The following is a 288,358-nucleotide window of genomic DNA, read 5'->3' as shown; positions in this document are numbered from 1 at the left end:
ATCAATTCAGTTCAGTGGGCAGCAGTGAAGGGGTTCCATGCATAATCAGAGTGCCTTGCATGGCCGGGGTACAGCAGTGGCATGGGGGACTGTGCATGGCTGGAGTGCCTGGTGTGGTGGTAGTGCAGGGAGTCCTGTACTGGCCTGGATATCTGGTGCAGCAGCAGTTCACAGAGGCCCATGTGCAGCCAGGGTGCCTGGTGTGGTTGAGGAGTAGAAGTGGGGAGCAGAATGAACCTCTCTGTGGGAAGTCAGGCAATGGTCCTGGGTAATGATGTGATGTCTTTGGTGGTGGCAGCAGTGGCAGGGATTAGAGAAAACCACTATACAAGAAGGCAGGCAACAGTACTGGGACCAGGCAATGGCACGAGCAACTGCATTAGTGGTGGCAGTGGTGACAGTAGGCCTGCTCTGGTCTTCTTTTGTGGGAGGAACATGCCCTAGGCACCTCTAGTCCAACATCTTCCCACAATCCCCAATTCATTACCCATTCTTGTAATATTTGTTTATTAACTTATTTAATAAATGTTTCTTGGAACCAGCAAATGTATTAGGTACTGACAATACAAAATTAATATGGCAAAGTCTGAAATATGTTTGAACCAAAGTTAATATCAGAGGTAAGTACTGACTTCTGTTCAAGATGGCAGAATAGATGGTCCCCAGCGTCACTCTCTCCCACAAATCAACCAGTTTACAACTATAAAAATGTAACATCAGCCAAGCTGGGCACTCTGGAGCTCAGGGGAAGAGGATGAGAGACCTACAGAGTTCATGAAGGTGGGAGAAACCCCTATGAGAGAAAGAAAGAATTGCTCTGAGTGTTTCGGGTGGCAGACACTTTAAGGCTGGAACTGCAGAGTGCATGGAGCAGGAGCCCGCAGGAGCCACAGCTGTGCCCTTCAGATGGAGTTACTTGGAGGCAGCAGGGGAGAAGAGGTCCTGGGTGGCCCCCCAGGACAGCAAGACCACTAATAGGGTTCCCATGGACCCATGAAGGAGTGAGGAGCCAGAACAGCTGAAAAAGGGGAGCCATTCATAGGCCGATGAGTCATCACAAGGGACCAGTGCAGGGCCCATCCCATGGGAAGTGTTTGGAGTATGGGTGGTGGGGGAGACAGGCTCACCAGGAGAACACTGGAACACAGCAAGGACGGCCGATCAGCCCCCCATCAGCACAGGACCACTTACAGGAGACTGGTTGGGAATGCTGAATTGCATGGAGTGCAGTTTGATGAAAAAACTCAGGTCCAGATCAGAGTTTCTACACAACCCAGTTGCACCAGGTCCCTGGAGAGCTGGAAGTAGCTATAAGGTCAACCATTAAACCCTGAGCTTCACAAAAAGCCTTCCCTAGGGAAACAGCAGTAAAGCAGCAATTTAGCTCAACCACACAGCTCAAGTACTGGTTCCCACAAGAAGTTCCCCCATTTTAGAAGTAAGCAAAGGACAAAAAATTAGTTCTGATCTAGGCACATAGCTTGCACCTTGGGGCCCGCCAGGGGACATGAGGCTGGAGCTGGGGACTGGACCCCACTCCCATATCCAGGCATACTACCAGTACCTCAGGGCCCACCTGGGGGCCCAGGGCATGCAGCTGGGGACCAGCCCCTCTGCTCACAACCAGACACACCATGCCAGTGCCTCAGGGACCACCTGGGGTCCTGAGGCATGGAGAAGGGGACCAGATCCCCCTCCCACAACCAGGCATACCATGCCAGTGCCTCAGGGTCTACCCTGGGATCTGAGGTATGGCGCCAGGGACCAGACCCACCTCCCACAAACAGACACCTCACCAGCACCTTAGGGCCCATCCGGGGACCTAAGGCATGGAGAAGGGGACCAGACCCCACTCCCACAACCAGGCACATTGTGATGGTGCCTCAGGGCCCACCTAGATAACCAAGGCATGGAGAAAGGGACCCCTGCCCCCATCCAGGCACATTGCCAGCATCTTAGGGCCCCACCCAGGGTCCTGGGGCATGGAGCCAGGGAACTGACCCTCCTCTGACAACCAGGCACACCACCAGCACCTCAGGGCCCTGCTGGGGACTGGACTACCCCCTTCCACAACCAGGCACATTGTGTCAGCACCTTGGGGCTCACACAGGGACCTGAGGCATGGATCCAGGGACCAGACCCCCATCCCATAACCAGGCACACCACGCCATTGCCTCGGGGCCCACTCAGGCATCCGAGGCATGGAGCTGGGGACTGGACACTCCCCATAACCAGGCACACCACCAGCACAAAGGAGCATGCCAAAAACATCACCTCCATGTGGATGGCCCACCATGGCCACCACAATAACCATGGCTGCCACAAAAGTGGCTAGATGCCACAACCACCACGCAGATGGTCTGCCAGCCACTGGAGTGCATTGACACAAGGAGAGTCACCAACAGAGATAAAGAGGAGGATATCTCTCTCCACAAAGCCCATTTCAGAGTGACAGAAGAAGCATCTGCTCTATGATAATATTGAGGGACCTGACCACACCTCTCAGCATTGGACAGATCATCTAGGCAACAAATCAACAGAGTAACCATTATTTTTTCAGAAGGAGAGAAGAAATCTAGGGTAATTAAAGGGGCAAGGGGAGAGGGAGAGGGGGATGGGGAAAGATTGGACAAGGGGCAAGAATAATTACTGTTTGTAACAATATGTATGCTAGTAATATTTTTTTGATCAACATATCTCAATGTTGGACCCCCAAACTGTGTATAATCAATTTTGATTCAATAAAAATTAAGAAAAAAAAAGAGGTAAGTACTGAAATTATTAATTCAACAATCAACTTATAAAATTATGGTCTGGTTTTCTTTTTCTGGGTGGGGTTTGATTTTTTTTTTTTTTTTTGTAAGAGGAAATTCTGCATGAATAATTACAGGATAACAGTTCTCAGAACAGAAGTGCCTGTTCTAAGCCCAGCCTGGTGCTGGTCTCCCCTTGTCTGAAGGAACTGTGGATTAGAAAGAAGTTAGTGTATGACCAAGAAAGAGGCAAATGAGAGCTGATATATCTCAGCCACCAGGTCCCACGCTGGTGTCCACACCCTTCCTTCTCAACAGCACATGCAGGGATGCGGCTTTTTTCTCACAGCCTGAAATGCAAGAATGGTGCATGCTCTAGACAGATCAGAATGATTCTGGCCTACGGAAAATCACTACACTGAATAGGCCTCATATTCTCACTAGTGCCTGTGAAAAGATGAGCAGTCACTTGTACTTAAAGAAGTACCCATGTACCTACTTCCTATCGTGGGAGAACATGCAGACAAGCCACACCCAGTACAGCGAACCTGTGTGCAGAGCCAGTGTGAGGCCCACATGAAAGCCAGCCAAGCCAAAGGTGAAGGGTGGCGTGGCCCTGACAGCACACACGGCCTAGCCACTATTTTGATTCAAGGCCTGTCACTTTCTCTCTCTGTTCTCCCTTTGTCTCTTCATTTCTTGTTCCAGATTGTTCTCAGTGAGCGAGTTGTCACTAGCCAGGTTCCAGGGTGAACAGGGCTCTGAGATTCATGTCACCTTTTATCATTATTGGCATCTGCAGTTCCCTGAGACAGAGCAGGGGGCTTTAAAATAGATGAGCAAACTACACACATAGAGGGCAGGATCCTGGACACAGTTTACATAAACTATGACTGTTTACTGTTACCAGTAAAAGCTGCTAATCAAAACAGGAATTCCAAAATTCAGAATATTAGCTTCACAGATTTCCTGAATGCTTTATATAAACAGCAACAGAGGTAAAATGCATGCCCACCACCATTGCACATTCATTATTCCTAGTTTACCTCTCTTGAAAAATGGCCTAGGAGAGAATGGGACCAAAGGTGTCACTCTGCCTGTCAAATGTTATCTACCTAACAGTCCTAGTCAGCATGGCATACTGAACATTCAGATATGTCTCTCTTCATTTCACAGGAAAGGAAAGCTCCTGAGGGTGCTCTATGACAGTACTTACACCATTTATTCTTGGTCCTGTGGTAGCACTCAGCCTCTCTAAAAGCAAAGGAGCATCTGTGGTGGCCTGCTTCACCCAACCACCAGGAAAATACACAGTGAAAATAACATATTGCATTCATTCACTTATTCAAAACCATGAGCTACTTAGAATGGAGGAGCTGGGACAGACACAGAGGTCAGTGTTGGTGAGGACATGTTTAGAGACAATAGACAGCCCTCTGCCCTGACTCAACACCACCCTTGGCATCAGCTCTGGTAGAGAAATGGCTGCCTTTACAGAGGAAAGAATGACCAAGGAAACCACTCAAAGATACCAGCAGAGAGAAAACAAACAGGCAGCGGAAGATACTCACTAGATGAAAATTACAGCTTCCACAAAACAAGCACTAAGGGATAGAGAGGACCTCAAAGAAAGGTAATAAGATAACAAAAGGAGTTTAAAAGTGAGTTGACAGCACTTGGGGACGAGATTCTTGTTCCTTGATGCCCTCCAACCCAGCTCTTTTGTCTTCCTGCTGGTTCTGTCATTAACGAGTTCAATGGAATAATGAAATGTGCTCACTACCTGTTTGTATGAGAATTATGTTTTCAACACAATAGATTCCTCCACAACAACTTTGTTTTAAGTGAAAGTGAAACAATGTCTACAAAAACCTCCAAGTGAGAAAAGAATGACACACGAAATTTATTTTTAATTTTTAAATTTTTTATTAGCATATTCACTGTTACAAATCATATTCTCTACTCCTTACTCAATCTCTCCCTTTCCCCCCTCCTTCCCCTCTCCCCCTCCCCCCTCTAATAGCCATAGATTTGTTCTCTCCATCTGATAGATTAGCTGCTCCTCTGTTGGTCTGTTGCCCAGATGATCTGTCCAGTGCTGAGACAGGTGGGGTCAAGTCCTCCCTATTATCGTACATGAGATGCTGCTTCTACTACTCTGGAGTGTGCTTTGTGGAGAGAGAGGACCTCTTTTGTTTTTGGTCTCCACTGGTGCCTCTTCTTGTATCAGTGCAGTTGAGAGTTTGGCGTGCTTGGTGGCTGTGACTGCTGCCATAGAGACTAGCCGCTTTTGTGGCAGCCGAGGCAATTGCAGTGGATACGGTGGGCTACCCATGTGACAATGGTGTTTATGGTGTGCTCTTTACCTGGTTGCTGCTGGGTCCAGCTTTCCCCCGCTCCCACCTTAGGGCCCCAGTGGTGGCCCTGAGACACAAGAATTTTATACAGAGCCAAAATGTCATGCATCGGTAAAGACATTTCAAATTTGCCACAAACCAAGGAATATAGAACTCGTGAGCCCATCTTGGGAAAACTACTGGAGGGTAAACTCTAATCAACAAAGTTATATATAATGGAATTTCTATACAGTACCAGCTAAAGAGACAAAAACGATTTTGTCACTACATTATACTCTTCAGAAGTTTAATCCACTCGGCCTTTTCCCCATATTCATAATTTCACACCAGAGGCTGACAGAGTGATGACATTTTCTCCATAAATGTCCTCCTCCTGGCCTGTCAGGTGCTGATGTGCCAATGTGTGCTATGGAACTCCAAGAGGGGCATGTGGAATGTAGTGTTTCTCAAACTCCTTTGACCATGGAACCCTTGTCCTATTCTCTCATGATACTGGGTTCTGCAGAATGAGCGTTAGCATTAGCATTTGAGAATAGTATGCTCGGGTCATAAACCAATGCCTATGGTATGAATGATACTCCAAAACACTGACATTGTATGACAGTGGAGTAATTACAATCTCTCTATTCATCCTCTATTCATCCAACATGTACTGAAGACCCTCTATTTAGCCATCATGCTTGGAAACAGTGACACGAAACAAAAAAACCACAGGTGAGACTTTGAAGAGCTTATGGGAAAGTCATAAATCATTAATTATACAACGCATTTGCTGTAGTAGTGGCATGAACAGGCCACTGAAAGAGTCTGGGGGGAAGTGACAAAAATGTACAATGCTTTACAAATCTGCCCCTATTTCACAACTCTACTCACATTTGATAGGAGAGGGCTTATGACTGGAATATGACAGGTGTGACGTAGGGCATACCTGGGTGTGGGCAACCAGAGCGCTATCTTTGTGACTTTGCAGGACCAGAAGTCACAATATAGCCAGACTAGAGCAAAACCACAGCCTCCTCACCCAGAGGCACGTCTCCCCCAGACTCTCTCCCAGTGTTGCCTGCCATTCTGAAGTTCTTGCCCTCTGAAGGTAGCAGCTTTCTGGCTCTGTGGGTCCCTGGGCTCCTCACACTCTGGCTCCCAAGGAAGAACCCCCTCCCGGCCACAGGTGCAGCTCCTGTCCCAGCCTCAAAGCAACAGGCTCCTGTGCTCTCATCAGCACAGTGATGAGCTGAGGACTCTTCTTCCCCGGAAAACCCCTGAAGAGCCCCAACAGCAGGGTGTCTCCTGACTATTTGTTCTTATTGTACTCGCACTATTTTATTTGACTCGCTTTTACACTTCATCATCCCATTTACCCACCCTCAACTTGATATAGTTTCCCCAGAGGCGTACATCCAGGAAACATATCAACAACCTTGCTCAGTACCAGGCCTTCCTTACAAATCTCTTGTTCATGGTCCTTAGCTCTGTCACGAGCCTTGGCAGTCTCTTTACCTCCCAGACGATTCTCCCCCACAGAGCTTGACCTGAGAAGTTAGCGGGTGGCCATTGTGCTCAAAGGTCATGGCAAGTGGGGTATCCCTTAGCTCTGGAGGCAGTAGTCAGTGCCAGGGGTCCAGTCATTGTCTTCCCTGAGAAGTCATTAGAACTCTCATAAAAATAAGCTGCTCCCACAAGTATACCAGCCCAGACTTCCTGGGCAGGCCCCAATGTGCCCCAGTTCTCAATGGCAATCAGCTCAGGCAGTCACTAAGGGACCTGAACACTGGTTTGTTTTGTAAGGCCAGTAACGTTCAGACTCTTGGAATGCTGCGCCTCTTTGATCTGGCCCTTTGTTACCAACTGCTTTAATGTTCTGCCTCATTTTCAGCTTCATACAGGCAGAATTCCAAATAAGCACTTTAACACCAGTAGAGTACTGTGCTTTTACCAGAGAGATGTATTTTCTCGGAGAATAAAATACTGCCAACATACGCTTTCCAGTTTGGCCTGTAAAATGCCTTTTTACATTTGCTTTGTAAGAGGAATGGTTCTGATTGCTAATGTCTCAGTGGTGATCCTGAAAACGCACTGACAGAATTTTAAAGGTGCTCTATGGGGTATAATTAACCAAATCCACTCGCTCCGTATTCACCACCGCTGAGAATTTCACCACCGTCACCAGTGAAGAAGATATGCTCTTCTGTACAAAGGCACATTTAGTCCTTTCCTTGGGGTTATCTCCAAGCCTGGCTGTGTGAAGTTTCCCCAGTTCACTCCCATCCATTCTTCAAAAGACAAGTCCAAGGTGGTGCTTGGCTTGTAGGGGCGGAACAGTGTTTTGCTATTAAATGCAGGTCTGCTGTAGATATATCCTCGAGCACGTTAAGGTAATTCCCTTCTATTTCTGGTTTGCTAAAACTTTTCTCCTAAAATCAAGAATGGATATCAAATTTGATTAGTCTTTTTCTGTTTCTATTGAGCTGTCTAGAGGAAGGGCTCTTGAAAATAATATTCTTTAAGCTTTTCAGTGTTGATATCAATTTGCACCCTTTGTGTGCCAAGCTCAGCTTTGCTACATAAAAAATCCTTGCCTTACAAAATCTTTCCTTGGAAATCCTAAATGCATTATTCTATTTTCTTTTGTCATAAAGCATTACTGTCAAAAAGTCTAATAATAATCTAATTTTCTTTTCCTCGTATTATTTTTGCATGGATGCCCAAAATATTCTTTTATTTTTCTTCAAACCTCAGTAATTTTACTAGAAAATTCCCTGGTATCAGTCATATTCACTTGGTATTTTAAGATAGGTACTGTGATATTTCAATGTATAATTTCAAATCTTTTAACTTCAGGAATATTTTCTTTGAATTATTATTCAAAATATTTGAATTCTTGTATTTGTTCTAAACCCTTGCTTTGCTTTGCTTTTTTAAAACATCTATTATCTATGTGTTAGTCTTCTTTGCCAATCACTGATACTTGCTATGCTCTCAAATCCTGTTTTCTTTCTTCATTTTGATTTGAAATGTTGCTCCTCTTAAGCTTTCTGTTTCTCATAAGGCATCAGTTATTGAAGTTATTTACTTGTTTCCTCCTAGTTTAGTCTTCATTTCTAAAATGTTTTGTTTCTAATCCTTTCTTAATTTATGATTTCATTTTGAATTTTTCTAATTCTGATTTTTTGCTCCTTTTTGTCTTTTGTAATTCTCCTAATGTCTTTTAGCTCACTTGGAAACAAAATTATAGTTTTGACCCGTTTTTTGACTATTTCTTTCTGGTGTACCTTCACTGTCTGTAGAGATGCTATTCAGTTCCTGAGCCTTTTGTTTTTCTCATGGTAACTTGTATGGGGTTTGATCATGATACTTTTCTATTGCTGGTTTTCATGTATATTTAACTTCCCTGACGTTTCCAGTGACTTGTTCAGACAGCTCTTGTGACTTCACTGAGCTTGCTTTCTGAGGTTTTCTAGCTCTGTTCCCCTCACTCCCTTTTATACGGACCTTCTCTCTCTTCATCCTTATTATCCCTGCTCAGCTCAACTCAGATTCTAAGCTTCCTCCTCAGTGTGGGCTTCTGCTCCAGAAAGGAGCTTTGGCCAGGTTGCTTTCAGAGTTGAAAAGAACTAGACTGCTGCAACCCCTTTGGGCCCTACCTTGTCCTCCTTTGCAGTTTTCCATTTTGAAGTTGGCAATACCCATCTGGTTTCAGCTGCTTTCCTCAAATTAGGCCACCACACTTGGCAGTAAATATCCAGTTAATATCTGTTGGCTCTTTGGGCTGTTTTCAAGTCTATCAGTTTGTAAATAAAACCGGTCCTTCATCACAGAGTTTGAAAAGCACTGCTGAAGAAATCAAAAGAGGGAGAGAGAGAGCGTTAGGTAGCTTCATGGAAGAGGTGGCTCTTAGGCTGGGCCATGGAGTGCAGTCAGGGTGGGAATGAATGTCGAAGTTCCCCAAGGCTCTTCTTTGACCTCCACCTTACTTTCTTTAAGGAGCTCATCCATTCTCCTGCTTGAAGCATCATCTTTGATGCAATCGTCCTCCTATATCTGAGTTCTCATCCCAGAAATCTTTTTTATCAAGCTCGTAGAGTCACTTGGAGGTCCCATAGGTATAATAAATTCAGTCTGGCCCAAGCCAAGCACATGATGTTCCCCCTACACTTTGTCACTTCATTTCACAGGTTTTGTTGTGTTTTCATTTTCATTTAGTTCCAAGTATCTCCTAACTTCTCTTGTGATTTTTTTCATTGACCCATGGGTTGTTTAGAAGTACACTGTTTAATTTCCAAATATTTTGGAATTTTTGAAATACCTTTATATAGCTCCATTCTTTTGAATTATATGGAGACATTTTATGACCCAAACTATAGTCTCTCTTGGCGAATGATCCATGTATTCTGCTGTAGTTTGGTGCCATGTGCTATAAATATCGATTAGGTGGCTGGTTGATCGTGTTATTCACATCTTTTATATCCTTACTGATTTTCTGTCTACTTGTTCTATCAGTTACTAAGAAACAAATGTTGAAAGCTCCACCTCTAATTGTGGGTTTGTCTATCTTTCCAGTTTTGTCAGATCAGTTTTTGCTTCCTGTATTTTGAAGCTCTAAATTTAAAATACCTTTAGCATATAATAAACTCACAAGTATATATGAGACTACCTCTCAACCCTAGCTTGTTTCATTCATCTGTTTATGTGCCCCTGAACCAGAATCACATCATTTTAATCACTGTGACTTTAGACAATACTTTGATTGTTGCTAAGGCAAACCCTCTCTCTTCCCAATTAACTCTTCTTTTTCAAAAATGTCTTGGCTCTTTTCATGCATTTACTGTCCCTTTAGAATGTAAGCATCAACTGGTCACATTTTAATTGTAAGTGTCTTATAAAATATATATTTTATATATCCCTGTTGCTCAGAGATATTTCTCCTGTTGAAGATACAGAACAGGGATTGGCAAACTTTTTCTTTAAAGGGCAAGATGGTAAATATTTTGGGCTTTATGAGCAATATGATCTATGCTGATGCTATTAAGCCAGCCATTGCCATCGCAGCATAAAAGCAGCCATAGACAATATGTAAACAAATGGAGCATTAACCTTTATTATAAAAACAGGCAACAGGTTATATCTGGTCAGCAGGCCATAGTTTGCTGACTATAGATAAAGACAGCATTTTTACACAGTTATTTTGTATCCTGGCTTCATAATGAATTTTCTAATACTGTTTTTCAGTCGGGTCTATTAATTCTATGTGGACAAATATGCAAACAAAAGATCATTTTGCTCTAGACTTCCAATATTTATACCAATTATTCCTCTTTTGTAGTCTTATTGCATGAGCTAGATAACTCTGGAGCAACGCTCAGCTATAGTACTAACAGGAGGTATTGCTGTTTTGCTAATAGGAAGGTTCTATTTTTTCACCTTCAAATTTGATGCTGCTGTTGGTTTCAGAAAAATATTTTTTATCGTGTTCAAGTTTCAGATATGATAGTTGTATTAGATATCCTTTAAGATCCCTTCTAATTCAAATTGTTTCATTATGAGCTCTTTACTACTGCTTTTTGACTGTGGTGACAAATGAGTCCTCCAGTGAGTTATCCATCACCCCCACTGAATTCCACTGACCATTTTTACTTAATGGATACTTTCCAAATACTCTGGTTCAATTACTCGAACCTCAAGACAACATAGAAGAAAATTAATTCTTCCCAGGGACCAGAAAAAATTAAGTAGGAAATGAATTTTTTTTTTTTAGAGTTTTTCAAGGTGTTTTCCTTTGAGATTTTTCAATAAAAATAAATCACTGAAATGACCTTTGAATAGTAAATGTAAACTTAATTGAAAATTCAGTAATGTTCCAGGGAGATTGGGGGTAAAAGTTCCAAAATAAATTATTAAGACTAATATGAGAATAAAATTTGCAATGTTTATTTCTGAAAGCTTTGATCCAACACATGAGCATAAAAAAACATACTTTAAAAATATGTATTTAAAGTTGAAAGTTAATAAATGTGTATATGCTTATATTTAAATATTTTTAAACTTCCTTTAAATTAGCATTCACATACTCACAAATATGTGAATGAGAATTTCATATTCATATCATAAGCAAAAATTGATTCATTATTGGTACAAAAGTTAGTATTTCATTCAGCCAAAAGTTTTCAATTTGTAATTCACCTTACAAGAATGAAATGAAAACAAACGCAATTACTATTTCATATTTACTTATATAATTTCCCTGAAAAACTAAAAACTAATCCAGCTGTAAAAATATGAGGCACACATTAAAAAGGGACATGTTTAACATCAAGAATTATGGAATTTTTCTTTGCAAGAACATTTCAAGTCCAGACAATAAAAATACTTCTGGAAATACACAGTAAATATTTTCATTGAAGTAATAGCATAGAATCATTCTCAAGAAGACTGTTATACATTGTATCTGTTATCTTACAACAACAGAGAGAAAATTTGGGATATATTAAAGGCCAGTCATCAAAGTGAAATTAACATTTGGCATAGACTTATTTATATGAACAATGTAAATAGCTAGAATCATCTATTTGATTTAATACCAAACACATTTCTAGTATATAATTATTTTTAAAATGAGAATCACCCATTGTAATTCAACCAATTCAACTATTCATTCAGCCAAAGAACAAAATAAGCCTCTTAAAAATTCAGGATTTATAGATTAATATTAGAAATTTTCTCAATATAACATATGGAATATTCTGATCTCCACTGAATTACACTGTACAAAGACATACCACAATTACTCAGTAGCTTATAATTAGGTATAACTGGTCACCAAGACTCCTTGACCAAAAAATATCACTATAATTATATGAGGCTAAGTCTTATAATGAGGTGAATGTAATAATAATTGCCACAATCTTTTAAAAAACAGAGTATGGAAGTTTTCATTTTCACAACTATGAATTTGGTTTTCCTAAATGTGATTCTGAAATCCAACTTCTAAATTTTCAGCAGAGGTGGGGCAGTAATGGAAGATATGACTTAATAGAACTCTGGGGGAAAAAAGAAACTCTCAAAGATCTCAGTTTGAAAAATATGTCCGGCATAAGAGATACCATGAATGACTCAGAGTTACATAATAATCTTATATCAAAATTTATTGGTTAACTGAAGGGCAAAGAGTAAGAGGCAAGTAAATGTAACATTTGCTTTAACAAAGCAGACTGAGTAATATGTTAAGTGTTAGGGCGGGATAGGAAAGAACTCAGGCCGGGCAAAAATTTCCTCTTGGACTTTCTATATAAACATCTATTTTAGTTTTGGACTGTACACCAGTGTGCTCATGTGACAGAAAGAAGGAACTCTGCCCACCCATGGAACACTTCCCAGACCAAGAGGTCCTTGTCTACTGCTCTAGGAAGGCAACTCCTCCTCAGAGGTCCCTAGGGCCCCATGGGAGCATAGAAGTATAGAAGAATGTAAATCAATTTGTGTCAAAAGTTAATCCATCCTAATTGGATTTTTTTAAAATTGGGTTATTCAAATAACCAGCTAGAAGTACAGACTCTAAATAAAGAACACGGATGAACATCTGTCTAGAAAATGCTTATAAGACGACATGATGTGATCCTGTAGTTTATTGGCCTTGTATTCTCCCAGAATATGAGCTTATAAAGTCCTGGAAACCTTCAGCTCCTTTTAGCTGCCTTTCCAAGTAAAATCTTAATGAATAAAGTTTAAGTCCTTTATTTGGCTCTATAACCCCTCCAACCAAATAGCCAAGTTGAAGTTGTTTTATGTAACTTTTGTTTCACTGGAAAATGTGGCAGGCTATTTTGACATTGTCTAGTAAGATCAATGAGTAAACACTGTTCACTCCAAACCAAATGATGCTGCCTTCAGGGAGGTTTTAGAAAGAAAATCAACTGATACACCAAGAAAGCAGACTGTATGCACAGCAAAGACATTCAGCACAGTTCGAACTTGTTCTTTATGAGGAGGCTTGAAGCCACTTGGTAATTTCAAGCGAGAGACAACAGAAGTCTTTCTTAATCCATAGTCAGAAGTTTCTGGAGAACTTCAAGCACAATTTCATAACAAAAGTGATACTGCTCCTATATACATATATATGAAAAACAACAGAATGTTAAGTAATCAAATACCAATATCCACTTTCAGAGAATACATTTGTAATTTTCAACCACACAGGGAAGTTCCTAAAAAGAGCAAACTCTTAAATACAAACATTTAAACAGAATTTCTTTATGTAAATATATATTTTTAAATATGATGAAGATAAATGATCATAAATATAGTTGTCAGTCTAGAACTAGTTAACCGAAGGCTTAACTGAACTGAGGGGAAACTGCCAATCTCAATTTCCTTATATCTTTCCTGGCTAGATCAAATTCTAAAAAGTCCCTCACATTAATCCTGATATTTCAAATATATGCATATATATACATATATATGTATATATAAAGATTGTGATCTGAAAATCAAAATAATCACTTGCCCCCCTTTTGATCAGAGGCTGAGACAGACCCTCTGAGATTAAGGAAAAACAAAAACAACCCCAGAGCTGGGGGCTCAAGATTTGGTCAGTGAGACAACTTCCTGAAATCCCACCATCGCCCTTCCCGCACCCTACTAATGGTGCCAGTAAGGGGAGCCGCTTAAGCTAAAAACACTGTAATTAAAAAACCAGACCAACAGCCATTATCTGAACAAAACAGACATGTTACTCTTGATTTGGTCGATCTCTGAATCTGGCTCCTCCTTCTCAGGTCCAGATGCAAATTTCTTGCTTCCAGAACTGACCAATGAACTATGCCCCACAACAAGCCAATCCAAGTTGAACAAGCCTGCATCCTTCGTTTGAATAAAAGGACGTAAATGAGAACTTGGGTGGAAAGTTAGGCAGAAACCTTTGCCATATAAGATAATTCCTTTCCTTTTTGGGGGGTGAGGGGAGCATACTTTAGGCTTTCTCCAGAGGCTACATTTCCCTGGTCTGCAAACTAATTGCCAGTGAAACTCTCTTTTGTATTGTTTGAGCGTCCTGGTATTCACTGGACATCAATATCTAGTCTCAAGTCTCTCAGGCAACCCTAGTTCAAATAAATGCTTCATGACATTGGCCCCAAAACAGGTCAACCTAAAGATTTAGAGGCAACTGTTTGTTTTCATTATTCATACTCTTTTGATGCCCTTTCCCAAGGATTGATAATTAATCTGTGACATAAACATCTTTCTAGGAAATGGCAATAACCTTGATAGTCTAGTGGCAAATAAATATTTCAAATTGTTATCAGAAAGTTTATTAAAAATAACTTTAGATATGTTACTTAAATAACATGGCACTAAGGACAAGACATCTGGAGATGGTGGGGCATCAAGAGACTTTGGTTTCAGCTGTGGCTCCTCCTCTTGCTATTTGAGTGACTCTATGGATCTGGAAGTACTTCATCAGCAATATCAGAGCAAAACTAATGTCTACCTCAAACAGTAAGAATTCGGTGAGACCATGTAGATAAAAGAGTCTTATAAACTATAAAGAGCCATACAATGTTAATCTTTATATCACTATTATTATTAAAATTGATGTGGCAAAAGCTTACCTTCGTTTGAATCATGCCATGACGTTGTTCTCTCATTTGGGTCACTATATTCATGATGTTGAACTGTAACAAGATAATAGTAATTTTGCATATCCATGTAGGACGAAAAACAAAACCCCATAAGGTCTCCAAATAAGTACTCTATACCTCTTTCCAACAAAAATGATGTCAAGATTTAACCAGAAAGGTCTCATTTTCCCTCACCAAAAATTGTACTATCTTTAACCCAGTCCAATGGATAAGGAAGACTTGCTCTAACAGGTTTTCAAGAGGAAGCAGGAAGCAACCATTTATAATAAGAAATGCTCTCCAAAAAAATAATAAATTTGCCTTGTAATTTCTGTTACCCAAAGAGAAAAGTTAAAACCGCACTGTAATTCTGGAAAAGCATAGAAGACATTCTCTGGCCACAAGCTGTTTCTGATAAAGAGATTTGTCAACTGAAATGGAGACCCCAAGCAACAGTCAGGCCAACACCAGATTTTGCACCTGCACATGCAGATTGGCATGACTAGGTGTGGTCGCTGAATTGGTGCAGGTCCTCACAGGTCTGTTGCTAGTTCACAATGTGATGAGTCCAGAAACTGAAAGCAAATGCTTAGAAATTCTTATGGCAATCGAACACTGTGCAGCATCAAGGAGTGTGATCAGCCAAACTGGATACGGATCAGCTTGGGTGCTGCTGAACTTGCCTGGAGAGTCACACATGGTACAAGCTGAGTACCAGTCACGTGCAGCAAGACATATTTTAAGGTTTGTCAATGGTAACCCAAAAGCACATAAAAATAGAAAAGAGGTAAGTATTCTTTTATTTTTATATTTTGTCATTTTTATAATAATTTAAAATTTTAATTAAGTCTTTTAAAAAAACTTTATTTTGTAATATAGATACACAGGAAGTTGCACAGATAGATCTTGTGTATTCTTCATCCCGCTTACCCCGCTGATACCATCCTGCATATCTATAGTATAATATCAAAACCGGGAAACTCACACTGGGACAATCCACCAGTTTTACATGCAGTTGTGTGTGAATGAGTCTGTGTGTGTCTGCATGTGTGTCTGTGTGTGTGTAGATCTATGCAACTTTATCACGTGAAGATTCTTGCTACCACAACCACAGTCAAGATGCAGAGCTGCTCCACCACAAGACTTCTTGTGCTGTCCCTTTAGAGCCACACCCTCCTACCCACCCCAGTCCCTAACCCTCTGCAACCAGCAGTCTGTTCTCCATTTCTATAGTTTTGTTATTTCAAGAAGCTTACATAAATGGAATCATATAATACCTAACCTTTTGAACTGACTTTTTTTCACTCTATGTAATTGTCTTGAGATCTATCCAAGTTGTTGCATATATCAATAGTCCATTCCTTTTTATTGCTAAATAGTATCCACAGTATGTATTTGTTTGACTATCATTCTGATGAAGGACATACAGGTTGTTTCCAGTTTGGGGCTATTCTGAATACAATCTGCTATGAACATTAGTGTACAGGTTTTTGTGTGAACCTAAGTTTTCATTTCTGTGGGATAAATGCCCAAGAGTGCTACTGCTGGGTTATATGGTAAGTTTAGTTTTATTTTTTGGTTTTTTTGAAGAAACTAAAGAACTATTTTCCTGAGTGGCTGTATCATTCTACATTCCCAATGTCTGAGTATATGGGTAATCACAATTGTGAGTGTGAGAAATACACCCATACAAATATGCCCAATGATTTTTGACAAAGGTACAAGATCAATACAGTGGAGGAAGAATAACCTTTTCAGCAAATGGTGCTGGAACACTTGGATATCTGTAGGCACAAAAAAAAAAAAAAGAAAAAAGAAAAGAAAGAAAAGAAAAAAAGTGAACCTTGACCTAAACCTCATGTCTTATGCAAAAATTAACTCAAAATGGACCGTGGACTTAAATGTAAAATATAAAACTACAGAAATTTTAGCAAATAACAAGAAAAATTCTTCAGGACCTGTGTTAAGGGATGAGTTATTAGACTTGATATCAAAAGGAAAAATTGATAAAATTAAACCTCATCAATATTAAAAACTGTTGCTTCTTTGAAAGTTTTTTAAAAATGTATAATTTAAGATTAGGCAAATTATGGAAATAAATTTGTATTATTAATTTTTAACCTTAATTTACTGGTGGCAAAACAAGCTTCACTTATTATTTTGTCAAGAAAAGACACAGTTTTTTCAATGTGGCTAACCAAATGATGATGATGGAAATGACCACAAAGAAATGAAGACCAAAAAAGTTTATATGTTACCTGGAATTATGATTCCTCATATATTGAGTTTTATAGTCATTATTGATTGCTGTGAAGTGTTAAAACCACACCTGTGTTTTCTGCAAAGATGCATGGCTAACAAAACAAAGGAACCATTAAGACTTACTTGTTATTTTACTTAAAAAAAGAATTCAGGACAAAAGAATTCTTTTAAAGACAGAGTAAAAAAAGCCAACAGAAGCTGATTGTTCAATATTTCACACATGACATTAATAATCTGCAGACTTCTTATAAAATAGTACTTTAAATTCAGACTAAAAAGCCATATACAAGTAGGAAGAATTCTTCTTTTTCTCAGCTTACTTACTGACAAACACAACTAGTTCTAAATGGTATAAAAATACAAAGCACTACATTGTCAAGAAATGTGATTTGAAGCTTAAGTTTTATATAGGCAGTAAAGCTGCAATGACAAGACTACAGTCTGAGGCAGTTTCACAGATTAAGGAATTTATGCCAGAAGATAAGTCAACACAATGCTTCATCAAGAAAGTCTTGCTACAAACAAACAAACAAAACACAAAACCTAAGCCCCCTCTGTCCTGAAGCAGGCAAGAGAGCATGCCCGGGGTCCTAGGCAAGAGCTGAGGGAGAGCATGCTAAAAACACCACTTCCGTGCTGGTGGCCCACCACAACCACTGCCACAGCCACAGCTGCCACAAAAGCAGCTCAACACCACAGCAGTAGCCACAGCCACTGTGCAGATGGCCCATCAGACACTCAATTGCATTGGCACAATGCAGGGTCACCAGCAAAGACCAGAAAAAGAAGAGGGTATCTCTCTCCTCAAAGCCCACTCCAAAGTAATAGAAAAAGCAACTGCTCTACCAGATGATCAGACATCAGTGTAGAGGTACCACAAATACAAAAACCCAAGATAATGTCATACCACCTAAAGAATACAGGAATTCTCAAATACCAGACCCTATAGAGCAGGAAGTCCTTGAAATGATTGAAAAGGAATTCTGAGCAACAATCTTAAGGAAACTCACTGAGATATAAGAAGATTCAGACAACATAATGAAGTGAGAAAAAATATCCAGGATATAAAGGTAGAAATTTACGAAGAGATTAATACCTTAAAAAAGAATGTAGCAGAACTCATGGAACTGAATGATTCACTCAGTGAAATAAAAAACACAACCAAGAGCTTCAGCAGCAGGCCAGAACAAGCAGAAGAAAGAATTTCTGATTTTGAAGATAGTCTATCTGAAATAATGCAGGCAGACAAAAAAAAAGAAAAAAGAATTTTTTAAAAATGAAGAAAGTCCAAGAGAACTAGCAGACAACCTTAAGCACACAAACATTTTAATAATGTGTGTTTCAGAAGGGAAGGAGAAAGGAAAAGGCATGGAAAATCTATTCAACAAAATAATAACAGAAAACTTCCCAGGTATGTGGAGAGACACAGACGTTCAAATCCAGGAGGTGCAAAGATCCCCAAACAGATTCAACCCAAAAAGATCCTCTCTAAGACACATTACAGTCAAACTAGCAAAGCTCAAAGACAAAGAGAAAATCTTTAAAAAAGCAAGAGAAAAGGTCAAGTCACCTATGAGGGAGCCTCTATCAGATTAACAGCACAATTCTCAAAAGAAATTCTACAGGCCAGAAGAAAATGGGATGATATATTCAAAATACCAAAAAAAAAAAAAAACTGCCAGCCAAGAATACTGAACCCAGCAAGGCTATCCTTCAGAAGTGAAGGAAAAATAGTGCATTTTCTAGACAAACAAAAACTGCAGGAGTTCACCATCACTTAACCAGCTCTACAAGAAGTCCCCAAGAAAGTCCTTCATCCAGAACCTGAAAAATGATAATCACTTCCACAAATACACAAGAAAGAACAAAACCCACTGGTAGAACACAATGATAAAGAGAAAGAAGCTAAATTTTACACCATCATAATGACAATGTAATAATGCCTCTGCTTCATTTCTGATTTTAGTAATTCCAGTCTTCTCTCTTTCTTTTCTTCATCAGTCTATATAAAGGTTTGCAATTTTTTTTGAACTTTTAAAATAACCCCCATGGATTTGTTGATTTTCTCTATTGTTTTTTAATTCCCTATTTCATATATTTCTGTTGTGATCTTTGTTATTTCCTATTTACATCTGCCTTTCATTTAGTTTGCTCTTCTTTTTGTATTTTCTTAAGGTAGAAGTTTCTTATTTTGACTATAGGTGTTTACAACTATAAATTTTTCTCAAAGCACTGCATGAGCCCTGCATCACATAAATTTTGATATGTTGAGCTTTAATTTTTATCTCAAAGTACTCTCTAATTTCCCTGTGATTTTACTTTTTACCTATCATTTATTTAGGAGAGTGCTGTACATTGGATGACCCCCCCAACCTCACTATGGACCATGCCATAGTGAATGGATTTAAAATGGCGGTCATGAGCATGATTTGGAGGGATTTAAAAGGAAAGTGAATGAGGAGGTTACTCTGTCTGCTACACCATTTTCTGCCATGTGAGACCCCTGGGTCACTATCACCACCACCAAGATCCTCACCAGATGTGTTCCCTGCACTTTGGACTTCCCAGCCTCCAAAACTGTAAGCAATAAATTTCATTTTCTTACACTTACCCATTCCAGGTATTTTGTTATAAGCAACGGAAATGAAACAGAAATGGACTAATATAGACGGTGTTGTTTAATTTCCACACATTTGTTAATCTTCTAAATTTCATTCTATTATTCTGGTCAGAGAATATATTTTCTAGATCTTAGTCTTTTTAAATGTATTGAGACTTGTTTTGTGGCAGAACAAAAACAAAAAACAACAACAAAAAACCTGCCACATGAACTAAACAGTGTGCTTAGTAACAAAGTATACAATTTTAATTATGTGAAGAGTAATGTGTTAAATTTAGGGTTATTCATTTCATTGTGTGTTAATTGGTGGTTGATGATTAACAATTGTTATTGCATACTGAAGATGGTTAAAAGGGGAAAAGTTCTGTTGAGAATATTTGAACTCCAGAGCAAACTCCAGGTGTTTCTGCAAGATAAGACCTAGTTTGCTCCCAATGTTTTAAGGATTTTCAAACAGGTTGGTTAAAACTTAAAATGACTATAAAAATAGCAATAAAAAGAAATAAATGGATACACCATCTCAGATTTTCATATCTTTACAGTTATAATTGATAAACTGATCTTAAAATGTCACAGGTCATAGCTTGTCCACCTGCACATCACTGGTATGTAGCTTGTACCAAGTGATACTCCCATGTGAGTTCCACAACATGCAAATTGGTCTCCACCCTGCTCAGAAGACCAACCTACTGGTCATGCTCTTGCTTGGCACAGCAATATATCAAACTACTTTGAAATTTTCTGAATGCTTACTCTCAATTTCTATATACTTATCCTGCCGCAGATAACAAACATTCTTTGGGGAATAAAATTCTGAGAAGAGTGGAGGGGACATCAGTAAGAATATCTGAGTTAGTGACAGATAGTTCAGGGCTCAATGGAAAGTCAGTGAAGAAAACAATAAATGTATTTCCTATTTTTGAACTGCTATTTCCCATCAAATTTAAGCATCCTTAATTGTAACATACACTATTATTTTATGTACCCCTAAGAAAAAAACAAAACAAAACAAAACACTGCCAAATAAACTGACAGATGACTGATTATAAGACACATATTAAGGTTAAAGAAACTATGATATGGGGAAATAAACAGTGCTCCTTAGAGTCAATAAAATATAAAATTTACAGTTTTTACAGTTTCTACAAAGAACATAAAATAAGGATAAATATAAACAGATTATTCAAGAAATTATAATGGATAATATATAAACTGAAGAAACATGCTAATACATGCTAAAAGGATAAAACAACATTAGTTATGGAAATAAAACATCAGACTCATGCTACTTAAATTTTTGGCATTTTTGAAGACATTCGTTAATGTTTTGGCCACCCAGTTTATAGCTTGCTTTGGAAACCATTCCTTGCTCATTCTCAACCATATGGCCTGCAGTAGTCCTGACTGGCCTAAATGAAACCAGCACAGTCCACAGTGATTAGGGAAGAGGCAAAAACTCAATCAGAAAAGTGAAATGCTAAGAGAGATTCATTTGAGCTTCTGAAAAAGAGAAATTTCCTCTGTCCTCCAAGGAATGACTAGAAGAGACTGATTTTTCTACCACATATGGATATGGTCCAAGGATGCAAGTGCTGGAGGCACAGCAGCCACTTTGCTGCCACAGGGGAGGCCTGCTACTGTTGTGATAAGAGTGTGAAGCCTGAGACGGCAGGGAGTTGATATTTGTTCTGACAATAAATAACTCTGCAGAATATGCCTACCAGGGCCTATGTCTTGTGGCCTCTGTGTTCTCATGACCAAGGTATGATTTTCATATTCCTTGTGGTCATTGTAAGAGCCACTTTTTCCGCAGTACCTGCTCCATAAACAGGTGTCTTCCACTCCTCACTTTTGCAGCACAGGAAAATAGTTCGGGAAGTAAGTCTTTTTGACCACATATCTAAAGAAACATTCCCTCATCAGTCTAGTCAATAATAAAGGAAATAGTATAATCACCATATGTCTGATTCCTGTGTTTATCTATTAGCTGGTTCCAAATTTAAGAGGAAAATGAAGGATTATTAATGATTGACTAAAATCCAACAATATTATCCTTATTTTACATATGAGAAAACTGGGTTTGAGAGAGGCTGAGCAATTTACACAAGGTTATCAAAATCTAAAGTATGTTGCAAAACTGGCAGTCAAACTCAGGGACCACTCATTAACTCTGAAGGCTATATTTCTTCCAATGTACTCATGCGCATGTTATTTCTGTTCATTAAAAACAGGCACACTTCACTGACAATCTCTAACAAGATTCTAAAAGGTGTGTGTTGGGGGTAGAGGGAAGGAAAAGGAAAAAGGACTCACATTTACTGTGTATTTACTATGTTCCAAACACAGTCCTAAGCCATTTACTTACAGTACATTCTTTAATCCTCACAACCTGCAGCAAGTTAAGTGAGAACCAGGTATCTAAATCTCTTTTTTTTTTAAGTTGCTCTTAAAGATCAAACATTAGTCTTCCAATACTATCAGGCTGTTAAAAGTAGTGTGTTTACAAACAGCATCTGTTTATCTGCTTGATTCACATACTTACTGAGTAGTTCTTTTCTATGGCACAGAACACAACATCCACACATATGAGCACCCCAGTCCGGCCTACACCAGCACTGCAGTGAACAACCATGGGGCCTGTGATGTGACTCTTCCTCACATAACGAACGTATTTTATGAAATAATCTGCTGAAGCAGGAGTGCCATGGTCTGGCCACTTGGTGAACTGCAAGTGTTTTACAAAGTGACTAGTTCCCGTCTGTTAGAGACAGAAAGAGATTGGTCAATTTCTTATATTAAAGATCTCATTTCAACTTCTAATGTGCTAATAATAATAATAATAATGGCTATATGGTACTATATTGGTATTATATAGAGCTTTAAAAGAGTACTCAAACCTCACTTTGACTTTTACAAGAATTCTGAGATGCAGGAATAGAGATTTTCTGCATTTTACAAAGGAGAACAGAATAACAATAATAAAAATAAGCATACTAACAGGTAACACAAATTGAGCATTTACTGTGTGCCAGGAACTGTGCCATTTAATCCTCACATCAACCCTATGAGGTAGGCACTATTTTATCCTCATTTTACAGATGAAAAAGTAAGGAGGAGGGGGGTTGAGAGATGTATGCTAGGTCAGAAGGCTCACATGTTTAGAGCTGGGACTGTAATGCAGGCCTCCTGAATCCTATTCTACCACCTTTCTTCTGCACCATAAGGCTACAGAAAACCCAAGATTTCAAAATACTTAGAGTAAAAGATGGGCTGACATGGAGTAAGACCAAAAGGCAACTATGTTAGCTTAAATATTATATACTAAATTTAACTAAACCAGGGAGGCACAACCTCCTCCTCTCCAGCAATGAGGACAGGGCAGATAATGCCCATGAGAGTAGACTGTGACCCCACTACTGAGCTGGGCCGCCTTGGAGTGAAGCCATGAAACTTTCCTCGGGGTTGACAGATAAAGCACTTGGAGTTTACCCAGAGCCCATCCAAGGGGATCATTGCCCTCTCTCCAGGGTGGGTCCTCATCTTTCCCAGCTTAGAATGAGCTTCTCACTCTTCCCCTGCCTCTCCCTAAGGCACCTGTTTTTCCTAAGTTCCCCTACTAAAGATGCTAGGGTTTAGGGCCCTATTCTAATTCAAAATATCTATTGAAATTTGTTATGGTTAATTTTGTGTATCAACTTGGTTGGGTCACAGCACCCAGATATTTGGTCAAACATTATTCGATATGTGTCTGTGAAGGTATTTTTTAGATGAGATTAACATTTAAATCTGTGGACTCTGAGTAAAGCAGATCACTCTCCATACTGTGAGTGGACCTCATCTAATTAGTTGAAGGCCTTAACAGAACAAAGACTGACCTCCCTGACCAGAAGGAAATATGCCAGTGCATTGCTTTTGGACTCCCTGGGTCTCCAGCCTACTGCCCCAACCTGCAGATTTGCCAACCCTCCACAATCATGTGGGTCAATTCCTTAAACTTTCTCTCTCTCTCTCTCTCCCCCCCCCTCTCTCCATAAATATATGCACATCCTATTGGCTGTGTTCTCTGTAGAATCTAACTAATTCAGAATCCTCCACTGATCTATGTAATCCAATTTTCTACCTGGAATCATAAATCTAGAAAACCCCCAACTCACTTTGGTTATTGATGATTTCTATACTACATAGTTCTTGACAATGGCAGAAATGACCTCAGATCAGTAAATGGTAGTGGGAAGGAGGAGTTTATTAAAACCTCTTTTACCTTAATACCAAATGGAAAATTCAAGCTTGAATCACTGATACATGAAACTGAATAAGGAAAACAATACTGAAAATCTTATGAAGGTACTAAGTTGAGGACTGCTGTTACCATATTACATATTTCAGGGTTAAATCTCTCCCGCTACCACCGACCACTAAGAATCCGCCCAAAGACGGACGTCACCCCTGATGCAAATTCTCCACACATGAACCCCACGGTTCTGAGGCTTGTGGGCTCTAGCCCAAAGGCCATTACACTAGGCCCCACCCCCTTGCCAAGCTGCACAGGTTGAGCTCAGCATTTGAATCCTTGCAGACAGATCACTGCTCTGTGCCTCACTCCTGGCCTGTGTTCCGCAAGCGCACACATCATTCAGAACTAACTTGTTTAGTGTCCTCCTTCCCCTCTAGGCTGTAAGTGGCATGTAAAAGCATTCAGGACGCTCTTTGCTGCTCATTTCTTTTCCCAATTTATTATTCCTTCTCCTGGTATAAAAAATCCTTCTTCCTTTTGAGTTTCATGCCTCTTACCTTCATCTTCTCATTGCTATCACCCAGTGGCTAAACCTCCTGGTCAGTCCTACTGAAATCCTAGCACTTCTCCCTACCATAGATTCTGACATCACCCAAGCCAAATTCAGTGTCTCAACAGCCCAACAGATACTCTAACATCACAACATTTTTATTTCTCTCTTGCAGGGGAGACCACTTCCTCTCTTCTAGTTCCCACAACCATGATTCACTCCTTGGACTTACCATAATCTATAATGTCTAGTATCAAACATTTTCCAGTTCTAAAACTTCAACTTCTGACCAGATGCTCTTTCAACAACAACATGACCAAATGAAGCTCCACAGTCGTTTGCATCTTCCTTTTACTCCTCGTTGACTGGTCCCCGGATCCCATTCATATCCTTAAGCAATGGACACACCATGACTAATCATCTGAATCTCTCTCTCTCTTAAACTGTCAACGTCTTTGATCCTCTGAATCTCTCATGGACTAGACCACATCCCACCCTTGGTCAGTTCTATATCCTGTGTTCAGGGATCCCATAGTTATACTGCTGGAAAAAATCCAATCACATAGTTGCATATTTTGTTGCTACTGCAAATGTACGGGTCTAACCTCAGCATCACTCAGCAACCCTTTTCCTGGTCACTGTCTGTGCTCCATTTAACTTCTTTGGTGATGATTCCAAACCTCACAACTCTCTTCAAGCCTCCTGTTCAACTCCTAGCCCCTTTACTCCTATTGAACACATGTATCACCTCCCTGCTAATCCAATCTAGTAGAGCAATGTAACTCATCACTTTTCTATTTTCCAAATCTATTACAGCAAGAAACCCATGAATTATTCTAGATCAATGTTTCCCAACAGAACCTTCTACAATGATGCAAATGTTCTATATCTGTGCTGTCTGGTATGGTGGCCACTAGTAACATGTGACTAATAAGCACTAGAAATGTGGCTACTGCAGATGAATAACTGAAATTTTTATTTTATGCAAATTTAAATAAACTAAATAGCCACATGTGGCTACTGTATTAAATACTATAATTTTCAACCCCTCCTTCTGCCACTTCTAAGTCACAAGTCATAAGTCCCTTTTATGTCTGACGATTTTACCTGTAAAACACCTGTGTCTGTGCTTTCCATTCCAATGCCAACTGCCCTAGTTGATCATGCCATTATTTTACTAAAATTCTTCAATATTCCCAATTATCTTCATAATAAAGTTCATGCTCCTTAGCTGAAATCTAAGACATTTCAGGTTCTAGCTAGTCTCTGCTTACTTTCTGTAGCTTCCTCTCATCTCTCATTACTCCCCGGCATTGAACTTTTATATTCCAGAAACATTTAACTACTTACATTTCTCTATACATACCCCCATGCTATTTTATATTTTGATCATCTACTTCCTACTTCCATCTTTCCAATGTGGACAATTCTCAATTCAGATGTCACCTCCTCCAGTAAACATTCCCCACAACCCAAATTAAAACTAAGTACTTTCCTTATCAGCCCCCCAAGGACCCTGTACAGATCTCAAACATCACCACTGAACACAGTAAATATCTGTGAGTGTACCAGTCTTTCCACTACCCAATAAGTAAGCGAGAGTGTCTGGCACGCTGATTAGCATAACTTAAGGACTCAATACATGTCTGCCACACTGGCAGAAGGAGCCAAAATACATCCCAGGATCACAAAATTCTAATACTTACTCTCCCCACCCCACCTGTCCTTTTTATTTTTTTCTTCTCTCCAGTCAGAGTTTGGTTAAACAGAAGTAGAAATGGTGGTAGCTTAGTTTCTAGTACCAGAGAGAAGTTAGAAGTTACTTTTAAAAGTATCCTCAGTCTATATTCCATCCTACTCCTAACTTCTAGCTAGTCCTAATGCATCTCCTTGTGTAGTGAAACATATATCTAATACTGATTGTTTAAAACTTACGGACTTCTTCACAACTTGTAACACTCGAATGATGAAATATTTAAGTATCTGGTAGTTCTCCAGGAAGATACGGAAGTGTTTCAATTCCAAAGGCTTCTTCAGAGAAATGGGCCAGTAATGGTGGCATTTGATAGCTCCACTTTCTACCTCTCTAGTTATCATGGCAATAACATTAGAATTATTTTCCAAAACCATTTGCCAAAAGTCTTCTGTGGTGCCTGGCAGTGGTCCTTGGGTAGCAATATAAAAATATTCTTCTCCATAATTGACTATTCTAATATAACTAGCATTGATGTAGTCCTTGCTTTCTCCAAGAGGAACACGTGTTGAATCATCTATTACAGAAACAGAAACATTTGGTAGATAAAAGAAAAGTGGGAGATGCAATACAGCCAGGCTTCATGAAAGCATTTCACAGGTAAATCCATATATCTCTTTGACCAATAAAGAAAATGGCATAGGAGTTTCTCTTCAAAAGGCTCATTTGAGTCTATGTGTTTAACTTCTTCCATCCCCAAGACCTATTGGCATGACCTAAGAAATATACAATTAGGGGAGGGTTTTTTTTTTTTTTAAATCAGTTTTTAATAAACAGAGAAGGATGCCATCAGCATCCAGGCACTTTGAGAAATTTCTGTTAGATATGGTGTAGATAGCATTAGGCCAAAGAAGACATCTACTAGTTTACAACTGAACACAGCAAAAGAGGGCCCTTCTGCAGAAGTAAATGAATGGCATTCTCCCACAAATCTGGGAAACCTGCAAGCCCAGAGCAGTAAGGACCAGGGTGAAAAAAAATTGAACTGTGATAGTTTATTGGAGACAATTCTGAGATTAATGGAATTCCAGTGTACCCTACACAAGACAGCCAGCTTTATATCCATCCTCTGCCTTCAGCTGGTAAAGTGGCATGCTAATCAAAGCAGAGGTATTGTAGCAAAACTAAGGGGATGTGCTCCAAGTAAAATGGGACTCATTTAACACGGACTGTCATAACAAATATAAGAGGGAAAACCTAGTTACTTGGCCCACTAATAAACTTCACCACCCCCGGAGCTCTTTCTTCATTGGACATAGACATCTGGAGCTCTAGTTCCACCACTGCTCCCATGCTGAGAGCAGAAACACACACAGCAAAGGAGGCCATTCCTTGCCATGCAGCTCTCATCAATAACCTCTCCTTACTATGCAGAACCACATGGACCACTTAGCTAGCAAATATGCTACAGCAACAATACTGAACAGGGACTTGGACATGCTTTCTGACAGAACCCTTCTCAAATTCCAACACAGCACACAGAAATCTTCCCTTGTAAATATGAATGAATAGGAAAAATAATCACTAAGTATATCAGGATACCCAGTATTTCAAAATGGGAGACCATTCTGAGAAATTACAGCAAGTGTTTTCCTCGTATAAAAGAGGAAAACACCTTTAAAACTCCTAACTGTATTTAAAATGAAATTCAAGAGAACATGATTTTACTACTTAAAAGGATAATATATATGTTTACTGACAAGTATGTTACATTATTAAATTATAAAGATGACGACAATAGCTTCATATTGAGATCTTTCATCATATATATGAGATATATTTCATATAATAATAATAAACCTGGCAAGTATTCATCAAAATGTTAGCAGCAGTTATTTTATAAATAGTAAGTATATGTTACTTTATAGTAGAAAAGCATTTTTTAATTTTGAAAAGGGAGATTAAAGGTGTGAAAATTAAATAACCTAAAATAATAAAAGTTTGCTTTCAGTTAAAATCCACAATTATTCAATTCAAATCTTCCTAATGTAGGAAGGGAACAGAAAAACAAATTAGTGATTTAGAAAACTGGTTTAAGGAATTTTCTCAGAACTCAGAAAAAAAAAATGATAAAAAAAGACAATAATGATTAAAATGCTAAAGTACATAGAGTATATAGTGGGAATATGTAAAAGGAATTGCAGAAGAAAACTACAGAACACACAGCAGGAAATAACTCAAATGATCATACGAAAGCCCCGACACAGAAAAGATGGCAATAGAAGGCAGGGTAAACGCATGTGCACAGCAGGTCCGAGAAGCATGGTACTCTGTATGCATCGCCTCATCAACTTCCAAACAATTCTTTGAGGAAGGTGCTTTCAGATTCATATTCATATTTTCATATTCATGCTTTTCAGATAAGGAAACTGTACTAAGTAATTTGTTCCATACTATGAAGTAATTTTTCTAGGCCTCAAAGCCCAAAGAAATCTAAACTCCACAATCCAAAAATAATTCCTGCTGCCTCTCAAGGAAGACTCAAGTTTGCAGATAGAGAGGCCTCACTAAGTGTCAGGAAACATTAATGAAGAGAGCCACTAAGACTTCTAGATCAGCAAAGCATAAGGTCATAGGGACAGGAAGCAAATATTGTGCCAGTCGATCACAAGGGGTAATGGTGAGTGGTGCCACTCACGTTTCCATGCCTTCATTCCTGAATCCTGGCTACAGCTGAAACAGCATCATATATTGGATGCCCCATTCCTACAAGGTGCCATCACCTACCTGGTACTGCAACTGAGTCTTCAAAAGGCCATTCAATCACTCCATCAAGTCAGCTACTTCAGGATGATGGGGAATATGATAAGATCAGTTAATTTCATGAGCGTGAGCCCATTGTCACAAACTATTTGCCACAAGGTGAGTTCCTTGATCAGAAGCAATGTTACATGGAATACCATGATGATGGATAAGGCATTCTGCAGGTCCATGGATGGTAAATTTGGCAGGAGCATTGCATGCAGGGAAAGCAAATCCGTATCCAGAGTACAGGCTGAACACAGAGATATTGTGGGTTCAGTTCCAGACTATTGCAATAAAGCAAATATTGCAATAAAGCAAGTTACACAAATTTTTTGGTTTCCCAGTGCATATAAAAGTTATGTTTATACTATACTGTAGTCTACAAAGTGTGCAATAGCATTATGTCCAAAAATATATATATATACTTAAACATATGTACATAGTTAAAAAACAATTTATTGCCCCAAAATGCTAACGATCACCTAAGCCTTCAATGAGTCCTGGTAGAGTCTTGCCTCAATGTTGACGGCTGCTGACTGCTCAGGGGGTGGTTGCTGGAGGCTGGGGTGGCTGGGGCAGTTTCTCAAGAGAAGACAACAGTGAAGTTTGCCGCATCAGTTGACTCTTCCTTTCACGAAAGCTTTCTCTGTGGCATTTCATGATGTCTGACAGCGTTTCAAAATTGGAGTTACTCCTCTCAAACTCTGCTGCTGCTTTATTGACTAAGTTTATGTAATATTCTAAATCCTTAGTTGTTTGACAATGTTCACAGTGTCTTCACCAGAAATAGATTTTATCTCAAGGACACTTCCTTTGCTCATTCATAAAAAGCAACTCTTCATCCATTAAAGTTTTATCCTGAGATTACAGCAATGCAGTTACATCTTCAGGCTCCACTTCCAATTCTACCTCTCTTGCTATTTCCATCATATCTGCAGTTACTTCCTCCACTGAAGTCTTGAACCCTCCAAAGTCACCTATGAGGGCTGAAATCAACTTCTTCCAACCTCCTGTTAATGTTGATATTTTGATCTCCTCCCATGAATCACGAATGTTCTTAATGGCATCTAGAATGGTGAATCCTTTCCAGAAGGTTTTCAATTTACTTTGCCCAGGGCCATCAGAGGAATCGCTATCTATGGCACTATAGCCTTATGTAGTATATTTCTTAAATAATAAGACTTGAAGGTCAAAATGACTCCTTAATCCATGGGCTACAGAACAGATGTTTTGTAAACAGGAATGAAAACATGTACATTTCCATCAGAGGTTTTGGGTGACTAGGTGCATTGTCAATGAGCAGTAATATTTTGACAGGAATCTTTTTTTTTTTTCTGAGCAATGTCTAAATATCAGCCTAAAAATATTCAGTAAACTATGCTATAAACAGATGTGCTGTTATCCAGGCTTTGTTGTTCCATTTAAAGAGCACAGGCAGAGAAGACTTAGAACAATTTTAAAAGACCCTAGGATTTTTGAATTGGTAAATAAGAACTGGTTTCAATTTCAAGTCACCAGCTGCATTAGCCCATAACAAGAAAATCAGCCTGTCCTGTGAAGCTTTGAAGCCAGGCATTGACTTCTCTCTAGCTATGCAAACCCTAGATGGCATCTTCTTCCAATAGAAGGCTGTTTTGTCTACACTGAAAGTCTGTTGCTTAGTGGAGACACCTTCATCCTCAGCTGGACTCAACTGGATTTTCTGGATGACTCACTGCAGCTTCTCCATCAGCACTTGCTGCTTCACCTGCACTTTTATGTTACATTTTGAAGACGGCTTCTTCCTTAAACCTCATGAACCAACCTCTGCTGGCTTGCAACTTTGCACCTTCCTCACTTCTCAGCCTTCACAGAACTGAAGAAAGCAATGGTCTTGCTATGGATTAGGCTTTGGCTTAAGAGAATGTTGTGGCTGGTTTGATCTCTCCAAACCACTGAAACTTTTTCCATATCAGCAATAAGTGTGAAACTTTCTCATCATCTGTGTGTTCAGTGGAGTAGCACTTTTAATTTCCTTCAAGAACTTTTCCTTTGCATTCACAACTTGGCTAACTGTTTGGAGCAAGAAGCCTTACTTTCAGCCTATCTCAGCTTTCAGCATGCTTTCCTCACTAAGTTCAATCACTTCTAGTTTATGATTTAAAGTGAGAGATGTGAGACTCTTCCTTTCACTTGAACACTTAGAGGCTATTGTAGGATTCTTTATTAGCCTTATTTCAATATTGTTGTGTCTGAGGGAATAGGGTGGCCCGAGGTGAGAGAGAGGGAGAGATGGGGGAACTGCCAGTCAGTGGTCCACACACAACATTGATTGATTAGGATCAATTAAGTTTGCCATCTTATATGGATGCGGTTTATGGTGCCCCCAAATAATCACAATAGTATCATCAAAGATCACTGATCACAAACCACCATAACAGATATAATAATAATAATAAAGTTTGAAATATTGCAAGAATTACCAAAATGTGACACAGTGACACAAAGTGAGCATGTGCTGTTGGAAAAATAGATTTGCTCAATGCAGGGTGGCCACAAAACTTCAGTTTGTAAAATTGAAGCACAATAAAGCAAAGTGCAGTAAAACAAGGCATGCCTGCGGTCATTGTCATTGGGCAATGACAGCGTGGCTGGGGAAATGACCTGACTGATATCCAAAGAACGAGTCATCCTATCAACTTCATTATTAAAGTCCACCTCTGCTGAGGCCACTCTTTGGTAAGCATTCACATGGGACACAAATATCTTCTTGTTTCTTTTGCCTAATTGTGAGGTCTATCCACACACCTCTTCCCCAGACCTTCTTGTCACCAAGTTTTCAATCATGTTCCTTCCAAGTCCCTGACCATCCAGATAAGCCATTGGTTGCAGCCCATGGATCAGTGCAGATCTGCACCTCTGACCATTTCTCCAAGCAGAACAACCAAGCACACTGCTTACAGTTCTGCCATTTTCTTTCATCACTGTCTTTCAGAGATGTCTCAAACAGGGGACTAGTGCTCTAACTGTCCATTTCCGGGTGGTACCTGCATATCATGCAGAACCATCTGTAAACCATGCCTGAGTCTTCTCCTCTGTCAACTGTTCATAGTGAACTCCTGATGAGGCCACAGGTGCAGGCTGGGAGAAAGAAGGCAGTGTAGTGGGAGTGGGGACCATGAGAATCTGGGCAGCTTCTTTATGTAACTTATTTGTGCCTTCAGGAGCTGCTTAAGCCCAATCTTGTACCTACCACTTTCACTTGATGATTAAGTGCTACTGTGTATGACAAATTTTATGGCTTGGGGGCCCATAGTTAAGCATTCTCTACTTAAAGTCCCAGAAGAGGGATAAAAGTTGTTTCTCAAAAGGAGAGTAGTTATCTGCAGAGGGTGGAAGGGCTTTGCTCCAAAATCCTATAGACCTGCACTGCAACTCACTTACAGAGGCCCACCAAAGGCTACAAATAGCACCCCATGTGCCACAGGCAGTTCAAGCACCAATGGCTCTGCTAGACCATATGGCACAAAGGGCACAGTAGCTTAAACAGCAGCCTGAACCTGTTGCAGAGCCTTCTCTTGTTCTGGGCTCCACTCAAATCTAGTAGTTTTTGAGTCACTCAGTAAATGGGCTGGAGTAGCACAGTGAAATGAGGAATTTGTTGCCTCCAAAATCCAAAGAGACCTACCAGGCATTATGCCTCTTTTTTTATTGTAGGAAGCGCCAGATACAACAATTTATCCTTCATCTTAGAAGGGATGTCTCAACATGCCCCACACAACTGGACCCCTAGAAATTTCACTGAGGTAGAAGGCCACTGAATTTCTGGATATTATTCCCCACGCCCTGATATGCAAATGTCTTATGAGTAAGTCTAGAGTATTTGCTACTTCTTGCTTATTAGGTCCAATCAGCACTATGTTGTCAGTTTAATAGACCCATGTGATATCCTGTAAAAGGGAAAGGTAGCTAAGATCTCTGTGAACTGAATTATGACATCAGGCTGGAGAGTTGATATAACCCTGAGGTAGGACAGTGAAGGTGTATTGGTGACATTGTTAGCTCAAAGAAAACTGCTTCTGGTGGTCTTTATTAACAGGTAGGGAGGGAACAAGCATTTGCCAGATCAATAACTACATACCAGATACGAGAGGATGTGTTAATTTTCTAAAGCAATGAAACCACATCTGTCTGGTACAGTGGTTGCAATTGGAGTCACCACTTTAGTAAGCTTATAATAATCCACTGGCATTCTACAGGATCCATCTCGCCAAATAGGTGAGTTGACTTGGGATGTGACAGGAATCATCACCACTGCATACTTCAAGTCCTTGAATGGCACTAATGTCTGCAGTTCCTTCGGGAATGCGGTATTGCATTTAATTACTATTTTCCTAGGTATAAGCAGTTCTTGTGGCTTCCAGTTGGCCTTTCCCACCATGATAGCCCTCACTTCCACAGGTCAGGGAACCAATGTGGGGTTTCTATGAGTTGCTGAATATGTCTATTCCAATTATGCATTCCAGAACTGAGAAATAACCACAAGATGGGTTCAGGGACCTACTGGACCCACTGTGAGATAGATGTGAACTAAAACTTCATCGAACCCCTGACCTCCATAAGCTCCTGCTTTGCCTAGTGAACCACCATGACATTTTGGATCTCCTGGAATTAGTGTCAGTTCAGGGCCAGTGTCTGGTATGTCTCCAAAAGATCTGATTATTTCCTTTTTTCCAATGCACAGTCACCCTCGTAAAAGGCTATAGGTCCCTTTGGGGAAGGCTTGGAGAAAGATTAAAAGTATAAATTTTTGGCAGTATACCAAGATCCTTCCTCACAGGCCTGGCCTCCCATTCATTGAAGGGGTTCTAGGTTTGTAAACTGGCTTAAGTTTGGGAAATGATTGAGGGGTTGAGGTGCCGTGATTCTCTGTTTCAGTGATTCAGGTTAGATGTTTTGTTCATTTGACCTAGAACTATTCTGCTTATTCAGATTAAGTAAGAATTTAGTAGACTTCCCATCTAGTTCATTTCTAGAAACACCATGATCAACTAGCCAATACCATAGGTTTCTATTCTGATTGCTGCTTTGACTCTTCTGTCCATTATGCTATGACACCTACCTTGCCTTTAGTTGTCCTCTTTGGAATCCAATTACACCCATTATATCTAGGTTTCCCAATTCAGCAGTAGCAATTTCCACTATAATTTTTGACCTACCAAGAATGATCATAGAGCTCTTCAAGGATGCTGGGACTCCCTCACAATTTCTCATAGTCATGGGAAAGCTATGTCCTCTGGGGTGGGTGACCAGGTCTTAAATGGCAAATTTACTCAAACATTCCAATCTCCCCAAGCCTTTGGATCCCTTCTTCTACAGTACATTAAGGGAGTGCTGGCATTTTATCTTCATTTTGAGTAGGCCACTTTTTGGTCCATGTTTCTGCCAACCAACCAGAAAAACTGTTAGAGCCCTTTTGAACCCCCTAAGCTACAATAACCCAGAATCTCTTCTTAGTTGGTCCATATCAATAAACTTAGCCTGTTCTAACTTTATGTTCCTCCCACCATTTTCCCAAATCTCTAACATCCATTCCCACAGATATTCCCCAGATTTCTGTCTGTATACATTGGAAAAAAAACATGTAGTTCTTTTGGACTATAGCTCCTCACAGTCACCTTTGTATCTTATCTTTCAGGTCCTGCTGGGACTTGAGTTAGTTATAAGTCTAGAAGAAATGAGGGGCAGTGACTGTGAGTCCTGAGGAGAATCAGCACTGTCCTGTCAGGCAACAACCTCAGGCAGCCTGTAAAAGTTTCCTCAGGCAAAGTAGGGTTAATCTCCTCAGACAGTGGCGGAAAGGTTGCTCCTACTGGCAAAGACTCACAAGAACCAAGGGGTTCAATGTGCCCAGCTTCATCAGACTCTTCTCATATGTCCACATTCCAGTTTCCAGGATCCCATTCCTTCTCAGTAAATGCCCTCACTTTAACAGCAGATACCCTGCAAGGTTGGGGATTTAATTTGCATTGTAATTCATCCATTTGCAAGATGAGACTCTGGGTTTAGTTTTCAGCAATTTCAGCTTTGTGGTTACAGGATATAAGGGTTTCTTTCAGGGCAGAAAGACAAAATTTCAGGTAACTTATGTAGCACTTGAGCTGGGAAATTGAATCCCTAAGACCATCCTTTTCTTTCCTCAGTTTGTCCAATGCAATTTGGAGCAGCGAGCCAATCTAGCCAATCTCAATATACTCGTTAGTTTGACAAAAATGTTCTAAGGTATCAAATACTGCCATCCGGAACCTTGCTTCTTGTAAGTATTTGAATAGGAGTACCAATGGTGATATTTTGTGTATCTCTATTGCCCTATCATACCGTAGGTTATCAGTGCTCTATATACTGCTGGAAAGTCATTATTAATGCCTTTAAATCTTACTGTACTAGAGAACCAATTCATAACCCTCATCTTTAAGATTTTGTTCTTCTAGAACCACTCTCAGTACCAAGATCTGTATTACTCAGCATTCCCGAAAGAAAAAGAATCAATAGGCTACATATATATATATATACACAACGAGAGGGATTTATTTTAAAAAATCAGCATATGTGATTGTGGAGGCTGGCAAGTTCAAAATCTGCAGGGAAGGCCTGCAGGCTAGAAACCCAGGGGAAAGTTGATGTTGTAGTCTTGAGTTCAAAGGCAGTCTGGTGGCAGAATTCCTTCTTCCTTGGGGGACTTCAGTTTCTTTTTCTTAATGGCTTCAACTGATTGGAGAGGCCTACCCACATTATAAAGGCTGATCTGCTTTACTCAAAGTCTACTAATCTAAATGTTAATCACATCTAAAAAAAAAAAACAAAAACAAAAAAGAAACACCTACACAGCAACATCTAGACTAGTATTTGACCAAACATCTGGGTATTATTGCCTCACCAAGCAGACACATAAAATCAACCATCATGCAAGCTAAAAATTTTACAAGACGATTTGAAGGAGGAAGGTCTTTCTTAAAACTTAAATTAGTTCACTATACAACCAAATAAAAGAAAGAAAATAAGAGTAAAAACCAGAGAGACAGAGGAAGAAAGTACATGCAAAACTACAAAGAGGCAGAAGTGAAGAAATAATCAGTGAAAAGATGAAAGCCATATAAGAAAGAACCAAGAGACCAAACCTACAAATTATAGAAGCTCCAGAAAAAAAGACAAAAGTAGATTGAGGTCAAGAGCAATAACTGAAGAAACTTTCTTACAGCTAAAGGAAGACCACTTAAAAGGTTTTATGAGCTCTAGGTAAGACCAATGAAAAGGAAACACACCTGGTGACATTCCTGAATTTCAGGAAAACATCAAAAATTTCAAAATGAAAGAATATATATCTTATGCAGAAAAAGAGTCAGATGGCCATTACATTTCTCATGTAAAACACTGGAAGCTAGAAGACAGTGAAGTAACACTCAGAGAAAACTGAAAAAAGTCTGAAATCACAGACTCCTAAAGTCAACAAAGATATTCATTTATCAGGATAAAAAGAAAAGGAACAATAGCTGCAGATAGGCACATTTTGAGACCACATCAACCAGTTATACCTATCTTTAACCAAACAACTAATGAATCACAACAGAGACCTCAAATTAAGTGAAGACAGAAAATGAAATAATAGAAACAAGTTTTGCAAAATATAGTCTCATGTCTATATAAAGAGTGACTGGGAATCCATTGTTTAAGTGCTAAAAATTGTTTCTTGAAATAGAAAATAATCTACTGCACAGGAAGACCTACCAATAGTCTAGAAAAAGAATTAATACAGTAGTGATTAAACCTGGGTTTGAATACCAGATTGGTCTCCTGTTTGCAGTGTGACTGTGGGAAAATTACTTAATCTCTTTTAGCCTTTTTGTAAAACAAGGATAATGTATTAGTCCATTTCTGTTGCATATAACAAAATACCTGGAACTGGGCGATTTATACGAAAATGAAATTTATTGCTTATGGTTTCAGAGGCTGGGAAGTCCAAAGTCTAGGGAACACTTCTTGGTGGGAACAGTGATGCAGGCTTCTTACGTGGCAGAAAATGGTGGAGGAGAGAGAAGAGAGAAATAGCTGCTCATGCACTCTCCTTTTAAAGCCCTTAAAAGCACGCCCATGACCACCATTTATGATCCATTCACTACAGCATGGTCCTACAATTTTATCACCTCTTCAAGGCCCCACCTTTAAATTACTATAATAGATTTTCCTATCCTCAACAGTTACAGTGGGCATTAAGTTTTGGAAGGACATTCATCCCAAGGCAGAAATTAACAGTACCAACATCATATGGTTGTTGTGAGGATTAAATATCAGTACCTATAATGGACTTAGATCAGTAATACACAACAATAATAAATGTATTACTATTACCACCACTAGTACTATTATTATTACTATTACTAATATTATTATTGGTGGTGGTAGTAATACAAACAAACATACAGCGACCTCACTAAAGTATAGAGGCTTGTTGAATCTCTGCCTTAAAGAACTGGTATTTTTTTAGCTATCTACATTAAATGGTAAACTGTACAAAATTTTTAAAAGTATAATATACCTTTCAGCAGTCATTTGTAGTTCTTGTTGTAGAGATCTTTCATCTCCTTGGTTAAATGGAAAGATATTTCATGCTCTTGGATGGGAAGCATTAACATTGTGAAAATATCCATACTATGCAAAGTGATCTACAGGTTCAATGCAATCCTCATCAAAATACCAATGACATTCTTCACAGAAATAGAAAAAAACAATCCAAACATTCCTATGGAACAACAAAGACCCTGAATGGCCAAAACAATCCTAAGCAAATAAATAAATAAATAAATAAATAAAGCTGAAGGCATAACACTCCATGACTTCAAAATATACTACAAAGCTACAATAACCAAAACAGCATGGTACTGACATAAAAACAGACACACGGACCAATGGAATAGAATAGAGAACCCAGAAATCAACCCACATACTTACAGCCAACTGATCTTTGACAAAGACAACAAGAACATACATCAGGGAAGGGACTGCCTCTTCAATAAATGGTGCTTAGAAAATTGGACATTCATATGTAGAAAATGAAACTAGATACATACCTCTCACCATATACCAATATCAACTCAAAACAGATTAAAGATTTAATATAAGACCTGAAACTATAAACTCCTAAAAGAAAACAGAGGGGAAACACTTCAAGATGTAGGACTAGGCAAAGATTTTATTAATAAGACCCCAGAAGCACAGGCAACAAAAGAAAAAATAAACAAATGGGATTATATAAAACCAAAAAACTTCTATACAGCAAAAGAAACAATTAATAGAGAGGAAAGAGGACCTACAGAATGGGAGAAAATATTTGCAAACTATTCATCTGACAAAGGATTAACATCTAGAATATATAAAGAACTCAAACAACTCAACAGTAAGAAAACAAGTAACCCAATTAAAAAATGGGAAAAGGAGCAGAATAGACATTTATCAAAGAAAGATTTACAAATGACTAACAGACACATGAAAAAATGTTCAACATCAGTCACCATCAGGGAAATGCAAATCAAAACCACACTGAGATATCATCTCACCCCAATAGACTGGCTATTATCAAAAAGAGAATAACAAATGCTGACAAGGATGTGAAGAAAGGAGTACCTTCCTGCACTGTTTGTGGGACTGTAAATTAGTGCAGCCATTATGGAAAACAGTATGAAGCTTCCTCAAACAACTACAGATAGAACTGCCATATTATCTGACAGTCGCATTGCTGGGTATATACCCAAAGGAATGGATATCATGTCAAAGAGATAACTATACTCCCATGTTTATCACAGCTCTATTTACAATAGCTAAGAGTTGGAACCAACCTAAATGTCCATTCATGGATGCCTTGGGTTGAATGTCCCCCCAAAACTCAATTCCCACCTGAACTGTTCAGGGTGGGAAATCCTATTATGGTAATTGAAGGATGGGGCCTTGAAAGGGAGATTAGATTGTAGGACCATACCATAGTGAATGAATTAAAAATGGTGGTCATGGGCATGGTTCTGAGGGCTTTAAAAAGAGAGTGAAGGAGGAGGTTAGTCTCTGCTCTCTCTGCTTCCACCATCTTGTAATGTGAGATCCTTGGGTCACGGCCACCACTACCAGATGTGTTCCTTGGACTTCAGACTTCTGAGCCTTCAAAACCGTAAGGAATAAATTGAGTCTTCTTTATAAAATACCCAGTTTCGGGTATTTTGTTGTAAGCAACAGAAATGGACTAATGCAATGGACATCTGGATAAGGAAAATGTGGTAATATATACTCAATGGAATACTACTCTGCCACAAAAAAGAATGAAATTCTGCTATTTACAGCAACATGGATAAACTTAGAAAAAATTATGTTAAGTGAAATAAGCCAATCACAGAAAGAGAAAAACCACATGTCCTCACCCATAAGTGGGAGAGGAAGGAAGGAAAGGAAGGTAAGGAAAGAAAGGAAAGAAAGGAAGGAAGGAAGGATGGAAGGAGAAAGATTCACAATAATACAGTGAATTTTCCAAAAAAAAGAGAACAGAACTGTGGTTACTAGAGGTGGGAAAGGGGGAGGAGGAGGGGGTTGGCAAGAAATTAGTTTAGGGAGACTAAGATTGATTACATTTTATAAACATGCATATACTAATTATCCTGATTTGATCACCACATTTTGTACACATATATTGATATTCAAATCTGTACCCTACAAATATATATAATCAATTTTTTAAAAGTATAATATACCTTTTGCACTCACTCACAAACCACCTTTTTAACATTTTATTGGGGTATAATTGTCATAAATGTACACCCATGAAACCATCACAACAAAGATAACTGAACATTTCCATCACTGCAAAAGTATTCTCATGCCTTTTTGTAATCTGTCCCTCTTGTTCCAATCCTGCCACAAGGCAAACACCGACATACTTTATGACATACTAATCTATATAGATTAGCATGAGTTTTCTAGAATTTTATATATATGGAAGTATACAGTGTGTTAGTTTGCTAGGGCTGCTATACCAAAATACTACAATCTGGGCGGCTGACACAACAGAAACTTATTTTTACAGTTCTGGAGACTCGAAGTCTAGGATAAAGGTGGTGGCAGGGTTGGTTTGTCCTGAGACGTCTCTCCTTGGCTCACAGATAGTGTTGCCTTCTTACTGTGTCCTCATATCTTTCCTCTGTGCCTTCCCATCTCTGATATCTCTTTTGTATCCTAATTTCCTTTTCTTATAAAGATACCCGCTGGACTGGATTAGGGCACACCCTGAGGGCCTCATTTTATCTTAATTACCACTTTAAAGTCCCTATCTCCAAACAAGGTCACATTCTGAGGTACTGGTGTATAGGCTTGAACATATAAATTTTGGGAGAACACAATTTAGTCTATAATATATAGTATACACCTTCTGACTGGCTTCTTTCACTGAGCATAACTATTTTGAGATTCATTTGTGTTGTTGAATATTTCATTAGTTTGTTGTTTGTTATTGCTGAGTTATATTCCATTGTGTGGACACACCATAATTTGTTTATCACTCTCCAACTGATGGACATTTGAGTTGTTTCCAATTTTTGGCTACTGCAAATAAAGTGAATACAAACATTCATATACGAATCTTATATGGACATTGCTTTAATTTCTCTTAGGTAAATACATAGAAGTAGAACTGCTGAGTCAGATGGTAGGTATATGTTCAACTTTATAAGAAACTTGAACTCTACTGCATTGCAATGGGTATGAAATGGCATCTCATTATGATTTTAGTTTGCATTTTCCCAATGATTAATGATGTTGAGCATCTTTTTTTGTATTTATTTCCCATCCATATATCTTCCTTGGTGAAGTGGCTGCTCAAATCTTTTGCTCATTTATTGTTGGGTTATTCATCCTCTTATCAAGTTATAGGAATTCCCTATACTTTCTAAATACAAGCCCTTTGTCAGATAAATGTTTTGCATACATTTTTCTTCTAACCTGTTATATGCCTTTTTGTTTATTAATTTAATGTAGTCCAACTTATTTTTTTTCTTTTATAATTTGAGTTTTTTGTGTTCTATTTAGGAAAACTTTGTTAACCCTAAGAACACTAAAATTTTCTCTTAGGCTTTCTTCCATATGTTTTATGCTTTTAACACTTGTATTTATGTATATGACCTACTCTGAGTTAATTTTTACCTAAAATGTGAGACAGAGGTAAAAGTTCATTTTTTGGTATATGAATATCCAATTGCAAAGACCATTTGTCAAAAGATTGTTTTTTCCTTATTGTCTTGCATCCTTAAATTCATATATTATCATCTTCCATGCCCTCCTTACATGATTGTGGAGAGGACTCAATAAGATATGTGTAAATATCCTCTGAAAAGTGGAAAACTAATAGAAATCTAAGTCATCACCATTATCAGTTTTGAGTAGATCCTGATCCAGAGACAAGTAACATAAAAAGTATGAGGCCAAGACTCAAAAAACCTGACATATATTATAGCTGTACTCCCTTAGTAGCCTTAAAGTGCTTTGTAAGTTGTTAAGTGCTAAAAAAAATGCAAGATAATGTCTTTATACCTGAAAATCCCTAGACAACATAATAAAGGCCATCCTTGCTTTGCACGCTAGTTACGGGCCATAAATATGACTGTGCATGCAGAAACTGTGCAAAAAGATCTTAATAATCAACAGGAAAAATTATGATTGTTTCACGGCCCTTATAATTTTTTGTCAAAACATTGAAAACTCTCTCATTGTTGGTTATAAATATATAAAAAAGGTGAAAAAATAGCAAAACTAATATTTATTTAGAACACTAATTTACAACATTAGAAACACTGAGAATTTTTTTTAGAGATTCATTCGTTCATTTATTCATTCCTATGTTCAATAAATGTTAATTGAACACATACCATGTGATTATTAAATATCTAATCTATCATGCATTCTCTTTTAAAAATATTATTTATTATAAGCATATTATTATTACAAATCATGATATTTCTTTATGCCCGTTATCCAACCTATCCCTCCCCAAACCACGCCCCCCTCATCCCCATCTCTAGTATTATGAAAGTTCAAATAATTGTTTAGGTCTTTTTCTTTCTTTCTCTCTTTCCTCTCTCCCCCACCCCCTTCCTTTCTTTCTTCCTTTCTTCCTTTCTCTTCTTTCCTTTCTATTCCTTCCTTTCTCTTCCTTCCTTTGCTTTCTTCCCACCTAGTTATAAGTGAGAACATGCAGTATTTCTCTTTCCATGTCTGGCTTACTTCACTTAACATAATTTTCTCCAGATTCATCCATGTTGCTGCAAATGCCAGAATTTTATGGAAAACAATATGGAGGTTCCTCAAACAATCACAAATAGAACTACCATACGATCCAGCAATTCCACTATGGGGCATATATCCAAAGGAATGGAAATCATCATGTCGAAGGGATACCTGCACTCCCATGTTCACTGCAGCTTTATTGACAAGAGCTAAGATATGCAGCCAACCTAAGTGTCCATCGACAGATGACTGGATAAGGAAAATGTGGTATATATACACTATGGAATACTACACAGCCATAAAAAAGAAATATTGAGAATTAAAGCATGTAATTTGTAAAAAATTTACCAGGAGTACTTTGAACAGTGTTTGCCTCTTCATTTTTGTTGTATAACTTACAATACAGAACAAGCATTATTTTCTATGCCTTGGCTAACTAACTATCATACTCCCTTCTAACTTCAGATTAGTTTCCACCACTTCATCCTTTGCACTTACACTGTCATGAAATAGCTCCAAGGTTTCTTTAATGTGAAATTTTTTGCCAATATCACTTCCCCTAGGCTGTCTTCATCCATTTTGTCATGCTACTTTCCTCATCATGTTGATAATTTTCCCTTCAGCAAGCCCCTCTAGCTGCAGATCTAGAGTCTCTTGAGTGGTAACAGGGTTGGCATGTCCCTAGTTACCTATTTCTTCTATAACTCCATTTACATTCAATTTGAATTTTATTCCCAGCATTATCATTTTTTGCTTCCTTATCCACTTTGTAAAATGTCGTATATGTTTATCATCAAAAGACAAGGAGGCAACACAACTACAGGCTTTTCTATCTGTGCATGAACTGAATAACAGTGACCTATCACCAACATATTTTGAAAGAAGTGATGTGATTAGTCACTGATCATGACACACATCTATTATTTACATAGTGATTTGTGGACTGAAGAGCCAGCAGTGATGGTTATTACTTTATGCAATTACTCACAGTTAATATATCATGATAATTGAAACATGAATTGTATTGTTATGGGACTGATGTTACTTAACTAAACACAGTAAATGATATTGTGCATATAGGACCATGGAAAGTGAAGACTGTCTGTATTTTCAGTGTCCCAAGATATATGATTCATCCATTTAATGTTCTTAGCATTTGAAGAGGAGGACAAATAAATTATTTCTCTACTTTCTTGATGTAACTCTTTAGGACCTCTCTATAAATTTGAGAAATGTGTGAAGAAATCAAATAACTTTCTATGATTGCCAAAGTAGTCTGATTTTCATATTAGATTAAACTATATTATAAGCTAGACAGGGGAGCACCACTGACACAACAAGAAGGCTCAAGGCAGGGAAAAGCCTTGGGTAGCCCAAACCCCCACCCACACAGAAGGTAGGAGGACCACCACCACTGGGACAGGGAGGGCTGAGGCAGGGTAAAAACCAGAGCAGCCCTAACCCTTCACCTGTGCAGAAGGCAGGAGAAGTGCTGCCACCATGACGAGGAAGACCAAGGCAGAGAAAAGCCCCAGGCAGCCCTAACCTCAGCCTACAGTGAAAACAGGAGCATCACCACTGGGACAGGGAGGCCCAAGACAGGAAAAGCCCCAGGCACCCCTAATCCCCACCCAGAAGGAAAGCAGAAGGAGCACCACCACTGGAACAGGGAGGCCCTGCACTGCTTCCATGGAGGTGGTCCACAACAGCTGCCACCACAGCTTCTACCACTGCAAGGAAGCACAGTAGCAGCCACAACCACCATACAGGTGGCCCACTGCATATTCAACTGCATTGACACAAGGAGAGTCACAAGAAGAGCCTGGCAAAAGAAGAGGAAGTCTTTCTACTCAAAAGTCCATTCCAGAGTAATAGAAGAAGCACCTGATCTACCTGATGACCAGAAATCAATATAGAGATACTAGAAATATGAAAAAACAGGAAAATACGACACCATCAAAGGAATACAGTAATTTTCAAGTACCAGACCTTACAGAACAGGAAACCCTTGAAATAACTGAAAAGGAATTCCAAATAATAATCTTAAGGAAATTTAATGAGATAAGAGAAGATTCAGTTAGACAACATAATGAAATGAGGAAAAATATCCAGGATATGAAGGAGGAAATTTACAAAGAGATTAATACCTTAAAAAAGAACTCCTGGAAATAAAGATTCATTCAATGAAATAAAAAACACAACCGAGAGCTTATGCAGCAGATTAGAGAAAGCAGAAGAAAGAATTTCTGATCACAAAGATGGTCTTTAAGAAAAAACCCAGGTAGACAAAAAAAAAAGAAAGAAAGAAAGAAAGAAAGAGAAAAAACAATTTTAAAAGATACAGAAAGTCTAAGGGAGCTACCACACAATAAGAAGTGCACAAACATCTGAATCATGAGTGTTCTAGAGGGGGAGAAAGATAAAAGCATTTAAAATCTATTAAATGAAATAACTACAGGTAACTTCCCACGTGTAGGGAAAGACACAGATCTTCAGATCCAGGAAGCTCAAATATCCCCAAACAGATTCAATCCAAAAGGATCCTCTCCAAGACACATTATAGGCAAACTGGCAAAGCTCAGAGACAAAGAGAGAATCCTTAAAGCAGCAAGAGAAAAGTATCAAGTCACTTATAAGAAAGTGCCATCGACTAACAGCAGGTTTCTCAACTGAAACTCTATAGGTGAGAAGAAAATGGGATGACATATTCAAAATAATAAAAGAAAAAAACTGCCAGCCAAGAATACTATACCCAGCAAGGCTATCCTTCAGAAATGAGGGAGAAATAATATATTTCCCAGACAAGCAAAAGCTGCAGGACCTCACCTCATGACAAGCCGTGCAAGAAATTCTCAAGGGAGTCCTGCATCTGGAATCTGCAAAACAATAATCACTACCACAAATACACAAGAAAGAACAAAACCAACTGGTAAAACTCAAATGCAAAGGAGGAAGAAAAAAGAAACTAAATCTTACCACCCTGAAAAAACAAACACTGAAGACAAATAATAAATGTGGAAGAAAGAGACAAAAGATATTTAAATCATTTAAACGAAAAGTAATAAAATGCCAGGAGTAAGATAATACCAATCAAAAAGAACCCAAAATTAAACTCCCCACTCAAAAGACACAGACTGACTCACTGGATTAAAAAGTTAGACCCAACTATATGCTGTCTTAAAGAGACTCACCCCACCTGTAAGGACACACACAGACTAACAGTGATGGGATGGAAAGAGATATACCATGCAAAAGGAAACTCAAAATGAGCAGGAGTAGCTATTCCTGTATCGGATAAAATAGACTTTAAACCAGAATCCATAAAAAAGACAAAGGCCACTATATAATGACAAAGGGATCTATCCAATGAGAGGACATAACAATCATATACATGTATGCACCAAACACTGGAGCACCCAGATATATAAAGCAAACACTATTAGACATAAAGAAAAAGATAGGTCTCAATATGATAATAGTGGCAGACTTGAACCCCTCTCTCAGTACTGGACAGATCATCAACAGAAGAGAAACACAGGATTTAAACTATGCTTTATATCAACTGGACCTAGCAGATATCTACAGAATATTTTATCCAACAATTACAGAATATACTTCTTCTCTTTAGTGCATGGAGCATTCTCCAGGACAGAAAACATGTCAGGGCATAAATCAAGTCTCAACAAATTTTAAAAAATCAAAATCATCTCAAGAATCTTTTCAGACCACAATGGACTAAAACTAGGAATTAATAACAAGCAAAACTCAGGACACTATACAAACACATGGAAATTAAACAACAGCTTACTGAAAGATATATGGATCCAAGAAGAAATTAAACAGGAAATCAAAAAAAATTATTGAAACCTACAAAACTAAAGACACACCATATCAAAACCTGTGGGATATTGCAAAAGCACTAGTCAGAGGGAAGTTTATTGCAATAAACACTTACATCAAAAAAATGGAAAGATTTAAATAAACAACCTAACATTACACCTCAGAGAACTGGAAAAACAAGAACAATCCAATCCTAAAGTTAGTAGATGGAAAGAAGAATTATGATCAGAACAGAAGTAAATGACATAGATTTACAAAAAACAATACAAAACATCAATGAAACAAAAAAAATTTTTTTGAGAAGACAAACAAAATAGACAAACCATTAGCCAGGTTAACAACAACAACAAAAAAGAGCAAGGAGGAAAAGAAGGAAGAAGAGAAGGGAGGGGGGAGGGGGAGAAGGAGGAGAAGGAAAAGAAGAAGAGAGAAGGCCCAAATAACAAAAATAAGAAATGAAAAGGAGACATTACAACTGATACCACAGAAACATGAAGAATCATTATACATTACTACAAACAACTCTATACACCAACAAATTTGAAAACCTGGAAGGAAAGGATAAATTTCTGGACATATACAAAATAACAACACTGGGAAAGGAGGAAATAGAAAACCTGAGCAGACCAAGAACAAGCAACAAGATTGACACAGTAATCAGCATTCTCCAACAAAAGAAAGTCTAGGACTGGATTGTTTTACTGCTGAATTCTATCAAACTTTTAAAAAGGAATTAATACAATTATCTTCAAATTATTCCAAAAAATAGAAACTGAGGCCATTCTCTCAAACTCATTCTATGAGGCCAGCATCACCCTGATACCAAAACCAGACAAAAATACAATGAAAAAACTAGAGGCCAATATCTCCAATGAACATAGATGCAAAAATTCTCAACAAAATACTAGCAAGCAGAATACAGCAACACATCAAACAAATTATACACCATGATCAAGTGGGATTCATCCCAGGGAGAAAAGGATGGTTCAACATACACAAGTCAATAAATGTGATATACCACATCAACAAAATCAAATACAAAAAACAAATGATTACCTCAATTGATGCAAAAAAACCATTTGACAAAATTCAACATCCCTTCATGATAAAGACCTTCAGCAAATTAGGTATAGAAGGAAAATATCTCAAAACAATAAAAGCCATATAAAACAAACCCACCACCAATATCATTCTGAATGGGGAAAAGTTAAAGGCTTTTCCCTTAAGAACAGGAAAAAGACAAGAATGCCCACAATCACCACTCCTATTTAACATAGTATTGCCAGAGCAACCAGGCAAGAGAAGGAAATAAAGGGCATCCAGATTGGAAAAGACAAATTATCTCTGTTTGCAGATGACATGATCCTATATATAGAAAAACCTGAAGACTACCAAAAAACTCTTAGAGTTGATTAACAATTTCAGTTGAGTTGCAGGATACAAAATCAACACCCAAAAATCAGTTTCGTTTTTATTCTTCAATAATGAACTAACAGAAAAAGAAATTAAGAAAGTAAGCCCATTTACAATAATCACCAAAAAAAAAAAAAAAAAAAACCCTAGGAATTAATTTAACCAAGAAGATGGAAGATCTCTACAGAGAGAACTACAAATCACTATGAAATAAATTAAAGAAGACACAGAAAGGTGGAGAGACATTCCATGCTCTTGGATTGAAGAATCAACATAGTGAAAGTGTCCATACTACCCAAAGTGATCTACAGGTTCAATGAAATCTCCATCAAAATACCAGTGACATTCTTCACAGAAATGGGGAAAAAAAAAAATCCTAACATCATATAGAACATCAGAAGACCCCAAATAGCAAAGGGAATCCTGAACAAAAATATAAAGCCAGAGGCATAACACTACCTGACTTCAATTTATACCACAAAGCTACAGTAACCAAAACAGTATGGTACTAGCATAAAAACACATGGACAAATGGAACCAAATAGTGAACCCAGAAATCAACCCACATACTTACAGCCAACTGATCTTTGACAAAAGCAACGAGAACATACATTGAGGAAAAGACTACCTCTTCAATAAATAGTGCTGGGAAAATTGGACACCCATATGCAGAAGATTTAAACTAGACCTGCACCTCTCACCATTTACCAAAATCATCTCAAAATCGATTAAAGATAAGTTTAATACCTGAAACTATAAAACTACCAAAGGAAAACAGGGGGAACTCTGCAGGAAGTAGGACTGGGCAAAGACTTTATGAATCAGACATCAAAAACACAAGCAACAAAAGAAAAATTAAATAAATGGGATTATATCAAACTAAAAAGCTTCTGACAGCAAAGAAAACAATCAACAGAGTGAAAAGACAACTTACAGAATGGGAGAAAATATTTGCAAACTATACATCTGACAAAGCATTAATATCCAGAATACCCAAGGAATTCAAACAACTACACAATAAAAAAACAACCCAATAAAAAGTGGGCAAAGGAGCCGAACAGAAATTTTTCAAAGGAATACATACAAATGGCCCACAGGTACTTGATAAATGTTCAACATCACTAATCATCAGAGAAATGCAAGTTCAAACCATGCTGAGGTATCACCTCACACCTGTTATACTGGCTATAATCAAAAAGACTAAGAATAACAAATGCTACTGAGGATGTAGAAAAAGGAGAACTCTTCTACACTGTTAGTGGGACTGTAAACTAGTACGGCTATGATGGAAAACAATATGGAGGTTTCTCAAACAACTACAGATAGATCTACCATACGATCCAGCAATCCCACTTCTGGGTATATACACAAAGGAATGGAAATCATCATGTTGAAGGGATACATGCACTCCCATGTTCATTGCAGCTCTATTTATAATAGCCAAGAAATGAAACGAACCTAAATGTCCATCAACAGACAACTGAATAAGGAAAATGTGGTATGTGTACACAATGGAATACTACTCAGCCATAAAAAAAGTAATGAAATTCTGCCATTCACACTGACATGGATGAGCTTGGAGAAAATTATGTTAAGTGAAACAAGCTAGGCACTGATGGAGAAATACCACATGTCCTCACTAGTAAATGGGAGCTAGGAGAGAAAGAAGGAAGGAAAGAAAGACCACATTGGAGGTGCAGAGGGAGAAAACAGACCTAAGGTTGGAGAGGGGAAGGGAAGGGAGGTTGGGGAGAGGTTGGGTGGAGCACACAGGGAATAATTGCAACTTGTGGTAATGGGCATGCTGATAATGTTGATCTGATCATTACAACTTGGGCACAGGTGGTGATGGTCAGCTTTGTGCCCCATGATATGCATAACCAATAAAAAGAAATTTTAACAAACCCTCCCCCCCAAATTAAATTAAATTTTAAAAATAACCTAGACAAATCAGTAGTCCTTAAAATAGAATTTGGTTGAATTGCAGTTTATTTTCTTTTAAGAAAAGCAAAATGTTGTACATGATTTCCCTGAATTTTAATCACTTAATTTTACTTTTTCTTATCTTTGCATCTCTTTAGTTGTCACTTTTTATACCCAGAATAAAAAGTTCAAGCCAGATCAAATGTTGTGTGTACCCTATTTTCTTAAAATGAGCTTCATACAATCTAGAGAGGCTCATTTTAAAGGCCTTTTTGCTTCTGGTCTCCTTGAGGGCTAATTGCACATGTAGGGATAGAAATTCCATAATTGGGACATTTGACCTCTTGGAGTAGCGGCAAATTATTAGTATTACCTTTTAAAATGTGTAAAAGTGGTTCATCACCACAATTTCAGAATTATTCATCAGTGCACTTCTCACACTCTCCCCACAGAAGACAGCAGAATACTAGCTTTGAAAAACAGCAGGAATTACCTCAGCAAAGGGAGGATGAATGGTTCTTGCAAGAACCACACATTCAAAGGCATGGATGCAAGAAAAAGTTTATGATGAATTCCAAAAACCAATAGAAGTTCTGTGGGACAGCTAAGACAGAGAGGCAAGAAGAGGTGAAATTCATTCATATGCCATGCTAAAGAACTTTACCATGACAGTAGCAGAGAGCCAACAAAGAGTTTTAAAAAGAGAGCAACATGTTATGATTTGCTTTTTAGGAAAACCATTTCAGTAGCTGCTGTGAATGGATGGGAAAGCGAGGCAGTGAAGAAGTCAGAAATCAGCTGAGAGATGAAACAGGCTCAATCTAAATTAGCAGCAGTGGGAATCGAAGAGATGAAGGAGGATTCCAGAGGTATAAAAGAGGTAGAATCAAAAGGATTTATAACCACTCTTTGGATATTGCAGGTGACTCAAACTTTTCTGGCTTGACAACTGGGTGATTACATTAAATACAATATAAAATACAGGAGGAGGGTCAAGTTGGAGGAAAAACAATGGTAAATTTAGTTGGGAAAATTTTTTACTTTAAACAAAATATAAGTCATGGAATGAGATTTCCTGCCTAAGGTTAAGACTGCATTGTTGTGTTTTGTTTATGCTCTTTGGATGGCTTGAGATAGATAATCCTATGAATAACTGGGTGGGAGGAGACAGGGGATGGCACTACCCTCCACCCAACACAGGGAAGCAAGGTATAGGGCCCTTTAGAGACAATCAAAGGGAAGCCTCCTCTTGGAGGGTAGATTGATAGCCTTATTGTCTAGGACAAAGGATATACAGAGCTTCATTGTATCTCTGTGTCTAAACAAAATGGCCAGGGAAGGTGGTCAGGGCTTGGGGTATCAAAAGTGGCAAATGTCTCAGACTACTGGACTTTATGTTTTGGATGGTTTATGGTCTGAGAAGCAGCAATGCATTGGACAAGGCTGAAGGACTGCTGTAAATAACCTTGTAAAGTACCAGGAATAGAGGAATTGTCCTTCACCATATTCTAGCATATATCCTAGAATATTCCCAGGCCACCCATTGCTAGCTATTAGAGCTCTTCCTCATGGTCACAGGTCAAAATGTCTCATACAGAAAGCCATACAACCCTCCTTTCCCTATTCCCCAGTGTAAAACCAAAACCATTTTTAGCTTACATGGAAGAATATCTCGGTATCTGTTTTTCTCTCTGTTGCTTGGTTCATTCCCAAAGTTGAACTCACCGGGAAGATTCTTAAGTTCTAAATCCTTTAAAAGGTAAAAAATATAAGTCAGAAGATGGCAGAATAGACGGTCCCCAGAGTCACTCTCTCCCACAAATCAACCAATTTACAACTATTAAAAAGCAACAACAGCCAAGCAGTTGCCACTAGAGGTCAGAGGAAGAGGAGGAGAGACCTACGGAGTGCATGAAGGTGGGAGAAGTGACGATGAGAGAAAGAAAGAACCGCTCCGACCATTTTGAATCTTGGCCGCTTCCAAGCTGGAGCTGGTGAGTGCATGGAGCAGGAGCTGGCAAAAACCACAGATGTGCCCTACGGATGGAGTTGCTTGGAGGTGGCAGGGGAGAATAGGGCCTTGGTGGCCTCCAGGTCAACAAGACCACTAACAGGGTTCCTATGGACCCACACAGGAGCAAGGAGCCACAACAACTGAAAAAAAGGTGCCAGTGTGTCATCGCAAGTGGCCCGTCCCATGGGAAGTGGTTGGAGCACAGGCAGTGGGGGAGACGGGCCCACTATGGGAACACTGGGGCACAGCAAGGACAGCTGACCTGACCCCCAGTCAGCATAGGACCACTCAAAGGAGACTGGTCAGGAATATAGAATTGCATGGGGTGCAGACTCATGAAAAGACCAGGCCTAGACCAGAGTTTCTATGCAACCCAGGTGCACCAGATTTCACTAGACCTGGATGTACCTATAAAGTCAACCATTAAAACCTGAGCTGCACAAAAAGCCTTCCCTAGGGAATCAGTAGCAAAGCAGCAATTTAGCTCAACCACAGAGCTCAAGTACTGACCCCCATAGGAATTTCCACCATTTTAGAAGTAAGCAAAGGACAATAAATTAGTTCCAGCACAGATTTTAAGTGGTGGGAACTGCAAATAATCCAACACAGAACTGAAAGTGAAAACAAAGTATCCATAACCAGAAACAAAGTTTGATATTAACTAGTGAAGGTCTCATTTCACCAAAGAATATCTGTAACACTTAGAAGGAACAGAAATCCCTTGGGCTACCAAGCCAAAAACGGGGGAGGGCCGGGGGCCTCAGCCATAGCTTCCAACACCCACAAACAGTCCTGAGGGTGTGGGCTGAGGGCCTTGGCCATACCCCCTGACACGTGCAACCACTTCAGCGACAGCCACCGAGCCACTGCAGGAAGCACTCCGGGCTCTTCCAAGCTGGGGCAGTAGGGGCCTTGGGCTTCAGTCATACCCCCCTGACACGCACAACCAGCCCAGCAACAACCACTAAGCCATCACAGGAAGCACCCTGGGCTCTCCCAAGCCAGGAAGGTGGGGGACTGAGGGCCTCAGCCACGTCCCCCCAACACCAGCAACCAGACCAGTGACAACCACCAAGCTGCCATAGGAAGCACCCCATGCTCTCCACAGCCAGGGCAGTGGAGGGCCGAGGGCGTCAGCCATGCCCCCCGACACATGCAACCAGCCTAGTGATGACCACTGAGCTGCTGCATGAAGCGCCCCAGGCTCTCTGGAGCTGGGGTGGTGGGGAACTGAGGGCCTTGGCCATGCCCCCCCAACACACAGAACCAGCCCAGCAACGACCACTGAGCTGCAGCAAGAATGGCCCCAGGTTCTTGAGCTGGGGGGTGGGGAGTGAGGGATTTTGCCACACCTCCCAGACATTTACACCCAGCCCAGCAATGACCAAGCCACCACTGGAAGCCTCCTAGTTTCCCCTGTGGAATAAGGGGGGGTGCCACAGGCCTCAATTCTGTCCCTCTTCCTTCCTCCTTCTTCCATCCCATTTCCTTCCCCTTAAAAGAAGAGTAAGGAAGGGAGACTAGTTTTAATAGATGGTAAAATATAATATAAAGCTACAATAATTAAAAGAGCTTGATACCAGTACATGAATAAGCAAATTAATGGAAAAAATCCAAGAATAAATTAAAATATATACGGGCCTTCAGTATACCATAAAAGTGGCATTTTTCATCACTGAAGAAAATTTTCAGGAGAGTCTTGGGACAACAGACAGTTATATAATGCTGAATCCTTATCAAGCATCTTATGCCAAATTAAATTCTAGCTGAATCAGAGTCAAATGCTAAAAAAAATAAAAAATAAAAATAAATCATAAAAGTACTAGGGAAAAAGACATGAAATATATTATGATGCTAGAGTGAAAGAGACATTCCTAAAGAACAAAGAAAACCCAGAAGTTCTAAAAGAAAAGATTGTCATATTTGATCACTAAAAATTAGCTATTTCTTCATGGTAAATAGGTATGTGTATGTGTGTGTGTGTGTGTGTGTGTGTGTGTGTGTGTGTGTGTGTGTGTACACATGCACATGTGTAACACAACAGCAGAAATATTTACTATATATAAAACACACAAAATGGATAATTCCTTCATTATATAAAGTTATTAATCAATAAGAAAAGGAATAAATAGAAAATTAGGCAAAGAACTGGAACTAGCAGTTCACTGAAAGTAAATATGAAAGGCTTAAAACATATGGAAAGACATTCCTTTGTTCTTAAATAAAAAAATGCCAATTAGATCATCAACAAGAAATCATTTGTCATTTAAGAGATGAGCAAAGATCCAAAAATTTGGTAGCACAAAATAGGAATTGTCTTTGTAGGAATATGTCCTAAAAAATACTCACACATATGCACAGGCATATAAAGAGGGATGACTACTGTTCATAATAGCAAAGACTAGAACAATCTAAATGTCCAACATGGGGAACTATCTAAAGAAATTAAGATATTTATCTATGTAATTAACTACCATGCAACACTTAAAAAGAATAAAATACAGCTACATATGCTGAAAATATATTTGGAAATTATATATTATGTGAAAATAATTTGTAAAGTGTAGAATAGTGAGTAAAGTACATGCCAACAATTTCCCTGGACATTTACATGACAAACTTAATAGTAAAGAGAGGCCCTAGGAGGTCTAGGTAGAGAGAGGGAGAGAGATTTTCTATCCATCCTGTACCCTTTTATGCTATTTGACTTTTTTACCATGTACACCTATTACTTTAAAATATACATATAATATTCAAAAATAAAATCAATGTACTCAATCCAAAAAAAAGAAAAGCAAGGAAAAGAAAAGAAACACTCTGGTAATGATATAGAACAAGAAATCACATATAGACTTTTGTTAAGACCAAAATATTTACCACAAACTCCTGGATGATATCGTATGCTGCTAATTTTTTCTGAAGCATTTTCAAACAATCCTTGATTGCTGATTTCTCATGAGAACTGAATATTAGTGGTCGAATCTGAGCCAACTGAGTTAACTCTCCCTCCAAAACAATTATGTGCATATCTAAGAAAAAGAAAAATTCACATCTGTAAGTTACTTAGATGTATATGAAAAGATATTTTATTTTTATGGATTTTGTTTTCTCTTAAGTAAAGGCACAGTCATTTAAGAGCCAATGGAAGTTTACTTTTCCACAGGTGAAGAGTCTATTACTTTGAAAGAAACTACCTTTGTTTTGGAAAAATCATGGCCAGTTACCTTGAAATTACACAACATCTAATACTCCTGGAGAAAACTGTTCAGTGCTATAAATATAACAGATTCAGCAGATCAATAAGTGTTCTGTTTTATAATGTGAATTGGGTATATGGATTGCCAGTTATGCCTAGGCAAGAATGTACAAGGACTCAGATTTTAAAAATGAAGGAACTTTTGCCCTCCCTGGGAACAACTGTTTGTAAGTCCCTGGAGTAAGGAGAGGCCAACACATGTCTCACTCTGAAACAGATCTCTCTCTCTCTCTCACACACACACACACACACACACACACACACACACGCACACGCACACGCGCACGCGCACGCGCACGCGCACGCACACGCACATCCCAAGAATAGAAAGGATCTATGTGATGTAATTAATAAGACTGAATAATAGATATGCACACTTATGACCAATAAGAGAAGATAATGCATTGTATTTAATAGTACACATGAAATCTTTTTTAAAAAATGATTATCTTTTAGGTCATGTTGACAGTCTCAGTTCCAAATATCTGAGATTCTACACATCATGTCCACTGGTCAAAATGCAATAAATCTGGAAGTCAATAGTGAAAAGACATTTTAAGTTTCAGAATTTTGAGGTAAAATGTTCAAGTGAAACCAGTTTTCAAAATATCTTTCCAAAGCCAAATAACATGAACAACAATCAAGTTAATACCAGCAAAAAATATATAAAAGGCAATTGCCAAAAAAAGAGATGGAAATGTCTAAGAATCTGCACAGCCTTGGGCAGCTCACTGTGTCTTGAAACTCCACTATATCCAGAAGCTCTTTGTAGGGGTGGGAATAAGGGGTTGTTGGTTGTGATAAACAGTCACAGAGATCCTAAAATTCCTCACAAACATCTCTAACCTTAGTATGAGGGAAGGTCTATGCATCTCAGAAGAAGATAAAACTCCCAGAAGAGTAGAAGCCATTTTGATTCACCATTGATCCCAAAGAAAAAGATGTTTAGAACTTCCTATCGTGTTCTGGTTTTGCTGGGAAAAAAGCTGGGATAACAGAGAGAGGAAATTAAAGAAAAGGTAGAATGACTCTAACTCCCATTGGCATTGACTCCCCAACAGTGATTCTACTCTGACAGTTAGTTAAAGCTTTTTGTTATCAGTCAGAAAAACCCTTGACAGTGAATAATGCAGAAGTGGCAGATGATCTGGGTCAATGGGAAGCATGGAGAAATTTATTCAGGACTTACAGGAAAGAAAAGAAAGCCTTTCTGCCTCCCCCATCCCCATATTCAGGCATAAACAAAGAAGCACAAGGCCCTAATTATCACAGGCAGCCTCTCTTCTGACCATAAAAGGAAGGAGTAGGGAAGAGCAAATGTGAAAAACATAAAGAACCTTTGTTCTTGATGACATCACTGAGCAGCTGATCATATTGAACCTGGTCATATTGAATCTTCCTACCTCTGGACTTCCATTATGGGGGACAATGTATTTCTTTATTATTAATATCATTTTGAATTTTATTTCTTTTTAAAATTTTTTTTAAGTTTATTTATTAATATCATTTTTTTACATTCTGTGATGTTGTGGAACAATTGGGGGGAGGGGGAGAGGGGAAGGGGAAAGGAAATAGGGTGGGAGGAGGAAGGAGGAAGGGTGGGGTGGAGGCCTGTGGCACCCCCCTCATTGCTGCAGAGGAGACCAGGGGTCTTCCAGCAGGTTTTGGTCACTGCTGGGCTGGGCGCAGATGTCAGGGGAGTGTGGCTGAAGCCCTCACCCCCCATCGCCCCAGCTCAGGAGCCTGGGGAGCTTCTTGCAGTGGCCTGGTCGTCATCACTGGGCTGGATGCAGGAGCTGGAGGGATGTGGCCAAGGACTTTGGACACCACCACCCCCACTCAAGAAAGCCCAGGGTACTTACTGCATCGGCTTGGTGGTCGTTGCTGGGCTGGTTATGGGTGTTAGGAGGGCATGGCCGAGGCCTGAGGCCCCCCACTGCCCTGACTCGGAGAACCCAGGGTACTTCCTGTGGCAGCTCGGTGGCTGTCACTGGGCTGCCTGCGGGTGTTGGGGGGCATGGGTGAAGCCCCCAGCCCTCCCTTCTCCCTGGCTTTGTAGCCCAGGGGAATTCCAGTCCTTCTAGGTTTTATGGGTGTTCTTCAGTGATGTGAGACTAGTTAATATCAAACTTTACTAGTTAATATCAAACTTTGTTTTTGATCTATAGGTATTTTGTTTTTTTTTTCAGTTCTGTGTTGGATTATTTGCTCTTCCTACCACTTAAACTCTGTACTGGAACTAATTTGTTGTCTTTTGCTTCTAAAATGGGAGAAATTCCTGTGGGGACCAGTACTTGAGCTCTGTTGTTGTGCTAAATCGCTGCTTTGCTGCTGATTCCCTGGGGAAGGCTTTTTGTGCAGCTTAGGTTTTAATGGTTGACTTTATAGATACTTCCGGGTCTAGTGAAATCTGGTGCACCTGGGTTGTATAGAAACTCTGGTCTAGGCCTGGTCTTTTCAGCAAACTGCACCCCCTGCAGTTCTATATTCCTGACCAGTCTCCACTGAGTGGTCCTGCGCTGAGTGGGAGGCAGATCAGCTGTCAATTCTGTACCCCAGTGTTCTCTCAGTGGGCCTGTCTCCCCCACTGTCTGTGCCAACCACTTCCCATGGGACAGGCCATGCACCAGTCCCTTGTGATGACTCACCGGCCTCTAAGTGGTTCCATTTTTTCAGTTACTGTGGCTTCTCGCTCCTATGTGGGCCCATGGAAATCCTATTAGTGGTCTTGCTGGCCTGGAGGTCACCAAGACCCTCTTCTCCCCTGCCGCCTACAAGCAACTTCATCCAAAGGGCACAGCTGCAGCTCTTGCCAGCTCCTGCTCAGTGCACTTACCAGCTCCAGCCTGGAAGCGGGGCTCAAAACAGTTGGAGCAGTTCTTTCTTTCTCTCATCATGGCTTCTCCCACCCTCATGCACTCCACTCTGTAGGTCTCTTCTCTTCCCCTGATCTCTAGCAGCCCCAGCTTGGCTGTCGTTGCTTTTTTTTTTTTTTCTGACTGGTAAGGGCATCACAACCCTCAGTATGGTGTGGTCTGCACCACGCTCAGCCAGTGAGTGCACTGGCCATCCCTATATAGGATCCGAACCAGCGGCCTCGGTGCTACCAGCACTGCACTCTCCCAAGTGAGCCATGGCACCGGCCTGTTGTTGCTTTTTAATAGTTGTAAATTGCTTGATTTGTGGGAGAGAGTGACACTGGCAACCATCTATTTCACCAGCCTGACCGGAAGTTCTGTTTCTTTTTCTTGTAGCATTGTCCAAGAATTCCAGTCAAAGTTATAGGTCAGGCTTCAGCTGTAGATAATGGCACTCATTCCAGCCAGTTTACAGAAAGGGATTTGAACTAGTTATTTGGTGCTGGCACCATCATTGGGCAGACTTGAAGAGTAGGTGCTTCCCTAATCATGCCTCAAGAACAACACAGAAGAATGGTCTGCCAAGAAAGGTGCTGACCACATGAGGAAACTGAAGAAGCTGAATAAGATCGTTCTAACCACTGGCTTCAGGATGACACCACTTTAGCAACAATGGAGAAATTAGAAAGTCACCACCAGAACTGTTGGCTCTAGTAATATACCACCTTAGCTATGATGAGGACCAGGAATGCCATGTCTGCTGTGGTGTGTACCAGCAAAATGAAAGCCTCCCTACACATTTACATCTTGGCTAAGTGCATGTAATTGGTCAAGCCCAGACCATCTACCAGTAAGTGCTAGAGATGTAATTTTTAGCTTTCCTGCCTGGGCCATACAGGAAGGTACACTAGGAGGAGCATGTGATCGATACTGAGTAAAGGCATCTATAATATTTGCAGCACTGTAGAGAAAAATATAACTTTAACATGCGCAATTTGCTTCTGTACTAATGCTTGCTAAAAATGGGAAAACATAACTAATGCCATTTTAAGTACATCAGCCATCCTAAGTAAAGCAGCTTCTAAAGGGTCATGCAGAGGCCAAGCATAGTCAAGGTGGGCCCAGGCACGCTAGATAAGCTAGATTCCAGGAAGGGAGTAACCACCGAAAATACACCCAGTTCCAGGAAGAACTGACCAGTCCCTTATCTAGAGGCCACCTGGTCTGACCACAGGAAGATAAATGATTAGGCAATACATTATTCCTTGTCAGTGTGCTAGCCCACTAAAAGCCACCAATAAATTTAAAGGTCACCTCAGATGACTAATAAGCAATATACAACTCATTCTGTTGCCAAAGTCTGTCTAAAAAATAGTATAAAAAGTGCCTGTGTTAAGGGCTCGGGGCCGCTCTTATCCAGGAGACTGAGAAACCCCAGCATGCTGGAATAAACTCCTCTTGCTTGATTGCAATGGTCTCTGTCTCGTGGTCTTTGTGAGGTGAGCCATCCCGATGTGTGAGATTTGTGCACGGTGCACAGGTCTTACAGCACAACGTATCACCCACATCCTTTCAGCTTTCTACTTCTTTCTCTTTACCCCTTCAGCACACTTATTGCTCCCAGGCCAAATGAAGCCCTCAAAAGGTAATTTATAACAGAAGATAACAAGATTCAAATAAAACAGAATGGGAATCAGGTATAATTCATTTGTGCTCAATCAACAAAATTGAAGAGACTGATAGAACTGCATGTGCATGAACAAGATAGAAATATAACATTAGAAGCAGAAATTAGTAATGCAATATAGCATCCAAAAAAATTGTAAAAAGCCATTCTAAAATGGAAGCCAACCTAATAAAAGAAAAGTCACTGTATATGCAACATTTGTAGAAATAAGTAATAAGAAAATGAATTAGAACTCAAAAATGAGATGATAATAGATTGAGGTGAAAAATAAGTATGCAGATCTAAGAAAATAAAATTAAAATTCAAAAGTACATGATTATAGGGCTGACCCTGTGGCTCACTCGGGAGAGTGCAGCACTGGGAATGCAGCAGCACTCCTGCTGTGGGTTCGGATCCTATATAGGGATGGCCGGTGCGCTCACTGGCTGAGTGCAGTGCGGATGACACCAAGCCAAGGGTTGTGATCCCCTTACTGGTCACAAAAAAGAAAAAAAAAGTACATGATTATAAAACTAATTTATAATTACATCAAACACTGCAAGAAACAAAGCAGACTGTTGAAAATGAACTTATTAACATAGGACAAAGGCATGTGTTCATAAATTAATGAAGATAAAAAAATGAAAAGATAATGTATATGAGGAGCTCATCAGAGGTTAGGAGAAAAACTGCAGACAGGGTGAGGAGCTCAAGAAATCTTCCCACATGATGCATGCTTGGGGAGGGGAGCAGCAGTTTCCACAGGAAAAGCACAAAGACTCACCAGGGTTCTTTTCCCCTATCTCCCTCAAGGATCAAAAGCATAAGAAGATGGGGGAAAGACATCAAAACCTGTCATCTCAAGGCTAAGTTTAGACCCACTAACATTGGGGGTAGAGAAGGGAGGAAAGCATCCTGGACTCAGACAACAAGATATTCCCTACCCCTGCAGAATGAACAGGATAACTGAGAAGGTAGCAATTGAGACCCAGCTGTACTGCACCTTCGTAATTCCTAAGGCTGAGGCTGAACAAATATATCAGATAATAACACCCCTTAGAAAGCAACAGAATCACAAATAAGAGCATTCTACTTCTGGGAAATGGACAAGATCATGGAGAGGGATCCTCTCTGAGGTGCAAGCACAATGGGAAGACCTAAAGCAGAGAGTGGAGTAGACACTGACGTAAATCCTCTGGCAAACCATTTCTCATTTTAAGCACAAGGTAACACTAGAAGAATTTGAAGCTGGTGGTGCACTAAGAGTACCACAGTAACACTAAACCCCAAACCCTCTCAATTACCAACTAAATTGACTCGGCTCCTCACACTGAAGGCCTCCCAAAGGGAGAGGCATGCCCACTCCTACTTACCTCAGTCCCTAGAACATAAGATGAAAATATTTTGCAGTATTCCCCCCATATCCATGGGAGATAATTTCCAAGACCCCCAGTGGATGTGTGAAGTCATGGATAGTACTGAATCCAACTGCCATCATTCATAACATGTTTCTGTTCATGTCTTCCACCCACCAATTTAATGTCTTTTCCATCTTAACTAAGCACTTATCATGCAGTGTCGCTGTAACTTTTGCAGTTTGAGGTAAGTTGCAACAGCAAAACTAGCACAAATTTCTTTCTTTCTTCACAATTTCACAGATAGGAGATTCATTCTTACAGTGGATCTTAGCAACCTCAACATACAATTATTTTTTTCCTTATTAAGTCAAGAATTTTCACCTTTTCACTTAAAGGAAGCACTTTACAGCTTCTCTTTGGCATATCCGAATTGCCAACATCACTACTCTTGAGCTTTGGGGCCATTATTAAGTAAAACAAGAGTTACTTTAACAGAAACACTACAGTACTGTGACAGTTGATCTGATAACCAAGATGGCTACTAAGTGACTAAAGGGCAGTCAGCATATACACCTGTGGGTATGTTGTACAAAGAGATGATTCATGTCCCAAAAGGGATGAAGTGGAACAGCAAGATATTTCATCAGCTACTAAGAATGGCATGCAATTGAAAACACAAGTTATTTACTTTTCGAATCTTCCATTTAATACTTGTGGACCACAGTTGACCACAGGTAACTGAAATCATAGAAAGTGAATACAGATGGAACTACTGCATTTTACTTCAGTCTCTGGAATACATGATATCCATTTCAACAGCAACAAAAATTATACAGCACACAAAAAAGCAAGAAAAAGAAAAAAAATTGTCAAGATAAAGCAATCAACAGAACCAGAGATATAATATAAATATTAAAACAATCAGATGACGAATTTATAATAACAAGAATATGTTAAAAGCTAGTGGGAAAAATGGACAACATGCATGAACAAATGGGGAATTTCATCAAAGAAATTTAAGCCACAGGAAAGAATCAAGCAAAAATGCTAAAAATGAAAAATATTGTAATAGAAATGAAGCATACCATCAATGGGCTAATCAGCAGACTTCCCACTGGTGAGAAAAGAATCAGTGAACTTCAAAAGAGGTAAAGAAGAATTATCCAAATTGAAACACAAAGAAAAAAAGGTGGGGGTAGGGAAGAGATCATCTAAGAGCTACAGGCCAATATCAAACAGACCAATATACCTGTAAATATCCCAAAATAGAAGAGACAGAGAATTGGGCAGAAGAAATATTTGAAAAGATAATGGTTGAGAATTTTCCAAAATGAATGAAAGAACCCAAGCCTCGGGTCTAAAAGCTCATAAAAATAATATAAGCCAGAAGACAATGGAGTGACATCTTTAATGTACTCAAAGAAAAAAAACATATGAAGGAAGATCTCAGTAAAGGTAAATATATGAGCAATTATAAAAGCTACTATTATTGTAACAATGGTATATAACTTCATTTTTTCTTTTCTACATGACTTAAGAGACTGACGCATTTTCTTAATTATTAGTCTAAAAACTAGTATTATTACAAATTTGTAAGTGCATATTTTGTTTTCTGCACAAGAAACTAATGTGTTAAAAAATATTTTTTCAGACACACAATTTATAAGGATGTAATTTTGTGACATCAACAAATAAAAGGGCTGGGGACAGAGCTGTGAAAGGAGCACAGTTTTTGTATCTAAGCGAATTAAGCTTGTATAAGTTCAAATTACAGTGTTAAAATTTGAGGATGTTAAATATAACACACATGGTAACCACAAAGAAAATAGCTTAAAAAAACATAAAAGTAAATGAAAAAGGAATCTAAATATTTTACTACAAACATCAACTAAACACAAAAGAAGACAGTAATGCAGGAAATGAGGGACAAAAAAAGCTACAAATCGTATAGAAAACAAACGTCAAAATGACAGAAGCAATTCCTCCTTATCAGTAATTATTTTAAAGGTAAATAGATTAAACTCTCCAATCAAAAGACAGATACTTGCAGAATGGGTTAAAAAAATATGATCCAATTATACACTGCCTACAAGAGACTCACTTTAGACCCAAAGACACGAACAGCTTGAAAATAAAAGAATGGAAAGAATTTTCCAAGCAAATAGTAACCCAAACAGAACAGGAGTAGCAATCTAATACCAAACAAAATAGACTTTAAATCAAAAAGGGTTACAAGAGACAAAGAAGGGCATTACACATCACTAAAAGGTACAATACAGAAAGAATATATAATAATAATAATAATAAACATTAATGTACTTACAACAGGCTATCAAAATATATAAAGCAAAAACTAACAGAATTGAAGAGAGAAATAGACAGTTCTACAATAATAATTGGAAACTTCAATGTCCTATTTTCAATAATAGATATAACAACCAAATTGAAGATAAGTAAGGAAATAGAGGGCTTGAACAACACAGTAAACCAAGTAGATCTGACAGACATATATAGAACACTCTATGCAACAACAGAGTACATATTCTTCTCAAGCACACATGGGATATTTTCGGGGTAGACCACATGTTAGGTCAATAATTAAGTGTTAATAGATATTAAAAGATTGATATCATAAAGAGTATCTTCTCTGAACACAAAGAAACAAAGTTAGAAAACAATAACAGAAGGAAAACTGGAAAATTAAAACTGGAAAATTCACAAATTTGTGGAAATCAAACAACACATGCTTAAAGAACCAATGGATCAAAGAAGAAATCACAAGGAAATTAGAAACACTTAGAGATGAATAAAAAATAAAACACAACATACCAAAACTTATGTGACACAGCAAAAGCAGTGCTAAGGGGAAATTTTACAGCTATAAACACTTACATTAAAAAATAAGAAAGATATCAAATCAACAAACTAGCTTTACAACTTAAGGAACTAGAAAGAGAAAAATAAACTAAACTCAAAGCCAAAAAAAGGAAGGAAATAATAAAAATTAGAGCAAAGATAAACAAAATATAGAATAGAAAATGATAGAGAAAATCATAAACCAAAAGATGGTTCTATATAAAGATCAATAAAATTGACAAACTTTTATCTAGATGAGTTAAAAAAAAAAAGCAAAGACAAATTACTAAAATCAGAAATGAATGTAAGGACATTAATATTGATTCTAAAGAAATAAAAAGATTATGAGAGGACTATGAGCAATTGTACACACAAAAATTGGATAACCTAGATGAAATGGACTAATACTAAAAACACAGAAATTACCAACATCAAACCACTAAGAAATAGAAAACTTGAATAAACCTATAATTAGTAAGGAGATTGAATCAGTAATCAAAAATCTCCCTAACAAATTAAAGCTCTGGACCTGATGGCTTCACTGGTAAATTCCACCAAACTTTAAAAATAAAAAAATAACATGAATCCTTAGCAAGCTCTTCCAAAAAATTGAAGAAGAAGAAACACTCCCTAACTCATTCTATGAGGCCAGCATTTCCCTGATATCAAAGCCAAAAAAAAAAACTACGAACAAGAAAAGAAAATCTACAGGCCAGTATCCCTTATGAATACAAATCCTCAACAATATACTAGCAAACCAAATATTCAGCAGCATATTAAAAACATCATACACCATGACCAAGTGAGATTTATTCCTGGGATATAAGAATGGTTCAACACAAAAAAATTGATCAAGGTAATACAACAAACACTTGATCACCTCAATTGAAAAGCATTTGACAAAATTCAATGCCCTTTCATACACCATGACCAAGTGAGATTTATTCCTGGGATATAAGAATGGTTCAACACACAAAAATTGATCAAGGTAATACAACAAACACTTGATCACCTCAATTGAAAAGCATTTGACAAAATTCAATGCCCTTTCATGATTAAAAAAAAAAATTCAAAAAACTAAGAATAGATTACCTCAACAAAATAAAAGCCACAGGTGAAAAACCTAGAGCAAATATCATACCCAATGGTGAAAGACTGAAAGCTTGTCCTCTAAGATCAGAAACAAGGCAAGGATGACACTTTTGCCACATCTACTCAGCATAATACTGGATATCCTAGTAAGAGTAATAAGGAAGAAAAGAAACAAAAGTTATACAAATTGGAAAGCAAATGTAAAATTATCTCTGTTCACAGATGATACACTCCTATATTTGGAAAATCCTAAAGATTACATACACACACAAACTGTAAGAACTAATAAATTCAGTGAAGTAGCGGAGTACAAAGTCAACACACAAAAATCAGTTGCATTTTTGTAAACTAACAATGAACAATCTGAAAACTAAGTTAAGAAAACTCCATTTACATAGCATAAAAAAGAATAAAGTATTTTGGAATTTACTTAAGTAAGGAGGTGAAAGACGTGTACAATGAAAACTACAAAACATTGCTGAAAGAAGTTAAAGACTCCATGTTCATGGATTGGAAGATTTAATATTGTAAAGATGCCAATACTACCCACATGTTCTACAGATTCAATGCAATCATTACCAAAATCCCAATGACTTCTTTTGCAGAAACAGAAAAACTTCTTCAAAAATTCATAACCAAAACAATCCTAAGAAAAGAAGGAAAAAAAGAAGACTCATGTTTCCTGAGTTCAAAACTTACCACAAAGCTACAATAATCAAAACAGCATGTAGTACAGGCATAGACAGACACATAGGCTAATAAAACAGACTAAAATGTCCAGAAATAAAGTCTCACATACACAGCCAAATGATTTTCAAAAAGGTTGCCAAGGCCTTTTAATGGGAAAAAGACAGTCTTTTCAACAAATGGTGCTGGGAAAACTGGGTATCCACATGCAAAATAATAGTTAAATCCTTACCTAACATCATTTACAAAAATTAATTCAAAATGGATCCACGACCTAAATTTAAGAGCTAAAACAATAAAACTCTTGTTTTATTGGCAAAAGCTTCACAACACTGACTCTGGCTATATTTTTTGATATGACACCAAAAACACAAGAAAGAAAAAAAAACTGGACTTCATGAAAATTTTAAAATTTTGTGCATCAAAAGACAATATCAACAGAGTAAAAAGGCAACCCACAAAATGGAAGAAAATATTTGCAAATCATATATCTGACTAGAGATTAGTATTCAGAATATATAAAGAACTCCAAAAACTCAACAACAACAAGAAAAAACAAATTACCCAATTCAAAAATGGGCAAAGGACATGAATAGACATCTCTCCAAAGAATATATACAAACAGCCAAGATTCACATGAAAAGATGCTGAACATCACTAATCATTAGGAAAACACAAATCAAAACTACCATGAGATACCACCTCATATCCACTGGGATGACTACCATTAAAAAATAAAAAACAGGAAATAACAAGTATTGGTGAAGATGTGGAGAAATTGGAACCTTTATGCACTGTTGTTGGGAACATAAAATGGTATAACCACTGTGTAAAACATTATGACAGTTCCTCAAAAAATTAAAAATAGAATTACCATATGATCTATCCAGTAATTCCACTTCTGGGTATATACTCAATAGAATTAAAAGCAGGGTCTCGAAGAGATATTTCTGCACTGATGCTCATAGCAGCATTATCCACAATATTGTTAACACAAGTAGCCATCAGCAGATGAATGGATAAGCAAGATGTAGTATATGCATACAATGGAATATTATTTGGTATTTTAAAGGAAGGGAATTCTGACACATGAATAAACCTTGACAATATTATATTAAGTGAAATAAGCCAGTCACAAAAACATAACTACTGTATGATTCCACTTATATGAGGTATCTAGCATAGTCACATTTATAAAGACAGAAAGTAGAATGGTGGTTTTCAGGGGCTAGGGAAAGGGGAATAGAGAGTTGTTGTTTAATGGGTTACAGAGTCTCAGTTCTACAAGATGAAATCCGTTCTGGAGATGGATGGTGATGATGATTGTACAATAATATGAATATATTTAATACCACTGAATTATACACTTAAAAATGGTTAAGATAGTAAATTTTACATACCATATATTTTACCACAATAAAACTTAAAAAAAAAAAAAAAAAAACAACTGGAAAAACAAAACATACCTCTAGGTAACCCACAGATCAAAGAGGAAATCACAAGAAAAATTAGAGGGCAATTTGTTAAAAAATAATTGACTTTAATTTTTAGAAGAGTTTTATATTTACAAAAAAAGAAAAAAAAATAAGCACACAGTACAGAGCATTACCATATACCCCCTGCCAAAGTTTCCCCTATTATTAACATCTTACATTGGGATGGTATATTTCTTACAATTAATGAACAAATGGTGATATATTAGTGTTGACTAAAGTCCCTAATTTATTTTGATTTTCTCAACTTTTTCTTAATATCTTTTTACTCTTCTAGGATCCTATCTAGGATTACAAAGTTCATTTAGTTGTCATGTCTCCTCAGGCTCATTTTGGCTGTGATGGTTTTTTAGACTTTACTTGTTTCTGATGTCCTTGATAGTTTTGAAGAGTGCTGGCCAGATATAATTTTTTTAAAGAAAATATAATTTTATTAATTTTTTTTTTACATTCTAGCATATTGTTGTAGAGCAGTTGGGAGGGAAGGGGAGAGGGGAAAGGGGAAGGAAATGTGATGGAAGAGGGTGGAAGGAGGAGGGGCAGGATTGAGGCCTATGGCACCCCCCTTATTTCTACAGAGGAGACTGGGGGGCTTCCAGTGGTAGCTTGGTCATTGCTGGTCTGGGTGCAGATGTAAGGTGGGTGTGGCAAAATCCCTCAGCACCCCCCACTGCCCTGGCTCAGGAGAGCCCAGGGTGCTTCCTGAGGCAGCTCAGTGGTTGTTGCTGGGCTAGCTGTTAGTGTTGGGGGGGTGTGGCCGAGGCCCAAGCCCCACCACCTCCCTGGCTTGGGAGAGCCTGGGGCGCATCCTGCAGCAGCTTAGTGGTCATCACTGGGGTGGTTGCATGTGTTGGGGGGTGTGGCCAAGTCCCTCATTCCCCACCCTTGGGACTGGTTGTGGGTGTTGGGGGGCATTCCTGAGGTCCCTTACGCTCCCCCCTTTCTGGCTGGGTAGCCCAGGGGGCTTCTGGTCCTTCTAGGTATCATAGATGTTCTTTGGTGAAATGAGACCTTTACTGGTTAATATCAAACTTTGTCTCTGGTTGCTGGTACTTTGTTTTTTCTTTCAGTTTTGTGTTGGATTATTTGCTCTTCCTACCACTTAAAGTCTGTACTGGAACTAATTTGTTGTCCTTTTCTTACTTCTAAAATGGGGGAATTTCCTGAGGGGACCAATACTTGAGCTATATGATAGCTAAACTTTTGCTTTGCTGCTGATTCCCTAGTGAAGGCTTTTTGTGCAGCTCAGGTTTTAATAGTTGACTTTATAGGTACTTCTGGGTCTAGTGAAATCTGGTTCACCTGGGTTGTGTAGAAACTCTGGTCTGGTCCTGAGTCTTTTCAGCAAACTGCACCCCCTGCAGTTCTATACTCCTGAACAGTCTCCACTGAGTGGTCCTGCACTAACGGGGGGCAGATCAGCTGTCCTTGCTGTGCCCCAGTGTTCTCCCAGTGGACCCATCTCCCCCACTGCCCGTGCTCCAACCACTTCCCATGGGATGGGCCATGCACCAATCCCTTGCGATGACTCACTGGCCTCTGAGTGGCTCCTTTTTTTTCACTTGTTGTGGCTCCTTGCTCCTATGTGGGTCCACGGGAACCCCATTAGTGGTCTTGTTGGCCTGGGGGCCACCAAGACCCTCTTCTCTCCTGCCGCCTCCAAGCAACTTCATCTAAATAGCACAGCTGCGGTTCTTGCCAGCTCCTGCTCTGTGCACTCAGCAGCTCCAGCCTGGAAGTGGCCAGGACTCAAAACAGTCAGAGCAGTTTTTCTTTCTCTCATTTTAGCTTCTCCCATCTTCACGCAGTCTGTAGGTCTCTTCTTCTCTTCCCCTGAGCTCTAGTGGCTTCAGCTTGGCTGTCGTTGCTTTTTTATAGTGGTAAATTGGTTGATTTGTGGGAGAGTGACACTGGGGACCGTCTATTCTGCCATCTTGACGGGAAGAGTCAGGTATATTCTTGTATACCCCTCTATTGGAATTTGTCTGATTTTTCTCATGATTAGGCTGGGACTATGGAAGAAGATCACAGAGACTACATTCATAACATCACATCAAGGGTACATACTACCAACATAATTTATGACAGTTGATGCTGACCTCAATCACTTGCTGCACTAGTGTTTGTCAGTTTTCTCCACTGTACATTACTCTTTTTATTCCCTTTTCCATACTGTACTCTTTGGAAGAAAGTCACTACATGCAACCTGCACTTAGGGGGTGGAGAATTATGTTCCATCTCCTTTAGAGTGAAATATCAACATAATTTATTTAGAATTCTGTATGGGAGATTTGTCTCCTCTCCCCCATTTATTAACATATTAAATCATTTATATCAGTATGGGCTTAGAGATATTTATTTTATGCTTTGTGTTGTAATCCAATGCTGCATTATCCTGTTGATCAAATTTTTCCAGCTTTTGCCACTAGGAATGAGAACACGTTTAGAACTGAATAAAAATAAAAACACATCGCAATCTGTGAGATACAACTAAAGCAGTACTTACAGGACAATTTGTTGTATTAAATGCTTATATTAAAAAAGAAGAAATATCTCATATCAATGATATAAGCTTTGACCTTAATAAATTAAGAACAATAGAACCCAAAGAAGAAGAAGGAAGGAAATAATAAAGATAAAAGCAAAACTCAATGAAATCAAAAACAATGAGAAAATAAATGAAACTAAAAGCTGGTTCTTGGAAAAGATCAATAAAATTGGTAAGTTTCTAGCCAAACTGATCAAGAAACAAAGAGAGAAGACAAATTTACCAAAGCAAGAATAAAGGAGAAGTGATAAATTAAGATGTTACAGACATTAAAAAGTTATTAAGGGAATATTATGAACAACTCTATTTACCATCAGACAATTTACACGAATGGGATAAATGCATTGAAAGACACAAACTGCCAAAGCTCATAAAAAAGAAAGATAGACTGAACAGTTCTATGTCAATTAAAGAAAATGAATATTGCTATGGGCTGAATTGTGTCCCCCACAGAAAATTTGTATGTGAAGTCCCAACCTTCAGTCATTCAGAATGTTATTGTATTTAAAGACATGGTCTATAAAGAGTTAACTAAGTTAAAATAAGGTCATTAGGGCAGTCCGTAATCCAATATCATTAGTGTCCTTATAAGAAGAGATTAGGACACAGATACAAACAGACGAAAGAACATATGAAGGCACAGAGGGAAGACGACCATCTACAAGCCAAGAAGAGAGGCCTCAGAAGAAATCAATCCTGCTGAAATCTTAATGTCAGACTTCTAGCCTCCAGAACTATGAGAAAATAAATTTCAGTTGTTCAAGCCACCCAGTATGGGATACTTTATTAGAGAAGTCCTAGGAAACTAAAACAATTATTATGTATTTAAAAACCTCACAAACAAATTCCAGGCCCAGATGGCTTCACTGGTAAATTCTACCAGACACTTAAGGAAGCAATAATACCAAATTTATACAAACTCTTCCAGAATATAGAAGAGACAGGAACACTTCTCAACTAATTTTTATGAGGGCAGCATTACCCTGATACTAAAACCAGAAAAAGATATCACAAAAAAAGAAAACTACAGATCAATATCCATCATAAACATATATGCAAAGATCCTCAGGAAAATACTAGCAAATCAAATCAAGCAACATATAAAAACAAAAATACACCATGATCAAGTTGGGCTTATGCCAGGAATGCAAAGCAGGTTCAACATTTGAAAAATCAACCAAAGTAACTCACCATATCAACAGACAAAATAAAAACTTTGTGATCATCTCAGTACATACAGAAAAAGCATTTAACAAAATTCAAAATCCATTCATGATAAGGAAACTTCTTCAACCTGATAAATGGCATTAACAAAAATCTTACAGTTAACATTACACTTTATGATGAAAAACAGCATACTTTCCCTCTAACATGGAGAATCCGGCAAGGATGTCCACTCTCTTCCAAACTCTTATTCAACATCATACCAAAAGTCCTAGCTAGTGCAATAAGTCAAGAAAAAGAAATGAAAAGCATATCTATTAAAAAGGCAGAAAAATAAAACCGTGTCTATTCACCAACAACATGACTATCTACATAAGAAAATTCTAAAAGAAATATAAGAAAAAGCTCCTAGAATTAGTGAATGAGTTTAGGAAGGTTGAAGGATACAAGGGCAATATACAAAAATCAATCATATTTTTATATACTAGCAATGAACAATAGAAAATAAAATCTTTTCTTAAAAGCCCCATGTATAATAGCACCAAAACATTCATTGGATATAATTCTAACAAAATATGCATTGATTTTGATTAATATAAGCATATATTAAATTTGTAATTTTAATTTTTTAAATGTGCGTTTTAAAAATATTTTATTAGGGAGAGGCTTGCCCACCACCCAAGCAGGACCCCAGTTGAGTGCCATTCCATGTATCACTATGCTGGGCCCAGACAAAAGCCCCAAGTGGCCTGCCCACCACCCAAGCTGGAGCCGAGGTGAGTGCCATACTGTGCACTGCCATGCCAGGTGCAGACAAAAGCCCCAGAGAGGCCTACTGACCACCTGAGCAGGAGCCTGAGTGAGTACCATCCCACACCAGGCCCAGACCCAAGACCCAGAGAGGTCTGCCCACAGCCTGAAGAGGAGTGCAGGTTGAGTGTCATCCTGTGTGCTACCAGGGGCCCAGACCCAAACCCCAGAAAGGCTCACCCATGGCCTGAGTGGGAGCCAAGGTGGCCTACCACAGCCACTGCCCCACCTACTGCCACCACAAGGACAGCTCACCGACACTGTAGCAGCTAGGACCACCCTATAGGCTGCCCACTGCCCACTCGACTGCATTGATACAAGAAGAGCCACCAGCAGAGCCTACAAATAGAGGAGGAAGCCTTTCTACTCAGAGCCCACTCCAGAGTAATAGAAGAAACAAATGACTTACTAGATGACCAAACATCAACAAAAAACACTAAAACTACAAATAAACAAGAAGATATGACACCACCAAAGGAATACAGTAATTCTCAAGTGCCAGAACCCATAGAGCTGGAAACCCTTGAAATGTCTGGAAAGGAATTCCAAGCAATGATCTTCAGAAAACTAAAAGAGAAAAGAGAAGACTTAATTAGAAAACACAATGAAATAAGAAAAACATATCCAGGATATGAAGAAGGAAATTTACAAAGCAATTAATACCTTAAAAATGAATGTTGCAGAATTCATGGAACTGAATGATCCACTCAACAAAATAAAAAACAGAACAGAAAGCTTGAGCAGCAGCAGGCTAGAAAGAGCAGAAGAAACAACTTCAGATCTAGGAGATGGTCTTTTAAAAATAACACAGGCAGACAAAAAAAGGAAAGAAGAATTTTTTTAAATGAAGAAAATCTACGAGAGCTAGCAGACAACCTCAAGTGCACAAACATCTAAATCATGGGTATTCCAGAAGTGGAGAAGAAAGGAAAAGACATGGAAAACCTATTCAAGGAAATAATAACAGAAAACTTCCCAGGTATAGGAGAGACACAGACCTTCAGATCCAGGAAGCCCAATGATCCCCAAACAGATAATCCAAAAATGTCCTCTCCAAGACACATTATACTCAAACTGGCAAAGCTCAAAGACAAAGAAGGAATTCTAAATGCAGCAAGAGAAAAGCACCAAGTTACCTATAAGGGAGCCCTCATTAGACTGAAAGCAGACTTCTCAACTAAAACGTTACAGGCCAGAAGAAAATTGGATGATATATTCAAAATATTAAAAGAAAAAATAAGCCAGCCAACAATTCTCTACCCAGCAAGGTTATTCTTCAGAAACGATGGGGAAAAGTGTATTTCTCAGACAAACAAAAATTGTGGGGGTTCACCACCACACAACCAGCCCTGCAATCCAGAATCTGAAAAATTATAATCACTATCACAGATACACAAGAAACAGGAAAACCCTCTGATACAACAAAAATACAAATGAGAAAGAGAAAGAAGCTAAGTCATGCCACCTCAAAAATCCAACTAACATTGAAGAAGAAAAATAAAAGGGGAAGAAAGGAACAAAAGATTTAACACATCTAAACAAAAAGCAATAAAATGACAGGAGTAAAGCAATACCTGTCAGTAACGACCCTAAATATAAATAGATTGAACTCCCCATTCAAAAGACACAAACTGACTGGATTAAAAAGCTAGGCCCAACCATATGCTGACTTCAAGAGACTCACCTCACCTGCAAAGACAAATACAGACTAAAAGTGAAGAGATGGCAAAAGATATACCATGCAATGGAAACCAAAAACAAGCAGGAGTAGTTATCAAATAGTAGCTATTAGACAAAACAGACTTTCAACTAAAAGCCATAAAAAGAGACAAAGGCCACTATAATGATAAAAGGATCTATTCAATTAGAAGACATAACAATCATAAATATGTCCAACACTGGAGTACTCTGATATATAAACAAACACTCGGGCCAAGCCCGTGGCGCACTCGGGAGAGTGCGGCGCTGGGAGCGCAGCGACGCTCCCACTGCGGGTTCGGATCCTATATAGGACTGGCCGGTGCACTCACTGGCTGAGTGCCAGTCACGAAAAAGACAAAAAAAAAAAAAAAAACACTCTTAGACCTAAAAAAAGAGACAGACACTAACATGATAATAGTGGGTGACCTGATCACCCCTTTCTCAGCATTGGATAGATCTTTGAGGCAACAAATCAACAAAGAACTGCAGGATTTAAACTGCACCTTAGACCAATTGGACCTGGCAATTATCTACAGAACATTTCATACAACAACCACAGAATATACATTCTTCTCATCAGCTCATGGAAAATTCTCCAGGATAGGCCACATGTTAGATAAAATTAAGTCTCAGCAAATTTTAAAAAACTGAAATCATCCCAAGTATATTTTCAGATCACAATGAATTAAAACTGGAACTCAATAACAAATGAAACTCTACGAACTACATAAGTGCATGGAAACTAAACAACAGGTTCCTGAATGACCTATGAGTCCAAGAACAAATTAAACAGGAAATTTAAAAATTTCTTGAAACTAGCAAAAATAAAGATACATTATACCAAAACCTGTGGGATACTGCGAAAGCAGTACCAAGAGGGAAATTCATTGCAATAAACACTTACATCAAAAGAATAGAAAGGCTTCAAATAAATGACCTAACACTACACCTCAAAGAACTAGAAAAACAAAAACAATCCCATCCTAAAAGTAGTACATAGCAAGAAATAATTAAGATCAGAGCAGAACTAAATGAAATAAAGACCCAAAAAACAACACAAAAGATCAATGGAACAAAAAGTTGGTTTTGTGGGATGATAAATAGACAAACCATTAGCTAGATTAACAGAAAAGAAAAAAAAAGAAGACCTAACAAAAATCAGATATGAAAAGGAAGACTTTACAACTAATACCACAGAAATATGAAGAATCATTAGACACTATCAGAAACAATGAAATGCCAATAAATTTGAAAACCTGGAGGAAAAGGATAAATTTCTGGACACATACAAACTGCCAAGACTGAAAAAAAAAGGAAATAGAAAACCTGAACAGACCAATAACAAGCAACAAGATTGAAGCAGAAACTGGCAATCTTCCAACAAAGAAAGCCCAGGACCAGATGGCTTTACAGCCAAATTCTATTAAGTCTTTAAAGAGGAATTAAAACCAATTCTCTTCAAATTATTCCAAAAAAAATGAAACAGAAGCCATTCTCCCAAACACATTCTATGAGGCCTGCAACACCCTGACACCAAAACCAAAGATACAACAAAAAAAGAAAATTACAGGCCAATGTCCTTGATGAACATAGATGCAAAAACCCTCACCAAAATATTAGCAATCAGACTACAGCAACACATAAAACAGTTATACACCATGGTCAAGTGGGATTCATCTTACAGATGCAAGGATAGTTCAACACATCACAAGTCAATAAATGTGATACACCACATAAACAAAATCAAGGACAAAAACTATATGATTATCTCAATAGATGCAGTAAAACCATCTGACAAAATTTAAGATCCCTTCATGATAAAGACTCTCAGGAAATTAGGTATAGAAGGAAATTATCTCAACACAATAACAGCCATACACGACAAACCAATTGTCAGTATCAACCTGAATGGGTAAAAGCTAAAAGCTTTTCCCTTAAGAACAGGAACAAGACAAGGATGCCCACTCTCACCAGTCCTATTCAACACAGTATTGGAAGTGCTAGCCAGAGCAATCAGGGAAGAGAAAAAAAAAAGGGCATCCAAATTGGAAATGAAGTCAAACCGTCCCTATTTGCAGACAACATAATCTTATATATAGAAAAACCTAAAGACTCTACCAAAAAAATTCTTAGAGCTGATTAACAATTTCAGTAATGTTGCAGGATACAAAATCAGCACCCAAATATCACTAGTGTTTTTGTACTTCAATAACGAATTAGTAGAAAAAGAAATCAAGAAAGCAAGCCCATTTACAATAGTCACCAAAAAAATAAAATACTTAGGAACTAATTTAACCAAGGATGTGAAAGATCTCTAAAATGAGAACTACAAAATACTACTGAAAGAAATTACAGAGGACACAAAAATGTGGAAAGACATACTATGCTCTTGGATTGGAAGAATTAACATTGTGAAAATATCCATACTACCTAAAGCCATCTAGAGATTCAATACAGTCCCCATCAGAATACCAATGACATTCTTCACAAAAATAGAAAAAGTAATCCTAACATTCATATGTAACAACAAAAGATCCTGAATAGCTAAAGCAATACTGATCAAAAAATTTAAAGCCAGAGACACAACACTACCCAACTTCAAATTATATTACAAAGCTATTGTAACCCAAACAGCATGGTACTGGCATAAAAACAGACACTTGGATCAATGTAACAGAATAGAAAACCCAGGAATCAACCCACATACTCAAAGCCAACTGATCTTTGACAAAGGCAACAAGAACATACACTGAGGAAAAGACAGCCTCATCAATAAATGGTGCTGGGAAAATTGGACATCCATATGCATATGAAACTGGACCTGTATCTCTCACCATATACCAAAATCAACACATAATAGATTAAAGGCTTAAATATAAGACCTAAAACCATAAAATTACTAAAAGAAAACATAGGGGAAACACCCCTGGAAGTAGGACTTGGCAAAGACTTTATGATGAAGACTCCAAAAGCACAGACAACAAAAGAAAAAATAAACAAATGGGATTATATTAAACTAAAAAGCTTCTGCACAGCAGAGGAAACAATCAACAAGCAGAAAGACAACCTATGGAGTGGGAGAAAATATCTGCAAACTGTACATCTGACAAGGCATTAATATCCAGAATATGTAAGGAATTCAAATGGCTATCCAATTAAAAAATGGGCAAAGAAATTGAATAGACATTTTTCAAAGGAAGACATACAAATGGCCAACAGGTACATGAAAAAATGCTCAGCATCACTAACCATCAGGGAAATGAAAATCAAAACCACACTGAGATATCATCTTACCTCAGTCAGACTGGCTATTATTAAAAAGACGAAGAATAACAAATGCTGGCGAGGATGCAGGGAAAGGGGAACTCTTTTGCACTGCTGGTGGTACTGCAAATTAGCATGGCCATTATGGAAAACAGTACAGAGGTTTCTCAAACAACTACAGATAGAAATACCATTTGATCCAGTAATCGCACAACTGTGTATATATCCAAAGGAACAGAAATCATCATGTTGAAGGGATTCCTGCACCCCCATATTCATTGCAGCTCTGTTTACAATAGCCTAAGAATAGAAACAACCTAAATGCCCATCAACAAACAACTGGATAAGGAAAATGTGGTCTATATATACAATGGAATACTACTCAGTTATAAAAAAGAATCAAATTCTGCCATTTGCAGCAACATGGATGAGCCTGGATAAAATTAAGTAAAATAAGGCAGACACAGAATGAGAAATGCTGCATGTTCTCACTCATAACTGGGTGCTAAGAAAGGAGAAAGAAAGGAAAGGAAAGGAAAGGAAGGAAGGCAGGAAGGAAGAAAGAAAAGACCACATTAGTGTGTTGAACTTTCAGAAGGAGAGTACAAACCTAAGGATACTAGAGACGGGGGTGAGGGAGGAAGGGGGGCTGGAGAGTGATAGGTCGGGTGGAGGGCCTGGGGAAGGATTACGATTTATAATGATGGATATGCTAATAATAAAAAATAAATAAATAAAAAATAAAATATTTTATTAAATATTGAATAGAAACAAAATAATAGCTAAATAAAATATCTCTAAGGGATAAGGAGAACAACACTACCCAGTTTAAAACAGAACACTATCCTTGCCTCTCATGCCCCCATGTACCCTTCCCTTGCCCTTCTCCCTCAGGAATAACCACTATTCTGATTGTGCTATCATTCCTTTTATTTTGCTTGTCTTGTTTAGTATAAATGCATACATGGTAAATCATATTTTCTTTTCAATCTTGACCTTTTCGCTGAGACTATATCTGAATTTATTCATCTTCACATTATACAAAAATTTCCCAACTATTTCATCCATTCCAGTGTTGAAGGATAGCTGAGTTGTTTACAGTTTAATTCTGTTACAGATAAGCACAATATAAACATTCTTGTATGTGCCTTCTGGTCCAAAAGGGAATTTCTCTAAACTCAATAACTAGGAAGGGAACTGCTAGGGTACAGGGTTTTTGCACACTATAAAGATACCAAATTATTTTCCAATATGGTTTCCATCCTGCTACATACTCACGAGTATTAGCTATTATCACATTTTTAAATTGCAAATAATCTAGTCAATGTAAAATTGCTATTTCACTGTGATTTAATTTTCACTTCCCTGATTCAAAATCAGGTTGAAACGTTTTTTCATATTTCCTCTTCTGTGAAGTGCCTGTTAATGCTTTTTGCCCATTTTTCTTCCTGGTTGTCTTTTACTTATGAATATGCAGTTCTTTATATTGCCAGGGCATTAATCCTTTGTCAATATAGACTTCAATGCAAACCCCAGGAGGAGCCGAACCTCAGTCCCAAAAAGGAAGGTACTGAGAAAGAAAAAAGCAGCTTCTGTCTGCTTTCCCTTGGTAACTGGCCTTACTCTAACAACTAGGCCATGGTATTCCCTGTTGAAAATAAATTTTATACAACACCAACATTACTTGTCACTTGGAGACCATAATAAAAGAAAACCATCTAGTACACTGGCAGAACAAAAAAGAACAGCCCCAGATATACTGACTGAGTTTCTATTTCTTCTGTGGCTCAAAATGTTACCCCTTTTCTTTTAAAATACCTACACACCACCTGCTTGGCCAGACACTGATCTTAAATCATGGGCTTCCTGCCATTGCTACAGTGGTAAGTGGTAGTAGTTTGAATATAGCTGTCCTTCTGTTTTTCAGTTCAGTATAATAGTATTCCCAAAGACTCAGCTCCATGGCTGCTTACCATAGCTCTGAATATTATAATAATATCTTAAAAAGAACTACCCTAAATGTTCAACAACAAAAGATTGGTTATATAGATTATGGTGCAGTCATATAATGGAGTATTACTTTGCTTTTAAAAATTGTAGTGTAAATATATACTTATTGAAAAGACATGTTTACAAAGAAACGTATTCTTATTTTTATTTTAAATATATGTTTATATTCAAAATTCCATTTCTGCCTAAAATGTAGAAAGCTAGTATGAGCATCATTTATACCCTAACAATATATACAAGTTGGGGAGGAAAAAACCCACTAAACCAAAATGTTATTGAACCCATCGGAGAACTGAGGTTGCCGAGCAACCAAGCAGTCTAAAACCTAAGGAAAGACAGACTCCTCTAAGGAGCGACAAGACATGAACACTGGTTCACTGTGGTAGCTCCCAGGAGAAAGAGGTGCCAGGTAACCTATCCAAGTGGGAAAGAAATATTTAGGCACAGAACTTAATGCCCTGCTGAAGGCTGAACATGGGCCAGTGTGACAGTACCAAACCCCAGGAAGCCATAGGCACAAAGAGAGTGATGGAGTTTGGATGTGTTGTCCCCTCCAAAACTCATGTGGAAATTTGATTCCCAATGTGGCAGCACTAGATGTTTGAGTCATGGGGGCGGATCCCTCATGAATGGATTAATGCTCTCCCTAGGGGAGGGGGATTAATGAGTGAGTTCTTGCTATACTAGTTCCCGCAAGAGCTGTTTGTTTAAAAAGACCCTGGCACCTCCTCTCTCTCTCTCTCTCTCTCTCTCTCTCTCTCTCTCTCTCTCTCTCTCTCTCTCTCTCTCTCTCTCTCTCTCGTTTCCTCTCGCCATGTGATCTGCTTGTACCCGCCGGCTGCCTGCCACTTTCTGCCATGAGTAGAAGCAGCCTGAGGCCCATGCCAGATGCAGCTGTCCCAATCATAAGCCAAATAAACCTCATTTCCTTATAAATTACCCAGTCTCAGGTATTTCTGTCATAGTAACACAAAACAAACTAATATAGACAGTTTGCACGTACTTGAAGACTCAGCTTCACAGACCTCCAGTATGTTCTCATAAGAACTGGGAGCAGAGCAGGAGATGGGAAGAATCACTCCTTCAGCGGGATAGGCTTGGAGGAAGAGAACTACTGCGATTGCGGAAAATGCATGAAACCCCACTTGGACCTATCTCCCCCACAGAACAAAAGCCTTAAACTGCAGGAGGAATAGCAGCAAACGCTGTTGTGTACAGTTGAAGACTCACTGCAGTTGGGAAAAGAGAAAAAACAAACAAACCCTCTACTCCTGTTGGAGGGGGAGGAAACAGTCCTGAGCCCCGAATTCTACGTCAATACTATTACAAACCTCCTACTACTAAGCAAGGGGCAGGAAACTCTCTCTCACGGTACGCTTGCCAAAGATATAAGGCAGAGTTTGTATTCCATGAGGAGAAGGAGCAGTATCAATGATAAGGTTGCACCACTGAGAAACAAAGATGGAGGACCTGCCTGAGGCTGAGACTGAACTAGGATAACAAAGAACGACCTGGCCCTCCCTCCAACCTAGCAAGCACCAATTTACTGCTGGAGGAGGGGCAAGAGAGGGAGAGAAAGTCCTTCTGAAGCACAGCCACACAGGTAAGACCTGAAGCTGGGGATGGTACAGGACAGTTAAGAAAACCTCTCCAGCAGCCTAGCTGCCAGCCTAAACACAAGTTGAATCTTCAGGAATTCTAAGCCAATGGGTCACTGTAGGTAATGACAGCAAAACAAAACCAAAATCCAGCTCCTCATGTCCTAAATACACTAAATCAAGAACCTATACTAATGGCCTAGTAGAGGAATAGGTGTGACTATTTCTAGGCATAAATTCTATTTATCTCAATCTCTAGTTTTCACACCTAGCACCAACTCTTGGTTGAAAATTATGAGACACAAAGCAGCAGCAGCAACTAAAACCACTGTCAAAAACAAAGCAATCAACAACAAAATTCACCTGTTAGAATTATCAGAACGGGAATTTTAAATAACTGTAATATGTTTAGGCTCTTGAGAAAAGGTGAACAAAATGCATTAACACATGGGGAATTTGAATAGAGAGATCTATAAGATAGTATCAAAAGGAAATGTTATAAATAAAAAACACTGCAACAGGGATAAAGAATGCTTTCAATGGGTTCATTACCTTAACTGAAACTCAAAGAGGAAAAACAGTAAAAAGCAACCAATGATATTGGTACAGCTTCTTTGGAACAAGTTTGTCTACTATACACTTATGACCAGAAATCCCAGTCCTAAATATTTACCTTAAAGAAATAAAAACATGTTTACATAGAACTGGTATGTGAGTGTTTGTAGAACTTTTATCCATAATTGCCAAAATCTGGAAACAACCCAATGTCCTTCAACTAGTAAATGGATAGTAGACTGGTGAAGACATACAATGAAATTCTACTCAACAACAAAAAAGGAATTAAATACTGATAAATGCAATGACAGATGAATATCAAAAGCATTATGCTAAGTGAAAAGTCAAAAGACTACATACTTATGATTCCATTTATATGATACTTTGAAAAAGACAAAAGTAAAAAGAATGAAAACAGATTACTAGTTGTCAAATGCTGGAGGGAGGGTTAGGGGCTGACTACAGAAGAACATAAGAGAAATTTGGGGATGATGGATGTACTTTATCTTGACTATGATGGTAGACCTCGACTAAACCTCACAGAATTGAATGTTAAGAGGGTAAATGTTACTGTATATAAATTATACCTCAATTTTAAAAAGTATTTTCTTGTAAACTATTTTTGTATGAGACCCATAATTTAATAATTACGTAGTATGGTATTGTCTTAATTAGATTTGATATTTTTTAAATTAAAAAAGTCATTAGAGAAGATGATTCCAACACTTGATGGGATGTTGAAATGAGTGACCTCTAAGATTCTCTCCAACTCCAAGGTTTGTGAGGTATGCATGTGATTCCCCAACTTCACACACAGAAATTATATATACATGTGTGTATGTATGTATATATGTATAAATTCCCTTCCATGTTCTCAACCCCATGCCTTCTGCCTCCTCTGAGGCATTTTTATATAATCTATCTTTTAATACATATTTTTATCTCTATATATGCAAATACATTTTTATAGCTATAATTATGACATTATATATAAGCATAAATACATATACACAAAAAAATTAGAATATTCTTCAATGTTATGATTTATTTTATTATACACACGTTTTTTCCCATTATAAACACGGTTATTTGTAATCCAAAAAATGTTATTATTTTACTTACAAAGCAAGTATTGTGCAACAAATTAAAACTAAGGAAATGAGAAAGCACGTCATATTTTTCAAGTCTATATAAATCTATAATCCCTAGTTTAGGAAAATACAAATGAATCATTTTATTAAATTGTCAAGTTTGATATATTAAAATACTTAAAGAAAGGGCAGAAATTTGCCCTTCGAATGCGGTCTGTGGAGTATTTTTCATTATTTTTAAAAGAAAAACCTAAAAACCATATTTTTCCACTTTTAATAGTTTTTCCTAGCTATTTCCTTCATTTGTATTAGAAATATCTTTGTGCATATCTCTGAAATAGAGCCCCTTCCTATTTTGCTATTACAAATTGGATGACGTCATACCGGGGAGCATAGGGGAGACTGACTGTGATGGCCCTGCAAGCTTTTCATCCTCACTGCTCGACCTGTCTCTTATGGAGGAGCCACTGGCCATCCACGTGCTGGGATCACTCTCACTAGAAAAGAAATGTATATATTTGTCCATGGATTCAAAGAATACATACATTTAAGAAAGAATCTCTAATAATCTCTATTAATTATTCAACTGACATTCACCTCCACTTCAGCCATCCACTCCCACTGTCATCACCTGAAACTGGCCTCCTGAAATAATTCCAAAATCCCAATGTCTAATCACAAACTCCCGCTTTTCCCTGGCTTGCAAACTAGTTGCCTTGGGTGCATCCACCTAGTCACTTTCTCTCCTACTTGACCTAGGTTGTGGTAGAGAAGCACTCAAGTCACCGGGGTTTCTAATATCAGCACAGAGCCATTTGGAAAACTCTGGTATGTCCCCAATCAGTTTCCTCTACCATTCCTCCTCTGCAGCTAATTCCACACCACCACCCTCATGTAGTCCTTATCTTCATCCTCTGTCTTAGTAAAAATGTAGCCCCTTCTAGAAAATGCAGGCCAGCAAGCAGCAACTCTTTCAATTTACTCTCACTTAAAAAATATACTTAGATGCATCAACATTCTTCATTCTTAGATGCATCTACTTTCTCCCTGTTCCAGAATTAATCCTTCCATGTTCTGCCTCCTACTTCCTCTGATACATTTTTCTTTGCTTTTTGTTTGTTTTATTGATCATACATATTCATGGGGCACAGAGCTGACCATCAGCACCTGTGTCCAAGTGTGATGATCAGATCAATACTATCAGCATGTTCACCACCATTAGACATTTTTCTATAACTTATCTTTTCTTAAATATGAAAGAAAGTGACCTGAGATGCCGGGTACCATTCAAGCTTTATTAAAGAAAGAAATCTGCCAGGCTGTACTCAAAATGGAGGACAGCCCAGGGCTGCCCTGAAAATGGGGGACAGCTGCTAACATAGGGCGGTGGGGACTTATATTGGTATGTTGGCACCAAGAGCTGGGTGATATAATTCCGGGTTCGGGATTGAGTTAGGTCACGGGAGTGGAGAATTCTGCGTATGCGGAAACACCAAAAATTTCATTTTCTCCAAAACCATGAGGCTTCTTGCAAAAGAGAACAGGGGAGGGGAGGGGAGGAGGTGGACGGCACCATTTTGTACTTGGGCTTGTCTAAAATGGTGCTGCTTATGTTGCAGATCTATTAAAATATATAATTAATCTCTCCATTATCTACAATTTCTTTCATATCATAAGCATACTCAATTATCTCTCCTCTTAGAAATAGGAAACCTTTAAACTCTCCATCTCTGTATAGTTACTAATTGCTAAGAGATTCTTCAAACACTAGCTGACGCCCACTTTCTGTTTCCTTTCCAACCTCTCCCTACTCAATTTATTCACTTAGGCTATCCGCTTGGCTCTTGTCTTTGCAACCCCACTTGGCAAAAGCCTCCTAATTTGTCTTCTGGATCTAATCTTTAATGTCTAGAGAAAATTCTTCCTAAAATACAAGTTTAATCATACCAGCCCATCAGTGCCAGGATAAGTCAAGGTTCCTTATTGGACACAAGTTTAGGATGATGATAATCTGGTCCCTGACTACTTCTTCAGCATCTTCTCTACTAATTTCCTACATGCACTATATGTTTTAACCTTAGCAAAATAAATGCCTTTTTCTTTTGTGTCTGTGGGTAATTTCAGGTTTCTTACTCTTCTCCCTCTCTTCTTGTCTTGGATTACTGTAAACATTTAATTGATCCTCATTTCCTGCCATTCCAAGCTGTCCTCACCCATGCTACCAGCAATTCTCCTTCTAAAAGGATAGATACATGAATAAAACAAAAAGACCCCACCTGGGGCCGACCCCGTGGTGCACTCGGGAGAGTGCGGCGCTGGGAGTGCAGCAGTGCTCCCACCGCGGGTTCGGATCCTATATAAGGATGGCCAGTGCGCTCACTGGCTGAGCGCGGTGCGGCCGGTCACAAAAAGACAAAAAAAAAAAAAAAAAAAAAAAAAGACCCCACCTGTGCTTCATTTACAGTTTAACAGACTGAATAAAACGCACACTTGGCTTCACACAGAAGGAGTTCCTTCTCACTCCAGTGCACACTATTTTGGGGGCTGCTCTTCTCATCTTCTCCAGCTTCCTGGCACCTCCAGCTCACACACACCCTACAACTCTTGACACATTTCTCAACACCTAAATCTGAACATTTTACAAGCATGAAAATTTCTGGTTTTTGTTTGTTTTCCTAACGGAAATTTACTTTTCTTTGCACTCTTTGGGTTTTTTTTTTTTTTTCATATATAGTACCAAGAACTCACTACTATACTGATAGTCCTATGGTTTCTAGCACATAATTTTCTTCCTGAAAATAAATTGAATTACTAATATTTAGTGGTGTAGTGAGCTTTATGCTGCAACCTCAAGTACACTGTCCCCTCCAAAAGCTCCAAGCACACTGACAAAGGCTTTGAAGCTGTGTAACTGTTCAGACAGAGAAACTGAATCCTTTAAGAATATCTTTTTCTTGTGATAACAACATATTTATGACATCATAAATACATCATATTTCTTTTTATTTTTTAAATAATGCTGCTGTTAACATTTCATACATCTTTTCAAATACATCATATTTCTAAGAAAGCTAGATTAGGTTTACAAAGATCTATATCTTGAAAAATTAATCAAACACCTGAGCGCCATTATTCACAGTCTCCATTCCGAGGGCTAACTGTGAATATGAATAGAATAAACAGAAAATTCACTAAATAAGCACATTAGTTATACCTTTCTGAATCCTCTTGAAAAAGATACTCATAATCATTATGTGGGAAATTCTGAAGAGAGAGTTTTACCGTCTCTGTTTTACTCTCTTTAGCTTTATTTTCAAAAACCTATAGGCATAAGAAAGGAAACAAATTATGGCCATGATTTTAGAAAAATATAGTTTAAAAGAAATATGATCTCCTACACTTCTAAGGAAGAGCAATAAAGTCTTCAATAATTGAACTAAAACCACAATCACATAGTGTTATTTCTACTCCTAGGAAATCTCTTAGGGTTCAGACCCCCATGTCAGCTAGCTGCCAAAATAAATAAATAAATAAATAGGTATATCTCCCTATTAAATATTTTCCAATCTGTCAAAACAGAGTGTAGAATACTATGTAAATATAAGTGATTCATATGGAATCAGTCACATTATTTTCCAAAAGTTAACAGAAATAAGCCCCATTTAGAAAAACAGATTATTACTGCAGCCTGGAGAAGATTCTCTTTTTTTTTTTTTTCTAAAATTGACCAGTAAGGGGATCTTAACCCTTGACTTGGTGTTGTCAGCACCACGCTCTCTGAAGTGAGCTAACAGGCCATCCCTACATAGGGATCCGAACCCGTGGCCTTGGTGTTATCAGCACCACACTCTCCCAAGTGAGCCACGGACCGGCCCTATCCTGAAGAAGATTCTTATAATAAGTGCTTATCATATTTAGTTTACCGTGAATATAAAATTCCTAGTACTATATTTATCTTTACTTCAATACTTGCACTATGTCATACAGTAATACTAAGTATGTCTCTGCCATGAGATTTTGCATTGCCCAACAGAGAGACTTTAGTCCACTTTGATGTATTTGCGACCTCTTGTACAGTATCTGACTCAATGGAGTCACATTAAAATAAAGATTCAGTAATTACTATTTTAGCCCTCAATTCTGCTTCAATTAATGAACTCATTAACTCAACAATTTTTTCTGGGGGCCTAGTATGTGCAGATACTGTTCTAAGTGCTGGGGATAAAACAGTAAAAAAGAGAGGCATGTGCTCTTTCCTTGTGCAGTGTATATTTTCTTATGCAGAAATAGATAATAAACAAAAAAGCATAAAAAATAATTACAGCTGATGATAAGTGCTAATGCAGTAACAAATGGACTATGTTGATAGATAACTGCTGTGTACCTAAAAGATGAAAAGGAAGAGGCTAGGTAAAGAGGGAAGCATTCTGAGCAAAAAGAAACAGCATGTGCTAAGTCCCTACAGTCTTGCATGGTCTGGCCTCTGCTTAATTTTCCACCCTCACCTCATGCCTCTGTGTGTCTCACACAGCAATTCCAGTCACAACCTAGGTCCTGTCTTTTCATCTTTTTTTTGAGTGTCTTTTGATAATTTTGACTTTGTAAAATTTATTAATTTTTTCCTTTCTTACTAGCGTGTGTGTGTATGAGTGTGTGGATGTGTCTGTTGCTTACTATCACGAGACTTCCTAACCCAAAATGCCTCTTGCAGGCATAAATACAACAATCCTTCTAGAACATGGACCCAAACACAATCATTTTTTAAAATAAGCATGTTAAAAGAAGTAAACAACTATTTGACACTCCTATCAAAAATACTAGTTTTGCTGAACAAGTCAAAACATATAACTTAAGTTTTTAGCCTGACATGAATAAGCATTTCCTGAAATATAAATTTAATATATTTTAGCAATAACATGACCATTATAGAATGTATTAAATTCTAATGGATTAACTGCCATTTTGAATAATGTATAAAACATAATTTAAAAAAAAATCCCTCCCTACGCTAAGAAAAACTTCAATTCTCCTATATATTTTTCTAAAATTTTTGTTTTGCTTTTCACATTTGAGAATTTAATCCACCTAGAATCAATTTCAGTATATGTTATACCTTGCCCACTCTGCTCAACCACCAACAATGATGTCCAGCATTCAGCTGGACAGTCACAAATCCAATAGGACACACCTGGCACGAGGTGAGCTTTGTAGAAGAATACAGGAGAGGAACCACAACATATCAGCAGGACAGCCTTGGGCATAGCGCCACATGGGTGAGTACAAGAGTCCCCCGGTTTAGAAGCCTCATGATGCACAGGAACCAATATCTCTTGTAACAACCCATGAACCTAACCTCTGGGGATCACAGTTAGGGACTTCCTACATTCAGGGAAGACCCCATTTGTATTTTCAACAAAACACTCATCATCCTAGTCACAGTCCTTCTAGTCCTAAAGTCACTTTTACCATTACCAATGCTGCCTGGCAACCCAGCTGACATTCCACTTTTATCTGATTTCCAGAGAAACATAAAGCTAGAAGACTAACACGAGATCATTTTCTCATAGAGAACAAGAAAAGGTTTTGTTAGTCTTTACTTGCAGGTAGTAATATACTTTCATTTTTCCTGTTGGAATAACCAGTTATACCAGCACCATTAACTGAGCAGACTATTCTATCTCTACTGACATGCAATGCACCTGTCATATAGACAGTTTCCATATATGCATGAGTTTTTTCTGGACTGTCTATGTGGTTTCACTGGTCTTATTTGCCAGTTCCTATACTATTACTACGTTTTCTTAATTCCTATAGCTTCATAATAAGTTTTGATAACTTCCAGTGCCAGTCCACCACATACATACATTTCCCTTCTTTTCCTACAACTTACTACTGTCTTGCCTTGTTTTCCCAAATAAGTTTTTGAATCAGCTGATCAAATCTCATATACATAGAAAAACTTTAGAATTTTTATTGAAATTAAGCTAAATTGATTTTGTAATTTAAATTGGGAATGACTGACATCTTTATTAAATTACAACTTATTATCCACTAATATGATATAGCTAGCAATTTAAAGAGCATTATATAATATTCTCAATAAAGAAAATTCACACCTTTTCTTAGGTTTACTCCTAGATACTTTATAGCTGACACCATTACAAGTGTAATGGTGTAGATTAAACCAATATATGAGTATTTGCTAAGCACTGCTCAATCAATAAACTATAAGTTTTTATATCTAGCATTTCTATATATATTCAATTCTAAATACTTTAAATTTCCATTATGATTTCTTCTTTGACCCATGAGGTTAAAAGTATGTATTTAAATTCCAAATGTATATTTCATCTTTTTGTGGTTGACTTCTAACTGGATTGCTTCAATAAATGGTGCTGGGAAAACTGGACATCCATGTGCAGAAGAATGAAACTAGACCTGTAGCTCTCACCATATACCAAAATCAACCCAAAAAGGATTAAAGACTCAAAAAGACCTGAAACTATAAAACTCCTAAGAGAAAACATAGGAGAAACACTTTATGAGTAGGTTTGGGTAAAGACTTTATGAATAAGACCCCCAAAGCACAGGCAACAAAAGAAAAAATGAACAAATGGGATTATATTCAACTAAAAAGCTTCTGCACAGCAAAAGAAACAATTAACAGAGCAAAAAGACAATTTACAGAGTGGGAAAAAAGATTTGCAAACTATGCATCTGGCAAAGGATTAATGTCCAGAATGTACAAGGAACTAAAACAACCTAAAAAAACAACAGTAAAAAAACAAATAATTAGACTAAAATATGGGCAAAGGAGCTAAATAGGCACTTCTCAAAGGAAGTCATACTAATGGCCAACAGACACATGAAAAAATGTTCAGCCTCACTCAGCATCAGGGAAATACAAATCAAAACCACACTGACATATCACCTCACCCCAATTAGACTGGCTATTATCAGAAAGACAGAGAATAAATAAATGCTCGCAAGGATGTGGAGAAAGGGGAATCCTCCTACACTGTTGGTGGGACTGTAAATTGGTGCAGCCGTTATGGAAAACAGTATGGAGGTTCCTCAAACAACTACAGACAGAACTGCCATGTGATCCAGCAATCCCACTGCTGGGTATAAACCCAAAGGAATGAAAATCATCATGCTGAAGGATTACCTGCACTCCTATGTTTATCGCAGCTCTATTTACAATAGCCAAGAGTTGGAACCAACATAAATGTCCATCAACAGACAATTGGATAAGGAAAATATGGTATATATACAAAATGAGATACTACTCTGCCATAAAAAGTAATGAAATACTGCCATTCACAGCAACATGAAGAACTTAGAGAAAAATATGTTAAGTGAAATAAGCCAGGCACAGAAAGAGAAATACCACATGTCCTCACTCATAAGGGAGAGCTAAAAAAATAAACAAACAAATAAAAAAAAAAAAAGATACAACAATCACAATAATACATTGAACTTTCAAAAGGACAGAACAGAACTGAGGCTACCAGAGGTAGGAAAGGGAGGAGGGTAAGGAAGGAACTGGTAAAGGGCCATGAAAAATGACTGCATTGCATAATGTTGAATATACTAAATATCCTGATTTGAGCATCACATATTGCACAAAGGTATTGATATTCAACTGTGTATCCCAAAGACATGTACAATCAACTATGTTTCCATTAAATAAATAAATAAATAGAATTGCTTTATGTCAGAGAGCACAGTCAGGACTATAAAGATTATTTGACAATTGTTGAGACATACTTTATCATTTAGCACACGGTAAATTTTTATAAATGATCCATATATGCTTGAAAAGAATATATATTCTCTAATTTTTGGATGCAAGTTCCTATATATGGTCATTATATCTAGCTCACTAATTTTTCAAAGTAATTTCTATATTCTCAACCAATTGTCTGATCTATTAGTAAAAGAGACATTTTTAAATGGCCCACTATTATAGTGAATTTATCATTGTAATTCTGTCAAACACTGCCTCATATATTCTGAAGTTATTATTAGGTGCTTATAAATGTTGAATTTTTTACCTTCCTTACGAAATAAATCTTTAAGCATTACACAGGGACCTCTTAATGCCTAATGTTTTTTGTCTATTTTGCCTGATACTACCATAAGCTATACCAGCTGCATTTCGTTATTTTTCTTGGTGTGTATTTAATTCTTTTACTATATAATACCTCAGGAAAATGTCCCCCTAAGATTTCATCTAATTAAACTACATGGCTGACCAATAAATTAAATTCAATGAGCTCTACAGAGTAGACTTAGTACTGAAAACTAGTTTATCAACACTGATCGGTAAAACAAACCCCTAAATATTAATTTCAGGATAATTAAAATGGGAATGTGGAGATTGTTCTACCGAGGAAAAGAAGTGGGGGCAGTGCTATCACACCAACACAATCCCTTCCCTCTCTTATCAGACATATTTAAAAGTTATTTGAGTATAACTCATTTATTTGAAAATGTTACATTACCTGAGTGGGAAGTCCTAACACAATTTAAACCTGACACATCTTTCAAGTCATGCTTCAAAATCAACTTGATTATATTTTTCAATGAAGCAAACACTTCTAGATAGCTGTAATTCAAACTGAAGGCTCACTAAGGACTCTAACATGTCTCTGATTGATTGAAAAAATGTGATTTGGCTAACAATACCACGAAGTAACAAGAAGAAATATAATACTTATCGAGATGCCAGGTCTTTTGGAGATTGTTCACTGAATGAAATTAATGTCAAAAAAGTTTCAATAATTTTTTTCTGAGGAGTCTAAGTTTTTCCGCACTGCATACACCAAGGATTTATGAGGACAAGGTGAAATATGAGCCTGATTTCTAGTCTTTTCTCTATCACTGAAGAGCTGTATGATAATAGACAAATTATTTCAGCTTTCTGGGTCTCAGTTTCTTCACCTCTAAAGTGAGTGTTAGGATAAAAATTTCTTTAACTATCTTCCAAATCAAATCACCTACCAGTCTATGAGTCTAGGCAATTCCTAAGGGACAGCATCATATCTGAAAGGACATAGAGTGGCTACAATGTCAAATTGCTTCATGAAATATAAGAAAAGCAAATTCTAATAAAATCAGCTAATTTTCCCACCATACTCTAAAAACCATCCAGCAGTGTTCTGAAGATATTCTTTTCTAAAGGGAAACTTTAAAACATATCAAAACATCCTAGATAGACCAAGCCGTGAAATTTAGCAAAAATAAAAATAAAAATAAAATCATAAAATGTATTCAGTTCTAGAAGGGAGGCTATATAAAGTATCTACTTGGAACATTCTGTGAAGCAGCTCACTTTTGAATCATCTCTGCTGCTTCAAGTAGAAAATCATTCTGATCAGAGAAAAGTATCAATAATGGGCTGAGAGTCCAACACTGCACTAAGAGTTATAGACTCCCAGCCAGAGATGCGATGATGACCTTGCTGTGGCTACCTAATGTATAACAGAGGAATGGACAGAATCCTCCAGGGAAAGACAACGAAGCTCCAATGTCATTTTTAAAAGCAGCACTCCTGTCAGCCTTGGGTGGAGGTGGCAGTAGAATCGGGGACATGGGGGAAGCAGTACTTGCTCTTGGTACTGATTTTTATCTCTCTTACTGTTGAAACTTAGTGAGGAAGTGAGCATGAGGACATCATCATGGAAGTCCCAAAGTTCCAGCTGACTAGATAAGAGAAAAAAATGCAAGGCAGCCACACAAGATGAAAATGAATTTTCCTTTCTGCACTCTAACCCTGGCAGTGTCTCCACAAGGAAGTATGTGTTGAGGTGAGAGGTCTTGCCACAGATTTTTTTGCAGCCCTCTACTTTTCCATAGTTTGGAGACACTGCACCATGCTGTCCCTATCAATAAAAAGGCAATTGTCTATATATTTAAGGATGCTTCATACTTCATGTGAAATTTATTTTCATCTCCATTAGTAACACAAAACAAAATAAATGCCAAAATAAGTAAAATTTCCAGAGTAGCATTCAAAGGGATTTTCTTTAGAGCTGCAAAAAGTTCTACTCATTCAAATTCTATTTTGGTCACTTCAATATCAGAATGACAAAGAATTGTGAAATCACTGTGGTGAGGGGAAGGAAAGAGATACTTGTTCCCTAGAGAGCTGAGCCAGTGATTCAGGTATCAGCCACAGTCAATTAGCAGAGATGGCTCTTTTCTTAGTCTTACCTTTGACCTAGGTGTCTCTTTCTGACTTGATGACGGCAAAGTCTCCCCCAAATTTAGATCTTCCATATCAGAGTCTTCTAATGTATAATCTTTCCCTGAACGAAGAGAAGAATTGATTAATTGAAAAGCACTACACAAAGGAAATAAGGAGCCTTACTGAGCAAAGCCAAGCCACAAGAAGGGACTTTTCTCCTACTTCTCCTGTTTTCAAATCATCTCTTCTTTATCATCTGTGTTAATCTCTTTTTTCCCCACTTTGGAAAAAACTACACAGCAAAGATAATCCTCAGGAATTCCTATAGGATTATCCTCAGGAAGTTGATTTTTGAGCAATTCTTTTATTCCTGATTGACATATTATTCAAGAAGGTAACCTTCAAGTAAATACTAAATATATACAACCTGCAGAATCTATGCATTGGGATTTACAGAACACTACTTCTTTAATAAAGAATAGTATGTTGCAAAAGCCTCACTTTAACTTCTTGTATTATTTATAACTCATAAGTTAGCAATATGTTAATCTATGTAGGTTGTTTTAGGCTTTACCAAAGAACAGAATATGAATCATCTCAAGGAAATGGTTGCTAATTACTTTGTTAATTCTACTGCACAAAATCTTTCTCTGACCTCACAACTGAGCACTCAGAGTCTTGTTTCCCGTATCATGGCAGCCATAAATGTTATGATCCAGAAATTGTCAAATGGCATATGACAAAAGTCAATAAAAAAAACAGTAAACAAGTACTTTGAAGACTAAAAAGTGCATTCCTCAATGTGTGTTAAAAAGGAAATAAAATAGAAATTATAAACTATTATAACATGAATTAATTTAATAAATACAAAATATTAAGAAACATCAAGGAAAGGACAACATCAAAACTAATGAAAAGTATCTAAAGCAGTGCAGTGTTAAGAAGGGATATGTATAGTTTTAAATGTGTTTATAAAAAAGACAAAAATGAGTTTGTATTCAATCAGACAGACCAAACAAAGAAAAACTGAGGAAACCTAAAGGAAATAGAAAAAAATGAAATAATAAAGAAAAATAATAAATAGAAAATAAGCTAAAAGAACAGAATAATCAACAAAATCAAATACTAGTTCTTTTAAAAAGACTTAAAAATACACAAACCTCTTTCACTACTAATCAATGGAGAGAAAATGGACAAATAACATTAAAAATGAAAAAAGCCACAGCTAAAATGCAACTATCATTTTTAAAAATAATAAACACTCTGAGCATCTTTAAACAAATTTGACGAAATAGAAACTTTTACAAGTGAATTATACATTATCAAAAGTTACTCATGTAGAAAGCCTAAAAAGGATAATAACAATTTAAAAAGTTAAGCCAATCATCAAAAAATCTCACCCCCAGGGGAAAAGCGCATTTGGGTCCAAACAGGTTTCCAGATGAGATTTTATCAAACTTTCGAAGAACAAAAATTCCTTTCTTTTCAAAAAGTAAAGTTACCTAATTTATAGTAAAAGGTCAGTAAAATCCTGATGTGAAAACAAAACATGCAAAATACATATATAAAAAAAGTTATAAGCCAAACTCAATAATAAACATAAATGCAAAATTCCTAAATATTACTAAATGGTCTAGTAAAAAAAACGCATCTAGAGTAATGTGGATTTATTTTAAGATTCAAAGTATGTTTAATACCAGAAAAATTTGTCAACATAAATTAGCATATTAATGTATGTTAACAAAACAAAGGGCAGAAATCATATTATCATCTGAACATACAAAGAAAATCATTTGAAAAATCTAATAGTCATTCAAACTAGAAATGGAAGGAAACTTGTCTAACTTACAGTAAAAGTTATCTATCCAAAATACTGAGCTACCATTATACTTAATGGTAAAACATTGTCTCATTATATTAAGGAAAATACAAGAATGCCAGCTATCACTACCCTTATCTAATATTGTATAAGATACAGATCCCAAGCAATAAAGAAAAGAAGAAAGAAAAAAAAAACCCAAAAGAATTGGAAACAAAACAAATTAACTGTTATTTGCAAATACTGTAACTGTACACAGAAAATTAAAGTCTAATTCTCTTAGGGATAAAAGAGTTTGACAGGATATTGATATAAAAATCAATAAATTAATGACATTCCATATATCAACAATAACCAACTAGATATCACAATAGAAGAAAATATGTCATTCACAAAAGAAATATAAAGTATAAGAAAACTAGAAATAAATTGAACCAAAAATATGTACTAAAAATTGTAAAATTTTATTGAAGGGTTATTATAGGTTAAATGTGTCCCCAAAAGTTCAGGAACTGGAAATTCAATCCCCACTGTAACAGTGTCAAGAGGGTGGGAAATCCTATTATGGTCATTGAAAAGTGAGGCCTTTAAGAGGTGATTAGATTGCAAGGACTATACCCTCATGAATGGATTAATCCACTAATGGGTGATAATGGGCATGGTTCTGATGGGTTTAAAAAGAGAACAACTGAGGAGGTTAGCTCTCTTATTCAGCCCATTCTCCATGTGATACCCTGCATCGCTATAGATGAAGTCCCTCGCCAAATGTGCCCCCTGGACTTTGGACTTCCCAGCCTCCAAAACTGTAAGAAATAAATTCTATTTCTTTATAAATTACCCTGTTTCAGTTACCCTGTTATAAGCAAAAGAAACAGACTAATACAAGGGCACAAAAGATAGAATAAGGAATTCATATTCATACAGGAGAAAACTCAATTACATAATAATGGCAAGTATCCCCAAAATTAATCCATAGATTCAATAAAAATCCAGTCAAAATTGGAGCAGAATGTATATATGTATGTGTGTGTGCAAATGTGTGTCTATATTTGTGTGCAGACAAACTAGAGAATACTATTCTAAGAAAAGAAAAGACAACTCTGGAAAAGAAAAACAGACTGGGGACATCTGCCCTACCAAATATCAATATTTATTATAAGCTAAAGTAAACAAAATTATGTGACAAATAGATCAATAAAAGAGAATACAGATTCAAAACAGACTCAAGGACATAGGGCATTTGCCATATGATAGTGGTGGTATTGTAAATCAGTGGGGAAAGAACTAAAATAAATTGGGTTGGAACAACTGGCTTTTCTATCAAAAAAAAATTTTTATTTGCATCTCAGAGCATGGCAAAATCAAAGATTAAAATATAAAGAAACAAAACACAAGAGACTTTTTATTTTATCAGAGTAGGAATAGATTTTTAAGTTACAAGGCATAATTTATAGAAGAAAATACTGATAAATATAAATATCTAATTAAAATATACCATCAACAAGTTAAAAATAAGCATTCACCAGGAAGAAGTAATAGGACAACAGAATATATCTCAAGAATTCCTAAAATTCAATAAGAAGGCAAACAAGCCAATAGAAAAAATGAGTAGAATATATTGAACTAGCTGATATTCTTAGTTGCAAATAATGGCAGTGAACTCTTGCTGATTTGAGAATAAAGGAAATTTACCACATGTCCTCGGGGCAGCTCCCTTAACAGCTAGAAAGGCTGAACAGTAAGACATGAGTGGGTCCTCTGGGTGCTGAAGGGTGCACATCTAACATCCTGGATGCCGGATGCTAAAACTTCACCTTACCCTCCATAGCCCTTGACAATGAATGTTACTACCACCATTGTTTCATACCAAGATTCAAAGGATGGGGAATTGTGCAAACCTAGGAAGAGATTTCAAATGCTAGGGAGGCAAATTAAAAGAAAAGAAAGGAAAAAAACCCACGTCTATAAAAATTATAAACAAGCAATTCACAGATGAAGAAAACTTACAGGCCACTAAATGTATTAAAAATGTCCAGCTTTACCTAATAACCAAAAAAATGAAAATTAACACAATTTACAATTGACTTTCACTTTTGCAACGAGGGATTTACTATAATAGGATTTAACTACAACCAACCAGAACATAGGACAAAATATATGAAACAATAATTTTCAGACATTGCACAACAGACTGATCCCTGAGAGAAGAAACACAGAGGAGGTGAGCCTGATGATTGTCCCAGATTACAGCACTAGGGAGTATCCAGACTGCAGTTTAAGAAGGGAACCAAAGTGAGTACAGTGATCTCACTGAGTTGAGGGGAAAGAGATCAAAGTTAGGAGAAGCTAAGGCAGGCAGAATTTGTAGGGCAGAGTACCAGAGATGGAGCTGAACAGAACAAGAGAAGTCCGAACATCTGCAAAGAAATCCTCTCATGTCCTTTCCAGAATATGGATATACTTATATGTAGAAGGATAATCTCTGAAACCCGTGAAGGATAATTCCTGAAACCCAGGAAGGCATCAGGCCAGACAATTCACAGAAATTAGTACGGGATAGGAATAGTTTTGTTCTCACGTGCCAGAATAAGAAGATCTTATAACACACTGGCTGCTGGAATAGTACACAGAAGGGACACCTCTTAGTAGTAAAAGTAATTATTCCCATAATAAAGGCTCCTTGGGACCACCTACACAACTTAACATCAAAACTCAAAAAAAAAAAAAAAAAAAATTCAGGTTGCACTTCAAGTAACATAGCTGCAAGGCAGAAAATACCCAACATTCTTTAAAGGATTATGAAAAAGAAAAATACCCAGCACCCAAAATCATATAACTTACAATGTCCAGCCAACAATCAACAGGTATGCAAAGAAGCAGGAAAATATGACCCATAACCAGATAAATCAATCAATAGAAATGTACTTAGAAATGGCAGATGATGAAATTCATAAACAAGAACCTTCAACAAGCTATTATAAATTTTATAAAGATGCTCAAGGAAATAAAAACATAATACAACGAAAAGAGAGGTGAAAATGTAAAAATGAGATCCATTGGAACTTCTAGAGATGAAATACATAATGTATGAACTAGGTGGAATTAACAGCAGATAAGACATTACAGAAGAAAAGAGCCGTGTCTGTCAACATACAGCAATAGTAATTATCCAAAATAAAGTACGGGGGTGGGAGGGGGAAGCAGGGAACAGAGACTCAGAAAATAGTAGCATAATATAAAGTGGTCTAAAATTCATGTAAATGGAATGCCAAAATCAAATCTAATATGAAGAACTGTTTCCCAATTAGGTAAAAATTGTCCTCCTGCAGATCCAAGAAGGTCAATAAAATACAAATATAATACATAAACTTATAGAAAAATCACACTAATAAATATCCTCTTCAAATTCAAAGTGATGAAGAGAAAATCTGAAAAACAGCCAGAGAAAACAGAAACAGTACTACAGAAAAACAAAGATAAGAATGAAAGCAGATTTCCTATCAGAAATCATGCAGGCTAAAAAATGGCAAGACATCTTTAAATTGGTGAAAAAAATACTGCCAGTGTAGAATTCCATAACCTACAAATATGTATTTCAAAAATTAAGACTTCTACAGACCAATAAAAGCTAAGATAATTCATTACAGCTGCACTAAAAGAAATGTTAAAGGAAGTTCTTCAGGCAGAAGAAAAAGGATAAAATATGAAAATTTGGACCTACACAAAGGAACGAAGTGTGGCAAAATAGGTAAATATATGAGTATATACACATACTTTTTCACATGTTTAGTTTTTTAAAAGATAACTCAGTTTTTAAGGAAAAATAATGACAAGGTGTTGTGGGGTATACAACACAAATAGAATAAAATTTATGACAAAAAAAGCGCAAAGGGTGGATGGGAAAAAATGGCAGTCTCCTACTGTTTTCACACTGTATGTGCGGTGGTATAATGCTATTGGAAGAAAGACTGCAGTAAGTTAAAGATGTATACTGTAAACCCCAGAGTAACCCCCAAAATGAAAAATAAAAACCCAAAGTAGAACAGCAACCAGATAATAGTGGTGATTGGAAGACCCAATATTGTTACAATGTCAAGTCTCCCTCCACTGATCTATAGATTCAGTGCAGTCTCAATCAAAATTCTACCTGGATTTTTTGTAGAAACAGACAAGCTAATTCTAAAATTTATTTGGAAATGCAAAGAGCCTAGAATAACAACAATTTTGTAAAAGAACATTGGAGGACCTACACTATCTGATTTCTAGAGTTATAGAATTTTGATAATCAAGATACTATACACTATCACAGTGCCAGCCTGTTAGTTCAGTTGGTTAGGGCACGGTGTTAATAACTCCAAGGTCAAGGGTTTGGATTCCCATATCGGCCAACCCCCCCCCCAAAAAAAAAAAAAAAAATTATGATACTATGACATTAGCATAGGATAGAAGTATAAAGCAAGTGAACAGAATAGAGTTCAGATATAGTTCTTACACATATATTGTCAATTGATTTTTGACAATTTATTCAATTCAATGGAGAAATTACCATTGAATGGTAATTCCATGGAGAAAGGATAGACTTTCCAAAAAGTAATGCTGGAATAACTGGATATACATATGAAAAAAATAAATAAAAGCTCAATCCTTACATCACACCTTTAAAAAAAACCCAAAATAAATTACAGATTAAATATAAGAGCTAAAACTATAAAATTTTAGAAATAAACAAGAGAAAAATATTTGTGACTTTGAATTAGGCAAACACATCTTAGGACACAAAAAGCATGAAAATAAAGGAAAAATTGATAAACCGAATTTCTTCAAAATTCACTGTTTTATTAATTCTAATAATTTCTCAGAAGTTTCTCTTGGATTTTAGACACAAGCAATATTTTCCAATAGTCATATATATTACTTAATTTTGATCCCAGTTCTGTCATTTACTTGGTGCATGATCTCGGTCAAGTTCCTTAATCTCTCTTAACTTAGTTTGATCATCTAAAACAGAAATTTTAACCACCTGCCATAAAGATGTTATAATGATTTAATGAGGTATTACATGTGAAGCCCTCAGCACAGTGCTTGACAAAGGGTCAGCATTTAACATTTTAGTTATTACTGTTAGAGATTTCAGAATTCATTTTCTTCATTTCTGTTTTTCAAGAAATATTTATTCCATCAAACCATGTGGTTATTTTTCATTCTATTAGAAAGAAACATCCAGAGCCTAGAAACAATACTACAGTAGTAACAAGCATACCCAGTGCCCAGATCTTGGTTTCTAAATACTATTCTCCAATAAAAGAAAACAAAGCTCCTTAGAGAAATGGCTGGATCTAGGACTGGGGCAGAAGAAAATGCAATGTAAGCCTGGAGTTTCTTGTGATACCATAAAGCAATGACATATACAAAAAAACAAAAGGATGGGGCATGTCAAAGGATCACAAGAGCCACCCTGAAAGAGCTGACTACGGCCAGAGCTAAAATTGAGCAACAATTTTAAATTAAACACTTTGAGCAACCAAATAAGTAACATACTAGTGAATTAAAACAAAAAGTATAAAATAAAGATGCATCACTCCACACTTATATAAACAAGGAATGGGAGAAAAGAGATCAATTTTCCTTCCATTAGAATTTCAAATAATATATGTACAAGGGTACTTCAAAAAGTTCGTGAAAAAATTGAATTGAAAGATAATACATACCCTTCCATGAACTTTTTGAGGATCCCTCATATACATACCCCTCTTCCAGAAGGTAGGGCTTAATTCTTGCTCCCTTCCTGACCTATGGGGTTAGGGGGTGGGGGGCTACACATAATGACTCACTTCCAAAGGCAAGAGTAAGGAAATGAAAATCTGGTAAACTTACAGTGGAGAAACCTGGCAAACACCACCTCTACCAAATGATAAAGGTTAACATTGCCACTGATGTCATGTGGTTATCATGTCCCCTCAATATGATGTGACAATAAGGGTACTCACTTCTGTGGCATTCCTCTCCAACACACATAGCTCCAGTCTAATAATCAGAAAAACAAAAGACAACTCAGATTGGGGGCCATTCTACAGGATATCTGGCCACTACTCCTCAATCCTGTCAAGGTCATAAAAAACAAGAAAAGACTGAGACACTGTCACAGACCACAAAAGACCTGAGAGACGTAACAACTTAATGTGATGTGTGATACCCTGAATTGGATCCTGGAACAAAAGAGGACATTATTGGGGTGGGGGATGGTAACATTCAAATAAAGTCTGGCATTTAATTAGTACTAATGCACCAAGGTCAGTTTCTTAGTTTTGACAAATGCACTGTGATAATATAATTTGCTAATAGGAGAAACTGAACAAGAGGTACATGGGAACTCTGTACTATCTTGGCAACTTCTTTGTCAATATAAAATTACTCTAAAATAAAAATTTATTTAAACAAGAGAAAATAAAAAGAAATTTCCTTCATATGTTTTCCTTGCCATCTTCTACATCATAATTTATGTAATTATTTTCCTTTGTTTATTTACTAGATTTTTTTCCTGCTCTTTCAAAGAACCAGCTATTTCTAATTTCTCTAGATTTTTTGTCTTCTAATTCATTTATGTGTTATGAATTCCTTCTGATTCTTCCATTCTTTTTCTAAAATCTTGAGATGAATAATAAGTTCATTTATTTTCTTTCTTATTTATCAGGAAAAACATTAAAGGATACAAATTTGCTCTGGGTACACTTTATATCACATATGTAGGATTCATGCTTAACTATTTTCAAAATTATTTGTTAGGGTAATTTATTCTAAAATTTAATTGTTGCATGGGTGAATTTTCCTTATTTCCTATAGTGGTTGGTGTTTTGTTTTCTGTTTTTCTAACCTAAAACATGTTCATTTTCCTTACTTCTTTGCACCACCCAACTGGCAAAACCTCAATACTGGGTGAATTCATCAACCACTTTCTCTGTACACTATACCCAAGCAGAAAGTCAAAGGGCAGATTGGATTCATTAAAAATTCATGATCAGGGCTGGCCCCATGGCGCACTCGGGAGAGTGCAGCGCTTGGGAGCGCAGAGGCGCTCCCGCCACGGGTTCGGATCCTATATAGGAATGGCCGGTGTGCTCACTGGCAAAAAAAAAAAAGTAAATAAAAAAAAAAAAATTCATGATCACTTTGGCAGAGACAACTAGTTGTCCAAATATTCATTCTCTCCAGAGCACGGGGCTGCCTAGAATACAAATCATATTCCCAGCCTTCCTTGCAATTAAGAATGGCTATGTGACTAATTCCTGACCAATGAAATGGAAGCAGAAGTACCCTATAGCATCTTCCAGGAAGGATCCTTAAAAGATAGTTTGTATATGCCCTTTGCTCCTTCTTGCCCTCTGTTTTTAACCATATTGTTGGAATACAGATGTGATCGCCACAGCCCCATTTGGACCATAAAGATGTGGACAATAGCCAAGGGGTGGTAAGTGAAAAGCTGGAAGCAGTCTGGGTCCCTAAAACTTCTTGGAGCAGAACTAACATTCTAGGCCCAGACTGCCCACTTCAGATTTTTACATGGTAGATATATAAACTTACAGCTTTTCTAAAGCTACTTATGTTTTGGATTTTCTGCTATTAATAACTGTACTGACATTTTAGCTTTTATGCTATTCATTACTGTACTGAATCCTAACCTATATGGACTTCGAATGGACTTCCAAAGTGGTCTAGTAGATTTGGGGGATTTTCATACTCTCCCCCAAAATTATTTCAACCCTTTCCTAGCCTCTAACATCACCATCACAATATTTCCTCCTACTTTCAGCAGATGACTGGCCTGCACTTCACAGACAACATAAAACTATCGTGTGGAATTCTTGCTGCACAACAGATCAATCCTTCTTTCCCTAGTGTCATAACAGAGAACCATTCAGGCTTTAGATCCCTATCCCTACCCTGTCCTTGCTCTTTCTTGCCTACTCAACTTCTTCCTCTTATATAGAACTCATTCAAGTTTCAAAAAATATTCCTTCATCCCCACAACCTCCTCCAGATTCCAGCCCATTTCTCTCTCTCTACATTACGTGAAAGAGTTGTCTCAACTATTTACCATCTTCATTTTATCATCTCCCACTTACTCATCATTACACTCCAATCTGGACACTGGCCCCAATGAACCAATAAAATGGTTCTCTCTAAAGCAACGAATGACCTCAGTGTCATTAAATCTGACTGTATTTCTAAATTTTTTTCTTATTTTGCTTTAACTTACAGCAATATATCACGTTGACCACTATCTTCCTATTTAAAAAGTCTTGGCTTCCATGGGACATCACTACTGGTTTTCTTCCTACCATTCCATAGATCATTCTCTCTCCCTTTGCCAGATATTCTTCTTCTACATAGACATTAAATGTTGCAATTCTAAGTACTCTTCTCTCCTAAAAATGTACAACATCTCCCTGGGTGTTCTCATCCATACCCAAGTCTTCAATTATATTTACACACATATCAATCACAAACGCCTATTTCTGGCAATTTTATGTTATCTCCTGCATAGAAAACTGCTTACTACAATGCTTTCACTTGGATGCTTCACAAAAATCTCAAGTTTATTATATCCAAATCTGAACTCATGATTTCCCAGATGTCCCCCACTCAATAACCATTGAGTGAAAGGTAATGACAGCAATATGCATTCAATTATGCAATTTGAGAACTTAGTAATCATCCTTTACATATATCTCTCATTTATCCCTGATGTGTGATTCATCACCAATCTCGTTGTTTTGACATCCCGAATATCACTTTCCCTCTTTAACATCACTATCATTGTCCAACTTTGCCAAAGTCTCTGAACAAGCCTCTCTAGGGTTTCTGGTAAAGATGGCAGAATAGATGGTCCCCAGCATCACTCTCTCCCACACATCAACCAATTTACAACTATCAAAAAGCAACGACAGCCAAGCTGGGGCCCCTAGAGCTCAGAGGAAGAGGAGGAGAGACCTACGGAGTGCATGATGGCAGAAGAAGCCAAGATGAGAGAAAGAACTACTCCGATTGTTTCAAGCTCCGGCCGCTTTACCGCTGGAGCTGGTGAGCACAGAGAGCAGGAGCCGGCAAAAACTACAGCTATGCCCTTTGGATGAAGTTACTTGGAGTCTGCGGGGGAGAAGAGGGTCTTGGTGGCCCCCAGGCCAGCGAGACCACTAATAGGGTTCCCATGGAACCACATAGGAGCGAGGAGCCACAACAACTGAAAAAAAGGAGCCACTCAGAGGCCAGTGAGTCATCACAAGGGACCAGCACATGGCCTGTGTTTGGGGCATGGGCAGTAGGGGAGACAGGCCCACCAGCAGAACACTGGGGCACAGCAAGGACAACTATCTGTCCCCCAATCGGCTCAGGACCACTCAGTGGAGACTGGTCAGGAATATAGAACTACAAGGGGTACAGTTTGCTGAAAAGACTTGGACCCGACCAGAGTAAAGTCAACCATTAAAACCTGAGCTGCACAAAAAGCCTTCCCCAGGGAATCAGCAGCAAAGCAGCAATTCAGCTCAATGACTGGTCCCCAAAGGAAGTTCCTCCATTTTAGAAGTAAGAAAAGAACAACAAATTAGCTCCAGTGCAGAGTTTAAGTGGTAGGAACAGCAAATAATCCAACACAGAAATGAAAGAAAAAACAAAATACCCTCAGACCAGAAACAAAGTTTGATATTAACTACTAAAGGTCTCATATCACCAAAGAACACCTATAAAACCTAGAAGGACCAGAAGTTCCCTGGGAGGAGAGACCTGGGGGCCTCAGCCATGCCTCCCAACACCTGCAACCAGTCCCAATGGTGGGGTCTAAGGGCCTTGGCCAGGCCCCGTGATACCCGCAACCAGCCGAACAATGACTACCAAGCTGCCTCAGGAAGCACCCTGGGCTCTCCTGAGCTGGAGTGGTGGAGTGGCCAAGGGTCTCAGCCACACACCCCCAACACCCACAAACAGCCCAGTGATGCCCACCAAGCCACTGCAGGAAGCACCTCAGGCTCTCCAAAGCTGGGGCAGTGGGAGACTGAGGGCCTCGGCCATGCCCCCCAACACCTGCAACCAGCCCAGTGATGACCACTGAGTTGCTACAAGAAGTGCCCTGGGATCCTGCGCTCGAGTGGTGGGGGGTGAGGGCTTCAGCCACACACCGCTGACATCCACACCCAGCCCAGCAATGACCAAGCCACTGCTGGAAGCCCCCTGGTCTCCTCTGCAGGAATGAGGGGTGACATAGGCCTCAACACTGCCCCTCCTCCTTCCTCCTTCTCCCACCCTATTTCCTCCCTTCTCCATCTCTCCCCTCCTCAAACTGCTCCACAACATCATAGAATGTAAAAATAAACTTAATAAGTAAACTTAATAAAAACAAAAACAAGCCTCTCTATTTCTACTCTTACCACCATTCAATACATTCTAAATACTGAGGCAAGACAAAAAATAGTGGAAACAGACAGATAAGTATTCCAGATATTAGCATTAACAGACAAAGACTTTAAAAGTTCTGTATTTAAGACATAAAAGACACACTGAAAATTTTGGAAATAAATTGAATGGAAAATTTATGTGGTTGAAAGGAACCTAAGAGAAAGACTAATACTAAAATATATAAGAATTGAAACTAAGATACTGATGGTGTGCTTAACAGCAGATTAGATACAGCTGAAGAGAAAATTAATGAACTGAAAGAAAAGTTAGAATAAACATGGAGAGAAAAAAAATGGAAAATACAGAAGACAGGGAAAGAAACAGAGAATACAGTAAGAAAGTCTAATATAGGTAAAATTGGAATCTCAGAAGGACAGGAGAGAGATGATAATACCAAAATAATATGTGAGCAAAGACTAAGATTTTTCCAAAATAAGAAAAAAGACAAATTATCTTTTTTTCCTTTCTCACCACTATACTAAAAAGGAGACAAATTATCTTTAAGAAGCAGCAATTAGACTAAAGCTGACTTCTAAATGGTAATCGTGGAAACCGGAAGACACTGTTGAAATACAAGGGGTCTTCAAAAAGTTCATTGAAAGATTCATCTTATTTTTTAATTCTATTTTTCCATGAACTTTTTGAAGTACCCTTATAAAGTAACTGCCAAATTAGAACAGAGTGTGTTTGTGTGTGTGTGTGTTTGTGTGTAAGGGTACTTCAAAACATTTTATGACATCAGAATTACCCTGCTATCAAAACCAGACAAAAATATTATATATATGAAAAGATTATCAATATCCCTCATAAACATAGCAAAAAAAAAAAAGGACTTTCAATACTTGGTGCTGATTCAATTGGACATCCATTCTAAAAACTCAATTCTAGAGGGATCATAGATCTATATTTGAAAGATTAGACAATAAATCTTTTAGACAAAAATATACAAGAATATCTGGAAAATACAGGAGCAATGTTGTATCAGTTGAAGCCTAGTAGTAGCCCTTAGTGTGGTATTGCATAAATTCTTCTTCTGGATTGAGACCCCTTTGACCAGTGCCCAGAGTCAAACGAGCTCTAGATACATGCTATAATTTCAATATGTCCCCCAAAAGTTCACATATTAGAGCTTGATCCCCACTGTAACAGTGTTAAGATGGTGGGAAATCCGAATATGGTATTTTAAAGGTGGAGACTTTCAGAGGTTATTGGATCATGAGGACTATGCTCTCATGAATGAATTCATACATTCATGGATTAATGGGTTAATGGCTTAATGGTTATCAGGAAGTAGATCGGTGGCTTTATAAGGAGAGGAAGTGAGCACAAAAAAGTGCTCTTGCTCAGCCCTTTCTGTGTGATATCCTGCATCAGCCCAGAACTCCATAGAGAGTATCCACAAAGAAGAAGGCCCTTAGCAGATGTGACTCCTGGACCTTGGACTTCCAAGCCTCCAAAACTATAAGAAATAAATTTTGTTTCTTTGTACATTACACAGTTTCAGGTATTATGTTATCAGCAACAGAAAACTGACTAATACAATACAGTATTGAATTTGAAGTGAAAAGCATGACCACTATGAAAAACGTGTGCACTGATTTAACTACTCGTTGGACATTAACACAGCATTTGGGAGCTATGCAGACTATCATTTTAGTCACACAAGGCACTGTACCAAAAGTACTTCCCAGTGACTTTTTAAAATACTTTCCAGGGACTCTATCTGGCTTATTAACAGTAGGACATAAACATGGAGGGCCTTAAAAAGTACAACATATAAAAATGGCCCTCTCAAGATACACAGGTAGAAGGCCAGAAAGAAATGCCTCTTAAGTAAAACTAGGGAGCTTAAGATGAACCAGCACAAAGAACCAAGTGGTCTGCTTTGGCAAGAATATTTACTATGAGAATTATGTTCTGGTCTTAGGAAAGGTGAGATTTCCAGGACATTCAGGAATCGACAATGAGTACCATAAACCCTGGACTAGCTGGCTCAGGCCCTATATGGTTCTGTATATAAGTTAGAATATCAGACCTAATGCAACAAGATCACTGGAATTTTCAGGTCACCATGGTTAAATTTTAAAGCAGCCTAAAATGTGGAGAAGGCTGAGTACCTTCACACAGATTTTGCCAGTGTGTCATCAAAGTGACTTTGTTAAACTAGTAAATAAATTTCCTGTGCATTCTATCATTTTCAGTTCCATAAAGGGATGATTTTTGTATTTCAGCAAACATTGCTAGGCTCAAGTACCTATTTGTCTGGTCTTGCAGTGGAACTCCAAGGGAGGCTTTGGAGCCACCAAGTGCTCCAAGCAAAGGATTCCCTAGGGTTCAGTGGTTTTGTCATCCTAATGTTAGGGCTATAAGGGAAAAGAGTGTCTACCCATCAGGATGAGGAAAGCTTCCTCTTGATCCAGGGCTGCTCCAGACTATTCTAGTTAAAGGCTAGTTTTACCTGCCTTATTCTCAGCGAAATTCAGTCAGATCCTAAAAAGCACATCATTCTTTCCTAATTGTTCCCAAACCATCTAATAGAAACTTGCCATAAATCAAGATGTCTAAACTGTTATTTCTTAAAGGGCAATAAATTGTTCTATAAATTAGTAGGACCCCTTCTGTTCTCCGCTTTCTCCCACCACCAAGAGCAGCTTGGAGGTAACATTTGTTAAATAAAAATTGTAGGAAGCCATTGTTTTGGACCAAATTCTTGTACTAGGCCCCAAAAGACCAGGTTAAAATCAAAATGGAGTCACCCCTGCTAAGTTCCACCTCATTTAGGATGTGGTCTGACCTCCTAAGAAATCAGGAGAAAGAGATAACAGCCAATTTCTCACATAGGCCAGTTTAAATTAATATATATAATAATGAAGTTCCCTCTGCTTTCATTTTTACACAAAAGAGATAGCCTGGTGTTAACTAGTCAGTTATTTTTCTATTGTTCTATCTCTTGTCCCCACCTCACAAGAAAAGTAACTTTGAACTGACCAATCTGTCTTATTTTATGTTATTTCTACTTTCTTCAACACTTTTTCTGTGTATAAAATCAACCTCTTTTCCTCAGTTAATTGGAACACTTATTCCATTTTATGGAATAACATGTTGCCAAATTCTAGAATTTCAATAATACCAGTTGAGATCTCTAACTAGACTTGTTGAAATTTTTTTCTTTGATGTGTAATGTAAATAGCTACATTACAAACTACTGGACTTGCTTAAGAAAAGAGGAAAAAGACCCAACTTTATCCTCAAGGAGCTTATATACTTCAATAGGGAAATATAAAAAAACTATAATATGAGACAAAAAAAGCAAGGACCTTTAAGAGGAATATAAATAAAGCCTATGGGAGCCCAGAAAAGAGAATACAAATTCCAGCTGCACTATAAATGCATTTAATAAGTAATTTTGTGACTGTGCCTAAGATTTTAACTCATTAAGTAACTCTCTCTTATTTTGGACTTTAAATCCATGCATATCTGTTTAACTTTTCAGTTTTCCAAATCATTCTTTTTACTCAAGAAAGAGACCAATCACTAGGTGGCAATAAAGAATAAAACTAGAAATTAGAATAACATAATGCAGTACTTTTGGAATAGAGAAAAATATATTTGGAATCTCAAAAGTTCTGCCAGTAAAATATCATGAGAATTGCAACTTTCATTGTAATTTCTTTTCAGAAATCTGCCCCGTTTGGCTGCTTACATATTAATTTTCAAATGTTCTAAATAAATGGGGGCCTCAACTATCTTTTTGTGTGCTAATTTTGTCCCTTTTAGTGAAGCTAAAACGTATGGAGCGTTTATACAAAATAGGAAAAAAGTTGAGTTGAAATTATATGAATAAAAACTCCAGTAAAATTTATCATTTCATCAGTTCTTGAGCAGAAGATCAGAACAGGTAAACCATTAACTGAAAGAACTGTTTATACACAATGAACAAAAAGGAAAGAGTAAAATTGAAATGGCAGCCATTCTACCAAACTCATTCTATGAGGCCAAAAACAAAACCAAAACAAAACAAAAAAATCCTCCAAAAATCTGAAGACTACCAAAAAACTCTTAGAGCTGGTAAATAAATTCAGAAATGTTGCAAGATACGAAAATAAATATACAAAAATCAGTAGCATTTCCATACTCTAACCACAAACAAGCAGAAAAAGAAATCCAGAAAGCAAGTCCATTTACCATAGCCACCAAAAAAATAAAATACCTAGAAATAAATTTAACCAAGGAGGTAAAAGATCTTTACAATGAGAACCACAAATCACTGCTGAAAGAAATTAAAGAGGATGCCAAAAGTTGGAAAGGCATTCCAAGTTCATGGATTGGAAGAATTAACATTGTGAAAATGTCCTACTACACAAAGCCATCTACAGATTCAATGCGGTCCCCATCAAGACACCAATGACCCTCCATATAAATAGAAGAAACAATCCTAATATTCATATGGAACAACAAAAGACCCCGGATAGCCAAATTAATTCTAAAACAAATAAAAGCCACAGGCATTACACTCCCTAACTTCAAATTAAACTATAAAGCGATTGTAACCAAAACAGCATGTTACTGGCATAAAAACAGACGCACAAAAGTGGAAAAGAATAAAGAACCCAGAAATCAATGCACATATTTACAGCCAACTGATCCTTGACAAAGGCACCAAGAACATACACTGGGGAAAGGAAAGCCTCTTCAATAAATAATGCTGGGAAAACTGGGCATCCATATGTACAAGAATGAAACTAGATCCATACCTCTCACTATATACCAAAATCAACCAAAACGGATTAAAGACTTAAATATAAGATCTGAAACTATAAATCTCACAGAAGAAAACATAGGTGAAATACTCCAGGATGTAGGGCTGGGCAAAGACTTTATGATGAAGACCCCAAAAGCACAGTCAACAAAAGCAAAAAGCAAATGTGATTATATCAAACTAAAAAGCTTCTGCACAGCAAAGGAATCAAAAGAGTGAAAAGAAAACCTATGGAATGGGAGAAAATATTTGCAAATTACGCATCTGACAAGGGATTGATATCCATAATATAAAAGAAACTCAAACAACTTAACAGTAAAAACCAACTAATTCAATTAAAAAATGGGCAAAGGAGCTGAACAGACATCTCTTAAAAGAAGATATACAAATGGCCAACAGGTATATGAAAAAATGCTCAACATCACTAATCATCAGGGAAATGCAAATCAAAACCAGTCTGAGATATTATCTCACCCCAGTTAGATCGGCTATTATGAAAAGGACAGAAAATAACAATTACTGGCAAGGATGTGGAGAAAGAGGAATGCTTCCACACTTTTGGTGGGACTGTAAATTACTGCAGTCATTAGAGAGAACAGTATGGAGGTTCCTCAAACAACCACAGAGAGAAGTGCCATACAATCCAGCAATTCCACTACTAGATATATACCCAAAGGAAGAGAAATCATCATATTGAAGGGATACTTGCACTCCCATGTTTATGGCCACTTTATTTATAATAGCCAAGAGCTGGAACCAATCTAAACGCCCACCACTGGATGACTAGATAAGGAGAATGTGGTATACATACACAATAGAATACTACTCAGCCAATAAAAGAGAATGAAATCCTGCCATTCGCAGCAACATGGATGAGATTGGAGAAAACTATGTTAAGCGAAATAAGCCAGGCACAGAAAGAGAAATATCATATGTCCTCACTCACAAGTGGAAGCTAAAAATAAATAAACAAATAAACAAGAAAGAAAGAGAGAGAGAGGAAGGGAGGAAGGATGAGAGAGAAACAACAAACATCACAATAATACACTGAGCTTTCAAAAAGAGAGATCATAACTGTGGTTACTAGAAGCAGTAAGTGGGAGAGGGAAGTTAATGAGAAATTGGTTAAAAGACACAAAGAATGATTACATGTTGCAATGATGAATAAGTTAACTATCCTGATTTGACCATCACATATTGCACACAAGTATTGATAGTCAACTTTGTACCCTACAAATATGTATGATCAATTATGCTTCAATTAAAAAAAAAAGCAACATATTGGTAAAAAAAAAAAAAAAAAAATCGAGCTACAACAAAAGGAGATAAATAATCCTGGAGAGTAATCAGAGAAACATAAGTTAAAGAAAGCTCAAGGCATCACTTCACAGCAATTAAATCAGCAGCATTTTTTCTTGCTGTGATAACACAAATACTGGTGATGTTACAGTATAACCAGTATACTGCTGGTAGCTTAACATCTTCTGGAAAAAAATATGGCGATAGACAACAAAACTAATACAAAAATTCAGACCCATTAACTCAAGTATCCCAATCCTGAGAATTTGTCCAAAAGAAATAATTAAACCAAAAAATAAAAGCTATAATTATTAACATATAGTCAATAGTATGTCTATAGTAGAAAGTTGAGAGGAAGTCGGGCAAGACGGCTGACTAGATGTGCCCAGGACATGTCCCTCTCATAGAAAAGGTACAGAATAACTAATTGACAGCTATATATTGACAGGAGCATCTGTGGGAGAGAGCAGGAGTACAGCAGGAGACTGCTGAGATCCCTGTAGAACACTAAAATCCAGCATGGCAGCATAAAAAGGAAAGAGAAGCACACAGCCTCAGCTACCAAGTCTCTGCCACTGGGATCAGTTAGGAACTACTTTCCCTTTACGGAAAAGGTAGGAAGAGGGTCCACACTAACCCACATCCTTACCGCAGAAGCCTGCAGTTCCTACTGCAGGAGGATTTCACAGCCCTCACAAGCCCAGAGCCAAGTGTGGGAAGCCACCAGTACGTACCATGCTTTCTCAAAGGACAGGCTACAATGCCCTGATTCCAGCAGCATGAAGCCTGGGCCCAGGAGCAGCTGTGATTCCAATCCTCCAAATATGGGAAGTTAACTCCAGGCCTCCTAAACTGACACACCCCCATGTCCTCAGCCAGTGATTAAACAGACAGACCTCCCTTAGCCAGGAAGCTAAGTTATATGTGCCCAAGCCTCCAACCCAGAACAACAGTTCACAGGTACCTACCCTAATGAACACATCCTTAATGAACATACTCCTGAGCAGGAGAAATAAAGTGCATTTGTGCTCTCCTAGAGAAGCACTCAGGTGGTTTCACCCTCAACAGTCCCACACAGTGGCCTCTCCTACTGCCCAAGTAGTGGCTGGCCAGGACCCCTCTCTGTAGCCCTGCCTAGTGGCCTTTCCCATTGCCTGACAAGTGGCTGGCTTTGCCTCTTCTCTGAGACCCTGACTAGCAGCCTCACCCACTGCCCAAGAAGCAGCTGGCAGGGCCTCTTCTTGGCAGGACCCTTTCTGACCTCACTCATGACCCAACAAGCAGCTGGCTGGGACCTCCCTCTGCAGACCCACCTTCAGGCTTCACCCACCACCCCAGAAGGGGCTAGCCAGGCCCCTTCTCAGCAGGCCTGCCTAGCAGTCTTGACTCCCATCCAACTTGCTGGAAAAGAAATTCATATTAAAAATCTTAAGGAAATTCACTGAAATACAAGAGAATTCAGAAACAATTCAAAAAATCAGAAAAATAATTCATGAGCTAAATGAGAAATTTAATGAAAAGATATCACTAAAAAATCAAACAGAAATCTTGGAATTAAATAATTCATTGAATGAAATAAAAAGTACATCCAAATGTCTCACAATAGGCTAGATCATGCAGAAGAAAGAATTTTAGATTTTGAAAACAGCTGTTTTGAAATAAACCAGGAAGACAAAAAAAAAAGAATGACCAAAACCCAAATGATTTAGGGGATACCATTAAGTGAACAAATATCCAGATTATGGACATTCCAGAAGGAGAAGAAAACAAAAAAAGGTATTGAAAACATATTTAATGAAATAATAGGTGAAAAATTCCCTAGACATGGGAAAGATACAAACATCCAAATCCAGGAAGTTCAAAGATCCCCAAATATATTAAACCCAAGAAGATCCTTTCCAAGATGCACTATAATCAAACTGTCAAAAGCTATAAGACAAAGAGAGAATTCTGAAAACAACAAGAGAAAAGCATCAAATCACCTATAAGGGAATCTCATTAGTCTAACAGCAAACTTCTTAGCAAAAATTCTACAGGACAGGAGAGAATAGAATGACAAATTCAAAGTATTAAAAGAAAAAACTGCCAGCCAAGAATATTATACCCAGCAAAGCTATCTTTCAGAAATAAAGGAGAAATAAAGTCTTTCTCAGACAAGCAAAAATTAAGGAGATGCATCACCACCAGCCTCACCTTACAAGAAATGCTTAAGGGAGTCCTACATTTAGAAGAGAAAGAAGACAACTATTGAAAACACCCAAAAATATAAAACTTAATGGTAGAATGGATGTGAAAATTAGAAAGAGGAAGGAATCAAACCTAATCAATACAGAAAACCCCAAACTGCAAGGATAAACAATGAGAGAAAGGAACAAAGCATATACAAAACAGCTGGAAAACAACCAACAAAATGACAAGATTAAGACCTCACATATCAATAATAACCTTGAATGTAAATGGATTAAATTCCCCATTCAAAAGACATAGACTGGCTGAATAGATTAAAAAACATGACTCATCTATATACTGCCTACAAGAAACACACCTTACCCACAAAGACACAGACTGAAAGTGAAGGGATGGAGAAAGATATTCCATGCAAATGGAAAACAAAAGCAAGCATGATTAGCTATACTTATATCAGATGAAACAGACTTTAAACCAAAATCTGTACTAAGAGACAAAGAACATCACTATATAATGATAAAGGGATCAATATAGCAAGAGGACATAACAATTGTAACTATATGTGCATCCAACACCATAGCACCCAAATATATAAAGCAAATATTATCAGATCTAAAGGGAGAGATAGATACCAACACATTAACAGTTGGAGTCTTTAACACCCCCTCTCAGCTACAGTAATCAAAACAGCATGGAACTTGCCAAAAAATGCATACATAGACCAACAGAACAGAATACAGAATTCAAAAATAAATCCACATACCTACAGCCAATTAATTTTCAACAAAAAAGCCGAGAACACACACTGGGTAAAGGACAGTTTCTTTAATAAACGGTGATAGGAAAATTGGAGATCCCTTTGCAGTAGAATGAAATTAGACCCCTATGTCTCACCGTATATAAAAATCAATTCAAAATGGATTAAAGACTTAAATGTAAGACCTGAAACTGTAAAATTTGTAGAAGAAAACACAGGAAAAATGCTTCAGGACATAGGACTGAGCAAAGATTTCATAAATAAGACTTCTAAAGCATAGGCAACAAACACAAAAGTAAGCAAATGGGATTATATAAAACTAAAAAGATTCTGCATAGCAAAGGGAACAATCAACAGACCAAAGAGACAACCTACAGAATAGGAGAAAATATTTGCAAACTATGCATCTGACATGGGATTAATATCCAGAATATACAAGGAACTCAAACAACTTAACAGTAAAAAAAAAAATCTAATTAAAATATGGGCAAAGGAGCTAAATAGACATCTCTCAAAGGAAGACATACAAATGACCAACAGGTCTATGAAAAAAGCTCAACATCACTAGTCATCAGGGAAATGCAAATCAACACAACAATGATACATCATCTTACCCCAGTTAGAATGGCTGTTACGGAAAAGACAGAAATAAAAATGTTGTCAAGGATATGGAGAAAGGGAAACTCTTATAAATTGTTGTTAGAAATGTAAATTAGTACAGCTATTATGGAAAAAAGTATGGATGTTTCGCAAAAACCAACAGACAGAGCTACATACAATCCAGCAATCCCACTACTGGGTATATATCCAAAGGAAAGAAAATCAACATGTCAAAAGGATACCTGCACTCCAATGTTTATAGTGGCTCTATTCACAATAGCCAAGATTTAGAAACAACCTAAATATCCATCAATGGGTGATTGGATAACATAAATGTGGTATATATACACAATGGAATACTATTCTGCCATAGAAAAAAATGAAATTCTTTCATTCACAGCAACAGGGATAAGCATGGAGAAGATTATGTTAAGTGAAATAAGCCAGGCATAGAAAGACAAATACCTCATATTCTCACTCATATGTGAAAGCTAAAAAAGTTGATCTCATAGAAGTAGAGAGCAGAATAGTAGTTACAAGAAACTGGTAAGGGGAGAGGGCAGTATGAGGAGAGGGTAGTCAGTGTATTCAAAATTGTAGAGAGGTAGAAAGAATAAGATCTAGTGTTCTATAAAAATATAGGGAGACGACTGTCAATAACAAATTACTGTACAACTTCAAATAGCTAGTTGAGAGGATACTGAATGCTCCCAACACAAATTGGTGACAAATGTTTGAGGTAATGGGTATGCTAAATATCCTCATGTGATCATTCTACACTTTATAAATGTACCCAAACATCCCATTGTACTCCATAAATATACAGTTATCATGAGTCAAGTTAGAAAAAATAAATTTTAAAGAAAAAGTTCAGACAGAAGTAGATTAGAAACAGAAACTCTGGTTCTTACATTAAGGGTTTTCAAGATGGCGGCGGCTGCGGCGGCTGGCGCGGAGTAGCTGAGGTGAAAAAGGCGGCCACTGGGCCTCAGGCAGCCGGGAAACCTGTGGACCTTCCTCTCGCCATCTCTTAAGGGAGGACTGCTGCTGCTGACCGGTCGTGGGGGGTGACCGCCACTTTGCCCCCGGCAGGAGAGGCTGCCTCATTTACAGGCAACAGCTTTGAAGTATGGAGCAGGAAAAGAACTGTTTCTTAGCTGCAAAAGCGAGTCTCGAAACAGGGAACACGGCGCCAGGGCTGCTGTGGATGCAGCCAGGATCCTGGAGGCCGGGGCCGCGCTGAAGGCGGCCAGCTGCCCTATTCAGGATTCGAGGTTTCAGGCCGGCATTAAAGAAGATTCCTGGGAGCGCCCGAGCCGCGCCGCGACTGAATAGCCCGAGGCGGCAGCGGCCGAGAACTGGGAAAGGCGGCAAACCAGAGACAGAGAGCGAGCACCCGACCTGGCACAGCACTGTGAGTGATCCCTGGCATAGCTCTGTTCGGGGGGTGCATGCCCACGCGGCTCCCGCCTGCACCACCAGGCCACTCACCGCCAGGTGCTGCCTCCATTTTCCCAGGTGCGGGCAGCTCCGCCCTGCTCGGCCATAACTGAGCCCTCCCACTTGCTTGGCCTGGCGCCGGGCTTTCCGGAGCCTGCGGACCGGCCTCGGCTCCAACTCCCTCCGCGGTTCTCTGGCGGGGCTGGTGGCAGGGGTGTCCCGGGCCAGAGTCGGGAGGGCAAGGTAGTACCCGTCACTCCACCATATCCTGGACTCCGGCCCCAGGTAAACTCCCTGTTACTGGGAGGCAGACACCATCTCTGCGGCCACCAGTTTGGAAAAAAGCCTAACGAATTTCTGGTTGGGAATAGTGTGGTAGGAGAGTTCCCAGGTCCGCTTGAACCAGCCGGAGACCAGGCTGCAGGTGGGCGCTAGACTCGGTTTATACTGGGGGGATACAAAGGTGAACAAGACCCGAGAAAGATCTACATAGTGCTACAAAGGCACACAGAGAGACCGGTCGTCTGTGCCCAGCAGAAACCTGGTAGACTTCCTGGGCGAGGCGGTGCCGAGCAGGGTCTTGAAGGCCCAGCTGATAGACGAGGGGTGCAGAAGACACGCCCCAGCCCAGCACAGTGCACACAGAGTGGGGAGACGTGCGGCCAGGGAGGCGGAGACTCGACAGAAACCACACACCCGGTGGGGTCACCACTGCACGATCTAACAGCCTGGGCCAGAGCACACGGAACAGGGAGAAGTCCTGCATGGGAAGTGAAAGCTCAACAGAGATCACACACCCTGTGGTACGTGATCCACCAGCCCAGCAGAGTCCAAGCTGACCAGAAAGGTGGCTCCCCGGAGAAGCCCAAGACCCGAGGCAACCACACACACACAAGGCACTAGAGGCCAACTGAGCAGTCACGGAGGGAGCCATACGAAATTGGCAACCACAGCAACATCCTAGTTAGTCATTAGTCTCAAACCGGTGAACTGTGAAACCCCCGGCCACAATGAATAAACACCAAAAAAAAGATACCAGAAATACAAAAAATCAAGAAAGTACACCACCAAAAGTTAATAAATCTCAAACTCTAGATCCTATAGAACAAGAAGCCCTTGAAATGACTGACAAGGAATTTCGAGTGATAATTCTAAGGAAACTGAATGAGATACAAGAAAACTCAGCTAGACATCATGATGAAATGAGGAAAAGAATACAGGATCTGAAAGAGGAAATGTACAAGGAAATCAATGTCCTGAAAAAAAATGTAGCAGAACTTGCTGAACTGAAGAAGTTATTCAACGAAATAAAAAACACAATGGAGAGTTTAACCAGCAGGCTTGTCGAAGTTGAAGAGAGAACCTCTGAACTTGAAGATGGGCTGTTTGAAATAACACAAGCAGACAAAAAGAAAGAAAAAAGAATCAAGGACATTGAAGAAAATCTGAGAGAGATATCAGACAACCATAAGCGATCAAATATCCGAGTCATGGGTATTCCAGAAGGGGAGGAAAATGGAGATTCCATTGAAAACATATTCAACAAAATAGTGGCGGAAAACTTCCCAGGTATAGGAAAAATCACAGATCTTCAGATCCAGGAAGCTCAACGATCTCCAAATGTATTCAACCCAAAAAGACCTTCTCCAAGACATGTCATAGTCAAATTGGCAAAACTCAGAGATAAAGAGAGAATCTTAAAAGCTGCAAGAGAGAAGCGTCAAATCACCCATAAGGGAGCCCCAATCAGGTTAACATCAGACTTTTCATCACAAACCCTAAAAGCTAGAAAGGAATGCGATGATATTTTCAAAATACTAAAAGACAAAGATTGCCAGCCAAGAATACTCTACCCTGCAAGGCTATCCTTCCGAAATGAGGGGCAAATAGTATATTTCTCAGACAAACAAAAACTGCGGGAGTTCACTACCACAAGACCACCCTTACAAGAAATCCTCAAGGGAGTATTGGGTTTGGTTCCTGAAAAATAACTACCACTGCCATAAAAACCCAAGAAAAATCTAAACCCGCTAGTATAATAAAAATGGCATTCATGAAGAGAAAACAAGCTAACAAAAACACTATCTACAACCTAAGGAACCAACAAACACAGAAAACAAACAGTAAATCAGAAAGCAAGGAACAAAAGACACCTAAGACAACCAAACAACCAATAAAATGCTAGGAATAAATCAACACCTTTCAATAACAACTCTTAATATAAAAGGCTTAAATTCCCCAATTAAAAGACACAGACTGGCTGACTGGATCAAAAAGCAGGACCCAACTATATGCTGCCTACAAGAGACCCACCTCACCCATAAAGATTCACACAGACTAAGAGTGAAAGGATGGAAAAAGATTTACCATGCAAACAGAAAAGAAAAACGAGCTGGAGTAGCTATTCTTATATCTGACAAAATAGACTTTAAACTAAAAACCATAAAAAGAGACAATGAGGGACACTACTTAATGATAAAAGGTCTGATCCATCAAGAAGACATAACAATCATAAATATGTATGCACCCAATGTTGGAGCAGCCAGATTTATAAAACAAACTCTATTAGACCTAAAGAAGGAAATAGACACTAATACCATAATAGCAGGGGACCTGAACACCCCACTGTCAATATTAGACAGATCATCTAGGCAAAGAATCAGTAGAGAAACACAAGATCTAAACAAGACTCTAGACCAATTGGAATTGGCAGATATCTACAGAACATTCCACCCAACAACCTCAGAATATTCATTCTTCTCATCAGCACATGGATCATTCTCCAGGATAGATCACATATTAGGTCACAAATCAAGTCTCAATAAATTCAAAAAAATTGGAATTATCCCATGTATCTTCTCAGACCACAATGGATTAAAACTAGAAATTAATAACAAATGAAACTCTGGAAACTATACAAACACATGGAAATTAAACAGCATTCTACTTAATGACATATAGGTCCAAGAAGAAATCAAGCAGGAAATCAAAAAATTTATTGAAACTAATGAAAACAATGATACATCATACCAAAACCTGTGGGATACTGCAAAAGCAGTATTGAGGGGAAAATTTACCGCATTAAACGCTCACTTCAGAAGAATAGAAAGATGGCAAGTGAACAACCTAACACTTCACCTTAAAGAACTAGAAAAACAAGAACAATCCAAACCTAAAGTTAGCAGACGGAAAGAAATCATTAAGATCAGAGCAGAACTGAATGAAATTGAAAACCAAAAAACAATTCAAAAGATCAACGAATCAAAAAGTTGGTTTTTTGAAAAGATAAATAAAATTGACAAACCATTAGCATGGCTAACAAAAAAAAGAAGAGAGAAGACCCAAATAACCAAAATTAGAAATGAAAAAGGCGATATTACAACTGATTCATCTGAAATACAAGGAATCATTCGAGACTACTATAAACAACTATACGCCAACAAATTTTAAAATCTAGAGGAAATGGATAAATTTCTGGACACACACAAGCTCCCAAAACTGAACCATGAAGATGTAGAAAATTTGAACAGACCAATAACAATAAAGGAGATTGAAGCTGTTATCAGTAGGCTCCCAACAAAGAAAAGCCCAGGACCAGATGGATTCACAGCAGAATTTTACCAAACATTCAAACAGGAATTGACACCGATTCTTTACAAACTATTCCAAAAGATTGAAACGGACGCAAATCTCCCAAACTCATTCTATGAAGCAAACATCATCCTGATACCAAAACCAGGTAAAGATATAACCAAAAAAGAAAACTACAGGCCAATATCCTTGATGAATATAGATGCAAAAATCCTCACTAAATTACTAGCAAACAGAATACAGCAACACATACGTAAAATTATTCATCACGATCAAGTGGGATTCATCCCAGGGATGCAAGGTTGGTTCAACATACGCAAATCAATAAATGTGATACACCATATTAATAAACTCAAACACAAGGACCATATGATCATCTCTATAGATGCTGAAAAAGCATTTGATAAAGTTCAGCACTCATTCTTGACAAAGACCCTCTATAAGTTAGGTATAGAGGGAAAGTATCTCAACATAATTAAAGCCATATATGCCAAACCCACAGCCAATATCATCCTGAATGGGCAAAAGCTGAAAGCTTTTCCTTTAAGAACAGGAACTAGACAAGGATGCCCACTCTCACCACTCTTATTCAACATAGTGTTGGAAGTACTAGCCAGAGCAATCAGAGAAGAGAAGGAAATAAAGGGCATCCAGATTGGAAAAGATGAAGTCAAACTGTCCCTGTTTGCAGATGACATGATCCTATATATCGAACAGCCTAAAACCTCTACAAAAAAACTCTTGGAATTGATAAATGATTTCAGCACAGTAGCAGGATACAAAATCAACACACAAAAATCAGTAGCATTTCTTTTCTCCAATAATCAACAGGCAGAACGAGAAATCAAGAAAGCCTGCCCATTTACAATAGCCACCAAAAAAATAAAATACTTAGGAATTGAGTTAACCAAGGAGGTGAAAAATCTCTATAATGAGAACTACAAACCACTGCTGAGAGAAATTAGAGAGGATACAAGAAGATGGAAAGATATCCCATGCTCTTGGATTGGAAGAATCAACATAGTGAAAATGTCCATACTACCCAAAGTGATATACAAATTCAATGCAATCCCCATCAAAATTCCAAAGACATTTTTCTCAGAAATGGAAAAAACTATTCAGACATTTATATGGAACAATAAAAGACCACGAATAGCCAAAGCAATGCTCAGCAAAAAAAATAAAGCTGGAGGCATAACACTACCTGACTTTAAGCTATACTACAAAGCTATAATAACCAAAACAGTATGGTACTGGCATAAAAACAGACACACTGACCAATGGAATAGAATAGAGAATCCAGAAATCAACCCACACACTTACTGCCATCTGATCTTTGACAAAGGCACCAAGCCTATTCACTGGGGAAGGGACTGCCTCTTCAGCAAGTGGTGCTGGGAAAACTGGATATCGATATGCAGGAGAATGAAACTAGATCCATACCTCTCACCGTATACTAAAATCAACTCAAAATGGATTAAGGATTTAAATATACACCCTGAGACAATAAAACTTCTTAAAGAAAACATAGGGGAAACACTTCAGGAAATAGGACTGGGCACAGACTTCATGAATACGACCCCAAAAGCACGGGCAACCAAAGGAAAAATAAACAAATGGGATTATATCAAACTAAAAAGCTTCTGCACAGCAAAAGAAACAATTAAAAGAGTTAAAAGACAACCAACAGAGTGGGAGAAAATATTTGCAAAATATACATCTGACAAAGGATTAATATCCAGAATATATAAGGAACTCAAACAACTTTACAAGAAGAAAACAAGCAACCCAATTAAAAAATGGGCAAAAGAGCTAAGTAGGCATTTCTCTAAGGAAGATATCCAAATGGCCAACAGACATATGAAAAGATGCTCAACATCACTCAGCATCCGGGAAATGCAAATAAAAACCACATTGAGATACCATCTAACCCCAGTTAGGATGGCTAAAATCCAAAAGACTATGAACGATAAATGCTGGCGAGGCTGCGGAGAAAAAGGAACTCTCATACATTGTTGGTGGGACTGCAAAATGGTGCAGCCTCTATGGAAAATGGTATGGAGGTTCCTTAAACAATTGCAAATAGATCTACCATACGACCCAGCCATCCCACTGCTGGGAATATACCCAGAGGAATGGAAATCATCAAGTCGAAGGTATACCTGTTCCCCAATGTTCATCGCAGCACTCTTTACAATAGCCAAGAGTTGGAACCAGCCCAAATGCCCATCATCAGATGAGTGGATACGGAAAATGTGGTACATCTACACAATGGAATACTACTCAGCTATAAAAACGAATGAAATACTGCCATTTGCAACAACATGGATGGACCTTGAGAGAATTATATTAAGTGAAACAAGTCAGGCACAGAAAGAGAAATACCACATGTTCTCACTTATTGGAGGGAGCTAAAAATTAATATATAAATTCACACACACACACATACACACACACACACACAAACCGGGGGGGGGGGAAGAAGATATAACAACAACAATTATTTGAAGTTGATACAACAAGCAAACAGAAAGGACATTGTTGGGGGGGAGGGGGGAGGGAGAAGGGAGGGAGGTTTTGGTGATGGGGAGCATTAATCAGCTACAATGTATATCGACAAAATAAAATTTAAAAAAAAAAAAAAAAAAAAAAAAAAAAAAAAAACGAATGAAATACTGCCATTTGCAACAACATGGATGGACCTTGAGAGAATTATATTAAGTGAAACAAGTCAGGCACAGAAAGAGAAATACCACATGTTCTCACTTATTGGTGGGAGCTAAAAATTAATATATAAATTCACACACACACACACACACACACACACACACACAAACCAGGGGGGGGGGAAGAAGATATAACAACCACAATTATTTGAAGTTGATACGACAAGCAAACAGAAAGGACATTGTTGGGGGGGAGGGGGGAGGGAGAAGGGAGGGAGGTTTTGGTGATGGGGAGCAATAATCAGCCACAATGTATATCGACAAAATAAAATTTTAAATAAATTAATTAATTAATAATAATTAAAAAAAAAAAAAAGAAACAGAAACTCTGGCCAAAAAGTATATGAGAAAATGCTCAACATCACTAATCATGATGGGGGAAAGGAATAGGGAGAAGGTTTTGCTTGATAGGCACAGAGTTTATGTTTAGGATGAAAGAATAGTTCTTGAAATAGAAGTAGTGGTTGCATAACTTTATGAATGTAATTGATTCCATGCAATTGTATGTTTAGAAATGCTTAAAATGGAAATCTTTATGTTATATATATTTTACCACAATGAAAAAATGGAAAAAAAATAGTATGTCTATAGTAGAAAGAATAAAAACTGGGAACAATATATGTGCTATGGATCACTAATACCACAAAGAGAAGGATAGCTGCCTTCTGGTCTTTCAGAGTGTAAAGAAGACCAAAAGGACCTCTGGAGTTGGAGCTGCAAAGTCAGAGATGCAGCCTGGCAATGCTTCCTGCCCTAAGCAGAGCTCAGCTTACACCTCTAGGGGAGAAACCACAAAAGACCCCAAACAGCCAAAGCAGTTTTGAGCAAGAACAAAGATAGAAGCATCACATGTCCTAATTTCAAACTATATTACAAAGCTACAATAATTAAAACAGTATGGTACTGGCATTTTAAAAATAACAGTATGGTACTGGCATAAAAACATACACATAGACAAGTGGAACAGAATAGAAAGCCCAGAAATACAAGGGTACTTCAAAAAGTTCATGTAAAAATAGAATTAAAAGATAATGCAAATCTTTCCATGAACTTTTTGAAATACTCTTGTAAGTCCACATATTCAATCTCAACTTATCTTTGACAAGAGTGCCAAGAACACAGAATGAAGAAAGAATAGTCTCTTTAATAAACAGTGTCGGGAAAACAGAATATCCAACATGCGAAAAATGAAATTGAACCCTTACTTCACAACATATATAAAAATCAAGAAAAAATAGATTAAAGACTTAAAAGTAAGACCTGAAACTGTAAAATCACTAGAAGAAAACAAAAAAGGTTTATCTGTATTGGTCTGGGCAATGATTTTTTTGGATATGACATCAAAATTACAGGTAACAGAAGCAAAAATACATGAGTAGAATTGCATCAAACTAAATAGCTTCTGCACAGCAAACAACAGAATAAAAATGAAACCTATGGAATAGGAGGAAATATTTGCAAACCATCTATCTGATAAGTGATTAATATCCAAGGTACATAAGAAACTCATATAACTCAAAAGCAAAAATAAATAAATAAATAACCCAATCAAAAATTGGTAAAAGACCTGAATAGACATTTCTCCAAAGAAGACATACAAATGGACAACAGGTATGTGAAAAGATGCTCACCATCACTAATCATCAGGGAAAAGCAAATCAAAATCACAATAAGATATCATCTCACACCTGCTTAAATGTCAAAAGACATCTCACCAAAAAGACAAACAATAACAGGTGTTGGTGAGATTACGGAGGGGAAAAAACCCCTGTATACTGTTGGTGGGGATGTAAATTAGTACAGCCATTATGAAAAAGAGAATGGAATTTCCTCAAGAAATTAAAAATAGAACTATGATATGGTCCTAAAATCCCACTTCTGGGTACACATCCAAAGAAAATGAAACGAGTACCTCAAAGAGATATCTATACTCTCATGTCACTGCAGCACTATTCAATAGCCAAGTTATGGAAACAACCTAGGTTTCTGTCAACAGATGAAGAGATAAAGAAAATATGGTGTACAATATACACAACGGAATATTATTCAGCCTTAAAAAAGAAGGAAATATTGCTGTTTATGACAACATGGATGAACCTGGAGGAAATTATGTGAAGTGAAATAATCCAGAAAGACAAATACTGCACGATTTCACTTACATGTGGAATCTAAAATAGTCAAACTCATAGAAGCAGACAGTAGAATGGTGGTTGCCAGGGGTTGGGAGAGCAGGAAATAGGAGTTGTTGGTCAAATGGTACAAAGTACCAGTTATGCGAAGTTCTGAGGATCTGATGCACAACATGGTGGCTATGGTTTTCCCTTTTTTGTTATTTCTTTGTTTTGTTTTGTAGCTGATGGGTAAGGGGATCCGAAGTGTAGTTAACAGCACCGTATTGTATACTTGAAATTTGCAAGGAGGGTAGATCTTAAGTGTTCTCACCACACACAAAAAAAGGAAAGAAAATGGTAGCTATGTGAGGTGAGGGATATGTTACTTAGCTTGCTTGTGGTAATCATTTCACAATGTATACCCATATCAAAACATCAAGTTGTATAACTTAAATGTATACAATTTTTGTCAATTATACCTCAATAAAGCCAAGGGGAGGAACCTCTAGGGGAGGGAGCAACACTGATGATAAGGCAGGAGGATAGAAGAGGGCAACGGAGCTGATCTGAAAGTGGAAGGAATGAGGAAAGGTATTACACAAATACTGAAAAATGACAGCAAGCTACTAACGCTTGAGGCAAGACAATGACAACATGAGTCAGCTGGGATACAGCTGGTGACTAATTAAAACACAGGATTAGTATTTTACACCAAAAAGCCTGAGAAATGTGTGTGCCCTGAGTTCACAGCTATGAAAATTATGGAAATAAACAAAGCTTTGTGGAAGATTACAGGTCATTTTATTGTCTTTGTGTTTTTGTGTGTGTTTTTTAACATCCCAAATTCTTCCCAATAAAACTATATTACATTTATAATCAAGAAAAAAATGTTATCTGAAAAGAGTAAAGTAAAACACTAGAGTCTAATCCTTGGTACTCCAGATGTGATGGCTTGTTAGAAATGCAGTCATGTCCTCTGCGCCCCCTCCCAAGACCCAGGAGATCAGAACTTGCAGGCTAACAAATCCACAGGTGGTCTCCACGCACATCTCCAGTCTAGGAGGCATTGCTCTAACTCCTCCTGCTCCCACACCCCCCGAAGTGGAGGATGCAGGAGAACCTACCAGACTCTGCTCTAAATTTCCTGGATGAAGACATGTTGTCCCTGTAGCCTGAACGAGATGAGTAAAAGGCTTCTGCAGACACTGAGCCTTAGTGTCTTGCAAGTCAGGCAGAAGGTCTAACTAGGATCCTGGAAGCCAGCACACAACTGTTGTTCACCTGGTCAAACACACAAACCAAAGGATTTCCTATTAGACAACTGGAGTTTTCACAGCTTTCACATATTATTTATTACTCATTAATTCAGTCCATGTTACTCAACAGGCACTCAGTTCTTCAAATGTTATACCCATGCTGATTTAGGTGCTAGAGATTCAATACTGAATAAATAAGAATTAAGTACAGAGCCAGGCTTCAAGGAGTTCATGTTCATTCAGTCTATAAAAAGTCCTCACATAAGATAAGCAATTTTTTTTCTTTTCTAATCTTTGCCATAATTGGCCTGTAAAATCATGTTACATTGCTCCCATTGGTTAAAACCTAGAATATTTTTTGTCTGGAGACCTTTCCATTACTACCTGCAAATGGAATTACTGTAATCTGAATCTAAAGTTAATGTTTTAAAACAGGTATATTTTCAAACTTTGAGATACAAGATGTTAAAAATTATTTAAAATGTGGAAGTAAGGCAAAAAGAGGTGGCATGTCCTTTTAATATCATATGACGATGACAGGTCATCCCAAAGATTATTTATGTAGGGAAATTATACTTTGGTCAACTCATTGTTTACTATTGATTAAGTCCTAGACTTAGTGAAATTACATAATAACCTATAGATTTTTATCCAATGGTGATACAAATAATTACTGTCTGAAAGAAAAGACAACACCAAAGATTATAATTTTTCCTGTCAGGCACTAACCAAGGTTTTTTAGTCTAACCTAGAATTCATACGCTAACATTGGTTCAAAATGCCAATAAAAACCTAGATCCCCAAGATGTTCTTTGAACTACCTTTGCCATCCTCTTGGTCTTTCATTAATTAATAAATTGAATATCTTTAATATGGTTTCATTTCAAACTTGTATGAGCACATTTTACATTTTTTTTTTTTTGGAAATTCTACTTTGACAAGGGGAAAACATCTTTTTTTAAAGATGGCAGTGGCCTTCTGAGTGGTAGTGAAGTAATGGACATCACTGATGAGCCTTCCCTAGAAGTAGATAGGACATGCTCAAGAACTCACTGTTAACTAAGAACCTCTCAGAATGATAAACAAGCTTCTGCCTCCCAACTACGTGACTGAAAATATTTAAAATGGTACAATTTTAATTAAACACAATTAAAATAAATTTCCTTTGAAAATTTGTCAAGAAATTTTAAGATACTCCTTGATAACTGGAGACACTTTTACTTATTTGAACACCAGGGTTTACATATATTATACCCTGCATTCCACAAATAAATATTTAAATGGCCTTTGACCCAGTGACTTACACACACACACACACACACACACACACACACACACACACACACACACACACACACTAATAAGATCTCTCTAGCACACAGAGGAACAGACTGAAATCCACATCAATCCATACCAACAGTCACCAGTTTCAAATCTTTCATAAAAGTTAGCAATGCTTCCAGAGCAAACAGAAATGCATGCTCATTTCTGGCATTTTAACAAATGCCATTGTGGTGAGTCAAAGATAACCCTGTAGAAACATGAGTCAAACTGAATGAATTTCTCTTCCCTTACATACGTCGAACAAATAGACAGCAAAAATCAATATTAAGCTGTTTAACATTTAATTCCGAGTTGCAGCTACTATAGTAAATCAGTAATACTGTAAGACCATATAATTCACCATCAACATATGTGTACTGAAAGCCTAGGCAGTATATAAAGTCTACAAAAGTAAGCTATACAATGAAGACAAAATGTATTATAAAGCAAACAAAAAAAACTGTTCAGGAAACACAGTGAAAGCTTTTACCAAATTTCCCACCTCCCCCAAATCTTGGCTAAGTAAGCCCCTATCAATGCTTCCCCTATAATCTCCATGTTTTATAAAGATTTCTGAACTCATCTCCTCAAGTTGGACCATAAATATCTTGAAGACAGAAACTGTAACTTTTTCACTTTTGTATCCTCAGTGACTAGCAGCACATTGGAGACACTCAAAAAATGTTTGATGGCTTAATTAATTAGTCAGTTCCATGAAAAATGTATATGCATCACCAAGTAATCTGCATATCCACATCCGGAACTCTGGGAGCTCACATAGTTCTTATTTGCATGATATGCACTCAGTCCCTGAGGGAAAGACTATGAAAGATATTTGGGGATATATGGTCAAGACCCTAAGATAAAGGTTTCCATCCAACTCCTGGGGAAGGTGCTATAGTGTAGAAAACCAGGGAATTAACTCAGAAGGGATTACCTAAAATAAGTATTACTTGTTCTGGGATACAACACTGAGGATAGAGGGTGAAAAGCTTCAATATGGCACAAAGTGATCATAGAAAGAAAAAAACACAAGTGTTTCGTTTGTGCAGCCAACAAAAGCAGGACATTTTTCTTCAGGAACTGGGGTGACATAAAAAAGACCCAATGAATATTGTACATATTCTCAAATTCTCAGTTGAGGAGCTATTTTCAGTCTATCTCAAACTCTCTCAAAACTGAAGTGGATACTAACAAAGACCATTTCTTCACAGTGGACTTTAGGTTGGGTCCAAGATGCCAAACTGACATGCTCAGCACCCTGCCCTGGCAATTCTTACCTCTGGGGCTGAGGCTGCTTCAAATGCTTCTGAAGGTTCTGTCATGCCCCACTGTCTGAGACCCATCCTAGCCTGGAGAAAAGGGAATGAAAGCAGCCCCACGTGCTCAGTACTGACCGACTCTTGCTGCCCTACCTGCAGTCATCCCAGGGATAACAGATTCTTCCTGTGAAATTGATATGTCTGTAACCAAATTCCCAGTACAAGCTTCTTGGACTATTATTAATTATTTGGCATGTTTTATGCCTTTTAAGAATATTTTTAGTTTAGTTTTTTTTAAAAGGAATAATGTTGTTACTTTTTCTGATTATAAAGATAACCAATATTCATAGTGAAAGTAAAGTTACCAGTAGGAAATTTCACTCAGTGGTTTATTAATTATTCTTTGTGATATAAGGGTATTTCAAAAAAGTTCATGGAAAAATAGAATTAAAAGATAATGTGAATCTTTCCATCAACTTTTTGAAGTGTATATGAGACCCTTTAAGTGTATATGAGAGCTGGGTGCTGAGGGAAAGAGGGAGGAGTGAAGTACTGAAATGCTACCTCCAGACAGTTCTGACCAGTGCAACCCAGCAAAAAAAGAAGAGAGAGAGAGAGAAAGAAATAAAGGGCTCAGAGTGAGAAGAAAGAAAGAAAACTGTCTTTATTCACAGGGTTGAGGTTTTTGTACAGAAATATACCTCAATAAAGTTGATTTAAAGAGCCATAAAAAGATAAATAATCTACTTCAATAAAATTAAAACAAAATAATTGTGTAAAGAAAATAATCAAGCTATTAATGAAAGTTAAAACATTAAAAAAATAGTTGTTACTCACCATTCAGATAAGAGAGCAAACTGTCACCCCTCATGTTAGCCATCTCACTGAGGGTTACTGTGAGAGTCCATCGGAACAGTGGAAGATTTAAGGTTCCAAAAGCTTGGAACCTTAACGTCAACAATGCTTAGTCACTTTCAACCCAAGACTGACATGGTTACCATAAGCCACACTCTGAGCAAACAATTTTTCAATTATTAGAATGGCATAAGTAAAAATAACTAATCACTTAAAACATTTTTTTAAAACATCTTTTAAAAATCCTTTTTCTGGAGGCTTCTGCTAGTTAGGTGTCAAGGTAAACAATCTTCTACTGTTTGTTTCATTCATGACATAAATTGCTTTCGCATATTCCACCCAACATCCTGAACCTCATCTGTCTGTCCTTCCTTTCTTCCCTCTCTCCCACATTTTCCTTTCTCTCTTTTGGAAGTACACCAGTAATTACATGAGAGTGCTTTACTTCAAAATATATAGTTCCTGTACCTCCAATCAGTAGACCTTGGCTTGTATAACCCAAAGAGGTACTGATTTATAGGTTACAGCTTAGCCATTTCCATAATTGAGAACATGTCAATCAAGAATGTATGCACATTACAGATGTGTGCAGACAAGAGTTCACACAGCAGGCCTGTTCTCCTTACAAAGGCCTGCTTTGCAAGGCTGGCTCTTGCCTGTCATCTGGGAACTTGTCTGGTGAACAGTTGCCTACACTGATATAAAACTTTCCCTAAAATGATAAGGGTGGCTCACTGTGCCTGACTGAAAAAACAATGTGATTTACACTAAAAACCTGCTTTCCTTCTGGATGTCTGGACACTCAGTGACCACCATCAGTCAGACTGGCACTATGTGCCCCATGACTGACCCCCAATAAAGACCCTGTACTCCTAGCCTCAGGTGAGCTTCCCTGGTAGATAGCACTTCACACTAGCTTCCACAACTTGTTGCTAGGGTAATTAAGTGCATTCTCCATGACTCCACTAAAAAAGGATTCTGGGAAGATTGCGTCTGATTTCCCTTTGCTGATTTTGCTTTGTACCCTTTCACTGTAATAAATCTTAGCCATGGCTATGACTATATGCTGAGTCCTGTGAGTCCTTTGAGCCAAACACTGAGCCTGAGAGTGATCTTAGAGAACCTTGACAGAATATGTTTTTACCTAGCAAGGGAAATACACTGCCACTCTCATGAGAAGACCCTACTTAATTAAATCTCACCTTCTGAGTTCTGGAGAGAAAAACTTATACAGCATTACCTGCATATCATCCCTGGGCAATCGCAGAACAGCCATCTCTGCAAAAGAAGAAATTAATAATTGTATAATGCTTCACTATTTTTACTACAAATAATTTTGCATACAAGGCCTGCCTGCATCTGATCATTTTTATAAAAATGTTTTAGGAAGTAACAAGTTAATATTTTCTTAATATAAAAATACACGGGTCTAACAAAATTTAACTTCCTATTATGAAGAGAGTGACTCCAGAGAAATGCCTCATAATGTGCAACCATAATGCACACATATACATAAGGTTTAAAATAACAGACTCAATAAAATACCATTAAACTAGGGCAGACTCATAGTAAAATTGTAAAACATCATTGTCTCTCCCATCTGAGACGCATATTCTCCCTCCAACATACCTGTCTTGCCTATTCTCTCTTGACTTTGACTTCAAACTAATTCTCTTTAACAAATGAACATTTTCATTGTGACATCCTGAAAAACCAGTAAGTCATCTAAAGGATAAGGAAGGCATCTGCATTAGAAAAATGAGAAGAAATAAGAGAAAGAACTTCCTGACCTCCCTCAAATTATGTCCATATGTCCACATATCCCTAAAGACCAACCTTGTCTTTAATCTTTAGTCATCTATTATATAAAATAAAAGTTTTAGAATAGGGCTATCAGCAATATGGATCTTTTTCAAATACAAAATTTTTAAAGTCCATAAACTCTCCTGAAAACACTGAAGATCACTTGCTGTGGTTATAATACTCTTCTCTGTACTGACATCTATGGTCAGCTCCTTTAAAAAGCTTGACACAGAGAAAGACAAAGCATGCTCCTACTTCTCTATCCTCTTTAGATATCCTCCCCATGAGGAGTTAATGGGGAGAAGAGAAAACCAGACTTCTGGCTTTCTACATCATTTAATGGTCTGAACCCCGAGCTTCCGCAGGCCAGTTAAAAAAAAAAAAAAAAAAAAAAGAAGCAGCAGCAAGTTCTCCACATCTGAAATTCTTCCCTCTTGTACCTTATCTTCCCCACCTTCTCCCTCCTCTGTGTTCCCCCACAGTCAGATATGAGGCGAAAAATGGAAAGCCAGTGCCCAATGATGAGACAGTGATGCCTGAGCCACCCCCACTTCTGGAAACAAAGCTGTTCCTTAAGAATGGTTGATGGCACTCATGCTTTGGGGGGCCCTGCACTACTAGGAAGTGAGTGGCTGAAGTTGCCCAGTGACTAATTCAAGGACAAAAAGAAAAAAAGACAAAGAGAGATGAAGAATGGGAGGCAAGCCCTCAGTCTCAATCAGGTAATTATACAAGAGTAATCAGGAAGGCTCACAGACCCCTAACCCCATCATCTTATCCAGTCACCAAGCAACCCAGGCTGAATGTGGTTGCCTGGCAACTGAACTTTCCCTGTACTGAGCCCCAATATATGTCTTTCAGGAGTATGATCACAGCTCTTGGCTATGAAAAGTAAAATGCTAAATCAATTCAGCAGGTTTTGAGTGCCTACAGTATGCCAGTCACTGTGATAGAGATGAAGATACAGAGATGAATGCAACCACCTCTGTCTCCAACCATCTCTGCTCACAGCTTAGTGGATATCTGACAAAGTATCTCTCTGATTCTTGGCAATTCATATAATCATATCAACCGATGCAGAAAAGCATTTGACAAAATCCAAATTCCATTCTTGATAAAATTTCTTAGAAAACTAGGACTAATGGAGAAATTCCTCAACTTGATAAACAATATCTACAAAAAATCTGCAGGTACCTTAATGGTGAAAAACTAGATGCTTTCCTCTAAGATGGGTAACAAGGCAAGGATGTCCTCTCTCACCATTCCTATTCAACATCGTATCAGAAGTCCTAGCTAATGCAATAAGACAAGAAAGGAAAAGAAAAGAAAAGAAAAGAAAAGACATTATAGATTGGGAAGGACAAAACAAAACTGCCTTACTTCTCAGATGACATAATTGTCTATGTAAAATATCCCAAAAATATAAGCAACAAAAACTTCTGGAACAAATAAGCAATTATAGCAAGGTTGCAGAAAACAAATGTAATATGCAAAAGACAATTCCTTTCCTATTTACCAGAAATTAACAATTGAAATTGGAAATTGGAAATCAAAAACACAGAGATGGCAGGGCACGGTGCTGATGACACCAGGGTCAAAGGCTAAGATACTCATACCAACCAGCTGCCAAAAAAAAAGCGTGGGGGGGTGGGGCAGAAAAAAAAACACAATACTATTTACATTAGCTTTCCAAAAAATGAAACACATAGGTACAACTCTAACAAAATATATACAAGATCTATATGAGGAACTTTGTGAAATTTTGACAAAAGAAAGTGAAGATCTAAATAAATGGAAAGGTATTTCATGGTCACATACGGAAAGACTCAATATTATTAAGATCTCAATTCTTCCAAATGTGATTTATAGAGTTAATGCAATCCCAATAAAAATCCCAGCAAGTTATTTTGTGTATATTAACAAATCCATTCTAAAGCTTATATGAAAAGGCAGAAGACCCAGAATAGCCAACAAAATACTAAAGATGAACAAAGTTGGAAGACTGATACACCAAGATTTTAAGATTTACCGTAAAGCTACAACAATCAAATTACATGGTACTGCCGATAGACAAACAGATCAATGGAACCAAATTGAGAACAAATGTAGTCATATATAAAACACAAAATTATAAAACTTCTAGAAGATAACTATACTGGTATCCAAGGGCCACCATAGCACAGTACCACAAACTGGGTGACTTAAAAGAAAATAAACTGTTCTCTCACAGTTGCAGAAGCTACAAGTCTTAAATCAAGGCATCAGTAGGATGATGCTCTCCCTGACGGCTCTAGGAGAGGATCTTTCCTTATCTCTTTCTGTCTTTCAGTGGCTATCAGCAATCCTTGAGCAGCATGATTCAACTGGTTGACACAATTCAAACCATAACGGTTTGCTCTCCAACCCCCCAAAAGTCATGTCCTCACCATGTGCAAAACACATTCACCCCATTCAACATTTCCAAGAGTCTTTACCCATTCCAGCATAAACTCTAAGTCCAAAATCTCATCTAAATATCAACTCAAAATATCCAAAATCTCATCTCCTAAATTATCTAAATCAGGTGTGCATGAGACCATGGGCATAGTCCATCCTGGGTCAAAGTTCCTCTCTATCTGTGGACCTTGAAACAGAGAAAACAAGTTATCTGCTTCCAAAACATAATGGTATTTTGACAAAAGAAAGTGAAGATAGACATCCTCATTCCAAAAGGCACAGGATAGACACTCTCATTCCAAAAGGAATAAACAGAGCAGAAAAGGGGTCACAGGTCCTAAGCAAGCTCAAAACACAGCAGGGCATTTCATTAGGTTTCAAGGCCTGAGAATAATTCCCTGTGGCTCAGTCTGCCCTGGGCCCATGGAAGCCCTGCTGGCCTCTAACCTACACATCAGAAATCTAACAGCCTTCCTTCATATTTTCTGGTTGTCCCCTTTACTCCAAACTGGCAGTATTTCTGCTGAGAGGGCTGACTGGATCCATGAGACACACACCTAATCTCTTCAGTGAAAGTCTGTCCAGCCACACCCTTGGTCCTGTTTCCAGAGCTTGTTTCCTGGACAGGCTGTAAATTTCCTAAATCAGCAAATGCTGGTTCCCTTTTGCTTAATAAGTCCTTCCTCAATTTATCTCTTCCCTCTTGCATTTTACTGTAAGGAACAAGAGGAAACCAAGGCCCCACCTTTCACAATTTGCTTAGAAATCTCCTCAGCTAAATATACAAATTCATCATTTACAAGTTCTACTCTCCACCCAATGGTAGAGCACAATTCAGCCAAGTTTCTGCCACTTTGTAGCAATGATCACTTTTCCTCCAGTGTGTGGTAACGTGTTCATCATTTCCATGTAAGACCTCACCAGAAGCACCTTAAAGTTCAAATTTCTGGTAACATTCTGTTCCTGACAATATTTGTATTCTCTTAAGAAGATACATGCTTTTTTTTACAATTCCCCTCTCTTTTGAGCCTTCATCAGAATCACCTTTAACATACTTATTTCTACCAAAAGTCTTTTCAAGGCAATCTAGGCTTTTTATGTGATACACTTCAAAGCTCTTCTAGTCTCTAACCATTACCCAATCCCAAAGCCACTTCCACATTTTTTAGGTTATTTATTATAGCAGAACTTCACTTCCTGGTACCAAAATATGTTTTAGTTTCCTGGGGCTACCATAACAAAGTACGACAAACTGGATGGCTCAAAAAAACAGAAATGTATTCTCTCACAGTTCTGGAGGCAAGAAGTCTGGGCAGCAAGACCATGCCCTCTCTGAAGGCTCTAGGGAAAAATCCTTCCTTGCCTCTTCCTAGCTTTTGGTGGTTGTTAGCAATCCTTGGTGTCCCTTGGCTTGTAGATATTGTAGAGGCACTCCAATTTCTGCCTCTGTTGTTACATGGATTTCTACCTCTGTGTTTGTGTTCGAATTTCCCTTATCTTATAAGGATACCAGCCTTTGGATTAGTACCTCAATTTATCTTATTTACACCTGCAAACACCCTATTTCTAAATGAAATCACATTCACAGGTATCCAGGGTTAAGACTTCAAAATATCTTCTGGGGGGACAAAATTCATGCATACCACAATAACATAGAAAATCTAGGTGATCTTGGTTTTGGCATTGAGTTTTTAGATACAAAACCAAATGAATAATCCCTGAAAAAATAACTGATAAGTTGGGCTTTATTCAAATTAAAAAATTTCTGTTCTACAAAAGGAAGTTATGAGAATAAAAAATAAGCCAAAGAAAACGTTTGAAAAACATATATCTGATAGAGAATTATCAAAATTAGTAGACAGAAAGAAATAACTAAGATCAGAGCAGAACTAACTGAAACAGAGACCAAAAAAAAAAAAATACAAAAGATGAACAAAACAAAAAAGTTGGTTTTTTGAGAATATAAACAAAATAGACAAACCAGTAGCTAGTCTAATTTTAAAAAGAAGAGAGAAGACCCAAATAACAAAAATTATAAATGAAAGAGGATATATTACAATCAATACCACAGAAATACAATGAATCATTAGACTACTACGAAAACTATATGCAAAAAAATTTGAAAATGTGGAGGCCACAGATAAACATACAAACTACCAAAACTGAACCAAGAAGAGACAGAAATCCTGAACAGACCAATAACAAACAAAGAGATTGACACAGTAATCAGCAGTCTCCCAACAAAGAAAAGCCCAGGACTGGATAGCTTCACTGCTGAATTCTACCAAACCTATAAAGAAGAATTAATACCAATCCTTTTCAAACTATTCCAAACAATTTAAACAGAGGACATTCTCCTAAACTCATTCTATGAGGTCAGCATCAGCCTGATACCAAAATCAGACAGACACAACAACAAAAGGAAACTACACGTCGGTAAAGTTGCAGGATACGAAATCAATATGCAAAAATCAGTAGCATTTTCATACACCAGCAACAAATTATCAGAAAAAGAAATCAAGAAAGCAAGCCTGGGCCGAGCCCATGGCGCACTCGGTAGAGTGCTGCGCTAGGAGTGCGGCGACGCTCCCGCCGCGGGTTTGGATCCTATATAGGAATGACCGGTGCACTGAGTGCAGGTCACGAGGAAAAAAAAAAAAAAAAAGAAAGCAAGCCCATTTACCATAGCCACCAAAAAAATTTTTTAAACTAGGAATAAATTTAAACAAGGATGTGAAAAATTTCTACAATGAGAACTACAAATCATTGCTGAAAGAAAATAAAGAGGACACCAAAAGGTGGAAAGACATTCCATGTTCATGGATTAGAAGAATTAACATTGTGAAAATATCCATACTACCCAAAGCAATCTACAGATTCAGTGCAATCCCCATCAAAATACCAATGACACTCTTCATACAAATAGAAAAAAAAAAATCTTAACATTCACATGGAACCACAAAAGACCCCAAATAGCCAAAGCAATACATAGCAAAAAAAAAAAAAAAAAAAAAAAAAAATCTTGAGATGCTGGCATAAAAACAGACACATGGACCAATTGGACCAATGGAACACAATGGAGAACCCAGAAATCAAACCATATACTTACAGCCAACTAATCCCCAACAAAGTCACCAAGAACATACATTGGGGAAAAGACAGCCTCTTCAACAAATAGTACTGGAAAACTGGATATCCATGTGCAGAAGAATGAAAATAGACCCATACCTCTCGCCATATACCAAAGTCAACTTGAAATGGATTAAAGACTTAAATATAAGACCTGAAACTATAACATTCCTAGAAGAAAACATAGAGGAAACACTTCAGGATGTAGGACTGGGCAAAGACTTCATGAATAAGACCTCAAAACACAAGCAACGAAAGAAAATATAAACAAATGGGATTATATTAAACTAAAAAGCTTCTGCACAGCAAAGGAAACAATCAGCAGAGTGAAAAGACAACCTACAGAATAGGAGAAAATATTTGCAAACTATACATACAACAAGGGATTAATATCCAGACATACAAGGAACTCAAACAATTTAACAGTAAAAAAAAATTCTGATTAAAAAATGGGCAAAGGAGCTGAACAGACATCTCTCAAAGGAAAACATACACATGGCCAATGGGTATATGAAAAAATGCTCAACATCACTAATCATCAGGGAAATGTGAATCAAAACCATTCTAAGATATCATCTCACCCCAGTTAAGTTGGTTATATCAAAGAGAGAATAACAAATGCTGGCAAGTTTGTGGAGAATGTAGAATGCTTATACATCACTGGTAGGACTATAAATTAGAGCAGCCATTATGGAAAACTGTATGGAGGTATCTCTCAAACAACTACAGATAGAACTACCATATGATCCAGCAATCTTCTTACTGATTATACACACAAAGGAATGGAAATCATCATGTTGAAGGGATACCTGCACTCCCATGTTTAACACAGCTCTATTTACAATAACCAGGATATTAAACCAACCTAAATGTCTATCAGTGGATGACTAGATAAGAAAAATATGGTATATAATACACAATCAAATACTACCCAGCCATTAAAAAGAAAGAAATTCTGCCATTCACAGTAGCATGGATGAGCTTGGAGAAATAGTGTTAAGTGAAATAAGCCAGACACAGAAAGAGAAACAGTGCATGTCCTCACTCAGAAGTGGGAGCTAAAAAAAATTAATTAATTAAATTTAAAAAGAAAGGAAGGAAGAAAGGAAAGAAGGAAGGAAGGAACAAAGCAGGGAAGGAAGAAAGGAAAGAAGGAGCAATCACAATAATATGTTCAACTTTCAGAAGGAGAGAATGGAACCGTGGTTACTAGAAGACGGAAAGGGGGAAGAGGAGAGGGTTAGTGTTGAAATTGGGTAATGGACACTAAGAGTAATTACATTTTGTAATGATGAATGTCCTAATAATCTTGATTTGATCATCATATACTGTACACAAATACTGATAGTCAACTCTGTACCATGCAAATATGTATAACCAATTATGTTTCAATAAAATATATATATATATTTACACACACACAAAGAACTCTTAAAGCTCAACAATAAGAAAACAAACAACCCAATTCAAAAATGGGCAAAAAATCTAAATTGACACCTCACCAAAGAACATATATAAATGGCAAGTATATGAAAATATGCTCAACATCCTATGTCATTAGAAAATTGTAAATTAAAAAAAAATGAGATATCACTACATACCTATTACAATAAAAAAATCCAAAAAATGGACAATACTTGTTGGTAAGGATGTGGAGCAACAGGAACATTCACTCATTGCTGGTGGAAAAGCAAAATGGTACAGCTACTTTGGAAGACAGTTTAACAGGTTCTTACAAAGCTAAACAGTTATTGTCATACAATCAGTAACTGTACTCCTTGGTATTCAACCTTTTAATCTGAAAACTATGTCCACACAAAAACCTATATTCAAATGTTTATAGCCACTTTATTCATAATCACCAAAAACTAGAAGCAACCAAGATGTGCTTCAATATTTGAATGGATAAACAAACTTGGTACATCCATACAAAAGAATATTATTCAATGATAAACAGAAATGAGCTATCAAGCCATAATAAGATAAAGAGGAACTTTAAATGTTGCTAAGAGAAAAAAGCAAACTGAAAGGCTGCATACTTTATAATTCCAACTATGTGACATTATAGAAAAGGCAAAGCTATACAGACAGTAAAAAGACCAGTGGTCAGCAGTGGTTTAGGAGGATAACTGGAGGAATTAATGATTTTTAGGGCAATGAAACTATTCTGTATGATATTGTAATGGTGAATACATGATATTATACATTTTTCAAAACCCATAGAAATGTACAATATTAAGAGTGAACCCTAACATAAACTATGAACTTCAGTTAGTAAGAATGTATAGATATTGGTTCATTAATTGTAACAGATGTACCACTCTAATGCAAGATATTAATAACAGGAAAAACCAGGGGTGAAGGAGTATATGGGAACTCTCTGTAGTATCTGCTCAATTTTTCTGTAAATCTAAAACTGTTCCCCCAAAAAATCTATAAATTAAAAAAATTTAAAAGCCAAGAGAACAGGAATAATAAAAAAAGATAATTGACCGTTTAAAGCAAAAATAATACCAAGTATATTGTGTGGTTTTGTTACAGCGTGTTACAGCGAACTTGCTAGGAGAGGCAGGACACCAAGGCTTGTGACAGGAAGCAGAGTTTATTGATGCTGGCACTGGCTCAGTGGACTCGTGTCACAGAGGCTAAGCCCTGAACACAGCAGGGCTTTTTTTTTTTAATACAGTTCTATTTCCTGGTTTGGGGAGTTAGTGATTGTCTCCTTATTAGGGCAAGTGTGAAGTGTTCAGCAAGTAGGGGTGGGGAGAAAGGCTTTTCTTTCCCCAGGTGTGGAAAGTCCCTGATCAGCAACGGCCACAGCAAGGCGGGACACAGCCAGGCAAGCACAGGTGCCTCAGTTTATAACATACATAGAAGTAAAATGTACAACAATCATTGCACAATGTATGGGTGGGAAGTAACAGAAGCATACTGTTGTAAGTTTATTACAATATATGTGAAGTGGTATAATATTATTTTGTAGAGGATTCTTAAAGCAAATGTACTTCATAGGGCCTGGTTTTCCAAAGCCTTGCAGTTTCAAATATTGACCTTGCAGAGGACTGTAAACTTTCCTCAGGCTATAAAGTCTCTGGTGTAAGATAAAGATTTGTAGCACAGCAAGGTTGCTGACTCAAGGACAGACTAGTTACTGATTGTTATATAAAGGTACTGGAAAATTGCTGGATGGAGAGGAATGTTTGCTAAGATCAAGCTTTTGTTAATGGATCATTTAATTGTCTAAAGGAATGTCATCTGATTTGTTTCACTGAAAGTTACAAGCCTATATTGTTAAACTATAACCCCACCTATGTTCTCTTCCTGTAACTTCCTGTTCTGGAAAATAAATGCAGGAAAAGAACCCCAATCCGGGGTTAATTTCCCAAGGAAAGGATGCCTCTTACTTGAGGGTTCTGGGGAAGTTAACCACTTCGGAGGTTCTCACTGCTCAGAAGAGATGGGCTCTGAGTAATCCTCTGCAGCTCTGTCATGCAGGGAAAGTGGGGTTACAAATCCATGGGTGGCAAAGCAACATTATTTGAAGATAGACTGTGATAAATTATTCTAAAGCCTAGAGCAACCACTAAGAAAAAAAATGAAAAGGAGGCGATGGAAAAGGCAGGGAGGAGGAAAAGTAGCAGCTACCTAAGCCAAGAGGGAAGATAAAAGGGAGTCATAAAAAGTCCTCATTTAAGCCAAAAGAGGCTGGGAAAAAAAGGGAATATGATTAAAGAACAGATAAAACAAATAGAAAACTGGCAAGATGGTGGACAGATAAAGATCCAACCATATCGATAATTATATTAAATGTAAACGGTCTGATCATCCAAATCAAATCAGTGATTGATTGGATTAAAAAAGTGAGATCCAATTAAATACTATTTACAAGAAACCTACTTTAAACATAAAGGCATTGATAAATTTAAAAAATGGAAAAAGATAACCCATGTAAACACTAATAAAAAGAAAGGTGTAATGGCATCAGACAATGCAGACTTCAAAAAATGAAAAACATTTCCAGAAATAAAGAAGGGTATTAAATAATGAAAATATGCAACAATTCTAAGTGTGCATGTATCCAACAACATAGCTTAAAAAGTCATAAAACAAAAACTGAAAGGAAAAATTTTTAAATTCACAATATAGTTGGAGACAAGTAGACAGATAATCAGTAAGGATATAGAAGACCTAAACAACATTATGAACTGGTAGAACATTGACAAAGAATAGACCACATTCGTGACCTAAAAATATCATAAAATAAATTAAAACTGAAATACAAGATATGTTAAAAATTGAGTTAAAATAGAGATCAACAGAAAGAAATCTCAAAAATTCCCAAATATTTGGAAATTAAACATTACGTTTCTAAATAAGTTTCACTCAAAGAAGTGTCAAAGGAAATTATAAAATATTTTTAATTGAATGAAGGTAAAAATACAACATATCAAAATTTGTGGATGCAGCTAAAAACAGTACTTTGAGGGAAATTTACAGTATTAAATGTTTACAATGGAAAACAACAGAGGTCTAAAACCAAAGATCTAAGTTCCCACCTTAAGAAATTAAAAAAGAAATTAAATCCAAAGCAAGCAAAGAGAGGAAAATAATAAAGAGTGGAAATCAAGGAAATGGAAAATAAAAAACAATAGAGAAAAATCAATAAAACCAAAAGCAGATCCTTGAAAAGACCAAGAAAAATTATTAACCTCTAGACCCACATTGTCCAATAGAACTGTGAGTGATGATGAAAACATTCTACAGCTGCATTATCCAATACGCAGCCACTTGTGACTACTGAGCACTTAAAACGTGGCCAGTGTAAAAGAGGAATTTAATTTTTATTTTATTTTACTTAAATTAATTTACATTTAAATATCCACATGTGACTAGGGATAACTGTATTGGACAGTGCAGCTCTAGTCAGACTATTGAAGGGTAGGAAAGGTGCGGGGAATTGTAAATCTAGGGCTGGAGCTCACAGACCCCTCAAGCCCATTGTCCACACTGGGTCACAAACCCTTCACACATGCAAGTCTACGAGCTAGGTAACAGGAAAAAGGTCCTTGGAGCCGCGGTGGAAGAAATAATAGACTTTATTTTTAGATGCAAGCTCTGCCGACCAGCAGTTCAGAGCCACTGCCTCACATACTTTTATCCTTGCTTCCAACAATTCTGCTTTCCATTTCAAATCTCGATCAGCTTGCAGTATAGTGAGCAGTAGCCAGGCTCCAGTCAGCAGAAAAGTGGCCACCAGGCACCACATACTCAAGGATAGCCACATTTTCTCCCCCTCCCAAGGGGTTCTCCACTGTAGTGCCTGATCTATGCTGATTTGCAGTATAGTGAGCAGCAACCAGATCCCAGTCAACAGGAAAGTGGCCATGGCCACAGGGCAAAACATATTCAAGAGTAGCCACATTTCCTCCTTCTCCCAAGGGCTTTGGCTCCTGTACCTGCTCAGAATCCTGCTAACTACACCAATTGTAAAGCTAGGGCTAGGTCTCACAGACCCCTCAAGCCTGTTGTCCAGACTGGGTCACAAAACCTTCACACGCAGGTCTACAAGCTAAGTAACAGGAAAAAATGTCCTTGGAGCCATAGGTGAAGAAATAATAAGCTTTATTTTTAAACGCAAGCTCTGCCGACCAGCAATTCAGAGCCACTGCCTCACACACCAAAGAGCACACACAAAAAAACAGCAACAAACCTAAAGATACACGGGTGTGCACACGCACTAACTCTACTCCCACACAACTTGTTTACAAAGACGTGCTGCACCACACCCAGCTGGACCTGAGGCGAGCGGGCCTGACTAAACTATTTCATTTTCCTCACAGGAGGAAATGGAGAGAGGGAGAGATAGGGGAGGGAAGGAAGGAAAGATAGAAGACACAAATAACCAAAATCAGATATGAAAAGAAAAAAGGGACTTTGCTACAGATCCTAATATTACAGCCATTAAAAGGATAATAAGCAAGTGTTATAAACAATTACTTGCCAAATTTGCTATCATAGATGAAAAGGACTAATTCCTTGAAATACAAAAAGTACTAAGTTCACTCAAAAAGAACTGAGTATCATATATTACCTGAATAGCCATATATACTTAAAAGAATTTGAGTCCACAGTATAAAATCAACACGAGGAAACTCCAGGCTCAGGTGGCTCCCTGCTGAATATATCCGTCATGAATATAAATGCAAAAATACCAACAAAATATTATAAAATGGAATTGATATATTTCTCCATTTATCTGGTTTTCTTTTTTGTGGTTTTGTTTGTTTGTTTGTTTGTTTGTTTGCTGGTGGCTAGCTGGTACCGGGATCTGAACCCTTGACCTTGGTGTTACAAGGTGGCGCTCTACCCAACTGAGCTAACCAGCCAGCCCGGTTTTCTTTAATTTCTCCCTTCCATGTTTTACAGTTTTCAGTGTTCAAATATTACAGAATTTATCCCTAAGTTTTTCATATTTTTGATGCCATTGTAAATGGTACTTTTTAAGTTTTAATTTCCAGTTACTCATTACCAGTATTGAGAAAAACAATTGATTTTTGTATCCTGTGTATTTGCTAATGTCACTTATTATATCTAGTAGCGTTTTTGTAGATTCCTTGGGATTTCCTATATAAACAATGATATTGTTCGCAAATAAAGACAATTTCATTTCTTCTGTTTTAATCTGTGTATCTTTACATCTTTTTCTTCCTTTATTTCACTGACTAGGACCTCCTTATAATGAATAGAAATGGTGAAATAGGACATCCAAACAATGTAGTATTGGTGTAAAAATAGACACATACCTCAGCAGAAAAGAATAGAGAGACCAGAAATTATTCACACACAAAGTCAATTGATATTGCAAAAAAATTCCAAGATAATATAATGGGGATAGAAAAGTGCTTTCAACAGCAGTGCTGGAAAAACTGGATATCCACATTCAAAATTATAAACTTACCCCATACTCATACTATGTACAAAAATCAACTCACAATAGATTATAGACCTAGATGCAAAACTTAAACCTATAAAACTTCTAGATGAAAACCTAGGGGAAAATGTTGTGACACTGGATTAGGCAATGATTTCTTAGGACACTAAGAGCACAAGCCACAAAAGAAAAAATTGATAACTGGATTTTATAAAAATGTAAAACTTTTACTCTTCAAAAGACAGCATTAAGAAAATGCAAAGTCAAGCCACAGACTAGGAGAAAATATTTATAAAACACACATCTGAAAAAAGACTGTGTCTATACATAGACCCTGTGTCCAAAATATATAGCCAGCTGCCCGCCAACCCCCCAAAAAAGTGGAGGATGAAAAAGCTGAAAACACCAATATATTGACCCTTACAACTCAAAAAGAAGACAACTCAATTTTTAAAAACTAGGCAAAAGATTCAAACAGGCACTTCACCAAAGAAATACAGATGGCAAATAAACACATGAACAGATGCTCATCACAACTGGTAGCAGAAGAATGCAAGAGAAAACCATGAGACACCACTACATACCTATTAGAATGGCTAAAATCGAACATACATACACACACAACAGTACCAAATAGATCTGGTGAGGATGTGGAGCAAGTGGAATGCTCACGCACTGCCGTTGGGATCACTATTCACTACCCTGCTTTATTTTCGTAAAAGCACTTTTCATTACCTCAAAGTTTGCTTATTTATGCAAGTCCATACATATCGGCTTACATGTCTATTGTCTATCTCCCCAATATATGTACTATGAGACCAGTGACTTGGTCTTTCTTGTCACTGTTATGTCCCCCCAGCACCAAGAAGAGTGTCTGGCACAAAGTGGGCACTCAATACATAATTTATTAAAAGGTAGGAAGTAGTGGAAAGAAAGGACACTAAGATAATTCTACGAGAATGTATGGAGGAAAGGAATCCAATCACAACAGTCTACAGAGGAACAATCTGCTGGTGTTAAAAAAAATGAATTTAGATCACCAGGATGCTGCCTGGTGAAATACATGATGTAGTGGATTGAATTATGTCCCCCAAAAACTCACTGAAGCTTGAATTGTGTCACCCAAGTTTTATGTATTAGAAACTTAGCCCCCACTGTGACTGTTAAGAGAGTCTGTCTCTCTCTCTCTTGCTCTCTCTGCTCCACCATCTTTGCAATGTAATACTCTGCCATCACTGTTGCCACCACCAATGCTCTTGCCAGATGTGTTCCCCGGATTTTTGACGTCCAGCCACCAAAACTGTAAGCAACAAATTTCATTTTCTTTACAAATACCCAGCTGCATGTATTTTGTTATAAGTAACAAAAACAGACATTAGTTAGAAATGGACATGTAATTACCAATTTCGGCTGCACATTAGCATAAGATGGAGAGCTTTGCAAAATCCCAGTTTCAGCCCACACCAGACCAACAAAATCATTATCTCTGAGAATGGGACCCCAGTACTGGTCATTTTTAAAATTCTTCAAGTGATCCCAATGTGCAGTGAAAGTTGAAAACCACTGAGGAAATGGAACCTCGGCTTTGGAACTGTGCACACCAGGTATAAATCATGTGCAAGTTACTCAATCTCCCTTAGCCTCAAAATTCTCGTAGACAAAATGGGAGTAATATACATCCCCCCAGAGTTGCCATATGACTGAGATTATATATATAGCTCTCAATAAATGTTAATTCTCTTCCTCAGAGTAAACTTGATCAAACATTTGTTGTTTAGTGTAAGAAATGCTTATTCAACCATCAATTCACATCTTTCATTGTTACCTGATTAGTAGATTGAACATCTGCATTGGGGAACTTCAGAAATGCTAATTTTTTTCACTGTCCTGATAATAAGGTGCTGCTGCTGCCTGAGGTTATGTATGTTACATTCAGAAGTAACTACGGAGGGAAATCTGATTGTTTATATGCCAGTGATTCTCAAACCTAGCTGCATCTTAGGATCATCTGACAAGCTTTTTTAAAAATATCAATGTCCAGACCTCACCCAGGCCAATTAAATCAGAATCCCCAGGGTTGCTCCAGGGCATCAGCATTTTTTAAAAAGCTGATTGAAAGGTGATTCTAAAACACAGTTGGCTGAAAAGCACTGATTTGCACTAATGATAGCCCATGCTAACAGTACATCAGAGTCACCTGGGGAGCTCTTAAAGAATAGATAGATTGCAGAACCCTACCACGACTTACTGATTCAGAATCTGTGGAAGTGGAGCTCATCATTCTGCAAACTCCATAAAGCTACCGCCTGGTGATTCTGATGCAAACTCACTGGGAACCACTACTTTATATCTTGCATTTATTCTCCCTGCTATGTATTGGCAAAGATCATTTAGAATTTTCACTGGTCTCAAATGTCGAGCCTGCCCGGTCACTTTTAATCAGTAACTGACACAACACATAACAGTAACTCCAAAGAGTATACCGATTTTTTCAAAACACTTTTACCGGTAGCCCACTGACCCATATCGTTTACCATATGCTGTGTCCAGCACTGGCTGTGTAGTCCATTGGTCTTTCTAACCAAATCCCTATAGTGGGCTGCTGAGTTGGGAACAGCAAAATGGAATCACATTACTCCCCAAGCCTATTTCTCTTTGTTAAGGGTATGCAATGCCAGGATTAATGAAAAAAACCCTACTGGTTAGATGAGTCTGAATGAAATCTGAGATGTTTTCTACACCTAGAAGCAAACTGCTATCCATTTGCTTCCCTCAGAGAGATAATAAAATCAGAAGAAATAAAGATAATCCCTGAGGCACGAACAGCAGAACACTTAGAAAATGGTTTTGATGGAACCAGTCAATCAGTACATAAACACCATGGTAGCACTACCAGACAGGGGATAATAGCAGCATTTAAACAAGCAGACACCGTATTAGGCATATTAAATACATTAAATCATGTGATCCTCAAAAACAATAACAATAACCCTATTAGGCAGTTACTGTTATTATCCTCATTTTATAGATAAACAATGGCACCCAAAAGTTAAATGATTTGCCCAAAGTCACATAGCTAATGAGTTTTTGAACCTAGGCAGTTAGGCTTCAGAGTCCAATACCATAAGTATTCCATTACCTTGTAGATTAGTGATAGCTGAGCAGCTTAAAAAGAAAAAAAAAAAAAAGTTGAAGTCTGCAACAAAAAGTAGAAACTAGAGATCACACCATGTGTATCTTGGGCAAGTAACTTAAGAGCATATTTTTGTATCCGAATAATAGGGATAATAATAGCGCCTGCCTCTTAGTGTTGACATGAAGATTAAACAAGATTATGTATGTGACATGTTTATACTTTAAGAGGTCAGCCGTAATCATTTGTATTTTAACAGAGCTCAAGGGGTCGGGGAGAAATGACAACATGTTAAACTGAAAATTTCCCTGGTAATCTTAGATCTATAGATTCTGTAGATTACCAGTACATCAGATCCAATATGAAATGCAGTAATAAAAGATTTTCACAAAAACTTAAGAACTGTTCCTGTGACACACCCTTAGCCCACCCAGTCCAGGATGATGGCTCTACAAATCAAACACCCTCAGTTACCAAGCTGTATAAATGTAACCACACCAGAAGCCAGACTTCCAAGCATCTGCAAATTGCAGTTGACTCTGATTTGATTGGAGAACATGCCACAGGAGAAGATCCTGTCAGGTGGTAAATGTCAGCCCTGGCACTGAACTAAATGCTTTTCATGCATTACCTTATTTAATCCTCAGAAAACCCTTCCAAGGTTGAACATTCCCACAGAAGATCAAACCTCACTGGTTGGTCTCGCTTTAGACTCACGACTACACATCTCAAACGGGCACTCCACACTTCCTGGCAATCCAACTCATTTCCCTAGTTGGTTCACTTTCCCACTTTCCAGAAGGACTATGTCACTAGTCTCTCCTCCAAGTTCCAACACCTCTTCTCCTCTCCCTTGTTGCCCTCTCTCAGCCGATGACCTCTCTTTACCACTTACCTATATCTGCACCTATTGTCCTTGCTTCTTCTCTAGTTATAACAAAGTGCCCTACCCATTCAAAACCAACTACCCCCTGATCTGGGTCTCCCCCTGTACCGCCCCTCCAAAGTTCCCATCCTTCATCTGCATCATGTCTCCCTTTCTGTGAGTTCAATTGCAATCAATGTTCCCATCCTTCATCTGCATCATGTCTCCCTTTCTATGAGTTCAATTGCATTGGCCTATAAATATGTTCTAGTTTCTTCTACCTTATAAAGAAATTCCACTCGTCCTTAAGGCCCCTCTACTCCACTAAACTTGTTCTTGTTAAAATGATTAAAATCCTCCTAATTGCCAAAACCATCTTACACAGTAACATTTGACATGGCTGACCACCACCTCCCTTCCTTTTTTGGCGTCTCTCTTCTTTGCGTGTACTCTCAACCTAGACGGTTTTATCCAGTCCCTTAGTTTAAATGCCATCTATATGGTGACGCTTCCAAAGGTTAACTCTAGCACTGACGTCCCCCAAAACTTCAGCTTCAAATTTCTAACAGCCTCGTTCAGATCTCAAGTTAGAAATCTACTAGGTGATTTATGTTATGTATATTTTACCACAACAGAAAAATAAACCTATTTTAATTTGATGGTAGGGTCTAGGTGGGGGGTGTAGAGTTCACTGTGAAATCTTATGCTGTTCATATGCTGTATATTGGAAAAAACCGACCAGGCATCTCAAACCCAACATTCAAAACCTAAGTGTTAATCCCACAACTTCCCAAAATGAAACCTACTCCTACCCCTACCGTTTTCCTTGAGTCCAGGACTCGGCCTTGACTAGCTTCCTCCCGCCTGGACATAACTCTAGAAGGCAAGGGACCTTGCCCATCTCGTTCATCGACACTCCCAGCCTCTGGAACGGCGCCTGGCACAAGGGACCTTGCCCATCTCGTTCATCGACACTCCCAGCCTCTGGAACGGCGCCTGGCACAAGGGACCTTGCCCATCTCGTTCATCGACACTCCCAGCCTCTGGAACGGCGCCTGGCACAAGGGACCTTGTCTACCTCGTTCATCGACACTCCCAGCCTCTGGAACGGCGCCTGGCACACAGGTGCTCAGAAGCAGTCGTGAACGAATTGGTGAACTGACGATGTTTCCCTCTAGGTCCCTCAACCCTCCCCAGCCCTTGAGTCGGAATGAAGTGCTCCAGAACCCCCGGGCCCAGGCCGCAGAGGCCGGGTCTTGGTACTGATGGCGGCTTCTTACCGATCGTGTCACCTCCACACCCCTCATCGAGGGTTCAAGGCCGTTCTCTACCACAGAGCTTGAGTTTCCGTCCCAAACACACGGCAGCCCTACACGTGTCAGAGCACAGCCAGGCGCCACACCGCCGGGCCGAGGCCTCGCTCCGCTCTGGGCCGGCTGAACCCCAACTCAGGCCCAGCCGGGTGAGCCTCGGGGTCCGCCACAGTCCGCGCCTTTGAGGCCCCTGCCCCTCTGGGACCCAAGTCGGCCCTCGCGCCACCGGGCAGCGGCCTCCCGCACGTACCCGCCGCTCGCACCTTCCTCATCTGGCCTTCTGCGCCGGTCCCGCCCCAACCGCCCCGCCAATTGGAGTCGCACTAGAGCCCACCAGGCGCTCCCCTCAGTCCAATCCCAGAGGCGCCAGCAGGCCTGCGCACTGGAGCCTCGCTCTGCACAGCTGCCCTCTGCCTGCCGGAGGTGGTAATGCCTCCCCTGCTCGTCCTTCAAGGCGCTGAAGCGCCCAGGCCAACAAGAAGCATAAATTCACTGCGAGAGCTGGCCCACCCCATACATGTCCCTCTCCTAGGCCAGCCTTATAATGCCTCTGAGCCATGCTCATATCCTGAACCACTGAGGACTGGGTTCTCCGGGGGTAGTCGGCTGACCTACACCTACCCAACCCCCCTACTGAGATCCCAAAAGGCTGGGGTGGGGAGTCAGTTTGCAGCATCAGAGCAGGCAGGTGGACTATTGTGAAAGGAGTCACCAGCCTGTGCCAGAATATGTGGTCAGTTGGCTATTAGTTCAGCTGGGACAGTTTCAGTCAGGGTGGCCAGCGCAGAGGGACCTGGAAGTTCCCTTGAAGGTACCACAAGACCTGCCTCACTTAGTTCCCAGCCTTTCATGCTGGTCCAAGCAGAGAGCCACTTGCTTGAGCTGAACTGAGTCTGAGCAGCACCATCCACCTTCTGTCTGTGCAGGCCCGGAGAGGTCAGCTGTCTGCTCTGTGAGCTGCTGATGGCAGGTGCCTTCTCTCCATCCGAGGCCTTGTCTTCCCACAAAGCCAAGGCACCCTCCAGGCAAGCCATGCTATTGCCAGGGCAGGATTCCCCCTCAAAAATGGATCCCTTGTCTCATGCTTCTTGCTTTCTCACAGTGCCTAACATAAGGATTCTGCACTGGTCCCCATTTCACAAACATGAGCAGCATGAATGAATCCAAATGCTATAGATGCTGTGTGTCTCCACATGCGTGGCTGCTCCACGGCTCACAGAGGGAAGAACTCCCACTCCCAGCATCAGCAAATCCCTGCATGGAGACTAAATGAACACTTGGTGGGAGTGGACCCTAAGGTCTCATCCCATCTGTCCCAAACTTACTGCTAGACCACTCCAGAGGCCACTGACCCAGAAGACTCTCCTTGCTTTCTGGGTTTTTACAAGTAAAAAATTCAAAACTGTATAGTTTAAGACTCCATCATGGATTATTACCATTCTTTGGAGGCTCTTTTAAACACTAGTTACTAGTAGTGCAAGGAATTTTGCAGGCCTGGCCTTAAGTCTCTGCTTTGCTACTGAATAGCTGGTAACTTCAGGCAAATTACTTCCCAACTTCTCGGTTTCCCCTTTTTTAAAATAGGGGACAGAATTGCAAGCATTTAACGGAACAAAGGACAGAAGCATCCAGCACTGTGCCTGTCAGTAAGCACTGCTCTCATTGCCCAGGAGGTTTGATCAATACATTTCTCTAGGGCTGTGACTCTCCCAGGGTTTCTGTGCTCACTGTTCCTATCTCTCATTGTCTGCTTCTCTCTTAGCAGAGGGCCCACTGCAGTCACCGTCTCTGTTCTATCGGGGGATAGGGCTGGATGTCCTCCACACATCAGGCCAGATGTGTTCATGCACCAGCCAGCCATTCCAAAAGGAGAAGCCAGAGACCCCATTGCTAAAGTTCCCTCTCCTTATGGGCCCAGGACTCAACCTCTCAGGGCTTCTCAGGGCACAGCCCAGGCACTCACTTTCCAGTGGAGGCCTGGTCCCACTCTCTGGTCCTCCAGCCTACGCCTCAGCTCTGCCTTTCCTAGTCCATCCTTCTAGATCATCTTTCCTGCTTAGCTGAGGAGTCTCTTGGCTATTGCACCCCCAGACAGCCCCCTTACATGCTGCTTGGGCCAAGACTCACTGCAGATCCCTGGGTGTCTTAGTCCATTTTGTGCTGCTATAACACAATACCTGAGACTGGGTAATTTGTAAGGAACAGAAATTTATTTTCTTACAGTTCTGGATACTGGGAAGTTCAAGATTAAGGTAACAGTGTCTGGCAAGAGCCTTCTTGCTGCATCCTCTGGAGGAGGGGAACATCATGTCCTCACACAGCAGAAGGCAGAAGGTCAAAGACGCAAAACGGAGCAAACTCACCCTTTGATAACAGTATTAATCCCACTCATAAGGGCAGAGCCCTCATGGCCCTTTCACTTCCCAAAGGTCTCACCTCCTAACACTGCCGCAACAGCAACCACATTTCAACATGAGTTTTGAGGGGACAAACATTCAGACCATTGCACTGGAAGCCCAGCTGGGGCAGCAGCAGTGTCTAGCACAGGAAAGCAGCACTGATTCTGGAATCTCGCCGTCTTTGCTATCCCTGCCCATGGTCTGGGCCCCAGCCTCCCTCTGGGATGGACCCTAAGGGCCAGGCAAATGTCTGCCCTCTGCTGCAGTGGGGCCTAGCCACCCTTTACAAGTGCAAGAACTTATACTGAACTGGCCCCTCATCCCAAGCCCTGGGTCTCCAGATACAGTCAGAGAGATCTCCAGTGGACAGCTCAGACCCAGGACTTTGGGACCCAAATCCTTTTCTTCATAGTCGCCAAGGCCCATGATCAAGTTCAGAGTTTTCTAATCTGGGCTTCTGGCCTGGGAAGAGCAGATACTAAGAACAAGAAACATTGACTGAAATAATAGTAATAATGCTGATCACTTCAGGAACATTACCCTTCCACAGCTCCCCCTGGTACGGACCTCTGCTTTGCAGCCCAGTTTATTTTGGATGATAGTCTTCACACCTCACACCATTAAGTGTGAGTTGATGAGGGCCGTGAGCTTGGAAGAAGCTGTGGGCCCTCTCTGTGTGTTTCTTTCTGCCCAGCTTTGAGATATTTCACATAAAAGACTCTATAAAAATAAATTGTGGAAAATCCAATGCTAAGAAAAATCCCAGTGGATGCTGATAAGTATTTCATTTAAAGGGCAGAAGGATATGCACTTACTTCATTGTGAATTCCCAGCTGCCTAGTCCCTGAGTCTGGCACATGGCATATGACCAATAAATAGTAATTGATTGATCCATTAGTTGGCTGCTCACCTGTTTGCAGCTTCAACCTGCCCATTGCTGTGCATGCACACACCACAAGGAGGGAGAATCCGTAGGTCTTGACAGGAGAGAGCTGCTAAGCTGGCAAGAGAGCCACAAACTCTTAAACGTAAACGCCCTGCCTTCTACCTCCAGCTTTACTTATTAACTGTAAAGTAATGATGTGGCAACAAGGGAAGTGCAAAGACTGCAAATTCTAAGAGACCACCTGGATCTCTGCTTCTCCATCCCTATGGATTACTTCTTAGCCTGTGCCAAGCCTTGTGCTTTCTAGCAAGAGTACAGATACCTCCATAGTATTGCACATGATTAGCTGGACCTGTTAGGGTGCATGCAGAAGACAACTTCATTGTTTCTAAGGCCATTCAAACTCAGAGCCCAGATGCATTTTTTCTCTAGGCCATTGCATATAAAATCTTGGGCTAGTCCATAACTTGAGCACCCAGAACAGTCCTATTTCAGTGTGAGCCTCCCTCTGACTTATCTGAGCATTAGGCTCCCTCTGCCTCCAGGTCTGGGAAAGGCACACAATTGGTCTCCTTTCTCACCGAACTTCACACTCATGCCTTACCCTGCAGACTCAGCATGTGACACCTCAGCAGCTGGAATCATCCCACAACAGGACCCCTGGACTTGGCAGATTTATTTATTTATTTATTTTTGTGACCGGTAAGGGGATCAGAACCCTTGGTGTGGTGTCGCCCACACCGCGCTCAGCCAGTGAGCACACCAGCCATCCCTATGTAGGATCCGAACCTGCGGCGGGAGCACCGCCACGCTCCCAGCGTCGCACTCTCCCGAGTGAGCCACGGGGTCGGCCCGGCAGATATTTTGAGCTGGTTGTTTCTCCTGAAAGACAATCTGTGGTTTCTCAGAAATTCCCCGACAGGTTATCTCCAAGTACAACTCCATTGCCAAGGTGATGTCACCTCTGACCAGCAGCTTGCAACACCCTCCCTTTGCTCCTCCAGGGCCACAATGTGTTTATGCAGTCTATGCCCTGAATAAAGGTACCTGATAAATGGGTAAGCAGAGGATGAATTGTAGGCGTGGTTTAGTGCCCCAGTAAGGGTCTGCTCAAGGAAACGAAGGGCCACCTTTGTGTAATTTGTCAGCCATAGGAGGGTGCCTTTTTGTGACTCTCATACCCTCTGTGAGAGTTGGGGCTCCGGCTCTTTCTCTGTTTGAGTCCACATCTCCCCTGCATGTTTGACAAGGGCTCCAACCTGTGCCCAGCCTGTAGGTCTCCCTGCTGTATAAGAAGGGCTTCCTCAGCCTCGTCCTGACCTGGGAATCGGCAGTTCACTCCTGGGCCGGTCCGCTTTCTCTTTGCTGTCCCACAAGACATGTTGTTTCCTTCATCACCTTTCACCATTGATTGCTCAGACACGTATGTGACAGCCACCTCGCTCTTGCAGAAGATGCATGTCAAACCCTGTACGTGATTTACTTAATGTCTTTCACATGTGGCTAGAGGTGAAGAAGTTCCTCATTTCCCTCCTCTCCCCAAGCAGGGGAAACAGGAGTAGAAAGGAATCGCACTCCAACCGTTCATTTCAGAGGAACTTTCCAGTCCCAGCCTCCTGACCTTCTCAACCCTTCTGGGCTGTGGGTGGGTGATCGCCCACACTACTGGCTTGCCAGAGGAGGCAACTCCTAAACAGTGAGTAGTTATTAATCAAATGAGGAAGGGAGAGTATGCTGTGGGGGTGTCTCAGGCATAGCGCAGGACAGGCAGGACCATGAGAGAGTGTGGCTTGCTCTAGGGCACCCCAAGCAGCTCCGCTGACTGTAAGAGAAAGAGAGAGTTTGGGGGTGCTCAGGGAGATGATATTGGAATTGGAAAACTGGGTTGCAGCCAGATGCTGGAGTGTTTTGCATGCCTTGCTAAGAAAATTTGAACATTTTCCCATAGGATTAGCCAATGAAAGATAGCAGAGGAGTGCCTACTTTTATTTGCCCATTGGCATGCTGTCTTTGGGTGCAGTATGGAGGGCATGGTGAAGGTGGAGACTTCCTTGGTCTGAGCTAGGAATGTGAATAAGCAATGTTGAGAGAATCTTCCAATCAGAGTAAAGAATGTCTCACCTTTTTCTCATTTCTCAAAGTGGTTTCTAATAGTCTTGGGAACCACTCATTCTCCTTGGTTTGTGCATCGTGTTCTTTTATGAGTTGGTGAGGCCACAACAGGAGACGGCAGAGGCTCAGGAAAACAAAGTTTATTATCCTCACGGGTCCTAGAGACAGGAGGTGCTGCAGGACACACAGGACCACCTGGGAAAGGACAGGTGGTCAGGGGGCAGACGGTTGGACAATCCAGAGCCACGCCTCTTCTCTCTGGCCCATGCACCGCAGGACAGTGTCCCTCTGCCTTAGTCATCCCAGAGCCAGATGCCAGGCAATTAAGAACAACCCCTACAGTCCAAAGCCCACAAAAATTATTCAAACTACCATTTCTAAGCTGATCATCCTGCCTGCCTCTCCTGTCCTCTAGAAACCCCAAAGGCTCTGACCTACATCTGTCCTTCACTCCTGTCTTCTGCATCCTGAGCACCCTGGTGCTTGCCCACACGGCCCTGCATGGCATGCCGGGCCTCCTGCCTTCAGGACCTGTGAAGATAACAAACTTTGTTTTTCTGAACCTCTCCCGTGCCTCCTCTTGTGGCTGCACCTGACTGACCACATCATGAAAGAATACAAAACAGTTTGCCAGGTCCTTAGGGAGGCAGCATGATTGAGAGGGCATGGACTTTATTCCAGAGTGACCTGTGTTTTATGTCAATGCCACTAATTACTTGTGACCTCAGACAAATTATTGAACCTCTGTGGATTCCTTATCTGTAAAAATGACCCTCTCAGTGTATGAGTCAGAATAAACTAGATTATGCTGCTGTAATAAGTAAGCCCCTAACTGTAACCACTTGTAGCCATAAATGTTTACTTCTCGCTCTCAGTGCATATCTGGTGTGGTTCAGCTAGCAGTTCTGCTCCGTGCTCCTGCTGGAGTGAGCAGGACTAAAGCCCTGTTAGAACCTAAAACCACATGAGCTCTAAAAGATTTTGAAAGGACACAGTTTTTCTTTGTTGTTTTGTTGTTGTTGTTTGTTTGTTTGTTGGCATTCATTTCTCTGAGTTCTCTTTTCCCGTGGTTATTTTATATTTTGGACCTTGGTTATGGAGCAAGATGACATTATTTACATGAATGTAAAGTTGTTTTCTAGCCAGTCTGGAGCTGACCCTGGGAAACCAAGGATAACAACAATAAAGCTGTGCTGATTCCACCCCTACAGTAGGACCATGAGATAACAGCAAAGGCAGGAGCAGAAATCAGATGAGTCTGGGTGAGACTGCACCTGGCCCCTTGCACATCCCACTCCCTCTTGCTTTTCATTTCCCACATTCCATTCCCTCAGTTCCCCTTTAAAACTCTCCCTGAAACCCTAAAGTGGGGATACAGTTCTAGTCTGTCTCCTCAGATGTCTGATAATAAACTTCATGCCTTGCACCAACATTTGGGACTGACAAGTCTTTTGTTTCTGAGTGGACAGCAGTGGGACCTAGACACCAGTAACACTCCCTGACTCAGCCCGCTGGCCGATGGAGTGCCTACCATCTCTAGTCACATTGTGATAGCTGGGGCAGATGGAAAGGGCATTCTGGAGGATCTCATACCTGCAATTAAATGCACCAGCATGAAATTGGCACACATCGCCTCCACTCACAACTCTTTGGTCAGAAATCATATGGCCCTACCCTACCCCAGAGGGGCCCTGTGTGACTACCACAAATACCTACTCTACAAGGCTGTGGTGAGGGTTAAATGTGGTTACAACACAAATTGCTTGGCACAGACCTTGGAACCTGGCAGATTCTGGCAAAGCTCTTCTAGGAAGAGCAGCCTCGCCCAGCTTCTCACTGACAAGTACTTTAGGAAAAGAGCTGTACGCTCTGTAACACAGCTAGACGCCAGGACTTCCACTTCAAAATTCCTTCAAAACGGTGAAAGGAAATCTGAACACTCCAGTGAAGGAAAGCCCAGTTGAGAAACGGAGACCCCCAAAGATCGGGGTTGAGAAATGTCTCTACCTTCAAGTCACAGACAGAGGGCTCAAGGACGAAATTTGGGGAAAGGGTATGGAGAATCCCTTGTGTAAGTTAGAAGGATTTCAGCAGCAAGTAACAGACAGTGCAATTCAAACTGACTTAGACATGACTGGATGTACTGCCATGAGAACTCCCAGTTCCACTGCAGGGCAGGGCTCCAGGCTGGCTGATTCAGCAGCTCAGTTAGGTCAGCAGGACCCCATCTTCCTGCTCTGGCATCCACAGTGTTGATTCATTTGGCTTCCTTTTAAGACTGGTTCCCCTTAAGGTCATGGAGAGCTGTCAGAAGCTATCCTGTGGGGTGGATAAATAATTCCTTCTGGCAATGTTCCTTAAAGATGCACAGGGTAATTTTCTAAAAGTCCCTACAAAATATCTTTGTATTTCACTGGCTTAAATGTAACCATTAGTTCTATCACGAGCAAAAGGGATTGCCCTAAAGCCAGTCGAGCCTTAGAGGAAGGAGGAAAGGATTCTGAACAGACAGCTCAAAGTCTACTGTGTAGCCATTGAGAATAAGCAGGCCTGGATTTAGGAACTGAGTCATAAGTAGAAGGTTTGACACCTGCTGATCTTTAGCAGTTTCTAATCATAGAGATGGGATGACTTGGTAGGGCATGTCGGTCAGCCAAGAGGAATCTAATGAACCACAGAGGAGACAGGGTGTCCCTCCCTCCCCTCTGCTACTCCACCCCCCATGAGATGTGTCCATTTATACTCACCTGTAGCTCATTCCTTTTGCAGCTCCCTCTGTGTGTCTGCACTTCAGAGTCCTTCCTACAGAATCTCTTATAGATAAAGCCATGTCATCCCATTGCTTTGAGACCTACTAACTGCATCTCTTGCAATGGAATTCAGCATGATCCCACCTAAGGGAAAATACACCTCTGGGATTCCTCATACCCAGAGATATCCCAAATTCAACATATGCAAAACCAAACACACAGGATATTCCTCCATAGCCCCCAACTCAGGTGACGCCCCACCGTTCCTCCTTCTCTGGTCTCCAACGTGGCCTCAATTCTTGCCCCTCCTGCACCAATCCTTCCTCCACCCCACAAACCAGGCTAATCTTTCTGGTTTGAGTGCTGGTTATAACAAAGGCCTGCTGAAAGCCAAGCCGCTTAGCTCACATCTGTCCCCACCCCGTCCCGTGGCTCCTCTCCCACTCAGCCCACGTGTCCTCCGTCTGTAGCTGTGTCTTTGCTTGTCTCCTCCCAGACCAGCGTGCTGAGCCCTTACACATCCACCACTCCCCTCAGAGGAGCACCGTGCTGTCTGTCCAAGGCCCTCCCCTCAGGCAGGATCAATAATTCCTATTCAGAAAAAAAAAGAAGTCCCTGTCTTCTATGCATTTATTTCTTTACCATCATTCCAGCATCAGTCCCTTTGGTTATGGTTCTATTTCATGTGTTTGCGTTCTGCCGCGTCCACGGGAAGGAGCCCCAGAGGGCAATCACCATCCACGTTCATCTCTTTCCCATGAGCCTTGCCCATGGCATTGTACAGTAAGTGCTCAATGAATGTCTGTCACAGTGAAATGGAGCAGAGACAGCGACCGCTGTATCAATATTCTTCCTGTTTATTTTTCTCCACGATCATTTGCCTCTGAAGTTGAGTCCTATATTCTGCAGCAGAGTTACACGTACCCGAGGGATGGAATTGGCTTAGACTATTGTAATTTGTGAAAAATGCCACAAGTGCCACAGTGATGGCACTGACTATGCAGATGGGCTACTGGGGAACAGGGGATAATTCAGACACCGCTGGCCCTGAGGCTGGACATTCTCACCGTTGGTCAATAGATCTGTAACTTTGCATAGAACCCACCCTGCCGGTATGTGGAGAAGCCATGGCATGGTCAAAGCAGAGTTGAGAAGCCCACTTCTTTTTTAATTAAACTTTTTAATTTTGAAATAATTGTATATTCAGATAGTACAGATGACCCCCTGTACCCTTTACCTGGTTTTCTCCAATGGTAACATCTTGCAAAATTATAGTATTGTATCACAGCTAGGATGTTGACACTGATAAAATCCACCCATCTTGTTCAGATTTCCTCAGGTTTCCTTGTACTCATGTGTTCGTATGTGCGTGTGAAGTTCTACACAATTTCATCACATGGGTAGGTTCACATATCCACTACCACAGTCAAGATGCAGAGCATTCCATCACCATGAGGATCCCTCCCCAAGCCCTTTTATAACCACACCCACTCCCCTCCCGTCATGCCCCCTCTCCCCGGCCCCTCCTTAACTTCTAGAAACACTCATCTGTTCTCCATTTCTATAGTTTCGTCATTTTAAGAATGTTATATAAATGAATCATATTTGTACTACCTGTTGGAATTAGCTTTTTCTCACTCAACATAATTCTCTAAAGTTTCATCCAAGTTGCATGTGTCAATAATTCATTTTTTGATATAAATTACCACACTTTGTTTAACGGTTCACTTGGTTGAAGAATGCCTGGGTTATTTCCAATTAGGGGCTATTACAAATAAAGTTGCTATGAATATTTGTGTGAAGGTTTTTGTGTCAATATAAATTTTAATTTCTCTGAGATAAATGCCTGAGGTGAAATTGCTGGGTCATATGGTAATTGTATGTTTAGTTTTTGGGGTTTTTCTTTTAATTTATTTTTATTTTTTTATTTTTTGACCAGTAAGGGGATTGCAACCCTCTGCTTGGTGTCATCTGCACCACGCTCAGCCAGTGAGTGCACCGGCCACCCCTATATAGTATCCCAACCCATGGCCTCGGTGCTACCAGCACTGCACTCACCCGAGTGAGCCACGGGGCTGGCCCATATGTTTAGTTTTATAAGACACTATCAAACTGTTTTCCAGATTAGATATACTATTTTATATTCCCACCAACAATGCATGAGTGATCACTTTCTTCACATCCTCACCAGCATTTGGTGTTGTCTCTGTTTGTGGAGATATGTTGTTATGGCTAATGAAGTAGAACATCTTTTCACATGTCTACTTGCCATCTATCATCTTCAGTGAAATGTCTGTTCATGGCTTTTGCCTATTTTCTAATTGGATTTTCTGGATTTTTACTATTGAGTTTTGAGAGTTCTGTATATATTCTAGATACTAGTGATGTTGGAGGTAGGGTTCAGGGGTCCCAGTAGTCGGCCTCAACCCACACTGTCCTCTTACAGATTCTTGACTCCACCACAGGAAAGAATTCAAGGGCAGAGTCACAGTAGACAGGGAGAACAAGTTTAATATAATAGATAAGAAATACAGGGTCCACAGAGAGAGTGCAGCATAGCTCCAGAGACTGAGCAGGGCCACATCAAGTCTAACACAGAAGTAAGCTCAGTACACACATCAGGTCTAATGCAAAAGCAAGAAATACATACTTAAAGTTCAGTACAGAGTGCAGGCTGCCTCAAGAGAACAAGCAGCTGCTTACTGAAAGTAAGTTCGATACAAAGTAAAGCACACACACCTCAGCCAGCAAGGATCAGGTTGCCTCCAGGAAAGTGAGCAACAACCCTGCCTTCTGCTGGGATTCAGCTTTTATAGTTTCTCTATCTAATGAATATTCAATTAAGGGGGTGGCTCCCAGTTATGTAACATTTACTCTTGCACATGCTCAGTTGGTCTCTTCCTGGAGCATGTTCATTGGTCAGACCCTATCACATGCACCAGGTATACTCAAGAATATTCTGTGCTCTCTGCTGAGCATGCCCAGCCACTGGATTTGCATAAGCCAGCCCCTTGGGGTCTCATTTTCCTCCTGTTGGTGCTGAAAACAGGTCTAATTTGAAGCAGTAGCTTTCCTCCAGAAGAGAGCCCGGAGAAGGGGGCCTGAGACCTCAGGGAGTGTCTGGAAACCCAGAGGCATGTCCTGCAACTTGAGGCCAGGGAAACTGAGCACCTCCTGTATCACTAGTCCTTTGTTGGATATCTGGTTTGCAGATTCTCTCAGTTTGTAGCTTGTCTTTCATCCTCTTAGCAGTCTTTTACAGAGCAAAAAAAACAATTTATCAGTTTTTCCTTTTGTGGATCATGCTTTTGGTGTCAAGTGTAAGAACTCTTTGCCTAGCTTTAGATCCCAAAGATTTTTTCCAGTTTTTTCTTTCTAAAAGTCTTATAGTTTTACATTTACATTTTTGTACAAGGTATGAGGTTTAGGTCAAAGTTCACTTTTTTGTCTGTGAATGTCCAATTGTTCCAACACACTTGTTGAAAAGCTATTCTTTCTCCATTGAATTTGTTCCACACTTTTGTCAAAAAACAGCTGGGAATATTTGTGTGGGACTAATTCTGGATTCTCTATTCTGTTCCAATGATCTATGTGTCTAACTCTCTGCCAGTGCAACACCATCTTGAGCATTGTAGCTGTATATCTTATACAGTAAGCTTTAATATTGGGTACAGTGATTCCTCCCACTTTACTGTACTTCTTCAAGGTTATTTTAGCTATTCTAAGGCTTGTGCCTTTTCATATAAATTTCAGAACATATTTTTATCTATACTTGTATATATAAAATAAAATTTATAAAATTAATTTCAGAATAAAATTATCTATGACTGTAAAATACCTGTCTAGGATTTTGATAGGAATTGCATTAGACCTTTAAATTAATTTGGGGAGAATTGACATCTGTACTATGTTAATTTGGGAAGCCCACTTTTGTGCTCCAGTGTAGTGCTGAACATGTTTATGTTTTAGCAACCTCATACCAGTGAAGTGCTAGCACATAAAAAGGGCTTAATAAATATTTATTTATTAAGGAGAGAGGATGGTAAAGCCCAGCAAAAGTCTTGAAGAGTCTGGATGAGTGCTCCTCAAATCTGGACACACAATCATCTGCTGAGCTTAGTAAGAGTACAGATTTCTGGGCTTCATCCCAGCCTTGCCCATTTGGAATCTCCAGGTGTAAGGCCAGTGAATCTGTATTTTTAACACCCTCTATGGTTGATTCTCAAGCACAGCTAGGTTTGAAAGCATATGACATAGAGGCCAAAAATGGGAGCAGGGCACAGGCACTGAGCCGAATCCCCTAGGACTGCACTGTTCTTCACAGCATCTGCCCTGAAACAAACTAAGTGGCAGCTGCAACCGAGTCCACCTAAGGCAAATTAACACAATCTTCATGAGCTATAGCTTGACTTGGGTGTACAGGCCAGGGGTCCTCTCCTATAAGGAGGAAGACTACACACACGTGGAACCTGTATCCACTCAATTATTTTCCAAAAAGGAAATAAGCAGCCAGAGTTCAGCAGAAGGTAAGCAGTTCCAAAATTGTAAATGCTGTTATTTATTCACTGCATTGCACCTTGATTGATTCCCTAACCTTGAGGCTACAGAACTTTGTAATCGTGCACCAAGGGAGCTGGCCCCAGCGCTGAGAGCATTTGAAGCAAGACTGTGCAGATCCCTGGAAGCCTCTTTTTCATTAACAGCAGAACAAGCCAGATGACCTACAGGACTTTTCTATCATAAGGAGAAGAGGAAAGCACATAGAGAAGAGTTCATAAACTAGATTTTGGAGCATGGACTTTTGTAAAGCTTTGTTTTTGTTTAGTGGTTTAAAAAAATTTTTTTCAAGAAATTTTGAACAAAATAAGTGTATTCTCCTAATCCCATCACTGTGCAATTTCTACTCCATTTCTGAACATTCCCTTCTATTCATGGTACTTCTCTGGGTACATACCTGCTCTTCCGTGGTTGTAATTGGCACCCAACTTTGAGTTATTCCATCAAACGCTTTTCTAAATTGTGTCTTTTCATAGTTATCTTATTGTTTTCTTGGCTGTGCAGTATTCCATTATGTTATTGTATTGTAATTGCCTTTAATATTACCACACTTAAGACATTTTAGCCATTTCCAATGTGTTGTTTTTATCAAGAGCACTGCAATAAAATTTTTAAATAAATGCATTTTTTTTCTTATTCTGGGTTATTTCTTTGGGAAAAAGTCTCAAGAGTGGCATTGTTGGGTCATTGGGCATAAGCATTTTTATGGCTTTTGATATTTTTTAGTATATCAGCTTCAGCAAAATTTTGCCACCATCGGATAGCTTTTTTTAATTTTGTGAATATAGTAAATGCAAATCAGTACATTGACATTGTTTTTATTAGAATATTTTCACGTGTTTGTCAACTATTTGTATTTTTATTGTACACATTGTCTGCTGAAATCTTTTATTAATCTATTACAAATTATAATGAGGTTTCTAAATATTATAGATACTAAACTTTATTTACAATTATGTCAATGCTTTCCCAATCCATTGCTTCTATTTTTACATTTTTTTGCTATTATTATTGTACAGAAGTTTAAGCTTATTCAGTATTGTCACCTTATAGTTCTTTTTGTCATGCTTTTTGCATAGTGCAATAAGCCAGAAGAAGTTATCACTTCTCTGTAGATCTGATTAAACAAGAGCCTGTTTTCTCTGAAGTGTTTTTTGTATTTAATCAACTTGTATGTAATTTTAGTAGATGAAGTGACTTTTGAATCTAAATCATTTTTTCCAGCTCCCCCAGTTGTCTCTATGAAATTGTCCCCCACATTGAGACCCGACTCCGCCATGTGTCCCCCATTACATAGCACTGAGTATGTTCCTTGGCTTGTGCCGTGGTCTACCGGATCTATTTCTTTTGCATTTGCTAATCCTATGTGGTTTTAAATTTTTGTTATGGTGGTGGCCGTAGGTCCTAATATCTGGTAATGCTGAATCTACCACGTTACTCTTCTTTTTTTATTAGATATTCCCATCTTATTTTTCCTTCATATAACTTTTAAAATCAGGTGTAAGCCCAAAAGGAAAATCCCTTTAAAAGAATTTGTAACTATATGAAGTTGTATAAAAAGGATACAGAAAGATGGTGAAATATATTATGTCCATGGCCTTTGAGCAGAGCCCCTTAACAGACTCCTTCCAGAGAACTGGGGGCACTCTGGTAACGTAGAAACTCCTTTGACCAATGGGCAGCTAGAAAGTGCAAACTGGAATGTTGCACCTGTCCCGGAAAGTGTGCACTGTGCAGCAGCAAGGCCTCGCCCCACCCCGCTTGATCTTGATGGAGGAGGTTAGTTCTCAGTTCCTCTCACAAGGGGAAGTCACCCACCCCTGACCTACCCTGTCCCCCTCCCACACAAAGCTTTGATTGATGTAAACCCCAGACCTGAATAGAGGTCATGGCCGCTATTCAGAATGAGTCTCAGAAATGACAGGAATGATATTTTGAAGTTAGCTTTTAACAAAAGAGCCAGGCCCTCCATTCCAGGGCACCGTCTCAGGGGCCCACAGGCTTCCTTCCTGGGGGGTGAGCCAGTGGGTACATTCTCTGGACCAAGGAAGATTGAGGGGTCTTCCATCAAAAGGATGTCCACGCAGAAGCCCTCAGGGTCTGCCTCAAGAGAGTGTCTTGTTCTCTGCGTTCACCTAAAACAATAAGCAGCTTTTAATAGGTGGCCTCCCCACTTGGCCAATAGCCTTCCCTAAACAGAATAGTTCAATAGCTTTCTTAATCCCACCGGACGGTGAGGTTTTTTAGCCTCATGAACGAGAAATATTCTGAGAGGAAAAAGTAGGATGCGTGCCTCTTGATGGAAAGACGTGTGTGTTATACAAAGTCACGTGGAAAGACACATTTGAGGGGAGATGTAAAAACGCACCAAAAGTAGAATCAGGCAGATGTAGTGTGAATCCACCCCTCCTCGCTGAGTGATCTAGGACAAATTTAAAAAGGCTTCTAAGCCCATTTATAAAAAGAGAAGTAAGAATATCATTCAAGAGTGATGTGAGCGTTAAATTAAATCACTTTTGGAAACTACCTACATACTACTGCTGTCTTAATGCCTAAAAGGACAAAACAAAATAATTTGTGACATGTTTTAAAGGATGTACCGTTCCATCCATAAGCAAAGTCCTTTTTGTATTCTCTGAGACTCCTTCCCACTTCCAGGAGGGATGAGAGAATGCATTCAGCAGAGGTCCTTAACTTTTGGGGGGTTATGGACCCCTTGGAGAATTTAAAGAATGTTAAGAGCTGCTTTTCCTAAAAGAAGCACACAAGTCAACACTCTAGACCTGGGGTCCGTGGATGCCGGGAAGCTCATCTGTACGCTGCTCCATGGAGCCCAGGCTGAGAACTCATGCCATGAACGCTCACGCCTGCACACCACCCTCTATCTGCAGGGGAGCAAGAGACCTGCTCTCCTTTTGGTGCAGGATAAGTGATTGTGACAGGACTCACCCTGACTACATCCCAAGCCATTGCCCATAACCGAGGGCTGGTCAGTCCACCCATATCCTGACACCCTTGCCGTGGATGAGTACTTCTGCCACCCCACCCCACACCTCATATCAACTGCCTCTTCGTCTAAATGGAAAAACCCAACAGGATTGAATGCATTAAAAAGGTCACATCATCCCACTGAAGTAATTTCCCCCTCTGTGATTTGTGATGAAATAGCTAACACGTTCTGAGTGCTTACTGCTGAACACTTGGCACGCACTGTCATCTAATGTTACAATAACAGTGTGAGGGAGCTTGTTTTTCTCCATTTGGCAGTCAGCTGTGTCTCAGATGGTTTAAAAGTCGTTTGCTGCAGGTCTCCCACCCAGTGAGTGGCAGGGCCAGTCTTGGAACCCGAGCCCTCCACCCGTGATGCTCTGCCCTCTTGGCTCTGAGTTCACTGCCTGGCTCAGCGGTGTGCACATCTCAGCAGGACATTTCATAAGCACTGTCACTTGTGGGGCTTAGTTGCTTCCCTGTGGTCCCCACAGATTGCTCAGCCCTCTTCCTTCCTCCCCCACCTCAGAGGAGACCCCCCCCCAGGAATATCGCCCTCCCCCATAAGCCACCCGCTGCTTGCTTCACACTTTTGTGAAGTCTTAATGTGCATTCCAAACCTTGTCAGTGCCCAACTGCCCCATAAATGACTGTGCACAATCTTCAAAACCTCAGAATCACCCACTCTATTAACTCGTTGCTCCCTATTTCAGATAAGAACCAGCCCTTCTGTCACATTTGCATTTCATATATCCACCCTCATTATCAGCTGGCCTGCACTGTCCTCTGAGAATCCAGTTCAATCATTTCTGGTGACTGAATTTCCACTTATACAGCCAGGAAAATGCGGCTGGGATGCAAGGAAATGAAAGAGAACGGGTGTGCTTTAATTACACCTGAACCTTCACAATGCCAAGTCTCAATAAGTTTCAACGCACCTTGAAAATGTGTTTATGTGAAAGCTTCTGGACCATTCAGCAGTTTTTCACATATGCTCTAGGCACTTTAACAGAATGTTGGGTGGCTTAACGGCCTGTCGAGAAGTGACCTCCTCTGTTCCCAGCCTGGCAGTTCTTGCTGCCCTTCCTCTTTCCACATCTCCATCAATCTGCTCTGACCCCAGCCTGGGGGCCTAAGCAGCTTCTGGAGGCTCCTTGCCTTAACAGTTTGACCTTCCTGATCCTGCTCTATACCCAGCCACAGCGGCACAAGAAGGGCCCCATGACATGACACCGTGACTCTTGTCTGAAATATATCTAGCTCAGGGGCAGGCAGGAGCAGACAAACCAGGAGTCAGCACTTGACATGCGCCCACCCCAAAAGAGAGGAGACAGTGCGCCCACCCCAATGTTGGAGGCAGTGCAGGAAGACCCTGGGAAAGCCCCATGTGTGTCTTGTGTAAAACAAGGGTGACAATAGTCCCCATCTTATAGGGTCATTGTCATAGAACAGGGACCATGGCAAGGGCTCAGTGAAAGTGGCTGCCATGATGTCATGACGCCCAAATGGGACACAGGGGGCACTTGGTGGTGCCACCAACTCTCACCCCAACTGAAGTGGACTGAAAACACTGAGCACCACTGGAAGAACTCAGCCTCATCCCACTTGAACAGGGTGACACCCACCTGAGGGCACCATCCCCAGGGTCCATGGGCTCCTCTAGGTCTTCCCAGTCGCTGTCACTCTCATGGGACGTTTCTGGCGGCAAAGACTCTGGGAAAGCACACCAAGAACAGAACTGGGGCAAGGCAATGGTCCACGAATCTGCCTCCAGACATTCTTCACAGGGCAGCTGGCCTTCAGGTACAGAATTTATGGTCAGGTATTCTTCATTCTCTGAGGTGGCAGAAGGGGCTTCAGGTGGATGGCACGCGTCACCTTCCTCATCATCATTGTCCAATTCAGGACTAGAAAACAGAAACCTGTGTGTCTTCCAGCCTTGATCAGAAATCCCTTCCCACCTTCCCCCTGCCCTTCAGGATGCAAGCAGGACACATCCATGAGACCCAGCTGGCGTTCAGACAGCTCTGGCCAGAGACTGCTCCAGACATCAGGAAGCAAACAACAGATAAGGCCTGGCCCCTGTCCTTGAGGAGCCCCCAATTTAATGAGAAGAAAAAGCAGGAGACAAGTGCTATAGTCCAGGAGGTAAGTGCTACGGTACAGCAACTCAGAGCATTATGGGAGCAGGGAGCCTCTTCCCAAGCCCAGGAGACCATGGAGGACTTGGCAGAGGACACACGTGGCACTGTGAGCAGAGCTTTGACCCAGTTCCAGGACTGCTCTTCACATGGTAAGCAGTGTCAATCAGACCTTAGATGAGTTCATTAACTTCTCTGGAACCTATTTTTTCATCCAAAAAACGGGAAGGTGATGAAATTTATAAGATTGTTGGGATGCTTAAATGAAATAATTCTGATATACCCTTCCATGGCTCCTGGTGCTGGGTAGGTTATCAGTAAATGTGAGATGCTATTATTACTACTGTGATTACAATGATTATTTCAACAGAGAAGTCAGATGGAAAGGGCCACAGGAGGAGGTTGGGAGCGACTCAAGCAGGCGACCTTCAAAGCACTTTGTGCAAATATCAGGTCCTTTTCTGAGCACTGAAAATGTGCCTGTTTAGAGAGTCAGCCAGCTGGAGTGACATTTCCTCCCCATGTGGCAGGAAGGACACAGGAGGCAGATGAATGTGCAGCTCATTATCTGGTGATGCAGCTGCAGACACAATGGTCAAAGGACAAGCCTTCCAGTCTGCCCGGAGGTCGCCGCACATGCTTTTTGATTAGAAAGAGCAGTCCACGCAGAAGGCAGGGCATTTTGCACAGCGCGGCAAATATGCAGACAGGAGTTCAGAAAATATCTGTCGAAAGTCTGCTTAGAGAGGATGAGAAGGAAAATCTAAGAGAAAAGCACAAAGATTTAGTTTTTCACCAAATACATGGATGCTCGAATCCTCATCATCAGCCTCCGTCCCCACGCCCAGATCAATGGTTGGCCTTGTTATGCATCCCAGTCCTCCCTTCCCCTTTCCCGCAAAATCAATTAAGAAAAAACCCCCTCTTCTCTTAAAATGAGCTCTGGCGCCTCCCAGTAGCTTCAAACCCCAAACACCCAGAGAACTCAGCTTCCTCCCCAGTAGAGCCCAGCGTCTGTCCCAGCCTGAGCTTCCCTGTGAAAGAGACATTATTTCTGCTCATGAGAGCCTCAGGGCATGTGCAAGAGTGCATTTCATGTAGATATATGCAGACTTGTGGGTATAAAATAGAAACGATTCTACAAGGGCTAAAGAGGAACATTCACTTCCAGACCAATAAAGTAAAAAAAGAATTTAAAAATTGTCAAGCACTCGAAGAAACATTGGTTTAAAAATTTAAAGTGCTTGGCCAAATTGTGTAGAAACGGTGTTTTCTTATAAGCATAGGGAGGGAACACCTATAGAAGTTCTATCAAAGAATGGGAAATCTGGCCTGTTGCCCAGGCCCTCACCCATCCTCATCCCCCAAGCAACAGCCCCCTTCCCTTCACCCTGAGGGTGCTAAGCCCTGTCGAGGGGCCGCAGGTGGCAGGAGCATGTGACCACTGGCCACCACAGCCATCCGAGTGTCCACACCTCGCCTCCCACTACAATGCTCCTTCCACCCTGTCATTAGCTCTCTGCTCTCCAGTTTCCACCTGGGGCTCCCAGCCCTGCTGGCCAGAGACCTAGGGAGACCATCAATCTGAGAGGCAAGAGGCAAGGTAGTCGGACTGTCCAGAGAGGGGCTTGGTGGTCCCAAGGGTGAAATCCTGGCCATCATCCCCCTACAAGTCAGGGAGAATGCCTGCCTTTCTTTCCATGCTTCCACACGCACCACCAGGCTGTCCTTGGAGATCTGACATTGAGCTTGACTGTGGGCATGGGAAAAGGTGAGCAAGGAAAGACGAGGCCTAGAAGAGCCATGTGTGCCCCAAGGCAGAGCCTACTTCATGCAAGGGGCAAGAGTTGGAGATTTGGGGAATGTGATAAGGACAGTAGCATTTCTTTGGAGCGAGGCCAGATAATTTGGCAGGTGGACATGCCAGATAAAGAGGCAGAGTCCTTCACCTAGGGCTCAAGGCCAGCTCAGAGCATGTGGGGCTGAGGTGGCAGGACTCCCATCGAGAGCCTGAAGGGATCAGAGTGCTTGGAACACTCTGCTCGCCCCCTGGGCACATTCAGTGACCTTGGCTTCTCCCTGCCCTCATTCCCTGCCTATCAAGACGTCTGGCAGAAAGAGCCTTTTATAGACAGATGGTGCCAAGAGGAGAATCTGGAGACCCCACATGGGCTCCCTGACCAGCCACCTCTACCACACAAGCTGGCAAGACTGCAGAACCAGTGTCCCCACTAAATTCTGCAACTCTCCAGCAGTTATTTTTAAAGAGAAAAATCCCAGTTCAGCTCTTAGGTCAGTGAAATCACTTTGAAGGCTCTGCTTGCTACATTATATTTACTGAGAGAAGACACCATGCCAACTTTTCTGGACAGCTGTCCTTTAAAGACTTGGGCTGCCAAAGTCATCTCCACATTTAGGAAGCAAGTCAAATGAGTAGATAGCAATTTAGGCTTGAAATATTAAGGTATTGTAATTGCCCCGTTTACTGTGGTTAAACTCACAACAAAGTTTGGGATTTATATTTCTTCATGGAAGACTCAGCCTTCTCCAGCTCCCCAGTGTCAGGCCCTGTCCTGATGTCCCTGTTAGCCCTGGTGATGCCCCTGGGAGATCTAGGCCTCTGCTCCTGCCAACTGTGTTTAGCCTTGGCAGGTTGGGTTTGCAGTTTTTCTAAGACATCAAGGTAGAGAAGTCCAATGGACTACTGGATGATGTGAAACTCAAATGATACACCTGAGCTGGAGATCAATATTTAGGTGCCCTCAGCATGGTGTATATGGGTGCGGGGAGGCAGGTTCCTCTGGGAGGCTGTGTGCGGACAGAACCCTGCTGAGGGCAGTGCCCGGGTCCCAGCCTACTACGAGCTTTGCTCTGTGTTAGATGACTGCTGCTCCTGGCCAGGCATCTGCCTCATTCAGTCCCCTCAACCACGCTCCCACCCAAGAGTAGGCATGGCAGTCTCATCCCTCCAGAGCTACTCGGATTCACACCTGGCCCAGCAGCTGCAGTTGATTTTCACCTTACTCCTGATTATCCTTTGCTAATCCAGGAACAGCGCCCTCCCCAGAAGGTCTACGGTAATGTTAGGTTCATTTCCAGGACTCCTACTCCATTTTACATTCTTGAATGACTGTGAATACTCATGTCATCACTTTTACGAAGTGATACTTGCTGAACTTACATGCATTTTATTTGCACAAGTTTAACAATATGTGCTAGGCAAGAGAGAGAAAGAGAAATAACCTTAAACCTTCTACAGTGACGAACTTTCCACCCAATGAGTGTACATCCTGGAGTGCGTGAGTGGGAGAGTTGAATCTTCCATCCCCTCAGTCAGTCTCAGTTCCTACGAGGCCAGCATTTAAAGATCAACATTTTGCATACAGCATGGCCCATAAATTCAAACCTCCAGACTTCATCTGAGGCTCAACCAAAGAAAAAGTGATCTGCTCCCACCCCAGGGGGCAAATAACATCACACCTTCCAAGGTGATGTTCACGGGTAATATGACTTGTGATTTTCACCTTGTGCCCTAACTTTAGAAACTAACCTTGCATAAGATGTAGCTCCAGCCAAGTCCTCCCCCCCGGCAGGTACACAATCCCAACTTCCTTCCATGAAAATGTACTACACTGTTTTATTACAACATGCTTTGTAAATATTTACTGCTATGTGGTATAATCTCTGGATATACAGTGCAGTAAAAGAAGAGCACAGGGAAGGAAAAATAAAATCTAATCTTCTCCATAAACACTCTGGGTTTCTTGGGGAGCTAACTGCCATCTGGCTGTAGGAAGTAGCCACCTGGCAGATGGTAAATTCTGGCAATTCTCTGGGAATTTCAATTGGTGGGACCTGTTCTTTAGCTGGAAATACCTCAGAAAAGGGAAAGAAAATGGACTTGTGTTGAGTTCCTACTGTGTGCCAGGTGCTGAGATAGCACTCTGCATGTTATTTCTTTTGACCTGCACAGTACCCTGTGGAATTGTCATGGTCCTCGGTTATATTTGGGAAGCCTCAAGCTCAGGGAAGACAACTGTCCAGGCACACTAGCAAGGGGTAAAGCTGAAACCAAGTTGTACAATTAAGAAGTCCATGCTGTTTTCGTTCTAAACTGCAGAAAAAGGATTTGACTCATGGAAGCCAGAAGCAGAGAGGCCTGGGACAGCCACCTCAGAACTGAGCTGTAGACACTTCTAAGAGGGTCTGCAAAGAGCCACAATCTCACTTTGGAATCCTAATTCTGACCCTACCCAGGAGCTGGGGGAACTGTATTCAGATTGCAGGGCCACACCATGCTTTTCTTCCTGTAGAGGGCAGTCACTAATTACACATGCATTAACTGCAAGCTAATGACCTGTTAGAGAAGAAGCTGGCATGATTTGACTCCTTCTTTCAGAGAGGAGGAAAGGTTCCTGAGTGGGAGTGAGAAAACAGAGCCAAAATAAAGCCAGGAATTGTGAAGAGGCAGAAGGCTGTCATCACCAGAACCTCCGCAGGGAGGCAAGGGCCAGGGGGAGGTGTTGGCCACTGAGGGAGCTGGTGCTGAGAACAGGAAGACTGCCTGCCCACGGCTGCATGGCCCACGTGGCATGGGGTGGCAACCACAAAGACTGAGCATCAGAGGCTCCACTGGATGCTCTGGACAAGCCCTTGGGACTCTTGTGTGACTCTAGGAAGGAGCAATCATCTCCAAGAATGACAAATTTTGGACATCTGGTATACTCATGCAAGAGGGACACTAAGCCAAATTTAGTTTGATTCAGAAAAACAGAACAAAATGATGTTTCTTGCAAAAAAAAAAAAAGTGAACAACAAAAAGATGAGAGGAAGTAGGTGTCAGGACTTGCAAGCAGTAGACATAAAGAAGTAGATTTCATCTTAATATAAGGAAGCACTTTCTGATCCAACAACTACATGATGATAAAATGGGTCATCTCAAGAGTCAGCAAGCTCCACACCCCTGAGAATACTCGAGCAAAAGCTGGGACCCCTTCTCCAGGGACATTATAGATTAGATTCCAGCATGGGGTATGAGATTAGATTAGATCATTTTCGTATTGAACAACCTGATATTCTGTGATTCCATGAATAAAGCAGTGACTGCCTATATTAACAATTAGTAAAAAAAAAAAAAAAAAAATACCATTTTAAATAACTACTGACTGTATTAGATTAAAGGCACATGGCAAGTCAAATTCCAGGCTTGTGCCTAAACCCAGAGCCACTTTATAGTCCAGCTCTCAAGGTCCCTAGTCATCATCGCAAGCTATCTGGCATAAAACTTTTGAAAATCCAAACAAGTAGCTCCATCCCTACAGGGAAGTACAGTTCTCATATGTCCTATAAGATTATGCTAATGGTTGTCCTTGGATAAATCACTATAGATCATTTCCTTTATCATTTTATCAAGTATATGGATTACCACCTAGAATGTCATTGTAAGGAACTATATAGGTACACTTGTGTTCATACATTATCAGGCAATGAAAATGAATGTCATTGATAAGTGTGCTTGCCCATCTGGTTCCACTTTGCAAACTGGTTGGCTTTTGTTTGGCTAGCACAGTGTTCTTTAAAAAATTGTATCTGCGTGCATTTAGAGGATGTATGCCTGGCTCCTGTTTGTCACAGCTCTCACGGGGCCTAATTGTATTACTCTGCTGCTTCACATTTCATGTCACCTATCAGTCCCTAGGGATCTTCCCTTGTTGGTCTTCTAGGATGACCACCAAATAAGAACCATATAATCTCTGCAGGGGGACTATCGGGGGTGGGGGCCTGGGTGGGGTTTGCTTCCTCAAAAGCCCACAGGCTGTGGCTACAGCAGCTCCAGACCTTGTGTTTCCCTTGTTCCCTCCTCCCGTCCATGCCTAGAACAGTGCTGGGCACATTAAGCATCATGAGCATATCTATGGATTGCTTGATTGTAATTTCCTAGCAGTGAAATGTGTACAGTTTACAAAATGTCTGTGGATGTAGTGATTCTTACCTTCCAAGTCTCCTGATATCACAAACTGAATAGCAGTTTTGCCTCACATCCTTTTCCAGGGAGGTGGCCAGTGCTGATGCGTGCGTTTCTTGGTGAAGCTTGCACAGGTGAGGGTGGGACTCGGGAGGACGCGGCAAGGAACTGGCCCGAGGTCTCTCCATGTCCTGGACCTGTTGCACCTCTCTGATGGTCTTTTGGAAAGACTCTGGCCTAGGACCCAGGCCTTCCCCTGCATCTGGGGAGGCACTGTCCCTCCAGCTATCCTCTTGATCCAGATTGGGGCTCAGCTCTGAGTCAATACATGTTGCCCTGGTGAATTCTTTGTCTGCTGAGAGTATGGGAGTCTATTAAGAGAAATGCTAATGATTACTGGCTCCATGGTGCACACTAAACAAAATCTAAAAATTGCTTCTTTAAAAAGTGAAAACCTTTTTTTGTTCATGTGATTGCAGATCAGAGCAGTTACCAGATGGGCTGTGGGGTCATCATGTCTCCCTTAGGATCCCAGCTCATCCACATCCCCCCACTGGGCCCTGGGGCAACACCCTTAGTCTTGCCTCTAAGTACCTTAGCTTGGGGACATTGGAAGCTCTCAATAAATGTGAGTATTGTTTATTTTTTTAATGAAAAACATCTGCAAAATTTAGAAAAATGCAAAAACAGGAGACACATATGAAAAAAATGACTATTCCACTTTCTTATTAAGTTTCTTTGTCTTCATCTTCATCACAGACCTGTCTGCCCTCCCATCACGATGCACTTTCCTGGGTCTCCTCATTTTTCCAAATGTGACTTGATTAGCCTCAACTCCTCCCGTTGCTGTCAGCCTTTCAGGGATGATTTTATTGACCCGCTACGACTGTCTACCACCACTCAACCTTCTGTAGAAAACCAATCTGTGACCCAGTAGAAAACTCACTGTCTACAGCGTAACCTTCTGGGTTATCTGGTTCTAGCCACATTCATTGTCTTTGAGCTATTTTATGCCACTATAAATAAACATGTTGCTCTATGAAATCTCTCTCAAACCAGTTTTAACCTCTGCTTGGTTCCCTCACTGAATGAGTCAAAGAAAACCTTTAACATATGTTCATGTGTATATCTGTATGAGAGTCGTGATTTTACCTTTCCCTGAAAATTACCTTTTAGCACAGCCATCTCATAGCCTACATCCCTGATGTCATAGAGCACACACCTGGGCTCCCTCCCCTGCCTTCACCTCCAAAAGAAGAGCCTTTACCTGTGCCACCCCAGACTGGTGGTCCCCTCACCTTTCTGATTGCACCTCCCCCACAATGACAATACGCCCCAAATGTGCACATTTTTAAATTATAAATCATAAACCCTTACTATTCTACTGATAGACTGTGTGCATTATAAAGGGTATACCAAAAATTAAATTTTGAAACGGATGAGATAAAAAATAAAGAGAAAGAGCAGTTTCTCACGCTCCTTGGGGAGACTTCCTAATTTCATTTCTAACCCTTCCTTCCTTCCAGCTCATCCTCCCGGACTCACTCTGCAGCAACCCTTCCAGCCTTCCAGGCTTCCAGTCACGGGCCTGCTGCTCCTGTATTATCACCACCTCTCCCCTTCCCCCCGCACACTCCTCACTTTCCCTTTTACTCTGTCTGGATTCCATGGTTCTGCCCCATAGACACATTCCCATACAGACAAGGAGACCCTGTGCTCCCGACCTCTTGCCCCTCCCTGCCTCCGCCTACTGTCACTTGCAGGTACTGCATTTTAACCCAGGTTCCTACTGACACTGTTTGGGCCTCACACCTGCTTCTGAACCGCTTTGATCCTCAAATGTATGACCGCAGATGTCAAACAGGCACTCAAGACTTCCAGGTAGTCTTTCTCTATGTGCTTAATAAACTCAGTTTCCTACCTCCTGCTCTGCAAATTATTTCTCATCTTCTCTCTCCTCAAGTCTCCAATAACTCCCCCCAACCCGGACTCTTGCTTCACAGTGAAAATGGACACACTCAGATAAGAATCCTTCACCTTGCACAGCAAATTTTACCAACCAGCTTGCATCCCTATCCCAACATCGCCCTCCCCTGCCAGCCACCCATTTCTCTGCTCCACTTCATGACAAAACTCTTAGATGAGCATCTGTTCTCACTATTTCCACATCTCCCTCCTCTCTTGCACCCCTCCAACCAGCCTTCTGTCCTCACCACTCAATGGAAAGGGCTTTAATCAGGGTCTCCAATAACCTGTATCTTTCTAAAGCCAAGGACAGTTCTCCAGCCTCATCCCACTCTACCTCTCAGCAACATGCAACACGAGGGGCCCCTCTCTCCTTCTTGAGAGTTTCCCTACCTGTTTAGTATACTTAGGTGGACTGGACCGTGAACTCCACCCTTGCCTGTTTTTCCTACCATGTCACAGCCTCTTCTCAGTCTGACATGCTTTCTTTCTGCACCAGACCTCTCAGTGTTGGAGTGCCCGTGCTGACTTCTCAGACCTCTTCTTGACCTTATCTGTCCTCTTTTCCAAGGGGATCCCACCCATTTCACTTTTTGCAGCCTGGACCTTGTGCCTTTTCCCCACAAACAACTGCCTGATGCACATCTTCATCAGCTAGCCTGCGCACATCTTGGTTTTGCAAGATATCAAGAACTACTACTTCTGCTCCATGCGCCCCAAATTGCCCCCTTTAAGCAGTCCCTCTCTGGGTAACTGGCAACACCATTCATGCAAGTTTTCGCTGGGGCCGAACCTTGACTTCCCTCTTTTCTTATACCCATATCTAACCCAAAAGTAATCCCAGGAACTCTACCTCCCAGATGTATCCCAAATCTGACGACTTCTTAACAACTACTCTGCTATAGCCCGAGTCCAAGCCACGATCCTATCTTACCTCAATGGCCACTAGTTTGCCTCCTCCAGTTCTCCTCCACCAGCAGCCCAAGTAATCTTCCCTGCCCAACCCTCCCCCACCCACACTGCCCCCACCCCTGCCCTAGCCCAGTGGCTTTCCCTGCAGCCAGCGTGGAACCAGCACATGACTGTGACCTGTGCGGCCCCACGGGCTCTGGCCCCACCTCCTCTACATCTTCTTCCCTTCCATCGCCCTGCATTAGCTACAGCCCCGGCACAGCTGTTCTCTTTCTGTCCCTCAGTATCTGGGTTCACTCCTGTCTCCAAGCCTCTGCACTTGCTATTTCTTCTGCCTGGAGTGGCCTTCCTCCAGATGTCCGGGTGGCTGCCTCCTTCTCGTAACCACTACATTCTGGTTATGATCTAATGGCCACTCCATACAGCTACTGCCCTTGGTATTTAATCTGACCTCTGGAACCACATGAACAAACCAAAATTCATCTTCCACCTGGTCCTCAGGTATAAGGCGAGAAAGCTCACCCACCACACCTCACTCCAAGCCCTGCATGCTAGGTCTCCTGGACTCTCCCGGGTGGAGCTACTCTCCAGGACAGAAGGACAAATTTTTCCCTAGTATTTTGTAGGTACATCAACAAAAACACAAGGACAGGCCTATTGGCCTGATCTTTGTACGTACATAATTTGGCCCTCTCTACCCCTAGTCAGTTGTTTAATACGACTGCCGTCATCTACCTTCTTTTCCAAACTGGCAACTTTCAGATGTTTCCTGTAGCTCTTCCCACACCAGAGTCTATGTCAAATGATCTCTTGGAGTCCAAGTCTCAACAGGATCTGGGCCACCAAGTACCCTGTGCTGTCTCTAGTGACTGTCACCCTCAGTCATGATAAGGGTCATTTTTATCCACATCTTACAGATGAGGAATCACAAGGACTGGAGAAGTTAGGCAGCTTCCCAAGGTGCATGCAGCAGGTCCATGGCAGAGCAGGTATGGGTGGTCCCGGTGCCCACCCAGATGCCCCTCCAAGACCAAGGCCCTCATCCCTCCACTGCCAGGAGTGATGGCTGCTGATGGCTCATAGCCCTCCCCTCCCCAGGAACTGCACTCAGCTCAAGGGTTAGGCCCCTCCCTTGGGGTAGCCCACACCCCAGCGCTGGTGATGCAGTGTGCAAAGGCACAGGCTCTCTTGCCCCGATGAGGCACGGCTCCGAGGGGCCGTCCCCACTCCTGAGCTCCCTGTGAGGTCAGCAAAGCCCTGGTTGCAGAGGCAGCACATGGTCTCTCCTCTACCCAGCCCAGCTTCCCTCATCCCACAGGACAGGTTCCCGAGGGCCAGACCCATAACCTCCTGCCCTCGACTCTCTGACACACAGTCTGTTTCCTGGGCACCCAACAGGTGACATGGTGGTGGATAATTTTGTGTGTCCATTTGCCTAGGCCACAGTACCCAGATAATTGGTCAAACATTAGTCTAGACGTCACTGTGAAGGTAGTTTTTGAATGTGCTTAACGTTTAAATCAGTAGACACCCTCTACAACATGGTGGCCTCATCCAATCAGCTAAAGGCCTTAACAGGAAAGACTGGCCTCCTAGGAGGAGGCAATCCTGCCCCCAGACTGTCTTCAGGCTTGAGCTTCTACATCAACAATTCCTGGGTCTCCAGCCTGCTGGAATGCTTAGGATTTGGACTGGCCAGCCCCCACATCACATGAGCCAATTCCTTAAAATAAATACCTCTTTCCCTCTCTCTGTCTCTCCATACACACACACACACACACACACACACACACACTTATATATGAGAGGACTTTCCAAATTCATGTAAAGATTTGTATTATATTTCCATTTTATTTTCCCATGAACTTTTTGAAATACCTTCATACAGGCATCATGGGAAAAATCCTAAGTTTTCCCAATTCCAGCACCTCTTTCCTTGCACTAGCCCATACATGCCTACTTCATGCTTCAGGAGGGTGGACGTCTATCCTGCTTCCACTTCTCTTCTCCGAGTGGAAATCCTTATTGGAAATTCCCTTGGTCTGGTTTTCTGTCTACTCCCCTTGCTCCTGGTTCCTCCTCTCTGATGCACGGGCTGCCAGATAGCCTGACCCTAGGAGCTTCACAGCCAAAGTCTAAACATGTAATCATCTATGGGAAGACCCAAATGCCAGGAGAGGAAGAAGCAGAGGGAGGAAAGAGACTCACTGAGGTTTGGGGCAGCTGTTTTCCTGCCCCTGTGAAAGGAGGTGGCCTTGAATCCCACCTACGAGCAGCACTGGGCTTCTCAGGACCTCCAGACAGGGAGGGGGCGCATGACAGGAGGCAGGTGGGGAGAGCAGCCGGCGCCATGTCTTACCTGCCTTTCCTGCTCCATCTCGGGCAGCACACCTGGAGGAGGGCGGCAAAGGAGGAGTGTGACTTCCTGTGGGGCCCCTCGCAGTAAATGGAGCACATCCTGCGAGAAACCAAGACCCACAGTCAGCTCTGAGCTGGCGTCACTGGAGGTCCCCCTCTGTGCTCCCCACTATCTCTCAGGTGCTGGCTCCTCCTCCCCTCACCTTGATCTGTTCCTCAGCTCCAGAGAACTTTGGAGAACACCACTGTGAGCCTCACTACACAATGTGTGAAAGCTGAGGCCAGGAGCCTGCAGCCCCCACAAACGTGGGGTCCAGATGCTGGGCTAGAAATGGCCAGGGTCTGCCCAGGGCCTTTTCAGGTCAGTATCTGCCAATATCCATGGCTTTTCTTCAGAGAGAGAGACTCAGATGAATGGCTGTTCCCATCTCAACCTCCCTTCCCGCCCAACCACCCATCTCAGGGGCCACCCATCACACAGGCTCCACCACCCCAATCCCTGAAGTCTGACACTCGGCTCTGAGATCCCTACTATAGCTCAGCTCAGGCTCTGAGCACCTCTCATCTGTGACATTGCAGTGGCTTCTTCTCTGGTCCCTGCCTTCTCCACTGTCACCCACCCACCTGCCTCCACACTGCTCAAGGGCAGTCTTTCCAACATGCAGATGTAACCCAGTCCTTCTCCTGCCACTCCCACTCTGTGATTCACCTTGCCCTTGACGGAGCCCCAAAGCACAGCACACACAGCCTGGCCTTTCCTGCAGCTCCTCTTGCCCCCATTCGCCCTGTGCCACCTGCTCCTCTCGCACCCACATCCTAAGCTCCTGCCATGCCGAACCTCGCTCTAAGCCACCCTCTCCATGCCCAGGGAATGAGGTTGCCTTGGTAGCTATTTCCTCTCTAGACCAGGATTTCTCAACCTCTTGGCCCTGTCGACATTTCAGGCCAGATAACTCTATGCTGGGATGCCTGTCCTGTGCATTGTAGGATATTTAGCAGCATCACTAGATGTCAGTAGCACCCATCAGTTATGACAACCATAAATGTCTCTGGAGTTTGCCAAATGTCCCCTGAGAGGCAAAGTCATCCCTGCTCGGGAACTTCAGATGCAGATGCTCCTCGGCCCTGCCTCAGCTGCCCAGGACTTCCACAGGACACGCGTCTTCCCTGGGGTAAGCTCCACAGCAGGGCTTTCATCACTCTGACACTTATCTTCTGCCGTCACTTTTGTTTTCTAGTCTGTCCCCCACCCCACCTCACCCCACTCTGTGAGGTCTGAGACAGCACAAGCTCTCCTCCTCTATGTCTTTGGTCCCACACAGAGTTGCAGGCCCAGCAGCAGTTCAGAGAAGCCTTCTTGGATGGGAAGATGGACTGGTGAAGGGATGGCTTCCCCAGCCACACTCCTCCTTTATCCATCCTGTGTGGGCTGCATGAAGCTTCCCGTTGCACTCAGCAGTAGGAGCATGGGCAGGGACCAGAGACAGGGGGAGTGAGAGGTCGGTGTTGTTTCCTGGCTTCTGCCTTGTGGGGTTGCCACAGTATGACTGCATCCCTCAGCTAATGACTGTCACACTCACTCCAGCAGGTCCCCTCCACCTGCTCTCTCAGCTGCAGGGTCAGGTCATTGCTCCTTCCCATCCCCCTTTGGGCTTAGGGGTGGTAACTGCACCCCACTGCTACCAGCCCCAGGCCACTGCCCTCTCCCTCCAGCTTCCCAACAACCTGCCTTCACCATTAGTAAACTCTCCTTGAGTGACTCAGTCTTCCACCAGGCTCCTGACTGTGAATATACACAACACTTCATTGACATTCTGTGCTATAAATATTGAGAGGAGTCTACCTCTCTCCTCTCTCTCTCTCTCTCTCTCTCTCTCTCAAGCTGTAAATTCAGTAGAGAAATGGGATTAAAACTAGAGGGACCCACTCTTGTCCCTTCAGCCCTCATACCACCTCCCAGAACGTGTGTTAAGAGAACTTTAACCAACAAAAAGTCAGAGTTTTATTTTCAGTTTCACTGATGAACCTAATGAGAAGCAAGGCTTACTCAAGGTCAGATATTTAAAAACGGACATGGAAAATTAAAGGTGGGAACAGTCTGCCAATTGCTATCTTTGCGTGGTCAAGGCTCGAGCTTCAGATGTGCTCTTTAGGAGCCTGAAGGAAGCACAGGGAGTGTTAGCTTGCACACAGAGCCACGTTACTCGCAGTCTCCGGCACCTGGAAGATGAGGCCTTCCGTGGGCCTTCCATTCACGGCCAGGATAATGTCACCAGCTGCGATGGCCCCGTTCTCCTCTGCTGGCTGCCCTGGAAAGAGCCTCTTAATCCTCACAAGGTCAGTCTTGAGGTGGCTGCAGCTCTCTCTCTCTATCTGCACAAAACTGAATCCCAAACCATTGGCATTCTTTTTCAGTTTGACTTCAAATTTAGGACCTGTATTGTGGGATGTTGATAAAAACAAATCCTTCAGTAGATTACAAGTGAAATTGACCAGCTTCAGCATGCAAACTGTCAAGTAGGTGACTTATTTCTGTTTTACACAGGAAGATTTCATTTGCTAATTTTTATGAGAGTCCATTATACATATTATAGTTTAATGCTGTCCAATAGAAATATTATGTGAGTTGCAAATACAAACCACAAATGTCAAAGTTTTCAGATAGCTACATTTTAAGAAAAGTAAAAGGAAACAGGTAAAATAAACTAGTTGTATATTTTATTTAACTTAATATATCTAAAATATTACCATTCCAACATCTAATCAATATAAAAAAATTATTGATGAGTTATTTTACATTCTTCCTATGAACTAAGTCTTTGAAATCCAGTATGTATTTATGTATTTGGATTGGCCACATTTCAAGCTCAATAACCACATGTGGCAAGTGGCTACCATATTGAACAGCCCAATTCTAGACAGCCAACTAAGTTGTAAAGGTATAGGTCACAGACTACACAACACGCTTTGGCATTTAGTAAAACTTACATCACATACACTCCTATTATTCCTTTAGAACCCTAATCATTTTGTAGTATGCTTGAAACTAAATTTTGCATAATTAGACGATGGAGGTAATTATGGCCAACTCCATGGATAATATTTTAGCTGAGTTTTGTTCAGCCGTGTGGACTGACCATAAGACAAAACAGTCGCCTCTGGGCACCAAAGATGGACACAGCCTTGGGCACCTAAATAGTCTGGCAGCCAAAGAGGCCTCTGCACTTCCCCTGTCTGCTTTCACCAACTCAGCTGGCAATCAATGAATGGAGGAACAGAGCGCTGGCTTGTAAACTCTGACTGGGCCAGACTGGAAGTGTCTGAAGCAGTTAGCTGAAGGCATATTGCATGAACGATTCCGCCATCGCCATGCTGGCCTGCTCAGCTCATGGTGCAGTCAGTTTCTCAAAGACCCCCTCTGGAGTGAACACAGGAGTAGGAAAGAGGAAACAGACTTGATTTAAGCACAAGTGTCCCCCTTCCACCCCACCCTGTCACTCAACCCTTTCGCAACCTTGCGTTTAATCTGCCTTACACCTTCTGCCACAGAACCAGCAATTTCTGTAAGGGACTGGAAAATGACTTAAGCTCTAAATGATGACATACTAAGGAAATAAACGTTTTTCTAGCAGAAAACAAAATCACAAAGGAAGTGCAGAGAGGCGGCCCATCTGAAGATGGGCAATGATGCCCCTCTAAACCGATTGTGGGTTTGCTCTCTAAAATGGCGCTCCTAACAAGGCTGGATTCCTGAATGCCTTCTCCGCCAACCTGCCTAATCATCCCTCAGATAACTTTGTTACGAATGCCTTGGCTGGAATGTGGAGCCAAACGTGTCTGGAAATGCAGGACCCTTTCACCCCAATTTCATCCCTAAGTACTTATACACAACATTAACACTGAAGAAGGCTTGGGGGCAGAATTATGCCTGGTGATCATTTTGGGACAAGGTATTTGTTTTCCAGGAACATATCCACGAGGTTGGCTTCCACTGCATCAGAAAGCCGGCGGCATTGTGACTGCCACTGCTCACTTTCTTTTGAGAGCCCAGAGGAAGCCTTCCTGCCTTGACAATTCAAAAGCAGCACCCGATGGCATGACAATAGTAACGCTCAATTCTCTCTCCTCTCACCATCTGTCACCGAGACACAGCTTGTGCGCCTGTCAGGCAAAGCTGTTACCAAGGAAACAGCCGAGTGCTCCTCTCCCATCCTGTCATTAGCAGAAGGACACTGCTGTGCAGTCCTGGGGCCTCTTCTCTCTAAGACCAGTCTTGCAACCTAGAAGGATGGGTGGACGACTCAATTTATACTTCATAGGGCACCCACGAGGCACTTCTTTCCCTCTGCAAATGCTTCTAAATTTTCTGATGCTGCTGGTAAACTGCTTCATTACAATCTCAAATCAAAATCTCCAGTCTAGCCTATTTGTTGGAATCCAGATCCATATTTCCAACTGCTTACTGAACACATGCACCTGGAAGTAACACACGTACCTCGATTTCTGCACGTTCACTACCAAACCCATCTTCTTCTCCCTTTCCTCTTTGTACCTAAAACATTCCTCTTCTCACATTGGCTCCCTCGAAACGTGGACCCATCCCCACTAACCTCCCAGGGGCCACACTTGGAGTGAACCAGCTTCTCCCTGCTCTGCCCTCCAGATTCCCATCTGGTTTCCAAGGCTTGCCAGTTCCCCACCAGAAGCAGCTCCCCGGTGCTTCCCCTCCGTTCCCTCTCCCACTGCCAATGTCCAGCTGGACTGTGGCCAGCTCCAGCTAACTTGGCTTGCTGGACCCCCTCTTCACCTCCTTTGGTCCACCCCCATCATGGCTGCCAGTCGATTGATCTAAGACAGGAACTGAACATGCACCACTCTTGATTAAAAGTCTCCAACATTTCCCATCACCTAAAATCCCAATCTGCAGCATGGCATCCCGGGCCTATACCAACCTGCCCTCCCCCTTTCTTTCTGGTTTGATTTCCCACCCCTCTCCCCCATCACACTGTATACCCTTGTTACCCAAAGTGTGGTTTAAGAACCAGTGCCTAGACTTCGCCTGGAGGCTTTTAAGAAATGCTAAGCTTCCATTCAGGGGACTTGGCCCTGCCTCCATCCGCCTGCTGCAGTTGTCATTCAACTCCAGGCCAACAACCTCCGAGTGACAATTCCCACCTGTCATCGCTGCCAGTAGGCTAGCCAAATATACTCTCTGACCATGTTCATTGACAAAGTTCTAAAGAACAGAGAGTGCTAATACATGTGACTCTGTTCTCAGGATATGTCAACTAAGGTCACCAATAGAAGTAAATTGCAGCATAAACCGGAAGACTGCTTTGGAAAAGGAAAAAAAGAGTCTAGAACTCCTCCCCATGCTTTGCTAGAAGTGCCCTCAGGAATCCTTTCTGTCTTTGCTGACTTCTCAGCTGCCAAGAGAGGACGACGCCAGCTCTGTGGCTCAGGACACTGGAGCAAGTAAATGCTCCCACCCTCAGGCAGAGGATAGAACACAGTGGGGTGACATCGAGATACTGCCTGGGCACTGCACGAAGTAAGGAGTATGTAATAGATGAGCATCTCCGCTTCAGTGTCCTGAATTTCTTCCTCATTGTGATGAAAAGGATCCCAGGATGGCTGACCCGGGCCCTGGTGGGCATAGACACAGGGTGATGGGGAATGGCATGAACTGGGGGGTGGGGTTGGAGGGATCCTCTGCAAAGGTAGGGTGGCAAGAGGGCTGGGAGCAGAGGGATGCACTGGACAGCAGGGCGTGGGTAAGCAGCCAGAGCCAGCTCTGTTCTGCTGTCTGATTCCAGAATCTAGGCAAGCGACAAGTAGCTTTTCCAAGGCTATTTATATGGGGTGAGCTTTTCTGCTTAGAAACATCCGTCTGCTACTTCCTGGGTTTCCCATCCCCACAGAAAGTGGTGGTAACAGGAAGAAGTAAAAGAGAAAAATACAGATGGAGAAGAAAGTCTTGTTTTGTTCCCTGCCTGCCTTCCTCCCTCCCTGAGGTGTGTGGCTTCTCATGCTGTCCAGGAAAGCTCTAGAAGGTAGGGAAGTTCCCCCATGATTGTACACTCACCTGCCCAGGACCCTTGAGGCACTGCACAGCTTGCTTGTGGGTGAGGCCACACAGATTCACTCCATCCACCTGCAGGAGCCGGTCACCTGGGGACGGGACAGATGTCATGTCCTGGGCTCCTGGGGCTGCAGGAAGGACTCTTCTGCGAGGCCCTGCCCAGTACCCTCCACGCAACCTCAAGGAGTGGGGTGGGCAGCAGGGCTGCCAGGGTCCCTATGGCATCAGCAGGCATCAGGCCAGCTGCCTCTCTGAACACCTGGCCCCCTCCTTCCGAGACTCATAGCGGATCGGTGATGTAAAAGCCCTTCTGTATTGGCTCACAGGATGGTGGAGCCGGCTCTGTTCTACCTTATCCTTTCTCCTGTTTTCCTGTGAAACTGTTTTTTAAAAGCATTTTCAATTTGCTTGGGGGTAGTATTTATATCTCCAGAATGGTTTTTTGTTTGTTTGTTTGTTTGTTTCCAAGAAGGTCAGGGAGACATGGGTGATGCCAGAACACTAGAATTCTAGGGGAAACGGAGATAAGTAGGATCCTAGGTGCCATTTTTGGCTCAATTCTGGCAGTTTTGTGGAAAATAAAAATCACCTTCTTCCTTCAGAGCAGCAGGACATGAGGAAAGGCAGAGAGAAGGCTCACTGGTGTCCCCGGCTCTAAAGGAGGGGCACCAATGCCAGCTCTGCCCTCCAGGGGAAGCTCTGCCTTCTCCCATGATGGCCAAGCAGCAGCGAGCTTGGTCCACATCTCCTACTATCACGCCATGCCTCCCAAAGTAAAGTGCAGCTGTAAACGCTCGACCCACAGTGACCTATCAAGTGGGTAGGGCACGTTAAATCATCTCCCCTTCAGCTGAGGGAAGCATGACCTGGACAGGCCACTGTGTGCACCAGGTTTCAGAGTGGGATGGGGGCAAGGCCTGGAGGGCTCTACCCCATGGAACACAGGTCCCCAGCATGACTCCATGGCTCACCCTGCAGGATCTGCCCTTCCCTGGCTGCCGGCCCCCCAGGAACGATGGATTTCACGTAGATCCCTCCGTAGAGCACACTTGTGTTAATGCCACCCTGAAAAACACAATGAAAACTTACCACCCGCCCGCCCCTTCCTGGGGGGCCTCCCCAACTTCCCTAAGGTATCCCCCACCTGCCCACCATCTACCCCATTACCTCATCTCTGTCTGGCACTATCTTCTATATTCGCTTGTTTAGACTATATTGTCCATCAAGCAGTAAGGTTAGGCGCCCATAAGGAGTGTAACCACACAAGCTGCCACCAGCATCCCCAGCCCGGCACTGCACGTGTCAGGTGCTCAGTTACTAGTCCTGATGATGCACAAGGTCTCTCTACAGGCAGCAACAACAGGCCTGTTGTTCAAGCTACAGGCCTGAAGGCTTGTGCCTGGCATGTCTTGGGTGCTCGTGTTCGTTTGCGGATGTGAAAATAGAATTAAAGTACACAGTATTCTGCAACTTACTTTTTTTTAACATAACGATAGATCATGAACACCCTGCAGGTCAGTAGATCAAGATCTAATTCTTGTCTTTTTCTTCTAATTTATTATAGGCATGTATGCACATATGAGGGCACTTCAAAAAGACAGTGGCAAAATAGAATTAAAAGATATATAAATCTTTCCATGAACTTCTTGAAACACCCTCATACATAAACATGTTTTTACATCAATGGATATACATCATTCTTGTGCAGTTATTTTCTTCCTCTTCTTTTTTGTATGCTCCTCTTTACCCTTTCCTGCCTCCACCTCCCAACCCCACCACAGACAACAGCTTAATAACTTTTAACAACTGGGTATCTATTTGTATATCCTTCTGTACTTTTCTCATCTAATCATACATAAAGAGTTAAAGACAAGTCAGGCTAAGATTTAAGTACGGACACCCAAGCTGGTCAGTAGAATGACCCTAAGGCCCAGTGGAATTTTATTTAACTTAACCAAGACTCATTTGAAACCAGACTTCTCAGAATCGATAACACAAAACCTGAAGGCGACTGGGCAAGTCTCTCCAGCCTCTTACTGTCCTCCCCACACGCCAGCCACAGACGTGAACTTGGAGTCTAGCCTTGTTGGTGGGCTTCTGCCTTCCCCCGTATCTAGCTTCTTCCGTTTCAGTTTAGAGAGACGTGCTGAACTCGCATGAGGATGATGCTGTTCTCCCTTGCCAGTCAGACGGTAACTCAGCTCCACTTCAGACCACTATTTGGTGGCCTTTGTTTCTTACTAACAAACACAGATAAATATTCAAACTCACCTAAGCCATATGTTTCCCCAAAGCAGGGATCATTTGCACAGATCTCTACATCTTGCTTTCTTGCTTAATGGGTGCCTCATGGACATGGTTCCATGTGGCCGGAGCTAGCTCTGATTCATTTGTTTCAATGGCAGCAGCTTCCTATCTGTGTATACCTTTCCTCAGCTGATCCGTAGTCACTTTTTCCCGTGTTTTTGCCTCTGTAAACAACACTATATTAAACGCCTTTGCATATACAGCCTTACTTACTGGGACTCATTCTTTTTCTATGGACAAAGGACATGTGAATTCTTCATTGTACCAGTTGTTGCCAGATCACCTTCCTACCCAAGGCTGCCCCGTGTCTCCCAGTTTGTCTTTAAACTCTCATTCCTCACTGCAGGCCCTCACCGACCCTCTTAGTCCACCCACTCCACGCATCCTGCTTGTACACAACAAGCACATTATCAGAGGTTGCTCTCTGAGCAGAATGCCCACCAAGGCATCTTTTTTAGCTGCTTTTCAAGCTTTCCTAACAAGTCTTACAGTCACGCTGAATCCAAGCGTTCCATCTTCTTTAACCAGTTCCACAAAGTAGATTTCACTGGCATTGGCTTCTGAAAGTGGTAGACAAGAAGAACCAGCGTCCTGCCCCAAACAAACAAAAATAAAGAAGGCATGAGGCATTGCCCCGTCTAAGCAGAGGGCACCTCTCTGGGCTCCACCTGCTCTAAGGAGCAGGCAAAACTGTGCCAGTAAGAGCATGAGCTTTAGGGCTGGGCCGACAGGCAATTCACTTCCAGCTTCATCAGTCCCTACACATATGACCTTGGACAAGTCTCTCAGTCTCTCCAGCCTCAGTTTCCCAATCCATAAAACTGGCCTGAGAGACCCCCTCCTAACCCTATGATTGTGAATGTGCCCAGCACCTAGCAGGGTCTCAATAAATGTAGCTTCCCTCCTGTCTCCACTCACGTTGCAAAATCCATACTAGAACTGAAGCTATCCAGGTCCTTCCTGGTAGCTTCGTTTCTGACACCAGCCAAGTGATGGCATGCTGGATACCAGATCCACAGCAGCTTCTTGAGGCAGAAGAAAACCTCAGGAGGACTTTTAATCACTCCCAGCAAGAGTTGCCATTAGGTCTCTACTTTACAATGATTGGTTGAATGCTTTAGGGAAGGACAAAAGAGAAAAATTGTCTACCACGTACCACATTTTGCTTGGCCCTGAGACAATAACCATGTAGGATGTGTTCATTCATTTGTCCAGTCGTGCAACAACATTAATTGAACATATTACATGCCGTGCACTATGCAGGATGCTGGGGAGATGGCAGTGGTAGGACATACCTGCAGTATTGAATTACTATCTAGTGGGGGAGAGACTTTTAACAAACAGATTCCCAACCGATTAACCCATAATCATTGTGATAGTAAGTGTGGATGTGATGAAGTGCATGTGATCACCCAGAGGCTCAGAGACGTACATCCACGCAGATAGCTCTTCACGGGATGGGCTGTCCAGGTGAGTGCCGTGGCCTGTTAGGAAGGTGCTAACATTTGTGGAGCCCTACTGCATTCCGGATCCTGGTGAGAGGACATGCTGCCCCAAAATATGGCACCTTGGCATACTGAACAGTTTAAGCTGGAGGATTTGAGAGACTGCATGTGCAGGAAGGTCTCCCTGACCATCCTCCACCCTTACTCCCCTGCAGCTGGTCATAAAATCTAGGAAGGGTTTTCTGACCTTCCCCTGAAGCAGGGTATAAATCCTCATGTGAGAGGAGCCCTCCCTATGCCTGGAGGAAAGGAGCAGCCTTATTTCCGAAGACAAGGGCCACAGAGAGGAATCCGAACAAACAGGCCTTGCTAAGTTCCCCCAGTTCACTCTGCCCTTCGTCCTATCACATTTCTTGACCACTCTCCACTCTTCATCAACCCTACCATAAAACACACTCGGGGGTAACTGTTTCTTCAGGTCTCGATTTCTTATAAAGGCTCACGTGTCATGTAAAACTCACATTAAATACATGTGTGAGCTTTGCTCTTGTTAATCTGTCTTTCGTTACAGGGGCCCCAGCCAGTGAACCTAAGATGGACAGAAGGAGAAGATATCTCCCCTGCCCTACTCTGGACACAGCTCTTTTGTCTCCACTGCTCTGTGGACAGACATCGTTACTCTTATTCTTAAAAAAAGAGAAATGAGGTTGAGAAAGGTGGGATAACTTGCCTTTTTCAACCAGAATGAGGAGGTGCGCACGCTCAGCCTGGGTAAGGGAGGAGAGTTAACACAAGGCCTGTTTGCAGAGGTGTTGCAGCCTTTGGAGAAACCGGTAAGCACCCCGGGGCTAGAAACAGTGGAGGCGTTACCACCCCTGGGCCTGAGGAGCAAGAAGAAGGAGTGGTTGATGGAACCTAGGGAGTAGTTCCATGGCAAAGACCACCTGATAGGAGCTGTGCTCTGCAGTACAGGGACACAGCCAACCTGTGCCAGCAGAGGAAGAGCATGACAAGCCTGTCTCACTCATCCCCCAGCTGCAGGCTCCCACAGGGGTCTCTCGTGGGCAGAACCAATCAGAAGACAGAGAACTGACACAGTCCCTGAACGTCAGCTGTGCAGGGCCCAGAGCAGATTGGAGAGGCCAGAGAGTGGGTCTGGAGGAGTCAAGGGAGACCACCCAATCCAGCATCCGAGGACACAGCTGGGGGTCGGCAGAGCTGGGACTGAAGCATGTGGCCCTCTGTACAGCAAAGCCAGATTTTATCCTCTTTCTTCACGGGGTGGTGGTCAAGGGCAAAGCCACTGAGTTGCCAGCTTGAGGACCAATTCAAGTCCAAGAATATGAGATGCCTGACTGCCCACGCCTCACCCTCGGCAGCAATCTCCTGATGTTGTTCTTACCAGTAACAATTATAATTAGTGACTACAGACACTGGAGGCTCCAACACTGAGCCCTGTCCCTGGGCACTGCCCTCTGCCTTTTCCCCTTCATGGTCTTCTCAGCAACCAGGCAGTGCAGGCATTCATTTCCATTTTATAGGTGAGGATCCTGAGGGGCAGAGGAGACAAGTAACCTCCAGCCACCTGACATGGCAAACAGAGAACAAGGAAGGACTTGGGAGCCAGCTGTTAGACTCCATAGCCTGTTCTCTTTCCTCCAAATTCTAGAAAGTGAACCAAGGGGATGATTACCTTTAATGACAGAGGGGAAAGCTGAGGCCTCAACCCAGGCATTAAGCTCTGTTCCTGAGTCATTTCTGGCTCTCCAGTATTTCTGTCCTGGTCTTGCATGGGTGATGACAGACTGCCCAAGTGTCCACTGCTTAGGATGTCTGTAGAGAAGGCCCCAGAACTGGCCATGCTGTTCTTTTCCTCACTTGAGGTGTTTCCACAAACACCTATAAAAACAAGCCAAGAAGTGAACATCTCTGTGTGGGCACAGCTTTTTCGTCCAGTGACAGAGGGACTTCTTATAGCTGCTGGGAGCAGTATGGATTTAGCACCTCATGAAGGTTACTGCACTTAGAATAGCAGAAAGAGAGATTCTGGATGTATTTAGAAACCTAAATAGTATGTATGTGACCCAACTATGAAAACACGGGAACAGTGGAAGTTAACAATGCCAGCTCCTCCATATTAAGCTCCTGCCACGTGATGGACACCATCACATATATATATATATATATATATATATATATACATCTTCCCATCTTCTCAACAGACTCACCAGGAAGGTGTCGTCCTAGTTCAAACATGAGAAAACAGAGTCAAAATGATTAAGTCACTCGCCCCAAATCCCATTACCAGCTGCTCTTAAATCCAGCTGCTGTGGTGCTGCTCTTAAATTTAGCTTCTTCCTCTCCCAGAGACCCCAGTGAGCACATCTGTAATTAGCATGTGGTCCAAAGACCACAGGGTGACTTAGTAATAACCAGACTGTGGTCCCTGTGGGTGAAGGCTGGGCCACCGATTTCTGTTTATCCCATGTCTGACCCAGGACCTGGCACAAAACAGAGAAGAGAACATGAGATCAGGAATCAATAGGTAAAACCCTGGGCCAGGTAGTTCACATTCCTGGACCTCCATTTCCTTATATCTAAGATAGAGATTATATCAATATCAATAATATTGTAGGGTTGGTGAAGCTTAGAAATTACATACAAAGGATTTTACATATATAGAGAGATAAAGACACATATTTATATAAACATATATGTGAGTGTTCTCTCATATATGAGGGTACTTCAAAAAGTTTGTGGAAAATGGAATTAAAAGATAATACACATCTTTCCATGAACTTTTTGTAGACGGCTCATGTATATATATCCAACTTAGTATATGGTAGGTTCCCAATAAATGTACCTACTGTTAATAAGTTAATATTGGCTGCTCAACAAACATATGTGGGAGGAATGCAGAAAGTTCGACTTTCCTTAGGCCTAGACATACAAACAAACGAGTAGCTTTACTACTTTGATACAGACCCGTTGGCCCCCAGGGAACTGCCCAGACTCACATGTTTAATGAATTTGATCTGAATAAATTTGACTTAGTGAATTTGATATTAATTATTTAAATATGAAGGTAGCTAGCAGGGAGAGATGGGGCTGCCGTCTCGCTCACAGGCCGCCCCGCTCACAGGCCACCCCGCTCACAGGCCACCCCGCTCATAGGCTACCCCGCTCACAGGCCACCCCGCTCACAGGCCGCCCCGCTCACAGGCCACCCCGCTCACAGGCCACCCTGCTCACAGGCCGCCCCGCTCACAGGCCACCCTGCTCACAGGCCACCCCGCTCTTGTCCTCCTGTAGTACCGTGAGCGCTTGCTCGTGCTCCCCCACACCCCCACGAGAGACAAGAATGGGACTTCTGACTGAACTGAAAAGTCAGCCTGTGCAATTTGCATTCTGACTATAGAAATGCAAGCTAGGAGACCTTCTCTGGGTAATTAAAATTCAATTTAGTGTAGTTGTGATGGCTGTTCTTGATGGGCATGTTATCTGCCTGGCCCTGACCTCCAATCTAGACCGGCTGCCTCAACAGCAGCCTAACCAGACAGAAAGTCACGGCACTCAAGTCTCTGCCCACAGAGACCCAGCCAGCACCCCTGTGGGGACATCTTCCTCCAGCAATGGCCCAGCTGGTTGAGAAACCCAAGTGTGCTGAAGGCAGCACTCCCAGCAGGTGGCTGGGGCCTTTTGGTGAAAGGACACGTAATTCCCAGATATTGTGGGAAGCCCATTGCCTGGAATTCTAATGTGAGAATATAGTTTGAGCAATGCAGACTTTGGATGCCAGGTTTTGACACTCCCCATCTCAGTAGTCCATCCTCGGACCACACTGAATTGAGACCCCATCACCCACATTGTGTCTCTGGACAACAAAGTGATGGTTTGACTGCCCCTCTCAGTGGAGGGTGTGGAGGAAAACGCAGGGGGTGCTGAACTACCGCAGGAAGGAGAGTGGTGATGCTGGCCAATGCACAGAGAGATGGAGAGCCAGAGGCCAGCAGTGTGGACATGCTGTGGCCAGCCCCTGGGGCAGCTCTGATCACAGGATGAAAGGTGCATGGCTGAGGCCCCAGTGTTGCCACCTCCCACCCCACGTGGCTCCTGGACCGGGAGCGGCTGCAATGCCTGGAAAAGCTATCTGGTGACTGTGTGTACATGTGCAAGAGTGGAGAGTGTGCATGGTTTTCAGAGGACAAGGCAAATGGGGTGCCTGCATTTAGAACCTAGAAAATGCTGGCTGGTGGGATATGAAGCATTTCTGTACACAAGGGGAAGTTGTACAATGTCCTGGAGTATGAGGACAGAATGCACGAGCCTGAACTTGCAGGCAGTCTGCTGTTAACTTGCAGGATCATCCAACCAAAAAGCAGTGATGGTCCCAGGTAACCACGGAGGGAAGATGCTGTTCTCTCCCCATGACCTCCAGCAAGCCCCCCAAACATACCCCAAATAAATAATAATACTATTCTTTGATATAGGTAGCTGTTGCTCTCTAATCCTTATCTAAAAGATGAAGAAAAGCATCTTTTTAAAAACAACTTTACTGTTTGGTTTGATCTGTAACCTTCACACCAAGCAAGAACAGCATGCATGCCATGCAAATTCAGCTTCAAAAACATTCCTCTATTTCCTTCCTGGCTCATTGCTACACTTAAACCCAAACCATGGAGCAGCCACTTTCAGTAAGGACTTGGGTGACAATTAGAACGTCCTTCTGCCATGCAAGGACAGTAGGCAGAAAAACTCACACTGGGCGTACCCAGCCATGTCTAATGAAGAACTATGAGCGAGTTGCTCACTTTCAGCAGGACAAGCAATGGTAGAGCTCATTCTGCCCCGACGCCACACAGCTCACTGATTTACGTCACTACGTTGCTTCTTTGCAAGCCACTGCCACAAGGAAAGCAATACAGAAAGCAATACAGTCGACACGGACTTAACCTCACAGCCCTGAGGTTGCCCCACATCATTACCACAGGGTATTACCATTAGTACCCCGTGGTAATAATGTGCTCCTGAAAACAGGAGGCTCTTCAGCTTCTGGAAGCAGGTGAAAACATACCTTTTGACTGAGAAATGATTAATTCTATGTTGTCGGGAGAATTCTGAATCATTCTAACAGCCATGTTGAACGTGAAGCCCTCCAGACTGATGTGATTCAAGGCTAAAATCTGCCCTCCTGGAAAAATAAAATGTCTCAATAAACCCATCAAGGAACTAAGAAAGAGCAATTCCTTAAAGCAGCATGTCTGACAATTTAAAAAGATGTACCTGGTTTAATCTTTTTAGCTTTTTCTGCTGGTCCCCCAGGAATAATAGAAGATATAAAAATGCCAGGGTCAGCTTGGCCAACATCCTCTCCCTCATTAATGACGAAACCTATAATCCAAGATGATATTTAATGATAAGATGATCCTTGATTTAGCAGCTCAGAGAGGTTAGGTTATTTGCCTGAGATCACACAGCTGCCAAGTGGCATTAGCTGACATTTGCACCCAGGTCCTCTGATCCTCAAACAGTAGATCCTCTCTACGCTGCCATGATAGATGGAGAAAAGTGGATTGCTCCCCATTGGTAAGCACAGCTAATGCTAGGAACACAGCCCACCAAAGTGCACGGGATTTTGCCCCAGTGGACACTCAGAGATAGAAAAGAATGACTTTTAATCAAGTACCCTGTCTCAGTATCTTGCTTCTTATATGGTTTTTAGGGTCTTAGAATGTGGCCAATAGTAAGAGGTGAGAACGATCAACTGTTCTTCCTTATCACTAAGACCGGACATGCACTACAGGTTTTTACGTTGTATTAGGGGAAGAAATCTTTTTCTAGCTTGTGCTTAGATGCACCCGAGGATGTATCAGGCCTAAAAGGAAAACTGTAACCCAAAAGTCCCATTACTCTCTAGGGACACTCAAAGAGAGAAAGAAGCAGAAATTATCACTTTAAAAGGCAAATTGGGAGAAGAGGGGCAGGAAAGGGAGTAAAAAATTCAAAAGAGGAAAATGTCCCACACCTCCCTCTGCCCAGCAGTACAGCGTGGGTCGCACCTGCAGGCTGCCCTCTTACCAAAACCACGGTGTGGATCACGGTTCAGTGTCACACACACAATTTCTCGACCTAGTTCAGCTATAAATGTCTTTCTCTTGTTATTCTGTGACCCTAGAATGGAATCAAAGCACCATATTGTGATTTTCCCCAAAATTGCTTGGGACCTAACACTAAAGGGTTAACAGTATTTTACACACACACACACACACACACACACACACACACACACACACACGTACACACCTGAAAGCAAAAGTAGTTCACATTTAATCTCTCAACAATGCTGGGAATGGACCTCTGAACACATACATCCGATGAGCCCCTCTTGGTCAGTGTTGGTCAAGTTTGGGCTAAAAGAACAGAGGTTAGGATAGGGTGGGCCGTGGTGCTTGTTTTCTCTGTGACTTGCCATTACTATTTTTTTCTACATTTGTCTTGAGACAAGACAGAAGATGAGCAGTAATGTTATTCCTGGCAATGAAAACTACAACTAAAACTAAACACTGAGATGAGACAGCAAAGCCTTCCCATCTCAGGCCTCTTATAACCAGAGGGCGCTAGGAGCTGGCAGCCCAGCTCTGCCCAGCCGTGCTTCCCCGTCTCGGACCTTGGAGGAGACTCAAAGCACAGCCCCGAGGTTGCCCCATGCAGCTGCAGTTCTAGGTGGGGCACTTCAGTGCCTGTCACAGTGCATATGGGGAAAATCCCCAAATGGTGGCCCACTGACTCGGTGGTTCCACATCTGTCCCTCCCCCAGGGACCACGGTGCAAGTTGGCAGACGGTTAATGGTAAAGAGCTACCTGGTGGTATTCCAGATCCAGCCCCCAGGCTTTGTGCTCAGCAAGCATAAATATTTTCCCTAGTTATGGAATCTCTTTGTGTTTACATTCAACAGGGAACCTGTGAGGAGGAGGAATGACAGAAAAAGTACTGTCCACCCTGCTCGTGTTTTCTGGTGAATGCTGGGAGTTGACATTCTGGGCCTGTGTGAAGAAGCATCACTAAAAGGGAGGGTGCCTTTTCCAAATGTACCGCTCCATAGCGGGTGCTCCTCATTCTGGAACAGAGTGCGGGGAGCCCCTGCACCAAAGTGAATGCATTTCAGATCAATGTACCCAGCCAAAGCCAAATGTTGGCTGGGAGAGCTCTTTCTGACCATAAGTGGTTTTGAAAATAATTTAAAAACAAAAAGAATATGAATATTGTATGGAGAGAAAAATGAAGTAGTGACAAAGGACTTAAAGCAAGTGTCACATGGAAGGTTTCCTTTACCCCAAACCTGTCCCAAACCTGGCCCATACCCGTGCGCACACTGTTAGCAGGTGGCCCAGAGAGAGGGTCACAAGTCATTGGCTTCTGGATCAAACAGATGCTCTCCAGCTGCTCCCGGCCAGTGCAGAGGCTGCAGAGAAAGGCGACAGAGAAGATGAGGTGACTGAAGAGGCAACTTCTTGGCACTTCTGAGTATAGATGGTGGCCTGGGGAAGGCAGCCTCATTCCCACGGGTCCATACACAGACCCCATCAAGGGCTGCTCTGGTTACCCTTTAGGGTTTCTGTCTCAGAGAGGACACTGCAGGCACCTGGGCTTTGTATGAACCTCCCACTCTCCACCTTTGGGTAGGATATGCACCTGTTCAAAACCTCCATTTCCTTAGCTGTAAAATAGGAAGACTATTTCTATTTCCCAGGATTGTGATGGCACCAAAATGACTGCACCAGCACTCTTAGTGGGTCCTTGTGTTTTGTTGTTTGCTCTTGTTTGTAGCCAAAGGACTTTAGCCAGGGCCAGGCACTCTCCAGCACCCCATCCATGATGTGCCCTGAGGGCTGCACACAGCCACTTACCTGCTTGATCCTGGCGGGTGTCTGGGTTGGGTGCCCCCTGATCATACCACCCTGCAAATAAAAACTTTTCACGCAGGCTTCCAACTGGTCTTGGCTGAATGTACAGCATTCTAGTAAACAAACAGTGTTCTAGCCCTAGGAGAATGATGAACCCAGTGACGGCCCTGCCCTACCCCTAGGGCCTGCTCTGCCCAGAAACACACTACACTCAGAGATGAGCAGAGCAGAGAGAGACAAGGAAGGACAGATGCAAAGCGGTGGCTGCTCAGAGCCCTGCAAAAGGCCGGCACTGGGCCTCCAGGAGGGCCAACCTTCTGAACAAATCCAGCTCCCCTTGGTAACCTGGACTGTCCCCAGCCCCAGTGAGCCCACACCTGCCCACTGCTTTGGGCATCTGGACCATGGCAGGGCATGCCGGTGTGGGCAGCTCCCCATGGGCCCTCTCGCTGAATCTCAAGTAGTGATGCCAGGGGCTCTGCATGGAGCCTGGCACAGTTCAAAGGGGCCGGAGCTAGAAATGGCAGACAGGAGTGATGGGGGAGAGGTGAGTGTAGCGTGGGGGCACTTTGGAGGTTAGGGATGGGCCCCATTCTGACCCTGCTCCCGTCTATGCTTGCACGGCAGCAAGATCAGCCCAAGTTCATTGAGAACCTATAAAGTGTCAGGCCTGGGCTGGTGAGGCACTGAGGCTAAGAGGGTCAATCAGACGTGGGCCCTGCCCTCTGGGAACTGCCAGCTGCTGGAGGTGTGGGGTAGATGACTTCCGTGCCATGGAGAGCCCACCAAAGTGCCCAGGGAGAGGACTGCTCATGGCTTCAGAGGGAGGAGAAATTCTAGCAGCCTGGGAGGAGGAGAGAAAGGCTACCAGGATGAGGTGGCATTGGGTGGGCCTTTGGAGAAAAGGAAGGGCTTACTGCCCCCCAGTTTCCATGGCTCACATCACCTGGGCCGTACATGCAAAACTCTATCATTTAAAAGCTATTTACTGCCATCAGAAAAGGACAAATACTCTAATGAGTCCACTTACATGAGGTGCTGAGAGACGTCACATTCACAGCAGAAAGCGGAATGGTGCTTGCCGGGGGCTGGGGGGATGGGAGCTAGTGTTTAAGGGGTACAGAGTTGCGTTTGGGGAGGTGAAAAGACTTCTGTGGACGACTTTGGTGATGGGCACACGACAATGTGAATGTACTAAATGCCACTGAACTGGGCACTTAAAATGGTTAAGATGGTAAACACTATGTTATGTGTATTTTGCACAATTAGAAAAAAATAAGTGCAAATCCAAAGACGTCCATCTACTGAAAGCCTCCCATGCTCACCTTGGAGCTGAGGATACAACAAGCACACTACTCGTCTGGGAAGTTCAGTGTTTCACAGGACAGATAAAAGCAGGTGGGTGTCGGGGTGAAGGGGGAAACGGGGTTCCCTAAATGGAGCCAGTGGTGGGGAGGAGCCACCCCTTGGCCTGGGGAGGTCAGGAAAGGCTTCAGAGAAGCAGCGACATGAAGCAGGTGGCCAGCTCCTAAGCGGGGAGGGGGCTGTGCACACCAGGGTTGGTACCCCACCAGCACCTAAGGGTGCTCACAAACAGCACCGGCCATGGGGTCCCTGCTGCTCAGAGTGAATGTCTGCAGGCAGTGCCACCCTTCCCGTCCTGGCTCAGCCCTCCCGCCGTGTGCCCAGGCTCCAGGCCAACAGCAGATCCTGGAAACAGGGCATGTGCCTTCTTTCTGCCAGCCTGTGAGCACCAGCAGGCAGCGGCTGTGTCCGTCCTGCTCACTGTTGAATCCTCGGCACCTAGCCCAGGGCTGGAACACAGCAGGTGCTCAACTAATTTTTCTAGCAAGACTAACGAGGCCTTTGCCCAAGGTGTTCCTCCCCTCACTCTCTCTGAGCCCAAAATTGGTCAAAGTCTGATGTCACATCCCGCACGTGGCCTTCCCCAATCCCCTTACTTGGAAACTGCCTCACCCCTGAGGGAGCCATAGCACTGAATCTGTGCCTGCCTCAAACGTTCACCCCATCTGTCCCTGTTAAGAGGATCTCTGTTCCTAGAGACTAGCGGGGAGGACACCAGCATCAGGACACTCACCACAGACTCAGCGTTTTATAACATGGTTTAATTCCTACACCCACCCAGCCAGGTGGGTGTTACTATTATCACCACTGGATGAATGAGCAAACTGAGGCATGGGCATGTAAATAACTCGCTCAGTAACACTCAGCACTAGACGCTGAGCAGGTATTGGTGATGGGCTTCCCCGACACGGATTGCTCCAGAACCCTGCCTGAAGGGGACCTTCAGCTGAGTCATCTTTGCACCATAGCAGAGATGCTGAACATCTCATCTGCATCACAGAGATCAACGGTGCCCCACAGACACCGCCACAGGCCTTGGCCCCCCTCAGACTTTGGCCACAGCTGGGGTGGGCAGCTCCATGCGTGCTCAGCCTTAGTCTGTGCTGACAACTTCCCGCCTCAGATGTCCTTCTCTTTCTACCCAAGCTTCTGTACACTTTGGGAGCCCCTCCTCCCCACTCCCACTACACACCTTACCCCAAAGTCTGGGAGAGTCAACCCCTCCCACAGTTGCCTTCAACCAGAGGGGCGGCAGCTGGCAAGCGTGCACCTCCGGCCTGCAGGTGGACAAGGCTGTTGGCCTGCTGTATGCTGCATGGTGCATCGAGCCTGCTGTCTGTCCAGCTGCCTCACCATCCCCGGCCCGTGCAGACTGTGCCTCCATCCCCAGTCCCCTCTCCAGCCCACTGCTTCTTACTCACACCACTCCACAAAAACTCACCTGCACCGAAGCCACTGACTCAGGCTGTATTCCCAGGGACCTTCCAGATAGCCAAGGACTCAAAAAGCAAGTCCTTACATTTCCCTTTTCACCTAAGGGTTACTGGTAACCTCTGAAGTGAGTTATTAAAGATTGTGAAAATTTGTAAACTAAAATTAGAGCAGTTCCAGAGTTTACTGAGAACTCTAATGCAGCTTTCTAGCAAGAAGGCCAGCCACCAAGCCACGTGCAAGGTCCCTACTGTGCACAGCCACTGGCAGGTAACTGGAAGTCCCACCACCCTCAGGCAGGATACTTTGCAGTCAAGATATTCTCAAGGTGGCCTTGAGTCAGTCACATGTCTTCTTCTGTCTTTTAAACCCTGAAGGGCTATAAAGTACCATTAGTTTCGGTGACAGATGAAAGACAGCCACAAATCCCTCGACACTCCTACATCAAGAGATGAGTCTATTTCTGCTCCTTTTGGATCTGTGCTAATCTGTGACTACTGTAACCAAGAGGACAGTGGAAGTGATGCCCTGCTGGCTGCAGGCCCAGACTTTAGGAGGACGGGCAGCCTCTCTTTGGCTCCTGGAAGCCTGAGCTGTCATGCAGACCTGTGCTGGAGGGGAACACAAGAGCCGCATCCAGGCCATCCTCGTCAAGAGGCCAGGCATGTGCGTGAAGTTGTCTTGGGCACCCCAGGCCAGACCAGCCCTTGTTGAGTGCTGCCGTGACTCCAGCCAGTACTGCCTGAAGCAGAACTCCCAACTGAGCTCCGCCTGAATTTCTAACCCAGAAAATTGAGGAATGAGATAACAACATGGTTGTTGTTTTAAGTCACTGCACTTTGGGGTAGTTTGTCACACAGCAGTAGATGCTCGGAACAGTCTTGCTTCACCATTATTGGTTTAGTTTACGGTGCATAGTGACGCACATTTGCATCAGCAGAATTTGGGGCAATAATTTTCTAAGAATGACTTTAAGAGAGAGAGATATACATGAATTCCAGTTCAAATGAGTTATCCACACCCTCTTGCTGAAGGAATGTATAACTCATCCCCCAAAACAGCTCCTACAGCAACCTTTGCTGGTCATGTGCTGCCTGTGAATCTGTGCTATTCATATAACTTGCAGCGTAAGTGTAATCCAAGTTCTAGGCTATTTTTAAATTTATGGATAATTGTTTCATAATGTGAAGTTGCATTTATAGGCTCATTATTTTCACATACAAATTTAATCACAAGCAATCCATCAGTACGGAAGGTGCACAGTGTAGAGGTTAGGAGCGTGGTCTCCAGGGCCAGCTGCGCGTGTTTGAATGCTAACCCCTCGGTTTTACTCCGCAGAGCTGTGAAGGTTAAATCAGTTGATGTGCACAGAGCTTAGAACCACAATAAGACCAAGTAAGCTCGCTGCAACTTGCTTATTTTATCCTCTTCTGTGTCACATTATCACCTAGTTCTTTAGGAGGATGTGCACAGAGCTCAGAACCACAATAAGACCAAGTAAGCTTGCTGCAACTTGCTTATTTTATCCTCTTCTGTGTCACATTATCACCTAGTTCTTTAGGAGGATGTGCACAGAGCTCAGAACCACAATGAGACCAAGTAAGCTCGCTGCAACTTGCTTATTTTATCCTCTTCTGTGTCACATTATCACCTAGTTCTTTAGGAGCAGCATAGCAGGGGCAACGAGATGTTTGCCACATAGTGTTTAGCACAGACTTAGCTCATGGCTGGCCTTCAGACACCTTTGAACAATTTGTTCAGGCTCAGACCATTCCAGAGCACCAAGTACATGGTGGTTTGGGCCCAGAGAACAAATGCATCATACCCACCTGCCCCCGATTCCTTCTGCCCCAGCCACCCTGCTGGCCTCCATGGGCAGGTGATCCAGCGAGGAGCTCAGCAGGCTTCCCATGGCATCCTGCAGCTTGGGCGCAAACAACGCGTCTTCAGAGCACGACAATCTCTGAATCCAAGTGAGAAAGTTGGAAGGGGCCTTGTGTGCAGGACCCAAATTGGCCATTTGCACAAACGTATTGTGATCTGAATTTGGAGAGAAAAAGATAAACATACACACACACAAGAATGATGCTGGTTCCATTGCTCTTGGAGCAGGCAACACATCTCCGGCCCCAGGCTCTCCTCTCCCTGTTCTTTCTCTGCTATTTCACCTCTTGTGGAGTTCTTGTGATTAGCCCTGGGAATGAAAGTCCTCCTAATTAGCACTTGCTAATGAAAGGAGCCTCAGAAACATAAGAAGGCAGAGACCAGATGCTCTCTCTCTCCTGGAACTGACAGCACCGGGAGCCAAGGAGGCTGCCGGGATGGGCACTAACCCAAGAGCATTCATGGGAATGTTAGACTCCATCAGTGCATGCTATGAAATCAGTTGCCACCAGCCCAGTCTGCTTCCACACCTACAAACCTGTCCTTGCAAACGTTCTTGTGACAAATGGGCCTTCAGATCACGGGCCTCCAACATTAGGCTCTGCCCTGTGGAATACTCTTTCATCTCTACACAGTGTAGTTTGCCCTGGCAATAGCATGTAATGTAAGACCCTGTTTCCTGAAGTATGAATTCATATCACGTCGCTGGGCCCCAGCTTTGATGCTTCCCTTTGTCCTTCAGGCAGAGAGGTTTAATAAACGACTCTGATGAAGCCCTGAGCTTGAGAAGACGGACGGGCATGGCTCCCAGTTCACTATTCGTATTGTTCACAGAAAACTGGGATTTCATAAATAGATATCTTAAGTTAATGAGGCTTTACAAAAAGCCAAGTTAGTATTTTGAAACGGGAAAACGACAATGATATTCTGACCATCTGCTCCTTGCTAAAATCAAGAAGGAAAGAATGGGTGTGCACATGGTACTGGTGCAGCTCCAGTTTTCTGTGTGTGTGTGTGTGTGTGTGTGTGTGTCTGTGGTGTGTGGTATGTATGTGTGGCATGTGTGTGTGGTGTGTGTGGTGTGGTGTGTGTGTGTGGCATGTGTGTGTGTCTGGTGTGTCTGTGGTGTGTGGTATATGTGTGTGTGGCATGTATGTAGTGTGTGTGGTGTGGTGTGTGAGATGTGGGGTGTGTGTGTGGTGTGTGTGGTGCATGTGTGTGGTATACGTGTGAGGTGTATGTGGTGTGTGTGTTTGTGTGTGTGTAGTGTGATGTGTGGTATGTGTAGTGGGTATGTGTTGTGGTGTATGTGTGTGTATGTGTCTGTCTGTGTAGTGCAGGGGGTGTATAGTGTGATGTGTGTGGTGTGTGTGTGGTGCGTGTGTTTGTGTGTGTATATGTTCATGTGCACATCTAGAGCATGATGAAGTCCCCCCACTTTGAGGACATATGTGGGCACTTATTTCCTCAAACCCCTCTTTTTCTTACAGTGGCGTCTGGCTCATTGCCAGCACTGTGCCCACTGAAAAAACAAGCCTTTAAAAATATTTTTTGAGAATTGTCTGCATGCATGAGGCATTATGGTACCATCACTCACACATAGTGGGCACGGAAGAATGGAGGAGTGTAAGCATTTGAATAGGGACTTGCAGCTTCTGACAAATCACATAGGATCTCACTCCAGAGCTTGGACCTGTTCAGAAGCACAGCAATAGTAACATCAACGACAACATCCAGCACTTGCTGAATGCTTCATATACACCAGGCAAAGTGAGAAACACATGATCTGCACTGTCTCATTTGATCCTCATGAGAAGCCTATGCAGTAGATATTATACTCATTTTACAGATGAGGAAACTTGAGGCTAAGAGGGAGTTGATACTTTGCTCGCAGTCCCAAGGCTAGTTAGTGGTACAGCAGGACTCACACTCAAGTGTGCTGGCTCCACAGTCCACACTGGAAAATGAGGTGCCGAGAACACAAAGACAAAATCAGCAGCTCAGGAGATTCATCTGAGGCATGCCCAGCCCTCTGAGCAGCAGAGCTGAAGGGACAGTGACCTTAGATGGCATCATAGCATCATTAACAGCCATGGGGGGATATTCTGGGCAGAGACAGTGGAGGCAGGGTCTCAGCTCAGAGAGGTTAGAAGGTTTGAAGCAAGACTCTGTACAGAGATTGGGGTTACAAAGAGGAGGTGACCCTTCGGGGAAGAGGGCTCACAGAAGGTAGCAGAGGAGTGAGAACTCCAAAGGCCTGGTTCTAGGAGTGGCTCTTTCCCCAGCAGGAAGCTGGACAGCATCAGGGAACAAAGGAGGAATCTCAGTGAACAGGACAGGGGCCACATGATGAGGTCAGGAGACAAGACAGCAGGTGTCGTGCACTCAGCATCACGGACACAGCAGGGCTAGTGGGGCCATGGTGAGTGCTGGTGTCATTATTGGGCCTCGGCTTCACAGGTTTGATTAGGCAGACAAACAGCAGAGGGAGGATTTGCAGGTAGGTAGGAGAGCCAAGAGTTGACAATCTTTCAGGAATGGAAGGAAGGGTTGCCAAGAATGTCCCAAAGCCACTGGTGGCCAAGGAGAGTGGACAGTTCTGCTCCCTGGCCATGGGTGATTCACAGCATAAGTGGCACCAGGGCAGTAGCTGACAAATGTCTGAGTCCATCTAGACCTAGCCAGGATATCGGGGCTGACGGTTGGGCAAGTCAGTTACAGTGTTTCATGGGCACAGCAGACAGCCAGAGCCAGGGACCATTAGGAAAAAGAATGTGGGCAGCCGACTGCACATACGCAGGATCCTTCTTGCAGCCACAGGATCGTGGCAAGGCCAAGAGCATCCCTGCAGCCCCACAGGACATCCAGAAAGAGCTGAGAAAAGGCCCCTAGGCCCCGCTCTGCCATACTGACAGATCTTGCACAATTTAGTCTGAAATTGTGCATTTGTAAAAACTCGATTTTTCTTTCTCCCCAGGGAACCAACTAGAACTATAAATTAATATGCTTGTTGAGATAATTCACAGAAGAATGACTAAGAAACATTTGGAAAATGTTCAATTTCTCAACAAAGAAATGCAAAATAAAGCAACAGTGAGAAATCATTTTGACCTATCAAATGAACAAAGATAAACGTGATGACATCTATTCCGGAAAGGATGCAGCAAAACAGGTGGGATGGTCCTGGGCACAGGCAGGGCACTCAAGAAAACAGCAAGAGACTTAAACATGCTCTGGTACTTGTACCCAGTAATCACACTTCTAAGACGTAGCTTAAAGAAATGACACAAGATATAAGAAAATATTTCTTTCAATGATATGTATTGCAATATTTATAATATTGAAAAAAGAAAAGCAAACTAAATATCGAAAGAGAGTAATGATTCAGTAAATGATTATATTCCCACACAAATCATTCATTCATTCATTCAAAAAACATGTATGAAACAGTTCTCATTCAACACACTTCTGTTCCCTGCTGGAGCTGTAAAGGCATTGGGATACTGTTCCTGCCCTCAAGGAACCCCCAATCAACCGGAGGCAGACATGGCCATAAATAAAAATGGCAGAATATTACAGGTGAGAAGACAGAGGAACCTGTCTTCTCATCTGTAACATAAAGAGAAAAAGAGGGAGTGGTCATCTCTACCTGAGAAGGAGTCACCTGGGGACAGTCAGTTAGGAGGAGGTTGTCCTTAAACTTATTTGTGGAGAATCAGGCTTATCTTGGTGGTCTGAGCCTGGAAGAGGTTGGGAACAACAGTACAGGCAGAGGACACACTGAGCACAAAGGCCTCGGGATCTGAGCTGTCCTGGTGTGTTCAGCAGCCGGCAAGCTGCCATGTATATAGCTGGAGAGCACTGGGGAGGAGTCAGGACAAGAGATAAATCAAGGCTGGAGCCAGAGTGGAAGAATCTGATGTGCTATCCTAAGAAGTTTGGGTTTGACCCTGCAGACAGCAAAGAGCCATTGACAAGTTCTCAGTATGGACCAACATGACAGGATTGATCCTTTTGAAAGGTCACTCTGAAGAGAGAAGGATGGTTACAGAGGACAGGAGTCATAGCAGGAAACCCATTTGAGAGCATTTGGTGACAGGTAGGGTCCAGACCCTCTTGGTTTCCTGCAGGGTGGGTGGTTGGTCCATTTGAACAAAGCAAAGATCATGGCAGAGGGAGTCGAGTGGAAGGTAGAGGTCAAGTGCGGGTGAGCTGAGTTTGAGGACTGCACGGGGCCATCAGGTGGGGATGGTCAGCTCTCAGCTACATGCAGTCATTGAAAATGGTGTCTGCAGAGAGAGTTTCTAATATGAAGAAATTTCTTAAAAGAAAAGGAAAAATTGTCTAAACTAATCTTTAAAATGCAAATAAATATTAGAGTCCTGAAAACTCCTAAGACAGTAGAATTTGAATTCATTTGAGAAAATGTATATTATAAGCAAAATAGGCCTGGAAGGACTAATTTCACAAGTGAGCTCATGGAGTCTTTATAAATATTTTACGGTCATGGAAATCAGGCAATAAAAGCAATATTGATGGTGTTTCACACACTGCATCTCAGCAATAGAAGGTAAGTCAGACATAATTAATTTACATTTATCATCTCCAGCTCCCTGGAAATATTCTGGAACCACCACCCTGTGGATTCAATGAAATGTTTATATGCTAATTTTGTTGTGCTGCAAATAATATGCAACCTTGCTACTTTCGTTTTCTGTGTTTGGTTCTGCATCCAAAAGTTCGGCAATTTTGTCTCCCAGTTGATCCCAACTCCTGAGCCAGCTCCCAGGATCCATTGACACAGATCCCAGGTGAATTGTCTGGCCCTGAACAAAACCCCCATGGGTAGGAGCCGCCATTACTGCTCTCACACCAAGCACTAAAAGCTGGACATTGAGCTGAAAACATTATGCACACTGTCCCATGGGAGCACAGCACAAACCTACGAGATGCCCACGTGTTCAAATGAGAACACTAAGGCTCAGAGAGGGAAAGGGAGCTGGCCAAAGCCACACAGCTAATAAGTCACGCTCCCCTGAACCTAGTGGACTCCACAGGCCACATTCCAAGCCAGTGCTTCTCAAACTTTTAGGCACATCCAAATGTCCTGAGTACTTTTTAAAATGCAGGTTCTGATTCAGTAGGTCTGGGGTGGAGCCTGAGATTCTGCATCCTTAACAAGCTCCCACGTGATGCGTGTGCTACAGGTCCGGGGACCACGCTCTGAATATGAAGGGTGTAATCCTCTATTATTCTGCTCCCTTTTACAATTGAAGAAGAAATAATGCTTAGAGAGCAACAGCAACTGTGATAAAGCCAGCACTCAAAGCCAAGCCTCTCCAGCCTCAAAGTCCATGCTCTGGCCAGTCATGAAAGGCCATCGTGTCGGAGGTGACATCAGCTGACCCTGGGTCCTGAGGGCCACAGGTTCAAGTCTCAGCCCCACCACTAAGCAGCTAGCACATTGTTTAACTTCTCTAAGCCTCAGTTTGCTCCTCCCGATAATGCTGGTGACTGCATGGGGCTGCTTGACAATTGCAGTTTGACAGTATATCACGAGCATTAATGAGATGATCCACGTGAGTGCCAGCCAATTCATTCAGGGAAAAGTAGTAAAAACTGCAGTAAAGAGCTCCACGGCACTTTCTAAATGCTCAACAAGTATTAGTCTTATGTGATCCATGGACACATTTGAGCCAATAGCCTCTTACTTAATTAAATCAATAACACAAGTTCATGTTGAAGGTGTAATAAATGCTGAAAAATATAAAGAAGAGAAAACAATCATGCCTGCATGCCTAACTCACAAAGGTCATAACACATAATATTTTAGTGCAGTTCATTTCTGTATTCTTTCTTTCGTAACACATTAACGTTGTCCAGATTATTATCATGTGTCTATACCTGCGCTATCCAAATACGGTAGGCACGTGTGGCCATTGAAGTTTAAATATAAATTAACAGAAATTAAATATAATTAAAGATTTAATTCCTCAGTTGTTCTTGGCACCTTTCCGTGCTCACTGTGTGTGTGTCATCAGCAACTCCTTGCTGAACGGTGCAGATGTTTCTACCAGAGGAGAAAGTCGCATCAGACAGGGCTAGGCATGCTCTCATAACCTGCTTTTCCTTGCTTTGCATCAGTCATGGACAGTTTCATGTGTCATCATTCTCCAAAAACGTCTAAAGTATCCAGATGTGCTGTGATTTATTTAACTAGTCTTCTATTTTTGGATACTTGGGTTGCTTACAAATGCTCAGTTATGAATGATGCTAGGGAACGTCCTTGGACGTGAATTTTTGTGTACTTCTGTATTTATTACCTTAGGATAAGTATATATCTACAAGGAGAATTAAGGGGCCAAAGGACATGGACTTTTTTAAGGCTATTGATATATACCCCCAGTTGCTCTCTGGAAAGATTGTATCAATATACCCTCCTGGTATTATTTATTTTAGTGCTTGCCAATCTGAGAAAAAAAAAACTATATTTCATTTTTGTTGTATTTCTGTTGTTATTGGAGAAATTTAAGACTTTCAAAAGGCTTCCAAGTCAACTATATCTACTTATACAAACTATTGTATGAAATAAACTTGCGAAAGTTTATGTTGAGAATACAGCACCTACTCACCAGTTAAAACTTGGGGAGACTGCCCAGAGCCCATCTGCACATTAAACCCATGCTGGGCAGAGCAGAGGCCCAGTAAATATTTACAGGTCTTGGCTGAATCGGTGACAAACGTGTGCTTCTTCCCAGTGATGCTGCTTGTGATGGTGAACTTTTTTCGCTGGAAGAAGCAAACACAGACTTTAAAACATGACTCACCCTTACCCCTCCACTGAAGCACAACGGCACAGAGGGTGACAGCACGCTCAGACCCCCAGTTCATCCAGCAGACACCCAGCGGTGCGTGGCACATGTTGTCTGACTGTGGCCCGATATTTTTTCTCAGATTTAAGAAAACCCCTCTTTTTGTTTTTTTTCCTTCATTTATAAATCAAATGTTTACAGGGCAGTTGCTATTTGCCAAAGAGTGTGCTTGGTAAAAAGAATATGAAATTAGTCAAGTGCACACTTGGCCCTCTGCAAGGAGAGAGCATAATCATCAGTGCACATTGTAAAAAAGCCATCAAGTACTGCTCCTGTTTTTATAGTTCCAACTCCAAGAAGCTATAGACACAATCTCAGCAGGGCTATAGAAAAGATCAAAGCATTCGTCTGTATCCTAGTATCTCTCGCTATCATGTGCCGAGCTCTGTCCTAAGTGCTTTCTCACTATTAACTCATTCATCTTCATAGCTACAGAATGAGGGAGGTTCTCACATTATTCTTATTCTACAGATGAGGAAACAGAGCAGAGACTTCATAATGCAGCAGGAATTGAGGTCACACTACCAAGAAGTGTTTCCCTACATTATACCTTCAAGGCCCACATAGGAAGTGATAAGATTTGTACAGCTCACTGGGTTAAATTGGCAAGGATTATCTAATATGGAGCTTCGTGGAAAAAATCATAACTTTTGGCAGTATATAATTCTGATAAGAGTAATAAAATACAAAGTAATAGAGATAACATTAAATATGAATTTATATACAACGTCCAAGTAAAATCTTTATTCTAGATGTTCTACACATTTTAATAAGAACTTTGAGCTTGCTCCTATAAAGGTCACTTTATTAAAACAGGCTTTAGGGCCAGCCCCGTGGCACACTCGGGAGAGTGCAGCGCTTGGGAGCGCAGCGGTGCTCCCGCCGCAGGTTCGGATCCTATATAGGAATGGCCTGTGCGCTCACTGGCTGAGCGCGGTGTGGGCGACACCACCCCAAGGGTTGCAGTCCCCTTACCGGTCATAAACAGACAAAAAAAAAAAAAAAAAAACCCAGGCTTTACCCTTGAAAGGGCTCCCTGAAGCTCCTGATCTTGAAGGCTGATCTCTTTTAATTCCTGATAGTTGCTATTTCTAAGAAACTCCATTCACACAAGTCAAATAATAACAACAAATAGATAACTATTTACTGCTTTTTCTCTGAGAAACTTCTATCGTTAGCCTGATCTTAGATAATTTGACCACTCTAAATATTCTTTATTTTTATTGACAAATGTACTCTTGAGCCTTGTGCTAATGTAAATAAATTCTGAATCCAACTGAATTATACTATATCTAGTATTTAAGTAATGTGTATTTCTCAAGCATTCATAGATGCTGCTCTACTACTATTAATAATTCTTTCTTAGTAGTCAATGGATCATTTTATCCACATTTTTCCAAAGTGGAATATTTGCTTAGAATCCATACACTTTGTGAGTACACACTGATGTACTTTCATACAGTGCTGACTATTAGGCCTCATGGGTAGCTTAACATCAGCACAGCCAGGTGAAGCAACTTTCCCCCCTTCTCCCCATGCCCTTTCTCTTTTCTGCTCTGAGAACCAAGCAGTGAAATTCTTCTCCTGGGAAGGGTGATCATCAAATGCACATCCTGTGGGCTGTGGTGGCCGGCTTTGAGCTGGAGCACTTTGCACTGATAGAGTAACGACACTAATTAGAAGCCTATGCCCTAACTGACCGGCTGTTAGCAGACCACAAGGGCCATGTCACCTCGCATATCACTGATTTAGAAATGGCCCATTACTCTGCCAGAACCCGCAAAGGCTTATAAACCCCTGCTTTCCTTTGTTCAGGGGAACTGATCTGACTCAGTTTCCCCTCCACGTCAGTGGAAAAAAGCTTTCTGGATGAAACAGCACCTGGCTCAGGTCTCTCTTTCTCTCTCTCTCCCTTTTCTCCATCTCGCCAAACCTAACACTGACAATTTTATATTAAGTTCTTTCAGATATTAAAAAATTTTAGACAAATAAGTCACTTTTTAAAATCTAATAAATATTCTTTACCAGTCTAAAAAGGGAGAATTATCCACACACACACAAGTTTCTCTCCGCTTAGAAACTCTGAACAGAACTCTCCTTTGGAGGCCAGTGCTCTAAGATATTAAACACCACAGAGGTGAACACTGATCCTATTTCTTAAGGCTGAAAACAGTCTTGAAAGTAGTGGTGTGAATTTTGTCTCCATTTATTACCACATTGATATCATCATTTAATGGGAAATTCATATCTGCCGGCCAACTGTCCCAGAAGCGAGCTGCTCTGTGAATGAGGTGATACGTAACTCCAGTCTCAGGGTTTTCAGCACAAGACCACCTTTCTTTATACCCTGTGCTGCAGTACAAACATACTGGGTCCTTCTGTAGACTCCTGTTTGTTTCAAAGCATCGGTTTGTTTCCAATATTTCATCTCCAGGAGTCTTATTGTTGTGGCTATTTGTTCCCCTGCTTGTTTGTTTGTTTGTTTTGACACATTTGCGGAACAATCATTTCTTCCAGGCAGGGGCAGATTTGCAAGGAAGCTAATGAACCTGAGGCTCCAGGACCCTCCCTTGGGCAGGCCCTTTCCCTGAGGGGGGCCCTGGCAATGCGATCACATGTTCTTGTAAAATGTGTAGAGTGAGACGCTTTCACCACAATCCGTCAAGACCACTGACTCTTCTTCCCACCCCGACTTCCCCTCCCTCCCACGTCCCCTCGCACCACCTGGTACTGGGTGCTGTGGGACTGGAGCAGTAGCCAGTCTGCAGGGTATTTTTGCAACTGTCAGAAATGAAAAACTGTAATTTAGTTCTCAAAAACACCTAATCAAGTGAGGTTCTATCCTAGCAGGGATATACTCTACAATTGCATATACTACATTATCAATACAACATTTGATTGCTTCATGGGTTTTTTGGTGCAAATCACACAGAATATAATTTATTAGACTTCTTGCATTGGTAGCACAAACACCTGTAACAGCACTACAAAGAGCTAATATGTCTCTGCTCAAATTTGCATGTTGTATTCATGCTATCAATAATAAAAACAAATTTCAATCAACCATGCTAGAAGAAAGACTAAACTATATTTCTATTCCAGAGGAAATGATATTACAAAAATGCCAACATAGGGGAAAATAATCAAAAATTTGAAAGGAAAAAAGTAGTACAGACTTTGTCAGGGAGTTAATAAAAATATTTTTTTCTGGCTTTTGTGATATTTGCAGTATTTGTTCAGCTTTTTAAAATTCATAAGTTGTTGTGATTTCTTTTCTCATTCTAAATAAATATTCCCTGTCATACCATGGTTTATAATTGTAACTTCATATTCTTTGTCTTAAAGAGGGCCCTACATGGCCTGTATCTTCTCCTGCTTCCATGCCTTTCTCTTCAGAGATTTTAACTAGTGCTGAAAACCAAAAACAGTTACTAGCATGGGTATGTACACTGTTCTAGAAGGAACACTTTTTTGACTGAATGATCAAACCATGCATAGATGCCGTCTATGAATCACATGCTTTGAAAATGGCATCTTTATTTCTTTTGCTACTTCTGTGCAGGCTGGCAAGATGAATAAACGCGAAGCCATCTAAAATTAGCCAAAACTGGTTTTATTTCTCTATCTCAAGTTATTTCAAAGTTATCTTGCAGGATGTAAGCCGAGCATGCGCAGAGAGAGGACCATGCCCTCCAGATGACCTCAGCCACCGCAAAAACATGAAAATCCTCCACCAAGGGATTGGATCCAGAATTGACCAATCAGCTCTTGATTTATCAGCCAATCAGCCCTTGCCTATCCCAGCCAATCAGTCTTGCCTCATTAATATACGTGACCTGACTGGAACTGTTGGATCCACTATTGCCCCTTCCTATGGCCAGATTCGGAGTTAACCAATCAGGGATACCAAGTACTCCTTAAAAGCCCACGCAGCCCCTGAACTGGGGAGACAAATTTGAGAGCCTTGCCTCCTGTCTCCCCATCAGCCCACCTGGCAAAGTAAAGCCTTTGCTTTTCTCAAAACAGTGCCATGGTACTGGCTTCTGCATGCATCAAGCAGCCAGCCCTTGCTCGGTAACTGTGATTATTTGCAGTATTTTTGTGTCAGCTAATTAATAAGCAAAATTGAAATCAGCTTCCTGAGCTAATTCCTGTATTGCTCATAGAGTTCCCTATTTTGTGCTTGCAGAAGCATGAATAGCTCAACTCATTTGCTATGTAAGATGCTTGGTTTGTGGTGAGCAGCTGGTGACATTACTTCTTGTGATGATTTTTCCATAAAAATAGGCCATTCATGCCAAGGAAGAGGATGATCATCAGGGGATGGAAATCATAATTAAATAGTATTTTTTAAGCTACTAAGTTTGTCTTGCAAACCTGATGATTTCCCAACTTTAATCAAGAAAGTATTCCTGGTAGTGGGGAAAATAAGTATCTGTAAAAATTAAACCAATTTATACATAAGGGTCTTACTTAAGGGAATTGTTGAACTTTATGTCTTCAAAAAATTCCATTTATCAAGTTATGTGCATTTTTACGAACGTTTTAAAACAAATTACATTGAAAATGTTGAATAATTAAACATGCAGTAAAAAGAAATAATGCAACAGTATTGAATTACCTAGATAATTAGAATTCTTCAAATAATCTTTTAATTGAATGAAAGTAATTTGGATAGTTAAAATTCTGAAAAATTTACAAACATAAATATTGTTGACATTTAAATTTGGTCAAAAATATTAGGGAAAATGTCAGTTTCCTGATACTATAAAGGCCACTTTAATGGCCCCAATTAAATTATGCTCAATTGTTATTTATTTTTAGATGTAAAGTTTTTTCCCTAAAGACCAACAATAATTTATTATGAAACTCTATCAAGAATCACACGTTGGCAATGTGTTAACTTTAAAAGCCAAGATGGAAAAAACAAAAGAAACATTCAGAAAATGAATAAAAACAATTATGTTCTACTTAGGAAACTCTCACATCAAATAATGATAATAAAAATAGTGATCTAGTTGGTAGAGAAATTTTTAAAACCATAACAGAAAATTAAATAGACAGAAAAACTAAATTTTTCATGGGCCAGAAGATGAAGTACTTCATGTTTCGTAATGACTCATCACTGAATTAATATGAATACTGATCAGATGACCCAACCCATGGGGCATTCAGAAACCCTCAGCTGTCAGGATACCACACTTGATTGTAACTAAATTCAGGAAGTATAAATATTCATGCAAATAGTGTTCAAATATGATTTCAAATGTTGTATGTTGAATGGGGATTTTCTGATTTTAAAAAAAGGCTTTTAAGAGCTTGGTGCTGACAACACCAAGCCCAAGGGACCAGGCACCAGAAAAAAAAAAAAGGCACACTATGTGCAAAGGAAAAATTAAAACAAGGAAAATGTTTCAAAACCTTGCAGACTCAACTTGTCCTATGCTCCCCTCCCCCATCTCCCACCTCCAACCTTTCTCTCAACATTGATGGTTTTTCTAAACTAAGAGAACTTTACCCAGAGGGAAAGTGTAGCCCTTTAGACTGATGGTTGTTCATAGTGGTAAGGAGGGTCCAGGTGATGGAGGGTAGGAAGAAACGCCTCCTGGGGACCTCCCAAAATCCCCTGGTCGACTTCTTACAAATATCCTGCAATGCGTCACAATGCAGGTTTACTGACAGGCTGTGAGCATATTTAGTCAAGAAAAATTCACACGGCCCATTCCTCCTTTAAAGGGCAACAGATCAAAGGAAAACTGAAGCACGAGTCATTTATCAACTAAGCTACACTCACGTAAGTCGAAATCTTGCCAGTTTCACTCCACTGAAACCGTAAAGTTGCAATTCTGCTGCTGCTTTTTACTTCGTATACTATGACACCCTTGGCACAGATCCCCAAGGCCATCTCCCCTTCTGGTCTCTTCTTCTCTGGGAAAACCCGGTGAATCAGCACGCCATATTCCGGGAGCTGCTGAGTGACCTGGAGCAAGAAAAAGACCAATTAAGAAGAGACAGACACACTTTAAAATAACGGGCCTCAAAAGAAAAAAAAAAAAAAAGTAAAAAATAAAATAAAATAATGGGCCTCAAACCATTCCAAGAATAGTTAATAAATGTTCTGGAAAAAAAATGAGAACTACCCCCACTTCTTTCTTTTCCCAGCCGGTCATCACACTGTCTTCGCTTTTCCTCAACAATGATGGGAAGGGAGCTGACTTCAGGATAATCCCCAGCCCAACCACCATGAACTCCAAACCAGTTTTGGCCAGATGGGGGAGTTTGTGCACTGGCCCCGGCTCAGCCTGCAGCTTCACCTTCTGATGACACAAGGCCAATCCCCTTTCATTTTAATCTTTAAATCTCTGCCCCCACGAGAACATGAGACACGTGTAACATACATGACACCACAATGCATGCGTGTGCTTGTCCCCACTCAAATATGCGTGGAAATAACCCAGCCCTTGTTAAATATGTATAAGCTCTTGTAGCTAGACCCTCCAAAGCTGTGACCCCCAACTACTCAGGGAAAATGGCTTGGATATGAGACCACCTCACTCCAGGCTTGCACAACCCAATAAACTCCTTTCTGTTAGAGGGTCGCATCGCTGTCTTTGTGTTTCCATTGGCATACACAATAGACAAGGACCCTGCGGGTGCTTACCCATGAGAACAAAAAGACTAGGTTTGACAAGTAAGTTTAGGAAACACTGACCTCATCAGATTTCCTTACTACAGAATTCCTCTGCACCTCTGATAGGATAGCATTTTTCTATTTCTTTAACCCCCAAAATCCTTTTCTTGTGGAGTACCTAAAACAACACCTGGAACACAGTTATTATGAAAACGATACAGTAGAATAACAATACTCTGGACAAGGGTTTAGAATTCAGAGTCTTCTGGCACACCTCAAGGTAAGAGATTCCTTTTCCTGATTCCTTTTCCCTACGATGTGGCCATCATAGCCTACTGCAGCATTATCTCTCTGGTCCAACCCCTTCACGTTACAGATGGAAAAACTGAGCCTCCGGCACAGAAAGCGAACTTCAGACTCCTGGCATCACTGTTAAAGAAGATGAGCCCGTGAACACCCTGCAGAGAAAACGGTCCATCACTTTGGCATTTCTCACTATGTGGCAATGCCTCAGTTGGGGTCCCCACAGCCCAAGTTCTCTCCTCAGTTTGCCAGGTTAGGTGATTTTGCCAGAGGCACAGGTCAGTAGGAGCTGGGGACTGCAATCAGGCAAGCCAAGTGCTTAAGAGGCCGAAATATAAACCTAATGCAAATGTTTTTACATCAGAATGGTAGCCATGTCTCTGTCCTGTGCTCTCCCATCTTCCTCTTCACTGGCAAGGCTCCAGTCCTCATCAGGAGGTTGATGCACATGAGCCCAGAGCAGGGACATCTCGCTCCAGGCCTCTGAAACCCCCTCCTGGTGTCCCACCTTACCCTATGCTATCCTGATGGGTGTACTTTGGTTTTCATCTACAACTCCCGGCTCTCAGCTCCTGTAAGCCTTGTTATGTCCTAGTGACTAGAGCAATAAGAATATCTTTTGTTAAAGTGTTTGGCCTTATGTCCTTGGTTCCTGAAGTAGCTCCTGAGTCATAAGGTGAGAGACAGTCTTTAGTTATTTACTACAAGCCTTTTCAAACACACCTGAGCTTATGTTAATGAGACAATTTATGGAAAGCCCCTAGATACCACAGGATGGGGGGCTGCTTGCCAGGGGAAACAGCCATGTGCTCAGAGGGTTGGAACTTTTAACCCCACCCCCCAAACTCCAGAGAAAGAAGAGGAACTGAAGGTTAAGTTGATCACCATTGGCCACTGATTTAATCAGTCATACCAATTTAATGAAGCTTCCATAAAATCCCGAAAGGACTGAATTTGGGGAGCTTTCAGATAGCAAACCCAGGGTGGCTTATATATCCACGTGCCAGGAGGGTGGCGCACCCCAACTCCACGGGGACAGATGCTCCAGCAGAGAACACCATGTTCAGTCCAATCTGTCTCACCCCCAGGTAGGGTCACAAAAACAGAGACAAATTATGGCTTCTGAGAGCACCTCTCCGGCTCCTTGCCTTGCCGACCTCTCTCCTTCTGTTGATAAATAATTTCTGCAAACAGGTTATCCTTCCTGCAGGTCCCAAACCTCTTTACATGGTCTTGATCAAGTTTCTGGACCCTGAGTGTCCTTCTTTAAACTTTGGAGAAACCCTGTCACAGTCATTGTCATCATCATCATCATCATACAAACAGTGTCGATTGAGCACTGGTGCTGAAATACCCAGTGGCCAGATTGGGCATGTGATTAAAGTATGACAAACTCAGCCACCCCAGAAGAACTAGGTAAATTTTTTAAAAAAATTTGATGTAATATTTCTAAAAACAATTTTAAACATTAAAGTAGTCTTTGTGAAAATAAAGATGCCTTTGCTAGACTTGCTTGCACTTTTTTAATTGCTTAGTATTTGAGTATATTTTTATTTTACTTTTAATTACGCAGAGAGGGATATGCTACTCTTCAGTACTTGGAGCCTTTTTAACTGATAAAGCAATTTCATTATTATTCAGTCTTCACAACAATCATAAGAGATAGTTGTAACTATCTCTTTTCAATGGAGAAAATGGAGGCACAGAGGGTTGTTAATCTGTCAAAGTTTCCACTTTGGAGCCTGGAATGGACATATGATTCTGTTTGTTCCTGAGTCTTTACTCCTAACCACTGAAATACAGTGTATCTATATAGACAGGAAATATAGGTGAATATACTTAATGTCGTCAAGGGCATCATCAATCTGTAAAAAAAAAAAAAATCATAATAATGTCTGTCGCTGTTCCATGTCTAGTACAGTGTCTTCTACGGTGCCTCTCCCTACTCATGCTGCGTTGCGATGGTTTTCCTCTCAGAAGGTCATTTCATCTCCATGTGCCTAGGCCTGTGTTACTATGGTCCTCTGTCCTCCCCATAACAGGCAGCAACGTTGAGACATGGACCAGGTGCTCCTGGCTACCAGCCCATATGGCACCCTTGCTGTACTGAACACAGTTGGGAACAAGTGGATTGTTATTTCCAGATATTCATCAAGAGATTCATGATAATTCATATTCTTTGACCTTATTGTTCCACTCACAGGAATCTTTCTTACCCTTGAAAAATATACTGAATAATCAAGACAAACCTTTCTCATACGCTGTTCAGTGCTGACTTGTGGGGGTGGGTTGGGGATTTTCTAAAAACAGTACTGCCTCAAAATGGATCAGCTGCCTTTACAAAGGGTATTTATAAAGCATTTGTGATAATCAGGGGAATGCATTTGTTATAATGCTAAGTGGGGAAAACTACAGCATACAACTAGTATGATTTCAACAGAAGAAAAAAAATGTCCTAATAGCATATCACAACCCCTAGATGTGTGGGAAAATGGTTCCACGGTTAAGGAGGTTTGGAAAACACGGAGTTAATCTTAAACAGGTGTTCTGGGATTAATATGCTGTGCAGTTGTGAATCTTTCAGACAGAGTGTGGCATCACCTAAACGGGACTCCTGCCAAGTCTGCTTCTCGTGGGAGACGATGAACTAGCAGAATTAGTTACCAGTCACCTGGAGGCCAGCAAGCGACTACCTGATAATGGTTTCCTCTGGTTTTTTGTTTTTGTTTTTAATGAACAAGAAGAGCCACAAGGAGCTATAATTAAATAATCCAGTGTCTACAAAGTAATTGGGCTCTGTGATGGGCTCTGAGGATCCAGGGCCTTCTGGGCATTTACAGCCTAGTAGGGGGGACAAGAAATGTCCAGAAACGACTGCCATGTAAGGTGTGTTAGCAATATAGGTCAACAATGTTTAAGACGTTTATTACCTTCAACTCTGTAATTCCACTCATGAGATTCTATCCCTAAAGAGTTAAGCAGAAATACAGCTAACAATTTATGCAGGAAAAATGCTTATCTTAGTATTGTTTAAAGTAGTCACATATTAGAAACTCTTTATATGTCGAACTATAGAGCAATGAGGGAAAAAATTAGGCTACAATATGTGTTGATTCAAAATAAATTTTCAAAATTTTAGATATGTGAGATGACATGAATACATAAAAGTACACATATAATATAAACCCAATTTTAAATATATGCATGTATACATATATGACTATGAACGCACAAGACAAAGAGAGAACGATGAATACAGCACAGGGCAACTGGGCTATCTCCAGGGGGCAGAATTATGAGGAAATGTTTACTTTTATAATCAGAGAGGGAAAAGGACTTTGACAAACTGTCACCCTAGCGAGAAGGGTCCCTGTGCTCTGGGGTTGACAAAGCCCTCTCTGGTTCTTTTCTGTGTACCATGGGCAGCCGGTACATGGCATTAGCAACCCCAGCCACCCCACTGTGGGGAACTGCGAAAGCCGGAGTGTTCCTTGTTACCAAAAAAGATTGCATGAAAATGAAATCAAAGCGATTCAGTGCTTTCAGCTTCCTGCATTTCTGCTTCTGAGATGGTGGCTTCCTTTACAATCATGTCTCATTGTTCAAACAGGGGAGGGAGGGACACAGCTAGGGCTTGGGGAAAAGCCTGCAGGCAGCATCCACTCTGCAGGAGCCGCCCACAGAGCTGAGTCTGGGGCCTCTGGGGCCACTCATCATCAAGAGGCTCTGAATTCCCCTCTTGTCCCTTGTCAAGGGAATGCTACATCCTCTTGATGAGGAATACAAGTGAATGCTGGACTAGGGAAAGCAGCGAGCGTGTTTCTGTCTGGGCTTGTCAAATGAAACGCGTGCAGCCTCAGCCCACACTAGGTGTTGGGGTAGTTCTGCTAAATGACCAGCCAAAAAGAAAAGGCCACTCCCCACCTCAGCAGCTCAGCTTTCAAGTGTCCGTCTCTATTAGAGGCAAGGAAACACGAACAGAATATTTCTGTCCATCTTGGGAGACTTGTATACAGAGAAATGTATAGATCTCTGAGCTTCCTTTTAAAGCTGCTCCCCAAATCTAAAGGCCCAGCCATGCATCCTGTCCTGGGGGAACCAGGGGGCCTCCCCCCACTCACCCCCAGCAGCATCAGCACAGACAGATTGGCCACTCCCTCCCTGGCCCCACCAGCTTGCCACAGAGTAGCTGGCGTTGTTCCTTTCTCACTGAGCATTCGTCCCAGTGTTGCATGCCTCTGGCTACACGCAGTCCTCACCATGAGCCTTGAGACTCCCTGGGAGCAGGGAGCATGTGCTTTATGTCTCCTGGCCCACAGCGAGTGGAGGTTGTGGAGTGAGCAAAGGCTATTCACCACCGAGTATGCCCATGAACACAGGGGGATTGAAATGCCACTGTCTGTGCAAGAGAGAGTGGACTAGAGCTGCACCCTGTGCACAACCACACCGACTGCTGTGCTGAGGACAGTTGCTCGGGAAGCTACAAACCTGAGGTCTCCCGATGGCTTTGCTTCGGCTCATACTCCAGTTTTGTACTTTAGCTGTCCTATGTGTCATCTGTGATAAATGTGGTTGCCCTGCTCACAGAAAAGTGACTAGAATGCTGCTCTATAGTTGAAGAAAGGTCCTACTGCACCCACTCCAGCCTGCTAAATTCTACCAGTTTGGGGTCAGTTCCAATGCCACCTGCTTCCAGAAGCCTCTCCTTGCCCCTCTGGGTGATAGGGGCTTCCTTCCTCCTAGGGTATAAGACCCTTGCCTGTACTTCCTTGTGGGTCTGAGCACACCTGACCCTCCTGAGAGGAGATTGCTGACTGCATTGTGTGAACACCAACACCCCTCTCAAGCTCTGGAAGGCCTTACCCTCAAGAATTCCAGCTCAGCATCCTCTCCAAAGCATGTAGAACTGAGCCGGTGCATCTCTGAGACTTCGAGTTGGACACGGAGAGCAGTCATTCTCTCAATCAGACTTGCTGGGATGTAATCTTCAACCCGAAAATACGCCTTACTCTCTACCTGCTGGAAATGAGATGCAGAGGAAAAGCGGCATAACCAGGACACCTTCTGTGGGACTCTGAGCAGAACAGAAATGTGTGTGTAGTCACATTCCCGTTATGGTCCAGGGCAAGGATGCTCCTTCTTTTTTTTTTTTTTTTTCAATTGAAACATTACACATATTTGTGGGGTACAGAGTGACTATCAATACTTGTGTAAAATGTGTGATGATCAAATCAGGATAATTAGCATATTCGTCATTACAAAGCATAATCATTCTTTGTGTCTATTAACCAATTTCTCTCTAACCTCCCTCCCCCTCCTGCTTTCCCACCTCTACTAACCACAGTTCTGATCACTCCTCCTGAAAGTTCCTTGTATTATTGTGATTGCTGTTTCCTTCTTTCCCTTTCTTTCTTTCTCTACTACTTATGAATGGGGACATGTGGTATTTTTCTTCCTATGACTGACTCATTTCACTTAACATAATTTTCTCTAAGTTTATCCATGTTGCTGCAAATGGCAGAATTTCATTCTTTTTTATGGCAGATTAGTATTCCATTGTGTATATGTACCACAATTTCCTTATTCCGTCATCCTGTCAATGGACATTTAGGTTGGTTCCAACTCTTGGCTATTGTAAATAGAGCTGTGATAAACATGGGAGTGCAGGTAATCCTTCGACATGATGATTTCCATTCCTTTGGATACATACCCAGCAGTGGGATTGCTGGATCATATGGCAGTTCTATCAGTAGTTGTTTGAGGAACTTCCATACTGTTTTCCATAATGGCTGCACTAATTTACAGTCCCACCAACAGTGCAGGAGGGTTCCCCTCTCTCCACATCCTCAGTAGCATTTGTTTTTCTCTGTCTTTTTGATATTAGACAGTCTAACTGGGGCGAGATGATATCTCAACGTGGTTCTGATTTGTGTTTCCCTGATGATTAGTGATGTTCAGCTTTTTTTCATGTACCTGTTGGCCATTTGTACATCTTCCTTTGTGAAATGTCTATTTAGCTCCTTTGCCTATTTTTAATCGAGTTTCTTTACTGTTAAATGGTTTGAGTTCCTTGTATATTTTGGATATTAATCCGTTTTTGGATGCATAGTTTGTGAATATATACTCCCACTCTGTGAGTTGTCTTTTTGTTCTGTTAATTGTTTCTTTTGCTGTGCAGAAACTTTTTAGTTTGATATAATACCATTTGTTTATTTTTTCTTTTGTTGCCTGTGCTTTTGGGGTCTTTTCCATAAAATCTAAGATGCTTCTCTGAGGTGCCTCCTGGCACCTAGAAGGGGGGCCAAACCCCATGACAAGGTTAGAAGAGAGAGAAGAAGGGAGCCACCCATTGCTTAGCCCCTTCTGTCTGCCTGGGGGTCCCCAGAACAAACTGGGCTCTTTGATCCTCACAGTAATACTCTGAGGATGGCATTGTGATTACCATTGCCAAGATGAACAGGAGCGAAGTCATTCAACAGAGTGAAGTAATTCAACAAGGCCAAGGTCACACCACTTGTAAGTGACAAAAACAGGAAGTGTTCACCCAAAGCCCTCACTCATTCCATCATGCCACACTACTTCCCAAAAGGCACAGCAAAACCCTGGCCCTAAAACCTTTCTTTTTATTCATTTAGCATTTCTGTCCACATGGGCTCCTAAGATATGGTCTCCTATTATGAGGGAGGTCTTAGCTGTGATGCCATCTGTGTACAGAAGGTGTTCAAGAAGTAGCCCCCTGAATAAGAGAAGACCCAACACCCCCACCTCACCTCACCCCAGGCCTGAGGCTGCAGCCCCCCAGGAGAGGCTGGAAGATGGGCATCACACGCTGCCTGATAGTGGGTTCCCCAAACACAGACTCCAGGGCAGACGGAGTACGCAGAAGGTCATGGAGGGGTGACCTTGGATCCACTGTAAAGAATGAGAAAGGCAGGACTGTGCAAAGGGAGAAGCTGGCCCTGCCTTTGCATTCTGGAATCAACCTATCCAGTTTCAGGCTGCCCCTGCCAGCCTAATCTCAGACAAGTCATTTCCCTTCAGCGGAGAGCAACCATGAGCAGGCAGCTGGGAGCTGGGAGAATCTGGCCTTCTCAGGGCTGGGTATGGATGAGTCAACCCGACGAGGGGATCTAAAGGGAACAGCACAGTGTCTACTACATGCCACAATCCTGGTGTGGCACAGGCCTGTCCCCATGTGGCCATGGACAGAGAATCCTCCATCTTGGTGCTGGCCCAGGCTGGTTCTGAGCTCAGCTCAGAGGCACAAAGGGAAAGAAATTGCTTAGTGATCTAGCGCATAAAATAAATCATTTAGAATGCTACTAAATGGCCAAAATTCAGAACACTGATAACACCAAATGCTGGCAAGGATGTGGAGCAACAGGAGTTCTCATTCATCACTATTGGAAATGCAAAGTGGTACAGCCACTTTGGAAGAGAGTTTGTCAGATTCTTACAAAACTAAACACATGCTTACTGTACAACACAGCAATCACACTCCTGTGTATTTACCCAAATGAATTAAAAACTTATGTCTGCACAAAAACCTATGCAAAGATGTTCATCATAGGAGGTTTATCCATAATTTCCAAAATTTGGAAGAAGCCAAGATGTGCTTCAGTAGGTGAATGGATCAATAAACTGTGGTACATGCAGACATTGGAATATTGCTCAGTGCTAAAAGGAAATGAGCTACAAGCCATGAAAAGACATGGAGGAACCTTAAATGCATATTGTTAACTGAAAGAGACCAGTCTGAAAAGGCTACTTACTGTATGATTCCAACTAAATGACATCCTGGAAAAGGCAAAACTATGGAGACAATAAAAAGACCAGGGGTTGCCAGGGGTTAGTGGGAGGGAGGGATGAACAGGTACAGCACAGATTTTTAGGGCAGTGAAACTACTCTGTATGATACTATAAAGGTGGATACATGTCTTTATATATTTGTCAAAACCCATAGAATGTCTAACACAGAGAGTGAACCCTAATGTCAACTATGGACTCTGGATAATAACGATGTGTCAGTGTAGGTTCACCAGTTCTAGCAAATGTCCATTCTGGTGCAGGATGTTTATATTATAGCATATGGCTATGCTTATGTAGGGGCAGGAGGTATGCGGGAAACCTCTGTACTTTACACTCAATTTTGCTGTGAACCTAAAACTGCTTTTAAAAAAATAAAGTCTATTAAAACACTTTTAAAAAAAAATCATTTAGGAACTTTGACCCAGCATCTCATTGCTAAGAATACAACCAAGAGAAGAAGTCAACATGGAAATAAAAGAGCTCTGGGGACAAGTTCATGTATTTCTAAGTCATTTATAAAAGAGAAAGATCAGAAGCAACTTGAATGACAATAGCAGTTATCACTCACATGGCGCTACTTGGTGAATGCCCAACAGTAAGAGAAATGGTAAGTGAAGGAAGACCCGGCCCTGCACAGATGTAACACGCAGCCACTCCAAATGATCAGCAGGAAGTCACAGGAGGATACGTACCAGTAAGTGAGAAAGCAGGATACAAGTCCAAAGTGGCAATGTTTACAACAGTGTAAAAATCCCCACTCGTGATCAAAGCTAGAAGCGAATGCACGCAGAGGAAAGTCATTCTACTGCCACGATGTGATTAAGTAGATTTATTTTGATACTAAATTGTCTTTGTCTCCCTTTTTTAAATGTAAATGTAGTCATGTCACTTCCCTGCTTAAAATTCTTCAGGGGTTCCCAATCTTTCACAACAGTAATTTTCAAATTATTTTTTCTTCAGCACCAGAACCATTTATCAAACAAAATATGAGCCCCTTGGGAGGGGACACATGTTGTCCCAGATATGACAGCTGGTACCCACCCAGCCTTATAGCCACCTAAGCTCAGGCCACAATGAAATACCTGCAGCGAATGGATGGGCCAGCCTCCTCCTCTTGCCTACTCCAAGTCCTTTGAAAGTGTCAGCAACAGCACCTGGCAACAGCAAAGCAGGGTCCTAGGAGTGAGTACTGGCTGTGCTCTTCCTAGCTCACCTGACATCACAGAGCCACAATGTTCTCAACTGCAAATGGAAATTGCAGCAACTTGTCAGGGTTGATGTAAGGATCAGATGGTGCCAAGCATGGAGCAGATCCTCCATGAATGAGGACTGGGTAAGTAAATGCACAAATGAATGGGTTTTGTAACTTGTTGCCTTTACACATATGAGAAAGGAAAAAAGTCTGCCTTTGGGGGCCACATGGGGGCAGCAGACAGCATCTATGAAATGTTCTGGTCCCCCAGGCACTGGGAGAGCTTGAGGCTTGACAGGACCTGGGTGTGGGGGATCTGGAGGTGGAGGATGAGACCAGGCTGAGGCAGAAGCAGGGGAGACATTAGTCAGAAAATGGACAGGCACAGGAGGCCACCAGAATGGGGCATTGTGATGGTTAATTTTGTGTGTCAACTTGCCTGGGCCATGGGATGCCCAGATATTTGGTCAAATATTCTGGGTGTATCTGTGAGGATATTTTGGGATGCAATTAACATTCAAATCAGTAGACTGAGTAAAGCAGATTGCCCACCCTAATGTGGGTGGGCCTTAAACAATCCATTGAAGGCCTGAATAAAATAAAAAGGCTGACCCTCCTGTAAATAAGAAGGAACTCCTCTCTGCCTGACTGTCTCCAAGCTGGGACATAGGTCTTCTCCTGCCTTTAGACTCAGACTTGGAATGCAACTACACCATCAGCTTTCCTTGTCAACTGAAGATCTTGGGACTTCTCAGCCTCTATAACTATGTGAGCCAATACCTTATAATAAATCTTGAGAGAAAGAAAGAGAGAGAGAGATCCTATTGGTCCTGTTTCCCTGGAGAACCCAGACTAATATAGGCACATAGAGATAGGTCTGGCCCTGGGGCTCCAGGGGCAAGAGACTCCTTTGGAAAGACTCTGGGCCTGCAGTATTACTCAGCTCCCCAGCTGCCTTTAGTGGACCTGGCCTGCAGTCTCCACCAACTCTAAGAGCTGTCTGAACCCATACACTCAAGGTTAGCTGTTATGTCATTTATATGACAGCACTCCTAATTCAGGGCAAGGAGAAAGACAGCAGTTGCTACATGCCAGACACCATTTACCCATTGCTACCTTCCACCCTTACTGCGGCTTTGCAAGGGACTAATTATTATTATCCATTTTGCAGATGAAAAAGCTGAGGCTCAGAGAGATAAGGTGCCCAAGGTCACACAGCTACTAACCAGAAGAAGCAGGGTTTGGACCCAGTTTCATCTGACCCCAAACCTAGGCTCACTCTCTGGGCCATGGGGTCTGCTAAGGACAGATGAAGGCTGCCCCTAGAAGACACCCCACCCTGTCCACCCTAGCCACACACAGGATCAGACTAGAGGATGTTGCAAGGGTGTTGGCTGATTCACAGGGCCACCCCTGGCTTAACGTACCCTACTCCCAAGGCCTCCAAATGTAGCAGCACAAGGGCAAGGGGGAGCTGGCCTGGGCATGGTGAGTCCCCCAGCCCTGGAGGCTGAGGACAGGAAGGAGTTCCAGGGTGAGCAGTGACTGGGCTGGAGGCTTGTCAAAGCAGTAGGGAGGAGGTCAGGGGGCCAAGCCAACTCTAGGAGGCTGCCCTCCCATACTGGGCTGTGCTGGCAGCAAAAACTGAAGACCCCATCCCCAAGGACCAGGGTAGGCCTGGGAGGATGGGAAGCTGGGGTGGGGGCCAAGCCACAGCTCCCTGACAAGCAGGCTGCTGGCTCTGCTGACGGATGACTTTTATCTGTAATGTCACCCAGTGCAGGAGCCCGTACTCCACTCATGACACATTCCATAGATAAACAGCTCTCGGACAAATTTCCAAGTTGCAGCCACCACTCTGATGCTGGGGAAATGGCAAAACAAAACGAACAAAAAACGCTTCCCCTCAGGCAGTTTCCATTCTAACAAGAGAGAAAGACAGTAAGACTGATAAAGAGATGCGTTTATCACGTTAGGTGGTGATAAATGCCATGATGAAAAACACAGCAGTGCAAGGGGATACAGAGGGACTCTGAAGACGCCAGGCTATGGCAGCGCCTTCTGAAGATGTGCTGGAGGGAAGCAGGAGGATGCTGGTCTGTTCTGGAAGTGCCACTCAGACTGCAGTCTGCAACCAGTCAGTGAGCTGTGAAAGCAATTTGGGGCTCGTAACCAGCATTTTTTTTTTTTTAATTAACTGGAATAGAATAGGAAATATCAATGCACGTCATGGTAGAAAGGGTTTATCTTATTTCCTGAAACGTTTGCTTCACCTCTGTTACATTTACGTGTGTGTTGAATTATTAATGTACATCATTTTTGATCATGGGTCATGGCACAAAACATTTGAAAGCCACTGTTCTCAAAGAAGCATTTTAACGGTTGAGCTTGTCCTTGCTCTTTAATCCCGTTACTGGGATGAGGCAGGCGAGCTATAACTGAGGTCACACCCTTCCCTCCACCCCACACCCCGTGTGAGGATTAAGAACACAGAACCCTGACGGCGGCCACACTCAGGGGTGGCTGCAGCTTCTCCTTCTCAGACTCAGCGTGTTACGGCATAATAAATACCAGAGAATAGGCAGCTTAAACAACAGAAATCCACTTCCTCACAGTTCCAGAAGCTACAAGTCCAAGATCAAGGTGCCAGAACCTTTGGTTTCTCCTGAGGCCTCTTTCCTTGGCTTCCATATGGCACCTTCTCCCCGTATGCTCATGTGGCCTTCCCTCCATGCAGGACCATCCCGGTGTTGTTTACATGTGTTCACATTTCCTCTTCCTGACAGACTCATTTCAACTTAATCCTCTGTAAAGGCCCTGTCTCCAAACACAGTCACATTCTGAGGGGCTGGGAATTAGGGTTTCAACATATGAATCTAGGGAGGGGGACAAAATTCAGCCTGTAACACAAGGCCAGACCCAGATGACCCCACAGACTAGAACTGTGGCCAAGCATGGCTTCTTTGTTCACCAAGGACGTAGCATTACTGACCACTAAGTGCCACAGGCAGTGGACATACATTTCTGGCCATGCACAACCATTCCCCTTCTTTATGGAGATGCAAACCATCCGTCATCTCTCAGTTCATGGGCTTTGCAGTAGGGTGATCTCCCCGCCTGGCTCCTAGGGTGGCCACATGACTCAAGTCCAACCAGAGCACAGAATCTCCCTGCACACTGATTGGTTTAAGGGGGCACACAACCCCATCAGAACGAATTAGATAGAATCCCAGGACTTCTACGACATTTCCAGGGGAGGGACTCTCTCTCTTGTGTTGGGCTGGAACCTGGAGGATAGGAAACAAGCAACCCAATTAAAAAATGGGCAAAAGAGCTAAGTAGGCATTTCTCTAAGGAAGATATACAAATGGCCAACAGACATATGAAAAAATGCTCAACATCACTCAGCATCCGGGAAATGCAAATCAAAACCACATTGAGATACCATCTAACCCCAGTTAGGATGACTAAAACCCAAAAGACCCTGAACGATAAATGCTGGCGAGGTTGCGGAGAAAAAGGAACTCTCATACATTGTTGGTGGGACTGCAAAATGGTGCAGCCTCTATGGAAAATGGTATGGAGGTTCCTCAAACAATTACAGATAGATCTACCATACGACCCAGCTATCCCACTGCTGGGAATATATCCAGAGGAATGGAAATCATCAAGTCGAAGGTATACCTGTTCCCCAATGTTTATCGCAGCACTCTTTACAATAGCCAAGAGTTGGAACCAGCCCAAATGCCCATCATCAGATGAGTGGATACAGAAAATGTGGTACATCTACACAATGGAATACTACTCAGCTATAAAAACGAATGAAATACTGCCATTTGCAACAACATGGATGGACCTTGAGAGAATTATATTAAGTGAAACAAGTCAGGCACAGAAAGAGAAATACCACATGTTCTCACTGATTGGTGGGAGCTAAAAATTAATATATAAATTCACACACACACACACACACACACACACACACAGACACACAAAAACCGGGGGGGGGGGGGAAGAAGATATAACAACCACAACTACTTGAAGTTGATACAACAAGCAAACAGAAAGGACATTGTTGGGGGGGGAGGGAGAAGGGAGGGAGGTTTTGGTGATGGGGAGCAATAATCAGCCACAATGTATATCGACAAAATAAAACTTAAAAAAAAAAAAAATGCATACAATATGCAAAGAAAGTGAAAAAAATCACCCGTGATTTTGAAGTGAGTCCTTCAAGACTTTTTCTATGCGTTTATAAAGATATAAAAATGGGATCATTAAAAAAAAAATAAAAAAAAGAAAGGTGGGTAGGATTGGGATGGATGTGCAGACACTGTGGGAAAGCACTCAAAGGTCCAAGGACATGCCAGTTCTTGCAATTGCAAGGATTAAAAGGTCCTTTTGAGGGTTTCTGGGGCAGAAGGATAGGGGTGAAACCTTTTAATTTTTTTCTTTTGAGCAGTGGATTCCTTCACATAGCCTTCATGGCCCCTCTAGAGCATCCCTTCTCTGAGCGAAGCATTCCCCAGGAACACCCAGCTTTTGTCATATGACAGTGGTGAGTGCCCTCCAAGACAAAGCCCAGCATGCCAACTAGGAGGTACTGGGGAAGAGACCACAGAGACATTCACCTCCCTGGCTCTTCCGTTTCTGCTCCTACCAATGCATCCACAGATGGACTCCACGCTTGGATGTCACCTCACACTGCCGGGTCACACTGACCAGTCTCTGTTGAGGTCTGTTGCCAAGACCCCTCCCCTTCATCACAAACATGGGTGGGAGACTTACAAACACAAAAGCAAAACTGCACTGCTGTCTGTTACAGCTCACCCAGGTTGTCTCTCCTTCCTGCCTGGTGTTCCCCATTTTGAATCCTAATTAGGTAAATAAATATATTAGCATCGTCCCTCCCTACTTTCAGGCTTCTGCAAATTAAATAACTAGTCTCCTCTGTTAAGTCCCTGAGGACTTATCATTAACAGAGGACCATTGTAGGCAAATTAAATCCAAGAAACTTGCATGTGATTTTGCTGCAGTGCCAAGGGCTTGGCCAACAAGATTAGAGCTGCCATGTGAGAGGCAGAGCATCCCAGCAGAATCAGCACTGGCCTTGGACTCAGACACTCTTGGGCTCAAATTTCGACTTTACCATTTTCTAGCCACCTGAGCCTCAGGTCACTCTTCTAGAAGGGGTGAGTGATAATACCAACCTTGTCAGGATGCTGTGAGAGTTAAGTGAGTTAACACCAGGGAAAACGTCAAGGTCAAGGTCAACACCAGGTGCAGATTCATCTCTTAATAAAGGTTGGCTTTTACTATGGGTGATGACGATGATGGGAACTCGATAAGTCAATAAGTTACTGTTCTTAGGAGGGACCTATTGGACTAGAATGACATTACAATGTATGCACTTCATTTGTTCCTCTTTGTATCCTTCAGAGCTTAGCAAAGAGAACTCGATGAATGCTTGTTAGATGGATAGATGGATGGTGGGGGGGGGATGGGTGAGTGGACAGGTGGGTGGGTAGGTGGATGAATGCACTTTACCCCAATCTCAGTGGTAGATGCTCACAACAACATTTCTCAAAGGCAGAGTCTCCACATAACTCACAGTCCCCCCATTCCATAACTGGCTCTCCAGTGACCCCACCCAAGGCCCGCAGGTGTCCGCCCTACCTCCTTAGGATAACTGCCAAACTCGGCCTGCAGGGCGAGGACCGCCAGCTGCAGCAGCGTCTCATCAGGACAGTGCAGCCTCTCCTCCAGGACATCTCTCCGAAGCTGTAGGTAAAACTGATGCCTCGTCTGGTTGTGCCTGGGAGAGAAATGCAGGAAGAAAGCTCTGGGATGCTGAGGGCAAGTGAGGATGGTGGCACCAGTGGGTTTTCTCAGTCTGGGAACAGGGAAAGGAGGGAAGATGAGGTACAACCCAGTAGAACCCAGGAGCAAGCCAGTGAGACAGGTGTGGTCTCCTCCACTCACTTCTCTGCCTCCTGCTACTGTGAGGGCTACTCCCGGGCTGGGCGCCCCACACAACACAGTTCAAGTGTGGAAACTGATAGGTGGTTCCTCCAGTAAGCAAAGGGCAAAGAGGCAGTGATCCAACCCCAGACCATGACCCTCTCCTGGGCTCATCCTTGGGCTGCAGGGCTGTGTGGGCAGAGGGGAGGAGCTGTGTAGGCATGGGGGAGTGGCCGTGTGTGCAGGGGGGAGGGGCCATATGGGCAGGGGGAGGGGCCGTGTGTGCAGGGGGAGGGGCTATGTGTGCAGGGGAGGGGCCGTGTGTGCAGGGGGAGGGGCCGTGTGTGCAGGGGGGGCCGTGGGGGCAGGGGGAGGGGCCTGTGGGCAGAGGGGAGGAGCCGTGTGGGCTGAGGGGAGGGGCTGTGTGGGCAGGGGGAGGAGCCGTGTGGGCTGAGGGGAGGGGCTGTGTGGGCAGGGGGAGGGGCTGTGGGGGGGGGGGCATGGTGGAGTCAGCGGAGAGAGAACTTTGACCTTGACTGGAATATGTTTGAAACAAAAGGGCAAGTTTTCATTTTGACCAGGGCTTGCCTCAGAAAACTGATTTTCCTCCTGGTACTCTCAATCAGAATCCAATCAACAGAAGAGCAGCCACAGTAACTGCTGTTATTTACACATAATTTACAGTTCGCAAAGCTCTTTCCTACCCATTACCTCTAACATCAGCCTGGACACACATAAGCCCCTGAAGGAACAAAGGGACAGGTTTGCAGCACTCACCGGAGCAGCCCAAAGTGACTGACAAAGAACTTTATCCTCAGAAACAGCATGAAGGTATTCGTGGAGGTCTTCTGGGGCTGCTCTCTCCAACCTTCAGGGGCGATTTTGCACAATCTGGTTTCATTGTCCAGGAAAAAGAACTCTTTGCCTGCAATGGAAATGGAGAGTATGTGGAGTGCGTGGCAGCAGGGAACGCGCCGCCGCTCACACGCCGGCCCTGAGCCCACCCGAGGCCCGACATGAGCCGCGTTAGTGCAGGGACTGCAAGAAGCTAGACATCCAGGGACCTGGTCCTGAGGGATCTTGGTTGGGGCTGTGACGGGCTGTAAGGGGCCGAGAGCAGGAGACAAAGAGGGAAGGATGAAGGAAGAAAAAGTCACCAGCAACCAAGAGGATAAAATAGGATTATATATTCTAGAAATGATGTCACCTAATATCTGCCTTCCATCCATCAGCTTATGGAGATAAAATGAAAAACAGAGGAAAGGAGTACGGTTAAGCTCCTGTCCTGCTTCAGGCCCTTCTGCTCAGCTGGACCATCCCCCACCTCTCCAGCCACGGGCATGTCACAGACGAAATTTTTGTGTCTGCCCAAAATACCTGTGTTGAAGCCCTAACCCCCAGTGTGATGGTATTGGGAGGTGGGGCCTTTGGGAGGTAATTATGTTTAGGTAAGGTATGAAGGTGGGCCCCTCGATGGGATTAGTGCCCTTGTAAGAAGAGCAAGAGACCAGAGCTTCCTCTCTCCCCCGTGTGAGGATACAGCTAGAGGGCCCCGTCTGCAAGCCCGGAAGCAGGCCCTTCCAGGAACTGGATGGCCTTTCCAGGAACTGAACGGGCCTGCGCTGGCACTCTGACTATGAACTTCCCAGCCTCCAGACTGTGAGAAACAAATGTCTGTTGTTTAAGCCACATGGTCTACAGTATTTTATTACAGCAGCCAGAGCTGACTAAGACAGGGCATAAGCAGAGCCCCATTTGCCTTTGACTTAAATGTTTACAGCTTGAAAACTGCACCAACCCAAGCTCGGGACTTACCTCCTGGTGAGTTCATCCTCTAGCTCCTCTGGCAGGGAGGTTGAATCAGCCCCAGCCACAGAAGGCACCACCTCCACCCCCTGCTCTCTTCAAGGCAAAGCTCAACCCCTCCCCACCCTGCATGGGGGCCCTTGGCCACTTCCCAGAAACCCCTGCATGTCTGCCCACCCCCTTCCAGCCTGGCTCTGCCACCCACCCTTCTCCATGTTCCATCCCCTCAGCCCAGATGCTCTAGAGCAGCTGGCTTGGGTGTAGGAGCCACACCCAGTTTGGGAAGGCAGAGCTTTTAAACCAGTGACCAGCCTCCTCTCCCAAAGGCATATGCATGCTGAGGATGGGAAGCAGGTTCACGAGAGGTTCAAATGGCAGTCACCACAATGCCCAGCCCTGCACCCACTCTGAGCCTCTTCCCTCGCTGCTGAAAACTTCACTCCCCATACCAGACTCACCTAGAATCATTTCTCCCTGGGGGTGGGTGGGTCCCCATTACAGGCAGGTTTGCAACACCTGCCGCCCAATTTGGTCTGTATCTAAACCTCCGAGGTGGTCATTCCCAGGAGTGATTTCCCAGTAGGCCACCAGCTAAGCAGCTCTAGAACTGTCTGCATGGAAGGGCTCAGGGGTGGCTGCCTGATTGATAGGAGGCAGGTAGGGGGTAAGCCTTGAAGCTGTACCGGCAGAGCAAGCACACTGGGTTTATTTACATTGTATGTTACAGATCAATAAAAATATGATGCTTCCTAAAGATGTTTTATCCACACTTTATAAAAGGCCAAGCAAACATCAGATGATCGATCATATCAAAGCATATAATGGTTGTTCTTTTTATTAGGGAGAGGGATCTTTCGAAGGTCTGATGAGAGCGATGAGGACATAAGGACCCCTTCCCCATCCCCCAGCCCTCTGTGGCACATTGAAGAATCACACAGCAAGCTCGTGAGCTTCTCCCACCGGGGATGGAAGAGCAGAGGAACATGGAGATCATGATGCCTACTCAGGGTGGCTGGTAGAGCCAGGACTGAACAGAAGGCCCCATGATCCCTGCTCGCCTCCTTCCCCTTATTCCCCGCGGCGGCTAAAGAGATTGGGCTGCCGCAAAGGTATTTGCAGTTGACAGAAATAATGGTCCGCTAATGGAATGGCATGGAGGGAAGAGAGTGTAGAAGCCTTTTCTCTCAGGTCTTTAGAATAGAGTCTTAATTTAGGCTCCTGGGGTCAGGGTGCTGAGTCCACGTTAGTCCTGTATGATTCAGTGGGAATGTTTTTAACATTTGTTTGTGTAATCACAGTGCACTGGGATGGCTCAGCAGCCCCAGCAGGCACAGGAGCCCACAACACCCTACACTTGCTGTTTCATGACAGTCTGCCGCACTTGACACTTTACACACATGCCAACTAGTGCCCAGGCATGCAAAGTGAGGCATCCCAACCTCAAGTAGTTTTCCCAGAAGGAATAGAGCTCAGGTCCCAGATGCCTGGGTTACTGCAGGCCCCAGGCCAGCTGTGGGCTCCCCAGGAGACACTCACCTTTCATGTAAGCCAAGCCAAAATAGGTGAGCTCCCCAAGGTTGGCAAAGGACGTGATGGCGTTGAAGACGGCTCCTGCTGTCGACTCAATGTCACACTTTACCTCTAGACACTGCCCGCTCAGCAGGAACACACAGAGGTCCCTGAGAGCCAAATAGGATTTCCCTTTTTTGGTCTGAAAACAATAATAGTATCAATTGTAACAGTACCTACGAGACATTGAGGCTTTACCACGTACGAGTTACTGTGCTAAGCTCTTTACATGCATTTTCTCATTTAAGAGACGCACAACCCTAGGAGATGAGTGTGTTTACATTTCTACTCAGCTGATGAGAAACCAAGGCTCAGAGATGGTCAGGAATTTTACCAGGGTTGCACAGTTAGTAGAAGCAGAACCTGGACTGGAACCGGAGCTCTCTGCCAGGCTTTGCTGGGGCCAGGCGGGTGGAAGGCAGATCTAACCGATGTCTCAGCCCTGCAGAAATCCCAGCTGCCTCCTGGGCTCTGCTTCCTGAAAGGGTTGCCCAGGGCTCTCCTCAACGAATCATACACCCCTGGGGGTGTCCTTCAATCTGATACTGTCCCCCAGGACCCTGCTGAGCACAGGTTAATAAATTCTAAACTACAGAGAGAATTTGGGTGAGTGCAGATCCAATGAAGAGAAAGGGCTGGAGCAAGAGGATAACTTAGAATCTAAAAGCTGGTCAGCAGAGCTAGACTTGTACCAGATCTGCCTCCTCTGCCTCTTCAGCCTCCTCAGCTTATTACCAGTTCATCTCCCATCACAGCCCCACCCCAACCACATCGCCTTGCTCAGGTCCCAGACAGCCCATAATCCCGCAGCCACGTGGCTATTCTGCCTGTGGCTTTGCACACACTGTGCCTGCTGCCCAGAACACTCTCCCCTCTTTTCCACCCAACACACTCATACAGGTCTTCCAGGTCAGGCTCAGGACCCCTTGTCTGTGCCCCCCACCCCCACCCCCAAAGACAAGGACGGAGTATCCCCTGAGTCCCAAAGCCCAGCAGGAGCTTGGCCCAGATCTCCCCCAGGAAATCTTCTTCAGAGGGCAGTCATGGATAAAAACTGGTGTGCGTGGCTTTAGTGCCATCGACACTATGCCTTCGTCCACATCCTGACCCCTCCTAGCACCCAGGGGCAGCCCCCACACTCCAGAAGCCAAAGCAGATCCGAGGACCCTGTGGAAGGGTTTCCCATATGGGCACACCCTGAGCCACCCTGGTTCCTGCCCCTGCTGCACACCTGAGTCACCTGAGAGGTACAGGGGTCACCCCCAAGGTGGTCCATGAGTCTGGGGCAAGGCCTGGGATCAGTATTTTTTAAAGCCTCCAAGATGACTCTAATGTGCTGTCAGCATTAAGACAACCTGAGCTAACAGGAGACCAGGCCACCAGTGCAGTCACACAGAGCCCTGTGTCCCGATGGGCCTATACTGGGCTCCCTGGTCTCCCTTCCCCCTCCTTCCCCTCCTCCCTGTGCAGAGATCTCTGCTGCCCTCCACCCAGATGGCCATGGCTCACACAACCCCTAGCTACGTTCCTCTGCAGGGGGCTAGCACAGGAAGGGTCCCAGGCAGGTACAGGAGCCCCAAGACATCCCAGAGTGGGCTTGGCAGTGGCTGTCCCCCACCCTGAGCCAGCAGCATCAATGCTCTTTTCCTGGGCAAATGAGCAGAGATACACTTCTCACCCATCCCCAATCCAGCTACCGAGCTATCTTCATGTGGAGGTTGTAACCCCTTGGGGATCACCATCTGTCTAGGTTGGGGCAGCAGAGCCATGGGAGGGGTAGGTTGGCTTTCCACCCTGCTCAGCCATGGCGCATGGACCCAGTGGCTGGTGGAAGGGGTGGGGAGCCAGGTGCCTGGGTCACAGGACAGGGCCCCAGGCACCTGGGAATGTCTCTATTCACCGTGAATATTCCTGTGCCAAGGAATTATGACATTAAATAGCAAATAACACCAGGACACATAATAGAGAGAGGGAGGGAGGGAGGGAGGGAGGGAAGGAGAGAGAGAACACAGGAAAAAAGGGAAAAGTCTTATATCCCAGTTCCTAGAGAAAAGGGAAAAGTTTTATATCTTAGTTCCTACGGTGGCTGCTTTTGAACCCAGGGTGCTGCATGTATGTTGCAGTCTGCCTGCAGATTAGGTGGCTGGCCCTGCAGGGGCCTGTTGATCAGGGTTTCCCACAGGGCAGCCATGCTGGGAGCGAGGGGAATCTGTTTTGTTTCCAACATTCACAAGTAAACACACAGAGCTACTTCTCACTGAGCATGGCTTTCCAAGTTCTAGTCTTGTGTGCAGGTTCAGGAATGCCAATCCCACAAGAGGAAAGGGTATGTAGCAGCAACTCCACTTGCAGGGAGAGACATGGAGCTGCATAGACTGAGGACGTTGGGGACAAGAAATGAGGTGCTGAAGCAACAGACAGCAGATGTTCCAGCCCCAGCTAGACAAACTAGAACAGAACAGCACAGGATACCCCCGGTGGGAGACACAGGTCCACACAGCCCTGTGCTGGGGAAGCCCTGAGTCATCATCACAGCCTTCCGGTATCTTCCTAGATGCTGGGGCTCAAGGGCCCCTGTGAGGGTTATAAACAGGCTCCTAGACATGCTATGCAGCTCAAGATGCTTGCACTGAACAGAACTAGGCCAACAGCACCCCCTCCTGGAGTCTTGGTCCCCCAAGCATTGCACCAGCATTCTTGCACACAGCGGTTGGCTGTCTCCCTATCACAGTGGGTCTAGCCCATCTACCTGGTGGGTAGAGTCTGCAGTCACCTAAGCCATGCAGGCCTCAGGGGTGTCAGAAAGGGATCCCTGGGGGAATTTCCCCTTCCTCCCCACAGCACCAGGTGGGCATGTGCAGAGCAGGCTGGTGGAGGGCTGAGGACAGGTGGCTCAAAGGGGATGGGCAGACAAGGGACTGGCCCAGGGCCATAGGCCACTGCAAAAGCGGGTTGAAGAGGTGGCCAGAGAACACACTCAGGACCAACTGCCTACTGACGCTTTGCCCAAGGAGGCCCTGTGCCCTCTGACCTGCAAGCCCCACACAGGAAGTGTCCTCAGAAGGTTGTGGACCCCCAGAGTCAATCACCATGATACCCCCAACCTCACCCTCACCAGCCTCCTTACGTTCAGAAGGTGCATTAGGTCACCCCATTTCATGCTTTGTATCCCAGCACAAGGCTGGGCACACAGCAGGTGCTCTGTCAGTGTTCACTGCATGAATTAATGCAGGTGCCAATTGCATAGGGATCGGAGGCTCTGGTCAGGGGAGGCACCTTGCTCACAGTGGCCAGTTTGCTCTAAGAGTATCAGGGCTTGGATACCGAGGAAATGACATCATTGCACCGCAATGGAAGTCCCCTTGATGGTGGAGCGAGGGGACATGGAAGCTAGGATTTGATGAAATTCTATTGGAGGCATTGGACTTAATCTGGAGTGAGCCGGAGGGCTCCCTGGTGCCTTCTGCAAGGGAGGGACAAACAAGGTGACATGCAGGGACTGGGAGAAGAGGGACCCCAAGCCGGCCCTTCCCACAGCCCTGCTTCCAGAAGCCCTGAGCAGAGGCCCTGAGAGCCAAGCTGCAGCATGGCCAGTGGAGGCAGAAGGGACACACACCCAAACACTCAACACTGGCTGAGAATCTCCCAGCCCGGCTGGGGCCTGAGCAATAGGGATAAGGGACAGAAGATGGCTCAGGGTAGGACCAGCCACAGGCCCCAGGGAGAAGGGACTCTGCGGGGGCGTGCGCAGGTGCTGGGGGCAGGGAAGGGACAGCCCACTCAGCATTGTCCTGCTCCCTCTACCGGACGTGGCTCACCCCCTCTTCTTTGCCATCTCTACTCCCATGGAGCCGCCTCCCTATCCGAAAGAGAAAATCTCCACCTGCTCCCTGCCCCCACGTCCTCCACCCTCTTCCCCTCTTCACTGGTCTTTTTTAGCACAAGCACTACCTGGCATTTTTATGTTTATGCGTTTGTCTATCTTTGTCTCCCCCGCTAGAATGTAAGCCCACGTGAAAAGGACTTTGCTTTTCATAGCATAGATCTGGGGCTAGAACAGTGCCTGGCATCTACCAGATGCTTGAAAATATTTCCCAACAAAATGAGGAGATGGAGGCTGAGCTGAGTCTGAAAGCACCAGCAGAACTTAGCTAGAAACCACAGGCGGGTCCTCTTAAAAGGGAAGAGCTGAAGGATTGGAGGAGGAGAGGCAGGAGTGGGACATGGCCACGGTGCTGGCAGGAGTCTGGAGGAGACTGAGTGACCCAAGGCTTGAGTGCCCCTGGGTGAGACCCCGGTCACAGCACAGTCGGCCTCCCAGGCCTGCTCTGCCAGGTGGTTCCCTCACCAGCCCCCACCTCTGTCCAGTCTAACCTAGTACTTACCACAACTGATCCAGGCAGATGTAGTGTCACAGGGGCCTCTCCAGCCAGCAGGATGAACTCTGGCCTGGAGAACTGAGAGGAAACGCTCAGAGTCACTTTCAGTAGGGAAGAAAGGACAGGTTCCACGTCTTGGAGTCTGGGCTTCCTTCCATGAGCTCACCTCCCCACCCCCACCAGCACTTCATTCCCCAGAGTCAGCAGCAAACAGGGGCCAGGGAGACAGGGCTAAACTAGCCTGAGGCCCCAGCAGAGCTGGGCTTATCAAAGCAGGAGCCTCGCAGATGGGTATAGGGTACTGGCAGTGTTCTAGCTCTTAAATAGCATCAGGGGTGTCCAGGGTGAATAACTATTTTCATAATCCATGCAGTGTCATATAATCTTTTGTATGTCTCAAAAGTATAAAATACATTACTGCTATGGTTTCGATGTCCCCCCAAAACTCACTGAAGCTTGATCCCTACTGTTACAGCATTAGAAGGTGGGAAATCAGACCATGGTATTTGAAAGGAGGGGCCTTGGAGAGGTGATTGGATCATGATGGTTATGCCCTCACGAATGGATTGATCCATTCATGGATTAATGGGTTAATGGTTTAATGTCAGGAGTAGACTGAGGGCTTTACAAGGAGAGGAAGAAGCGTGTGGGTGCTCCTGCCCAGCCCTCGCCATGCGGTACCCTGTGCTGCCTCAGGACTCTGCGGAGTTCCCACCAATGAGAAGGCCCTCAACAGATGCGCCCTCTGAACATTGGACTTCCCAGCCTCCAAAACTGTAGGAAATAAATTCTGCTTTTTTATAAATTACCTAGTTTGGGGTATTCTGTTAAAAGCAACAGAAAACTGACATAGTACAAATATGTACTATATGCAATAAGAAGATTTTTTTAAGAACAAAAATACCTTTAATTTAGATGAGATAAAACACTTTTCCAGCTCTGAGTGTTGGATCAGAAGCGTGCACGAGCTGCTCCTGTTCTCAGCTTCACAACAGTTCACGCTTCTATCACACTCGTGGCCCAGGAAATACTTCCGTACCCATCACTATTTAGACCCAGCCATCATCCCGCAGGGTACATATTCTCAACCCATCTTTCAAGTGAAGAAATAGATGCTCCGAGGGGTTAGGAATCTCACTCGAGTCACACCACCAGCAAGAGTGAGGGCTGGGAGGGGCTTCTCATGCGCACTCAACACTAGCTGGTAGGACTTTCATCTTGAGGTCAGAATTCTAGCCCAGGAAGGACATGTGTCCTGAGAGAGTCCCTAAGAGAAGCTTCTTTAGTGAGTGACCAGGAAGAAAAGCCAAAGAAGGTGAAGAAGGCCTCTTGGAACCCCTCTTTGTACAACCCACCTGAGCTCCTGAAGGCCGGACAGTGGCCCTGGAGGATTGTGGGGGCTGGGCAGACAGTGTGGGAACCACAGGCCACACAGTAGGAGGGTGGCCTGGGTCATCTATCTGGAGCTCAGCTCAGTCTCTAGTTAGCTGAGGGGCTTTAACTAATTAACTTTGACAGACAGAAAAAATGCCTTCAGAGAGCGCTAGGCTCAGATGGTCTCGAAGGGTTCCAGGTGCTGAGACAGAAGGCCTGGGGGAGGCAGCCTCCTTGGTGAACAGCCTGACTGGGAGAGGCCTGCCACAGCTGCGGGGCACTGATGCCCTTGTGCTCACTGTGGGCTTGTGTGGTTATTAAACCCGTGTTTCGCTAATGGCAGTCTTGAGGAAGGGTGCTTCATTCTAAACACTGGAAGTGGCTGTGATAGCTGGGGCCAGCACTGATGCTTGCAGATCCCTCTGGCCTGAGGGCACATCCTGGGTCCACCCCTGATCTCACCCTCCAGCACTGACCCTGCAGCAGAGCCCAGCCCGCCTGTGAGGAAAGCGGGGTCTAGGAGGCATGGGCAGCCCGTAGGAGCCCTGGCATAACCCCTCCTGTCAGCCTGGCCTTCAAGACCAGGCAAGTTGGCCTGGCTACTCTCTGACCTCAACTCCCCAAGCGCCCTCTACCCAATTGCACTCTTTATCTGCCAGAAGGGAGACTCTCTCCTCCCCAGGCAAGACCTCCCTGCTGTGCCGGATCTGTGCTCCCACATTTCATCTGTTCAGAGGCCCCTTCCCAGGACATTCTGCCTTGTCAGCTCTCTCATCACATGCCATGCTCTGCTAGTGCCCTGCACACCTGTGGCTGCTAACTTCCAGAGCAGTGGGACCTGGCATCTTTAACCTTGTATCCTCCATGCCGCCTACCCCTACCCCTGCACCTGCCCCAATGAGGCCACTGTGCCCTGAATGGCAAATTTCAGGTGCATGTTAGTCCAATTCTATAAACCTCAGTTGAGGGAGCCTGGCCCCCGAGAGGGCCCTGCCCACTTCAGCCGCTGTGTCAGCCACCCCCAGCTTCCTGCTCAGACCACCGTAGGCGGTGTCCTTCTGCTCTCTTCTGCTCACCTTTCCCTTTCTTTGCAGAAAACCCCTTTGAGAAGGAGTTGCCAGCTGCTGTGTGCTTTCTGCTGCCGCCGAGAGCGTGGATCCAGAGCTGAGCTGCAGGCCCTCCTGACGGTCCTGGGGCGCTGCAGCTGGCAGAGCGCTGGCCAAGGAAGAGAAGCGATGAGGAACCTAACAGTGGGAACAGCTTCCACCCAGTGAAAAGCCACCCACCACATGCGGCGCGCAGCTGGGCAGGGTGCCCCGTGGTGTCATGTCATCTTCACCCTGTGCCTGGGGGCTCATCGCATCCACTTTTCAGATGGGGAAGCTGAGGCCCAGAGAAGCCAAGGCTGCGCAGCCACAGGGGTGAGGCAGGGTTTGAGGGCACAGTCTGCCTCTTCCCCACCCCACACCTCCACCTCTCTGCTCATGGTGTGTGACCCCAGGTCCCAGGCAGCCCCTGGGCAGGTCGTGGAATCGCAGGGGTTCCTGACTTTCTGCCTTAGAATTTTACATATTGCTCAAAATGTTTTGACAATAAATATATATTTTCATGGAACAGGGGTTGGGGGGGAGCTATTTTCCTTTGGAAAATGGAGTTTGAAATGGCAGGAAAAATCATTTCAAGGGGAACTCTGCAACATCTAGTCAAAGCTCCAGCTGTGGATCTCACATCAAGTATGGCCAAAGCCCTTGGCTGAACCACAGAGAGAAGAGACATTGTTACATTCTTTTTCTCACTTATTTGTGGGAGCTAAAAATAAATAAATAAATACACAAACAACGGGGCGGGGGAGGGAAGAAGATACAACCATTACAATTCCTTGAAGTTGATATGACAAGCAAACAGGAAGGACATTGTTGGGAGGGAGGGGGAGAGGGAGGGGGAGAGGGGGTGAGAGAGAGGGGGAGAGGGAGGGAGGGGGAGAGGGAGGGAGGGGGAGAGGGAGGGGAGGGGGAGAGGGAGGGGGAGGGGGAGAGGGAGGGAGGGGGAGAGGGAGGGAGGGGGAGAGGGAGGGAGGGGGAGAGGGAGGGGGAGAGGGAGGGGGAGAGGGAGGGGAGGGAGGGGAGAGGGAGGGGAGGGAGGTTTCTGTAATGGGCCACAGTAATCAACCACACTGTACACTGACAAAATAAAATAAAAAATTTTTTTAAAAAGACATTGTTACAGTCATCAACAAATCAATATGTAGATAAATAAATCCCTCAAACTTCAAAATGCCAAGAGTTCCAGGTTCTGGAAGATATGAGCCCATGTAGGTTTTGATCTGATTTAAACATCACAGGTTAGACAATTGCAAAACCAGCCACATTCTTCCTCCCAATCGGTGTCCCTTGCAACACAACTTTGCGTCCTTCTCCCATAGAGAGGTAGAGTCCATTTCCACATCCCTTGAATCTGGGCTGGACTTGAGGCTTGGTTTGGCCAATAGAACAAGGTGGAAGTGGTGGGGGGCCAGTTCTGGAGGGTCCGTGCACACACCTCTCTCTCTCTCTCTCTCTCTTTCTCTCTCAGCTCTGCCACATCAATGCCAGGCTGGCCTGCTGCTGGAAGAGAGCCAGTGCTCCCCAGACAACAACAGCCAGCCACCCCACAGGAGCGAAGTTGCCTAGCCGAGCTGCAGCCGATCACAGATGAGTGAAGGCAGCCAGCGGGGAAGCCATCTCAGCTGAGCACAGAATCACCAGCTGAACAAATCATTGTTGCTTTTAGCCACTTTGCTTTGTGGTTGCTTGTTATGCATGGTGTGGCAGGGGCTAATTGCAACAACCCCAAGGCATGTTGCTGTACCATCCCTGAGCCCAAACATGGTTCCCAGAGGAGACAGGATGCCTTGACAGCACAGTTTTCACCAGGTCCCTCATTACCTTGGCTTTGCATCTGCTTAAATGTGGTTTCCTCATTTGCTAATGAAATAGGGCTGGCATTTTCTGGCAAGGCAACAGGCTTCTCTCCAGTCATCAGTAAAGAAGCAAGATATGAGCAGCTCCCACACACACAATGTCCCACACGAAGTTCACAGCACCCTGTACACCTTGCTGCTTACCTGTCAGCTAAGAAGCTGCAGTGACTGTGTGCCGAGGTACTCGAATGGGGCCCCAGGGTGCTCTGGGTCTCTGTGCTTCTCTCTGAAACTAACCAGACAGCATGGGGAAGGGCATGGGCAAAGGCCAAGAGCACTGCTTTTTTGAATCAGGCAGCATGGAGTGTGGACAGCACCGTGATTTACTGGCTGTGTGACCTTGGTGAAATGGCTTAACCTCTCTGAGTCTGTTTCCTCATGTAGAAAGTGGAAATGGCTGTTCTGGGGGACCACGGGGTGGGGGGTTACAGGAGAAGATAAGGCCTAATGGCAAGGAGCACCTTGTTTAAGGGGCAACAAACAATAACACTAATTAAAAATTAATAAAGCTCAGATTCAGTTGAAAAGTAGAGGGCAATAGAAGATTTGAAGGTTATTTTAAAGACCACTCTGAACATACTTAGGACAACAAAAAGTAATTTTTTACAAATTACTTTACCCTTCACTCCACCTAGAAAGTAATTGCTTTTTTGTTGCTTGTTTTAATTTGTTCTTATCAGCTTGGACAGTTATAACTCAATAAAAAGTTTATATCTAATATAATGACTCCATTAAATTTTTAAAGCTTTCCTGGGTACACACAGGGGTCCTAAGGCCAGCCCTTTCTCTCAGGGGCTCCCAGGAGGAGTGGCGCTCATGTTGGTTTTCTCTGCCATCACACATCTGGCCCACTCAGTGCAGGAAACAATAGAATGGGTGCCATCGGCCCAGGCAGGGAATGCTCAGGGTGCCGCACCCACCTCTGCAGGGATGCAGACACTCCAGGGACCGCGCCACTGGGCTCTCGCTGCTTGCCCGATGCAGCCTCTTCCTGAGCAGGTAGCTTCTGTTCTGCCGCACAGAGGAGCTTTCTTCCACAACTCTTCTCTCCACCTGAGGGTCAAGTGCATCACACATCCACATCCCAAGGTTGGGAGGGAGGATTTATACAGTTTCCAAACTGGCTGTCAGATTAAGAGTGAAATTGTGTGTCCTGCACAGGGAGAGTCTAATGATGTATTCTCTAGCACCAGAACAGGCTCTGTACCCACCACCCACATGCACCTGAGAGTCAGCTGACCCCCTCCCACACCTGCATCCTCATGCACAGCTGAGCCTTTGCTCACATGTTCGCCGCATTGACGAGGGTCTCCCTGGCAGCCCCTCTGTGCCTACGAGGCACAGAGCTCTGTCCTCTCTATGTCTAACCTCCACCTCTGCCCTCTGATCACCTTCCCTTGTTGCTTTACTCACATCTCGTTCCATTACACCATGTCACACTAAGTTTGCTTGCTTGTCTGTCTCCCCAGCATCACCATGAGCTTTACGCACCCTTGTACCTCACCCCGCGAGTGACCAGTGAATGTCGAATAAGTGACGGAAGCCTACTTGTGAGCTCCCGATGGAAACGCTGCAGGTCAACACAGTGTCTGTCCAAGGACAACGACACACCAGTGGACAGCAGACTCCAATACCTTTCAAATAAATATGTGCCTCTCCCCCACTGAAGCTCCAGCTCAGTTAATAGGAGCCACACGTTCACACACCAAGAGAGAAGGGGTCCAAGACGGAGACCAAGATGGGAAAGGCATTTTCTGATTGACTGTTGCCAGTGTGCCACCTGCTGTCCCTTCATCCCCATTCACAGGGCCCCTGCATTAATCTTGGTCTCAGTTCTCCAACATGTGCCCAGACAAGTGCGGCCACCCAGCTGGTCTCTAGCCTCACCTCCCTCCAGTTCTTCTCAGACCCAAACCTCCTCACATTTTGTACCATGGGCACCTCGTGTCCCAGCCCTGCCCTGGCCTCATGGGGCACCAGCTGCCTGGTGCCATTCCTGCTCATGAGCTCCCTGTGGGGTCAGGCTGAGGCTGTCTCCAGTTAAGACCACCTCCCTGCTCGGCTTGTCCCCCTTTCCTCCCTCCTTCCATCACTCCCCTCTCCCGGGAGCACTTCCCCAATGAATGACTTGCACAAGAATCTCTGTCTCTGGGTTAGCATAGAGGTAACCCAGCCTAAGCCAAATGCCTGCCATGTGCCAGGCCCCTTGCCGGGCAATGGGGAGTGCACAGGGCAGCAAGCAGCCCGGTGTGACAAGCGTAGCCAGGGACCCTCTGCGGGCACAAGATGGCAGAGGGGAGCAATGGCCAGGCACTGTGTGAGCCAGATGAGGGAAGGCTTCTTGTGCGAGGCATAGAGTTGAATTTTGATAGCAAAACTGAGCCATGAGTTATAAACATGATTGTTCCACATAAAGAGGCACTTGCAGAGATCACAAGGGTCTCAGCCATGTTAGGAATCAGGACTTGCCCAAAGGGGTTCACCAGCACTGCCCAACAATAGAACTGCAATGATGAGAAAGTTCTAGATCTGCCCTGTCAATAGGATAGTCACATGGTGACTGAGCACTTGAAATGTGACAGGTGTGACTGAGGAGCTGAAGCTTTTATTTTATTTCATTTAATTATAATTAATTATAATTATAGTTAAAATGAAATAAAATATTATAATTATAATTTAAATTATAATTTAGCTCATTTAAATTTCAGTGGCTACAGGGTTGAAAAGCGCAGTGCTATACTGACCTCAGAGATGGTGCCCAGAACCAAGCCAACCAGCCGTCTGACATGGAGACTGGCAGGGGCTGGGAACACAGCCACTTCTTTCTGATGAGCCCGACAAGCTTCCAGAACCGACGGCAAGGTCCGCCGCCTGCAAGGCTGGTCTTCACACATGGCCAGCAGAAGGGAGTGCAGGGGCTCACCAAGCTGCAGAGGCTGAAGAGCAGACAGGGCAGGTGAGACCGGGTGCCTCAGAGCTGCTGCTGGGGGGCGACACCTCAGCGGGTGTGCCACCATGGACACTAACAGAAATGGATGTTCTGGTCACCGCTATAGCACATGCCTGCTCCTTCTCGAAAGTTTAGGACAGACACAAGATTCATCACTGAGGCCACAAAAGGCAGGGCGATTATCTCTGTATCAGCTGTGCATAGTCTGTTGCTTTCTAATTCAGAACTCCCGTCAGCCCATGTATGCGTGGCATGCTATGCAAGAGGGTGCATGCCAAGGTGGATTTCCATCTGTGCCAAGCACCCACTCAAACCACGACCAGCCTCTCACTCGCACTCACCCAGCAGCTGCCATCTGCAGGTACCTAGGTGGGTCCCACTGGGCCTCTGCCCTGGAATGTGAGCTCCAGGAACATTCCGGCTGTGGACTTTCTTCTTCGGAATCTCTAGCAGTCAGCACAAATGCTGTCATTGCTGGTTAAACTTTATGTCACACACACACATCAAGCAAAAGGAAAAATAGGTATTTTATCAAGCACTTCCCCCATGCATTTAAAATGACCACTGTTGATAGGGGGAAGGCCTTAGACTCAGACTCACAATCAGAATTTTTCTCATAGTCAATCCGTACTGAAAGTCATTTTCCAGATAAAGGCTGCACCACCATGTCTGCCAGGAAGCCTCAGTCGTGAATGCCTATCTTTGTGTGCAGCCCGCTATAGTCCTGCCCTCGCACAGCAAAGCCTCTTATAAGTCTGGTACTGCACAGTTACATGAGATACAGTGCCTGCCCTCAAGAAGATCATAGTCTGATGAGAAAGACTATCACTCAAAGAGACAAGGACAGTGCAGGATGATAAGGGGAGCACAGGACATGGCACAGAGGAAGGGGCCTAACCAAGACTGACTTCAAAGAGCATGCTGGAGTTACCCAAGAGGAAAGCAGGGGTGAGCTGCAGATGGACAGAGTGGTGTATGCAAAGGCATAGAGGTGCAAATGACCTGGCCCATGTCTGAAAGGACGGGGGCTATGGGCAGGACCAGGCCAGGGCAAAATGACAATGCAGGGCCCCTTGATCAAAATGATTAAGAATTTCAAGGCAGTGATAGCCGAGCATTAAGCCAAGCATGTGAGCCTGTGCTATTTACATAGGCCATGCACCAATGAAGCTGGTCCTGGTCATGGCAGAGGACTAGAGAGGAGCTAGGCAGCAATAGGAACCCAATTCCAGGCTCCAGGTGTGCCCTACTGAGAAGCCAGAATGTAACCCGGGGGTAGTGGGGAGCTACAAAAGATTTCACACGAGGAGGTTGTGAGCAGGTCTCTTTTAAAAAGAGCACCAAGGAAGCCCTGGGATGTTGGACTGGAGAGGGTCAAGTGAATCAGAAGGAGGGAAGGAAGGGAAGGGGAGGGGAGGGGAGCAGGGTGGCAGGGAGAGGTGAGGTTGCGAAGCCTGGGCAAGGCTCTCCAGCATGTGCTCTTGTAGCACTTGTTTCTAAGGAATTCTTATAGGAATTCAGAAGAAAATCTACGCAAACACACACATATATGTAGTCAGAAATTTTGTAAAATGCTGTGATAAAGTTTAAAAGTTACTATGCTTTAAGCCTTCTCATAGACTTTAATAAACTACTCTGAAAATCATCAAGAGGGAAATATTGTAGGGAGCATTTCCCCAAATTTGCTGAGCATAGAACCCTTTTTCAGAGAAGCATCTGACTCCAGGAAGGGCTGCTTTAAAGCCTTTTTTAATATATATAAATCTATATCTTCAGTGTCTATAAGATACTCTAGATTGCTACTTCCTCTGAGCAGAGATGGCAAATAAATCTTATCTTGCTTGCCAATCCCAAATTGTTGTTGCCTAGAGTGCCACAGTGAGGTTGTTTCTGGACCCACCAGGAAGGAGTTGTGTAATCGGTTGGTGATACCTGCCTAGGACCTAGGAGGAGAGAGTGGAGGTCTTCTATAGATGTGGTCCCTGCCCAGGAGAAAACCACTAAATAAATCCAGAGACACAGCCTGGCAAGATTTAGAGTATCTTGATTACAGACCTGGTTTGGTGGAACATGAAACTCTGCTGACCAGTAGAGGGTCATTCCTAAAGAATAGACGTGCATCTGCCCGAGAGAAAAGCACATGATTAGATTTCTGTCATCTCTGCTATTGCATGGTCCTGTAAGCAAAATCCAATCTGACTCCCACATGCACATACATTGTTGTCTGGCTAGCCCAACACCATCTGCAACTTCCTTGACCTTTGCTGCCTCCTACTCCACAGGCTAGAAAGCCAGAAATTTGCCTTCTGGCAGTAACCATGACACCCAATTTTGGCAAAAGAAGTAAGGGAAGTCTGTTAGGGGTTTCTGAGAAAGCTTCTGCTTTACTGGCAAAAAGAACACATGTGACTGGTCCCACCTTTTCCCCTTTGTTCCTGCCTTGAATGCTGATGTGATGACTGGAGTCATAGCAGCTATTCTGTGACCATGAGGCAACAAGTATAAAGACAGAAAGCCAGCAGCTAAGGAGGGTAAAATAGAAATACACACCCTGGATCCTTGATGACATTACTGAGCTGCTGACCCACCCCTAGACTTTTTGTTAAGTAACTAACAACTCTGTCTGTGGCTCTGTCCACTGTGTTTTAGGCTTTCTGTTTCTTCTAACCAAAGCCATCTGTACATGACATATTAGGGTCAGCCTGATTACAAAGCATCATGTTTTGTAAAAATGCAACATAGTGTGGTAGGAAGAGCATTGTCTGACTTCTCAGAGCCTCAGTTTCCTCATCTTTAAGGTGAGTATTCTGCCTGAGTACTCATAGAATCAAGTAAAAAGTACCTGAATAGGGTAATAATAATAATTATTGATATTGTTATTAGTAGACATAAAGCACCTACAATATATCAAGCCTTATTCTAAGTCTTTTACTTATTTAAACTTTTTTCGTCCTCACAGCTGTCCTGTGAGACAGGTATTTTAATTGTCCTCATTTTACAGAGGGGGAGGCTAAAGTAAGGACAAACTAGGGAACTTAGCCACACAAGACCCAAGGCCTGGGCTTGAACCAGGCACCAGAGCCCCTTGCTCTGAGCCTCTGGCTATGTGGGCAAGTCCTTGTGAGGATATATATATATAATTGATATATATCATTGATCATCCTATATATATCTCCTTGATCATATTAGTCCTGAATAAATCTCAGTTTATTTTTATTCTGGAGTTTCTATTATAACTGGCAAAGCACATTCCCCTTAAGATCTCTCTTCTCAGGAAAAGATTTTGGGAACTTTGGAAGGTAGACATTGAAGTCATGTAACATGGCACATAAAGATGCATGGTTCCTTGAGCAGCCCACTGGGTTTAATACAAGTGCTTTTGGTTTTTCACATTATGAGGTCAAGACACATGTTCAGTGCCATCCGTGCCAATTAGCTCTTTGTCTGAAATTGTACCCCTATACCAGCCCCACCCCTCACATGTATGTGATTAGACACTGCAAGAAGATTCACAAGCTGCAGCCCTATTTCCAGAACAACGATCCTGAGAGCAGATGCCAGAGCAGCATCCTGAGCATGGCCAGAGGCACCTCCACACCCCAAAACTTGCCTGGATTCAAGGGCTCTGTCCAAAAGTGTCCTAGGGCAAGGCCTGGGCCACAGTGACCACAGGCTTCGTTACAAATCTTAAATCCAGCCTATTGGTAGACCCTCCCTGCAGACGGGTGGTGAAAGCACATTGAAAGCAACTTCTAGCTCAGTGGGAAAGAACACCATGACCAATCGGTGGTGCCTGCCATGAGCATGGAATGGGGACATGACAGCACAGGTGACACGTAGGTAGACACCTGCCTGCCCCATCCACCTGACCTGCACCTGCGACCAGGACTCCAGGCAATGGGGTGAATATCTCAGTTAGAGCAGAATGTTGGTCTGAGGAGAGGGGTCAGAGTACACCCTCCTGACCTCAGAACAGGGCCAAAGCTGGGGGAGGATTCTGAGCTCAGCAAGTCCTAGGACCACTCTCCTGATTGTCCCACCACCCCCCACAGACCCATGTGCAGTGAGACGAGAGACGAGCCTGCGATGGATGAAGAGAACAGCGATTAACAGACTGCGTGCTAGGGATGCTGTAAGAGATTAAATGACCAGGTAATCCCGCCTCCTGGCCTAGTTTCTGGGCTTGAGGCTGGTGGCTTCTGGCACATTTCACGTCATGCTTCAGAAGCACAGAGAGTTAAGCCGCCAATTCAGAATTCAGTCCTTCCCCACACTGGTCCTGTCCCAGCTCAAACTCACCTTTATCTTCCTGGCTCACACTCTCAGCATCACGCCTACCCAGTTCTCCTCCTGTAACCCCCGCCTGTAGCCTTGGAACTCTTGGAGCCCTCAGATGGAGGAACACATTTTCCTCTAGTTCAAGGATGCTCTAAGCAGAGGAGTGACTAGACCTCCACAAGCATTCAGTGGAGGCCAACCTGCAGCCAGGAGGTGATGTCCACACTCAAGATCTGTCTTAACTCAGTTCCCTTAGAAAGCAGAGCATGAGGCAAAGATTAAGTGCCCACCCCTCATTCGGGAGCTGTAGACCCAGGGCAATGAGAGTGCGGAGAAAAGGGAAAGGGAGGCAGATGTGATGTGCAGGGTCACTAGGCTGGCCACCTGCTTGCAACATGCCACAGGACACAACAGGAAGTGCAACAGACGTGCCTCCTAGAACTCAGGACTTCTCTGGAAGGCTTGCACATCATGAAGCCATCCACAAGGGGAGAGCGGAAAGAGAATTTACCTTCTCAGTTCCCTCCTACTTATTTACCATGGGCTAAGGTTCACCCTGTAAGAAACTAGCTCCCCTGCATTTTCAGGTTGCACAGCATACCCCTTTAGTGGTTGCTCAGAAAGCCAGATCCCAGGGCTCTACTTGTGGCATCTTAGCTGAGCCCAAAGCATAGGAGGCCACTTGGTATAGGTGGAGCACCAATGAAGAGGCCCAGACAGAGGAAATACGACAGGCACCTAAGTCCAGCCTAGGAGTCCCGTGACCCGCCCCTGACATTCTGGCAGTGTAGGAGAGGGTGTGTGGGCTTGGAGTACCAGGGCGACTGTGTGGTGACTATAGGTGGAGAGAGGGTTACGGAGCCGGCCGGGGCCACTGTGACTAGGACTCTCATGCTTTTGCTGTTGTGATTTGACTTGGAGACACATGGACTAAGATGAACCAAACCTAGAAACCACCGAGACCCCGTTTTCTGCTTCTCAGAGCCCAAAGGAAAAGCAGTCCCAGTTCCAGGACGCCTCCTGTGAGGAGCAGCATTTCCAGACCTGCACTGTTTCCATGGAAGGACACAGAGGAAGGAACAGAGTTCTGATTAAACACACACCATGCCCCGCTAGATGCTCTGCGCCTGCCTTACATCCTTCCTGAATCCGCATTTCTTCTTTTTAAAATTGAAAATATTGTTTACTGGAACTTTCTGCATTTCAGAAACAAAATATGTCCATTGTAGGAAAACCTAAAATCTCCACTGATGTTGCCATCCAGAAATAACCACTGCAGATACCCATACCACACTGTGCATGCATGTATTGAATTTCTTTTCAAATCATTACGTAAGTTTCTACAGCTTATGGGGAAGGTATACGTAGATGTCCCGACCCTTGCTCCTATATAAGCATCTTATCAGTGTAACTTACAAGTTGTATAAACATTGGATGGTTTGAATTTATAGTGCTGATGGTAGATACCATTTTCACGTGTACCTTAAAACTTGAAATACTCGGGAACTGAGTGAATATGTTTGTTGCTACTTACAATCCCGACCTGTTAGTCCTAGTAGTTTTGTTTTAAAATGGTCTTTTTCAACTTTGTTTCTTGTTTGATTACGGATGACTTCTGTTATAGATTCATAAGTTTAGCTGTTATATTATAACAGTATTACATGTCACCAGTGTGGTTATGACCTTTATTTATATGAAAACCAAATATTTAGTCAATTTACCTTGTCTTAATTTAATCTTTGTACACCTTCCATTCTTAAGTGCTTAAATGAGTACTATATTGCAATAAGAATGTACAGATGTAATTAACCAGCCATTAAAATTTTACTTCTACAGATAATTTTTAAAAATTATTTTTTAATGCTGTCTTGCCTTGTGTCCACTCTCACTGATCATTTAGCTTGTTTCCAGTTGATTGCTAATGTCAACAATACGACAGGGCATTGCTGAAGCTAAACCCATCTTCACTTGTGCCTTAGGATAAAGTCCTAGTTGAGGACTTGTTGGGTTATTTTGCGGGGTTTGGTTTGCTACGTGCTATCAATAGGACCAAGGTGCCAGAGCATTTAGCCACAGCATTTTCAACACTTCTTTTTGAATATTGGTAATAGCCTGATCAATTAAGTCACATTAACCTCACTTTACAGATGCAGAAATTAGGGCTCAGAGAAGTTGATTTGCTCTTGTCCTAGAACAAGTAAATTGCAGGCAAGAAAGCCTGGGAATAAAAAACTTTAAACGCATTCTGTCTCAATGCTGAAAACCAGGCTTCTGGGTGCTGAGCGGGGAACTGGGGATGCCACCCCCAGGACAGGCCTTTCCCAGGGGACAGGACACCAGTGCTTCAGGGACCCCGCGCACCTTACCTGAGACACATCAGGCTGCTCGTCATCGATCTGTCCCTGTAGCAGTTCAGGGGCCTTGAAAGACGCAGCCTCGATGTGAGAAACATGGCCTTGGAAGGATAGACTCCCGGCCGCAGACAGCAGAGCTGTCCAGGGGCAGACTATATAGTCCGAGGAGTCTGAAACCAAGGCAGTGATGGGGGTGAAGAGACAGGGCCGCCCCTGGGACTGACTGTGAACAAGCCCCAGGGGAGACACGGAGCAGAACAGTTCAACCTTAATGCACGGAAGCATGTGTTACAGAAGGTGTTGTTGGAACCTAGCACCTGCCTTCAAATTCGTCGGTGGCCCAAGAGTCTTGAGGGAAAAGGTAAAGAAAGGGAAGGTCCCCCTGGAAATTAACACAAGCCTGAGTTCTCTGGAGCCAGACCAGGACCCAAGGCTGCTGCTGTTCTTGGAGCTCTGAAACTGTCCAGCAGAACCTCCAGGATGGGCAAGAGGGAGTGGAGATTCTGGGAGAAGACGCAGCTGAAGGCACAGGTGCCCAAGCCTCCATTCACTGCCCACGCTGAGACCACCACCCTGGCAGAGCCTCTGCTGTGTGCCCCCCATGCACAGTGACTTATGAGTTGACACCTGACTGTGGGCACTCAGTGTTTGTTCCAGCCACCAATTTAATGTCTAGGAGCTCCACTTTCATCCTTCAATGCCAGCTCCCTTAAGCATCTCCCCTGCAGAGAGCAACAGTGCTCAGCTTCTCAGCAGAGGGTGCTAGGAAGACACCATGGGAGGCAGGGGCTCTCCTGCTGTTTCTGGGAGGTCAGCAGTGTGGGCATGAGACCACCTGGTGGTGGTACTCTGCCCTGAACACACACCTAGGACTCTAGGTCCCTTGGCCACCTCAAGTCCAGCCTGGCCATGTGATCACCTTTTCATGACCCTGTCTACACAGGGCTCCAGCCCTCCTGTCCACAGCACTCCCTGAGAAGTGACCTGCCCAAGCCCACCTGAGCCCACCACACCCAAAGTGTCACATCTGACCCTCATTTCCTCTGCACACCCGCCACCTGGTCAACAGTGGTGACAACCTGTGCCCTGCCTTGGCCATGACTACAGAGCCCCTCTGGCTGGGCAAGCCAGCAAACATCACCACCTCGAAGGCCACAAGTGCAGCTCCTCCAAAAGGTCCAAACGCCAAGCTGGGAGGAGCATCCCTTCAAGGTTTGTCCCTTACTGGGTATCTGCCCTCAACCCTAGGGGACCATGTAGAGTTTTCTTATATCTTACAGTTACTCTTCCATCATAATTAAATATTTCTTTATATTCCCCTTCCCTGTTTAGACCACAGTGTGGTGACTTCTGATGGGCACAGAATGGTGTCATATCTGGCAGACAGAGTGCAGGGATGTCCCAGGTGCCTGCCCCTACCTCCCACCTCTGGTTATGCCCAGATGTTGGGAGATGCCCACAGCTCTGCATGCCTGGAAGCACTGCAGTACCAGGGCAGAAGGAAGGCCCTTCTCTCAACTCTGCTGCATGGTGCAAGAGACAGGCCTGCCCTCCCAGTGTGGCCCCACCAGGGAGCATTTGCCTACTGGCTCTAATACCTAGGACTAATCACAGATCAAGAAGCACCAGCCAGAAATGTGCTTGTTTGGGGAGCTTCACATTCAACTCCCCATGACTTGACTGCCCCAAACACACTCTCTTACCATTGCAAAGGTCTTCCAGGAGCTGCTCAGCAGCCAGGGACAAGAGGGACCAGATTTCCTCCTCAGACAAAGCTTCGTCCCTGACCTGCAGGGCACTGGCCAGCGTCACAGAGGCCGGGCTCATGCCTGCAAAGACACGCATGTGGCAGAGCCCCTGCAATGTCCAGGAGCGCGTCAGGGCCAGCACTTGCCACTCTGGTCCTGGCATGATCCAGCCACTCTGCAGTGCTCAGGCACCGTGTTTTCATCACCTGTGTCCCAGGGCCAGGCACAGGGCAATACATACAGGAGAAGTTAAAGAAATTGGGGGACTGGCCAGACTGGCTGCTTGGTTCTCAGTGAATGAGCAAGTCAATAAATAAACAATGTCCAAATGAAGGGTCCACTGAGTGGACAAATGAATAAACAAATGAACCAAGAGACTGGCACGTCCTCCGAGCTGGCGCGAGCCCTTGCAGAGACCTACCTGTGCCTGGGCAGTGCTGCCTGCTCTCCTGCTGTGTCTGCAAAAGTGAGTTAGCCACTTTTGCCCCCACTATAGGAGTCATGTGTTTCGTCTCTGGCTGCCACACAGAATAGGATTTGGCACCAGCACCAGCCCTTTTTCCAGCACCTGCCTGAAAAGCAAGCAGGAATCACTAACAGGTAGGATGAGCCCCAAGTTTTGGAAGAGGGCAGACTCCCAGGGAAGCTGGAGGAGGGTGAGAAAGACCGGTCTTCTCTTCCCTCCCTTCTGAGAAGTGCCCCTTGACACCAAGGCTGGCGATTAATGTCTATCTCCGGGGACAAAGCCGCCACCCACTAATCTCCATAGCCCCAGGTGCTAGGTGGCGGCAGGAGGAGGACAAGCAAGCTTTTCCTAATCCTTTTACATCACTGATGTTTTTCTACCGCCAGAGCTCACTGAGAGTCAGTGCTGTGCTGGGGGTGGGTGGAGAGCACATTCAGCACCCCAAGCCCTCCATCAGCGTGCTAATCCAAGCTCCACGCTCACCAGCTGCCAGGCTCCCTACAGACGCCTGCAACACCAGCCTCCTCCAGCCTCAGGAAGAGAGCCAGCTTCCAGGAGAAAGAGCCCTGCTCTTCCCTCTCTGCCCGGGTCTGGCAGGGGGCCGCAGCAGGACCTCCTCGAAAGGTTTGACCTGCAAGCAGTTATTTATGACACGGAGTCTGTGAAGGAGGGGCTGTTATTTCCATTTACAGGCAGGAAAGCCATTCAAGGCAACCAGGTAACAAGCCAGGGACTGGGAGCTGAAGACCAGGCCCTCTTGCTTTGCTTTGCTTTTTTTCCTTGTCTCTTTTCACTAGGCATTCCCATTCTGCCACATTTTTCTAACTCTCTGTAACCATAAAGAAAGGCTACTTATTAAGGATAAAAAGGAGGAGGAACAAGATCATAATTTCAGACAAAAAAAAAATCTCTGAATTCCAAAATAACATATTGAATGTGTGAGGTTTTTCCTAGCACTTTAAGACTAGGAAGAAAAAATTCATTAAGTCTTCTAGGCTGGCGTGTCTAGTTGAAACTGTCATTTTGATACAGGCCCATTCAATGGGGAAAGGGCAGCCTTTTCAACAAATTGCGCTGGATCCATCATGGAAAAAAAACTGAACATTGACCTAAACCTCACACCTTACACAAAAATTAGTTCAGAATGGATTACAGATTTAACGTACAACATAAAACTATAAACTTTTAGAGGAGAAAATATTCAAGACCTAAGACCAGGCAAAAAGTTTTTAAACTTGCCACTAGAAGCACAATCTATGAAAGATATACAACTGATAAATTAGATGTCATCAAAATTAAGAAATTTTGCTCTAGGAAAGACCCTATTAAGAAGATGAAAAGACAAGCTATAGACTGGGAGAAAATATTTGAAAACCACCTATCTGAAAAGTACACATATATAGAATTTTTTTTTGTTTTTTCTTTATTAAATTTATTTATTTATTATTAGCATAACATTCTTACAAATCGTGATATTTCTTTATGCCCTTTACCCGACCTAGCATTTTCAAACCCTTTCCCTCCCTCTACACATCTCCTTGGCTTTGTTTTTTCCTTCTGAAAATTCAACATATTGTTGTGGTCTTTTCTTTCTTTCTTTCCTTCATTCCTTCCTTCTTCCCTCTTCTCTCCCTCCCTCCCCCCACCACCTCCCTTCCTTTCTAGCAACCAGTTATGAGTGAGAATATGTAGTATTTCTGTTTCTTTATCTGGCTTATTTCACTTAACATAATTTTCTCCAGACTCATCCATGTTGTTGCAAATGGCAGAATTTCATACTTTTTTATGGCTGACTAGTATTCCATTGTGCATATGTACCATATTTTCATTACCTAGTTGTCCAACACTTAGGTTATCACTAGCTGGGACACTTAGGTTGGTTCCATATTTTGACTATTGAAAATAGGGTTGCAATGAACACGGTAGTGCAGGTATCCCTTTGACATGATGAATTCTATTCTTGTGGATATACAGCAGTGGGATTGCTGGATCATATGGTAGCTCTATCTGTAGTTGTCTGAGAAACCTCCATGCTGTTTCCCATAAGGGCTGTGCTAATTTACAGTCCCACCAACAGTGTAGAAGAGTGTCCCCTTTCCCTGCATCCTCACCAGCATTTGTTATTCTCAGCCTTTTTAATAATGGTGAGTCTAACTGGGGTGAGATGATATCTCAATGTGGTTTTGATTTGCATTTCTCTGATGACTAGTAAATTACTAAAGGAAAATATAGGGGAAACACTCCAGGTAATACGACTGGGCAAAGACTAGATGAATATGACCCCAAAAGCACAAACAACAAAAGAAAAAATAAATAAATGGGATTATATCAAACTAAAAAGCTTCTGCACAGCAAAGGAAACAATCAACTTAGAGGGAAGACAACCTACAGAGTGGGAGAAAATATTTGCAAACTACACATCTGACAAGGGATTAATATCCAGAATATATAAAGAATTTAAACAACCATACAGTAAAAAAACAATAATCCAATTAAAAAATGGGCAAAGGAGATGAAGACATTTTTCAAAGGAAGACATACAAATGGCCTACACGTATTTTTTTAATTTTCAAGACTCATCAATAAGAAAATAAGCAATTCTATTAGAAAATGACCTGAACAGACATTTCACCAAAGACATTATACAGATGACAAACAGCACATGAAAAGATATTCAACATCACTAGTCATTAGGGAAATGCGAGTCAAAACGACAATGACATAACATTGTACTCCTATCAGAATTACTAAAATAAAAATATGTGACAAAACCAAATTCTGGTGAGGTTGTGGAGAAACCAGATCCTCACACATTGCTGGTGAGAATGTGAAATGGTACAACTACCCTAGAAAACAGTTTGGCAGTATCTTATAAAACTAAGCATGCAATTACCATCTGACCCAGCAACAGCACTCTTGGGCCTTTATCCTAGAGAAATGGAAATTTATGTTCACACAAAAATCTATATGCAAATTTTCATAACAGCTTTATTTGTAATAACACCAAAACTGGAAACAACCTAGATGTCCTTCAACAGGTGGATGATTAAAGCAAACAGTGGCCCATGCACACCATGGAACATTACTCAGCAATAAAAAGGAATACACTATTGATACGTGCAACTTGGATGAATCTCCAGAGAATTATGCTAAGTGAAAAAAACTCAATCCCAAGAAGTTACATACTGTGTGACTTCATTTACATAACATTCTTTAAATGAAAAGGTTACAGAAAAGGAGAACAGATTAGTGGTTGCCAGGGGTTGAGGATGAGAGGAAGAAAAGTAGGCGAGGCTATAAAAGGGCAACAAGCAGCGTCCTCGTGGTGGTGGAACTGGGCTGTATGCTCACTGTGGTGGTGGAGGCACAAACCCACACGTGTGATGACATTATGTGAAACTAAACACTCACACTCTCATGAGTGTACGTAATGGGAAATCTTGACCACATCTGCCATTGCATCCATGCCATTATCCTGGCTGTGATATTGTATTATAGATTTGCAAGACGTTACCACTGAGGGAAACTAGGTAAAGGATACAAGGGAGCTCCTCTGGGTTTATATCCAAAAGAATTGAAATCGGTATGTCAGAAAGATCCCTGCACTCACATGCTTTTTTCCAGCATTATTTGCAAGAGTCAAGATATGGAAGCAACCTAAGTGTTCATCAATGGATGAATGGATAAAGAAAATGTGGTATGCGTATATGTATACACACACATGTGTGCACGCACACACACAATGGAATCTATACAGCCTTTTAAGGAAGGAAATTTTGTCATTTGCCACAGTGTGGATGAAAACTGGAGAACAACAGAATGCTAAGTGAAATATGCCAGGCATAGAAAGACAAATATTGTGTAATCTCACTTGTATGGGGAAGCTAAAACAGTTGATCTCATAGGATCAGAGTAGAAAGGTGGTTACCAGAGGCTGGGGAGAAGGCTCTGGGGGTTGTGGGGGGAGAAAGATGTTTATCAAAGGGTACAAAGTTTCAGTTAGGCTGAAGGAGTAAGTTTAGTGAGCTGTATTACTGCACAGCATGGTGAGCACAGCTAATAATAAAGTATTGCATATTTCAAAATTGCTAAAAGAATAGATTTTTAACATTCTCACTACAAAAGAATAATAATTTGGTGAGGTGATGGTTATGTTAATTAGCTCGATTGGATCTTTCTACAACATATACATAGATCGAAATATCAGATTGTACTCTATATACACGATTATAATTTGTCCATTAAAGATAAATTATTTTAAAAAACAATGAGATATAATTTTACATCAACTAAATAAAAAAAAAATAAGAGATCAGATACCACCAGTTGTTGGTGAACATCTGGAGCGAAGGGAAATTCTCACATTGGTTCAATCAGCCACCTTGGAAAACAAATTAGCATTAACCAGTACATTTGAACATGCATGTAAAAACACCCCACAAGTCAGCGCCAGTAAAGATAATTACATAGATAAATATAAAAGGCGATAAAAATGTATTTCGATTGGAACCCTTTTTTCCTATTTCACTTAAAAGAAAAGGGAGCAACCAATATCTAGAAAACCACATCAGGTTGGTCAATCAAACACCTCTCTTGGTTGTTGGAGCTGAGGGTTACTTGAGCTTGAAGTTGCCGTTCCTGTTAATGAAAGTGTCAGGAACACAGTTTTCACATCAAACACAGCCCTGGCCCAGGCAGGAGTCAGAGGCAGCAAACTGCTCATGATCCTTCCCGCTGGAAGCAAAAAGCCACAGCCACGCCTGCTCCAGTGCGCATGCGCGGCCCTGTGCAGAAAGCCCGGTTCGCGTTTATTCCTCTCTCCCGCACAATCTCGCGGTCTGACCATCCCCAGTGTCGCAGCTGGACGTTGCCCACAGTGGTAGGTTAGTTGGTGCCTGGGGACAGTGCAGACGCCTGGGAACCATCAGGGTTCTGAATTTCCCTGGCAGGCCTAGCCACAACCCTCCACACCAGCCGCCGTTTGCAGAGGCCCCAGTGGGCAGTAACCTCTTTAGGGACGCTCTAGGGACACTCCACTCCAGCCCACAAGCCTTTAAAAACCAACCTGGACTCACAATTAGCATTTTGATCTCTGTGTAATATTGTGAATGCTATTTCGGAGACACCTTATACTTCCTCTAATAACAATAGGGGCACACTTCCTTAGCGTTTGTATGCCAGGCACTGTTCAGAGTGCTTTATGTGTATTCACCCATTCGAGCCTCATGACAGCCTTTGAAACAGGACTGTTTTCAAGTCCATGCAACAGACGAAGAAACTGAGGGACAAAGAGGTGAGTGACTTGGCCAGTGTCACACAGCTTGGACTTGGGTCTATGCTCCTGGTTTCCTAGGCAGAGCTTTCACCACCATGTTTTGCTGGCTGTGGAAATGATTGTGAAGCCCTTTACGGCTCTAATCTCCGGCTACGGAACAGACATCAGCCTTTCCCCATCGCGCCCTGATGCCTCTGGGCTTCTCTCCAAGTTTTATTAACAGTCTTGTGGGCGAAGCACTGCTGTACCATGGCCTAAAAAAAGGGATCATTAACTGTATAAAGAATGCAGGGATCCCACAGCATGGATAAACCTGCTCCACCAGACGGTGAGGATGCTGTGGGAAGCGTCCAGCCAATGGGCTCTTCTTTGGGGGTAACTCCACTGCCCCCACCCCCATCTCTCCTGCACCTGCAGGATCTCACCTCCGTGGACTGATTTTCTGTACTGACTCCATTTTCTGAAGGAATCACTCGTCATCTAGCACCCTAGAAGTCTCCTTTTCCATCCAAGACCCCATTTGCCCATCCAGGAGCTTCCTCGGGCCCCTCCAATGAGTTCCCATGCTGTGGCACATCCTGTCTGCCAGGACTCGCTCCAGTGGGTCTCCAGCCTTCAGCAGCCCCTCTGCCTGGTCTGGCTTGGGGTAGCCTCTCACCCCTGCCCTTGATCTTTAGTGCTCCTGCTCAGGCCTCCCTCTCCTGTGGGCCATGGTGACAGCGGCCCTGAGCTTCACGTGTGAGGCTTCCCCAACGCCTTTCCCTCAGCCGCTCCTTTATTAACCCATACTCATCAAGGACCTAGCAGATTGCAAGCTCTGTGCTAGGAGTAGCATGGTGAACTACATCCTACCCTGTGAGGCTTGGGGATGGGCAGAAGGAGATGTCAATGAACAGGCAAGCAAATAAAATAATTCCATAGAACGACAGACTAGAAGGGAAAGTAAGACCAGGTGATGCACTACAGCATGCCTTTGGCACCGGGACACTTAGCTGCAGTGGTCAGGGAGGGCACCTCGGGTCGGTGGCATTTGAGCTGAGACTTGGAAATTGAGAAAAACGTTCCAGGCAGAAGGAAGAGCAGGCACACAACCCCAGAGTTTGGGAGGTGAAAGGGGGCAGAGAGGTGGGAGATAGAGTCTGAGAGCTGGGCAGGGGCCGTCTTCCCTCTGCCGGCCCCTCAGACTGTGGAAGAAGTTTGCTTTTGCCTTAGAGCAATGAGAAACTCGGCCCACCTGCTGGCCTGCAGAGCAAGTGCAACCTGCACTGTGCCAAGCCGAGGCAAGCTTTTCTGACACAGTCCTGCATCTGAGTTCTGACCAGAGGGAAGCAATCTTACCTCATCTGACACCTCAACAGCCCTGTGAGTGGGGATGGGTTTTGTTTTTGGTTTTTTTTCCAGTGGCTGGCTGGCATGGGGATCTAAACCTGGAGAGGCTGTGTTCTCACTGACTGAACTAACTGGGCAGCCCCCTGAGGATGGTTTTTACCAAGGGCAAGGCTCACGTCTGCCCCCTGCCCCACGCCCAGGAAGAACACAGTGTCCAAGTCTCCTGGACGGCTGCTGAGTGACAATCACAGAGTGCCAGGCTGTGGGTCGGGCCACCTACCAAGGGCATGGCATGTGCGTATGTTGCCATGATATTTTGCAGTGTTTGTAGCTGGCTTCTGAAGTAAGGATCTCTGTTAATCCTAATCATCCATTGATTGACTATGCAATGGCATTAGAACTGTGAGATTTTAGTCACATTCCAGTCTTGTGCCCTCATTTACCTCCCCCCCCCACCAAGTCACCTGGATGACCTCTGGCCTTCACCTGTGGCCAGGTACCAAGATTTACAAACTGCTGGATGCCCTAAGAGACACTGCATTGGGAGAGAACCTGGACCAAGGTCTCAGGGGCCTCTAAGGCCTTTCTTATCTCTGGAGTTCTACGTGCCACTGTCCAGAAAGAGAAGGAATACACACAGGACCAAGAAAAGCAGAGGAGAACTGTGCCAAGTGGGGACAAGCACACAACTCCTGGTCTCATGGGGACAGACTACTACTTCCTCCTTGAAACACTCCTTGATACTTCCAACTCCTGGTTCCCCTTACCTTTCTAGAATTCTCTCTCCCTCTCACTGTCCCTGAAATATTGTCACTCAGGATTCTATCTCAGACCCTGTATTAGTTTCTTATGGTTGCTGTAAAAAATTACCACAAACCTGTTGGCTTAAAACAACACAAATTTATAATCTCATAGTTCCAGAGACCAGAAATCCAAAATCAGTTTCACCGAGCAGAACTCAGGGTGTCAGCCAGACTTCACAGGGGAGAATCCATTCCTTGCCTCTTCCAGTTGCTGATGGCTGCCAGCATTCCTTGGGCTGTGGTCACACCCTCCAGTCTCTGTCTCTCTGGACACATCACCTTCTCCTCTTCTATTTCAAACCCCCCTCTGCTTTCCTCTCATAAGGACACCTCTAGTTATATTTAAGGCCCACCTAGATAGTCCAGGAGAATCTCTCCATCTCAAGATTCTTTAATTTAATTGCTTGTGCAGAGTCTTCTTTGCCATATAAGGTAACATTCAAAAGCTCCACAAATCAGGATGTGGATATCTTGTTTTTTTAGGGGAGGAATTATTTAGCCTAGCACAGGCCCTCTTTCATTCGACACTCTCTGCCTGTTGGTTGAAAAAGACATGAGCTTTGGACATTGAATCCCAAGCTTCCTGAGTTCCCGGCTGTGTGACCTTGGGCACAGGGCACATGCTTAACCCTCTGAGGCTCAGTTTTGTCATTTGGGAAATAGGGTTAATAACAGCAGCTACTCAGAGAGCTGTCAGGAAGGTCATAGTAAAGTGTCTGGCACGTGAAAGGGGCTGAGTGCTTCTTATTTCCCTTTCCTTTCCATCTCTGCTCCAACCATCCAGAGACAGATTTTAAGCATCAGGGCTGCTGAGCAGCTTCCAACAATAAAATTTTTAAACTATGGTGTTAATTGTTTCCATCTGTCTGCCAGGATTGAAGTGCTATACACATCTCATTTCAACCTTAGCAAAATGCCTGACATATCTCGATGTCCCCAAAATAGATACCCTAGGGAGGAACCAGGAGAGGATGAGGGGCTCCCAAGGAATCAAAGCTCTCACAGTGATTCTTTCCTCCCCCACCCCTTGCTCCTTATGTCTCTCTCCGTGTCTTCTCCTGGTGGACATTCAAAGAATGATCTGCCCACAGTGGGATCAAGAGCTGAGCAAAACCATCCAGAAGGAAAACTGCATCCTTCCCCCAAGGAGGAAAAAACTGTTCTGCCTCATCTGAGCCAGGCTTAAGGAGCTAAAACAATCAGGGTTCTTACCTTCCAGAACTTCCCCACAGTGAACCCTCAGAACCTTCTCTCCAGTGAGTAGTGCATGAGATTGCATCACTACTGCCTTCTCACACAGACCCTTCCCTGCTTGTTCCCCACCCCTCCAACCACAGATTTAAATAGTGCCTGCAGCACTGACACATATGACCTTGAGCAAGGACACTCTCAAAATGTCATGTCCCCCATCTATAAAGTGGAGATGATAATTGCCACCTTACAAGATGGGTGTGAGAAACAGAACAAGCTAGTGTAAGAAAGGAACAAGCTGATATCTCACCTCTCTTCAATACTCCACCATGGAATCTTGCATTGGCAGATGAGAGAATGACACTAGTGCAGAGAAATATTTTAGACCATTTAGGGCATTTAAGGGTAGTGTTTTCCCCATCTTCAATCTTTTACTTACCATCTTCCCAATATTTGTCACATTCCCATCATACTTATACGATTAAGACAAGTTTTTTATTTAAATGCATGTATTTTTAAAAGAAACTGTATCATTACAATACATGGAAAATTAGTACCATCAGATGTAAGTAGAAGGTAATTATAAGCTTTTTTAAGGAAATTATTGAATTCTTGCCTTCCAAAGGCCCTGAGCCCAGGGCCTGATCTTTCATTACAAAAGGAGCAATTAATTTAAGAAATGCAAAGTCTATGGTTTTGAACAGACTCTCTTCTTGACATTATCTGAAAAATTTACGTAAAATGTCAAAAACATAATTCAATGTTATTAATGCAGTTTGTGTTCCTCCTATGTTCCATGGTCCTGTCTGTCCTTTAGGAAGCATCATTTCATCCTTTTTTAAGGCTTCAGGGCCAGGCATAATATAATCCATCCTCAGAGTGGATTAATTGAACCCTCACCAATTACAGTTTGTGATAATGACTTCTAAGGAGAGTAACCCTTTACAGCTTACAGAGTTTTCATAGACTTTTGTGATTCCTACCAAAAAAACCCTTCAAAATAGGCAAGGCAAAAATGGTCCCCACTTCCAGATGAGGAAATAAAATTTAACTGATTTAAGGTCACAAAAGTCACATGGCTAGTAAGTGTCATTTAAGTTTCTAAAAGAGGAGAGGGATGGGGTTATGAACTAACAAGATTAAATAAAGCCACATGTGTTTAAATTAGTATTCTGTTTATTAAAGTTGTAATTTTAAAAAGCAACATTGTCTTGGGACTTTAAATTCAGTTTTAAAGTATTATGCTACACTAGTCTAGTGGTCTAGAGATTTATGTATAAAAAGAACCATTTCACATGATATTTAATTAATGTTCCACTTACTCACAATATATCTGTCAGGAGGTTCTCCAGAGAAACAGAACCAGTAGTATGTGAGAGTGTGTGTGTGTGTGTGTGCGTGTGTGTGTGTGTGTGTGTGTGAGTGTGTGTGTGTGTGTGTGTATTCCTACCTAAGGAAGAAGAAAGGTAAGAAGATCAAATCCCAGGGGAAGAGACTCACTGAAAGACTGAGACCTAGCAATGGGAGAATAGAACACATCTCCTCCCCCCACACTTTACCACCACATGAACAAGACTCCTGTAGAATAGAGGATGACAGCTGAAAGAACAGCAAGGCTCAGGTTCTATTTAAGGAGGAGTTTCTAGGGAAACTTAAAGACAATAAGAGAGGGAAAAATAAAAACAATAGAAGAAATTGAAGCCTCAGAGACTTACTGTATTAGTCAGAGTTCTCCAGACAAACAGGATGAATAGGAGAGAGAGACTGATTGGTTGAGGAATTGGTTATGAGGAACTATGAGGATTATGGAGGCTAAGTTTCATGATTTGTTTTCTACAAGCTGGAGACCAGGAAATTCAGTGATGCAATTCACTCTAAGTCTGAAGGCTTGAGAACCAGGACAGCCAATGATGTAAATTCTAGTCCAAGGGCAGAAGATAAGATGAGATGTCCCAGCTCAAGCAGTGAGGCAGGAAAAAAGGAATGAATTTTATTTCTCCTTCTTCTGCCTTTTTTTAAAATTCAGGCCCTCAATGGATTGTATGATGTCCACCCACACTGGGAAGGGCAATATATCTTACTGAGTCCACGAATTCAAATGCTAATCTCATCTGGAAACACCCCAAAATAATGTTTAATCTGGGCACCACATGGTCCAGTCAAGTTGACACATAAATTTAACCATCACACCTACCGCTACAGCAAACAGTAAACACAGCATAACTCCTGTCTAGTTGAATATAAACAGTCACGCCAAAGGCCTATTTATCTCAGTTTCTATTATCCAATACATTACATCCAGCTTTCAAGAAAAAATTACAAGTCAAGTATAAAAGTAAGAGAAAACACAGTCTGAAGAGACAAAGCAAGTGGCAGAATCAGACTCAGATATGTCAGAAATCTCAGAATTATTATACCAGTGTGAAGGTTAATTCTAAGTGTCTAATCTAAGATTGATTAGATTAAGGGATGCTGAGAAACCTGGTAAAGTTGTCTTTTTAGATGTGTTCACAGGTGTGTTTCCAGCAGAGATTAGTATGACAGCCTGAGTGGACTGGGTGGGACAGGCCTGCCCTCAGTATGAGTGGGAAACATAAAATCTGCTGGAGTCCTGGAGAGAACAAAAGATGGAGAAAAAAGGTGAAGCTCTCTCTCTATCTGCTGGAGCTGGGATATACTCTTCTCTCCTGCCCATGGACATCAGAGCTCAAGACTCTTCAGCTTTTGGGTTCCAGGACTTACATCAAGGACACCATCAGCTTCCCTGGTTTTGAGGCCTTCAGACTTGGACTGAGCCCTGCTACTGGTATCCAGTTTGCAGATGGCCTATCATGAGACTTTTCTTCACAATTGCATGAGCTAATTCCCCTAATAAATCTCCTCTCATATATTTATAACATATCTGATTGATTCTGTCTCTCTGGAGAACCCTGACTAATACAACCAGGAATTTAAAATAACTATGATTAATATGCTAAGGGCTCTAATTGGAAAAGTGGACAATATGCTATAACAGGTGGGTAATATAAACAGAGAGGTTGAAATTCTAAAAAAAAAGTCAGAAGGAAATGTTAGAAATCAACATCATTGTAAGATAAATGAAGAATGCCTTTGGTGGGTTCACCAGTAAAATGGAAACCTTCAAGGAAAGAATCAATGAGCGTGAAGACATCTCAATAGAAATGTTTCCCAAACTGAAATGAAAGAAAAAAAAGAATGGAAAAAATGAGACAGAGTATCCAAGAACTGTGGGACAATTACAATAGAAAATAGAAAAATATATAAATATTTGAAGTAATAATAACTGAGGATTTTCCAAAATTGATAACAGACACAAAGCCACAGAACCAGAAAGCTCAGAAAATGCCAAGCAGGATAAATTCCAAAAAATTAACACCTAGGCACATTGCATTAAAACCGCAGGAAAACAAACGCAGAAAGAAAATCATGGAAGAATCCAGAGACAAAACACACAACTTATCGAGAATGGAGAAAGAATAAGTTACACAGGACTTCTCTTCAGTAACTATTTAAGGAAGGAGATAGTGGAGTGAAATATTTAAAGTGTTGAAATAAAAAACTACCAATCTAGAATTCTGTACCCAGAAAAATAAAAGAGAAATTAAGGTTTTCTCAGGAATACAAAAACTGAGGAAATTGGTTGCCAGTAGGCCTGTCTTCTAAAAGCGTTTTTAAAGTTCTTCATAGAAGGGCCAGCCCGTGGCTCACTCGGGAGAGTGCAGTGCTGGTAACACCAAGGCCACGGGCTCGGATCCCTATATAGGGATGGCCGGTTAGCTCACTTGGGAGAGCGTGGTGCTGACAACACCAAGTCAAGGGTTAAGATCCCCTTACCGGTCATCTTTAAAAAAAAAAAAAAAAAAAAGTTCTTCATAGAGAAGAATAGTAATATAAGCCAGAAACTCAGATCTTAAACCTTATATTTCCCTCATTCTTAATTGTTCTAATAGATAACTGTTTGTTCAAACGATAATAGCCACAATATATTGTGTGAATAAAGTGAAATGAATGCCAGCCAGTTATAAAGAGTGGAAGGGAGAAATTGTGATTTCCCATAATTGGTACCTGCACTACCCATGTGTTATTTGAAAGCGGATTTAGATTAGTTGCAAGCTTATACTGCAAACTCTTGGGAAACCACCAGAAGTATTTTTAAGAAGAAGTATAACTGATATACTGAAACAGGACAGAAAATGGAATCATACAGAAGGCTCAATCACAACTAGAGAAGGCAAAAAAGTAGGGAAAGATTTTTAAAAAGAAACAAGAACAAGTGCAACAAATAGAAAACAGTCTACATATGGTGTCTATTGATCCAATAATCAGTGTAAATATAAATGGTCTAAATACACTAATTAAAAGGCAAACTGACAGAGTGGATTAAAAAACAAAACCCAATTATGTTGTCTACAAGAAACCCACTTGAAATATAAAGCACAGATTAAAAGTAAAGGAATGGAATAAAAAATTAATTAAAGAAAGTAAAGGGATAGAGAAAGATACAACACACTAATACAAATAAAAAGAACACTGAAGTCACTATCTTAATTTCAGACAAAGCAGACTTCAAAATGAAGAAAATTATTGGGAATAAAGAGGAGATTTCATACTGACAGTGATCAATATTCCAGGAAGGCATAACAATTCTCAATGTGCATGCACTTAACAGCAGAGTATCAAAGGCAAAACCTGATAGAATTACAAGGAGAAATTAGCAATCCACTATTATAGTTGTAGACTTCAACACTCCTCCATTAGTAGTTAAAAGAGCCAGCAGGCAGAAAATCAGTAAAGATATAGTTAAACTGAACCATCAATCAACTGGACCTAATTGACTCTACAGACTACTTTATCAAACAACAGCAGAATACACATTCTTCTTTGGCTACGTGGAACATTCACCAAGCTATACCACATTCTGGGCCATAAAATACAAATTTAAAATTACAGAAATCATACAAAGATGTTCTCAGTGGAATTAAACTATAAATCAATAACAGAAATACAGCTGGAAAATCTTCAGATATTTTTGGAAGTTAAACACACTTTGAAATACTACATGTGTCAAAAAAGAAATCTCAAGAGAAAATAAAAAATATTTTTAACTAAACAAAAATGAAAATACAAGTTACAAAAATTTGTGCAATGCAGTGAAAGCAGTACTTATGCAGAAACATCTAACATTGAATGCATATAGTAGGAGATAATCTAAACTTCTACAGAAAGCAGAACACTATAAACATGAATAAAAGAAATGATTTTAAAAATTAGATCATAAATGAATGAAATTGAAAACAGGAAAACAATTGAGAAAATCAACAAAACCAAACCCTGGTTTTTTAAAATGTCAATAAAATTGATAAACCCATAGCCAAGACAACCAAGGGAAAAAGAGAAAACACAAATAACTAAAATCACAAATGAAAGAAGGGCCATCACTACTGGTCCATGGACATTAAAAGGGTGATAAAACACTACTATGAGCAATTCTATGCCCACAAATTTAATAACTTAGATAAAATGAACCAATTCCTTGAAAGACTCATACAAAGACAAATAGATAATCTAAGTAGGACTATACCTGTTTAGTAAATTAAATCAATACTTAATGGCCTTCCAAAACAGAAAGCACCAGGTCCAGATACTTCCACTGGTTCATTCTAAACATTTAAGGAAGAAATTGCATCAATTATTTACAATCTCTTCCAGAAAATAGAAACAGAGGGAACACTTTTAAACTCATTGTATGAGGCCAGAATTACCCTAATACCAAAACCAAACAAAGACATTACAAGAAAGTAAAACGATAAATCAATATCTTTCATGAAACAGAATGCAAAAATTTTCAACAAAAATATTAGCAAATTGAACCCAACAATGTATAAATATAGTCATACACCATGACCAAGTGAAATTTAATTCAGGTATGCAAGTCTGGTTCAACATTCAAGAAGCTATTAATATAACCCACCACCTCCACCGCCTGAAGAAGAAAAATCACATGATCATATTCATTGATGCAGAAAAAGCATTTGACAAAATCTAACACCCATATGTGATAAAAGTTCTCAGCTAACCTGGAATAAAGAGGAACTTTCTTTACTTGATTTTTTAAAAATCTACAGCCAACATCTTACCTAATGGTGAGAAACTAGATGCATTTCTGCAAAGATCCGAAACAAGACAAGGATGTCCCCTCTCACTATTCCTATTCAACATTGTATAGGAAGTCCTAGCTAATGTAATAAGACAATAAAAAGTATGTAGATTCAGAGGGAAGAAATAAAGTTGTCTCTGTCCAGAAATGACATGAATGTCTATGCAGAAAATCCCAAAGAGGACATAAGGTTACTACGCAAAAGTCAACTGCCTTGACTTTAATTAATATCAGCAATGACAACTTGGATTTGAAATTATAAATATAATATCAATTAATACATTAGTACCAAAAAATTATTCAGCAATTCGTAATAAATTTAACAAAATATGTTCAAGATCCTCATGAAGAAAACCACAAACTTCTGATGAAAAATAATGTTTTTAAATATAAAGGGGGACTTATTCCATGTTCACAGATAGAAAGACTCAGTGTTGTTAAGATGCCAGTTCTTCCCAACTTGATCTATAGATTTAATACAATCCCAAGCAAAATTCCAGAAGTTTATTTTGCGGATATCAACAACTGATTCTAAGGTTTGTACGAAAAGGCAAAAAAGCCAGAACAGCGAACACAACACTGAAGAAGAAAAATAAAGTTGTAAGACTAATACTATTCAACTTCAAGCATTGCTATAAAGAACATTAATCAAGAGAGTGTGATATTGGTGAAAGAACACACAAATAGATCAAAGGCATGGAATAGAGAGCCCCAAAATAGACCCATACAAATGAAATTAACTGATCTTTGACAAAGGAATAAAGGCAACTAAATTGAGATAGGCTTTTCAACAAATTGTCAGCAAAGACCAAATGAAGAGCTCAAACTTTACACTCACCCAGGTGTAGTGAGGCACCTCTTCGCCCACACAGTCATGTCAGAGGGGGCCAAGTGGGAGCCAAGACTCACTCCCACCCAGTGGTGACTTGTCTCCCATCCACAGTGTCAGTAGAGACCACACTGGAGCCTGGACTTCCACCTCCACCTGGTGATAACAAGGTGCTCCTTGGCCTCCCCACTGGGAGGCCTGGTAAAGTGTCAGGGATTTCACTACCCTGCAGGAGTAATAAGGCACCCCCCCCTTAAGTGTCATGCAAAGAGCAGTAATGAGGTATTCCTGACCCTACTAGCAAGGGTGGTATCAGCAGAGGATCAGTAGGGAGCCAGAACATTCACCCTTGAGGAGCAGTAACAAGTTGCCCTCAAGGTGTCAACAGAGGCTGAGTGGAGAACCCAGAATCCCACTTTCACCTGGAAGTAATGAGGCAGAGTCCCCCTTCCTCTGTCAGTACAGATTCAGGGTACTTCTGCTAAAAAGATCTAAATAAGGTCTAGAGTCTCAACATAATACCCAAATATCTAAGATTTAATGTATATTACCCATCATATCATGATCCAGGATAATCTCAACTTGAATGAAAAAAGACAGCAGATTCCAGCACCAAGATGACAGATGTTATAATTATCTGGAAAGGATTTTAATGAGTAATCACAAACACAAGTTTAAAAAAATGAAAAAGTAGAACATCTTAGCAAGGAAATATAAAGTACCGAATGGAAATTTAGACGTGAAAAATACAATAGCCAATATTAAAAACTCAATGGATGGGTTCAACAGCAGAGCGGAGAGGATAGAGTCAGTGTACTGAAGATAGAACAAAAGAAATTACCCAATCTGAGCAGACATCAAAAGACATTTTACGGGGAGGTTTCAAGATGGCGGCGGCTGCGGCGGCTGGCGCGGAGTAGCTGAGGTGGAAAAGGTGGCCACTGGGCCTCAGGCAGCCGGGAAACTTGTGGACCTTCCCCTGGCCATCTCTTAAGGGAGGACTGCTGCTGCTGGCCGGTCGTGGGGGCTCAACGCCACTTTGCCCCCGGCAGGAGAGGCTGCCTCATTTACAGGCAACAGCTTTGAAGTGTGGAGCAGGAAAAGAACTGATTCTTAGCTGCAAAAGTGAGTCTTGAAACAGGGAACACGGCGCCAGGGCTGCTGTGGATGCAGCCAGGATCCCGGAGACCGGGGCCGCGCTGAAGAAGGCGGCCAGCTGCCCTATTCAGGATTCGAGGTTTCAGGCCGGCATTAAAGAAGATTCCTGGGAGCGCCCGAGCGGCGCCGCGACTGAACAGCCCGAGGCGGCAGCGCCGAGAACACGGAAGGCAACAAACCAGAGACAGAGCGAGCGCCCGACCTGGCACAGCACTGTGAGTGATCCCTGGCACAGCTCTGTTCGGGGGGGTGGATGCCCACGCGGCTTCCGCCTGCACCACCAGGCCACTCATTGCCCCGGTGCTGCCTCCATTTTCCCAGGTGCGGGCAGCTCCGCCCTGCTCGGCCATCACTGAGCCCATTTGCTTGGCCTGGCGCGGGGCTTTCCGGACCCTGCGGGCCGACCTCCTCTCCCACTCCCTCCGCGGTTCTCTGGCAGGGCTGTGGGTGTGGGGCGTCCCGACCAGTTTTGGGAGGGCTAGGAAGTACGGGCGGGCCGACTGTCACTCCACCACACCCTGGACTCCGCCCCGGTAAACTTCCTGTTACTGGGAGGCAGATACCATCTCTGCGAACACCAGTTTGGAAAAAAGCCTAACGAATTTCTGGTTGGGAATAGTGTGGTAGGAGAGTTCCCAGGTCCGCTTGAACCTGCCGGAGAGCAGGCTGCAGGCGGGCACTAGACTCGGTTTATACCGGGGGGATACAAAGGTGAACAAGACCCGAAAAAGATCTACACAGTGCTACAAAGGCACCCAGAGAGACCGGTCGTCTGTGCCTAGCAGAAACCTGGTAGACTTCCTGGGCGAGGCGGTGCTGAGCAGGGTCTTGAAGGCCCAGCTGATAGACGAGGGGTGCAGAACACACGCCCCAGCCCAGCACAGTGTGCACAGAGGGGGGAGACGTGCGGCCAGGGAGGCGGAGACTCGACAGGAACCACACACCCGGTGGGGTCGCCACTGCACGATCTAACAGCCTGGGCCAGAGCACACGGAACGGGGAGAAGTCCTGTACAGAAAGTGAAAGCTCAACAGAGATCACACACCCTGTGGTACGTGATCCACCAGCCCAGCAGAGTACAAGCTGACCAGAAAGGTGGCTCCCCGGAGAAGCCCAAGACCCGAGGCAACCACACACACAAGACACTAGAGGCCAACTGAGCAGTCACGGCGGGAGCCATACCAAATTGGCAACCACAGCAACATCCTAGTTAGTCATTAGTCTTAAACCGGTGGACTGTGAAACCCCCTGCCACAATGAATAAACACCAAAAAAAAGACACCAGAAATACAAAAAATCAAGAAAGTACACCACCAAAAGTTAATAAATCTCATACTCTAGATCCTATAGAACAAGAAGCCCTTGAAATAACTGACAAGGAATTTCAAGTGATAATTCTAAGGAAACTGAATGAGATACAAGAAAACTCAGCTAGACATCATGATGAAATGAGGAAAAGTATACAGGATCTGAAAGAGGAAATATACAAGGAAATCAATTTCCTGAAAAAAAATGTAGCAGAACTTGCTGAACTGAAGAAATTATTCAGCGAAATAAAAAACACAACGGAGAGTTTAACCAGCAGGCTTGTCGAAGTTGAAGAGAGAACCTCTGAACTTGAAGATGGGCTGTTTGAAATAACACAAGCAGACAAAAAGAAAGAGAAAAGAATCAAGGACATGGAAGAAAATCTGAGAGAGATATCAGACAACCTCAAGCGCTCAAATATCCGAGTCATGGGTATTCCAGAAGGGGAGGAAAATGGAGATTCCATTGAAAACATATTCAACAAAATAGTGGCAGAAAACTTCCCAGGTATAGGAAAAATCACTGATCTTCAGATCCAGGAAGCTCAACGATCTCCAAATGTATTCAACCCAAAAAGGCCTTCTCCAAGACATGTCATAGTCAAATTGGCAAAACTCAGAGACAAAGAGAGAATCTTAAAAGCTGCAAGAGAGAAGCGTCAAATCACCTATAAGGGAGCCCCAATCAGGTTAACATCAGACTTTTCATCACAAACCCTAAAAGCTAGAAAGGAATGGGATGATATTTTCAAAATACTAAAAGACAAAGATTGCCAGCCAAGAATACTCTACCCTGCAAGGCTATCCTTCCGAAATGAGGGGCAAATAGTATATTTCTCAGACAAACAAAAACTGCGGGAGTTCACTACCACAAGACCACCCTTACAAGAAATCCTGAAGGGAGTACTGGGTTTGGTTCCTGAAAAATAACTACCACTGCCATAAAAACCCAAGAAAAATCAAAACCCGCTAGTACAATAAAAATGGCATTCATGAAGAGAAAACAAGCTAACAAAAACACTATCTACAACCTAAGGAACCAACAAACAAAGAAACCAAACAGTAAATCAGAAAGCAAGGAACAAAAGACACCTAAGACAACCAAACAACCAATAAAATGCTAGGAATAAATCAACACCTTTCAATAACAACTCTTAATGTTAAAGGCTTAAATTCCCCAATTAAAAGACACAGACTGGCTGACTGGATCAAAAAGCAGGACCCAACTATATGCTGCCTACAAGAGACCCACCTCACCCATAAAGATTCACACAGACTAAGAGTGAAAGGATGGAAAAAGATTTACCATGCAAACAGAAAAGAAAAACGAGCTGGAGTGGCTATTCTTATATCTGACAAAATAGACTTTAAACTAAAAACCATAAAAAGAGACAATGAGGGACACTACTTAATGATAAAAGGACTGATCCATCAAGAAGACATAACAATCATAAATATGTACTCACCCAATGTTGGAGCAGCCAGATTTATAAAACAAACTCTATTAGACCTAAAGAAGGAAATAGACACTAATACCATAATAGCAGGGGACCTGAACACTCCACTGTCAATATTAGACAGATCATCTAGGCAAAGAATCAGTAGAGAAACACAAGATCTAAACAAGACTCTAGACCAATTGGAATTGGCAGATATCTACAGAACATTCCACCCAACAACCTCAGAATATTCATTCTTCTCATCAGCACATGGATCATTCTCCAGGATAGATCACATATTAGGTCACAAATCAAGTCTCAATAAATTCAAAAAAATTGGAATTATCCCATGTATCTTCTCAGACCACAATGGATTAAAACTAGAAATTAATAACAAACAAAACTCTGGAAACTATACAAACACATGGAAATTAAACAGCATTCTACTTAATGACATATGGGTCCAAGAAGAAATCAAGCAGGAAATCAAAAAGTTTATTGAAACTAATGAAAACAATGATACATCATACCAAAACCTGTGGGATACTGCAAAAGCAGTATTGAGGGGAAAATTTATTGCATTAAATGCTCACTTCAGAAGAATGGAAAGATGGCAAGTGAACAACCTAACACTTCACCTTAAAGAACTAGAAAAACAAGAACAATCCAATCCTAAAGTTAGCAGACGGAAAGAAATCATTAAGATCAGAGCAGAACTGAATGAAATTGAAAACCAAAAAACAATTCAAAAGATCAACGAATCAAAAAGTTGGTTTTTTGAAAAGATAAATAAAATTGACAAACCATTAGCTTGGCTAACAAAAAAAAGAAGAGAGAAGACTCAAATAACAAAAATTAGAAATGAAAAAGGCGATATTACAACTGATTCATCTGAAATACAAGGAATCATTCGAGACTACTATAAACAACTATACGCCAACAAATTTGAAAATCTGGAGGAAATGGATAAATTTCTGGACACACACAAGCTCCCAAAACTGAACCGTGAAGACGTAGAAAATTTGAACAGACCAATAACAATAAAGGAGATTGAAGCTGTTATCAGAAGGCTCCCAACAAAGAAAAGCCCAGGACCAGATGGATTCACAGCAGAATTTTACCAAACATTCAAAGAGGAATTGACACCGATTCTTTACAAACTATTCCAAAAGATTGAAACGGACGCAAATCTCCCAAACTCATTCTATGAAGCAAACATCATCCTGATACCAAAACCAGGTAAAGATATAACTAAAAAAGAAAACTACAGGCCGATATCCTTGATGAATATAGATGCAAAAATCCTCACTAAAATACTAGCAAACAGAATACAGCAACACATACGAAAAATTATTCATCACGATCAAGTGGGATTCATCCCAGGGATGCAAGGTTGGTTCAACATACGCAAATCAATAAATGTGATACACCATATTAATAAACTCAAACACAAGGACCATATGATCATCTCTATAGACGCTGAAAAAGCATTTGATAAAGTTCAGCACTCATTCATGACAAAGACCCTCTATAAGTTAGGTATAGAGGGAAAGTATCTCAACATAATTAAAGCCATATATGCCAAACCCACTGCCAATATCATCCTGAATGGGGAAAAGCTGAAAGCTTTTCCTTTAAGAACAGGCACTAGACAAGGATGCCCACTCTCACCACTCCTATTCAACATAGTGTTGGAAGTACTAGCCAGAGCAATCAGAGAAGAGAAGGAAATAAAGGGCATCCAGATTGGAAAAGATGAAGTCAAACTGTCCCTGTTTGCAGATGACATGATCCTATATATCGAACAGCCTAAAACCTCTACAAAAAAACTGTTGGAATTGATAAATGATTTCAGCACAGTAGCAGGATACAAAATCAACACACAAAAATCAGTAGCATTTCTTTTCTCCAATAGTGAACATGCAGAAGGAGAAATCAAGAAAGCCTGCCCATTTACAATAGCCACCAAAAAAATAAAATACTTAGGAATTGAGTTAACCAAGGAGGTGAAAAATCTCTATAACGAGAACTACAAACCACTGCTGAGAGAAATTAGAGAGGATACAAGAAGATGGAAAGATATTCCATGCTCTTGGATTGGAAGAATCAACATAGTGAAAATGTCCATACTACCCAAAGTGATATACAAATTCAATGCAATCCCCATCAAAATTCCAAAGACATTTTTCTCAGAAATGGAAAAATCTATTCAGACATTTATATGGAACAATAAAAGACCACGAATAGCCAAAGCAATGCTCAGCAAAAAAAATAAAGCTGGAGGCATAACACTACCTGACTTTAAGCTATACTACAAAGCTATAATAACCAAAACAGTATGGTACTGGCATAAAAACAGACACACTGACCAATGGAATAGAATAGAGAATCCAGAAATCAACCCACACACTTACTGCCATCTGATCTTTGACAAAGGCACCAAGCCTATTCACTGGGGAAGGGACTGCCTCTTCAGCAAGTGGTGCTGGGAAAACTGGATATCGATATGCAGGAGAATGAAACTAGATCCATACCTCTCACCGTATACTAAAATCAACTCAAAATGGATTAAGGATTTAAATATACACCCTGAGACAATAAAACTTCTTAAAGAAAACATAGGGGAAACACTTCAGGAAATAGGACTGGGCACAGACTTCATGAATACGACCCCAAAAGCACGGGCAACCAAAGGAAAAATAAACAAATGGGATTATATCAAACTAAAAAGCTTCTGCACAGCAAAAGAAACAATTAAAAGAGTTAAAAGACAACCAACAGAGTGGGAGAAAATATTTGCAAAATATACATCTGACAAAGGATTAATATCCAGAATATATAAGGAACTCAAACAACTTTACAAGAAGAAAACAAGCAACCCAATTAAAAAATGGGCAAAAGAGCTAAGTAGGCATTTCTCTAAGGAAGATATCCAAATGGCCAACAGACATATGAAAAGATGCTCAACATCACTCAGCATCCGGGAAATGCAAATCAAAACCACATTGAGATACCATCTAACCCCAGTTAGGATGGCTAAAATCCAAAAGACTATGAACGATAAATGCTGGCGAGGCTGCGGAGAAAAAGGAACTCTCATACATTGTTGGTGGGACTGCAAAATGGTGCAGCCTCTATGGAAAATGGTATGGAGGTTCCTTAAACAATTGCAAATAGATCTACCATACGACCCAGCCATCCCACTGCTGGGAATATACCCAGAGGAATGGAAATCATCAAGTCGAAGGTATACCTGTTCCCCAATGTTCATCGCAGCACTCTTTACAATAGCCAAGAGTTGGAACCAGCCCAAATGCCCATCATCAGATGAGTGGATACGGAAAATGTGGTACATCTACACAATGGAATACTACTCAGCTATAAAAACGAATGAAATACTGCCATTTGCAACAACATGGATGGACCTTGAGAGAATTATATTAAGTGAAACAAGTCAGGCACAGAAAGAGAAATACCACATGTTCTCACTTATTGGAGGGAGCTAAAAATTAATATATAAATTCACACACACACACATACACACACACACACACAAACCGGGGGGGGGGGGAAGAAGATATAACAACAACAATTATTTGAAGTTGATACAACAAGCAAACAGAAAGGACATTGTTGGGGGGGAGGGGGGAGGGAGAAGGGAGGGAGGTTTTGGTGATGGGGAGCATTAATCAGCTACAATGTATATCGACAAAATAAAATTTAAAAAAAAATAATAATAAAAAAAAAAAAAAAAAAAAAAAAAAGACATTTTACGCATCAAAAGACACTATCAAGGAAATGAAAAGACAATCCACAGAATGGTAGAAAATTGTCTATCTGATAAGAGTCTAGTATCCGGAATACGTAAAGAACCCTTACAGCTCAACAGCAAAAACACAAACAATCCAATTTTTAAATGGGCAAGGGACTCAAATAGACATTTCTCCAAAGAATGTATGTGAATGTTCTTAGCAGCATAATTCATAACCAAAAAGTAGAAACAAGCCAGATGTCCATCAGCTAATGAATGGGTAAACAAAATCTGGTATATCCATACAATGGAATATTATTCACCCATAAAAAGAATGAAGTGCTGATCCATGCTACAACATGAATAAACCTTGAAAATATTATGCTAAGTAAAAGAAGCCAGACACAAAAGTCCACATATTGTATAATTCCATTTATATGAAATGCCCAGAATAAGCAAATCCATAGAGACAGAAAGTAGATTTAGTCGTGCCAGCACATAATGGAAAGTGTTCATATGTAGGGAACACAAAAAGGAATCTTAAAACTTCATAGTAGAAAGCAAACAATCCAATCAGAAAAATGGGCAAATGCCCTGGAGAGACATTTCACTGAAGAAGATACACAGCTGGCAAATAAGCACATAAAAAGATATTATGCATCACTAGCCCTAGGGGAAGGCAAATTAAGACCACAGTGAGATATCACCACCCACCTTTCAGAACAGGGGGGGAAATGTGTCAATACCAAATGCTAGCAAGGATGCAGAGAAACGCTCTCTCCTATGTTGCTGATGCAAATGCAAATGGTACACCCACTATGGGAAACAGTTTGTCAGTTTCTTTAAAAATTAAACGTCCTCTTACTACGCAACCCAGCAATTGCACTTCTGGACACTTCTCCCATAGAAACGAAAACTAATATTCACAGAAAAACGTGCATGTGAATATTTGTGCTTTCTTTGTAATAGCAGCTTTCTTTGTAACAATCAAAAGCTGCTGACACCCAAAATGTCCTTCATCTGGTGAATGGTCGAAGAAACTGTTGCAGCCACTCTGTGAATACCACTCGGCAATGAAAAGCAGCTACTGAGACAGCAGCAGCTTGGAGGGATCTCCAGGGCATTATGCTGAGTGAGAAAAGCCAGGCCCAAACAGTCACATACTGTGTGATTGTGTGGGTGGTGGGGAGAGCGTGGTAGGAGTGATTATAAAATGGTAGCATGTGGGATGTATCCGTTTCTGTTGCTTGTAACAGAATACCTGAAACTGGGTAATTTATAAAGAAATAAAATATATTTCTTATGGTTTCAGAGGCTGAGAAGTCCAAAGTCCAGGGAACACATCTGGTGAGGGCCTTGTTCATGGTGGTGACTCTACAGCAGCGCAGGGCATCACGTAGCATGAATGGCAGGACTGAGAGAGAATTAACTTCTCACTTGCCCTCCTTCTAAAGTAACCAGAACCACATCCATCACTGCATGAATGGATCAAGCCATTCACCAGGGTGCAGTCCTCACAATCTAATCACGTCCCCAAAGCTCCACTTTTCAATGATCATAGTAGGATTTCCCACCCTCTTAACACTGTCACAGTGGGGACTAAGTTTCTATGAGTTGGGGCGGGGGTGGGGGGAAGAATATTCAACCCACAGCTGAGGAGGTCTTTGTGGTGACAGAATAGTTCTGTGTCTTGACTGTGGTGGTGGTTACACAAATCTACACATGTGTTAAAATGGCAAAGGGCTTTGCACACACCTTGTACCTATGTCAAATTTTGGGGTTCGATATTGTACAAGTTTAGTAAGATATGGTCAGTGGGAGAAACTAGGCGAAGAGTACAAGGAATTTCTCTGTGCCAGTTTTGCAACTTCTCATCAATCTATGTATGAAAATAAAATCTAAGAGACAACATGCAACAGACTAGGAGAAAATATGTATAAGGGCCAAAAGATTATTATTTACACATCAATTTTAAAAAATAACTCTATAATTTAAAAGTTAACAAACAACTAGGTGAAAAAAAATACAACTAGTCCATAAATATTTGAAAGGATTTACTATGTTTGTAGTCAATCAGCAAAAGCAAATTAAAACAGCAATGAAAACTTATCAGACAGTCAAAAACTTAGATAACTGATCTTAGTAAAGTGGGGGTTACAGATCAGGCCGTCTCATAACCTCTATTAATATAGGAGTAAAATTAGTCTAGATTTTTTAAGAGTAATTTATTAAAATTGAGAATATACATCCTCCAAGTCCCAGCAATGCCCATTCTGTATCTCCTAAGGAACACTCGTAAACGTGAAGGAAGCGGCATTTTGAAGGGATGTTGCAGGAGGTGCCTGATATAAGGGTGGACAGTTCGTTTTTTTTCTAGTTGATGTGTAAAACCCAGCCTCTGGAGGGGTCCAGGAGCCAGGCAGTCCTGGGAGGTCCCCCTTCAAGCAGAGAGCAATCCTCTCTCAACTTGCAGTGACAGCTCAGGGATCAGCCTCTGGTTGAGGGGACTCAGGCAGGGCAGGGTATTCAGTGGGTTTCCAAGCTAATGCAGGTTGAGAAGCAGCTCACCCTGGCACAAACCCCACTGAATGAATGCTTTGTTTAGAATTCTTCCTGTGGAAAGGGAAGCAGTTTTATTCCGCCAATTTTATTCATATAGAGTAGACCATTAAAAATAATGGTTACTGAAGAGACAGTCCTTAACAGTCTGCATCGTGCTTAACTGATCCAAGAGACCTTGCTTTTGCACAGATGGGAGACTTGAGAATGGCCAAGGGTGGGAGAAGTGGAGCATTTCCCCACATCCCATCCAGTGGTTTTAGGGAGAGTACTCAGCCCGGTGTAAGGCACGCTCCCCTGAATGACCACTATATATCCTCCCAAATATTTTCCTCCAACCCTCCTTGCTGCTGCCCCAATCCGTTCTCTGTCCCACAGAGTTCTCTCCTTAAAACATAAATCTGTGTTACTCCTTCATGTTAAAACCTTCAGTGGCTTGCTGTCCTCAATGGGACCATTTCAGATCCACATTCCTGAATGAGGCTCATGGGACCTCTGACCCACAGCCCCTCCAGCCCACCCCTCCAGACTGATCTCCAGCCTTGCCTCTCGGCCTTTCTCCATACCTGAGATGTGCCACACCCCCTTACCTTCAGGGGACACTCCTGCCTGGAGCTCCTTCTCACCCATCTGCTGAACAACTGAATAAATCAACGAGTGAGTAAGTCAGGAGCTGCCTGTATTCTGTGGACCATCTATATACATAAATGATACTGATATAAGAAAGAAATGAAATTCTTAGGTGGCACTTTTTAAAAATATCCAACACACATCCTACCCAGCCAGATAGTGTTTCACATGCCGTTAATCTATATCTGCCCCTGACTGCCCAAGCCCACGAGGAACTAGTCCTTTTCCAACACCCTACACATCTCCTTCCTGCTTTCCTCCAGTATCTACTCTATTTCCAAAAATGCTGGGCTGTTACAACTCAAGGAAATACAGCAATAAGGAGACCTATGACCAAGGCAAGGACAAAAAAGGGGGCAATTAACAATGGAGCTGCCAGCAACCAAGAGCGAAAAGAAGACTACGTCTGGGGAACAGAAGTTAGCCAGTTTGGGGAGGAAACCTCTCAGAGGGAGGCAGCAGAAATCACTGACATCTCAGGGCCGGTGAAACTCAGAAGGGAAATGGGACTTGGAAAGGACAGTGGCTGAGAGGGCGGGCTCTGAGGTCGGAGTTGGACTGAGCCCCATTCATCTCGGTCAACTTATTTATTCTCTTTACTCATCTGTGCCATGAGTTATTGTGTTTGGCATGTGGTAGTTCCTCAATAAATACTAGCCATTTGTGTTATGAACATTGGACATATGGTGGGGGCAGGGGATAGGATAGAGACAGACCTGCAAAACTAGAGCTTGAGAGCAGAAATGGCTTCACCAACGGGACTGCAAGTGGCCTTGGTTTATGTTGCACACCCCAGTGCATACTACTCAAAGTATGGTCCCTCAGACCAGCCACAATTGCATCACCTGGTAGCTTACTGGAAATGCAGACTCAGGCACTCCCCGGGCCTCCTAAATCAGAACCTGCATGTTAACAAGAGCACCAGGTGGTTCATCTGCACATTACTGCCCTAGGTGCCATTGGCTTGTTTGCAAGAACCAGTTACAGTCAGGCAATGGCTGCAGCCAATTGTAATTCAGAGGTAGAATTGCTGTGTTAGATAACCAAGGAGATTCCTAACTCGGGCTGGTCAATGGTGCAGGGGACTTGGGTAGCCACTTTCTTAGATCAGAGGGGAGGAATTTGGTGAGAGACTTATTAGAGGATGAACTGAGGCCATAAACCAGGACCAGCTGCCTGCCAGGTGGGTATGTGTGGCACTGAACACCAGAAGCCGTGAATAGAAGGGAACTACAGAAGGGGAGATTATGCTGTGGAGGGGTGACCACCAGGGTCAGAGCCTAGAAGAGTGGAAAAGGGAGAAATAGGGCTGCCTTCATTCAAACTCCCATACAGGCTGCACCCAGCCCATGCTTCCCTGGCCCACCAAGAGCACTCCCTGGGTTCAGCAGGACCCACTGAGCAGGCTCTCCCCTTCTTCCATGACCTCAAGTCCAGTGAGCATGACTGAGGGAGGGGGAGCACAGCAAGGCCAAGCCCTGAAGAGTCCCTCCAGGAAGGTCAGCATCACTTTCCAGATATTCCTTTAGGCTTAAGACACACTTGCTGGGAGGTGCATTGCATTCATTTTATAGAAGAGCAAAGTAAACATTACCTTAAAAATGAAAGAATTAATGCAGAATAACTCAGCCAAAATAAATCCTATTGGACTAGATACTTCAGTTCATTCAAGTAACATTTACTGAGCACCAATGTGCCAGGGCTGGAGGTCTACAGATGGTCCCCGACTCACGACATTTTTACTTTGTGACGGTGCAAAAGCAATTTGCATTCAGTAGAAACTGTATTTGGAGTACCCACATGACCATTCTATTTTTCACTTTCAGTAGAGTATCCAATAAATTACATGAGGTATTCAACACCTTATTATAAAATAGCCTTTGTGTTAGATAATTTTGCCCAACTATAGGCTATCGTAAGAGTTCTGAGCATGTTTAAGGTAGGCTAGGCTAAGCTATGATGTTTGCGAGCTTAGGTGTATTTTCTACTTATATTTTCAACTTACAATGGAGTTATTGGGACATAATCCCATCATAAGTTGAGGAGCATCTGTAGATGCTGGGAATTGAAAGACTAGGACCCCAGCTCCACCCCACAAGGGCCTACTGATAGGGGGGTGAGTGCCACGTCTGCAGGCAGCAGAAGAAACCATCACGTCTCTTCAAGTCTGCAACAGTCCTCATCCTTCTGTGCTCTGCATTTGAATTCACAGTCATGTTTTCACAGTGTTCTTTTCAGAGTCCAACATTTTAGTGAGTGACATCTTCCTCCCTAGAGAGAAGCAGGTGTTTCTCTCAATTTCTCCTTTCATGCCCCCTTTGCTCATCCCCACTAATTGTTTTCCCATCCCTGTGTATTCTGCCTCTTTAAATCTCTCTTGGATCCTATGGTATGCTGAAGAAGGCTCCTGCTGACTGGTAAGAGCCAGTTATTAAGTTTTTAGGGATTTTGCAAGCTGGTTTTTAAACACAACCACTGCAAAAAGTTAAATTATAGAAATCTCCAATTAAATAAAAGTTACATTGACAATATACTGAAAACTCGTCATTTCCTAATTATTTTAATACATTTTACTGTTGTCTATGCTCTTGAGCTTATTTAAATTGAATGCATTTGTATGATGGAAATACCACATGATGGTGTGCTAGGGCACATCTCTTCCAACTTTGTGTTTGGTGATATCACATCGGGAGCTTGTAATCGGCCATGGTGGTAGCATTCACGCCACAGAAATTGGCAACAGCTACAAATCAAGGCTTGGTTTATTGTTTTTTGATTGTCTAAGAAAGTGATGGGGAAAATGTTATTTCAGTTTAAACCTAAAAGTGTGTCATGTCTGTCGCAGTTACATTGTGAATAGCACAAAAATTGGGAAAATATTCTTCCAAATTCAAAAGCTATTCTCTAATTCAGGAAAGAAGTTACAGATGTCATTGACAAATGAGAGAAGTTAAGACGTTCATCTTCATTGTTTCACTTTCTTCTTACTTGTCAATGTAAACAAAAATATCAACCAACACTGATGTACACTGGTTGGTCAGTTGCAAACATAGGCTGACTAAAGGTACAAGAGTTCAGTAAAAATCAGTGAATGCATTCCGTGAGAATCAGTTGGCTCTGTGGAATTTGAAATAGAGTATTTTATATTTTATTACCTGTAAATGATGCAGTATCTATTCTTCATATTAATAAGATTTACAGTACACTTATGTATTTATACATATGCATGTTTACAGTTATGCATCCCTCAACAACTGGGATACATTCTGTAAAATGTGTCATTAGGTGATTTTGTAGTTGTGTGAACATCGCAGAGTGTACTTACACAGACCGAAATGGTAAAGCCTACTACACTGTTCGGTTACATGGTATAGTCTATTGCTCCTAGGCTACAAACCTGTACAGCATTTTACTGTACTGAATACTGTAGCAATTAGAACACAATGTAAGTATTTGTGTATCTAAAAATATATAAGCATAAAAGAGGTGCAGTAAAAATATGGTATAAAAGATAGAAATGGCACACCTGTACAGGGCACTTAGCACGAATGGAGCTTGCAGGTCTGGAAGTCGCTCTGGGTGAGTCAGTGAGTGAGTGGTGGGTGAGTGTGAAGGCTAGGACATTACCATACACTACCAAGGGCCTTATACACACTGTACGATTAGGCCACATTAAATTTATTTTAAAAATAAAGTATAGTTGAGCCTTGAACAACGTGAGGTTAGGGATGCTGACCCCCTGTGCAGTCGAAAAATCCAAATATAACTTTTGACTCCCCAAAATCTTAACTAGTAATAGCCTGCTGTTGACCGGAAGTCTTACCAATAACATAAACAGTCGATTAACATGTTTTGTATGTTATATGTATATATACTGTATACTGACAATAAAGTAAGCTAGAGAGAAAAAAAAGTAAGCTAGAGAAAAGAAATCTCCCCCAAATTTTCCATTATATTTATTGAAACAAATTTGCATATTAGTGGACCTGCACAGCTCAAATCCATGTTCAAAGGTCACCTGTAATTGCATTACATTATGATGGCTACCACCTCACTAGGTGACAGGATTTCTCAGCACAATTACAATCTTATGGGACCAGCGTTGTACACACCATCCGCCGTGGACAGACATGTCGTGATGAGGTGCATGACTGTTTTGGTTCTTTTTTACACTGCTGGCAGCACCCACTTGGAGGCCCTCTCTGGTCATCATTTCAGGATTCATCCCCTTCAATCCCACACCCATACTGCCGCCATAGTAATCCTCCTAATATTTAAATGAAATCATGACACACCGCTCAGTAAAATTATCGATGGCTCTCCAGGAACTTTTGAATGAAATCCCAACCACAGAAAGCCTTCTGCTTTCACCTCCGCAGCCTCCTTTCTTACCAGATGCCCACTTTCACACCTCACTAAAGTTAGCCCAAACCGCCTGCTGTCCCCAGAACACACTTCACTTGTTCAAGCCACTGAGACATTGTATGTACTTTTCTCTGCCTGGGGTGCCTTTCCCTACCTCTCACCTCCTACGAATTTCCACTTGGTATTCAAACCACACTGAAGCATCACCTCTCCCAGGAACCTGTGCCACCTCCATTTCAGCACTTGCTGTCACTGCAAGTTGTCATACAGGTCCACCTTTCTGCCTCCTTCCCCCACATACACATGCGCACACCTGGAAGATCCTCTGGGCAGAGAGAGGTGTCCCCTGCAGCTAGCACCTGGCTTGGCACCAGGAGATACCTAGTAAGTGCTTGTTGAATTAATAAACCAATTAATTGTTTATCACTAACTAGTAATATAGTATATGGCAAATCACAGGATTTAGCCAGGAGAAATATATATGTCTTATCTCTGAATTCAATTGTTGCTTTAAAAAAAAAAGTTGTTTAATCTGTTGAAAAACTCAACCGAGTTTTTTCTACTCGTACGTATAAAACTAGGTGAATTATTGGCTTTTTTTCTCTTTTGCCATTGTTTTCTGAAAGTCAACTAGACATGGCCTGAGACTCTTTACCTTAAACCACTGATATTCTTAAGGCAGTAACTAAACCACTCATTTCTGAAAGAAAATGACAGTCATCATTTACTGGGCTACTATTATGCTCCAAGCGTGAGCTGAGTCTCTTACATACCTCACTCCACATATGCCCAACAATGCTGTAATGTGGGCATTATTATTCCCATTTTATAAATGAGTAAAGTGAGTCTCAGAAACATCAAAATATTTGTTTGAATCAGCAAAGCGGTGATTCAAACAAGGGTTGGTCTGACTGTAAAGTCTATGTTTTCTCTTATGATTCCATGCTTTACTGCTTAAAAACAAATACCACATCTATCAGGCCCAACCATTGGCCTGGAACAGGTAATATCCTAAATAATACTGCAACGGGTCACTGACGCAAGAACTAGCCCAGCTGTATTATCCTTATTCCTGGAAACCCAGACCTAGTAACAGGTTTGCCCTTTCCTTGACCCAGATTTATAAGAGAAAATTGAATGAAGTCAACGAGTACCTGTGTCCTTTGTCAAAGGCTGCATCCCAAATTCTCCGTGACCCAGGCTAGGCCTTCATCATGGGACAACTTTCCAACAGGGAGCAGAGAGCTCTTGAGATCTGTCTGCTGAGCTGCTGCCGCCGTTGCTCCTGTCTTTGTTTACTGTTTGTCACTAAGCACTGGGCTGCCCAGGGAGTGAGTCAACAGACCCCTTCCACTTCCTGCCTCCACTTTCATGCCTTGGGCCCCATGTAGTCTCTGGCCTCTTAGCAGGCAGAGCCAACCCAGCAGCCTGCGTCCTCAAAGCTGGTGACACGTGAGCGAGCCTGTAAGAGCTCAACTGGATTAGGTGCCACTGAAGGCAATGGAATTGCAGCTCAGCGGGGCTTTCACACTGATGTCATTTTATCTCCTGGCCCAATCAAAAGAAAGAGCTCTGCCAGGAACAAGGAGCCAGCCCCAGAGCTGAGGCTTAGTTTCATCAACTCAACATCCTCCATACACGCTAACAGTGTCAAATGCAGGACAGAGAACCACGTGGATCATAATGAGGAACAAATGAACTGGAGCTGTAGAAAGGGGAAAAGGAATTCTCACACTCTTTGGTACCTGAATTCAGAGAGGAACCAGTGGAGACGGGGAACAGCAAGAAACAGATTGTAGTGGTAGGGGCGAAAGAACAGATCTTTTGAGCTCATTAGATCAGTAGCAGTGTCAAAACTGAGAAGTATTTTTTACAGAAGAAAATATGAGTTTTTGCTTGACCAGAAAATAAAACAGAATAATAAAATTGGATGAAACCCAGTGCTGTTGAGTGCCGTAGTGCGAATGAAGATTAGCGAAACCTCTCTGCGGGAATTTGGTAATACTCGTTAAACTTGAGAATGCGTATATCCTTTGCAACCCAATGCTAGAAAGTAACTTCATGGACATTCTTGCAGTTCACCCAAGTACCTGAAAAAGAATGCTCATTGCAGTATATTTTTGTAATAGCAAAAAATTGAAAGCCACCAAAGTGTCCATCAATAGTGGTTAGATAAACTAGTTCACATACAGAGGAAAACCAGCTATGAAGCTGTGCAAAGGAAGGGGGTAGATCTATGTGTACTGCATTCAACAACTGCCAAGAAAATGTTTTAAAAGACAAAAGGTGTGGATTAGCCCAGTATGATTCCTTTTATTGTAAAAAGATACCTAAAAATCAGGCATATGCATATATACTCTATATGGAAGAAATCACAAGAATCTTAGTAGTGGGTTGCTTTGGTGAGAGAGTTTTGAGTCATTATTTAGTCCCAGAAATTATTGCCCATTTTGAGTTTTTTCCCTCTTGTATCCTTTGTGTTATAATGTTTTAAAGAACTAAAAATTCCTATAATTTTTTATAAAATGTATCTTTTTTCTTGTCCCATGCAGACATCTCCCACTAGCTGGCAAAGCATTTTACAATATTTGCAACCATCTTGTACTGTTTCTCCCAAATTTGTCTACTCGTCATCTTCAACCTGGAACTTGATAAAATGCAGATTTCCAGGACCTGCTATACCTGAATCTCAGGGGCAGAGCCAGGGCATCTGCATCTTCAGCAAGAGTCTTGTAATTTTTATTTAGTAGTTTGTTCAGGCCAACCATGCACAATTGAAGAAATTGAATCCCAGAGGGAGAAAGTGAACTCCTCCAGTCGTGCAGCCAGTTCATAACAAAACAAAGAGCTCCACCTAAGTCCCTGCCACTCAGGCAAATGCTGATCTGCTTAAGTCACTATCACCTTCAGCTTTTCTGTTAGAAATATCAGCACTCAGGAGTAATCCCCTTCTACAGCGAACTCTGCTAACATTTCATTAAGTCAAATTAAAGCAAGCAAAAAAACTCTAATTCATTACTGACATTTTTGAGTTTGCATATTTTTAAAAATTCAAATGCTTCACTTTCAAGAATTGTGCTTATTCATATTTCTGCCAAGTTCTTGGAAGTAAGGTGTATAATTGAGTGGAATAAAATACTAAAATCAACTGCTAGTTATTCCCTTGTATAAGTCAGGGTTCCCCAGAGAAACAGAACCAATTGGATATATATATTTATAAGAAATTGGCTCATGTGATTACATAGGCTGAGAAGTCCCACGATCTGCTGTTTGCAAGCTGGAGACCCAGGAGAGCAGACGATATAGTTCCAGTCTGAGTCTGAAGGCCTGAGAACCAGGAGAGCAAATGAGGTAAGTCCCAGTCAAAGGGCAGGAGAAAACCAATGGCCCAGCTCAATAGCCAGCCAGAGAGAGAAAGAGCAACTTCTCTCTTCCTCTGCCTTTCTGTTCTATTAGGACCTTCAACAGATTGGACAATACCCACCCACATGAGGGAGGGCAATTTGCTTTACTCAGTCCACCAATTCAAATGATAATCTCATTAGGAAACCTCCTCACAGACACACCCAGAATAAGTTTTACCAAATATCTGACACCCCATAGCTTAGCCAAGTTGACATATAATTAGCCATCACAAGTACACCTCTTGTTTACTTGGCACCAATATGCATGACTTTAAACTATGCTTAGTCTCCAAATAAAGGCAATAGCAAGGGCATAATTCTGCCTAACATCATGTAACTATTCTGCATAGAAGCAAAAAGGTACTAACCCCTTCCCCAGAAGAGGAGGTAAAGTCCTTGAGTGATGTTTACTCCTCTCCTTGACATACTATAACTTATACACTATGATGTAAAATTAACAATTCTTAAATACTATAATATAAAGTCAACCTATAGTATGTTACATGATAAGGAAATAAGAGAGTAAAGAAAACAAAGATATTTTACCCCCCATACACAAATATATTCATAACAAAATGAGGAGGAAATGCTCATGACAATGACAGCCCTCATTTCTGTAACTGGTCACGTGGCTTTGGCTGGTGTTTATAACGACCTTCTTCTGTCCATTCTGCATTTCCTTTGCTTTCAGCAGGCATCTCAGCTGATCGTGGCTCTTTACCTGGTGGGGTGACCCAAACATTCATTCCTGAAGGGTCTGGCCATTGCAGTTCTGCATGAATTAGGTTGTTGTCTCTCCTTGAAGGGCAGGGTAATACTAAGAAATGCCCTACGGATCTTCTGTATTCCAAGCATACTCTTTCTCACCTCCATTGTGGGAGAATAGTCCAATTTCCCCTTGGTAGTCAAGATCAGTCACCCCAGCCAGCACCGTAACTCCTTTCTTTGCTTGTTGACTCAGGGGCAAGAGCAGCCCAAAGTGGCTGGGTGAAGTCTTAACTTCTAGCTCAGTGGAATCGTTGTGTCCCCTGGTGGAAGCATTCCTCCCTCTGGACCTCTTGGCCAGCATAGCATAAGGTCACAGGAACAGGAAGCAAAAATTCTCTAGTAGGTCAAATAGTGAGTGGTGCCAATCTCATTTCCACTCCTTGATGCGTGGACCCATGAATCTTGGCTATAATACAAATAGTGCCATGTAATGGACTCTGATTCAGAGCATATACAGCCTTCTGGAGAACCTTGCCCCAGCCCTGAAAGGTGCTGCCACCTACCTGATGCCGTAACTAAGTCTTCAAAAGGAAATTGCACTATTCTACCAAAACAGCTGCTTCAGGATGGCAGGGAATATGGTAAGACCAGTGAATTCCATGAGCATCAGCCCACTGCTATACTTCTTTCCTGTGAAGTGAGTTTCTTGATCAGAAGCAATGCTGTGTGCAATTCCATGACAGTGAATAAGGCATTCTGGTGGTAGAAACACTGCATGTAGGGAAAGTAAATTGGTATCCAGAGTAAGTATCTACTCCCTTAACAACTAACCACTATTTCTCACTTGAGTACTTTCTTGACAAACAGGTGGCTTTCATCCATAAATGGCCCAGTATGGCTTTGGCTCTCACTGGCATGACTGGGCTCCACTCGGTTCGTTAGGTCAGAATGTGGTGCCTCGGCCTCGCTGTGGTGCTCTCAGCCACGTGCACAGCTGTGCCCCACACCCTCACACCCCTTCTCGTGGCTCCAGTAGCCCACCCATCTGCAAAGAAGAAACTCTGCCTCCCCAGGCCTTCTCTCGGCTCCTGCTACGGCCTCCACTCTGCCTGACTTTCCCGTTGCACCAACTGAGGCCTGGCCTGCAAAAGCATGACAACAATGAAGTTTGTCCCCATCATTCAGCAGCTCATTCGTTCATCTATTTTGCCACTCACTGGCCACCGAAACTTGGACAAGTAACTTAACCTGTCTGTTAAAATGGAATGACTGTGAGAATTACATGAATAAATCCATGGCAACCACAGCATATTTTACATGCTCAGTATGAGCTCATCGTTACCATTATTTTTATCAGCGGTATTATCATTCATCCAAACATTTACTGAAATCAATGCTGTGCCAGGTACATTTCACAGGGTGAGCACAGAAGAGCAGTGAATGAGACCTGTGTTTGAACAGCTACTGCCAAGTGGTCTGCAGCACCACCCCTCTGAATCTACCTCTACAGTCCATTACCTGTTAAAAAATAAAGCTTTTATTATTATTATGTTGTTTTTTTTTAAAAGATGACCGGTAAGGGGATCTTAACCCTTGACTTGGTATTGTCAGCACCACACTCACCCAGTGAGCTAACCGGCCATCGCTATATGGGATCCGAACCCGTGGTCTTGGTGTTGTCAGCACTACACTCTCCCGAGTGAGCCACAGGCAGGCCCAATAAA

The 288,358-nt window shown here is 41.9% G+C and overlaps 2 protein-coding genes across 3 annotated transcripts; both read right to left on the bottom strand.

The window, feature by feature from the left end:
* Nucleotides 1-13,140: 13,140 nt before the first annotated feature.
* Nucleotides 13,141-84,623, bottom strand: PTPN20 (protein tyrosine phosphatase non-receptor type 20). The gene is given in 4 exon segments (XM_063086474.1): nt 13,141-13,206; nt 14,713-14,775; nt 81,757-81,869; nt 84,587-84,623. Coding segments are annotated over 4 exon segments (279 nt in total).
* An 81,532-nt stretch (nt 84,624-166,155) lies between these two features.
* Nucleotides 166,156-283,795, bottom strand: FRMPD2 (FERM and PDZ domain containing 2). Of its 2 annotated transcripts, XM_063087344.1 has the most exons (29): nt 283,677-283,795; nt 251,198-251,323; nt 249,507-249,664; nt 244,918-244,983; nt 242,657-242,848; nt 240,833-240,965; nt 240,057-240,144; nt 238,030-238,168; nt 235,586-235,657; nt 231,168-231,342; nt 228,603-228,750; nt 227,541-227,679; nt 217,730-217,885; nt 211,727-211,912; nt 205,693-205,849; nt 199,006-199,216; nt 193,838-193,938; nt 192,554-192,646; nt 191,759-191,866; nt 191,550-191,666; nt 188,169-188,374; nt 185,520-185,621; nt 183,695-183,788; nt 182,727-182,812; nt 180,774-180,921; nt 178,862-179,076; nt 176,643-176,741; nt 171,434-171,777; nt 166,156-166,204 (listed from the first exon to the last, which is right to left on the bottom strand). In XM_063087344.1, exons 1-29 carry the CDS (start codon nt 283,699-283,701, stop codon nt 166,156-166,158), a joined length of 3,933 nt encoding a protein of 1,310 aa, XP_062943414.1. In that variant the 5' UTR covers nt 283,702-283,795. The 2 variants fall into 2 exon arrangements, with proteins under 2 accessions (XP_062943414.1, XP_062943415.1); XM_063087345.1 differs by lacking the exons at nt 244,918-244,983; nt 283,677-283,795 and having other exon boundaries at nt 217,730-217,882; nt 251,198-251,339.
* Nucleotides 283,796-288,358: the final 4,563 nt, after the last annotated feature.

This window comes from Cynocephalus volans, chromosome 2 (assembly GCF_027409185.1).
Source record: "Cynocephalus volans isolate mCynVol1 chromosome 2, mCynVol1.pri, whole genome shotgun sequence".
NCBI lineage: Eukaryota > Metazoa > Chordata > Mammalia > Dermoptera > Cynocephalidae > Cynocephalus > Cynocephalus volans.
Note: the sequence above shows the minus strand (reverse complement) of the source record. Positions and strands in the feature narration are given on the sequence as shown.

Bases quoted from the DNA above. Each gene is read 5' to 3' on its own strand.
- FRMPD2 (XM_063087344.1), bottom strand. From the start codon at position 283,701: ATGCAGCCTTTGACAAAGGACACAG. The intron at 182,813-183,694 runs GTGAGCCATGGA...TCCCGTCCCCAG, and splicing joins GGAAGGGCAGATCCTGCAGG to GTGACCGGCTCCTGCAGGTG. The intron at 179,077-180,773 runs GTGAGAGGAGAG...CCCACAATACAG, and splicing joins CTGTGTCTCGGTGACAGATG to GTCCTAAATTTGAAGTCAAA.